Consider the following 257844-nt stretch of genomic DNA (forward strand, 5'->3'; position numbering starts at 1 on the left):
CTTTCAGGTCTGACTGTTGTGAGGGTCCCTTTGTGCTTGAAACAATGACTCCCCTTCATCTCCAGAGCAAAGTGCTCATGGGAAGAGTGAGAGTGTCTTGATTTGAAGACACCTTAAAAGCAAGGTCATTTCCAGACACTTGAATCTGAAATGCCTCAGGTGCCTTTAGATGGAAAACTCACCCCTTTATATGCTAATTATGCTGTTCAAAGAGTCACTGGGCTGTTTAAACGGGAAGAATATTTTAGAAGATTAGTATGCAGAAACTTCATGGCTTGAAACAAGCAAGAACCCGCTGTAAACTCAGAATCATGGGTCTCAAGACTACCCTGGTCCTGCTAGTGAGAAGAGCAGTCAGTAGGAGGCAAAGATTTCTCCCATCCCTTCCATTGCTCATATTCTGCAGATTGACATGTGAGAGTCAATAACCAACATCTACAATGGAGACAGGCCTGAAACAACCACTTTTGGAATCGCTCTTTGCCTGGGTTTCTTTTCTTGATGTGATGAAATACTCTAGTGCAAGTTAGGGGAGGAAAGGTTTATTTTGGCTGACAGTCCATCAAGGTAGGGAAGTCACAATGGTGGGAGCTTCAGTAGCTGGTCATATTACATCCACAGTCAAGAAGCAGTGAGCTATGAATGAATACATGTTTCTCATTTCTGTTTCTCATTTTATTTAGTTTAGGATTCCAAGCCCAGGAAATGGTCCCACCCACAATTAAGATGGATCTTCCCAAATCAATTAATGTAATCAAGGTAACCCCCCACAGATGTGTGTAGAGGGCTGCCTTCTTAATAATTCTATCTTGTGCCCAATAGGATCTAAAATATTTCATAAGTAGGCTAATTTAATTCCTGGTGTCAACTCTATGAGGTAGACACTATCCTCATCATTTTATCACCAAAGTGTTTGATGAGAAAACAAACATAGCCCCAAGTAAATTTGGGGCTACAGGTCATATGATGGTGACATTGAGTCATGGGGCAAACGTGGTCTCCTTGTGACTGGTAAAAGACAGAGAGAAAGAGGGGGAGTTTTATGATTCTTCTGGAGAACACACTCCCAATGACTTAATGGCTCCCATTAGGCCCCACCTCTTAAAGGCTCCCCTGTCTTCCTGGAACCTTGCTGGGGACCAAATTTCAGGTCATGTGTCAGTCTGGAACAAACTAAACTAAAGGACAGAAAAATCATGAGTGGAAATAGAGGTTGGGAGACTTCTTCCCACAGAGAGGCACTTGGAGAGACTGGGAGTGAGTTGGATCCTTCTGAACCTTGACTGGTGGGTCAAGCTTGATGTATCATCAGCCTTTAGAATTAAACCACAGTAATGAATTTGGCTGCATGTAAACAGTTTTAAAGAGGATAGATACCATTGGGTGTGGCTGCCATAAGATAAAGAAAAGCAAGGAGGCATCAGGTACCAACAGGAAGGAGAGTCGCCAGCATCTACCCCGTCAGGACATGTTGGAAAAGGGACATCCTTCCTGTGGTACTCCTAGAATATAAACTGTGGTTTCAGCCCACTTTGAGTAAATGTCAGGAAAGGACAAGCAAGTCAGCAAAGCCACAACAAAACAGCTTTTCCTACAGTATCAAAGCTATAAAAGATAAGAATAGACAAAGATTTACAACTCAGAGGGAATGTAGATGACAAATGCAAGATGAGGCCTTGGAGCAATACAATGTGAAGAGACATGGAAACCCATAGCAGTTGGCTCCTGGTTAGCATAGCTGTTCCAATCTGGGTGTCCGTGATCATATATGAAGCTAATATGATGGAGAAGGAGGGTGAAAGTCATAATGGCAGTTCTGAGGCAGTGTCACAGCTTTTCTGTGCTATTTGTATTTCAAAACAAAAGGTTAAAAGCAAAATAATATTAGGCATTTAAGCTCTGTGGTATAACTGTTTTAAACACATCAGTAAAAATAAAAGCATGAAAACATAATTTATTTCCAGTTAAAGGTCCAGTCAGAGGTTATAAAAAGATCAATAAAGTGGAAAAAAAAAAGGAACAGAATAAATATATGTTTTGATGATTAACTGGAAAAAAAAAAACAGTATATGCCATGTACAAGCTAAATCTTGATCCTTTGAAATAGACAAAGGAGAAGTGAAACTAGCCAAGAAAAACAAGGACTATTACAGGATGCAAAATCACTCCTTTCTTACATGTGACTCATTTTTTAAATGATGAAGACATAAATGTTTCTGTGAGAAAGGAGAGAGGGATTGGAGGTGTGGTTCTTAAGTAGGAAGCTTAGTTCTGAAAGTGGAATGAAGCTGGTGATGTACTATACAGTCAGGACAAATGTCACCATACTGGACTGAACTCAGGACACTTCCAAGAAAGAAGATTACAGCTCCTACCTCAAAGAAAAAGGGACCTTAACTATGTAGGAGGATGTGGGACTTGAGCAATCAATGCACTGTGAATAAATTTTATTTGTTTACCTTATAGGGTGACAAAATGCCTGATACAAACAACTTAAAAGGGGAGAGGGTTATTTTAATTCAAGACTCAACATTTCATGGAGAAGAAGGCAAATGGAATTTCTCTCTCTCTGGTGGTAGGAGCCTGTTGTAGCTACTTACATTGTAGTTTATCAAGACATAGAGAGACAGTAAGAGAAACAGTAACCAGAGACCAGTACAACCCTCCAAATCCAGCCTCCAGTGACCTTCCTCTGCCAGCCATGCCCAGGGCCTTAAAGATAGCACAACTCACAGAGAAAGCCACCATCTAGGGACCATATTTCCAAACACAAGAGTCCCTGCAGGACACTTCAGCCACAAAAGATAGCACACACATGTATTAAAATATGCTGTACATGTTAAACACATATAGAAATTAAAAGAGGGTGAATTAATTCATAAAGATTTTAAAGCCATATGATGCTATGGTTTATCATAACAAATATATTTGAAATCTGTATGAAAAGGAGAACATACAGTTTATTCAAAGTAAACTCCCAATTTAACAGAAAATGCAAACTGACCAGAAAAGAGATAAATGACTAATTCACCAAAAATATAATTTCTCAGAAGAGTTCATAGAAGGCATTCATAATGTTTCTTATATTATAGGAATTATTTAAAGTCAGATGAAAGAAACCCTCTAAATTATTGTAATTAAACAAGCAGGTATTTGTATTTAAATATGTATATTGTACAAAAAAGGCACAACCCTTTGTCAACTGTAGATATTGTGGAGATGTTAATACTTGAAGAGATCAACCTCATGTTATAGAGTCATGTCCCTTAGCCAGGGGGGATCCCTTCCGCTGAATTGGGGTCACATCAGCATGGAGGGATACAGTAATATGCCACAGAGTATTACACGACCTGAGAGCAATAAGATAAAGGCACATAAACTCAGGCAGTTTATTGGGACAGGTTAGTTTACAACCTGGAAATAGAAAGCATATCGTCTGAAAAGATACAGTGCTACTTGTACTTAGCTAAAGGTCAAACAGTATGATGCACTCCATGACCAATGTGATGGCAAAATTCAGCAGCAGTTCTGTGCAAAACAGCCTAATGGACAGCAATGTACTTGTGATCCACGTGGGAAAAGAATATGAACAAGCACTGAGCCTGTGAGCCCAGAGACAACTGAGTGTATACATATTCTGTGAAGTATAAATGCAACTGCTCATTGCATTGCTATTTGTAACAGATAAATAGTAGAATCTCCGCAAATACCAACAGTAGAAGAAAAGGTGAACAAATCTTACAGAGCCATTTGCCAGGCACGTGTTCTACTGTCCTCTGATGTTCTGTCTGGGTACAGCAGCCAATAAAAAACAACTCACTCTAACCTTCCAGTGGAGATAATGATTCAGAAGGTAAATACATTGTTCCTTCTGGTTGCTGGGGAGAGAAGATTAGCCTTGTCATGCTCAGCAGAGTGGAGGTCAGCCACCAAGCTCAATAGCTACACATTTCTCACATTCTACTTTGCACTGCATTGAGTTCTTTGACATAGAGCAGTATATTAATCAGTCTAGGGGTAGCCAAGAGATGGTTCCTAGGACTGGAGCCATGCCAGCTACTCCTGGTGTTCTAAGTGCTGACTAGAGTGAAGGAAGAAAAGAATTGCACACTGTCAGCACCAGAGCAGCAAGCAAAGTCTGTTTCTTAATGCAGATGATCTGGTGGTAGAGCACTATAAAAAAGCAGTGGCAATAACTTCAGTGCTAAAAAGGGATCATTCAAAAGATTCTGAGGGTTTTAAAATAAAATTTCTAGTGAGTCCAAAAGCACACTTTAAATTCTGTGATACAATAAAATGTTTTTGAAAGGCATTTAAATTAACATAATAGCTATAATTGTTTTCCTATTAATTTTTAATTTGTACTGTGTACATTTGTCTAAAATACATTTCTGTGAAAGTTGTCACTATTGGCATCTTCAGACAAAAATTTAAAAGAATCACAATGAATGTTTCATATTCAGATCTCAAGTGAAAATTTATGTCTGTGATATTGTCATATTGCTTTCCCAAAGAACCTATATTTAGAGACATATCTATCATTTACAATGCAATAATTGCTTATTTGGTTCAAAGTGAAAATTCTTTTGCAATTCATAATTTTTGAGAAATATGGACATCTAAATGGAAGAATATATATCTTTGTAAAGTATTCTTACATATAATGAAGGCACTTTATTTAGAATCTAAAATATGTATTATATGATGATCAATAGCCATGATGTTATTGCTTCTTGTTATTTAAGTATGCATTCTAATAATCCAGTATATGAAGTTCTGGTGAAATGGCATGAGACACACAATGAGCAGTTCAAAACCCTACTTGACTTGTGATGTTATGCTGAGTCTTGATGACAATCCTGCAAAAGAACTTGAAGGATCCATACATCCCTTGTTACTCTGTTCCCTATATATCTCAGTTAGTCTGACTTCCTGTAGAAGACACTTGCATCTCAGTAACCCATCAGACTCCATTCGTTAACTTACACATCCTTAATGCTCTTTCAATGACTCTACTTAACTTTCTGGTTGCAGGAAATTTTATAGACTTCATAGAACTTACTGTTTGAGGAGGATAAAGAAAATTACAGAAGCCAATTTTGGAGTTCCTACCCTGTGCTGAATTCTAAACGATTGTCTTAGTTGGGGTTCTATGCTGTGAAGAGACATCATGACCAAAGGCAGCTCTTATAAAGAAAAACATTTCATTGAGGCTGGCTTACCAATGCAGAGGTTTAGTCCATTATTATCATGTCAAGAAGCTGAGAGTTCTACATTTTAATCTTCAGGCAGCAGAAGCAAAGGCCCCATGCTGAGCATAGCTTGAGCATATAAAACCACAAAGCCTGCCCCCTAGTGGCACACTTCCTCCAACAAGGGCCACACCAACTCCAACAAGGCATGTCTCCTAATAGTATCTATCACTCTCTATGGCCCAAGCACTCAAACACACGAATCTATGGAGGCCTATACCTACTCATATCACCAGAGCTGTCCTGGTTTGCTTGTCATTTAGGTGATAAAACACTGACCAAAAATAACTTTGTGAAGGTAAGTGTTTATTTGGCTTATACATTACAATTCATCATGAAGGAAAATCCAGGTAGGAGCCCAAGGCAGGAGCCAGGTGGCCAAAAGAAAGGGGCATGGAATAAATAATGCTGCTTACTGCTTTCTCCCCACTTTTGCTCAGTTTGCTGCCATATTCAATCCAGGACTGCTTGTCTAGGCTTGCCACCAGAGCACTAGGCCCTCCTTCATCAATTAGCAACAATTAGCAATAAAATGACTGGTAGGCATTCCCATAAGCCAATCTGATGGAGGCAATTCCTCATTAAGGTTCCCTCTTCCCAGGCATGTCAAGTTGACAACCAAGAATACTTATTACACAAGCCATTTTAAGAAATATTATTTCTATTTAGATGCCTAAATAAAAATGTAAAGCTAGAATCAAGTAACATCTTTCAGGGATATTTGTTAACAATGTAGTGAGGAAAAGGGCAAAATTAACTGTAGAAAAACAATAGAATTGCATGTACATGTAGATGGAAAGAGGATGCCTTATTAGTTTGCTTGAAATTTAGTAAAGAATTACATGGACCATCCCTCTAATATCAAAGAAGTAAAATCTACTAGCTTTAATTCCCAAAGAATGTGCAGCATCAACTCCAGGCCTTGTGTGGGCTTCATTTCTAAGCATTCATATATGTAAAGAAACAAATGTCACAAGTGATTTTAAAATCTACAAGAAGAAATCAAAATTTATTTTTTTCTAATTTAGCAAAATAATAAATGTTGACTTGTTTTACCAGCTGTGAGGTAATCTGACAATCGTAAACTTCTGAGGGAGGTTAGAGTCCCTGGTGGCTAGGTACCCTCTGTCTTTTGCACAGCTGCTCCAATGAGTTCAGGCTCTGGAGATGCTCATAGAATAATGGGGTTAGCTTCCTTCTCTAATTAGGTAAGGATTGTGACATGTCTCCTCTGGTCCTTAGGTTTAAATTTCTCTTTTCTAAATTCTATATTGTTTTGGGCTGTGTTTTAATGATAAACATTTCAGTCCAATTTCCACAGGATGAAGTAGGCCCTACTAATATATAGCTCCAATTTATCTTTGCTAGTGGAAAAGATTTAATTATAGCTTCGTTAGACCTTGCCTCTGTTTTTTTCCCTTGAAGTTCTTGTAATGTATATAGCAGTACTTTACAATTTCACTGATTTTCATTTTTCTTTTACTCATTTGATGGTTAATTTCACTTAGCTACAGAGTACCCAGATTTTTGGTCAGACGTTTTATTTATTAACATTTGTATTGTTAGGTTTAGGGTTTAGTGGGTTGCTCTCAGCTGAAGGCCTGGATGCAGTAGAGACTGGTCTGAGAGAAAGGATTCAAAGGTGGATGAGAAACTTTGGGAATCTCAGTGCCAACTGGTGTTTCATTCCTTGTTCCACTCTCAGCCACCTGCAGGCCTGAGACTTTCCAAGAGATGAGGTGACATCCATGACCCAGAAGACCCCTTACTACACTATCATTAACTTTAATTTTGGGGAGTTGTCTTATCTTTTGTCAATAGCTACTGTTTTATTTAATTTGGTCATTCTCCCTCTTGACTGCCTTTCTAGTTTTTATTGAAGTTAATTTTTTCTATAATGCATTCCCTGATCTTATGGGGTACTCAGCCATTGGCTCCTACTCACTGGTAGTAGAACTTCCTTGGATGAGATGTTTTGATGCTAACTTGCTTTTGTATTTTTATAACCTTAAGATGCTTGGTGTACTTGTGTCTTCCATGCAGATGGCAGCTCATGGTACTGGACCAAGATCACTGGACCAAGCTTTCTCCTGTCTGCAAAAAATACCATTTCACCATTTCCCACTATTCTTTGGAACATGTGGGTCTTCTTCTTCTTTTTTTTTTTTTCTGCCTCTTATGACCAATATTTTCTGCCTTCAGTTTCATCATTATTTTACCTACCAACAAAGTGCATCTCACCTCTGGAACACATCTTCTCCCCTAGGAATACAGTATGTGGAGGTTGCAGCATATGATGGGTGGGACATGTTGTGAAGAGGAAGAATGTCAGGGACTTACAGGCTGGGACCTGCAATGTTGTGCCTCATGCAGTACTCCACTTCTGGACAGAAGAGCAGAGCTGGCTCTCACCATTGTCAGCTGAGGAGTCCCAGAACTGCCTTTCAAGATGCATCCTTATGCCCATGGCCTGGTTACCCATGAGTAACAAATAGCCATGAAGCATAGCTAACAGGGGAGAGCAAACTATTTAGTTGGTCACAAAGGCAGCATTTTTTCTAGGCAGGAGATGCCTGCTGACCACCAGGAGTTCATGATTGATTTCTTTCCAGAGGTTCTTGTAGACACTAGTACAGATTCAGGCAAGGAAACATAGGTCTCATAGGCCCAAAGTATGGTCACAGCTCACCAGCTGCTGCCCAATAAATCTTGAATGTCTTTTCAACTTCCACTCCTATGTTGTTTTTGCAAGTGTTTGGCCAATAGACTCTATCCTATGCCACTTACCTGTGTGATGAGAACCATACTCCATGACTGTTGAAGCTTGTGTCTTCCTCTCATACATATTCCCCTGTCTATCATCCAGTGCAGGGTTATGTCTGTAGGGAGTTGATCACATAAAAGCAATTGATGTGTGAAATGAACAAGAAGGAAAGGAAAAGAAAGCCAATGGGGCACAGTTTCTAAGCCCATCTGCACCTAGAACAGACCACTGACTTCCTGTCATGCCCAGCCTACCTTGCTCTTGACATGACCCCTGTAGTATCCCCACACAAAGACACACCAGGTATTCCCACTTGCAGAAGCTTATCCTGTTTCTACCTTGCAGGTGAAGTCACAGACTCTTCCTGTGATTTTTACCTGGGTCACATCCAGTTTTCTCCCCAAAACATTTTTTCCCATTGTGCTAAAACCCTGTGATAATTTTGTGTACACTCACATAAACTTCTCAAGGGTTTTTTTTTTTTTTGAGGTAAATGCCTTCAGAACAATGCCTGGACCATGTCAGTGCCATATGTTCTCTGGGACCTTAGATGAAAGAACCACCTGTAGTTGGTACAAAGTAAATATTTACCTATTTTAACTGGTTATCCATCCGTCAGCAAACTTCAATCAAATAGATTTAGACTTACTTATTTTTTTTTAATCTTTGTAACATAAGTTTACAAAGTGACAAATATTTTAATATTTAATGGCTTTTCTTCCATAAGCATGTTACCCACAAGGATAAACACACTGTTTTGTTTTGTTTTTTTTTACAATTTCATTTGCATAATAGATTTAGTGGCTAATAAATAAATGGAACTGTGAACAAACATTTCTTCCCTTTAGGGACAGAATTATGTGATTCTATTCTGGCAGTAATTCACCTGATTTTTAAGTCAGGTTGGCAGTGATTCAGAGCCCTTATCAACATGCAGTAGACCTGAGAGTGAAGAAAGGGCGTCTCCTTCAGCTGTGTCCTCATTTGTCACTGGTGCTGAACTGGTGGGAATTCACTGACCCAGACCCACTTGCTTTTCATCACTCAAGCAAGTGAACCAATCAGCATACATCTTGTGGATTTGGAAAACTCAAGGAGCCCCTGTGTGGAGTCTGTCATCACAAAACAAACAAACAAAACAAACCAAAACCAACCAACCAAACAAACAAACAAACAAAAAAAAAAAACCACAAAAAGCAAAAACAAAGCTCTCACTTCAAAAGCTAAATAAGAGATAGTTTACTCTTGAGACAGTTTGAGTGACTGTGGTCTAGGAATACAGTTTTAGGTTACTCAGGTTCCATGCTGTAATGTGGAAGCAGTTTCATAGTTTTACAGAATGAAAAAAACCCATAAATCAAGGCAAGTTTAAAATACATTGTTGAGTACATAACTGTGAAATGAAGATTTTTTTTTTAATAGGACATTCTTAGCTTTTGGGTTGGTGGAAGTTAGCAATTTTATCTATTAGTGACAGGATAGTAGTTTCAACACAGAGGTAGACAAGGAATGGATATCCAAGGGGCTAAAGCTGACTCCTGATTGGTAACATCCCAACTCTCTATATTGCTGCACTTCTAATCAATCACTTTGCAGAAACAACTTCTTTCCAGGAATTCTTGTTCATATGCCTTGTATTCTAATCCAGGATGGTTGGTTAGGCTTTTAACCTTACTATGCCTTATGAGCAATGGAATCTGTGTCTTCTGGATCTATCACTTGATATACCAGCCATCCCTGAACAGATGCATACATCCACAAAGAGAAATGAACCTCTATAATTCCACCCTTCCTCCAGAATTCACGAACTGTTCATCACATAACTGATCACCCAGCTACTCATTTGTTTGCAATAACTACACAGTTAACTTTAAGCCTTTTAGCTGTTCATTTTCATTTCCTTCTCTCTTACAATAAGTACAAGCTAACAGTGCCAGGAAGGACTGGTAATAAGGTAATGGACATTGGTGATACATGAACATTGTCTCACATAGAGCAAACTCACAAAATGTCATAGTTTTAGACTTTTTCTATGAATCCTTTCACACTTTATCCATGCTGTATCTGAAATGCCAGGTAATCTTAACAGGGGGGTTGTATGCATTTCTAAGGAATTATTTGATTAACATTGCTCTGCTTTCAAGAAAATCTCTAAATAGTCTCTTATCTTAGGACATTAGTCATGATATCCCAGAACAGTCTCCAGTAGATTTACGCAAGGAAAAATGGTCAAGGGTCCCAGATCATTTAGGGGCATGGCTAAGTGGCTTTATCTCCACAACCAACTTGTAATGAGATTAATGTTGGAAGAAATATGATTTAGTACAAATCTCTTTTGCCATTTGATAATGGAATTGTAAGTGACTATTTTTAATGGCTTTTCTATTAGTGTCTTCACAAAAGGTTATATAATTTTGAATGATAACTGATTGAAATGTGAGCAGAATTCTAGGAGTTTAGGGCTGAATTTCTTAGTCTTATGCTGCTCCAGCTCAAAGTTTGTGTTACATTATTTTAAACAACACTCGTGCAGTGCTAAAACAAGCAGATTTTGACCTGGAATTTTCTAAAAAGATTACTTTATTCTATCAATTAGTCATTAAAAATATGATTAACTTGGTATAATCTGACTATAGAAAATGTGTGTTTATAAACAGGCCCTTGGACTTGTGTCATATGAAGCCCACAGTAGTTCATGAAAGATAGCCAAGGCAATCATTTGATTGTCTATTTTTGGTCATGAGTATACCCTCAGTAAAATATTGTCAGTTCAGTGTAGTTCTTGAAAGATGTTTAAAGGTTCTTCCTCTCTGGAAAGAAATTCATAAATATGAATGATCCCCTCCATTAGCGAAGCATGACATTTATCTTTATATATTAAGAAAGTGAATCAGCTGGCAACAGATCCCTCAGGAAGGATTGCAGCCACATCCTGGGAAAATGTCATTAGCCAGGACTTCAGCAATAGTAACTGAATCAGCACAGTCAATAAGAGGAGACTGAACTTCATTCTTTTCCCAGGGCAAAGCACTAGAAAGAAATACAGGCAACTAAGGAATGCTGAGAGCAGGAGAAATCATCTTCCTTAGGGAGGGGCACACTAACTGGTTGTCCAATACCAAATGCTCATCCCTGAAAATATACATAAAGGTAACATTATACAGACGGAGCAGGTTTTATTTAGGATTATATGTGTATATGCATATATACATAGAATAACAATACTATATATCTGTGTATGTATTAAACAGACCTAATACAATCAATGAGATTGAAACTGCTATTAAATGCCTCCACAAAAGGAAAAGCCCAGTACCAAATGAATCCACAGCCAAATTTTAACAAACTTTCAAGGAATACCTCATATAAGTTCTTAATTTGTTCCACAAAATAGAACATTATGGAATGCTAATAAATTCATTTTATGAATCTAGTGTTATCCTGATACCAAAACCAAGTAAATACACTGCAAAACATTTTTTAAAAGATAAGGATGCTACAGATTAATTTCTTTGGTTAACATGGATACAAAAACGTGTCCACAAAATAAATGCAAGGATGCTGAATTCAGAAATACCTTATGATAATACATTATGACCACATAAATAAACTTAAGGAAAGAAACCATATATTCATTTCAGTTGATGCTGAAAGATATTTGAAAACATCCAACATGCTCTCAAAATGAAAGTTCTGGAGGTTTTAGTCATATATGGAATGTGTCTCAAAATAATAAAGATCATACACAATAAACCTATTGCCAACATTTCATTAAATGGAGAGAAACTGAGAGCATTTTATCTAAAGTCAGGAATGAGATGAAGATGCCCACTCTGTATCTTATTTGATGCAATATTTGAAATCTTAGTTACAATAATTAGACAAAAGAAAGACATAAAAGGGATAAAAACAGGAAAGTAAGAAGTCAATTATTCCTATTTGCAGATGACATGATTCATTATTTAAAAGACCCATTGACACTACTAGAAAACTCATGAACCCAACATAGTTAAGTTGCAAGATAAAAAAAAAAAAAAAAAAAAAAAAAAAAAAAAAAGAGTAGCCTTAATTTATCCCAACAGTGTACTCTTAGAGAAAGAAATTAGGAAAAATATTCCAATCAAATAACTCAGGGTTATATATCTAAGTAAAGATGTAGAAAAACCTCTACAATGAAAGTTTCAACAAAGAAAAAGGAAGTCACAGAAGATACTAGACAATGGAGAGACATCCCACTCTCCTGGGCTGGCAAAAATTAATATTGTGAAAATGATCATACTATCAAAATTCTGATATCATATTTTACAGGTTTAGAAAAAATAATACATGAATTCATATGAAAACACAAAAGAACACAAACAGCCAACACAATCCTAAGGAGTAAGAAAACAGCTAGAGGTGTTTCAATACCCAACGAAATTATACTATAGAACTGTAGCAATAAAGAGAGCCTGGTACTTATATAAAATAGACAGGAAGACCAATGGAATGGGAAAGAGGACCCTGAAATAAAACGACAAAACTATGGGCTCTTAAAGACAGAAGAGGAAACAACAAAAACTTGGAAAAAAGCATATTCTACAATGATCCTGACAAAACTTTCTCCCTGCAGAAGAATGAAATTAGATTGCTATCTTTCACCTTATAGAACAATCTATTAAAACTGGGTCAGAGACCTGAATTTAAAAATGGAAATATTGTAATTTCTAGGAGACTAATACCAGAGACCCTAATCCCAAGTATAAACAGATGAGTTTACATGAAAGGAAACAATCAGCAGAGCCAACAGATACTTTACCAGATATGCTTCAGACAATGGGCTAATACCTAGAGTTGTCAAAAAAAATAATAAAACTGCCAATAAAAATATTAAACAAAGTCACAGAATCTCAGAAAAAAATAAAAACAAAATTTCTCTCTTATAAAGTGAATCTAATAAGTAATATATGTATATATTTAATTAATGTACATGTGTTTACAGCATAATATATAGAAAAAGGATAAGAAAAGCTAAGTATTAGAGGAAGGACTAAATGCAAGCAATGAGTATGAGTTACAAATGATATAATTGTTGTTCTAGTTCTAACTGTTGTCATTTTTTGATAGGATCAAGTGAATAAAAATATATTCAATAGTGAAAATATAAAATTCAGTGAAGTTCCATAGGTTTTTTTCTGAATTATTACTATAATTGTACATAATTTATTGAGCTGCATAGTCTGTGGGTCTGGTTAACTTTGGTGTATGATTTTCTTTTTGCTTGCTATTTTTTATAGCTAAGTTTTTTTTTAAAATAATAGTCTTTGTAGGGATGCAATGTTTACAGACAACTTTGTGATTGCATGGATACTTTTCCTGCAAATGAGTGTTTTGGTACGTTTTAAATGACTCTAACTCTAAAATCTGTTATGAGTGTAGGATCAGAGCTCACCCAGGCTCTGAAAACCCACAGTCCTTCTAAGAGAACAAAGAGTATACAATCACTGCAGGGTACAGGGAGTTATTCCTGTTCATCTCCATATCTGTATACTAGAAGAGTTTTAAAATCAGTCCTCATATCTCTTAATGACTGATCAGAACATAAAAGTCACATTGCACTTTCAGATAGATAGATGATAGTTAGGAAGATGATAGGTAGATACAGATAGATGATATGCAGATGCTAGATTGCTAGATGATAGATAGATGACAAGTAAATAATAAGTTCTCTAGAAAAACCAAACCAATAGGATGAATATATACTATGAAAATAAATCTATTAGAAAAAAGGGACCTCATGTTTACTCCAACAATGGTCCTCAGCTCCAGAGAGAACAAGAACCTGGGAGCTGCTCAGTCTTTGAAGCTAGATATCTCAGTAATCTCAATCTAGTCATGAAGGCCTGGTGAGTTTCTAGAGAGCTGTTGGGTATTAGTTCATGCTAAGAGAAGTTTGGTTCCAATTTCAGTGAACACAGAAGTGTTAGCAATAGAAGAATAGATGTGCTTATCAGAAAGAAGTAAACATAGGCAGGCATATACAGCAGCATTGTTTTTCCCTTGGACCTTAAAAGTTTTTGTTACTGCTAGAAGGTATTTCCTACTAGGGATGAAGGTCTTCTCCATTAGTTGATATTTCCTGTAAATTTCCCCATATGCTTTCCAAAAGGCACATGTCTTACTTTGATTCCATATCCAATTGACAGTATAGAATAACCATGATAGATGACAGACAGACAGACAGACAGACAGACAGATGGGCAGGCAGGCAGGCAGACGATTGATAGGCAGATAGACAGATCCTCACTGGCTCTTCCTGGGCATTCCAGTTTGGCTCTAAATTAGCTTTGTAAGATTCATCTTTGCACCAAAGCTTGAATAAGAGCTCTTATCCTAAGGTCAACTCCCAAGGATCAAATAATCAGAACAGATCAAATGCTAAGATTTGAGAAAAGATAGCTTGCATAAAGAGCACTGACCCACATCATAAAGTGCAGTAGCCAAGGAATTTCAAACAATGGAATGTTTAAGTTTGAAGTCAAGGGGTCAACAGGGCTAGGACCCTTTGAGTCCAAGAGGAAAACATTTACTTCAGGCCAGGTTGGTGGATGCTGCCCTCCTGTACCTCTTCTGTCAGCTTGTCAGCTGCTCCAACCCTTTGGATGCAGACAGAATTTGCCTTGGAATAGAGACCAACCTCTTATCAACATTGGTATTCTGTAGAGAGCCTGTTTACAGTCTAATTACATTCTGAGGTACTATATCAAAGATACCAGCAAAATACCAGGTGGCGCTTTGACTCGTAATGGGCATGAGTTGAGAGAAAAATCTTGGAGGGGTTTGAGGTAGGGAATACATGAGTCAGTCATGTAGAATAGCTCCGAGACTGTATGGAAAGTGTGGTATGTGGAACTATGAAGCTGCCTGGATCCTAGCTAGATTCTAAGAGTTACCAAAAGGACCAAAAGGGAGTGAAGACCCACTGGTAAAGACAAAATATGCTAAATATACAATATATACTGAATGACTCTGCTATTGTGAGTCACAACAGTCTTTAAAAAGCCACTGCACACCTTGAGGCTGTGCTGAGACCCTGAACAGAACTTTTGGTTTATGTTGGATCTTTTTAAAAGATGGACACCCCCCACCCCATGCACACACACACTCCAGTGTATATCTAGGCTGAAAAGCCTAGGTTGTTAACCTAGGAAATTTAGAAAATTAATATATTTTTCCTTTGAACAGAAGAGCCTTAGTGACCTTTCACAGAGGACAGGTGACAGATGTTATCATTTACTCTCAAAAGTTGTAAAATAATGTAGGTCAGAGCACAGAGTACCTACTGGTCTTTAAAATCTTCAAGGTTGAATGATGGTCAAAGCTAAGTGTCCTTGATATGGGCTTATTGCCCAGGTTTTGGGCATTATGATGCCTGTCAGCAGTCAAAGGAAGGAAGCTGAGGTTTTTTACTTTGTGCTCTGTCACAGGAGAGGCTATGTTCTGGGAGCTTGGCAGTGGTCCCCTCCTCTTGGCAATGCTTTTCTCACTTTCCACATGCAGCCCACACTGTCCCTAGCTCCACGCCTGGATCAAATAGTCTTCTTTGTATTTTAGTGATTTTCTTTCTCTTGACTCACTTTATATGTTATATATGCCATATTCTGAGATGGTCAATGTCATGTTTGTGAATGATTGTCTCGATTCGGTTAATGGAAGTAGAAAGATCCACCCCAAACTGTGGGTGGCACTACTCCATGGTTTGGCCAAACTGAATAAAAAAAGAGAGAGAGAGAACTGAACACCAACATTTATCTCTTTCTGATTCCTCACTGCAGGTACAACATGACCATGGAGCTCCTTCCACATGCCTTGCCACCATGATGGGATGTATTTACTTGAGCTGTAAGCCAAAAATAAACCCTGTCTTCCTCAAGTTGCTTTGTGTGGAGGTTTTGGTTACAATATGAAACCCTGGAACCAGGGAGCACACCTCCATAATACGAAGTATCATGGCAGCATTAACTACTGCTTCCATACCATGCCTTTACAGCAGCAACACCTCCAGGTGTGATGTGGAACTCTTTTACAGTGGTCCATTCTTCTACACTCAGGAGGTTTTGCAAGAGTAAAGAGACATATGACCCTAGATTCAGCTTCATTTGTGAAATGGCATGAATTCTGAGACTAGAATCTGCCTGTATGGAAGGGTCATTGTCTCAACATCTATTAGTAGCATGTCTTTGCTCACCTTGGATACATTTCCTCAGTTGGAAGTCCCAGTGAGAATACTTGGCTGGTAGCCAGTCTCCTCCTATCATATCTCCATAACCATGAGTGACCTTAATGCTGCCCTTCTGTGAGGCACTGCAGTGGTGCTGGAGACGGTTTTAGGATGGGACACTGAAGGTCAGTGCCCGACACATGCCACTCCAGGGTAGAGTCTCTGCCTACCTGTGTTGTGTCCGCTTCCTATTTTACTTATCTCAGACTGTGTCATTTCCAGGTGTTACATGTTGACAAACTCTAAGAATTGGTTAATTTTTTGATGTATCTCCCAACTGTCAAAACCTGAATTTTCTTTTCCATTTGAGATCGTGATGAAGCAATTTGGTCAATTTATGTATTATGACAAGGTACCTAAGGATGTAACTGAACTAAGATACCTTCTGGAATTCTACAGAGATTATCAAGAATTCTTTTTGGCTTCTGCAATGGTCTTACTTACAACACAGTGCCACCTTTTTAAGTATCCAAAAGACAACAGGCAAAAAGCTTGGTTAATACAGTGTCAGCCTTGTGGAATATAAGAGAGCCCCACTGCAGTACCTGGGAGACATAGAAAGGCTTAGGTGGGGTGAGTGGGTGAGTATAGTGATATATTATTTGTGATTTATTAAAGCTTGGTGAGGATTCAGAAAAACAAAGTCAGTCAGCCTCAAGCAATAGAGACCGGGCAGTGGTGATACACACCTTTAGTCCAAACAGACAGAAGCTAAGAGGTGGGGGGTACATACCCTTAATCCTAGGACTCAGGATAAAGCTGAATCTCTCTGAGTTCACAAGAGTGAGTCAGTCTAAAAGAGAATTATAGTGCACACCTTTAATCCCAGGATTCATGAGAGGTATATAAATCAGTATCAGGACAGTATGGGGCATTTGTTCTCCAGCCACACAGAAGAGAGGCAGCAGTTTGAGACTTGGTGAAAAGCTCATTTGTGGGTCAGCCATTTCAGCCTGAGCTAGAGGTGAGAGCTAGTGGCCAGTTGCTTTGCTTCTCTGGTCTTTAGCTTGAACCCCAATATTTGTTTCTGGGTCTTTTATTAATTTGTGTTACAGGTAAGCACTTAGGTAATCATTCCTGTGGTGTTGATTTGACACTGCCAAACTGCTGACATCTCTTTCAGTCTGAAAATCCTCTTCTGCTCCCATCATCAATGCCTCCCAAGAAGCCCAATAATGCTGTTTCCACAAGAAAACAAGCACAAATCTATTTATCTTTCATCCTTGCTCTTCCAAACATTGCCACAGAGTTGTTTTATGGTAGCTCTACTACCAACAAGTAGAATTATTTATCATTCTAAAGTTTGAATCACAAAATTTTTTTTTGGCTCATGGGGTTTATCTACTTGGCATGTTTGTATTAAACATGTTGGCATTGTCTTCTAGTCCACTGAGTTAAGCCATATCTCCAAAATCCCCAGAGTTCACGGAATCTTTCAGTTTTATATAAATATTCATCATGCATGTTTACATGTACACATATGTAAACACATAGGCTAAGGGTAGGGTTGAAAGACCCGTAGAGGGCTTGGACCCTCACGCCCCGACTCAGGAAAGGCGCCCCCCCAAATCACTCACGAAAAGTGGTCTTGATGCAAAAGCATGAGGTCTTTTATATTCCAGTGCACTGGGGTCCACAACCATACTCCACGCGGGGTAAAGGACTGGGAACCCTGAGTACAGGGTTTAGACAGCTTTTATAGGGTTACAACAAAGCCCGCGCATTACAAACCAATCATCTCATAGCATCCAGTGTGGACCAATCAATTTGAACTGTCCAAGCCTGCGCTTTGCCCAGGAAGTCTGCTTTCACTAGGGCTCCTGGGTAGTGTGACAAGCCCATGCTTAGCCCAGGAAGTCTGCTTTCTCTAAGGCTTCTGGGTAGTGTGGCAAGGCTCATTTCCTGTTCTCATTCACTCACAGGTGCTGTCGGTAAACCCACCCTGTCGTACATAGTCAAGAATGACCTTTTGCCTATTCACTGCTAGGGGGCAGAGTCTAGGGAAAATTAGGCTAAATTTTTCCATCCTTACAGGGTATGACTCTGGTAACTTTTCCAGGTTGTGCCTTTGGCCCTAAGGCTACTGGAAATAGGCTATGATTATGCCCTCTGGGGTTAGCTGCTTATAACAATGTATTAGAGTCTTATAGAAAGACAGCAGAGCTAACTCTTAATGAACATTGTTATCAGAACTATCTCTGCCCTGGCCTCTGGTGGAGCTCATGATAGCACTAACACAGTCAAGGCTCCATGGTCTCATCCCTCAGTCTTCATATAGAACTATAAATGATCAGTGATGCAAAGTATGCCCACCAGTGCTCTGGAGACATTACATTTGTTTTCCTGTGCCTGCTCTGTCTGGTCTCAGCAGCATAGCAGGCAAAGAGCTTGCCAAAGAGACTCAGCACATGCCAACATCAAAACCCAAGGTCATTTAAAGATAAATGCATCATCCTAGAGATGGCCAGTCCAGAAGAGTAAGAAGCCTGAAAAAGCTCCCTGTCAGTCTGACAAAAACTGGTCCTTCTAGAGAAACAGGTGAGACTGGATGTGGGAGGAACCAGATAAGGCATGCACTTCTTTACCATTGACTCTGAGAGCCTCTGATACATGTGTTTAGGCCATTCTATGCCTGCTTTGTTCAATATGGAAATTAATTTTGTACTGTCTATCTGAACTAGATAGACCATCATTCTATAAGAGGCATGACTAAATGACAGCTGATTTCACTAATGATTTACTTGTTGTCCAACAAAAACAAGAAGGACTGAAACTATTTAAAACTATTTAAAAGTCTGGAAAGGGGTTCAAACATAGGAACTATTGTGGGATAAGGTTCATCAGTATTGTGTGGAGAAGTTTTGCTGACCCAGGAACTCAGAGAACAACCACAGGTACCCTATCACTCTTGGGCATATAGAACAGATGTTACAGAATCCAACTGCTCTTATCTACTGATTTTCCACCTTCCATACCTCCAAAATAAAATCCTTGTAGTTAAGACAAGAGACCTGAGAAAAAGAAGATGTCAGGTGACCCTAACATGTTCCTAAGTCTGAATTTTACTGTGTTAGAGAAGATTCACAAGAATCCATTAGGAAACAAATTTCTGGAATCAATTAGGAAGCATATCCCTGGAATCCATTAGAAAGAGGATTGCTAGACATAACTATAACAAGAAAGAAAATGGAAGAAGTTACATGAACAGAGAAAATAACACAAAGCTCTAGCATTGGAAGGACAAAACAGTCCTAAACCCTGAATACAAGTTCTACTCATGAGAGGCAAGTGTTGCTACTACAACCAATGGCCTGAGAGGAAAATTTCCACACTGTGATGTAGTTCAAATTCCGCCAGGCTTGGAAAACCAAATGCCTCTAGAAACTGAGTGAAAGCTATAACCCACACAAGAGTACAAACTTGTTATAGCAGCCTCTTGAGACACTAGCAAGAGATTGTATCTTAGGAAATTACACATCACATGAGTTCCTGTTGTGTTTCTTGCTTAAAATAAAAAAGTACAGCAAACTTCCTCTTATCAGAAGCAAGTATAGACAGCCCCCGACAAGCTAGACTGGAGCTACCTCCCAGCTAAATGGATGTAAGGTGAGATATCACAGAACTGGTTGAACACTGGTTCCCCCTTATGTAGCAAAGCCAGCTTGCAACATTGTGGAAGGCACCCTGTGTGATACCTCTGACTTTGACACCAAGAACAATCTATTCATTCTGAATGTCTTTCCTAACTTCACTGGAAGCCTGGCACTGCAGTTGACATCTCACTTGTGAGCTTAAATTGGAGCAGAAGGAATTCTGAGCTCCTGAGAAAGATTAGCTGCCTATTAGGAGAGCCAAATCTTATATTTTCTCTTTTCTCCATCCATTTGATCTATCAACGTTTTGGGCAGATGATTGATGAAGACAAAGTTGTCTCTAGTGAAGTGGAGGCCCTCAGAGAGCAGGGAGCTGGAACTTGATTGAAGAGCTACAGGACAGTGGGGGAATTCCTCGCCTGGTCTATGGGTTGAAGCCCAGTGCTGCCAAGTCCTCTTCCGTCCTTACCTCTGTACAAACAGGTCCTGGTAATACTTGCAAACCTTTGTATAGTTATTGCTATATTTGTATATGAATCATAGATTCTGTTTCCAGGGGCACTGGGATCTTCTATGTAAGCGCTTCTGTTCAGATGAAGCAAAAGCTAGTGCTATTGGTCTTACTTGTGTGCCTCTGTGCAGATAAGCACAGGTTGAATTTTAAAGTTCTTAGTTCAAATCTGCTTCTCTCCACTTTGGGGTTGTTCATGAATATCAAGAAATAAGAAAGTACAACATGAAAATTGAATGTTGCCAGGGCCTCAAGCACTGTACATGGGGGTCTCCCAGTAGGTCTTGTACCCCTAAGCTGGCACAGATACCCCATTTTGCAGTTCTCTACCACCCTGCTGCTCCAACACCAAGGCATAGTTATTGACTTGCAGCTGCATAAAAATGGCCTACTCAAACTATGCTGGATTCATGGCTATTGGACATTTTGGAAAATACTAAAAGAATAAGACAATGGCGTTTGTTATACACATTTTGACTATCACCCATGAAGATTTTGCTCAAAACTCTTAGGTATTTATTTTTTTTCTTTAAAGATGTAAATTATAAAATAATTTCAAAGGGTAATGTGTGTTAGTTAAGTTACTACTATAAACAAGGATCTGAAGGATTCGATGTACTTTCTCAGCAGAGCAAAGTCATGCTCAACTGAGACTAATGTAAGCTCCTCCTGAGTCTGGTTATGGCACTGCTTCCACACGCTCTGGAATCAGGGGAGAGCTGAGAATGCCCAGCACCCATATTTTCACTTAGTGTATCTCTGTATCTTAGACATTGGCATCTCTTGGAGTTCTAGTTGTTTATGACCTGGTGTTTGCACCCTCTCATGGTGCCCTGCTAATTAAGACATATATTCTTAGGCTCGGAGCCAAAGCACAGTAGCAGAGCATTTGCCTCACTTCTGAAGGAAAAAAAACAGTTTCTTTTTTCCTTTCTCCAGGTTCCAATAACTAAACTTTTATTAACACATCACTATTTCATGGCTTTTATTTATTTATTTATTGATTGATTGCAACAAAATTCAAATGTACTTATCAACAGCATAAACAAAACAAAGGAGAGTAGCTTTGTAACTTTTTTCCCCCCCCCCCCCCCCCCCCCCTCTCCCCCCCCCCCCCCCCCTCTCTCTTCTCTCTCTCTCTCTCTCTGTCTCTCTCTCTCTCTCTGAGAAAGGCTAGGCTGGGGTAGAAATACTCAAAGTCAGAATTAGAGACAATTCAGGAAAAATAAAATATGAAGACAAATAAAGAAGAGGAAAAAAATTTACCAATTAAGGAAATCTTCTCTGAGACTTGGTGCCTAGGGAAACTTGCTATAGAGCCTGTGGAGTCGCATGGAAAAAATAATTTTCATAAATTTCTCATGAAGTAAACCTAGATGCTGGATTTCCCATGAGTCTTTATACCAGACTAGTTATTCTGACAATTTATCTGGCCATATGACAGTTGGAGATCTCAGGGTAGAAGAGTCATAACTGAGGTACTAATGGGTCACAGTGGCGCAGAGACTGCATAGCTGGCCAGAAGATGTTCATGCATCCTTACCACTGATTTCTATGAGAGAAAAACATAGCAAGAAACAAATATAAACAAAATATTTCTATATAACCAGGACTTGTCTAGTTTAGCTGTCACCAGCAGTGTAAAATCACACCAGAAAATACGTTGAAATTTACCCTGAGTCTGCCTTTGATATTTTTCAGACAAACCTCCTGGGAGCTGTATTCTTGGACACATTACTTAAAATGTGGTAACAAATAAGATGCTGTTCTGTCAAGGATAAATTTATTCAAAGTGAAATAACAACTCCATTTTAAAGTAGTCCTATTTCTTCAAAAATAAGTATCTTTTTTATTTACCGTTCTATATGTCTCCTTCTTGCATTTAGAGGAGGGTTTGTTCATCCATTCAACAAGTGTGTCTGAGCCCTTACTGTACAGATCACTTTGTTTAACATGACGGATAATAAAAATACAAGGTTCTTCTTTCTGGATTTATAAAGTAGAGATTCATGTTTATAAATAATTATTAAAATAGACATAAAGGGATAAGGAGAGATCAGAAGTTCCATCTGAAAGATGACAGAACAGATATGCCTTTCTTGGTTAAGTGTTCTAAGAGGGAGTATAGGCAGAGTTTGCAAGATGCCACTATAAGGGAGTCCACTGGGAGCTTTTTGTGACATGCAGTGGGATTGTGGAAGAATGTTCCCACTGGAACACATGAACTAAGGATCACATGAGTAGTGTACACACAGAGAATTCATGATGTACAGGGGATATGACCCAACATAGATAGAAATGATGATCAATCAATGAATGAGAGCAATTTCATCTTCAATTTCAGGTTGAAATTAAGGTTAACAAATAAATTAAAGTGAAAATAAAACCCAGTGTTTCCCTAGCTGTTTGAGACACTCCAGAGACTCAGAGGCAACACAAGGAGCAGATATCTAGAGTACAGGAGAAGTGGATGTCATCTCAGAATATGACCTCTTGTCTTCAACCTCCAAACATATTCAACATGGATTAGCAATCTCACTGCTAGGAATCCCACCGAAGCCAATAGAGATTCCCTCTGTTGTACATTTTACATTTCAAAATGACTGAAAATGTTTTAATATTTTAGTCAAAGAGCAGAAACAAAGGGGTGATGAATATCTATACCTATCTATATATATAGAGAAAGTAGTATCTGTGTATATATTTAGAAAGAAATTATATAAGTATTATAAATATGTAAATATAATTACATAAATATGTGTGTGTGTTTGTGGAAATTTACTCTAAGATATTGGTCCCTATCACTAAGACAACTTGACAAATCCCGAAACTTTCTGGGTAAGACAGCTTGAGGGATGGGAGGTAGATGCTACAGCTTGTCTGAGGCAACAGAATGCCTTACTACATAGGAAGGGCCAGTTCTTTCTGTAAAGGCCTTGAATAGAATTGGGGGGCAGTAATAGTGGGGTGACAGATTCTAGGTTGATGTCACTCATAGCCAGCCTCTCAGAACCCCTAGTATAGCTGTTTGAATGACACACTCTCCACTGCCATAGGCTCATGCATTTGGAAGTTTGGTCCCCAGTTGTAGCCACTATTTGGAAGGCTTAGGAGGTGTGGCTTTTTGAGAAGCATATCACTAGGGGTAGGCTTTGAGAGCTTAAAGACTCTTACCATTCCCAATGGGATTTCTTTGTTTCAGCTTGCAGTTTGAGATATGAACCCTCAGCTGTTCATGCCAACATGCCTGCTGCCTTCTACCTGCTGCCTGCTACGTGCTACTACAATTCCCTGTCATGGTGGACTCTTACCCTATTGAACCATAAGCCAAAGTAAGCTCTTCCTTCCATAAGTAGCCTTAGTCATGGTGTTTTATCATAGAAATAGAAAAGTAATGAATGCATCTGGGATAATAATTGACCAAATATCTTAGCAACTAAAGGCTCAGCCAGGTTGATAACAACTATGGTACTAAAGATATAAAGAAATTTAAATATCTCATGCTACACTCCAAAGAGATTGCTATAGAATAATTAAAATGATGCAGCATAAAATTATATAGATAAATGTTTAATATGATTAAATTACATTGCATTTTGCCACTGCTGTTATGTATGTGTTATGCCTATGCCAGTAGGAAAGTAAGAGATCACTTTTTAATACAAATAGGTTACCTACGCAATGAAACCTTGTGAAACACTTCTCTAGTTTTTATTTTATTTTTTAAATGATTTATTTTTTATTTTATGTTTATTGGTATTTGTCTGCATGTATGTCTGTGTGAGGGTATCAGATCTTGGAGTTACAGACAGCTGTGAACTACCATGTGAGTGCTAGAAGTTGAACCCAAGTCCTCTGGAAGAACAGCCAGTCCTCTTAACTGCTGAGCCATCTCTCCAGCCCCTTTCTCTAGTTATTATGAAAGTGTTTGTGCATATATATATATATACATATATATATATATATATATATGTGTGTGTGTGTGTGTGTGTGTGTGTGTGTGTGTGTGTGTGTGTTTCTTTGTGCAGATGAACATGTGTGTGCAGGTATACATGCTTGTGTAAGTATGGAGATATCCTCAGGAATACTGTCCATCTCTTTTGAGATAGGGCTTTGATGGGAGATGTCATTCTGTAAATATGTTTCTCATATTGGTTAATGAATAAAGTCCTGTTGGCCAATAGGAAAGCAAGATAGGCAGGACTAGGAGACAAGGAGAATTTGGTGAGAGGTAGGAGGGGATTCAAGAGGTAGGAATTTGAGAAGAAAATCTTAGACCCTCTCTCCAGTAAGATAAGACCGTATTGACACTTAGATTGATAAACTGGGTTAATATTTAACACAGAGCTAGCCAGTAAGAAATGCTAGTAACAGGTCAACAGCTTTATATCTAATACAGAGTTTCTGTGTGTTATTTGGGGCTGATGTGGCTCTGAGACTACGCTGGCAGGAAAACTACTCTTAACAAAATGGTGCTCAATGAAAAACTGCTCGTAACAGGGCTTCTTGTTGGCCTAGATCTCACTAGTTAGGCTAGACTGGTTGGCCAGCAAGGCCCAAGGGATCCCCTTCAGGAATGGGATTACAAGTATACACCATCATACTTAGGATTTTTGTGTGGTTCTGAGGTTCAAACTCAGGTCCTCACATAGCAAGCACTTTACCAACTAAAGGATCTCCCCAGCCCTTCTCTAGACTTTTCAAAATCTGTATTTCCAATATCTTTAATTGTCTAAAGGGAAAAATAGAGAATATATTTATTATCATCAATAATAGCAATGTTTGTATAAAGACAAATGAGTTATAAAGAATTTATATATACCCCTGGAATATTAAGTAAAACAAATTAAAGTGTTACCCCAAAATAACTAGCTTTATCAGTAACCCAGGCTGTGCTTCAGATCAAATTACCGTAGACTGACAGTCTAACAGCAAAGTTTATCCTTTCTCTGGTCTACAATCTAGGAGCTTGCGACAAGGTAAGATCTGATAGCAGGCTCTCTTCCTGGGATATAGGTGGCTGCTTGCCTATTCTGTCCTTGGATGGTAGAGAGAACAGGCTCTCTGGTCTCCTTCATTTTCTCAGGTCATCGTCGTCAGGTCTTCAGACTCACAGTCTCATTTAACCTGATTCCTTCCCAAAAGCCCCTGTGCACTGAACTCTGAGCTTTGTATACTGGAGACCTACTCCATGCCACAGCAGTGTGATCAGGTAAGTTTAGCCAGCACATTCCATGATGCTGAAATGGAACAGGTAGAAAAATCACCTCGTGGTGAAGGTGCACAGAACCACTGGTGACACTAGCAACTTGTAAGGGGAGCTGAAGGGGATATAGAGGACACTGCAGGTTTCATCCAGATGAGAAAGATGAACAGTGTCTTGGGGAGTCTTTACCAGTCTTCCTCACAAAGGAGATAAAACTCCAGCTTATTTTTCAGGTTGTTTTTATGGAAGAAGCGTGAGTGTTCAAATGCCTTGCTTGGGAGGGTAATCCAGGCAAGTTCTGAAGGGCCCATCTCCACCACCCCCAACGCTCTGCTGGTCCTCCCTCTGGTAAGGTCAATTTACCCCATAAAGGACATTGTATCTGGTCTCACAGTTCTCAGACATGATAGACACTTCAAAAATATGTGATAAAATAATGCACCATTTAAGTTCTAGATTTTTTTTAAACATTTGAATATACTCACTTCCCTTAGTTTAACAGAATTTAAGAAACAGTCAGCAAAATATGGAAGAAAGAAAGTCTATCTGTTGATATTTAACACATACTCACTGGGAATTTCTTCATGTGCCCATAGTATTCAAGTTAATGTAGCTAAGAAGGTGTATGCAAGGTTTGAAGGCCTTATAGAAAGAAGAAATCAGCACATAAGAAATATCCACAGTACAAACAAGACTTGTGACTCAGTCCTCAGGAAACTGTGAGCACACTGAGCAAAAATTGTTTCATGACCCATGGGACCTGGAAGAAAAGGTGTGTGGGATCCCGTTGGTAGTTTGTCTGACAACCTGGTCCTTCCAATCTTGAATGCAAGACTATGTGAAGGTCACACCCCACTGCCCAGGGTAAGACTAGTTCTCTCAATTGTCACTTCCAGGATGGCCATGTCCTCAACACAGGTCCAGCTACTGGCTTCCAGGAATCCCATAGAAGAATGAAGCTGATGGTTTTAGAGGGAATTTTAAATGACAAGGCATGCTAATACTAGCAAATAAGGAACCCTCATCCTTTTATCCTGAGGCGTATGTTCTTAAGATTGTGTGGGTTAGTGTTTGTCAACATGACACAAATTAGTGTTACCTGGGAGTGGCAATGTCCACTCAGGAGTGACCTGTGTCATACTGATCTATGAGCATGTCTGTGGGGATGTTTTCTTTATTAATGACGGATGTTGGAGGGCTCAGCCCACTGTGTACAGTACCACTCCTGAGTGGGTGATACTGGATTATATAAGAAAGCAGGTTGAACAAGCCAGCCAGAAGCATTCCTTCATGGTCTCTGCTTCAGCTCCTGCCTCTGAATTCCTGACTTGATCTCCTTCCTTGACCTCCCTTGGTGTTGGAGTGTGATGTCAGTGATCTCTAGGTTCATTGAGAGATCCTATCTCAAAAGGTAAGATGAAGAGGGAGATACTCAATGTTGATCTCTGACTTACACACACATACTGAATTAGTTCTAGGTGATGAAAGGAGCATCAACTGTACTCCAGCAAGCAATGACAACAAAAGCCTGTTTCATCTGAATGCCATTCTTTAAAATGATAGTTAGATAAACATAGGATTTGAACTCTATCAGTTGATTAAATAAGAGAAACTAAATCATCACTTAATAATACCTTCAAAATAAAATACATTCTCAAACTAGGAATCAGCAGTTATCAAGAGGCCTTAAGATTGTCAGTTCTGAGTAAATTCAGCCATTTGGAAAATTGTAACCACTGAAATGGAAAATCCATCCCAGTGATTTGGAAAATTGGAGCTATTGTCGTTCTGATCGATAAAGCTGTTCCCAGTTCCAGTAAGTTCTAGTGCCCACTCTTCCATCTCAGACTGTCAGAGACTGTCTCCTTCCTCTGGTGACAAAAGAAAACCATGCTTACAATGAAACCACTAAGCAATGCATAATTTTGTATTAGACACTGTTCTATTGCTGTGAAGAGACACCATGACCAAGGCAAATCTTATAAAAGAAAGCATCTATTTGGAGTGGTTCCTTAACAGTTTCAGAAGCTTAGCTCATGACCATCATGGAGAGAACATGGTGTCACTCATGGTGCTGGAGCAGTAGCAGAGAGTTGGAAACCTCTAAGCCCACACTCAGTGACACACTCAGTCTTCAACAAGGCCACACCTCCTAGTCCTCCTCAAATAGTGCCATTCCCTGATTACTAGGAATTCAAATATATGAACCCATAATAGGGACATCATTGCTCTTGTTGATATGCCCTAATGCCAAGGAGAATTGTCTGGATCACATACAAGAACAATTCATTAAGACGAGGCCATCCTAGTGTCTTTATGTGAAGACAGCCCTGTGAGAACACAAAAGAGTGTTATGTAACCATGAAGGTGGAACTTGGGGCCATGCACCTACAATCCTAGAAGGTACCTGAGACAGTAGGCATGTCTAGGAGTTCAGGGTATCCAGCTTCAGAGGGAGAACTTTGTAGACACCCAGTTCTGATTCCAGCCACCCAGAACTGTGAGAAAACACATTTCTGTCTCTGATACAGCAGCCTCAGCAGATGGTTCCAAATACAACCACTAAAGTTCAGATAAACTTTGCTAGATGTTGTGACACACACCAGGAATCTCAACACAGGAGTCTGAGGCAGGAGGGTTGTAAGGAATTCAAACCCAAACAATGCTAAAGAATGAAATGCTGTTTCAAAAAATAAAGCATAAAAATAAAATAAAATAAAATAAAGACATCAGGTGACTTTTAACCAAGACTCAGAGCACAGGTATGGGGGCTTTTTGCTTTCCTTAAAAGATAGCTTGTGGGGCTAGAGAGATGACCCAGTTAGTAAATTCCTGTTATGAAAGATGAAGACCCTAGTTTAGATGCCCAGCACTCACATAAAAAGGCCAAGTGTGGCAGAACACGCCTGAAATACCAGCACCAGAGAGTCAGAGACTGGTTGATCTCCAGGGCTCACAGGGTAGCCAGCCTACAGGAACTGGTAGGTCCCCAGGTTATTTTCTCAAAAAAAAAAAAAAGATTATGTGGGGGAATGATTGGGAAAGATGCCTGGTGTTGACCTCTGACCTCTACACACACATGCACTTGCAACTGCATGTACACAAACACAAATACATATCTGCACAAACACTTTTGCATATATATATGTATATATATATCACACAAATAAAATTTAAAAATAAATAAAATTAACAAGTAACTTGCAAAATCTGTAGAAGAGATTATGAGGGGGTTTAGTTTCAAAGAAATGCCCAGTAACTAATGTCCCTTAGCTAGTTTACTGTCTGCTACCTCTGGAAGGGGAGAGAGAGCCCTCTGCTCGTCTCACATTCTCTATGCCTGCTCCACAGGGTGTGCCCTATCCCTTTGATCCACTTACTATGTTTGATTTGCTATTTAACTAATTTATGTTCTCTTCTTTGTTCCATCCTTTCATCTACTTAGTGGCTTAATTTATTCTTCCTTTTCTAACTGCCAGAGACAGATGTTTCCTTCATGAATTTTTTAACCCCCCCCTTTTTTTTTTTGGTAATTAGGACTTGAAGACTGTAAATTTTCTTCAAGGCATGATTTAATGGTAGCTGGTGAATTTTGATATGAAGGCTATAATGTTAATATCGAGTTCAAATCATCTACTAATTGGTGCTATAGTTGTCCATGGGTTATTTAGAGATTGATCTTTAATATCTAAATACATAAAGTTCAATAGTCAATATTCAGAACTATATTTTGAACTTAGTTCCTTTTGTAGTCATAGAACACATGCATATTAGTCATTTGAAAAACAGTTTTAGTCTTTCATGCATAGCATACTGTGTGTATTTAAATGTTCAATGTTCACAAGGATAAAAGTGCCACTCCAGGTTGTGCGTACAAAGTAGTAAATGGGTTGGTTTTAAGACGTGATTCAAGCCTGGGGTCCCCTTCATTTTTTAAGGGGTGATATATTAAGAAGAGATTAGACTTTTTCATATTGAAAGTGTTTATATTGAAAGGCTATGTAGCTAAGCCTTTGAATGCTGTTTCGAGGTGTTGATTATCACAAACTACAGTTTGTGATAAAGCACTGCTGTCGTTATGAAGCAGCCCTTTGATGCTGTCTCCTCTGAAAGTCTACTTTGCCTAATACTGACATAGATAGATAAGGATTCTCTCAGGTGATCTTAAAACTCCAACCTTGCTAACCTCCATTTCAACCTTGGCCTTGAGGCCTGCGTGTTTCTATGATTCTACCCACCCTCAAAGACTGGTTGTTATTGTTTTTATCAAATCCATTTTAATAAAATAACTGATAGACTGTACTTAAATCAGCAATGTTAGTGCATATTTTCTATTTCCCCACGTCTAACTTTCTATCCTGTTTCTTGGCTTATTTAATATTATGATTATATTTCACTGTTATTTTTTTCTTCACTACTTTTTCTTTCTATGGTCTTTATTTCTTCTCCTACTGATGTTCATATTTAGCTAAATATTTTTGTACCTCTGAATATGCTGGAGATATTGGACAAAACAGCATTTCCCTCTGTTGGTTCTGGACAGGTGAGTACTATTGGGCATGAGTGAGTGGAAGAGCAGGATGCATGGAGCATAGATGTCAGAGGCCACTGTTCTACTTCATGGGGTCAAAGACCTTGGGGAGCTGAAATGTGTTTCTTCAGGAGTAAGAGCTTGAGAAGTGCCGTGCCTGCCACATGGTGCAATTTCAACATGTTACTGAGTAAATAAGAAGTAAACAAGACAAGCGAGTGCCCCCTGATTAAACAGTAATAACAAAAGAACCCAAATTTCCTTGGCTGTGTCTCAGTATTCTGTGAAAGCCCTTCATTCCAACCATAGTCTCTGAATTAAATGTTCCTATTAGAAAAAATAAATCAGAATCTCAGCCTGCTCATAATCTACTTACTTTATATATTTCTGACTCAACTTGTGAGAACAAGAGAGCATCAGATCAGAGAGAAACTTTGTAATTACTTCTATCACAGCACAAATTAGGAAGAATTGCATGACATTGTTCAAATATTTCTACTGATTCAATTTTCCCATAAAAATCTATATGTTTTGTTGTAACATGAGAGCCTCTGTGAATGTCTGAGAGCAGATCTGAGGTTCTGGAGATTAGTGAGTTATTGGAACTAATTCCTGGGGCAAATAGAATTCTATTTACAAAGTCCTTCCCTGTCACTATATTTTGAAGGATATCCTCTATCTTTTCTTTTAGTAGTTTCATAGTTTATGTTTCACACTGAGGCCTTTAATCCATTTAGAACTGACTTTTGTGCAAGGTAATAAATAGGGGTCTAATTTCTTTCTTTTACATACAGACAGCCAGTTTTCTCAGCGTCATTTGTTAAAAGTTCTGTCTTTCTTCCCATGTGTGTTTTGGTGTTCCTTACAGTTCTAATTTGGGGGAATATTCTGAGAAGTATTGGTTGTAGTTCTTTAAATGTCTTATAGAATTTGGCTGTGAATCCATCTGTATCTAGGCTTTTTTTTTAGTTAGGAGAATTCTCTTATTTGTTATGAGTCTATTGAAGTCACTGACCTCTTGGTTTTATTATGGTGGTTTGGTTGTTTCTAGAAATTAGTTTATTTCTTTTAGATTTTTCAGGTTTAATTGGGTGTAGATTTTTTAAAAAAATATTCCTTTTTTATGAATTTCTTTGGGTGTTTTGTTATGTTAACCTATTCATATCTATTTTTTTCATTTGGTTAATCCAATTAAGGGTCTGTAAATCTCTCTGTTGTTATTTTGTTGTTTTAAAAAGCAGCTCTTAGATTCATTGATTCTCTGTATTGTTTTATAGCTATTATCTATATTTCATTAATTTCCCATCTACTGAATTTGGGCTTGATTTGTTCTTCTTTTTCCCTAGTGACCAACATCAACCCCAAATAAATGCAAATAACAGATCAGGAACTGGACTCAGGAGAATAAATTATATATGTATGGAAGAAGTGGTCATGAAGCATGAAGTCAAGAATTGGAGGAGGAAGGAGATGGAAATAATGTAAATGTATGTGTACTGATGTATGAAATGTCCAAATTAGAAACAAGTCTTTTAGTAGTCTTAAAGTCCAGCTGAGCACTTAGAGAATTTAGACTTATGGAAAAAACAGGAAGAGCCACCTTTATGCTGCTGTTGTTGTTAATCCCTAACTAAAACCCTGCACTTCCTTTTATTACAAGCAGGAGCTGCAAACCACAGTGATCCAAACATTTCCATAACACCGTCATCAGGAGGTTTCAAGAAAATCACATACTGGTAATAAATTACAGTTTGAAGTTGTTTGTCCTGTTTTCTTGTGATTGCTTTGTTTTTAATCCTGTGCACTTAAGTATTATTCTTCTGGTCTACCTTCACTGGTCTTCCCAAGAATTCCAACTTCATAGTAAAGTAACACATGGGCAATGAACAGTGAAGTTCATGGAAGCAAGAGAAGGAATGAGGCTAGGAGACAGAGGGAGAAAGACAAAGATACTGGAAGAAAGAAAGAGAGAGGAAGGAGGGAGCAAACACCACTGTGTGGATGCAACAAATTTTGTAAGAGATGCACATTGTTGCTTTGTCCCTACTGAAGTTAAAATGTAAGTCAACAGAAGCCTAGGTATGCAGAAGAATGATTTTGTTTGAAGTCCCAAAGGAGCTCACAGCATCTGGGTTGTGAAAAAGTAAGAAGATAAAACTATTTTATAAAGATGAGCTTTAGGGACAACACTTGAAAAGACCAGCAAGAAGCTTTGAATAAATAACACAACTAAAAATTATGTAAATATGATTGGCTCAAAGGAAGACAAGATTCAAGAGAAAAATTATATAGCTATAAAAGATGTAGTGAAGTGGAAGATATAAATCTACATATGTAGCAATATATGAAACATATAAAAGACTCTAGTTAGATTCAAGGAATGTTGGACAGGCTGAGAGTAAGTGCATATCAACATATGGCTAAAGGAGACTGTTGTGGACACCAAGCCTGTAACATTGAGGAGGAAGCATCCTCCATCTGCTTAACAGAATAAGCTATGGGTGAGCCCCATCCCTCAAGTCATCCACACCACTGACTTGAACAGTGTGTGTGCTACATGGACTTAAGTTGGTGTCTTTTTAAGTGTTCTTTCTTTCTTCTCTCCCTCTTTTTTCCTTCCTTCCTTTCTCTCTCCCTCCTTTCCTCTCTTTTTTTCTCTCTCCTTCCCTCCCTCCCTTCCTCTCCCCTCTCTCTTTCTCTTTCTTCATTCTTTGTTTCCTTCTTTCTTTCTTATTAACATTTTTGGGTGGGGGGAGTTGGTGTTTCAAGTTAGGTTTTCTCTGTGTAGCTGTTCTGAAACTAGCTCTTCCAGACCAGGCTGGTCGAACTCACAGAGATCCACCATGCTCCTGCCTCCTGAGTGCTGGGATTAAAGGTGTGTGCCATCACCACTTGGCTTTGTTAACTTTTGAAATTATAATGAGACTGTTTGCATGGGGAAAACCATTTTCCCACTCTCATCTTTTTCCAATTACCTGTAGCTTTTTGCCAATGGTTGAGGCCTCTTGAGCTTTTCCCCCTTTTGTGTCAGCATGCCCATGGTTTTAGGTCTTGTTTATGCAGCCATGCTTATGAGACTTCATGGGTAAGGTTTCTCTGACATTCCTAGGAGACACAATCCCACAGCAAACTTCCTGTCCCTCTGCTACATACAGTCTTTGCCCACCCTTTCTTTTGCAATGATCCCTGAACCTTAGGTGCAAAATTTGTGTTACAGATTGATCAATTGGAATTGGGAACCACAGTATTTCTCCTCCTCTGCATGCTGATCAGTTGTGGTTTTCTGTAATGGATTCCATCTGTTCCAAAGGGAATTTTCTTTGATGAGGGATGGTAGCTTCACTTATTTGTGGGTATAAGAATAAATATTTAAAATGCAGTTAAGAATTATACTGACTTATTAAAGTAGTGGTTGTAGGTTTTCCTTCAAGATCCATGACTTCACTAGCCCTGGGTAATTAGCTAAATTTCCAGTACCAGCAATAGTTTTCCCTCTTCTTGAATAGACCTTAAGACTAATTTGAGAGTTGTTGGTGACCACAAAGAAATACATGATAATATTGTACCCTTAGGGTTATCATGCCACACTGATTCTTTTTGTGGTCCATGAGTATCAAAGATGCTTCCCTCTCTTGAAAGTTTGCATGGAGCCTTCTGGTACCATGAAAGCTAGTTAGTCCTCAGGGAGGAGGCTTTCATGTCAGTTTCAGCAGTGATTCTCAGGGTCCTGCATCTAAAATGCATGGTGGCTCTAGTAATAAGGACCTCTCAGAAGCAACCAAGGGCAATAGTAATAATCTATAATTTCAAGCTAATGTTACTCCAAAATCACAGAGCCAAAACTGGATTCAAAACCTTATTATAACTCTTGATTAGATAGAAAGTAATCAGATTAAAAATGACTAGAGACAGAAAAACTGACAGCTGACAAGTATGACTGAGTTTTGACTTGTTAAAAAGAAAACCATAAAACCTGTTTAGTTGAAAATAATTAAATATAAACATGGTAAATAGAAGTTTTGTCAGCTTAAATTTGACACTAAAACTGTAATTATTAATTAAAATAGTCATAGGCATAATTTAATGAAGCTATAAAAACATCAAAACTAAGCTTGAAAGAAGCTATAGCATGAATGGACAGTTATGAAAATAGGAAGAATAAAATTAATGTGCTGAATATCCTTCCCAATAAATATAATGAATTCAAGAAATTAAGCCTGTAAAAAGTGGAAGAAAATAATAAAATTGATGAGCAAAAAGCCAAAGAACTTTTCAAGGGGTCAATATAACTCCCATGCACAGACCTCTACACACACACACACACACACACACACACACACACACACACACACACACTGAAACTGTCACAGCAATGATAGAAACAGTCAAGGATCACCACCTATCTGACATGTGTTACATCATAGCCCCTGTTATGAAATTCATTCCTGCTGGTACTCATGTTCCTGTGTCTTCTCACAGGGTCAGACATGTACTACTTAGTATTTATAATATGTATTACTTAATTTTATAGTGGATAAATCTGGAGTCACTAACTTAACCAAGTGTTTTTATTAACATGATGAGACTTAGGGCAGATGTAGAATCTTGCCTTCTAGTCTGATATATTATGATATTCCTAAAAATATATTCAAGGAAGAGAGTTGAAACAAACTAAAAATATCAAGACTAAAGCAATCCTTAGCATAATAATACATGACCCTGAGCTGGACCTAAAGACAAAGAAAGAAAAATAAAATGGACATTATTAGGAAAATCTGTATGTTTTTATTTAATCTTTGCTATATTAGCAAAAAATAATGATTTTGAGGCATAAGCTCCATACACAGAGATGGGTGTTGAATATTTCCCCAGGCCTTTGTGTCCAAGAAGCATTTTGAATATTCCCCGAGGCCTATGTCCCTGCACCACCCAAAGCACTTTTAGACTTTAATTGGTAGGCCTAATGGTTCATCTTTCAGACATTGGTTGTTTCCCTCTGATGTAGACATTAGGACCTCCCCCTCCCTTCTGCTTCCTAGCAATGGGGTGATCATATCTTATAGTTAGTACTGAGGGGTGTAGAACCACCCAAAAGACAAAACTTTGGGTGTCTCTGCTCTAGAGGCAGTAGGGCCTGAGGGAATAAAGCCAATAAATGAGGTGGACTAGTCTCAAGTAATAGCCAACTTTATTCAGAGCCCCAGACAATGTATACTCTGAGGGATAAGAAAGGTCACGTGAGTAAAGTTCTCAAAAGTTCAAACTGTATGTAATCACAGGGACAAACTACCCATGGCAAAACAATATTTTTTTTTCCATAGAGGCATAATTGAATTAAATAACAGCAGCAACTAATAATGAGTAACCTGAAGTAAACTCACTTCTACCCTCTACAGCTTGGAGGAGCACAAAAACACGTTCCAAAAACAGATTCTTTTTTGAAGAAACCAAGGTCAGAAGATGCTTGCCATGTTTGTTTGTTTGTTTGTTATTATGTTTTGTTTGTTTGGTTTTGTTTTGGAGTTGTTTCACAAGCCCTCACAATTCTCCTCACAAAATCCCACTGCTGGGCTGTGTTCCGACATCTTGGCGTGTGAGTGAAGGAGTTTTTAGGTTAGTGAGGTGGGAAGACATACCTTGCATGTGGGTGTCACCAATGCATGTCCTGGGGAAATTGAGTTAAAACAACAGTATTCACCCATGTCTGTTTCCTGACTGTAGGTGCAAAATGTACCACCTACACCTCTCACTGTCATGACTTCCTTACATGGCTGTGTGCTGCATTTATGTTTCTGTTAATTTGAGATTAAGTAAATAGTTAAGGAGACACTACATGTACCATGGAATCTTCCAAGTCCGACTATAGGAAATTCACATCACATAGCCCCTCTCAGGATTTTTGGGTCGTCGGTGTTTGTCTGTTACTTTTATTAATTGGAGCCATACTGTTTAGGATATGAAGTAACACAACTCTTATGAGCAGCCCTAGAACTGAATGAACAAAATGTGAGCTACTACAGTTAAAACCTGAACTGTGTGGCTTCTGGAGGCAGCCTAGTGCATATTGACTCTACTGGATCAAGAATCACGGAAGGGGCACCTAAAGGGCTTCAGTGAGCACCAAGAAAGACAAAGTATTTACCAAACTAATAATCAGCTTAGATTCATCAAAAGATGCCCATGTTTGTTAATTGCAATAGTTGAACTAATATCCAGTCTACCAACTCTAACATGATGAATAACCAATTGCTTGTGCCTCCTTCAGACCATGAGATGAATCTTCCCTTTCTAATTCAGGTAAAAGTCTCTTTAGACCTCTGATTTCTCAGAGATTGAACTCATATGCTTTTCAAGATACAACTTCAAATGAATTACATGATCTCTACATGCTAGGATCTTCTACAAAAAATTGCTTAATATTCATTATCCAGTCATCTACGGTATGCATTTTGTACTGGACAAGGATAAAGGTATGTGCATGAACCAAAGCTGTAGGATTGTAGGCTGAGGACAAATAAGACTGGGAAGTCTGGACCACTTGTTTCTGTGCTTTTGGTCACAAACCCAGGGTTATTTAGTGGTCATTTGTAAATGGTTTATTTCACATTCGCTTGTCCATCATGAGCCATCAGATAACCACACATTAGACTTCTCAGTTTCTCTAATAGTGCAACAGTATAGCCAACATGAGTAACCCAGGATGCCAGCCTGTGAGTCTTAGGGCTGGAGCATATGAGCTGAAAAAAGAGGAAAATACAGATTTGCTCTTTACTCAGGTGTTGACAGGCCCTTGGTGAGGGTGCAGGCAGGCACAAACCTGATGAAATACGAGAAACTTTTAACTGAGACTGGGGACTAAGCTGGAGCTCTTTTGGAAAGTATAGGAGGCAAGATGGAATGAGGGCCCCAACCTTGAGCATCAGAAGGAGCCCTCACAGTGATTGGGGACTGAAGCCTAATTAGATGCCAAGAGAGGGACACAAGGAATGGAGTCCACTGTGTTGGGAAGACTTGGTATTTCAGCATGCTTTTTCTCCAGAAAGTTGGTCTTGGAGGTTGCTGGGCTGGGTTATGGTGTGGAGATCTGCAAAGACCAGATGTTGTCGGGTCAAAGCGTTGCCACACTCGGAGTCTGAGAAGCTTTGCCAGTGGAAGTGGCCACAAAGCATCTGTAAGTGCCAGTGACCTTATCACCAGAATCCACTGGGAACAGCGCCCTAGTCCCCAATGGCCCAGGTGAACTCTTATCCTTCCAGCCCTAAGGGAAACATGTTTCTGACCCTGCCTCAGCTCTGCACTTTGCTGGCCCAGTTGGGAAAGTGATGGTCCCTTCAAGGAGGTGAGAACCCTTCTTGCAGCTCTCATAATCCAGTCCATCTAGCACTGACTGGAGGTGGAAGGGCAAAGCTGATGGGTCGGGTTACCGGGCATAAGGCGGGGTTTGATGGTAATGGGCGGAGCTTTGTGGGCGGTAAGCAGGGTAGTAGGGGCCGGGCTGCTGGAAGGTGGGCGGGGTTCTGTGCCTGCCCAGCTCGCTAGCTAGCGCAGTGTGGCTGCTGGCTCTGTCCGCCCCAGCCCATCCAGAGAGGGGCGCGGGCGCTTTGCAGGCGCTGGACTGGGGAGCTCCGGAGCCCGAAGCGCGCGCCTAGCCGCGTGGGCGGCGATGAGCGCCGAGGGATCGCAGTCCCTAGCCGCCCCCCGCGGGCGTCCTAGTCACCTACTGGTGCCCGCGCGGGTGAGTGGGGTCCCCTGAAGGCCTCTTCTGCTACCCCTTAGTCCCTTCGGTCGGTCCCCTGCTTCCCCTTCTCTTCCAGCGCCCCCTCCTTTCTTCGCGTCCTTGTGTCCCCCTATCCGGGTGGCTGTTGTGGGCGGGGGTTGGCCCTGGGCCCTGGGCACAGTGGACACCACTAGCCCCTGGGCACCGCAACCTCGTCTTTCTTACATCACAGCTACCAGCACGCAGGGTTTGATTTTTATCTTGAACATCTGGGTCATGGGGCACAGGTGCTTTTCCTTTACTGCGTGGTAACTACGGTCTTCCAGAACGTGAGGTTTGGGTTTTGCCCAGCATTTCTTCAAGGAATAGTCCCTCTGGCTCCAGGCAGTGGCTCTTGCAGCAACTCGGGCACTATGCAGGGGTTCTTGCTGTCCCCCATTGGGGTGTGGTGCCAACTGCCTCTGCCTATCTCTTGAACCACCAGCTCAGGACCTCCAGAAACCAAGGGAACCCTAAAGGGCCAACTTTGCAACATTTTTAGAGTCTATTCTAGTTCCTACCCAACCCCCCCTTCTTATTTTTAAATAAACTATTGATGGACAAAACCCAGAATTGTTGGCTTAAACAAAAACGGAAAGTTCTTGGAAACCTTCAAGTTGCCACCCACACAGCACAACCCAGTGTTCTGGAAAGGGTGCAAGACAGCAACTGTTTATCATGGCCTTAGGAAGCTGTGCTCGTGTGTCCTGGGATGCAGTCACACCTCCTCTTTAACTTTGCTCAGGAACCCAAACTGTCAACATTAAAGGAGATGAAGGTCCTTTTAGGGTAACAAAGGTTTCTGAGACTGCAGGCTGGAGTGGCTGCAAGCTGTCCAGTCTTCTGAAATCGGTAGTGCACAGTGGTATGTTTAATGTGTTGAGAACAATGTGTCTGCTTTGCAGGTTGTACCATTCTAGCTAATTCCCTCGATGTCTTCAACGTTTTTGGAGGAATGTTGTGGGATTTTGCTGTTGTTGTTGTTGCTTAATACTTTGTCCTGTGAACAGTTACCCAACTATAACTGATGGGACTAAAACCTTAGAAAATATACTTGGGTTACCTTGAAATAGTAGAAAGCAAGTGCAGAAGCTCAGGGATCGCTGGCTTTCTTTTTGTCATATTATTCTCTATTCTCAGGACATTAATAGGATATCCTCCCACGGTGCGTTTTGGGAAGTATTCTTGCAACAAGTCTTGTTAGTAACTCTTATAATTAGAAGAAAAACTGAAGCAGTGTATTCTACTTTGAACCTTCCCATGAATTTTGGCAGACTTCAGTTTTAAGTGCACGCATTACCTGGAAGCCTTCAAATAGGCTCATTGAACTCCATGTCAGCCACAAAGTTGCTAAACAGTGCAAGACCTGCTCTGTGCCTTACCGGGTAACAGCAGCCTTGATGATATGAAAGGGCCCAACTGAACTGTACTTGAAGGAAACTTTTGCCAACACTGAGGCCACCACTTCAGTATCATGCAGAGTATGCAGGAGATTTGCTGGGATGTAGTGCTAAAACCCAGAGAGAGAGGCTTGAGCTCTTATTCAAAGTAAATCTGCCAAGTTTGACATTTACACATTCCCAGCATCCCAACATTGTGCAGCACTTGAACCTTTGATGGGTAGTGTTTCCTTGTTAATAACTGGAGCACAGACATTTTCTAAAAATTACTCAGTTTCTTAGCAATTCCTATGCATAACATTAGCCAGCTTATAATACCTAGCTATGCAATCATTTCAGTTAACAGAACTTAGTGCATCTACTTAGAAAAAAACAATTAAAAAACAAAGATGGTACTGAATCTATTGTATTCCTACTTTCGATTTTTTTTTTCTGAAGTCAAAAGTTTAACCTAGTCTTTATAATGGCTGCTTGTTTGAATCATGGCAATTGGGTTGGATTTGGTGTCTCATGCACTTTTCTAAGTTAGGTCAGTTTATGAAGTTGTGTTCTGAGGATCAACTGTCTCATAGCTTGAGAGTCTGCAATTCTAAGCAGGACTTGAATTTACTGAATATTGTCTGTTTTTAAGTGGCCATTCTTCAATCTACAATAGTGTGAGCTGGCAAACTGCAGTTTCATACGATGACGTACCCTGCCCTTGGGAAGGTGCACTCAAGAATGGTATCACTTAGCTGTTTTTCCAGAGCTGCCATTGCTGCAGAGAAGTTAGGCAGGCACTGTGAGACCCTGACAGTACCTGTTGTTTCCTGCTGTTGTTATGTGTCCTGCCTTCTTTCAGACACTTTTGATTTCACCTATGGAATTTCTTTTGGTGCCTGTGACATCATAAGCCAAATCCAGATATTTTAAAACAGGCAGTTACTTGGTCTTACCAGGAGACATGTCTCATGGTGAACAATTGAACAAGACCTAATAATTTAGAAAGCTGTGCTTACTGGTCAAAAAAATATCAGAAATTAAATTTTATCTTTTTTTCTGAAATCTATGTGACAACCTCTTATGTCTATATAGTTTTCAATTTTAATACAGATATATTTTCCAGGGCAACTCACAAAACATACTTTAGAGTGTCTGAAGGAGGTAGCATTGAAGCATCAGCTATGAGGGAAGTTGTTGCACTCAGATTCTCTGTTACTAAATGGTTACATTCTCTGGAGACTGGTTTTGTGCTCTGCTGTGAGCACATGTAATTAATTACATCAGGTAGGGTGAGTTACATTGAAGAAAGCACTCCTCTTCCTTCCTACTCCCTTGTGCCATGCTATGCTGGGGTGCACTGTACTTACAGTGTGAAGATAGACTCACTGATTAGCATTGGAGGAAACAAGCAACCCCAGCCTGGGAAGCCCATGTACCCCCGTCTCACCTATAAACTCCAGAACACTTGCATTCTAACACCAAGCACCCTTAATAATTAACTGTAGTTCAAAAATTATAATGTTCATATAATCAGTATAGTACACTGTGATGTTGTGATATAGGCATACATTGTGCATACATTTAGATAGTGTAGATCTTGGAAACTGGCTATTTAGACTGAGAATTCTTGTTGCACAAAACAAAGAAGGTTTCAAAAGGCCTTCTAGGGAAAAGCATTAATAATTTCATGGAAAAGGCACTTGGGTTTTATACTGGTGAGTTCTTTCCCCTGTGGTCCAGTAAGCTTATGACCAGGACTGGAAAACTTGCATTGTTTTCTGCCAACAGGAGGTGGTGCTGTCACCTAGGCCTCCTGGAGGCCCTGGAAGCCGGCTTATCCCTTCTATTTCTGCACTAAGCTCCCCTTGCTGAATTGATCCCCACTCACGGACATTCCTGGCTTCCTCTGGGAGCATCTGCTGTTGTTCTCTGCCCCCAAGGACACACAGGGCATCTTTACTGTCCTATCCTGCCGGTGACAATGACTTCCTAACACTACCATCCGGCACGCTTCAACACATGCTATTAAAAAGTGCTTCAAGGATTATGTGATTCTTTTTCAGTTTGAATTTCCTTGTTAAATATTTCTTTTCGTATCTGGTATTATTATTCATCCGTTACATTTTTATTAGGCAAATAACTAAGATTTAAGGAAAACGACTATGCCTTTTTAGCTTATTTGAGGCTGTAGTTGCAAAGTTATAAAAATGTCAGGTTATATTTTTAACACATAAGGTAGTCTAATTTCAGAGACTACTTACTCCAAAACTGCTGAATTTTCATTCTGTTTAACCTGTTTTATCTCCATTATCTTTACTTGCCTAGCATATTATCTGTCTTATTATTTACAGTAATGTATTGTATTGTAGAAGAACAATGCTGATTTTAAGCTGTCAGCATTGTGACTTAGCCAGCTGGGACAGGCACCAAAACCCATTTGACATTTGGATAGATCCCACTTGATTACAGCACTGACTTGTACTAAGATAAATACAATCACACATGATATTAAAATCACTGTGCTCATTGGCTTCCATTTTGTGGGTTTATTTCTCTCATCACTGTTCCTGGACCCCAGCTCTAGGAACAAATGGGCACTTCACTCCAGACAGCAGTAAAGTCATATCGGCACTGACCAATGAAGACTTAATGTATCTGCTTTTATTTTAATTGAATAAGTGGATGGTAAGTCACATGGCCACAGTTGAATCCCGTTCCTAGAACTGGTTCTAGCAGGCAGAGATTTAAACAGTAGTGCTTCGTTGTAGGTAAAATATAACCATAGGTTTATACCTAACTCCATAATAAAACTTTGATTCTTATTATTGAAATACGTAGGAAAAACAGTCTATATTTGTGAATTGTGGTATAATTGCCAGTAATTATAATAAAGTTTATGTTATTTTCCATGGGGAACAAATATTTTTTCATCTAGGACAATTTCCACACTATTGGCTGATTCAGTTTTTAGAAGTTGAGCAAAAAATTCCTCCTCCTCATGCCCTTTCCAAGATGAAGTAAAAGAGAAGGAGTGGCCACCTCCAACTTGGGTCCCCGATAGTATGATTCTTTCTGCAATGGCAAGAGTGTTGTGCTGTGTTCTACTTGCTGAGCCCATCGTCTGCTCCACTGAGGACACGGTTGACCCCATCACTCCAGTCCCCTCTGAGCCTTTGTCTGCAGGCAGCTTCACAGCTTTGGGGTATATTATGGACTGCCCCTCGTCTCTTTCTCTCCTTCTAATACTGTGGCTTATCCAATTGTGTTCTCACACTGGGATATATGGGATAGCACTGGAAACAATCCCATATATTGTGCATAACTTCTTGCCTTTACTGGTCTGGTCCTGGCCCTCCCCGAATTATGCCACGATTATGCATTCTGTGGACCTCAAAGCTATCTACAGCCTGTTTGATGAGTCCAGCTTTGCTTGAGGGTTCATAGAACATATCTTTAAGACTTAACCTTCTACTATAACCCTGAACTGGGTTTCCTCCCTGATGATCACATGTCTGAGCATCACAGAGTCAACCACATGCCTGTGTTGACTATCTAGACTGGGCACACTGAACTTCTAGCCTCTTTGTTATCAAATTTTTGTTGAGTAATTTAATTTTGTGAACAGTCATGCTAGCCTGCCCTTCCTCTAGTGTCCCTATCATTGGCTCATTATAGTTGCTGTCTCAGTCTATCCCTCCCACCAGCATCCACTGCTGTCTATATGCTCTGCCCAAGTGGCTGCCCTGTGTTATCCATAAGAGCAGCGTGCCTGTGCCTGGCCTTTAGGAAGGGACAGTCTCAGCTCTGTTAGCAATATTGTCTCTAATCTATTCTTTTCTTAGGAAGAGGCAAGACTCGGGTATCACTTATACTTGAAGGTACCAGAGTCAGTTAATTCTATTGTGTTTATTCATAGCAGTCACTGCTATGAATGAGAGGATAAAGCTCCATTTCTGATTCTTTTTAATTGTATTTACTTTTATTTTTTCTCTTTTTAAAATTTAAATTAGAAACAATCTTGTTTTACATATCAATCCCAGTTCCCTATCCCTCCCATCTTCCCATGCCCCCCACTGATGCCTCATCCCATCCCCTTTCTGCTCCCCAGGGAGGGTGAGGCAGGATCATCAAAGTCTGTCATATCATTTGGAGCAGGGCCTAGGCCCTTCCCCATGTGTCTAGGCTGGGAGTATCCCTCTATGTGGAATGGGCTCCCAAAGTCCATTCATACATTAGGGATAAATACTGATCTACTACCAGAGGCCCCATAGACTGCCCAGGCCTCCTAACTGATACCTACATTCAGGGGGCCTGGGTCAGTCATTTGTTGGTTTCCAAGCTTTCGGTCTGGGGTCCATGAGTTTCCCCCTTGTTCAAGTTAACTGTTTCTGTGGGTTTCCTCACCCTGGTCTTTATCCCTTTGCTCATCACTCCTCCCTTTCTGCAACTCCGATTCCAGAAGTTCAGCTCAGTATTTAGCTGTGGAAGTCTCCTTCTGCTTCTATCAGCTACTAGATGAAGGCTCTAGGATGGCATAAATGGTAGTCAGCAATCATATTATTGGGGAAGGGCATTTAAGATAGCCTCTCCATTATTGTTTAGATTCTTCGTTGGGGTCATCCTTGTAGATCTCTGGACATTTCCCTGGTGCCAGATTTCTCTTAATGCCTATAATGGCTCCCTCTATTATGGTCTCTCATTTCTTTCTCTCCTCTATTCTTTCACTGACTCAATCTTCCTGCTTCTTCATGCCCACCTCTCCCCTCCTCTTCCTTCTAAATCCCTCTTCCTTTCCCCAATGCTCCCAGATTGCTTGGGAGATCTTGTCCGCTTCCTATTATCCATGTATGTCTCTGTTAGGGTCTTTCTTGTTTCCTCGCTTTTCTGGGCAGTGTGGATTGTAGGCTGGTTATCCTTTGCTCTATGTCTAAAATCCATATATGAGTGAGTACATATCGTGTTTGTCTTTTTGTGACTGGGTTTCTTCTCACTCAGGATGGTTTTTTCTAGTTCCATTCATTTGCCTGTGAATTTAAAGATTCCATTGTTTGTTTGTTTTTCTGCTGAGTAGTACTCCATTGTGTAAATGTACCACATTTTCTCCATCCATTCTTCAGTTGAGGGGCACCTAGATTGCTTCCAGATTCTGGCTATTACAAATAATGCTGCTATGAATGTAGTTGAACAGATATCCTTCTTGTATGAACGTGCATCTTTTGGGTGTATGCCTAAGAGTGGAATTACTGGATCCTGAGGTAGACTGATTCCCATTTTCCTGAGAAACTGACATAGTGATATCCAAAGTGGCTGTATGAGTTTGCACTCCCACCAGCTATGCACAAAACTTAAGTCCAAATGGATCAAAGACATCAGCATAAGTCCAGCCACACTGAATCTCTTAGAAGAGAAAGTGGGAGGTGCCCTTGAATGAAATGGTACAGAAGACTGCTTATTGAACATAACACCAGTAGCACAGGCACAGAGATGGACAATTAATAAATGGGATCTCCTGAAACTGAGATGCTTCTGTAAGGCAAAAGACACAGTCAACAAGACAAATTGGCAGCCCACGGGATGGGAAAAGACATTTCTGATTCTTGATCATTTATTTTAACTTATTATTAGCTTATTTATGTTTCAATATAATTATGCCATTTTATTTTTTATAGTATCTAAATTTTAATTTTACACGTTAGTATAACCATTAATAGTTAAATGTAATTTATTCTGTTCCCAATGCTGAAGATTGTCTTAATGATTTCTTCAGGTAATTATGCTTTTCCAAATGGCTCTATCAGTTTGACTTTTTGCACTGTAATTACCTGGAGTGTTCATTATGTCCCTAGTGATGTGAAATTACTTCTCTTATCATCTTATACCTGGGGTGTTCAGACTTCATAGAGGCTGGAAACAGCCTGTTTGGAAGCACATGCTGGTGTTGACATTGTCGGCATGGGTTATATTCTTTTATTTATTTCTAATTATTGGGAGAAATGCCATCTTATTAATAGTTAAAAATATGCACTGTTTTTAGTACCACTGTCTCCATTTCCATCAAACATTGTTGTTTGGCTGGCACTGGAGATTTCAGAAGGCCATGCTACCTTCTTGTAGTTTTACTTGTTTCACAGTAAGACTTCAATTCTAGCTTTTTTAAAGTTTTTTTTTTCTTGCAACAAGGTGCAACAAGATGCTATATTTTCCTGGTGTCAGAAACACTGGCCATAGTACTTCTGTGAGGTGATGGAGAGTGTGCACTTTGAGCAGCACCTACACAGTCTGGAGAATGAGATCTTATGATGCTGAAGAGAATCTCAGCATCTCACTTAGAAAATGCTTGTGTGATCAATTGTGAATGTGACCATATGCACATGTGTATAACTTACATGACAATTGGGCTACTAATGATCCATTCACTGCATTGGGATAGAGATACCATTGCCATGAATGAGAAACAGACACAGATCTGTCTGGGGACCCTGTCTGACTCCAAGGATTCATTTGTCTTTGTTGTTTTAGGACACTGGCTTTGCCATGTAGCCCAGGATGACAGTGTTAGGGTTACAAGTGTATGCCATTGTGTTCGGCTTCCTGTCAGACTGAAGATCTGTCTGTGCTTGTCTGTGCTTGTGACCAATATAATCAGGGGTACATGCAGAGGTCATTGCAAGAGGTCTGCATTTGAAGAATGGAAACACAGAAACTGTGCACATTTTATGACTATTGAGGGGGAAGGTTTTATGACACAGGAGCATACCCTTTACCTAGGTTGCTGATTATACTGATCAAGGAAACATAGAGGGAGATCTCGGCCTCTTTGGTAATTTCATTTGTTTGGGTGGAGGATTCTATGAGCCAGTCAGTAACTTGAGAATCAGAGGGGAAGGAACAGAAGGAAAGGCTGATGTGGGGGTGAGGAGGGAGAGGAGACAGTGCTGTAGAGGATGCAGAGACTTGCCTGCTCAGCCTCAGGGGCAAGGATAGAGTTGTGTTAATTGTGTTCCACACAGGTACACATACATCACACATTCTAGTCACACATGTACGCTATACCTGCATATTCCATAATGCATACTTCAAATAATTGTACATGCCCCAAATGTGTGTAAATGCACATGTTATAGACATGGACACAACATGTACACTTGTGTACACATATGTATATAACAGATCCATTCCTTTGTATATGTACATAGCACATAGACCTGTGCATCTGCATAAGTGCAAATACTATAAACAGCATATTTATCAATATTCATACAAGTGATATACATTCACAGCACACAGAGCACTCATGTACACTGCATACATACTTGCAAGTCAGCACACACATGTAGGTAACACAAACATGGGTGAACTATATGCACTGGGCAGAGTACACATGTATACACAACATACCTGTCTTTGGAGTTGAGGCTACTAGAACTAATGTTTCTATTTCCCTTGCACATCCATAGTGAAAGAAATTCTGGGTCATAGTGCCTGCTCAGAAAGACAGAGGACTCACAGAAGGTGGCACAGGTACATTTTAGGGAGCTTACTAACCTGCTTTCAAGGCATATCATTACTAGCCTGCCCTAATGCTTCCACAGCTTTGTTTCTCACTTTCTTGGCAAGTTCTTAAGAGCATGTCTTATGTAGTTTGGTAGGTTTTTTTCCTCATTGGATCATTTCATAAGGGTTGCCATTGTCACTCCTGTGGAATTGTGTGTAAGGCCATTGCCACTAGTGTGCTCCTTTGTCAGAAACAATCCCGTGTCTGGTGACTCCATGCAAGTTATGCACCACTGCTCCTGATGGAGCCAGGTGGTTCTGAGAAACTGAGGTAGGTTTTTCCATTGAGGGTTTCTTTAGCAAAATATGTAATGTGTCTGGGAAGCTTTCAGCTCTGTCTTTCCATATGTCTTCCATAGGGAGTAGAAGTATAGTATCCTAAGCTTACAGCCACATCTGAATTTGTACAATCACAGAATTGTGCATAGTTAATATTGCCTTATTCAGAGGATGTGATTGAGATATGATTTCCTTATAACTTTGAAGTGTTTAATTGACAAAATGTGTATATTTTCAGAGTATACAATGTGGTCTTAGTTATATGAATACCATGTGTACTAACAACAAAGCCAAATTATTTAACACACACCACCTAGCATTTTTACTATTTATGTATGTGAGCATGTGTTTGTGTGTCCAGGGCACTTAAGATATGTATGTGTCCTCTCAGCAAATCTCAAGTGGCATAAAGCCTGTCTTCTCCAGCCTGTGTCTCCCCAGCTCTTTGCTCCAATTGTTGATATCCACCATTACTCCCTCTGCTTCTGTAAGTGCAGCTACACAGACTCCACAGGCAAATGAGTCCACAGGATTTCCTCTAAGCTAAGGATTCTGAGAGGATCCACTCAGGAATCATCTGAATGGTGTTTAAATGGTGGATGTGTACTCTGGCGCTAGGAAGAGGGAAGCCTGAGGACTTAGGAGGCCACATTGAGGCAGAGAAGAAGATGAGAATGGAACTATAAGTCTTGGAGTGCCTGGAACATTCCAGAGCTGAATAAGGGAGGCAGGATCCTCTATAGGACAGCTAAGTTGTTTGATCTTGAACTTGTAAATACAAAACTATGAAGAAAAGAAAAAGTTTTGGTGGTTGTTGGAAATATTGTCACAGTAACCCTACCTATACAAATCATCTTTGGTAAGGAATACTCTCCACCACCACCACCCCCACACACACAATGAACACTTTTAAAGTATAAACATGCCTGTCCTAGCTGGTTTTGTGTGTCAGCTTGGCATAAGCTAGAATCATCAGAAGAAGGAGCCTCATCTGAGTAAATGCCTCCTTGAGATTCAGCTGTAAGACATTTACTCAATTAGTCATCAATGGGGAACAGTTTAGCCCATGATTGCTGGTGTCATCCCTGGGCTGCTGGTCCTGGGTTCTATAAAAAAATCAGACTGAACAAGCCATGAGGAGCAAGCCAGTAAGCAACTCCCCTCCATGGTGTCTGCATCAGCTCCTGCCTCCAGATTCCAGCCCTGCTTGCTTTCCCATTCTGACTTACTCCAGTGATGAACTATGTATGATCTGGAAGTATAAACCAAATAAACTGTTACCTCCCCAGCTTCCTTTTTGGTCATGTTTCATTACAGCAATAGAAACTTAAACTAAGACAATGTATTTGAACAGTAGACACCTCTCCTGAAAGCCATTAGAAATACTTACTTAGTTGACAATATGTACCTAGTGCTAAGCTCTTGGGACTTTTTGGAGGGCTTCATGACTTTAGTTAGCATCAGACCCTCAGGTGGTCATAGTTGAGGTTGCCATTTGCAGATAAAATAAGGACAAAATGTACTTGACTGTCCAGCCAGCAACTGCATCAGCAGAAGGTTCCTCTGCATCCTATGTATACATGAGAGAAATACTAAATATGCATGTTAGGAGGTCACTTCCTATTATCCAGGATCAATAAAATAAGGACAGAAACCAGCAGGCAGGGAGGGGCCCCTTTGTTTGCCTTTGGGTCCTCACAGTCTCATGCCTGAATGCTTGTTTCCAGTGACTGATATTTGGGGAGGCTGGAAAACCCATAGGAAATGGACTCCAGATGGAGGAGTGGGTGTTTGAAGGTGACAGTCACTTGGGGAAAAAACAAAAACTCCTGGATCCAATTTTGTTCTGTCTATCTGCTTCCTAGTTCATTCTGCTATTAATAGTAACTGCCTCATACTTCCACTGTTAAGACTAGAGCAGTCATTGCCCACTGTGCATTCACGGACATGATGAATGGAGTCCTCTGAAACTGTGAGCCAGAACAAAGATCCCCCACCCTAGATTGTTTCTGACAAGTATGCTGTTACAGTGACACAAAAGTAATGTATCTACATTTGAAATCAGTCATCTGTTTTCGTTCTGGCTCACTATTATAACCTGGAGACAGCTGGTACATCAGGGAAGGTGGTAGCCATTGGTGCATAGAACACACTGTGTGAGACTTTTGGGGGGATGTAAGAAAAGCTGTGTGCCAAATTTTCTGAGTTTTGTGTTATTAGAATTTTATGAAAAAGCAACCACATGTAAGAAGTATGAATGAGACTTCTAGCTCTAGAATTGAAGTTGTCAATTTTGAGAGAGAAGATTTTCCCTCCTGAGTTTCTTTACTCAAAAATTTGTTTCTCATATCTTTTACAATATGGAAAAGTGAAACTGATAAAAAATTTTATAATTCAGTTTATAGTAACAAAATACTTGGTTTAATACATGTGTAAAATATAACATCATCTTGGAGAGTTTTATATTCTATATTGAGCTGCTGTTTATAAAGTATATTTTGCTGCTTACTTTATTTATTTGAGTTTTGTTGAGGTGGGGTCTCAAGTCTCGCTATGTGGCCCAGGCTGGCCTTGAACTTTGGCTCTCCCTGCCTCAGACTCCCCAAAGCCAGGCTTGCCAGGACAGTAGTGCCTGGCCTGCATCTTCATGAAGGTTCTCTTTGTATTTTTTGGTAGTTATAACCACAGAGAGCAGTATTTTCATGTGAAAATGGCATCTTAAAAGTTTTATAAAGATGTGACATTTCTTTGAAGCTGAATTGGCTTAGCTTTTATAAATTTCCTGTAATTGCTTTAGAGGAAAAAAATCTAAAGTCAACACTGTCTAAATTGGTGTTTAGGATTTGAAATGCAGTAGAAACTGATTTATAACTCAAAAAAATATTATAATGTAAAAAATGGTATTTTAAAAGTAAATTTGTTCATTTAAAACCCAGAGAGATATGAAAATGTACTAGTACTGTGAACTCCCAAAATTGGTTTTATTTGAACTCTCATAAAGCTAGAAAAAAATACATTTTCTTAAGTCTTAAAAATATTTTGCTATTAATATAGTTGTGATAACAAATGTGCATAATTGACATTTTAGGGTTTAAAGATAACAAAATACTTTAAGATTGGAGAAATTATATTCTCATTCACAAACTGCTAATAACCAACGAAAATGAAATAATTACTTATACACACATAGGCTGGCCCCAGCTTCTGTTTATAAAATGGATTGTTCTTTCCAGCAAAGGAAATAGGGAGAGAACATCTAATACTAATCATTACTCAGATTTAATGATAAAAATTAAATTCTAAGGCTGGCCTCGTGGAAGTGGCCCATAAGCCCAGCAACGTAGGGGCCTAGGAAAGAGGGTTGCAAAGTTCAAGGGCAGCCTGGAGAAGATAATAAAATCCCATCTCCAAGTGAAAGGTGCAAAGAAGGCTAAGGATAACAGGTGAGCAATAGGCCACTTTGCCTGGCTGGGGGAAGCCCCTCAGCACTGTCCCCAGTCTGCAAGTAAATAAATAAAAATAAATCATTTTTAGTTTGTGCAATGTTACAATTCAGAAACGTTCTTTGGTATGAAGATATACCATGCAACGTGTTAAAAATAGTCACAGTGGTGGATGTGGAGCTGGTAGTTACAAATGATCTGTGTGTTTAGGGGGAATGTGATGGCAAAGTTATGTGATTATGGTGAAATACAGATCTTCCTAAAGTGGCCACCTCTGAGTAAGGGTATTTCTCCATGCTCTATGTAATTATTCTCACATAGGAGAGGCCAGACCTAGCTCAGGTCTCTGAAAATTCTAAATGCCTCGGGTATTTCAGTTAAACCTTTCCAGAACTTCTAGTCTTAGAGAATCTTGCTTTCTTATTAAGGTAGGAACAAATATTCTAGATTGCCAATTTGTTTTTCAGAAAAGATAGGACATTGGGAAGTTTACTCAGAGGCTCCTGTGTAGGTACCCTAGGACTAATTGTGAACTGTTGAGAAAGAATAAGATGGCAGGTAGGGGTTCTGTGCAGAAGCAATGTGAAGATGGCTGGCCAGCTGACCCAGGATGGAGGCTGCTCTATAAACTGCTATTCTGGATGGAGTCCAGGACACCAGCCAGTGCTGCAAGCTGTGTTTTCTTGCCACCTTCTGTGGTCTGACTACTTTCAAGCTTATGAGGTCTGTGTGGGTAGTATATAACAGTACCTCAATATAGAATGTACATGAAATGTAGAAGTCTTGGGAAGAAAGAGTTCCTAGGCTCCTTTTACTTAGTTTGGCTGGGACACAAAGTAGCTCCTAAAATATATAATGTTCATCTGTTTGTAAATTGGGATCATTTCATTAAAGGGTATCAGCTGTTTCCTGTTTAGATTGTTTTGGTTTATTTCTCCCAAATACTTACAATTTATGGATTAGTAGTTAGCTATTTTCTGTACTGCACATGGGATAACTAAACCCTCTTTGATAAACTTACCTCCTTATGGGTTAATTGACCTATGCTATGTTAACTGATCTGTTACAGGGTTAAGTGACCTGATTTACAATTAACTGAGACACTCCAGGCTTACTTGTCCCATTTGAGAGTTAATTTTCAGAGTGGGGTTTGGAGGGGATATTCAGAAAAGCCTGCGTTCTGTATTGACACAGAACATCCTGATGCTTCCCTTACTGAGTAATGAAGACCCAGGTTTGTCTAAAAATAACATTCAGAAAATAGCCTTTCTAATCCCTGTAACATTTTTATCACACATTGGGGAATTTTGAGAACACATGGGAAGTGGTTTTTTGGAGGTATCTACTCTGTGCCTTTGACTATGGATTTTACACTACTTATCCTCACTACAACCCATATTTTGCTTTTTTTTTCCTGGCTTTTGTGTGTGTGACTTTGACCTGAACAGGTTAGGCCAGATAGTACTGACCTGAGGATATGTACTCAGACTGACCTTGGCTTATTTCTCACCCATAAATTTAATGCCCATGAGCTTATGAATCTACAATTGGATGACAGGTAGAAACTCACCATGACCTAGGGATTCCTGTGTTTGTTCTCTAGTAATGTCAAGTAACTCCTGACTATTTACAATCCCTAGTGTGAATCCGGTTACATATGCCTGCTGCCGCCTGTTTTCATTTTGGAGGTTTCTCAAGATGGCAACATGTAGCATAAGAGACAGACAATGGAGTCAAGCTTCAAGCTGAAGATCAGAGAAGCAAACCAGTTGGACACTAACTTTTACTTCTACCTCAGGCTGAATGTTGTCCTGTTCTCAGCATGGCTGGAGAATAAATCTCCCATGAGACCCTTTGGTTCTTCCTTTTATACCTCCTTAGTGCTAGGATTAAATGCATTTGATCCCAAGGGCTGAGATCACCTTTGTGTGAGCTATTTCTCTTTAGGACTGGATCAATTTCTCTTTAGGACTGGATCAATTTCATGAAGCTCAGTGTGGCCTTGAACTAACAGAGAACCATCTGCCTGTCTAGCTGAGTCCTGGATTAAAGGTATGGGCCACCACTGCTTAGCTCTATAGGTAGCTATTATGCATGCTTGGATTAAAGGTGTGTATCACCATTGCCTGACCTCTATGAATTTTGGCTAGCTTTGCTTTCTGAACCCCCAGGCAAGCTTTAATAAATCATAAATAACATATCACCACAGCAGCATCAGCTTCAGGGTGCCCCTCAGTTGTACTCAGACGTAGAATGGTGCATGTGTGGCAGCAGAAAACAGTGGCCATCTTCAAGAATCCATTGCCCTTGCTGAGAAGGATCTCTGCCAGGTTTCAGTGTCCCTCAAAATCCCCGGATTCAGCAATGCCCACTGTTATACCCTACCCACTCTACTCAGCTCTGGTAGAGGCTGTAGTAATTTTAAATAGAGTTGATCATGGTAACCTACAGCAGTTTTTAGTGCTCCACTTTCTGTTGGTGTACTGCTGTTGCTGGAATTTCTGGAGTGGTAAGTAATTGTGGCATGCAAAATGGAAATTCTCATTTTGCTAGCACTCTTTAATGATCTAGAATGGAGTTTTATGTTCTTAACTACTTCAGATATCTGTGTTTTGTTTTATTATTTTCCCAGTCTCACTCCTTTATCTCATGATTCTGGCTTCAGTGGCTGTCCCTCACCTCTTAATCAGGCTTACTGGTTACAGCCTGCCCAAGATCTGGCTTAAGGCATCTGCTTTCTCACTTCTTGTAAGATAGAAGCATCAGTTTCCTGCTCCCATTGTCACACCTATGAGCCACTTTCCCCAGCATCGCCTTTGGCATGATGGACTGAACTAACTCAAATCTAGAGCTCAACTGAATCCATCCTTCCTTATGTTGTGTCTCTCACAGGGGCATGCAAAGTAACTAGTTAAACTACTGGAATTTGTTTTGTCACCATGGCTCTGGCTGATGATCCGTTTCCTTAGCCAAGGGAGGATGAGCAAATAGAATTCTGAGTTACAACTTACTGAAGATCCTCCAACTAGCACTTCTTTTCCTTGTCCCCACGTTTTAGGTGTAGTCACTTTGTTTTGTAGGAGTTGTATCATTTTGAGTTCAGTTTGTCTTGATCTGTATGCCAGCACATTGCCAGGGAAGCATTGAAAATCAGTAGTGGTTGTTTCACAGTGGAGCTGCCATCAAATGTTGGCCTTAGCAGAGGGGGAGCTTGGCCAGCTAAGTGTGGCAGAGGATGTGGTTTCCTCACCCCAGAGAAACCCTGATTTATGAGGGGCAGTTGGGGCACACTGCTGCCTTGTAGCTTTGACTTGTTCAAGGTCCACTTAATTAAGATCTATTTAACCACCTCACCCTGAATTGTAAAACAGTGTGGTTTGGGTGCTGGTCTCTGGAAACAGAATCAGCTTCTGCAACAGAAATAATCAGTTGAGATTAGTGTCTTACCTGTGGCACAAAGCAGAGGCTATGCATCTCTGAGGATGGAAAGATTATGTTTTTTCAATTACTTACAATGCTAAATAATGAAGCCAAGTAAGGAAAATAAGATAAGTATATAAAAGATGAGCTTTATCCTAACCTCTGATCTAATGGGGGAGAGGTACATAAGTTAGAAAACTAAATTTTTACAACAACAACAACAACAAAAATGAGAAATGATAATGTTGAATCCAAGTCTTGTTCTGACCTGGGCATTGGCCTGACTCCTTCAGGAGCTGGAGATTTGAAGAAAGAGGGATTAATGTTGATGATTTTGGCTTTGAACATGACTCCTATTCTCTTGTTATTATAAAACTAAGTTGAGTGCCTGGTTCGTGTCACTGGTTTTTGAGCTCAGAGATTTAGAAGTTGCAACTTTTACCTTATGTGTTTTGAGATTTTAAAAACAGCCACAGACAGACCTCATTATTTGAGAGGCATTCAGCATTAACGTGAAGTTAAACCTCCTTTTCCTTATAAAGTAAGCACTATTGAAAATGAAAAATTGCTACATATAAATTGAAATAGAATGATATAAGAAATTCTAAATTGCATGGAAATAGAAATAAATATGTATCTTAAAGTAGATAAGAAAGGCAACATGCTCAAAAGAGGCATTTAAAAAATTACATGATATATGATTTTCTAAAATTTGAACATATTAAAAAACATTTGGTCAGAGTACCAAGAAGGTTATCAGGTGGCTATCACATTGCCTAAATTGTATGGGGACTTGTGTGGAAGTCATCTGACCCTGGATATGCCTCACTCTGATATTTTGCAACTGAATTAATAAAATTAATTATTAATAATGAATGCATCTGGATTGACTTCTGATAGGTGTGCATTTGAAAACAAAAATATATTTGACTTAATGTATTTGGAATTACAGATTCATTTTACTAAGTTGAGCCTTGGTGTCTCTTTCCACAGTATTTTTTTACTGCCTGCAACAGTGGGTGGTTCCACAGATGCCAGGAAAGTATGTGTGGAAACAGTAAATGCTAAACTAAATTATCTTCACTTGAAAGAAACTGACTTCAGAATTTTTAAAATTGTAGTGTTGACTCTACTGGATACCATAAGTCAGCTGGAAAGGGTTTTGTGAAAAGGATAACCAGAAAAATGTTCTACATGTTCTTAGAAATCTCACTTCATTACCTTTGTTTTATTGTAAAAATGAGTCTTCTTTTAACTAGGGAAGTGTCAGTTTCCTTGAATTTTGGGGTATTACACTCTGTCTCTGAGGCCTTACTCTCTTCCTTACAGTGTGGAGAGAGTATTGTCCCTGCCCCCAGACATTATTTGTGTGCCATCATCTCTTCATGAAGCTCTGAGTAGTTGAATAACTGCATTCATTGTGCCTGTGACTTTTGATAAATAACTTGCTCATACCTATAAAAGAACTCCTTATTGAGACAAACCTTGTTGTAATTAATTGCACACAAAGCTAATAAAGGTGCTTTCTGTTACATTTTCAAGTGTTGTGTGCGATAGGAATAATTTGGGTGCTGTCAGAAACATATCAGTGTGGGCTGTTGCAAGACCTTATAGCACTACTTTATCCAGGGGATCTGATGTTGGCTTCCAGCTTTTTGTAGTCTGACTGCCTTGGTGACTTTTCTTCTTATTGTGACAAAATACCTGACTGATATAGTTTTACTCTTGATTGGGGGAGGGGGAGTGAATAGTTCATTGCAGTAGGAGCATGAGATAATTAATGACATTATAGCTACATTCTGGAAGTAGGGGTAGGTGGTAGTCAACTAACTGGCTTTTCTTTGTTATCCATTTTTATTTTTTGCTGGACTCCAGCCCATTGGATTGGTAATCAGCTAGCTGGCCTTATTCATTGCTCCCCTTTATTTAATACTGGACCCAGCCCATTGGATTGATAGTCAGCTAGCTGGCCCTATTCATTGTCCATTTTTATTTTGTGCAGGATCCATTGGATAGTGCTACTCACATTCAGGGTGGGTCTTCCTTCCTCAACTAAATCTCTCTGTAAATACCTTCACAGATTCCCCTCAGAAATCTCCTAGGTCATTATAATCCCATCAAATTGACAATGAAAAATGTCATAGGACTCATAGACTGCCTCAGGAAAGTTTAAACCAGAAAGTGAGTGAGAGGTTCAGGATTGTCCACTCTGCTGGTCTGGTTGAACCTCAGGACCTCAGGTCTCCCTCCTGCTCTGCTAGCTGCTCTGCTGTTTAGGTCACTAGTGGATTCCTACCTGTGTCTTTGATCCCTGGGACCCCATGACTTTTCCACAGAGTATGCTATGAGCAGACTTCCTAGGGAGGGCCTGCCTTCATGTGTGTTTTAGACTCCAGGTATAATTCTTATGGCTACACTGTGAAGCCTATGACTTCCTTCCTTCTAATGACTCAGCTGGCCAGCTCTGTTGTGGATCTGCTTTTTACAGCTAGTCCCTGACACAGGAGTATGAGCACAAAATTCTGCAGTGCAGAGAGAGGGTCAAGGGAACATTCCTATGGCTCTTTCCCCTAAGCATCCTGATCTGCAGTGCTGTGGAACTGTGGGTATGTTCCTGAAAGGTCACAGGCTTCTGTTGTCCAGGTTCCTTCATGTCCTAGAGACTGCTGTTCAGGTGCCATTTGGCAGTTTTGGTGATAGACTCTTTCCTGTGGAAGGCCAACTCTTCTTGTCCCAGGCAATCTTTCTAGATGGGAACATGTCTGTACCTTCAGGCCTTAGCTGCTGTACCCTCAAGATGATTCAGGTGTCCCAGGTTGGATGGCCTGGGGCTGGGACACAGATTCTCATTTCTGTCACTACTTCTCTGAAGTATGTATAAGTTTCTGTCAGTGTATGTGTGTTCTGGTACCCTATAGAGATGAATCAGACAATAACTCTGTCATGACAGTGGCATTATTCTTATTATTTGGACTCTTAGGAAGGCTGTTAATTCATTGGATGTTGAGCAAGATCCTCATACATGAGAGGCAACCATTGTACAACTGAAATACTATATCCCCATCCCTCCTTTTCCTTTTATTTTGAGATAGAGTTGCACTAATATTCTCAAGCTGATCTTGAATGCATTGTGAAATCCAGGTGTTTTGGTGACTAGCTTCTTGAGTTGTTTGTATATTTTGGAGATCAGCCCCTCTGTCAGGTGTGGGTTTGGTGAATATCTTTTCCCATTGTGTGGGCTGCCATTTTGTCTTGTTGACTGTGTTTCTTGCCTTCAAGAAGTATCTCAGTTTGAGGAGGTCCCCTTTATTAATTGTCGATCTCAGTGTCTGTGCTACTGGTGTTAGGTTCAGGAAGCAGTCTCCTTTACCAATTCGTTCAAGGGTACCTCCCACTTTCTCTTCTAAGAGGGTCAGTGTGGCTAGATTTATGTTGAGGCCCTTGATCCATTTGGACTTAAATTTTGTGCATGGGGATAGAGATGGGTCTGTCTGCTGTCTTCAATACACCATCATCCAGTTATGCCAGCACCATTTGTTGAAGATGCTTTCTTTTTCCCATTGTATAAATTTAGCATTTTGTCAAAAATCAGTTGTTCGTAGGTGTATGGGTTAATATCAGGGTTTTCAATTATATTTCATTTGGTCTACATGTCTATTTTTGTGCCAATCAGTACAGTAGAGCTTGAAGTCAGGGATGGTTTTGCCTCTACGTTCCTTTATTGTACAGGGTTGTTTTGGCTACCCTGTGTCTTTTGCTTTTCTGTATCAAGTTGAGTATTGTACTCTCAAGGTCTGTGAAGAATTGTGCTGGAATTTTGATGGGGATTGCATTGAATCTGTAAATTGCTTTTGGCAAGATTGCCATTTTTACTATGTTGATTCTACCTATCCAAGAGCATGAGAGATCTTTCCATTTTCTGGTATCTTCCTTAATTTCTTTCTTTAAAGATGCAAAGTTCTTGCTAGATAGGTCTTTCATTTGTTTGGTTAGGATTACCCCAAGATATTTTATGTTGTTTGTGGCTATAGTAAAGAGTGATGTTTCTCTGATTTCTTTCTCAGTCCCTTTATCATCTGTATATATTAGGGCTACTGATTTTTTTTTAAGTAAATCTTGTATCCTGCCACTTTGTTGAAGGTGTTTATCAGCTGTAGGTGTTCCTTGGAAAAGTTTTTCAGGTCACTTACATAAACTATTATATCACCTGCAATTAGTGAAAGTTTGACTTCTTCCTTTCCAATTTGTATCCACTTTATCTCCTTTTGTTGTCTTATTGCTCTAGCTAGAACTACAAATACCATATTGAATAGATATGGAGACAGTGGTCAGCCTTGTCTTGTTCCTGATGTTAGAGACATCACATTGAGTTTCTCTCCATTTAGTTTGATGTTGGCTTTGTCTTGCTGTATATTGCCTTTATGATGTTTAGGTATTTTCCTGTTATCCCTGATTTCTCCAAGACCTTTATTGTGAAGGGGTGTTGGATTTTGTCAAAGGATTTTAGCATCTAGTGAGATGATCATATGGTTTTTTTCTTTCAGTTTGTTTATGTGGTAGTTTACGTTGATAGATTTTCATATGGTGAACCATCCCTGCATCCATGTGTTGAAGCATACTTGTTCATGGTGGATGATTTCTTTGTGATGAAGCTTACTTGGTCATGGTGGATGATTTCTCTGATGTGTTCTTGGATTCAATTTTCCAGTATTTTATTGAGTATATTTGCATCAATGTTTATGAGGGATATTGGTCTGCAGTTCTCTTTCTTTGGGTCTTTGTGTGGCTTGTATACCAAGGTAATTATAGCCTCATAAAAAGCATTTGGCAATGAACATTCTGCTTCTATTGTGTGGAACAAATTGAGGAGTATTGGTATTATCTCTTCTTTGAATTTCTGGTAGAATTCTGCACTGAAGCCATCTAGCCCTGGGATTTTTTTGTTTGAGAGATTATTTTGATGACTGCTTCTATTTCATTGGGGATTATAGGCCTATTAAGTTGTTTATATGTTCTTGATTTAATTTTTGGTAAGTTATGTCTATTCAGAAATTTGTTCATTTCTTTGAATTTTTGAATTTTGTGGAGTGCAGGTTTTCAAAGTATGGCCTGAAGAGTCTCTGAATTTCCTCAGTGTCCATTGTTATATTCTTCTTTTCATTTCTGAGTTTGCTAATTTTGCATGTTCTCTCTCTGCTTTTTGTTTAGTTTGGATAAAGGTTTGTCTATCTTGATGATTCTAGAAGAACAAACTCTGTTACATTGATTCTTTTGTACTGTTTTCTTTGTTTCTACTTTATTGATTTTGACCCTCAATTTGATTATCCCAGAATCTACTCCTCCAGGGTGAGTTTGCTTCTTTTTGTTCTAGAGCTTTGAGTTTTGCTATTAAGTCTCTAATGTGACTATTCTCCAGTTTCTTCATGTGGACTTTCCTCTTAGTACTGCTTTCAAAGTGTCCCATAAGTTTGGGTATGTTGTGTCTTCATTCTCACTGAATTCTAGGAAGTCTTTAATTCTTTCTTATCTCTTCCTTGACCCAGGAATGGTGTGATTGCACATTGTTCAGTTTCCATGAGTTTGTAGGGTTTCTGCAATTTGTATTGTTGTTGAATTCTAACATTAAAGAATGGTGGTCTGATAAGATAAAGGGGGATATTCCAATTTTTTGTATCTGTTGAGGTTTGCTATGTTGCCTAGTATGTCATCAATTTTAGAGAAGGTTCCATGTGGAGCTGAGAAGAAGGTATATTCTTTTGTGTTTGGATGGAATGTTCTATAGATGACTGTTAAACCCAATTGGGTCATAACTTCTGTTAGTTCCTTTGTTTAGTTTCTTCTGACTGGTGGTACTGTGTAGTGGTGAGAGTGGGGTGTTGAAGTCTCCCACTATAAGTGTGTGAGGTTTTATATGAGATTTGAATTTTAGTAATGTTTCTTTTACAAATGTGGGTGCCTTTGTATTTGGGGCATAGATGTTTAGAATTGAGACTTCATCCTGATTGATTTTTCCTGTGATAAATATGAGTTGATCTTCTTTATCTCTTTTGATTAGTTTTAGTTTGATATCTAATTTGTTAAATATTAGAGTAGCTACACCTGCTTATTTCTTTGGTCCATTTGATTGGAAAGATCTTTTCCCAACCCTTTACTCTAAGGTAGTTTCTGTTTTTGAAGTTGAGGTGTGTTTCTGGTATGCAGCAGAAGGATAGGTTCTGTTAACCTGTATTTTTTTAGGCAAGTTAAGACCATTAATATTGAGGGAAATTAAGGACCTTTTATTGTTAATTCTTGTTTGTTTTTGGATTTGTTGTTGTTGTTGGTATTGTGGGTAGATTTACCCTGCTTTTTCTTTTGGCGTCTGGTAAAGTGGGATTATCTATTGCCTATGTTTTTGTGAGTGTAGTTAACTCCATTGCATTGGCATTTTCCTTCCAGAATTTTCTGTAAGGCTGGATTTGTGGATATGTATTGTGTTAATTTGGTTTTGTCATGGAATATCTTGTTTTCTCCATCTATAGTAATTAAGAGTTTTGCTGAGTATAGTAGTCTGGGCTGGCATCCAAGGTCTCCTAGTGTTTGTAGAACATCTATATAAGACCTTCTGGCTTTCAGAGTTGCCATAGTAAAGTCAGGTGTAACTCTGATAGGTATGCTTTATATGTTACCTGGCCTTTCTCCTTCACTGCTCTTATATTCTTTCTTTATTCTGTATGTTTGGTGTTTTGATTATTATGTGGTGAGGAGACTTTTTTGTGTGGTTTAGTCTATTTGGTATTCAGTAGGCTTTTTCTACTTTCAAAGTCATGTCCTTCTTCAGGTTGGGAAAGCTTTCTTCTATGATTTTGTTGAATATGTTTTCTGCACCTTTGAGCTGGGCTTCTTCGCCTTCTTCTATACCCATTATTCTCAGGTTTGGTCTTTTCATGGTGTCCTAGGTATTTTGTGTTAAGGATTTGTTGGATTTCAGTTTTTCTTTGGTTGATGAATCTGTTTCTTCTAGTTTACCTTCAGTGCCTGAGATTCTATCTTCCCCCTCTTACATTCTGTTTGTTATGCTTGCATATGTAGTTTCTGATCGTTTACCCAGGTTTTCTATTTCTAGCATTCCTTCAGTTTGTGTTTTCTTTATTGTGTCTGTTTCTGTTTCCAGGTCTTGAACTGTTTGAATTGTTTCTTTCATCTGTTTGAATGTTTTTTTTTCTTGGCTTTCCTTGCTTTCTTTATGAGATTTGTTGATTTCTTGTATTTTTTTGGTTCATCTTTTCCTCTATTTCTTCCAATTTTTGTTTGTTTTTTCTTCCGTTTCTTTAAGGGATCTTCTCATATCCTTTTTGAGGGTCTCTATCATTTACATGAAGGTGTTTTTAAGATCAATCTCTTCTGCTTCATTTGCTTTGGTATGTTCAGGTCTTGTTGTTGTAGAGTCCCTAGATTCTGGTGGTGTCATATTGGTCTTTCTATTGTTGAATGTGTTCTTGTATTGCCATCTTCCCATCCCTTCTTCCAGTGGGTGCATGTGTGGTCCTTTTCTGTACTCTCCTTTCCCAGTGGGTGTAGGTGGGTCATGACTTCAATGTCATTTACTCTGAATGGTCCAAGTTCTCTTGGAGGTCTCAAGTTGAGGGCATAGGGGGTCCAAGATTCAGGGGAGGTCAGGCTCTGAATGGTCCCCAGTTCTAGGGTGGGACCCCTCAAGCAAAGAGTGTAGGGGTATTAAGATGCAGAGCTGACTCAAGAAGTTCCAAGGAGAGGATGGGGGGGGCATTGGACGTGATCTGGCCAATCACTCACCTTAAGGAGGGGGTGTAGCAGGCCAAGAAATCAGTATGTCTTAACTCATAGCATTATATGCACACTATTGAGTAAGGGGCATTCCTATTACAGACCATGGAGAACTGGAAAGAAGAACTATTCATGGATTCATCATGGATTCTAATCTGAGTGTTTTCAGATTAGTCATTGTAAAGAAACTGAGAAGGAGGGGGACAGGGACAGGAACAGAGAGAGGAGGAGAAGAGAGGAGAAAGAAAGAAAGAAAGAAGCATATCCCTGGATTGACAGATAGTACCCTGCCTCTGTGGTTGGGGCTCCAAAGAAAAGAATCTGAAAGCCTTTCAATTTCTCTAAAGAAGATGGTGTCTGCCAATATGTTGTCAGAAAGCCCTTAAATAAAGAAGGTGAAAAGCCCAGGGCCAAAGCACTCAAGATTCAGCCTCTTATTATTTTATGTGTCCTATAACACAAACATTGACACATTGTTCTGAAGAAACAACTCACTAAGAAAAACACAGAAGAAGCTTCAGATTGTGAGTTCTGGAGTGAAAGATAACCTGATTTTTGGGAGTCAGGCTATACCTGGATCTACAATAGGACAGCTCTGGAGGGGAAGGTATTCTGACTTGTCAGAGAGTCAGCTATACCTGAAGCTGGGGTGCGGTGGGGGATGGTCTCCCTGAAAGATGTAGCAATTCTTCTCATTTCCTAGAGAGAGACATTACAGCTGAGGTTTGCTTGGTTCCACTAAGAGAATGTTCTAGCAGAACTATAGTTTCTTCTGCACTGCTCAGCTCTGGCCCAAGATGTTACTTCTGCTTCACTCTGCTTAAGGGGAATCCCCTGAAGAAATGTGACAACATCCTCTCCCTCCAGCAAAAAGTTACTTTTCCTGTTCCGCCCCTAAGGAAGTTTCCCCAGCAGTTTCTTCTGGTTTTTCTGCTCAGCTCTCCTAAGGAACTATTTCAGAAAAGATTCTTCATTCCACACTGGTGAAAGAAGATCTTTGCCCAAAACTCTTTTGAGAAAGAAATTTATTTGGGAAGGAGATGTTAAGGAGAGTGACTTCTTCTGCCAGGGTGGTGAAGGACAGCCTGGAACTGGGCAGAGGGGCTTATATAGAGCTTTTTAGGGATGGAGTTTTCCCAGGGAGAAGATTTTCTGCTCAAGGATTAGTTGGTTTAGTTGCTCAGGGGCAGAGTTGGCTCTGGTTTCAGGTCCCATTTTTTGGCTCTAGTTTTGAGGACAGAATGTATTTCTTTCACTGGTTCTAGGGCCAAAGTATATTTCTATGGCTCTGTTTTCAGAGTCATGTGTGTTTCTTTGGTTTTGGGGTCCCAGGGTAAATGTTTCATTCACTGGCTCAGGTTTCAGATCCAGGGTGTGTTTCTTTCACTGGCTCTGTGTTCAGGGTCAGGGTGCTAGATTTTGTGTGCAGGGATTGGTTGGATTTCCTGCTCGGAGACTGGTTGGTCTAGTTGGTCAGGGGCAGAGTTGACTCTGGTTTCAGGGCCAACCTGTGTTTCTTTCACTGGCTCTTTTTAGTTTTGGGGCTCTAGTTTTGGGACCAGGATATATTTCTTTCACTGGTTCTGGTTGTAGGGTTGTATTATTTCTTTGGCTCTGGTTTCAGAGTCAGGGTATATGTCTTAGGTTCTAGGTTCAGGGATAAAGTATTTCTTTCACTTGCTTGGGTTTCAGAGCCAGGGTGTGTTTCTTTCACTGACTAGGATTTCAGAGCCAGGGTTTATTTCTTTTACTGGCTTTGTTTTAGGGCCAGAATGGGTTTCTTTCACTGTTAAGCTATGCTAAACCTTTGGTCAAGAGAATGAAGGATGCCAAAGAAAAACACCAGAGACAGATTTCAAGGGACGAGCCTGTCCTCACTGAGAGCTGCTTCTCGGTCTCTGAGTGCTGTCAAAAAGAAGTCTTCCAACAATAACCTTGGAAACCTTGTGAGCTGAGACTAGTGGTCTCAAGCCTCCCTTTTTCTTTTCCCTTTTAAAAACACTTCACAATTGTCAGCAGGCACCTTACTCTTCCGATAGAGTGAGGTCCCAGCAGGTTTGGTTCTTAGCAATAAAAAAACCTTTATTCCTTGGAGGTTGAGAGGATTCCTGGTAGACACAACAATTAGCCCCTGAGAAAAATACAGAAATTTAGTATATTCTGTCATCCAGAATTTCTAATGGAAGAATTCTCTTAGATGTTAGATGATTTCATATAAGACTACCAGGTCTCCGTGGCACTTCTGAGACTTCCATATGCTTTGTTCTACAGTGGTTTCTTAGTCTCACACCCCTTAACTATTGACATGCCATCTTATTGAAGGACTTCTCCTTGTAGGTGGACAGGTCAGAAAAGATGGTTTCTAGTGAGTAGTGGGAGGGAGGTGGCCCACTTCCAGCACATCTTGGGCATATGAGATGAATAATTCATGGGCTCCATTCCACTTCCTACTATCTGGTATCAGCACAGGAAATGCTGTGTTTCCAAGTCACAAAGACTGCTGGAAGCACATAGATGATAAAATTTTAGATTAGAACACCCACATTTCTATCCCATTTTATATTTAAATTGAAGAGAAGGAGAGGTTTAGTTTATCACTTGTTTTGCTGAGAACACAATGGTTCCTACAAAGCTCACTATTTGCCACTGATGTTTATCTGCAATTTTAAATCCATGGGCTATCTAGCATGCATAATAAATATGTGGGTGTGGCATTAAAATATGTGCTTCAGAAAATGGAGAGATGTTTTGGTGAATAGAATACTTGCCCTCCAAGCACAAGTACCTGAATTGTTCAATCCCCTAAACCCACATAAATAAGTCAAGTGTGGTAGTGTGGGAAGGCAAACACAGGTGGGTTCCTGAGGCATGCTGGCCAGAAAGCCTAGCCTACTTGCAAGTTTCAGGCCGGTGAGAGGCCCTGTCTGAAAAAGAAGATGCAGAAGGAAGAGACCAGAAAAGCATCTGTGGCATGACTCCTGAATTTATCTCTGGCTCTCCATGTGCTCATATACGAATACAAATAGACATGATCCTACAGAAGCCCCAACATGCATAAATACACACAAAGAACATGCACACAGGGAAAACATTTAAAATCTGCCATCTCACACACAAAAGAGAAAATACCTTGTTATCCTTGAGACTCATTAAGGGAATGCTAGGTATAGTAATTTTCTAAGCTGAGGGTCTGTGCACTCCATTACATATATTAAGGGCCAGGGTTAGCTTTATAGATGCTATAAATCTATAACTTTATAGATGCTAAGTAAATAATCTTCATGACATCTCTGTCTAGGGACTGGATTGCGTATGAGAAATTGAGGCCAAAATAAGTTAACCCAAGGTTAGAAAGTAGCGTTGGTTGAAATTTGAGTCTCAGCAGGCCCCCTTGCAAATCTGTAATATTAAATACTCTTCTCAAATGCCCAGTTTACTGCTTCTTGTCTAATCCCTTGTGTTGGGAGAAAGAGGAAAATGTATCATTCCCTACCAACTGTATCCAACCATAGAGCAAATCAAGCTTTATTTTATTAAAATCATTCCCTCCCACAGTGAATGAAATCAAAGCAAAAGGCAAACCTTTAACTGGGTTTAGAATGGTGAATGTGTGGTCTTGGTCCTGAGGAATGGATTTTGTGGTATCTTAGCTAAGACAAGACCCCTCTGCTTAGTTAATGTCGCCACAGTCAGACAAGAATCCTGTTGTACACTAGAGGAACAGTTCATACTCCCTTCCTCAAATGGATGTCACCAACCTGTTCCATTTCTCCTCTTCCCCTCTGCTGGAAACTGGGGATCAACTTGTCCTGTTCTTTTGTCCATGAGGTTTCCTACCTCTTCTGAGCACTATACTGACTTGTCCTGAATCCTTGTCTGTGACATCTGCTATGTCCCACCATGATTTGTCCTGTGTCTTCATCTATGAAAATTCTGCTCTCTGCTAAATCATGTGTTGATGACCTCTGTGCTGTGCTGACTTGTCCTGAATCAGCCTTTGTGAGACTTCTGCTCTCTGTGAGTTCAGTGCTGTACTATCTAGACTCCTCTGTGAGGTCCCATGAGGAGCTCTGTGCTAACTTGTCTTGCATCCTGGCCTGAATGACTTATATTCTCCAATGAACCCTAAACCTCCATTGCATAGGCACTGATCACAGAAGAACTGAACACTTCTTGTATAGAGAACAGCATTAAGGACTCATACCAGGCCTCCAAACCCAGGACAGTACTGACTAAACAAGTTCTGAGCAAGGGGCTATAGAGGGTGAAGAACCCAGCATCACATTTGCTATAAGATAGGAAACACCCATAGCCACCACTTTGATTAGCAGGAAACAAAACATCCGCTTCACAGTTCCTGCACAGAAAATGCAGATGCAGGAAGAAATTTTATTCTGTATTTTATCAATGGTTTGTTTTAATGTCAACTTGCTACAAATTAAAATTTCTTGCATAAGCAGCTTCAACTGAAGAACTGTCCTGATTGCCTTAATTGATGCAGGAAGATCCTCCCCGATGTGGGTGGCACCTTCTGGTAGCAATGCAGAAAGAAAAGGGTGTGGCAGAGGAAGATTATTTGCCCCTACCTTGCTTAGCCTTCCCTCTTGACTCTGGCTTGATTTGTTGTTATTGCTGCTGATGATTTCTAGCTAATTCCTGAACCCACATTCTCAGGCTTCCATGTTGTAGTAAGAACCTGCAGCTTTCCAGGAACCTTCCCAGTTTTCAGTGCCAGATTGGAACTCCTAAACACTGAAGCTAGTGGACTGAGAGACTACAAAGTTGTTGATCTCCCAGGTGAGATAGCCATTGTGGGACTGCTCCAATTGGTATAATACCCAGTCTCAAGGACTAAGCAACCAATGGGTGCTCAGCCTCTTAGCTGTGACACAGCTACTGTTGATATTTTAATTTAAGATGACAATATATTCACATATGTATATACACACACATATATATATAGTATATATGCATATATATATATGTATACATATACATACATTCATACATATGGTTACAGACTACATAATTTGCTTGGAAAGATTTTCTTTGCAGAAGTATGCTTTATGTAAGTTTTATTCCCAAGAACTATGTTTTTTCATTTCTTTTTTTTTTTCAAAAGCAAGTAACTGGATTTTGTTCAGATCAAACTCTAGGTACCAAGTGATTCCAGAAAATCATATATATAATCACTTTTGTTCTTAGACCCAAGCTGGTTTTTAATGCAAAAGGCAGCAAAGAAAACACCACACCAACTCCCTGGAGTCTGCACCATCACCAATGAGTTTCCGTCAGATGTGCTGAAGAACATGCCTCACGTGTGCTTGTGTTCATTAAATACAAAAACAAACTCACCTTTGAGTTCTCAAATGTAGAAACATTCAAGAAGACATGTCACATTGAGCAACTCCTGTAATTAGATTCCTTCTTCCTTTGAGTCTTTCTTTCTGTTTAGTAGCCTCTTCTTTGTAGGAAATCAGAAAAGCAGCTCTGAATGTGGACTTGAGGCATGCTGCTCTGTGCATGGCAGCTCTGAGCCTCCATCTCTGCTCTGAGCCTGTTTCACAAGCCTTTATGACCACTATGCCCATTAGGACTGATGTCCTTACCCTAAAGCCATTATGCTCTCACTTTGGAGGATCTGAGTGCACTGATTTGAAGAGAGAAAAAAAAGTTCTCATAAACAGCAGCTCCCAGAACTGGGGAGATGGAGACAGATGGATCTCTGGGGCTCTCTGGCCACCCTAGCCAAGCTAGTAAGCTCCAGATTTGGCTAGAGACACTGTCTCAAAACCTAAGATGAACAATTATTAAGGAAGACATCCTACACTGACCTAAATGCCCACACATATACACGTACAGTATACATAAAAACAAAGAGGAGGGAAAGGGAATATACTTTATTCTATTAATTTGCTTTTACAAGGGAAGTGCACATTTTTCTTCTTGCAAATTATATGTCTTCATACAAGGGGAGGAGGACGAATGTATTTCATATTTGCTAAGTGCCCTTTTCCTTACCAAAGACGGGTTGAGATTGTTTCAAGGTATTGTTTAGCCACCTAATCCCTCACAGGGCCTGAGCACAGCCACATCTCTCTCCTAAGACGGGGCCACTCCTCTATGGTGCTCACTGGGCTGCTGGGATAGGATTATCCAAGTAAATTTATCATTTGAAAAAGAGAAACTCAGATGGCTGCATATCAGCAGATGATGGAGCCATTCTCCATCCACAGGGACATCTAGGTGACAGAAGCAGGGTTGCTGCCCCAGAGACATACACATCCCAGTCCTACATGAAAGGTAGCTGATGTTTACTCTTGTTTGGGGTGGGATATTTTCCAGTATACAATTGTATTTCTCCTTTTTTCAGTTTTCCAGTCTCAGTCTCAGTGGAAAAATGCCTCTTGTAGGACACACATTTTGAAATTTTGTAGCAATGAAGGTTTGTCTTTTTTTTCTCCTCTCTCCCCCTTTTATCCCCCCCTTCATTTCCCTTCCCTATTTCCTCCTAAACTGCCATTAACTTTTTTAAAACATGCTTCTCCAAGTGTGTAAGCAACATTATTTAAAATACCCTCTCTCCAGTGAATTTCTTTGGTACTCTTATTAAAAATCTCATTGATGTTTTCTGCCATCAGCCCTGGGTTCCAGGCTCCTAGACAGGTGACTAATCATCTCACCTGCCACTCAACACTGAGTTTCTATTGACCTTTGAGAGATAGTTTTTCTGCTTAATATGCTTTTATTGATGCCACCTTTTTTCTGGTGTTCTTTGTAAATACAAAAGCTCATAGTTCTGCCTACTTTCAGGGAGGCTGGTCATCTTCAGCAGATGTTGAAGGTCAGTTTGGTGGTGCCATGGCCCTTAGCTTCTAAGGGCTTCTAAAACGGAGAAGTTCATACTTGGTGATTTCTGGGGACAAGAAGATCAAGGCCCAGGAGCTGGCAGGTGCTTTCTAGGCCTCAGGGTCCCTGTCGTTGTCTATTCCTGAAGCAAAAGTAGAAAAGTATCCTACAGAGGCACTAACCTTAATCCTGTCTTTCAGACACAATCCTCAAGGCCTCCCAAAGATTCTGGCCTTAACCACAACCACATTGCAGTTAGACATGAGCCCTGGAGTACACGATCTTTGCCTGTAACAGTACTTCACTATAAATGGTAGACATCTTTCCACTCTTGTTTCTCTGAATCATCAAGCTTGATGTGGATATTTTTATCAAAATTGAAGATAAAGTACATAAGAAAGCTCTAATAAATCAGTCTTGTAACTGGAATAGAGAGTGCCTGCTCATGCCAGCAAGTAGAGACAGGAGCTGAATCTATAAGGTGCACTTTGTTTAGACAGCCTGCTGGTAATCTAGGAAGACAGGATTAACACCCCAAAATTTGCCTTCCTTCTCATCTCCAGTAGCATACTTGAGAGGATGGGAACAAACAGTAATTTATTATTCCAAAATTTAGTCTTGCCCTTCTGATCAGGTGGTCAGCCTTGTCTCTGAGACTTGTGGTATGAACCTGCTGAACTATTTATAACATGTGCCTCCAGATTTCTTTACACAATATGAAGTGAAAATTGCCTCTATAATGCACAGTACAAAATTGCCTCTCCTGTCTCCAATCAGTATTTCTTTTATATAATACCTTACTTTGAAACTAAAGGGAAAGAATTTGTGCCCCTCTTCTAAAATGTCAAGGAAGGTCTAGGAAGCTGGCTCAGTGGTTAAGAACACTTGTTACTCTTGCAGAGGACACAGGTTCAATTCCCAACACCTACATGGTGGCTCACAGCCTCTACTCACAGGGAACCTGGTGCCCTCTTCCAACCTTGTCAGGCACTGGGCACTCCACACTCACCTGGTGCACATACTTTTACAAAGACTAAATATTCAAATACATACAAAATTAAAATAACAAATTAAAACTATCATCAAGGAAATTTTTGTTTAGAAGCCATTGAATTTTTTCCCCAGTGGAGAGGAGCATTTCAGAAGGAAGCACAGTGGTTTTCTCTCCTGCTGTAATTTACTGTCCTTCTTGTCTGCCCCCCATCTACTCAATAGACACCATCCTTAGGCCAATGTGTGTGTATCCTGTGCACTGATGGTGTCTGTGCACATCACCAAAGGGAGAGCTCGTGGCTGGCAGTTTGCATCCATCTACTCCAGTGCAGATGAGCAGTTTCATTTTTTCTGTAGCTGAAAGGACTTTAGCTGGTTCTTCCTGAAGCTCCAACTCAGATGTTCATTTCTAATGAGCTTCCAGGGTGAACCAAACTCCTAAGTCATGCATGTCTTAAAAATAGTATGCTAATTGAAGCTGTGGGGGAAGTGGAGGAGGCAGAGGGCATATAACAAGTCCTGCAATGTTGAAAGAAAACCCTAAGACTGACTTGAATCCTACAATGACAAGGCGCAGAGACAGCAATGCATGGGCTTTCAGAACACATGTGGCCTAATGCTATGGTCCCATTTGAAACTTAAAAGTATATAACAAATCTCAGGAAGAGTAGCTGCTATCAGGTGGTAATTGTGAAGTGTTTCACTCATTAAAATGCACACAGAGGAAGACAGACTAGAAACTTCCATAACATACCTCTTGATTTATAGAAATGTGTAGCTCACAGGTGTGTATTAATGGCAAATGGCAGGGCCATAATTCTGGTGCCCTGTTGGCTCAGTGTCTGTGTGCAGCTGGCTGCTTTGGAAGGGTTTCTGTTAATCTTGTTTTTGTACAACAAGAAGACAGGTTTCCAAAAGGATGAGGTTTTTACAGAGAGGAAACTTGGCAAACAGGCATGGCTAATGCTCCTGGTTTAGGATCTCCTTTCCACTCCCGTCCTACTTGAGGAAGAGTGATGTATTTCTCACATCCCTGTCCCCAGCAGCAAACAGCAGTGACTATGCCTGTGACTGCCAGGATGCTTCGAATGGTGGGGGGGGGGCACAGAATCGCTTGCTTTGAAAGCTTGCCAGCTCACATGATCTCTTGGACTGTGCCCAAACTTGGATGCCCATCTGGGGGGTACAACATTGTTTTCAGTGTTTCAGAGACAACTCAGGGACCTCTTAACACAGGAATATTGACCCAGGTATAGTGGCACAAGGCTATAATCCAAGCACTCAGAGACATCAAGACTGATGCAAGTTCAACATCTGCCTGAAGTACATTGTGAATTCCATGCCCGCCAGTACATGGTGAGGACTTGTCTCAGGAAATATACAAAGACAAACAAAACAAATCATAAATGACTATGGTTATATCTCAGTGGCAAAGCACTAGTTTCCATTCCTAGAACCACCAAAAATAAAAATTTATAAGTTTTTGTTAAATTGAGTTTGAATTTTAGAGCCAGTGCTGGGTTATTGTGACTAATTCTGTAGCTGATAAGTAGCATCTCTGAGTAAACATGTTTATGAATTTGTGGGTGAACTGTTTATGTGGCCTCTGTGAACCTCAGATGTTAGGCCGCTTCGATTTTGGCTCATAATTATCACCTCACTCTGTAGCTTGAGGTGGGTAATTGGAATAGCAACACTCATTCAGATATGGAATTTATATATAGCTTAAGCATATGACTACTGCTAGAGTTATATTCTACACTTTAAGTAGTAGGAGGGGAAGCCTGAAAGAAAACAGGTTTTATGATGTTGAATGGTTTGCTTATTTGGAGCTAAGTTTTCCAAACAGTTAGTGCTATAATGCAAGACATGTATTCCCTGCCTTGAAGTGTATGAATGCAAACCCATTTAAAGGATCAGAACACCTTGCTGACAGAGATACCTGGGAAGTTGTTTCCTTAGGATATGATTTACTAGGCTCAACCACCCAGGAACTCAAAAGCTGCAGCCATAGTTCAAATACCCACCTACTTATTGAGCTGGCAGATTCCTGTCCACATAATGCTAGTTCTGCAAGCATGCAGAATGCAAAAGGCCCAAGTTCATGAATGCATCCACCCAGATTTCTAAGAAAGGCCTGGCAGGAGGACAAACAATATGTAATGAGGTTGGAGTCCCTGAAGGCATCCCCTCAAGAAGTTGAAGATGGGCATGGACTGGATGACTAGGAAAACCTCCGACAAGAAGCAGAGCTACAGAATTTATTATGTTCTCATGTGGGTTTTAGTCTACTTTAGTTTAATCCCCATTGTCTGCCCTCGTTTCTTATATTTCAAATAGAGATGTTGTTTCCATCATATGCTAGAAGTATCTATCTTACTGTTTGGGTTTAACAAGGACTCAAAGCTGAGAGTTTCACTCTTAGATGATATTTAATTTTAGACTTATAGACAGTATCAGAACTGTTAAAATTATTAACTCTTATCAACAGACTGTGCACATTTTGCATTGTATGATATATACATGTCTTTCAAGGCCAAGATAAGAATGTTGTGTTAAGTAGACAAGCCTCTTGATAATTAATCTTGATTCTCATTTTAATGGGATTGTGAAGTGTCCAGGTGATTAGTGAACTATACCTGTGGGTCTGTCTGAGAGAGTTTCTGGAGAGGGTTATCTGGCAGGAGAGGGCTATCCAGTAGGAGAGGGCTATCCAGAATGTGAGCAGCACCATCTCATAGGCTGAGACCTTATATGAAATACAACATTTTGAAAAGGAGAAAGCATGGAACACCAGCATTCTCTCTATGCTTCCTGGCTTCTGTGCTATGAACTGTCCTTGACAAATGCAAGTCATCACACATATTTGTGCATCAGACACAGAGATCACATCCACCTTCAAATTCAGGCTAAAAAGTTGATATTTTGTGAATGGAAGATTGCGATCATGTGACAGTCTGTGTCTTGTTTTGTGGAGTTTGTGCTTCCAAATGCTCACTTAGGCCTAAGCTCCTGAAGACAACCACCCTCACTGCCTTTAGCTATGTCCTGGCTTCTTTACAAGGTCCTTTGATGTTTTCCATCTTTTTGGTGTCTGGCACCATAGATGAATGAATGTTTGTTAGTGAGTTCTTCATCAAACTATACATTTCAATAAAGAGCATCTATTGATTTCCACTTGTGATGAGTAGGTGTATAATAATTCAAAATGATTAATTCACAATGATTTTAAAGCTCCCATTAAAGATGACTGGTTTCTGAAGTATCTTAATAGCTAGTAAGTACTGCTTAATGCACCAAGGAAATGGGCAGGCTTGCCAAAAGAGGCAAGGAGACCCTTGGAGGCTGGTAATTCTTAGTTCCATCAGTTGACACTGGATGCTATCATATACCACATTAAGAGAAAACCTGGGAACCCAGGAGGAACAGAGATAAGAGCTATGAACACCCTATATGTTAGAGTGAGCTCCATGAGTGCAGAAAGATGCTCACAGCTTGTTTGCTGCAGAGAGCTGGGACGGTGCGGGTCATAAAGCAGGTACATGGGGACAGAGAGAATACTGTAAAGCAGTTGGCAAAGGCCCAAGTGCAGTGCACTTTTACATTCCATTTGACTTTCATTCAGCAGGTTTTTTTTTTTTTTTTTTTTTTTTTTTTTTTAATGATGGGCTTAGGATGCAGGAATTGTAGCTAAGACTATAGAGAAATACACACCACTATCTCTGACTGTTTCTTGGCCTAGAAAATATAATTTAAACTGTGTGGGATTTACAGGGCCAATCAGCACTTCAGGAAGCCAGCCTCTGAGAAGGACTTTGCAAGATGACAATGGGCAAGGCATTTGTGGGGGCTTCAGAAACTATTGGACACGTGCCAACTTAGTGAGGTCTCAGTTTGTCTCAGTGGTCGGAGAGGAGGCTAAAAATGAAATGGCTATATCTCTAGTTTTGGAAGCCCTTGAAGAAAGTAGGACATAGTTTGATTTCTTTTATTATGCAGTGAGTATGTTCAGAGCAGGGTCTAAGGTGAATACTAACTGGTCAATGTTTGCATGAAAGAATGGACATCAGTGGAACTATGTAGAAAATTAGTTCACCTGTGAAATGAGAAGTAAGAAGAGATTAGCTGAAAAAAGCCATGAATATGTTACTAAATGTGGAAGTAGGGTGGGATGTGTGGTGTAAATGGGGGGTAGAGCCATCTGAACTGCAGTCTGTGGAGTTGATCTGGGGAGGGATAGAAGTAGACACATTTAGAATCTGATTTTAGTCCACAGCCTATTGGCTATATAGACTTCACAATTAACAATACTTCTGGGTAACACCACAGAAGATCTAGGAAGGCTCAGAAGAGTGTTTAAGGGGCCTCTGGAGGGTGGCAGCAATATCCATACTGTCCAGGGGCTATGTCTTTTCTCCACATCCTCCCATTTAGTGAACCACCTAGCTGAATAGAGGGATCACTTGCAGTAGAGCCTCACAGTGAAATGCCTGGGATTCCAAAGTTCTAAGAAAGACTTGGCATGAAAGCTCTATTCCAAATTTGGTCGTCATCCTTAGTCACATAGCTCATGTGGAGATGATGGTGTTCTCTCCATACACTGGCTCTCACTATTATTCTTTCAGTAAATGTTTTCTAAAACACAGAAAGTGAAAAGTATAGGCCAATAAACACTCGTATAACCATCATTTGTGTTCTAAAATTAAGCTTTTATTGTATTTTCTTTATGTTCTTTGTTTCTACTGAAAGAGTGAAACTCCATTTGCAAATGTTATGAATTTGATCTGCATCTTTCTCAGGCTGTTCCAGTTTTTATGAGCTGAGTGTCTGGTTTGATTGGGAGTCACTCAAAGATTTCCCACATTCAACCAGCTCTCCTCTGTCACCTTCTCTGTCCTACCTCTCCATGGCTTTTCCATGCCTCTGTCTCCATGTCTCTATCATGTATCTATAATCTATTATCAGTCTGTTATTTTCTAACTATCTATCATCTATCACCTGGATAAAGTAGTTCTTGTGGCCAGCATAAATAGTGTTTATAATATTCTTTTCTCCTAAAGGCTTTATTTTTTTATAACTCCTTCTGAATTGGTTATTTCACAGAAACTGGCAGAAACACAATTTTCTATTATGTTTCAATGGCCTTCCTTCCATAATACCTAGATTAATAGAAATGGGTTAATATTTAAGACAGAGGTAGCCAATAAGTAATGCTAGTTACAGGCCAACAGCTTTATATAAAAAAAATAGTGATCCTTCATCAGCTTTGGATAACTGTAGTTTCTCTTAAATATTAAAGCTTGGTGCTTACTTCTATCCTTTGTATGTGCCTGAATATTGCTGTGAATGGAACCAGGTCTCATCCAGGCTGCTGGAATGTTCCATACTGAGCTTCACTCAGACCCAATTTTGAGCCTTCATAGTAGAAAGTGGTGCTGGGACATTTACTGCCATGGCAACCCTAAAGTTTCTCTTGCTTGCTCTTTAGTTTTGGAGTATCAGTATGTGTAGACATTTGTGACTTTAATAAACATGTTACAATTATGGCCACTGTTGTCTTTATGATTAAACTGTCAAGGCATGATTGGTAGGGGGTTCTGCAAGCTGGCCTCTGCATCTTGCTGACCAGCCCTATGAATGATGGTCCTGACAGAAAGAGATAACTTATTCTGGTCCTTAGGACAGAATCTAGAAATAGTATGTCCTACCTTTTATGGAGATAGGACACTTATAAAATCTACTGTTTATTTGTACATTTAGAAAGTAAAAGCTAGTAAGGCCATTTCCTGAGCAGAACAAAAACAAGCATTTAAAAAACCACTTTAAATCAATGGTACTTCCTAAAATTTTCCATTATAGTTTTTTTCTATTTATGATTATTTTTGAGTGATTCTTTTCTTCAATGAATGAATATCTTGACCTCAATAACAGCATCAACTCACCCTCTGTGTGCTTTCAGGATTTTTGAGATTGCAATGAAAAACAGTATCAGCAGTAAAACTGCTAACTAAATATTGGTGTATTATTAACCCTGGTCTGTAGGATATAATCTCTAATATTGGCTTATTGTTAATCCTTGTCTGTAGTAAAGAATATAAAATCAATACCATATGAAAAGTTTTTCAAAATACTAATTTTTCTTCTGTAGTTGTTATTGATTTGGTACAACATTGGCTTAATTTTAATTTCTAATTAAAATGTTTTAAGGATTGTTTTTGGATTGGACCTCAGTTTTGAATATGATCATTTCTGGTGATTGCTGTCAATTATTCCATAGGCATAGTATATGTGGTATATATTCATGGAAGAAATGTAGTATTCTTCTTATTATTTCATAATACAAATAACACTAGAGTTACTATCTTTGGAAACTTGGTATTTTTTCGGAGCAAACATGTGTCCTGAGCCTGAACTCTACGAAACATATTATTACAGGTAAGGTAGCAAATGCGGTGATCTTTGAGACACAATTTCTGCCCCTACCCCCACCCCCAGGGAGTGTCTCACTACATGTCATAAGACTCATTCTCCTTTACAGGCTTTCCCCTACTTCCTTCTTGACCTTTAAAACAATTAACAACCTCAGGCCAGGGCCCCATGGGACTGTAATCTGGTTGTAGAGATTAAAATGCTACATTGTTTTTTCACATGTAGATGAATGTGTCCTATGATCTTCCTCCCTGGTATGCCCTAGACTTGGGCTGAGGGTAATGCCATTTATTCCCCTGTTGTCCTTTTAGACTTGAAAGATATGTTGAAAACATTTTTACTTGTGGGATTCCAGAGAATTCCCTTCTACTTGGTGAGAACTTTAGTGGCTGCTTCTCTATGAGAAATAAATGGGCACAAAGTCAGTAGATGGCAAGTCATCTTGGTTTCCAAGATTGGCAGAAGGCTCCCCATAGATATATTTCTCTGTCAGCATGTGTAGTTACCCATGTATCCCCACATACAGAAGTCAACTGTGAATCACCAAATTAACAAATAAACTTCGGAATAGGTTTAATACTGTGTGCTACAATATAAAGTCATCCCCTTGCATATAATTAACCGAATAACCGTGTGAGCAATATATGAACATAATTTATAGTCACTAATGATATTGAGGTACAGTGAAGCAATTATAGAAATCTTCATTAAAATATTAATTTGTACTAGTAATAATTTGTCTACATTAAGAAATGACAGGAAATTGGTATAGTTCTTATGATTTCTACTCACTCCTTCATTGTCTTATATACCAAATGACAGCAGTAGGGAAAGATAATTTTCATAATTGAAAATTATGTCCAATACTGCATATTGAACATAGATAAATTCCATTGACTTTTGGCTGAATTGCTTTTTGTTTTTTTGTTTTTTGTTGCATAAGATAATCATTAATATTACATAAAACTGGGGCTTGGTTAGAAAACCACACTGGAATACTAGGTGTTTGGGAAGATCTAGGCCCCTTGTTCTGACTAAGTAGAGGATGATCTTAGCACGGAAATCTGTTTCCTAATTACATAATTTGGACTTTGATTCTACATCTGCCCTTTGTGAGCGAGTAGACATCTGTTCTGTTAACAAAAGCTACACTCATTTCATGTTCAGTTTAGTCTGTCTGTAATCTCCACCAAGGAACGCCACTGACAAGAAGCAACATGGAGTGAAGGAAGTCCCATCACCATCTATGAGCCACAGATGATAATCAGAGGTGCTGGTTTTCAATGTCAATCTTGAAGTGATGTGGGTAGCACCTTGGTAGGTGTACAAGCTATTGGACAGTTCAGTGAAATGTCAAGTGGTTGAGCTGCATTTCTCAAAATAAATGCTGAAAGAGGCTGGATAAAATTAGGCTTGAAAAGCAAATGTATTTTGACATGCATATTTTCATTAAAATGAAAGGAAATGTATAGAAACTCAGTAGGTTGTAGTTGCTTCTAAATATGGGGAAAGATCCCTGTGTGTAACCCCCCCCAAAAGCCAGATTTTCATGATATTTTATTGTTACTTTATGAGTTCTATTCTGTCATGATGATGGTTGTAATTAAAAAAAAGTGATATTGAATTCTTGAAGGACAGACACCACATACACATATTTTATGTTTCTTCCTTGGCTCTGATTTTACAAATGGACTAACTGAAGTTTTGTTGGCAGTGTGCTTCAGATACCTATTTGTGACAAAATTGTCAGGGAAGTGACAGAATCTGCTGGTCAGTGTCTGAAGATGCAACTCAGGTTTCTTTGGGACCTAGAAAAAGCACAAATATGTGTCTCACAACCTCAGATGGGGAGAATATTAGTCATATAGTTTAATCAGATGGCTGATTTTTCTAGACTGCCAATCAGATCTGGCTATTTGTCATTGCATGATGGACACCTAAGATTGGAGACGCTCACTCTTTGTTTCCTTGGTAGCCAGGTGCCTAGTGCATGTTAATACTCAACACATCTTAAACTCATACAGATTTGAGTGTAAGTGTGATGGCTGATGCTCCAGATGGGCGAAAGATTCTCAGAACTCTACCCCACAACCTTGGCAAGGAGATAGTCTTTGACTCATTTTTCCTCACTCTTTGCTAGGAAAGCTGCCTTCCAGCTAGTGCCCGAGCTTTAGGGTGGTGGTAGGGTGGTGGTAGAGTTTTTAGACCTTGAAACACAAAAGCTGGAGAATGAGCGATTAATATGCACTCTGGAAGAGAAGAAACAAGATAAAAGGAGGAAGCCAAAGGTAAGAAGATACCAAGTTAGAACAGAAACACAGCAGCCACTGACAGACACAAGCCACTGAGCTGGGACCACTGCAATGCAGTGACGTCTCCTGTTTTATATTGCAGTTGTGTTGAAATGAATCATTTTTCACTTTATGTTTAAACGGTGGCCAGACAATTTAAAAGTTTGTTATTATTATTAGAGTCAGGGCCACAGTTCAGAGCTACAGTGCTTGCCTGGCATATGCATTGTGCTAGGGGCCACCCCCTGCAAACAAATCAAACAAAACTGAAGAGTTTTGCTTCTTTTGCTCCTGGACTGTGTCAGCAGATGCAATCTGTCGGTATTACTTCCCTGGATAGAGTTGTTAATACCTGGCAGGGTGGTGGCTTCCCCTAGATGTTCTCTTCTCCTAGTGATGAGGAGGGAACTTGTTATTGCTCCAATGTTGCTCTACTCCAGTAGAAAAACAGGTGGAACTGTTGTAGATGGAATCGGTGTGTAGACAGGTGTTATAGTCTTCTTGAGACTGTTTCACCTCCCAAGGGAACAAACACAGTGTTAAAGGCAGCATTTTATAAAACTACAAGAACACAATTTATATAAAATGGGTAATGGGTCATTCTTAGAAGGGCATCTGTGTTCTCCTACTCTGAGCATCTTTGTGTCCTTTTTCCCCTTTGTCTTGTCCACCAGAACTCCTGTAGCCTACACAGGAACAAGCACTGACCAGAAGAAGTTTATCCCCAGTCTCTGAACATTTTTTTTTTGCATTGACATGACCTAAACCTAGACAGTCAGCAGCCTTTAGTCAGACACAGTAACTGCTGATGAACTTAGCAGGTTTCCTCTTTCCCAGGGGAGCAGTTTGCTTCTCTCAGGAACAATGATCATGAGACCAGGTGCAGCTCTGTTCCTTGTTAGATTATCAGCACAGGTGAAAATGCCTTCTGGTTTTCTAAGTGTGAGCACAGTTACATAGAACAGCTGCAGGTGAGAGACAGCTGCAGGTTCTATACTGGTCACTACTTAGAATAGGGAATTCCTTGGTCTGGAAGGGTGGAACTGTGAATAGTGGTCTCTATGGAAACGAGAGAGAGGGTGAGTGAGGGAAAGAGTGACAGAGAGAGAGATAGAGGCAGACAAAGAGAGAGAGAATGAATACTGCATGCCACAAATCTCTCCTTATACCATATCTATCAGTAGCCTGACCCATGGCCACACATGGCAGAACCTCAGTTTAGAAAATAAACAGAAGAAGTTACATTTCTGAAGGATTGTAATAATAAATATGAGAAGAATAGAAGTATTTTAATAGATAATAATACTAGATTATTATCTGTTTTCTCCATGAAAGTGTAGTCTAAACAGATTTCTAATAAAAACACAAAGAATATTTAAACTGAAAAATTAACTATGAGGTTTATTTATAAGAAAAAAAAGAATGTACAGCCAAAGCATTTTGGACAATGAAATAACATGAGATGCTTCACTTACACTAGCTAATGGTGACATTCATCAAACACGCGTTGTCAGGGACTAGGCAGCACAAAACAATGTCAGGTGATCTGGGAAAAGCAACAGAGGCTAATCTTTTATGGAGTAGATATTTTGTTTTGCTTCAAGCTTAGAGAATTTTAAATGTGTCTTTTAAATCCATTCCAAAAGAAACACATCAATTTAATATGACTCTGTCTGGAGAAGCAAACAGCTCACAATTATCATTGGGCCAATCTTTCTAAAATTGTGTTCATTGTTGGAGACAGGTACACACATGCAACTTTACCTGGAAGCTATGGCAGTCAGAATGGGTCTTTGTAAAATAACACGAGCCTTTGCAGTAGATCCCACCTTTGCAGTGTGGGTTGAGCACCCACCCTGCTCAGCCCCTGCCAGTTTCACTTTCTGGGTAGGACTCATCCTTCTTTCCATGTGTGGCCCAGCATCACTAAAGGAGCTGAACCACCTCTGTTTTTTCCCCTCATGTAGGGCATCTAGAGCCAGGTCCATGGTTTCCCCTTGTCTAACAATTTCAGACACATCATGTTCTCCTCTGCATTTGTTTATATCTGCATCTGGTTTTCTCAACAAATAGTTTTGGATTTTTTAGGTTTTTTTTTTTTTTTTTCTTTTCTAGGCAGGGTTTCTCTGTGGAGCCCTGGCTGTTCTGGAACTATCTCTATAGACCAGGCTGGCCTCAAACTCACAAAGATCCTCCTGCCTCTGCCTTCTGAGTGCTGGGATTAAAGGCGTGTTCTACCACTGCCCAGATACTTCTAACGTTTAATAACTGTTTGGGACATTTCAAAACAAACAAATCCCTAATTTTATTCCCTCCAGGTCTCTTTTTAAAAATTTACCATGGGCTCTATTCCTGAACTTTAAGTAGGAGTCTCACTCCAGTGTATACTGGCCTGTGGCTTTTGGGGTGCATCTGTGCCCACTTCTCATCAGAGCCATAGCTTCTATATCTTGATGTCCTAACAGTGTGGTGTTCAAGGTACACTGTCCCTGGGACATAGCTGCTCTTGGATGAGAGCAGTGTCAACAATGCTGTCACAACCAAGTTTTATTTAATATTGAGTGTGGTAGGGTACCCATGCCAAATGGCTCATCCTTTTAAAATTCAGATTTCTATTGCATTCACAGTTGTACAACCATCACTAGATTAAAACATTTTCATCATCCTAGGGAGAAACCTCTTGCCAGTTAGAAATCAACCATTCTAATCCTGTAACATGTTTATGTGCTTATAGATGACTTACCACAGGGTATGGGATCATACTCTCTGGATTCTTTCTTTTAGAATAATTTTAGTTCTATCTTTAACTTAATATACATGAATATTTCATTATTTTTATGGCCAAAGAGTATTTGATTATATCAGTTCACCACATTTTGTTTACCAAGTATCAGAGTTTATTTACTTACCCATTACTTGATGGACATTTGGGTTGTCTCCACTTGAGGGCTAATTTAATGGATACAAAATGGAATTACACTGTAGTTTAAATTTTTGTGTACCCATTGACATTGTTGAGCATCTTCTTAGGGTTTTGTTTTCTGTTCAAGAGCCTTTTCCAATTTAAAAAAAAATGTTGAATTATGAGTTGTAGTACATCTTTATTATATATTTGTAATTTGTTAGTCTTATTTTGTGGGTTATCTGTTAACATTATTGATGTGGGGTTTTTGTAGCACATAGGTCCTAATTTGCTTTGTTTATATTTGGTATCTGCACTTTGTCAGTTCTAAGAAACCAATATCAGATCTTTGTTCCCAAATAGTCTTGTAAAAACTTTATATATCTACCTGTAGTAGCTAATCTTGGTTGTCTACTATATCTGGAATCATCTAGAACCTAAACAGTTGGGCATTTTCATGATTGGATCATTTGAAGTGGGAAGACCCATGCTAAATCTGAACCACACAATTTGGTGACAGCCTAAATAAAAGGACATGGAAGACAGAAAGATTTTGATTTTTACCAGTTTCCTCTCACTCTTGCTGACAAGTTTATCTACTCTGCTGCTGGAGCATTTCTTAACTGCTACTAATGCCTACTTCTTTAATATTCTAATAAAGATTGAGGGCTAGATGAGAAACAGCCCCATAAACTGAATAATTACTGGATTCTTGACCTTACCATTGGGAGACAGCCATTGTTAGAATAGTGGGACCATAGCCTATAAGCCATTCTAATAGATACATATACTTATTCATTCTACTCCTATAGAAGACCCTGACTAAAAACGCTGCCTTACCCTTAGTCTTCAAATTTTCTTTAACTAATCTCAGTATAAGATGTGATCTAGGACTTAAGTGCATTTTTTGCATGTGTGTCCATTTATCCTGGTATCTTTTCTTTTCTGCCTGATTTTTCATTTCTTCTTTATTATATTTTTACTCAGTGACTTATTGTGTAGCCTGGGTTGCCATCATCTTCCTGCCTCAGTCTCCTGAGAACTGGAATTATAATAGTCATTCACCACCATATCTTGTACCTCTGCACCATTTCTTGAGAACAGGGTCAAGCCTTATATCTGGGTTCTCTATTCTAGTCATGCCATCTAGTTACTAGTGCTTATGCCTAAACCACGATGCATTGAAGGGCTATGCCATTCACCATTGCAGTGTTTTGAAATCAAGGACTGTGATTTCCTATTTTTGCCAAAATCTTTTTCTCTCTTTCTTTTTTATTGGTTTTTCGAGGCAGGGTTTCCCTATGTAGCTTTGGAGCCTATCCTGGAACTAGCTCTTGTAGACCAGCCTGGTCTCAAACTCACAGAGATCCTCCTGCCTATGCCTCCCAAGTGCTGGTATTAAAGGTGTGCACCACCACCATCTGGTTCTTTTTGCCGAAATCTTTTTAAATATTGTAGAATTATTGATTTCCCAAATAGAACTGAGAATTGATTTGACAATTTCTGCCAAAAGATGCAGCTGATGTTGTTTTAAAGTTAAGATCAAATCTGTACACAAGTTTTGGAGCTTGCTGCCATGTTACCAATCTTACTGATCCATGAACTTGGAATGGCTAGTGTGGAAAAAAATTGCAGTTGGGTAATGGCTGAATCTGCATGTGAAGCAAAGCTGTTGTGATTTTAAGATGGGATAAGGCACTGAATGTATGACATTATGGCATGGACTGGGGACATGCTGTGCATAGGAGTACTGCGAGGACAAGGGGGAATCCCATGGATTCATTGTGTGTGGGGGGGGGCTGGAGGATGTGGTATGGAATAGACAGTGCATGAACTCAGAAGAATGGCAAGTATATTGAGGAAATCTGTGTCTATTGAAGAGCACTGGTAGATTGAGGAACCCCTTCTTGAAGCAAAGTTCTATTCATACTTCTAACTGGTTCTATTAAGCACTGTATAAAAGAACAGTTTTTGTTACTGTTCTTTATAATACTGTAATCCAACATTCTAAATTAACTCACTATATATGTGAAGGATCTTAACAATTAGCCAAGAAGAGTAATCCTCCAAAGAACTCAGCCATAAGGTATTATTAATTTCACCATTGTTTTGACACATGGCAGTTCAAGTTCAAGCTTGTTACAGGTTTGCAGGATGTTCAGATGGATGCTGATGAGCCTGTTAAATACAGTAACTGAAGCTATTATTTTTTTAAAGCATTAGGAGCTTATGCCTAATTTAATTTTACAGTCAAATGTGACATCTGTGACACACATGCATTTGGGAAATGTTGGTGTCTTACATTTATTTCTCACCTTGTTTTTACCTGGAGTTTATTCTTCCCAAATGAGCCACATTTTATGTTTTTAGCTCATCTGAAGAGGGACATCTTAAATATATATATCCTGACAGCCTGCTCCTCTTTGTGAATCTCTAAGTCTCTGTGGAGTATGTAATTTCACACAACCTCACATCTAAAACAATGCATCACATATAGCATAATGGTAAGGAGTTCTTTAGTTGTGCATTTTATAGTCAGTAGCAATGTTTTAGTCAAAATATGCATTTTTATGAGTAGTAATTCTCAAAAGAATTGGCAGTTGGATCCTAGTGGTAATCCATTTATTTTATTTTGATTAGTTAGTTGCCTTTATAACCCTTGAATATATGTACAATCTATATTTTTTCCTAAACACCTTTCTCACAATTAGATTGCATTTTAAAAACTAGTTTAGTCTGATAGATGCATATTTTAAATAATACTGAAATGTGATGTCCGGTTACTCAGTTGCTGTAATGGATGTTGGAGGAGCCACTGATCTGTGTCTTACTTTAGTTTTTGTTTTGGTAGAAGTAGAAATCATTCGATAACTCTATGTCCTACCCGTTTTAATTGAAAAACACCCCTTTAGTCCAGTTACTGACAGATTGCTGATTTTCGTTAATGCCATACACTACAACAGAGATCTTGGTATCATCCATAGGGCATTGTTTGGACAGGGTATTCACAAAGAGAACATGATGGGTCACGGTGATCCGACTTATCTTTCACTCCTCTGGAACCTATCACTGGCCTGTTTGTTTCTGGCCATATATCCCTCAGCTTCTCACTTCTGCATTATTGTCTTGGCTATAACTGTTCTCAGTTTCCCCCAACAGAATCTGGACATAGCTGTATAATCCATAAATTTGACTTTCACCAGGTAACTAAGCCCCAACAGCAGGTGATTATTGTGGGCATCCCAGTTTGAGGACACCATCTGTGCCTCCAACTCTGCTCAGCCCCACAGTCCTGATGCTTGGTTCCTTCTATTCTGCCTTCACTGTCTCTCCCCCTATATCCTTCTTCTCTAGCTTTGCACTCCCCAGCTTCTTTCTCCCAGCCCTTTGCCCTTTCCCTAGGACTACTTGATCTACATTTCTCAATCTCTTCAAGTTAGAGATAATCTCAATCTTCCCCTTAAGGTATGGTTCCTGAGTGCCACCCCCAAAACCACATGAACCTGTGCATAAAACACATTAGTCTACCAATGAACAGGAAACAGTGTCTCCTTGAATACAAATTTCTTGATTTCATCTGCCAAACAAAAACGAATTTATGTATTTTTCTTTGAGTTCACATTAAGTATGATGGTGTATAACACTTTAAAATGAGGTGGAAATATCATTTTTGAAGAGGTTGAGCGACAGTGGTAGTGTAGGCAGTGAAGTTCTCTTCTGCCCACCACCCTTGACATTAGATGCAAATTATGCTTCAAAAATATACTTGTGTGACAGAGCCTGGGTGTGTGTCAAATGAGGGGTTTGATTTCTGAGTTTGCTTCTCATCTGTGTTGCTTGTTCTGTCAAATCTTGATCAAATGACAAGGTAGAATTTTAGGAAAAGTCATAGTGACTTAGGTCCAGTGGCGTGTGCATGAAGCAGTATTTCTTCTCTATCAAAAAAAAAATCAGGGAGGAGCATCCTATCACTCACTCAGGGAGGAGTGAAAGCCTGTGTGCAGTTAGCATGTGAACTACATAGTCTGTCTTCTACATGTAACAGGCTGCATGGAGCTGCTCCATGTATGAGAATAATTATCTGAAGGTGTATGTGTTCTTTGCCCTAATGGTTTTTGTCTTTTGAAGCAGCAAGGAATTCTTTTCTAAGTCATAGCAGTCAGAAAAACACTTAAAAATTTTTATTGCCAGAATTTATATTTGTGATATACACATATAATTCCAGCACTTGGCCAGCTTGGACCCATCTAAAAACAGGAGGAGGCTTTCAACTTAAGTTCTTTAATATGTGCAGCATGCCATGAGAAGCTGATTTGTTTGTTTTTAACATTGTTGTTGAATTGTCCTCCCCCTTGTGTAAGTAATCAGTAGGCCCAGAATCAAGTTTCTGCTCCTGGTGACTGCAAGGTCTATGAGGAACATGTTTCTGGGCACCAGTGAAGCACTCCAAGATCCTACTGCAGGTCTTTGCTTTTTTTCCTCACCTTTGCAACATTTGATCTCAGGGTTCTAATGATTACAATTCCATGACACATTTCTCAATTCTAAGAATCCATTGATAGTAGCACTCAGTTATCTTGTGTGACACTCAAAGAAGAAAGGAGGCTGCCTATGATCCATAGGAAAACATCTATTGCAAGAGCATTTCCACTTTGTGATAATGCACTATGAAAAAAATCTGTGTAAAAGAACTATAAGCAAATTTCATAGAAGGAAGAATCAAGAGGCTGCATGTCTCCCCGAGGCAGTTGGCCCTTACTAGGGGAGTAAGACATTTTCTTCAGTGGTGTAGCCGCTAGTAAGATGCCCTCAGTCTTGTAAGTAATCCCTTAACCAGGATCCTATAAGTGAACCTAATAAAGCTCATTGGATCTCTCTCTCTCTCTCTCTCTCTCTCTCTCTCTCTCTCTCTCTCTCTCTCACACACACACACACACACTCTCTCTCTCTCTTCTCATAGCAGTAGCTTTAACTGAATAACATTTTTAATTGCAATGTACAGTAATTTATTAATTTCTAAGTTAAAATTTAGAACATATTTTGTGATGCTTAAAGAGTCTTTATCCATTCCACATTAATAAAGTTTTTTTTTATATATAGTTTGTTGACCAACTTACCCTTCATAGTTGGCCATGTAGTTAGGCTACCCTTGATTTTAGACACCATGCTTCATTTTCCCATCAATTGCAAATGCTTTAAATATTTTTCTTCCCATTCTTCACTGCAAAGACTATCTTATCACAGCAAGGTGGACACACATATGTCCATCCTTTCTGGGTTCTGTATTATCTCTGTCCATTCTGGCTTTGTCCTTTCAAAAGATTCTTCCTTTTATAAAATATCCTAGGTTTACAATAGTTCTTGATACCTGTTCACATAATTCTTAAGCTTTTGTTTTTTTTTCTTCAGCATTTCCTTGACTATAGTTGCTCTTTTCCATTTCCATTTAAAATTTGTAGTCACTTCATTGATTTTAAAAAATAAATTCTGAGATTGTGTTTTCTATTGTTTTGAGAGTATCGTTTAATTTGTAAAGAGCTGAAAACTTGGATATATTTAATACTGTTGCACATTTTGTTACTTAATATTGAAAAACACTTTAAATATTGGCACCACATAGAATTGATAACTTAATTCTAATGATAAATTGCTATTTTGTCTTTATTCTGTAAAGAGATACTTACAGTCTGTTTTGCTTAATAATTATGTGTGAAACATGTCAGCTTTATTTCTCATTTGTAAAGTTTGTGCATATGCCTTTTGTGTATGTGTATTTTGTTGTGTGGCACGAGAAATCATTATGAAACTTCACAGAAGTCCCATGCTCCTGTTGTACCTGAAAGGCCATGGGAGTGCCTTCTAATTAAGTTTTACTATGGATGAATGATGAATGTCTATCAAGTTTTTTTTTTCAGGTAAAGAACCTTGTAAATTCACTGAGTGTTTTCATGGACTGTCCATGGACACTCATGCCTCTGTGTGACAGGCTGGTCTCTAACCATTCCATGAGGCACATGTAATATGTCACTATCCTCAGCTTCTACCCATGATTAAGATCTTTCCTGCCACAATATTGTTTCTGGAGCTGTCACATTGTAAATGAAGCCTACCCAACAGCCAAAGAGGGACCTACAGGGTCCTGCATAGAAGCTGCTCCAGAACCTGTACCATGGGAATCTACCACTATGGTTGGTTCCCAGCATGGGTATTCTATTATCTTGGCTAGGAACTGTTACATGTCATAGGTTGCACTAAATTTTAAAACTGAATTATGCTTTGCTTCCATTTTTCTGAAAATATTATGCCTTTGGAGTAGAAGTGGGGATTTTTTTCCTTGGAATTAGACATCTCTGATTCTAAGAGTGTTTGATAAATGATACACTGTTAAAACACCAGCTGAGGTTGATGGAGGTTTATGGTATTTCTTTTCCTCCTATCCTCTGGAAGATCTTGTATCATGTTCATCTTTCTAGAAATGTTTGGAGGAATTTGCTAATAATGATATAGGGCCTTGGATTTTACTATGTGAAAGGGTTATATTAATGGCCTAAACCCTTTAAACACATGTAGGAACAGATGTATTTCCATTTTAGGCTTCAGAAGACTTTTGGATGTAGGGGGCTATTGCCCTGTGAATGCACTTAGCAGCTATCATAGTTTTTGAAGCAGCTTGCTTTCAAATCTAGACAGAATGACCAGTGTTTTTGCACCAATTGAGACAACATGCATGAAAATGGGGCTATGTATCCACTAATCATAGACCTTCTGCTGGACCGCCAGGGGAAGTGATTCCCCATCTGGCTTGGGTGAAAAAACATGGCTACAGGCTCTTCTAGAGTCCACCTAGGCTTGTATTGGCAAAATGTCAAGCAAGACCCTGTTTTCAATCAGTCATGGTTGGTGTGCCTTCTGGAGCCAGACTTCGGCTTCAGTAGCAGGCTTCCTTGAGGTATTCAAGAGTGTCTGAAGCAGATACTGCTTGTGTGAGAGCTTTTAAGCTGGCTGCTTGGCTGACAGACCTCCACTAGGGCAGCCAGGTACCAGGGGAGGGTCTAACAGCTGTAAATTAGGGAGGGAACTCACTCTGGCCTGCAACATTTTACCTTATTAAAAGGAAGACTTGACTATAAAAGGGTGTTTTTATCTGGAGTGACTATATGTAACAGAGCTCTAAACATGTTTAACTCCTGCCCAGTGTCTCAGGGAGCAATGGGTCCCTCTGACCTGGCTCTCAAGTATTTTGAAAACGTTTGTAATCATTACAATATTCTACACATGTCAGTGTATTTAAACCTGAAAAATATCAGGAGTATCAAATTTATTACTTATTGAATATGAAAAAGTCCTATCATTTTATTGTTCCTTTACTCTTATAAGGATGTTACTCCAGCAAGATGTCCAGCCTCCACTCTCTTGGTTATGACTTTGATTTTCTTATGGACACATCTATGATTTTATGAAGATATTTTCCTCGTATATCCATGGACATCACTGTTCCTTTACTTGGGAAATATCAGTTACAAGATGGTTCATCCTTACCTGGCTTTTTATTTCTGCCATCTTCTTTGAATTTTCATATTTATTTCAATTGCATTATGAACTTAAACTAACTCAGCATGGCCAAGCTTCTGATTGTGTTGTGATTTGGCTCAGTAATATTTCACTGTGGCTTTTATCCAAGTTATTTCTACATGTTTTTTGTCTTCCTTAAACTCCCCCTGTTTCATTTCTGAGTTGTCAATTCACCTTTTAGGCTTTCTGTTTTCATAATATCTTATCTCCCCTCCCAAGGAATAGGTACATGTGATTTTTCTGGTGATCTTTGGGGCTATCCTCCTGCTGCCAAGGATGTGTTTGATTCTTTCAGGGTCCAGCATTTTCATTGCCTAGCTCTAGCACAGCTGGAACTTTGAGTGTGTGTATAATTTTGACCAAGTCTTAAGGATTTGAGAAAGAAATTATCTGCTGCTGACTGTGTCCCTCTTTATGGAATGACATAGATACAACCCTAGAGGTATTGTGGTGCTGATAAGTGTTAGCTACAGAGCCAGGCTAAGCACTGATGTGTCAGGTGGCACTTCTGTGAACATCTGGAGGCAGACATTGCTGCAAGTCATAGTGCATAAGGAGAATTAACTGACCCTGGAGTAGTGAATACATTACCTGCTTTTCCAAGACAAGTAGGTAATAGTGTCTCAGGTTCTCTGGGGTTACACAGACATTTCTATTCATTGTTCTGAGAGGTATGTTTTCAGGTGAAGAGGCTAAATTAGGAAAGCAAAGAAGATAAAAAGTGAATCATGTGATTGTGATCATACAAAAGACCATGGACTTGGTTCCAGATCAGAGTGTTTGCTCTTTCCTCTTGTTCCAGTCTTCCTTTGAGGGGAAGCATTGCTTATTTTATGGTCACTTTTAAATATGTTCTTTAGTTAAGTTTGCTGTTTGTTCACACATACCCATTCTTTACTCATCTGTCTCCTAGTTGAACACAGTATGGTTGTTCATGACTTGTGAGCTGGATCATCTCATTCTAGAAAATGTATAGGAACATACAACAAGTCAAGTATGCTTGTCTGGGTTTGCAATAACAGTAATGGAGGCTCTGTCCATGAAAAGAGTCCAGACTTGGGCAGATTCTTCTTTTTTCCCCCTAGTGTCTCTGGCTTTATTTGTATTTCTTCAGAAGACAGTGAGGTTTTTTGTTTTGTTTTTTTTTAATCACTTATTATTTAAGATTATAAGTACTCCCCCCTTTCCTTTGTTTTCCTCCCTCCAAACCCTCCCATGCCTTTTTTTTTTTTTTTTTTTTTTTTTTTTGCTTTGTTTTTATTGGTGGTGATGATGGTGGAGTGGGCATGCGTGTGTGTGTGTGTGTGTGTGTGTGTGTGTGTGTGTGTGTGGTCTTAAGGATAACCTTGTGATTTTGAATAACCAATTGGTATGCTCTTCCCTAGAAAAGACTTGTTTAACTTGCTTTCAGTTTTTGTTGGTTACTTGTAGTTTTTTGTCTAGGGTTGTCTGCATTAGCTTGTCTATTAATGCAATCCTTATTTGGCTCATGTTTAGACAGTCATGTTATTTAGATTTATAGGTATATATTTTTGAAATTCTCAGGAGACACAATCTCACACCAAATTTATAGTCCACTGACTCTTAAAATCTATCTACCCACTTTTCTGCAATGATCCCTGAGTCTTAGGTGTAGGAATTGTGTTTGTAGATCAGTTTACTTGATGAGAGGTGTCTTACAGTTTTTATTGCTGTGAAGAGACACCATGACCATGGCAACTCATATAAGGAAAACATTTAATTGGGGTGGCTCACTTATTTCAGAGACTGAGTCCATTATCATCATGATGGGGAGCATGGGGGGGATGAAGGCAGATATGGTGCTGGAATACCTGAGAATCTTGTATCTTATGGGCAATGGGAAGTTGACTGTTACACTTGGCAGTATCATGACCATAGAAAAACTTCAAAGCCTGTCCCCACAGTGACACACTTCCTTCACCAAGACCACACCCATGCCAACAAAAAACTACACCTCCTAATAATAGTGCCACTCCCTATGGTTGCCAATTGCATTCAAACTACCACACGGAGTGAGGATTACACTTATCTGTAGGAATAAGAACAAATACTTAGAATATAGTTAGAGTTTGTGTTGACTTAGTAAAGTGGTAGTTGTAGGTTTCCCTCTAATATCTGTAACTATAATGAGTATTTGGCTAGGTTTCCACTACCATGTATGATTTCCTTCTTCTTGAGCACATCTTAGGTCCAATTAGAAACTAGATAGTTAATAATATTATTACTTATCCTTTTTCAGGCATCTTTATTATTTGTGTTTCTAACATCAAACCTCACAGTGGCACCACTATATTGTTCACAGAACTGTTATGTTTTTTAAACCTTGGAAAAGAGATGCTATTTTCTTGCCTTGCAGTTACTTTGTACACTGTTTATTGTGAACAGAGCATGAATAAAGGCCCACCATGTGTGCAGTATAAGGCTTTACCATCTATCCTGGGCCTGGGATAGGCTGATGAGTATTGCTACTGGAGCAACAGAAGGCAGAGAGATGATACTAAAGTATTTTAGTCTCTAGAGTCTTAAAAGTACAACAATAATGTATAGCTGAAAATAGTAAGTATGATGAACTTGAATCAGACATACTTGACTCATTTCCAAGAAGGAAGGAAAGAAGGTCAGAGTGATTAAGCCTTTCTCAGCCCACATGTGATTATTTGATTCAAAAACTCAGGTTCTAAACAACCAATGACCATCCCAAATCAACCAGAGACACTGGCTTTTGAGTTCATTGTCTCACATTGATAATAATTAAAAATAGGGACACACACACAGCAGCAAAGTGAGATCAAACTTTATCAAGTATATTCAAGAGAAAGTGAGAGAAAACTCCCAAGAGTGGGAGGGCCCAGGAGAGGGATAATCCATTGAACTGCTTGTTTGGGAGCCAAGATAATGCCTATTGATATTTCTTAATTCTCTGGGGATATTGAGTTTGAGTAAATTGTGTATGTGCTCATACCCTATGCCTGTCTCCCAAGAGGTGGTCATAAGCTGTTTGTGTGCTGGTCACCCAAACTGCTGAGTAGTCACAAGTTAACTACTCATTTTCCCACTTTTGATTTGTTTGTTGGCTGCTGATGCTGAATCATTTTGCTGATTCTTGTCAACCCCATTGGCCTTTCCTGGCACCAACCTTGTGAGTGTGCTGTGTCTATAAGCTGGGGAGAGTCTTTCTGGCTATTGGTTAACATATGGTGTTTGTATTCTAACATTTGCATACCAATTTAGCTTTATCTTTTAGCTTACTGCCTATAGAAAGCTAATTCCTATCAAGAGGAAGGAAAAAAGAAAATGCCAACAAGGGCCAACCATGATATGTTTAAACTAAACAATGCTTGGTATTGCCCTAAAGACCTTGAAAATAATGGCTCCAATTAAAATTTGGGTAAATGATGAATCTTAACTCTATGGTGTTTATAAGAAACATGCTTCACAAAAAGACAAAACAAAAAGACATTCCAGGTCAAAACCAAACATGAGAGCCATTTCTGGGATTTCATATAGATGAAGCAGATAGGAGGGGGTGGGTCACTAAGGGAAACCTACAAACAAAAGCTATCTCTCCAGGAGTTTAATACAAAGATCCAGGTTACCTTAGTAACGTGAGAAAACCCTTCTTTCCTGAACTTGAGAACAGTACAGTCTCACAGAAGGGTTGCTATGTACCTTCACCACCTGTTGACTGGGAAGTGGGAACTAGACCACCACCTTCACAGCCCCTTACACAGCCCCTCTCCTGTCTGGGTCACTGAGAAAGTGATTGAGCAAACACCCAAAGGGGAGGCCATTCATATGGCTCCATGCACATTGAGGTGTAGTGTCCCCAGAGGTGTGACAATACAACCTATGAATCCACTTCAGGTGATAGTGCACAGGGATCTAGTTTTCTCCTGTCAGGCAGGGAGTAGTGTTGGCTTAATTGTTACCTTCCATGACATGTGTCTTTTTACACAGTGATATTTGCTTGCTACGGATTTGTGCAGTTTAAAAATTCAAATTAATTAGCAAAGAGAGTATTTCACCTCTAAATTTAGCAATCTTTTCCAAATCATGAACCTTATAATATACTTCATCTTATTCTCAGATGTGTGTCTTTGAATATATCTAAACAAATCTTGTTCTGTTTATTGAAGGAATTTCACATGAGCTGGTAAGCTACAGCTAGTGGGATGTTACTACAGTGAAGCAAGCTGGCATACCCACTGTCTTGTAGAGTAACCCATATGTTTTGTAGGAGCAGCTGGAATTTACTCGTTTACCAGAAATCTCAAAACCATGCTGTTGTAAACTTGGTCTCCATGCTGTCCTTTATCTGTACAGTGGTGCATGTCTTCTGAACTATGTGGCCACATTTCCTCCATCCCATTCCTGATAAATTCTAATTTTCTCTATGTGTTTAATGTTTAATAAAACTATGCCACTTTGCATTTCTTCATGTGCTTAATAAAATATATCACAATGAGGTTTATTATTAATTATAAATGCTCGACCAATAGTTCAGGCTTATTACTAACTACCTCTTACATTTTAAGTTGGCCCATATTCTTTATTTATGCTCTGCCATGTGGCAGTACTTTTACTAACATGGCTGGTGACTCCTCTCACTCTGCCTTCCTTCCCCTGAGTGTCCTCTGTGTCTGGCTGTCCTATTTTTCTTCCTGCCTGGCTACCGGCCTGCAAGCCTTTTATTAACCAATGAGAATAATAGATATTCACAACATGTATTGAAGCAAATGATAGGACTCCTTCCATTATTAAATTTCAATAATTTTCAGGTATGTATGCATATAACCCTAATATTTTATTAATTCATCCATTGACAGGTAGTTTTCCCATTTTGAGACAGATGCTTCCATGAGCATGTGGGTGTAGCTGTCACTGTGATGTACACAGGTGGTTTTGTAACATAGCATATATGTTTTTAATTTTCTGAGACACTCACACTCTTTTCCATAACGGTAACACCAACTACATTCTCACACTCTTGACTTTTTTCCCACTAGTATTGGGGATTTAACCTAGCTAGAGCTTTAAGCATGCTAGGCAAATAAATGTTCTACCACTGAAATACATCCCCTCCTCTCTCTTGACTTTGATAACAGCTGTCCTGCTGAATGATGGTTTTAACTTGCATTTATAATGTTGTACATCTTTCTGTATACTTCTTGGACACCCTGCATCCTCTTCATAGGCAGCATCTACTTGGGACTTTTATGTGGTATTTTGTCAGTTTATTTGTTTTGAGGCTATTGAATTGTATGACCTGTTTGTGAATTTCAAGTTAACCCCTTATTAATTATATGCCGTTCATTGTTTCTCAGTCTGTGTATTCTATTTTCATTTTACTCATTGTTTCCTTTTGGGTATGAGATTATTTTAGTTCACTATAATCCCATTTATCATGATCTTATTATCATCATTTATTATCATTACTATTGTTTTTATTATTTTGATTAAATATCTTGATGCCTTTTGTGATACTCCTTCCAAAAAATCATTACCAGGCCAATATCAAGGACCTCTTGCCATTTTTTTTCCAGAAGGTTTCTGGTTCATGGCTTTTGCCTGGATTTTACAAGTATTTTGGGTTTTTATATATGATGAAATATACAAGTTCAGTTTCTCTCTTTTGCACATTGAAATCCCATTTTACCAGCACCAATTATTACAGAAAGTGTTATATTCACACTATAAACTCTGATGCATGAAACATTTAGTTTCCCCATGGTTGATGATGTTAGTGGAAGGCTTTTATAATGTTCCTATTGTTGAGAAAATGTCCTTCTGTATCCAAACTAATGTTTTTTTTTAATCACATAAGGATGTTGAATTAGCAAATACCTTCTCTATATTGACTGAGATGGTCATATGGCTTTTAATTTTTATGCTAGTATGATGCATTGCAATAATTTATATCTGTTAAACCATCCTTGTATGCCAGGATGAATCCTACGTGGCCATAACATGTACTATTTTGATGTATTACTGAGTTTAGTTTGCTGATATTTTGTGGAAGACATGTATCAATGTTGAGAAAATGTGTAATTTTCTTGTGGTGTCTTTGTCAGTCATCATTGTGAGGTGAGACTAACATCATAAAGTACATTTAGAAGTATTCCCTTCAGTCCTTTATTTTGAGAGTTTGGGAAAGCTGAAATTAATTCATCTTTGAAAGTTTGATAGAACTTATCTGAGAAGCCATCTATTCCTGGACTTTGTTGGGAGCTTTTGATTAGCGTGTCAGCATTCTGCTTATATTGTTTTGTTTGGGGGTTCCCATTTACTTATTCCAAGTTAAATCAAGATAAGATAAGTTAGTATAGAAATGTGTTCACTTCCTTTAGGATCCCAGCTTGTTGGTATGATTGTTCTTAGCTCCTGCTTGTGTTTTTATTTTCGTGGCATCTGCTGAAATGTCTCCACTTCCATTCATCATCAACTTATCACTATTTGTACTTTTCACTCAATATTTGAATAGCCCTCCTTTTCTCCTCAGTCTAGATGAGGCTCATTTACTTTCAAAAGGAACTAAAAATTGATTCTTAGATTTATTGATTTTTTTTCCTGATGAACTTTATAATTTGTTCTGTTCTTCATTCTTTATATAAGCTTTGAGTTTAGTTTGTTCTTGTTGATATCCTTGAAACATAATTTATATTGTCCTTTTCTTTTTAGTATAGGGACTTATTGCTATAAAAATACCTCTTATAATTGTTTTGGGTGGACCAGTGAAGTGACACAATGGGTAAAAATCACTTAACATACCACCTTGCTGACCTGAATTTGGTCCTTGGAAAACCCAAGTAAATGCAGAAGGAACGAACTCACTCAACAAACTTGTCCTCTGATTTCCACACATGTACCAATGCATGTAGGTGAGTATACACATGCACACTGATGATGATATGATGTGATGTGATATGATGATATGCCAATCTTAGACTATACCCTGGAGTTTTCCATTATAACACTAAATAGAAACAACTTCATTTGATGACCAGCTAATCACTATGTCAGTGCTAACACTGTACACACATTGTTCATTAAAATACATTTTATTTTTTACTCATTATTTGAATATTCCTTCTGTTTACTATTTACATGTGTTAAATTGTGCAGGGTGTGTGTGTGTGTGTGTGTGTGTGTGTGTGTGAATCTCTGATGTCATTCCTCAAATAATGTCCTCCACATTTTTTTAGGGGGGGGTTGCTTTTTTTTTTTAGACAGGAACTTGCAGCTCTCCAAGTAGTTTAGTCTGGCTGTCCAATAAGCTCTAGCAAGCCACCTATCTCTCCCTCCTATATGCTGGGATTACAAGTACATGCCACTATGCCCAACTTTTTACTTGAGTGATAGAGGATCATAGTTCATTCTCCCCTAATTGGTAAGTGCCAAGCCAATGAGTGATGCTGTCTCAAAAAGACAAACAACTGGGACAAAACAACTGAGGAACAGCAACCAAAGCTGTCCTCTCTACCCACACTCACACATATGTGTGCCTACACACATGCTAATATGCACACATACATGTATACCACACACATAAAGTAGAAAAAACCATTTATCCTGTCAAACGCTTAGTAGTGTGATCAGAGCTGTTATGTCCTCATAGTAAGGAATGTGCTATGAAGTGAGGCAGAGAGATGTTTATGCATCTCACAATCAGCATGTCTACATTTGAACTTGATTCAGTGTTCATAAATGACTGCATGCCTTAACCCTGAAATAATGACATGCAGATTTATCTCTGCAACAAAACTGTCACTTTATTGTAAGCTGAATGTTATGTTGATACAAAACATAGCTCTCACCTCAGGGGGAATGAGAGATTGTTTATTTTAGAGCCAGATATGAGTGATGATGGCCCAGGAACACGTATTCTGCTTGCCACAAATACCATGTCTCAATGTGGTAACAGCTTGCTAATGTTTTTTTATGGTAACAGAACAAAAGAACATTATAAATCAAGGCAGTTTTCAAACACACTGGGGGAACCATCCAGCAGGTTAAGCAAAGCAGAGAACTCTCTGTGAGTTTCAGATGCTATCTGATGACATCCTTAGCTTTGAGATTGTGAACATTACTCTGTCCTAGACAATACTGACTGGCTGCAAGAAACTGAGCCCAGCCTTGAACAAAGTAATGTGATCCTCCTAGAGCGTGGAATTCACCTGCTGCAGATCTCAAGAGGAAGCAGAGGAGAGAAGGGAACCAGGAACTGGGGGCATGAGATGGGGTCAGGGCTTTATACCTTAGTGGTGACCTTTCAGGCAGTGAAGGAGGAGCTGTATGGGACTACAGAGCAGGTGGGCACAGGACTGCAGTGTTGGTTGCCTCCAGGGTAACAGAGTGGCTGAGATGAGAGCAAAGAGGTACCAGAGCTCAAAGCAGTGCAGAATGCAGCTTTACTTGTGAAGTGGCAACTCCTGCGTCATGTTTTTCCAGAAGAATGAGGCCATGTGGACCAACTTTTAGCAGGCTTCCCTGGTCGTGATGATAAAGAGTATGGGTGGGGGCATGGGTGGCACCAGGAAGGCTCGAGACGATACTGGGTCCTAAGGCTACAGAGTTAGGTGTATTCCCACATAGGGCATGCTTCAAGGGGATTGTGGGGGATTCAGACATGGCAGTCAGAGGGCCACATAAACCCTGGGCAATGATACCGCCCACCCCAGAGATTGGAAAGCTACAGAAGAGATAGGGGTTTGTTTTTATTAGGTTTTTATTTTTATTTTCTCTATGAATGAGAAAACCTAAGCTTACTTTAAAGAAGCAGATTAAGATAACTTAATTTGGAGTACTGTACGAAGGACAAGGTCCCTGGTTATCCAGTTAAAGGACATTGGTTGCTGGGGCCGTGGTACAGAGGTGAGAGAGAGAACTGTGTTGGAGTTAGTAGGAAGGAGGCTGGTCCCTTCTCCACTCTGCCTGGATTTGGTGCCACCTGTATTCTCCTCACCACCTTGTATCTGCAACACACTGATGAGTTTTCTGAGAATAGTGGCCAGTGTCTACAGAGGTGCAATAAGGGTCACACAACACACCCTCTGGGTGTTGCATCATATTCATGTCAAAACACACAATTATGTCTCGCAAGCTAATTATAGTTGGGTGTCAGTGAATGTTTTCATAGGAGGAAGTGATTAGAATAAAATTATAGTTTTGACTTAGAAAGCTTAATTACCTCCAAATTGGTTTTGTTCCTGACTTTTTCTTTTTTAAACATTTTGAGGAGCTGAATTTGATGGTGTCACCTGGTTCAGATGGCAGAGGGAGGCAGAAGATGGCCCATGCCAGGTCTTTATTGAGTCCCGTTTGTTTGATATCCTTGGTGAACTCCTAAATAGATGACATTAAATATTAAAATGTGTGCTCTTCAGCCCCAGTAGCTGTAAGAATGTTCATGCAAACACTGCTCAGCAGGAGGATTACATCGACTCACAATTACAGAGGTCTCCATGGCAGTGCTGTTGCTTCAGGCCAGGGTGAGTTAGTATCTTGGAGGCTGCAGCTTGTGGGTGACCTACTGGTATCAGAAATCAGAGAAGAAAAGTAAGCGGACAGGGCAAGAAGCTCCTTTAAATGGCATTCCTTCAGGGAGCCACTTCCCCCAATGAGGGCCTGCCTTCCACAGTCCCATCACCTCCCAGTAGTCTGACTTCTGGGTCCATCAGTGGGTAAACCACTGATCATCTCAGAAATCGTCTGGTCTAGTCCTTTCTAGAGATACCCTCAGGAAAACTCCACTTAGTGGTCTCCTAGGCACTTCTCCATCCAGCCAAGCTAGCCACAGAGATTCACCATCACAAAATGTGTAATTAGAATATCATAGTCACTCGCTAACTGGCCAGAATCCTCTCCTTGGCCTTCATCCTACACAATTGTTCTCTCCTCTGAATGAATGCCAGTTGTTTCCATTCTTGGAGTCTATGGATACAGGGATTTTCCTCACTGCCACAAGCTACTTGGCTCAATGAATTCGTTGTAAATTAATATCACATGTGACTGTGCTTATCATATTGACATTACATGATTTGGTTCCTCACCTTTCCATGTCAACTGAGTGCCCTGCTTGTCCTCCACATCATGATCCCTTTCCTCAGGCAGTTTCCTGATGTGACTCTCCTTGGTGACAGTCCCTGTGCCATGGACTGCAGCTGCTAGACAGGTTCTTTTGTTCTGGGTGTCGACCTCAAGGGACTCTCAGTCTCCTGCAGTTTCCATCTAGAGCTGGTGAGGTAGCCCTGCTACCCTGAATGTCTGCTGCAAATGGAGACAAGGATTACACAGCATCTGGTATGAAGATGTGGAAGCATGTCTCAGGAAGTCTGGAAAAATCCCCAGCAGCATGTAGGGTACAAGAAAAGTCCAGATTTCCAGAGACATATATCCAAGATATATCTGTCAGTCAATCAATTTCTACCATGAATGAAGAGAAATATGTATATTCAGGTTAGAAGGTGGTAGGAAAGGAAGCACCTATCATCTCTCATTGCTGAGGGCTGGACTCACTTGTTCCTGTCACCACTTTGTATCCTCAGACCAAAACTGCTCTGGCCTTGTTGTATGATGAAGGGTTGGAAAATGCCTATGACGTCCGGCTGAAGCTGACAAAAGAGGCACTGACTATTCAAAAGCAAGATGTCGTCTGCATCGGGGGAGCCCCTCCTGGTGCTAATGTAAGTGCTCTTGCTTCCTGGTATGGCTCAAACCATCCCAGTCCAGGAGCTTCAGAAAAGACTTTGAAAAATCACTGCTCAGGAAGGTTCTGTGAGAAATTGGCATGTTGTGATTCATTTGTCCCCAAGTATGGGCTGGTCACATCACAAAATTAAATACTTGTTTTGTAGTTCTATCTCATACCTTCTCCAAGTTTGTTTTTTAACCACTTGGTATGTGGGAGTGGGAGACATATGGTGTGTGTGTGTGTGTGTGTGTGTGTGTGTGTGTGTGTACGTGCATGCATGCACGCACAGCATGTGAGGAAGAAGGGGATAGAAGAGGTGTGGCATATGTATGTATGTGTAATGTATGTGGTATAGACATTTGTATGAATGAGTGGAGGCCAGAGGTTGACATCTGGTCCTATTCTATTTCTTTCCTTATTTCACAAAACAGGATTGCTTACTGGGCCCAGAGCTCCTCAATTTGGCATGGCTGGCAGCCCAGTATTTCCACCTATCTTTGTATACTTCTTAGCATGGACACCTCTGACTAGGAACTGAATAACTGAATACAAAAAGTGATATCACATATCTTTAATCCCAGCACTTGGGAGGCAGAGGCAGTCATATATCTCTGTGAGTTTGAGGCCAGCCTGGGCAGCATACCAAGTTCAAAGCTTGTCAGGGGCACATAGTAAGAGTCTTATCTAAAAAGCCAGAACAACAACAACAACAACAACAACAAGGCATTGACTTTGATTTAAGCAGTGTATGGTTTGGAGTGAAGTGTCCTTCACATAGCTCATGCATCAAAGTCTGGTGGATCTAGTCATTTATAGAATATAGTATTAAGAGAGCTCTTGTTGCACAGATCAAGCCACTGGCTAATTCATCATTGAGGTCAAGAGAAATAACAAGACAGAATCTGTTGTGTGTCAAGAACCACCCATCAGAGTCAAAGCCTTAGCATTGAGAGCTGGATAAGAAGTTGGATGTGAGGGAGGGCCTAGGCCCTGCCCCAAATGGTATGACAGACTTTGAAGGCTCCACATGGAGGGCCTCACCCTCCCTGGGGAGCAGAAAGGTTATGGGCTAGGGTTTGGTGGGGGCGATAGGGGAGGATGGGAGGGTGAGGGAACTGGAATTGATATGTGAAACAACTTTGTTTCAAATCTTAAAAAGGAAAATAAAAGAGAAGAAGTTAGATGGGTAATGTGATCAAACCCTGGAAATGTGTAGTGTGCACATTCCCATACAAATGAACATCTCCCATTTCCAAACACAGGCCCTCACTCACTAATCAGAGAAACAGATTCAAAACTAGTGATGAAATGCTATAAAACTTTCCTTCTGGGAAGTGAATGTGTTCCGTAGGGTAATTCATTGAATTCTCAAAGTTTGTTTCATGTCCTTCCCACAATGTGTTATAAAAATGACTTTTAGGAGAGATTGCATCTAGGATTCAGCCCTAAGGATCAGCTGGTACTCACACCTTGGCAGTAGCCTCACTTCAACTGTACTTGGCTCTCTCCACACTTCCTTCTGACTATAAATACGTAAAGACAGCTGTCTCCTTTGACAGTTAATTCTTACCCTTTATGTATCTTTTTCATTCAGCACAAAAGTGGCTTTGAAGTGCTAGAGGCAGCTTTCCTGTAGTATTATTCTTCAAGTTCCTGTGGAATTTTTTACCCATTATAACCCTCACTCTTAACTTCCAGACTAAAGTTTGTTACAGCTTCAGACTTATGTTTAGATCTGTGCCTCTAGGTTCCTGCCTTCAGTCCCTCCGCAGGCTTCCCTGGATGATGAACTGTGATATTGGAACTTCAAGCCAATGTTTTATTATAACACAAACCCTAACTAAGGCTCCTTTCCCAGTAGTGGATGCTGTGTTCCTAAAGCAGATTTAATTTTATCAAACTTATTAAGACATAAGTAACAATTAAAATCATATATATTTAGCTATACAGTGTCACTACTTGACTTACATATATAATTATTTTACTTACATATAGAAATTATTGCTGTAATTAAGCTAATTCATTTATGTACATATACATTATCTTGCACATTTACACTGTGTGCATGTGTGTGAAGGTCTCAGTGGTACTGTTAAACTTCAAGTATACAGTACAATATTGAGAACTGTCATCTTCATCATGTAGTTAGAGTTCCAGAACTTAACCCTTTTATTTGTATTTCATTGAGACAGCTCCCTGTGTCCTAGGCTGGCTTCAAACTTCCCCATGGTAACCAATAGATGAACTCCTGATGCTCCTGTTTATATCTTCTAGGTACTAGAATTTCAGACATGTGCTACCACACCAAGATATAAATTACCCATCATATATCTCACACCACCTCTGCCCAATGTTGCTACATCTGCAACTTGTAATCCTGGCACCTACTACGTACATGGGATCACATCCATTTTTTCTTCTGCCCAAATTGTTTTAACATGTTAATAATCCTCTGCAGTTCATGTATATTGTTGCAGATGAGTAACTTCCCCCGTTTAAGGATGATTGGTATTCCACTGTAGAAACTCAATCTGTTCATCCTTAGATACTTAGCTTGCATTGAGATCTTGGATTATTTAATCAATGCTAAGATGAATGTGGTTTAAACTGTGTGCTGCTGCTCTCTCTTGCACACTATGGGCCCCTCAGATAAGTCCTGACAGCGTGTCTGTCATGGGAAACAGGTGCACTTGAATGTGGCCTAGATGAGGAAAATGAAAATGAGTGTTCTTATACAAAAGTCTCTAAATTGCAGCCTTTTCCTTGTGTGTGCTCTTATAAAGGGTTCATTACTTAGACCTATGATGTATGCACAAAATATAATGTTTCCAGTTACAATACTATGTGAGCAATTCACTCATGGATTCTGAAAAAATGTGTTTATTTGCTCTTTTTGTTTGTTTGTTTGTTTCTTATTTTGAGTGTATGATGTATTTAAGGCAACTTTGTTGGTGAGTGATGGATTCATACCTCTGTGTCCTGCTGTTCTGGGAAGCTCTCTTAGAAGCAGAGACAGGTGCCACCACATCAAGTTAGAACTTAGACATCTTATAACCAGCACACTCCTTCCCAGGAGTATATTTACAGGTTGATATGGCAGTCTGTGGAAGACATCACACATGTCAAGGGCCACAGCAGCTTTTCCTACCAGCCTGCTTTTTTTCTCTGTACTATTTTGGTACCCAATCCCCAAGATGAAGCAGGGGTTCCAGGAGTCCTGTCATACTTCTTGGCCTCTGCTTTTCCATTTTGATGTTTTGGAGCCTTTCAGTCTGAATGTTATTACTTTTCAGTTAAAGTATGATGTTTATGGTTCCTATCGTATTTTTGAAGGAAAAGAAATGCTTCCTCTATTTATTAGTGTATACCAGCCATCTCCCCTGTCCTTTCCAGCATGGTTCCTGCAAGATTTGTCCCATGCCTACATGTAGCTGTGTAAAATTTTTCAGTCAGTTTAGACCTAAGCAAAATGAAAGGCCATGATTTCATATGTAAGAGACAAGATTTTAAGTATTGCCAATTGATAGGTGTATTGTATGTTTAGCTTTTATCACCATGTTGATTTAAATGTTACTAGCCATAGGTGTTCAGAGGTATGAGAAGTCTGGTTCTTCTGGAATGTATACTGGGACCCACAGTTGGACTAAACACAGGAAACTGCACTGGTGTGTGCTGAGAATTTTTCTTCTGGGGGCTGGCAGGAGGAGGACACGTTTAAAAGGAGGCAACTTCTCCACCTGGATCATGGACATGGGCATTGTCCAAATGGGGCTCTGTTGTTAGAACAATATGAGGGTGAGGCAACAAGCTAACAAGCTCTGTAGCAATTGGTGTAGATTTCTAATGATTCCTTCAACAGGACCTTATTTTACCAGCAATCTTCCTTGTTTACCTGTAAGCAGACCACTGGATGAGGGCTGGCTATGGTACAGCTACTGTAGAGGTTGGAGAGTGCCAAATTGGAAGTTTTTATTTTAAAAATTGCTCAAGTTTTGATTAAGAAGTTATATGTGCATTCTCTTGTTCATTCTCTGATAATGCATTGTAACCTAAACTTATTTTTTCCCTAACATTTTTTAAAGCACAGAACTGTTACACTTCGCAGACAACCTGTGGGTGGCCTGGGCCTGAGTATCAAGGTATGAGCTTGTTTTCTTGCCACCCTGCCCTTCAGGCCCCAAAGCTTTCAGTGTCAGTCCTGATATCTGTTTCCTTCTCATGTCTCTGCCTTCTAGGGAGGAGCAGAGCATGGTGTCCCTGTCGTCATATCCAAAATATTCAAAGACCAAGCAGGTAAGCCTGGTTCCAGTGACAGGCACAACACTGACTACCATAAGAAAATGGCTTTTTTAAGTGCTAGAAATTAGCACACCCTCATTTTGGCTGCATTCTTTAAGTTGTACTTCACTGCTGTAGCTGTGTGTTGCCTGGTCCCCTGATTCAAGCTGGCTTCCCTTTTCATTTCCCCTGATCTTGTCAACCCATGAAAGACTGTTTCTTGTGTGACGTGTCCTGTTACCACAAAGAGCACTTACTACTGCAAGAGTGAGCAATGGATTTTTTCCAGTTGGTTTAAACCTGGGGAGACTAAACTGTAGGGTGAGGCCCTGCTGTGTCCACTGGCATCTGGAAAGAGTCTGTGGGCATGAAAGTAAGATACCCATTGTAGAACTCCAAACATGCTCAAGAGTGACCCAGAAGGGAAGTGAAAATGTTCTGCTTGGAACCATGGTCCTTGAACATCATGACATTAAGTGTCACGTCAGGCTACGATAGGAGCACCAGCTATGGTTAGTAGTGGCAGAACTAAGGGTTTCTGAGAGGACACGTATACACAGGAGAAGGTGAGGGTGGGACTTCATATGGGGCAGGCAAGTCTCAGTAAAACAGGGTGTTTCCTGATGTCCCAAAATGACTATGTTACTGACACACTGCTGTCAGCTTCTCAGCCTCCTGTGCCTTCTTCCATCTCTGCCATCCCAGCCCTAGTCCTCTGCCTGGGAAGCTCAGTCTAAACAGGCTGGTGTGCTAGGGTTGATAAGGGCAGTCCCCCGCAGTCAGGTGTCCCGGGGGGGGGGGTAGTTCACATGTACCCTTGGGCCTCACCTTTAAAAGGAGGTAAGTTAGGACCTGGAGGTGGGGTCAGTCGAACTGAGACCAAAGCGAGGGGTGGCCAGCCACCATGAACTCCTGTGGTCGGTCCTGCCTCTGTTCTTGTTGGAAACAAAGGTCACAGTGTATGGAGAGGAAAATAAGCTTGGACTGTCTCTCAAAACTTTCTTATTCACCTAGTGATTGCACTAGACAATGAACCCAACTTGATTTGCTATAATTAGCCTAGGTCTGCTGCACTGATACTGTAGGGGGGAGTGCCTTAATGGCAGGAGATATCTGGAAATCTGTGTTGTAGACTCATCTAGGCCACTGACAGAGGCCACAGAAATTGCATTGCAGAGATATTTCAAATAAGAGGTGAAATTTCAGAGAGATTGTGGACCCCCATGATAGCTTTGAATATATTTTTGAAGAGAAAAGTGTCCACATGGTTCATTCTGAAACTGGAATCTACATGACAATTTGCCTTCACCTAGGACATTTAGGAGTCAATGCAGGGAGACACTTTCCTCCTTTCTGAGCAAGGTGGAAAACCCTTCTTGCAGCAGGCAGGATATCTAATTAGGATTGAAATCCAGTAAGCCTAGGAATGTAGCTTTTCTGTGGCCTCTGCCCAGAGGCAGGAAGACACTACTTATAGGTGAGGATAGAAAATATGGAAGCACATATCTTACTATACAGTACACACACACACACACACACACACACACACACACACACACACACACACCTGCTTGGTGGCACCAATGACTTCATTTGATCAGAAATTATGAGCTTAGCTCCAACCTTGGCAAGCAGGAAATTGAAAGAGCTATATAGTTCTCGGAATCAAATGATCATTCTTTTTGAGACTTTTAAAGCATTTAGAAACAAACCTTGTGGTTAAATTGGACTGCAGGATCCGTGTTGTTTATCAGATGTAATTGTGGCGCTGACATGTTTCACAGAAGTGTACACTCTGGTGCATTGAGAGTGAAATTCTATAAGCAAGGAATAAATCAATCCTCTCACGTGTTAGCTGTGTTTAATTACTTCTGTGCCCCTGTCAACCATCTGTGAGGCTGATTAATAATTGAAGGAAGACTGCTCATGTACATTTCTGTCTCTATAGGTAATCTTTGTAAACATTATCGGTTCTTTTTCACTGGTGCATTTTTTTTTAACTTGTGTATATGAAATGCCTCAAAAAGGAATGAGGGGAACCAACAGATAAGTCAATAGAAAACTGCATGCTCAATTGAGAAAGAAAATCTTGGTGCAGGAGACTTTCCAAGAGAAAAGTAGAAGTGAGGCTGTGGTTTTGAGAAGAGAACCCTGTGTAAGCTTGGTGAAATCTCCTATACCTTGTTACCATAATCAGATGTATGTGGTAAGAGGGCATAGGGTTTAGAAAACTTTTTGCAAATGGCGCTGTCTGGAGTGGGGACATGTTGGCACAGTGCTCTTAGTGAGTGGACTCTTTTCTTCAGCTCCTTGGAAGCCTCTCATGTAACTCCTTTCCAGCCAGGCTCAACGTGAAGGTGGTGTCATATCACAATCACCTTTCTTTCTGACATCCACCACTGACATTCAAACCAGAGAATCTATTGCCTGTGTTATCCTGCCCCAGTCTCTTTCCTACAGGGCCCTCTCAATACTTGACAGAGTGCCTCAAAAACACCTGTTCATGTCTCCATTGTGTTCATCTTCTATGTCAGATAGCCTGGAGTATCTTGCATAAAATGTTTAAAGTAAATATAAGCATTGCAGTTACCCTTAGGATTAGGACTTGTTCTCACTTATTCAGGCCTTAATATATGATATAGGCTCAGAGTCATAGGTAAAGGGGGGCTGGCTCATCCTGAGTCTCTATGTGAGGCTGACAGAGGGCTATGCCCTTCACATGAGTAATATGGTGGTGTAGTATGATACTCAATGCCCAAGGTTGCAGGAGCCCTGGAGGATGGACCTCATAACAGTAGGCACACATATCACTAATACATAGATGCATCAAACATTTAGCTATTCCCAGACTTGGAGTCAGAACCGGTATTTCTCACCCAGATGAGGACATACAGAGCACACACAGTCACCCAATTAAGTATGGGAGCTTCAGACAGCCTAGGAATTGGGCAATAAGGTCAGGAACAAGAATAGGACAGAGAAATTGGGAATGCCTGCTTGTTCCAAGAGAAACTTCCAGGATGCTCCATGGTGTTCATTATGACTTGGATAGGTATTGCAGCATCCCCAGGAAGAAGGCCTGTACAAGCAGGGCATTCTCCAGCTCTCACTCTCTGACCACAGCTGCCCCTTAGGCTGTTTCTTCTCTCTTGCTCTTAGGAACAAGGCAGATGTAGCCTGTTGGATCAAAGAAGACAAATCAGGAATTCTCTTATGTGTGTAAGAATTTGTCCAATGTTGTGCAACAAATAGCTCTCTGGGACATTCAGTAAGGAGACTGAAATTGGCTGCTGCATGGCAGGCTGACAGTGAACACTCCTGCCATGCACACTCAGAGAACGGGAACCATGTGCCATATATAAAATGTTAAGGATTGTTGAGTGAGAAACCATGGATGCTTTTTAAAACTATGTTGCTGTATGGGTGATGACTTTGTTTTATGATTAAGAGGTATCACACCAAATCTTTGGAAAGGCAAAGTGGTGAGGTTTGTTTTGCAGTTTAAAAACATGCAGTCACTATAAGGAGAGGACACCCCGGAAGTGCAGGTGCAGCAGTGCAGAGCATCATGCAGGATAAAGAGCCCTAGATGAACTCTGCAAAAGTGCTCTGCTGAGCTTGAGAACACGTGGACAGAGTTCAGATACCCTTTTTGATAGTGTCAGGCTGCTGACAGTGAGCCGTGGTAGAAAAGGACAGAGAGAGAGTGCTGTCTACTGGTTCAGCCCCTTAGAAAATGGGTGAGTAGTGATGACTTTGATACAGCGACCTGCAAGTCCTGCGGAGTTAGGTGAAAGCAGGGGCAGAAAAACAATATTCCATGCCAATTGCGTGATCTGTGCATGGGTTCAGAGGACACAGCGGGATTGAGGAATCGGGAAAAAAAAAGAGTTTAACTTGAGTTGATGGAAAGGGGAATGTCTCAAGGACACAAGTGAATAGAGGTGATGCTGAGGATAGGGCTAAAAGGAACACACGAGTTGAGAGGGAAATGGTGTTGTCTCAGCTCTGGCTCTCCTGTCCTTTTGGAAGTGATCCTTCTCATCTCCTTAGCTCTGGAGCATGAAACCTTGAGGCAAGTTAGTGTGACAAGAGTGCAGATCCTGATGGCACCATACGGGAATGTCATAATGTCATAGAATTTAGACCATACACTCTGAACCCACCCCAGGGTTCAGGTGAGGACAACTCTGCCATCCCGCCCTGTCTCCTCTGTGGTCTCAGAGTCTTACAGGTCTGTCCCTTCTGTGACTAGGGAGCCAGATGATCCAGAGACTGTCTGCAAACCAGATGCTAATCTGAGCATCTTGGTCCCAGCTCCTTTTTAATATATGGTGTGATTTTTGACATCATGACGGGGAAATTTGTCATCACATATTTTATTAAAGAAATGTTGAAAATAATTTAAGAGCATTAAAACTTCATCACAAATTTCAGTTCCTTTGATTCCTCACCTACTTCAAATCAACTTTATACATGTCTGCAACTGATTCATTTGGTAATTGCAAAACTCCATCAAACAGGCAAAACATCAATGACTACTGTAATTACAGTCCTCCCTCCTTCATTCATTCCATTTTTTTCTCCTTCTTTCTCCCTCCCCTCCCTTCATTTTCACTATGATAAGCACTGGCTTTGGTGATGACAGTGGTGGAGAAAAGCTAGTTTGTTTTCATAGGCTACATTACAAAGGGAGAGAGAAAACGCAATAGCCAGGTATAGCTCTTGTTTAAGGTGGAGCTGGAACTTTCATGTTCCATACATCCTTGTGTGGCCTCTAAGCATCCCGTGAGTTGTTGATGGGATCATCCCCATATTTCAGATAAAGACACTGAGATGTAGACATCTAGGAGGATTTTCCTAATGGTAGACAGCAGCAACAGGAACATGGCAATTTCAGGCCCTTGCCTCCGTGCCCATTCCTGGTTTCTGGCTTCACTGCTCTGTGCAGCTCCTCACAGCACTGTGAGGTTGGTACCGCAGAGTCAGGATGTCCCTGCTATTCTTTACTCACTCCTGAGTATCCATTGTGTTGCTCCTATCCTAGGCGACTGTTTTGTAAGGTTGGGTGATACTCAGCTTATAGTAACAATGGGAAAGATGCTCTAGACATTTCAGATGAACTTTGTTAATAAGGCCAGAATTATCCTTGCAGAGATTATTCTCATCGTTGGTTATTTAACTGAATACAGGATTTTATTGACTGTCTCCAATCATTTTGTAACTAGATCACTGTGATAGTTTGAAATATAATACTCTAGCAGGCTCATATATTTGAATGTTTAATCCATAGTTAACAGAACTGTTTAGGAAGGATTCAGAAGTGTGGCCTTGTTGGAGGAGGCATGTTACTAGGGACAGACTTTGAAGTTTCAAAAGCCCATGACATTCCCAGTCAGCTCCCTTTCAGACTTGTGCTTGTGGATTGGATATAAGCTCTTGGCTACTGCTCCAATGCCTGCCCGCTGCTGGCTTGATTCCTGCTGTCTTCTTTCTGTTTCCATGCTGCCCACCATGATGAGCATGAACTCTAAAACTCTGGAACTGTGACCCTCAAAATGAGCATTGCCTTGGTCATGGTGTCTTATTACTGCACTAAAAAAGTAACTCAATCACTTATCTTAAACACTTTTATATTTAAACTCCCTTCATTAAGAAGTCAGAAGACTTTGAATGTTCACACATTACCGTCATGCTTGAGTTTTTCCCACCATGAACATGTGGGAAAAGAGAAATGGTGAAGAGCCTTGTTAGTGCACCTTGAGCCCAAACCCTTGGCTGCACCCTCTGTGTCTGTGGCTCTGGATGTATGCTTTGTAAAAGCATGTAGTTTCTTCAGTAGGGAAGTGCTTGATGGTAAAATATGCTCAGTCTTCGGGGTCTCAAAGGAAAAGGGTTTGCTTTTTCAACTAAGGAAGACATGGGCTGAATGCAATGGTGCTGACATGTATCTGTTTGCCCTTAGCTTGTGGGTTTTGGTTTTGTCTCATGCATGTAGTAGGGCAAATCTATTGAAATACGGTAAATCTTCACTCCAGGTTTAAGAGGGGAAATATGAGTAATCACCAAGCCACTCCATTTCCATCTTTTGGGAGGAAAACCTACTATGTTCTTTCCTTTAAGCCTCTATGATTAGAGCTGGATCCCAAATTCACTCTCTAGAAGTTGAGGCAACTCACTTGCCATGAGTTCTTGTGAGAGATCTATTTTCCTTTCAGGAATACTCTACCTCATAGTATACAGAATATGGTAGCTTGTGTATGAGTACACAGGGGCTTGCCTGACTTGCATCAATCCTCTCTAGTTCTAGCATCCAAAGTCTCCCTTCCTGGAGACAGGACCTGCTCTGTCCATTCAACTAGGCTTTCCAGGATACCTGAACCCCTGTATACTACACTGTCACATACATCGCTGAGTCCTCTTCTTCCTGTTTGTATTCATAGGTAGTTCATTCCCAATCTTTCAAGCTATCCTACTCTCTAATCTTTTTTTTTTTTTTTTTTTTGTCCTTTTGTTGATATTGGACTTAGGAGAGTCACAACATGGTTTGGTTCTTTTTATGACATGCACAGGTTAGCAGAAAAGTTGGGATCAGGTTCCAAAGCTTACCTCTTCAGAATATGGCTCAGTACTAGACAAGCAGTCTTTGTCTTTGAGTGAAGACTATGGGGATCTATGGAGGGGGGCTATGGAGAGAGGGGAGAGAGGAGAGAAGAGAGAAGAGAGAAGAGAGAGAGATCTGGGAGTTGGGGTGCACAATTAAATAGGAAACAAGCAAAAAAAAAAAAAGCCTCTGACAAGCTGAGATAAGCAAGGATCTTTAGTTCAAGTTACTGCACTGCATCATAGCTAATTTTAATTTTTAAGAAAACATGTAGTGGTAAATAAGGATGTGTCAGCACTCTATTTGTTAATCATAGTTATAAGTTGTTACTAACTAGGGTGAAAACATTAGAAATAGCATTGTAAAATTGTCCTTGCTCAGATTGTAAGACTACAGTATCTTCTGTGGGATAAGCCTCTGGAAATACAGGTCCTCAGGAGCTTCCATGCCTGTCATGAGTCTACTCTCTTCCATATAGGAAGTAAGATAGCACTTACCCCAAATAGCGGTGGTCGTGACCGCTTTGGAGGATCAAATGACCCTTTCACAGGGGTTGCCTAAGACCATATACTTACATTATGATTTGTAACAGTAGCAAAATTACAGTTATGAACTAGTAACGAAAATAATTTTATGGTTGGGGTCACCACAACATGAGGAATTGTATTAAAACTCATAGCATTAAGAAGGTTGAGAACAAATGACATATAAGAATGTCTATCCTGACATAGGGGTCTGCTAGGTTTTTGATGACACAAAGAAAGCCCACAGAAACAGCAAAGGTCCCATGGGCCAGAGCAGCCTGCAATAATCTCATGTGTTCTCCTCTGCTCTCCTGAATATAGGCATCAAAGTGAGGAAGAATGGAGCATTTTCAATAATTTAATAAACTTTAATGATGGTATCTCTGATATTGCAAAATTTTAGAATCTAGGGCAAACTACACACAGATCATGAAGAATGAGTGGTAGGAATATGCAAAGTAGAAAAGTTTTTAGTGAGAAATTGTGACAATAACTGCAATGTATGCAAAGAACTTCCTACAAACCTGTGCAATGCCATATAGGCTTCTCATTTTATAAGTCAAGGAAAAAGTAGAAATAATCACTTACCCAGTCCCTCACCACAAGTACAGAGAAGTTTACTGAACTTAAAATTTTGTTTAGAGATATAGTTCTTTGTGTCACAGCAAGTCATCTCATTATATACTAACAAACATGCAGTCACAGCTTTAAACTAATTAATTAAATAAATTCCCCCACAACTCTCACCTGGCATCCCCACCCTGCCATACACCTCCATGACTTATTCTTCTCATTAGTTGCTTTTCCTATTTGATTATTTTCATCTGTATTGCTGAATTTAATATTGAGCATTTCCCCTTAGCATTTGTACTTCTCTTGATTCCCACACTTCCATTTAAATATTATTAAATTAAGTAACTATAATCTTTATTTTCATAAATGTGTCCATAATTCCACAATTCACTTGCCCTGGAACATCCACCATGGTTTCCACCTACAGCTGGGTTGGAGGTTGTTCTCTCTGTCTCTTTGCTTCACAAATGACAGGCTTTTCCTTTGCCCCATATTACTCTGCCTTCATTTTGATGCTATAAGGGAATTGCTCTTGAAGTTTAAAATGTGAACACTCAGGGCCACTGGTAAAGACAGTTAAAGACAGTTGCTATCTTTTCTCTGGATGTTTGGAGCCCTGTGACACTGTCTTGTCTCAGTGTCTGGATGAACTCATTTGAAGTGGATTACAAGGAACCTTTTTGCCTGGCAAGGTGGATGTGGAGTCAGATTTGGGGTTTTTACATTACGTGGTTTTTTCTTTCTTGGTTTACTGTGCTAAATAAGTTTTGTTCTGGTCTCAGGTTAGCCTGCCCTGAGACCTAAATAAAGAATGCTCCGGTTTCACCCTGAATTGGGTCACAAATCAAAGGGAGAATATGTCAACTTTCCTTCATTGTTAAGGCATCAATGAAGATATGCTTTAAAAGCTATCAGAGTAAATAGAACTTGACAAGGATAATCAAATTTACTGCATAGCTGAATGAGAAATGTGAAAAATCCCCCAAAGAATTTTGAGATATTTCAAGAGCTCTGAAGCACATGTTATCTATTGCAGATTTAATTTAAATTCTGTGTAGAAATTTCCATCTCCAGTGGCTGAGTTAAGACAGAATGAAAAAAGGTAAACAGAAAAACTATCAGCTGTTCCTAATTAATGTCAGAACCAGACAGTAGACTTGCAATATGAAGCTAGTGGTTAAGGATACTCCTATGCTTAGACAGGACCCTCACAGATCCCCAGACCAGTGTCCTGGAGCCTTCTCAAGCCTAGCAAGGTCCCACACAGATTTCCTAAAAAACATAACATTTGATCCTTTTAGTGCTTATCCAGGACCTGCCCAGATCTCAAGGCATGGGGTTTAGGGTAATCTGTTTCTGCTCTTGAAGTCACCCAATGTCATTGGAACCTTGGCTTATGATTCTGGGAGCCTCCTGGGGAGACAAAAAGCACCATTTAAGTTAAGGTTGCATCTTACTAAAAGGTCTAGCCTTTAAACTACAGTAAAAGTGTAGATGGCCTTGTTTTTCGTAAATTACACCTTTCTAGAAAAGCCTAAAATTTTAACAAAGACAGTATTTGGGAAATGAACTGAGTTTGGTTATTGAGCCCCTGTGGTGAGTTCCCCAAAGTGGGTAGTAGTGAGCCATTTTCCCAACATGAGGCCATCTTGTCCTCCTTATCCCTGTCTCTAATGGAAATGACATCATTTTCCATCATATATATATATATATATATATATATATATAGAGAGAGAGAGAGAGAGAGAGAGAGAGAGCCAGGCTTATTGAATCATGGCTAAATGGAAAATAGCCATTGTGGCTGACTGCTTACCCGTACAATGTGACTAGACAAGATACCCTGGGAGTTCAGGGCTGTAGGGAATCAACTGGGGTGGGTGATGATAGGGTTAACTGGTTTCTGTTTATGAGGCAGAGCTAGTGAAATTCACACCATGGGAAAGGTTATATAAGCAGGTGAACTGCTTTCCCTGATTCACCAGAACAATGAACATGCATGAACATTTTATCACCATGGCAGCACTGGCTCCGAGAATGAAAACCACAGAGGTACAAGGTAGGAACAGCAGATGTGAGATAAGTCAAGTCATGCTGGACTCACACATGTTCATGTGTGCTCACATGTGCTCACATGCAGTCACTCTCATTTGTATTGCACTGTCAGGAGCTGGGGGCGGGGGGGGGGGGCAGCTCAAGGCTAGACCTTGGGATGAGTGTGCATTCGGCCCAACACTCCAAGGAGGCAGGGGAAGATAAAATAGAGGTTGTTTTATATAGGCTTATTCTGAGAAAATTATGTTTTAAAATCAACAAAAATAATTGAATGTTCAGCAATTATAGAGCTGCTTTGCTGTTTCAAAGCCTGGATTATCTCAGGGATGGTACTCTAGCATTAATTCTAGAAACACAAAAGGTTTAAAGAGAACTGATTATTTTAGCAAATCCACAGTGCTAATATATTGTTTGTTATTTATTTTTAACAGAATCAAATTTTAATATTACCCTGCTTTTTATTTTTCATAGAAAATTTACATTTAAGAAAAAAAAATTGGTCATACTCCTATTTGGGCCCAGGTTGCTCTGCTATTGTCTATTGCCCTCTGTAAGGGATAAATGATTGCCACTCTCATGCAAAATGCGGTAGTGAACACAGTCCATTTCTAATGGAGGAGCCTTAGAGAACAGACCCCCAGCACTATGGGAAATTGCACCTACCTGTGCCTGATTTGTGAAGCCAAGGATTCAGGGTCTCAGGTAGCTCAGGCTAACCTTGAACTTTCTATTTAGCTGAGAAGGACGTTGAGCTATTGTTTCTCCTTCTAACTCTCAAATTCTGGAATTGTAGGCATATGACACCATGCCTGTGTCAAAGTTCTTAAAATTGAACCTGAATAAGTAAAAACCTGACTGATAAAAGCATACACAATACCCAGCAATGTTGTCCTTCAGAAATTAGTGAGAAATAAAGAGTCTGAAAGCTGAAGTGTTCTTCACCCCCAGACCTACATACAAGAGGCCTCTATGAATTACAATACATCATGCTTCTTTTGTTGCATGATGGCTTTATTCCATAGAGATGAGCTAGACCCACTTTTTAGATAAAATTCACAAATGTAGTCTAATATGACCAAATAAATTATTTAGGAGCATTAAAATTAAAATGAAACCCCAACTCTCCCGTTTGTCTTTCATCACAGACCATGTCACTTTCAACTTGCTTTGGATTTTTGATTCCAGAAGCCAAACACAGATTTTAAATCTCAAAAGTTACCTGGAATCGGAGAATGGGGAAAAGAAGGAAGGAAAAAAAGCCACGTTGAGTTAAAATGATGTGGAAGTCAGCCATATGGTAAAAAGGAAACTTAGGAGAAAGGGTAGGGAAGCCTCGGGTACCAGAAAAAGTATGTGTAGGTTTTGGCCAGCATCTGAATAAAGAGAGAGAAGAAAAATGAAAAGTTGTGCTCTTTCTGAATTAGAATTCAGAAAGATGAGCATACCCAGCAGAACCTAGTGGCGGCTTGTAGAGACTGGATTCTGCAAAGTATTTTATTTGTTCAGCTAAAGACTGGCTCATTTTCTGCTTCCCTGTGGTTCCCCTAGCCAAATCCCTAACATTGACTTTAACCCAGAGCCAAGCAGGGCCCTCAGTTGTTGTTTATTTTTTTAACTACCTTTCTGCTGAGCTGTTATTAATGGTGCTGGCTACATGTACCTACAAGGCAGACAGCAATTCTATAGTCGTCTTATTTCCTAAGCTAGAATTAAATTTGTACCAAGAATCATTTGAAGTTCAGTGAAACTGTGGATAACACTTCAGCTAAATTGCCTTGTGACTATTTTTATATCGGCATATATAAGAGCCATGATCATCCTAGAAAAAAAAAAAAACTTACGGTTTGCTGTGAATTCAAGTAGTGGTAGTTCTAGTAAAGCTAGTTATTGCCACAAATAGAACAAAATAACAAACAACAAAGAAACTGTGTGGGAAGGAAGGAAAACTGCCTGCACCTTAGTTTCCTTCCTGGAGGATAGAGCAAGCAACAAAGACACATTGTGGGAAGGAAGACTAGCTGTGCCTTCATTTCCTCCCTGAAGGGTAGGCAGGCATAGTCCACTTCCCTCTGTTCCTCAAACATCTCCCTCCACTGCCTCTTCTCCTTAGAAGGGAGAACTGCCTTCTAAGGCAAGGAGAAGCCTTGGAGACATGGGTCAGTCAGCAGGCATGTGCCACTGACTTCTACTTAAAGAGGATTTGCCCGTTTTCTTTGAGTGTGTTAATTTGTTCTCAGAAACTTTTGAAATTTTATACAAGTGCTTTGCTATTTACCTAGGTAGCTGCTGACATTTAATTTCATTACTTGGGAATTTATAACATGATAGCTGTGTGTAATCAAAATTGTGCAGTAATTCCTTAGGGCTGATGTTCTTGTTGCCCAGCTCGCATGGAGCATCTGGACCCAGCACAGCCTGCAGAATACACCACCATCCACTCCAGAGAATATAGGAAGTGGCTGCTTCTCCCAGATGGAAGTTCTAGTGACTTGCAAGCTGATTTAGAACAGGAAATGCATTGAATCAGGCATGCAAAAGTTCATAGCTTTGAGCTAGTTGTAATAAAGCAGACTCATTTCCAATCCAACATTATTCCGTGAAACATACATTAAGAGAAATTGTTTGGTGCATAGTCAGCCCTACCTAGTATTCTTTGTCATCTAATGAATTTCCCGTCCTGGGAAGAATACACTGCATCCAGAAAAGGCAGCAAAAGGCATAAGTACAGGGCATGACATAGCAGGAGAAAACATTTGGAGTTTAATTTAGTATGGGAACACAGGTAACTGACATGTCGTGGCAGGAAGTAGGCATTACTCAGGTAAAGGAATGACATAGATTCAGGTTGCAGGCGTGGGCACAGTGTAGCATGGGTGCAGGTGTGGCAAGGCAGGAGGGAACAGATGTAAGCATGGCGCAGTACAGAATAAAATGGATAGCATATATGGAGATGCTGGTGCAATCATGGCCCAGCACAGGAATGTAGATGGGCATGGCTGAGCATCATTTCCTTCCCCCTCTACTCCCCCAGGAAATCTCTTGGTATCATCTGTGGCTTTTGGCCATCCCGGGTAACACAACAGACCTTCTCACTATATTTCTGAAAGAAGACATAGACTCTCTACCCTGAAAACTTATACACACCCTGCAAATACTTTTACCATTATGTGTGTAGTATCTTTTGATGGACTTTGATTCCCTGAAAATGTGGGGATTTAATGCTCTCATATACCAGATTTCTTAGATCTCCCCTGTGCCAGAGGATCAATGGTTTTCATTGAGCCTCATTCCACTGTGGTGCAGCTGAAGATGAATGCTATGCAAAGACATAAGAAAGAACCAGAAATGGGGAGGTTGAGGATGATGAGGGCTGGAGATGGTGACAGAGGCAGTAAGGATAGGAGGAAAGGGAATTTGAGCATTTGGAGTGAATCAACGGGAGACATAGTTGCAAAAGCGATGCTCTGTGGCATCTTGTCTGTTGTAAGCCTCTGTGGGATGAGAACCCCATATGGATTACTTAACATCCTTGTCTTACGATGCAGACATATGGAGGATATATTTCATTTTCAATATGATTTGATGTTGTTGATGAATAAAAATAGCATTGACAGTTGTTGTTATCTCTACATATGATGTGTTTTTGTTTGGTTTTTTATTTGAGTGGTTGTTTGGTGTTTTGGAGACAGGGTCTCATGTTATAGCTCTTTCTATCCTGCAACTCACTGTTTAAACCAGGCTGATCTGATAAGAGATCTGCCTGCTTCTGTATCATGGGTGCTGGAATTAAAAGTATGAGCCACCACATCCAGCTGTACATATGGTTAAAAGAGCATTCCAGGATTTTAGAAAGTTATTCTTTTCCAGTATTTAATGAAAGCCCTTTAAGAATTCAAACCAACTCATAAACAGACTTTCCTCTGATCATGTATGAAGGAAAACTGCTTCCCATAGTGCAGATTTTCAGTCATGTTGAATTATCTCTTCAATGACAGGGGAGATGTTGAGTGGAAATGTGTGTGAGATTTCATTCAGCTTTGTAATGCAGTTCTTCCCTCTTTAATGACAGCAGTCTATGCACATTCATGTGGAAGACAGGGAGATGCTGAATGGCTTCTGAAATCTCTCATTTATTGTCTGTGTTGAATTAATGAAAAGTGTGAACCAAACTTTCCACATACTTCAATCAAATCCATCATCAGACTGAATGGTGTTTGTGTTTCATATCACAAGTCTCTCAAGGTGTTAAAATCGGTCATCCATTTAGCTCACTGGCATCTTAACATTTTCCCACATCCACATGCACTCGTGCCTACATACATAGATACACACAAACCCTTGCACTTACAACATACACATAGCACAGACAGACACATAGGCATGCACATACATGTTGTGCACATGAATACACATCCCACACACTACCTACAAACATTCACACACACTTTCATTACTGTTCTCTCCGATCACACTAGCACTGATATGCACACATACCAGAGCGCACATATTTGGGCACATGTGCACAAGCATGCAGACACTAAAGCACATGGGTGTCAGCTCATACAAATACAATGTTTATTAAAGACTGCTATGAAGAAAGGTTGCTAAGATCTCCTTAATGATGTTGCTACTTTTGCAACCCTGCAGCTGACCAGACAGAGATGTTGTTCATAGGAGATGCTGTGCTGCAGGTCAGTGCCTTAAACTTTATTGCATCTTTAACTCTATTGAATCTTTACATTTTAAACTTATTCCAGTCAATAATTATCCTCAAAATTCTTCATTTGTCATTGTTCAGGTGAATGGCATTAATGTAGAAAACGCAACCCATGAAGAAGTGGTAAGTCTTACATTGTGCTTCTTTCTTCTAAAAGTTTGTTTCTATTAGCCTAAATTTACCTGAATGTGTTCATAGACACAATCTTAGAATTGAAAAGCAGTGCTTGAGTTAGCTAATTGCAGCATACCAGGGGCCTACAGGTCTTCATCAACACTGAAGAAAACACATCAGATTTTTCCCACTTTAAATTCAAGGGCACAGGAATTCAGGAAACATTCAACTCACTACATTGCCTAGAGGGTCACCTCAGAACAAAAATCAGAATCTTTCAGGCTTCCCTCGAGATCTTTCTAATGCCACATAGACCCTCACTGTACAGTCATCTTCACACTAGCATCTAAGTGTATAAAATGTATGGTGTGGAGGGGTCAGCTGACAGGCATATTTGGTATTTGCTTAAGATGATGTGGGTCAACAGTATTTATAAGCAATTCACTCCCAAGAAAATAAACTCAGGTCATGTTGGGGTAAAAGGGTAAATGCAAGAGCTACCTCATCTTGAAGCAGAGAGAGAGCCCCACAGTACAGCCACTCAGAGAACCTGCTGCCATGAGACCTGTGTAATAAGGGAACTAGCTGCCTGTGAGAGAGGGAGCAAATATGGAGATGGCACATTTGAGAGGAGGGGGGTGAGTTATTGGCAGAGCAGGCTACATGCCCAGGGGCTGAGCAGAAAGGAGGTGTGAAAACAGAGCAAGGAGGAGAAGCAGAATTACTGATATAAGAAGCAGGCATGAGATTAGAGGACACACCTATGGGTTCCTCTTGGGTCTCTTTCTGTGTTGCAGTAAAACTTAAATAGGCTCTCAATTGGTTAGTATTACCTAATGGTCCTTCTTTGATTCACTGCTGCTTTTTTGTAAGTCAGTTCTATTCTGAAATAAGGCAAAGTCCCCTCTCTGCCCAGAGCTGAATTTACATGAAATCAAATGAGCGTTTGGAGTGATTTGTGCCCAAAATGAATACCTGCTCAGCACAAGCAACTCATTTATTAATTTCCTCACTCAGGCCATATTTATTGCTGTTTCCTGTGTGCCAGGCAAGAGGGAGATTCACAAAGGGGCAGACATGTTTCTTGGCCTCTAGAGATGTTGAGAGTTATGATCAGCTACGGGAAGCATACTCATTACTGGCTTTCCAGATTTAGTCATTAATATTGCTGTTTGTCTTTTGCAAAGTACATTTTTAATGGTAAGAAAACATATTGTAATAGAAAGAAAGGCCATGCACTTTTTAACACTAGTAGTATTGTAAATAAAATTAAAAGCATTTATCTAAGAAATAATTTCTTGAGTAAATGGCATGTAGAGTTTAAAAATGTTGTTATACCCAAAAAGTACTTGACATGAATATACTTTTATCAAATTTTATGACATCATTATTTTGTGATACAAAGTAAATTACAGGAGCAGTATTAATTAATATGTAATCTTAATTTGTCAGAATCATAAATTTTATAGAGATATTCCATTGGTAAAAGACCTCATACATTGCAATTTTGTTCCCTCAATCTTACAATAAATTCTGGGTTTAGTTCATAAAGAAAAGTTATCAGTTATACCCAGAGTAAAAAAAAATCTCTAACATAAATCTCTCTGCAAGGTGACATATCTGCAGCTGATTTGAAGAGAAAAATCTATGAATTGAGGTTGATAAAGGTTTAAAACATATAAATATATGATTTGATAGATAAGTTCTCTTTTTAGCACAACTGTGCTTCTCTCACAGTGCTGTATGGATTATAGTAGCTGTGGGAGACAGCAAGCTGTCCATACTCTCACTGTGCACATTCTGAGATGTGTGGCCACTCAGAGAAAGAAACCTGATGCTTGTTCTCATGCAAGCTTGAGTCCACTTTAAAGCATTGTGATACATATGTTTCAGAGATTTTTGTTTATCAACTAAAAAAAATTAATTTGAAGAATTATAAAATGAGCTACCGTTTTCCTGAAGAATATGAAATAAGTAATAAAAAGTAAACCAGAAGTTATTGAAATGGAACACAGGAAATAATGAGAAAGTTAAGAAGAATGCTTGTGCACAGGAGCTGGCAATCATGTAGCCATGTTTTTCACCATTCCTCCAGCTGTAATCAAGATAACTGGCTGCTTTAAATATCTTATAACTGCTCAGAGACTTGGATCTAGACATGGATGCTTGGGAGCAGCTACTATCACTTGAGACTTCATTCCAGTCGCAGCTGTTATGGCTACCACACCATTAACAGCTTTGCTTCAGGAGACTCTGCTTAAGTCATGGCTACTATAGATACCCTGCCACAGCTAACTTGATTTAGCCATAACAGTTTCAGAAGACCCTGAGACAGCCCAGCCACTTACACACTGCTCCATTGACTGCCCTGTAGCTGCTCCTTGTATAGAGTGGGGGAATGGCTCCACAACTCATGACTGCTAATGGGCATGCACGATTGGGTATGTAAACAGTTATCTGCTTACATTTTGTGGTAGCAGTCCAAGAGACTGTACACTGCCCCTGCCCCACTACTATACCCTAGCCCCACTGGAGTCTTTATGATGGGTAAGGCTAAGCTGAGCTGATAACATGAAGAACAGACAGTGCTTAAGCTTCCAGCCTAGACATTCCAATAGCCCCTAGAGGGGGGATGAAGAGTTCTGAGTAACTTAGAAACAGAGATTCCAGAGAACTGAGATTTAAGCTTTGGAGTGCTGAGGCTATACACACTACAGATGTGTTAATAAAATAAGAGATGGGAGGGAGAGGGAACTGGGATCGACATGTATAAATAAATAGATAGATAGATAAATAAATAAATAAATAAATAAATAAATAAATAAATAAATGAGATGGTGGAAAGCTGACCCTGCAGAAGGCTAGCCCCTATACAAAGCCAAGACCACGAAGAGCTACAGGACCAAACAGTAGAGAGCACTGGAACTCTCTTTGTCTGGCTGCCAAGGATTTGTAACCCTGGGTGTGGGAGACCCTGAAGCCCTGAGCTCACACTGGGTTGAGCTTTTCATTGTGAATCTGTGATTTCAATCTGAAAAAAAAAAGTGAAGTAATTCCCAGTAATTCCCAGTAATTCACACTTCCCCATCGCGCCAAGCATTATGCTGTTATTCAGTGATACATTTGATTTTACCAGAGACATTAGGAGAAGAGAAGACATGTATATGCATATTTACCTCTGTGCAAGCATATGATATATGTGCAACTGTGTATCTGTGTATAAATATGTAAAATATGTACTAGATGACCTGTTTTTGAAAATCCTAGGAGAAGCCAAGCCTCCAGCCATAGGTAAAACTTTGCCCTCAGATAAACATTTTAAAAATCTTGAAAGTCAACAGATTATATGCAATCTATTCTCATTATATAGGCAACTGTCACTTAAGAGTCTGCTGAGGGTGGTTGCTAACCATATCTTCAGAACCTGTCCTAGTGACACCAAGATTAATATTTAATTAGATAACTGGGTGTTTCCCAGTAAGATTGACTCACAAAATCTACTATTTTATCCAGTTATTAATTGCCATATTATGTGATGGTTGTACTGAAATATGCAAAGGAAAATATTCCCACTTGAAAATTGTCTTAGCTTTGTTCAATTGGCACAGAAAAAGGAGCTGCTACCTTGAGTTGTAAGGAAAATATGAAATTCTTAAAAATATAAATCCAAATATGAAAAATGAACAAATGGAGCTTTTACATTACTTGATAATGATGAATACTCCAAAGATTGTCTTCTTCCAATTAAAATCCAATTGCCTAGGTGCATGAAATTGGGTGATACAAAGAAAATGAGAAGGTGGAAACTGCTTCAAAGTGTATAATTATTCATGGAAGTAAGACATTTGATTTTCCTGAGGCTAGAACTTGCCATGGCTTACTTATAATCTATTTAAGCACAGATACCAAATCAAGCAGTAAAATGGACCTGATTCAAAACAAAAAACTCTGGTGGAAGCTAAAATTGTGTCTAGTTCCCAACAGAGTAAAGCATGTTGGGCCCAGTGCCTACAGAAGCTAACATGAAGTGCATAGCTACTAAAACAAGGACTTATCTATAGCATGTGTGTGGCTTCTAAGTAGATGCCTCTGTTTAAAATAAGCCAGGGGGAAAAAAAGAAAAAAAAAAAAAAAAAAGGCTAAGTGAATGTTAGAAGCTAGTTATGAAACGGTATAATCTTGGTTCTGATATGAAATCACTTGGGGTAACTTCTTTTTAAATACACTTTACTTATTTAAACAAAACCAAGAAACATTCACAGTTGCAGAGGATCTTAGAAAACGAAGTTTCTTGGACCAGTGGGAAGAATCCACAGGAAACCCAAATGAAAACACAGGGAAGGCTGATGTATGACTGACTTTTGCCTTTTGCTTGTTTTGTTAAGGAGGATACAAACAGAAATCTATTCACCTCAACCATGTACCAAAGATATTTTCCACCTCTCTGGTTGGGGAGCTGATGAGCTTGTTGGGGCTACATAGAAGAACAAGGGTGGATGAAGGGAAGCCGCACCTTCATCATGTAAGGCCCACAGCAGCATGGGCAATAACGCAGAAAGCAGATATGCCCAACCTGCACGCAGCTCCTCCAGAGAGTTTCTTCCCCCATTGCTACTTTCAAAGCCTTAGAGAGAAAACTTGTCAGTCTTGTCCATTTCTGAACTTGCTTGGCCTTGTAAGTTTCCTTTGTTTGCTGAGTTCTAGAGCTTACTTCTTCATCCAGGAGAGAACATTTTCCCTGAAAGAAATAGTTACAAAACAGTTGGAAGTGTGAAACTATACCTGAAAGTTAGGAAGCATCAGCCAGTCCAGGAGCAGCAAATGCAAACCACATAGCACAGAGTAGGCAGTAGGATGTCCCTATCTTCGCAGGATTTCTTTTTTTTTTTTTTTTTTTAATTTTTTCTTATTTTACATATCGATCCTAGTTCCCTTTCCCTCATTCCCTTACTCCCTCCCATGCCGCCTCCCACCACCCTCCCATCCCACCGCCCCCCCCCCACTTCACAGGGAGGGTGATGCCTTCTAGGAGGCGGTCAAAAAAATCTGTCAAGTCATTTGGAGTAGGGACTAGGCCTTCCCTCCTGCCTCTAGGTTATGGGAGTATCCCTCCATGGGGAATGTGCTCCCAAAGTCCTTTCGTGCGCTAGGGATACATCCTAGTTCCACTGTCTGAGGTCCCTTATAACCGAGGCCTGAGTCTGTCCAATGATGGTTTCCCAGCTATCAGTCTGGGGGCCCATTAGCTCCTCCTTGTTCAGGTCAGCTGTCTCTGTGGGTTTCTGTAGCCTGGTCTTGTCCTCCCTCTCTGCATCTGGATTCCAGTTTAGCTTAGTGTTTAGCTAAGGGTATCTGCTTCTGTTTTTATCAGCTACTAGATGAGGGATCTATGATGATGGATAACTCTTATTGGTGGGGAGGAAAACAAATGTTTCTCTAGGTAGATAAGAGTAGTGCATAGATGGATAGATGGATGGATGTTAAATAAGATTGATTATATATAGCTGAGTATGACAGTGTATGCCTTTAGTTGAATTTTTGAGTTCCATGACATCCTGGTCTACAGAATAATTTTCAGGACAGCCAGGACTACACAAATGCCTCAAAAAAAATCAATCAATCAATAAATCAAACACCAATCATTATAATGATCATATAGAATTAAATTAGAAGATTAAATTATGAAACATTAACTTTTACAGATGCATTGAAAACTATTGTTGAGAATTTAAAGATAAGGGAGTCAGTAAAACAAACAGATCATACAAAATAAACAGAAATTTCTGGCCCTCTGGCCAATCTAACACCTCATCAAAATTAAAATACTGAAGCATTAAATGAAAATTAGATTACTTTTTCCTGTATAAAAAAAATGGGTTTTCCCATTTTCTTAGAGGTCAGTGCTGCCTCTTTCCTCCCTGCCAACACACTGTAGTAACACCACAATCACATTTGTACACATGCTGGCACATAGACACGCACGCGCACACACACACACACACACACACACACACACACACACACACACACACTGCTCCGGTACACTCCCATGATCACATCAAACTCCTAATATGGTTGTTCCAAAATGTGAATGATTTAAGTACAGGGTGAGTTTTAGGGTAATAGACTCTTGGCTGAGAGCACTGGGTTCCAGTGTTTATGTCATTCAACTTCCACGGTTTGTGTTCTTTGGTACAGATGGAGGGTGTGTCAGCCATTGTCACTTTTAACTTGCTGCTGGGCTAGGCTGCAGGGAGATATCCACTTGACTACATGTTTGTGTTTGAAGAAAGGGCTTTGCAAGGGAATATTGCTTTGAGATGGGAAGTGGAGACATTAAGTATATGTCTGGTTTTGAAAGCCAGACCTTAGCAGTGAGTGTTTGGAAAGTCTATTAGGGTGAGGTACTCTAGGACTTCTCCTTCAGGATGCAAGCATTCAGAAATCAGAATTGACTGCAGGGGTAGCCAGGCAGACAGATGGGAAGGCAGGTAGTGGAATAAGAAAAAACAGATGGGGCAGGATCAGGGATTGGCCAAGTTGGAGGTATCTGGGGAGGTCAACTTACATGAGCTGAGGGTTAGGAATCCTACTTGCTAGACTGGTTATAGTGAGGATATCTGAGTAAGGAAGACATGGGGAGGAATTACAGGGCAAGCCAAATTTTAACAGCATTTTGCTGTGGACAGAGAAGTAGAAATGCCACAGGTGTACACAGAACATGCCTGGGAGACTGTGTCTCTGCCTCAAGATATTTAGACAGTGCTGTTCCAAGGGGAGGAGCTTAGCATAAAATGAATGTGTTGAACAATGGAGTAAATGTAGTATAGCTCTCAGAAGGCTGATGATTGACTCAGTCTGAGATGAAGCAGAAGCAGATCCTCCTCTGAGAGGATGGGCAGACGCAGAGTGAAGCCTGCCTCTAAGGTGGCAAGTCTGGTGGTGAGAACACAGCACACCTTTCACCTAAGCATGGAATGAAGATCTTAATTTCTCCAGATGAGTGAAAAGGAGGGGTGTAGTATTGGAGATGCTGGGAGAGAAGAGGGAGAGGAAAGAGGGAGAACTAGATTTTAATACATCTGTATTCCCAAAAGCCTAGACTCTCACAGAGACTACCTCTGACCACCATGAATCTCAAGCATTTTCTCTGGCTGATTACATAGCCTGAGTCTCTTTAATGCCCCTTTTGGGGGTAGGGAGCAAAGATTGAGTTTAAATCATTTAAATCAATTCATTGGCATGAGTCAGCTTGGAAGGTGAGATCCAGTTTACAATGAGCATGCCATTCACATACTCAGATCTGCAGGCTGAAGATGAGGTGATGCTCCAAGCACATGGCTTTACGTTCAGCTGAAGTCCAAGCTGGCATGCTGCTCCCAAGTCTAGAAGGTTCTAACTCTTGTTTTCTGTGCTCAAAGAACACTGGAAACTGTAAAGGGGAAATGCTCAAATTAAGTTCAACTCACTGGGCTCTACCATCAAGAATTTGATGTGTTTTACAAGGAAGTGAGCTAGGGAAACTCCATGTAGCTTTTTCTCTTTGGGTGATAGAATCTTCCAGACCTTGTAGCAATCTGGTCCTGTACTTGGAATAAAGAGAACAGTATTATGGATGCTCCCTTTGCCTCTTCTACAGATGGTATGAGCTCTTTACAATGTTAGGAATAAGAAATGGAAGAGACTAAAAGCTTAGTTCTTTTAGTTAGTCAGAATGTGAGTTTTACACTTACATATACATATTTCCAGATTCATGCTTATGCACTTAGAGCCTTACATATACACTTACACTAACACACACTAATACACACATATACACATTTGCATATAGCTATTTTATTTTTAAAATTAATTTATGTTTCCCATATATTTTTTTTCAATTGCTTTGTTCATACAAATGTAACTAGGAATACATGGAATATTTGATGTAGTTTAAGCCACAAAAGGAATCCTAGCACAGATTTTTTCAGGTCAACAAAATGATTCTTCTTTGAAAGGTTTTCACATTTCTATAATATAAACAAACACATACCAAATATTTTTTTTAATCATAAAAGATAGCATGAACACTATTGAAACATTTCTTATGTCAGAGTTACGAGACACAGTTAAGTGCTACCTCTGGGTAGTTGGCAGCTTTTAAACTTGCAAGAAAGTTTTTAAAAATCTGTTTTTTCTCATCAGAGATTTAAAGCAGGATTAACGTAGGAATTTAAACAAAGAGGTGTCAAGGATGGAGGAGCAAGTTTATAAAAGAAAAAACACGAGACAGCGGGGGAAACACAGTGAATACCAGCAGTAGTTCCTGCTTTGAAGACCAGGCAAAGCCTATGAATCAAGGATCAGTGAGAAGACCCTAGTGATAGACGCACTCTGCAAACCTAAATCAGGAACATTCCTGAGTCACACATGACTAAGGAAAACCAGGAAATCATAAGCATGTGATGTCTGTTGTAGGCAGAGTTCAGGGTACGTATCCATTGATGTAAAAATTGAGACGTTATCATGAATAATCTCATGGTGTGTCACTCTTACATGCCACAGTACTGAGGATCCACTCATGTTGGTCACTAGGCAAATGGAGACCAATGATTTTTTTTACAGATAAGGTCAACTCTCCCTTGAGATCAGAGACAGGACTTTACTATGACTGTTTTTGTAAAGATACTAACAACTTTACATTGGCCTGGAAGTTTGAGATGGGAATGGTGGCAAAAGTATGCATTCTTTCATGGCGTTTTTAAATACTTTTGTATCCAAAATTGTGCAGTCTACCCATACGAAACACCCACTCATGTCCCTAGTAATCTGGGGAACTCTAAAGATCTGAGGTCCCAGTGCCCTTACTTTGGGTTGCCATCAGTTCTTTCTTATAGACAGAGTTCTTGGAGGTGGGGCCCTTGGAAGATGACATATGAGTGTTTCTTTCCATGGGTGAACACAGTTCTCCTGCTGCAGGACAGTGAATATGTCATGGGAATCAACTCTGCTAACATGCTGAGCTCAGACTTGTCAACTCCAGGACCCACACCCTGAGAAGGAAATTTCTGCTGTTTATTTACTGTGGGTCTGGATAATCTGAAGAGTCAGCTTTAGGTAATCCCATGTGGAGACTGTCCCAGATGGTACAGAAGTATAGAAAAAAATTAAGGTGTGGGATCCTTTTTAAGAAGGCTTACCTATGAGGACATGGCCAAAAATCAGATGAGAACAGCAGTCTGTACCAACGGGCCCAGAGAGATATGTACTACAATCAGGGATGTGGCTCAAAGCAACTGTCTCCAGGGAACGGCAGCAATTACAAAAGGCAACTGTGGTTGCTGCTAGCAGAAAGAGCTGCTGCTTCCCACTCCTGTCAGTGCAAGGCAGTGATCTGCTGAGGGAATAAGTGCTGTAGGTCATTGAGAACATGGTAACATCTGAGGCCAATGCCATTTTTTTCTTGCTCCACACACAGGCTTTGACCTTGAAGAAAAGGATTGCTAGTGAGTCACGACCTATGTCTCAACCATATATTATCCTGAAAGATCAGAGAAATGTGAGCATTCTGAGATTTAAAAAATAACCAAATGTGTCTAACCTTTAATTAAAAGAAAGTTCTTGAGTGTTTGGGGCTACATTCTTCCTGATGGCCCTTTTACACTCAGACAAAATTATCTATCAAGTTATCTATAAATACATGATCATATAAATATGTGATCACATATTACAATGCTTCACTTGCTCTGCTGAAGGGCTGTGGAATTCATTAAAGAGATGTAATTTTTATTTTATTTAATTCAACTGTGAATGCATACATACATACACATGCACACACACTCACATGCATGCACACTCACCTGCAGATCTACAGGACAATTGTAACCTGGCTGTGCTGTGGGGGTGGGGCATTATGACAACCTAGGTTTCACACATCTCAATCATATCTGTCTCTGTTCTTTGCAATTGATCTGCACTGGCATCTCAGGATGCAGGGTATTGCAGGTAACTCTTCACTCATGAGCCTTTGCAGACATCCCCTGCCCACTGTTAAGCATCTGATGTCCAGAGATAAAGAATCCTCGAGTGAGATTTACAAGATACTTTTCTGAAGACAGAAGATGCAGCTTTTCTCACATACTTATGCATTTTGCTTGCCAAGGAAATGCAGTCACACTTCCTTGGGCTGGCCGAGGAATAAGTGCCAATGGGTCACCTCCTGAGATATGTTCCAAGCAAGGAGAAGCCCTCTCCCTGCTCAGTACACTTCTTCTGGTCTGTTTATACTAACAGAATTGTGAAGATATAGGCTGCACATTTGGGGGATGACAGCTGTCTGGTGAGGGGGAATGACAAGTGGTATGTCGTTCCCTTGGCTCAGTTTGTGTGCCCTTATAGGAGCAGCAGGTGAAGGTGAGTGCTGTGGGGAGATGGTATCAACTTGGCTCTGCCTCACCTTTGGGTTGAACCCTGAAAGCTATGAAGCAAGTTAATACTCTATACCACATGGGTACAGGGAGTATGACATGTCTGCAACATGGGTACTGTAAACTCCTGGTCACTAGTGACAACAATAAGGGGAGGGACATCCAAAATGCATAATGAGAGTAGGCGGGGGTAGGGGTGGGGCTTCAGCAATTCCAGTGGAAAGAAAGTCTGTGAGAGAGACCATGGTCCAGTAGATATAGCATGGATAAATAAGAATCTGGGAGAACGATAGGCTGATTGATGTTTATTCGGGGAGAAATCACTTATACCAGAAACAGATGACCGCCAGCAGGTTCCCATCCCAAGGATGCCTTGGGATGATTTCTGTCTCTGATTAGAAAGTAAGACAGAGAGAGCTGGAGTCTAGCACCCCAGACCTAGTTCCCCCAGGTCACACCTGTGCCTGTCCCCTCACCCCAATGGGCATGGTCAGTGCAACAGGTGTGGGCAGGGTGGATATCTCACTATAAGTAGAAGCCTAAGGACTTGGAAGAACAGTCATGTCATGGAGGTGGCCTAGAGCAGGCTCTATTCAGCACAGATAAACTGGTGGGCACAGAATGTCTGGTCTGTTTAAAAGGTCTGGCCAACTCAAGAGCTGTTCATGTTGGAGGGTGTGATCAGATGGAGCTGAACAGGTAGTTCTGACCATGGAAGACATAGAAGAATGTTGATGCTAGAGGCCAGAGAACCTTCAACTGTGTCTCTTCACTCTTCAGTTTATTCCCCTGCTCCAGCAAAAGTTTAACCCAATATTCTATACTGAGCTGCTCAAGTAAGAATTGCTGAGGGTGCTACATGAAGAAATTGGAGAGCAGAAAGAATGTGGGAGTTTTGTCAGGAATATGCAGTGGTAAAGGTTCAAGGAGACAGTTGATGAGCCTTGGATGGTAAAACTTTGTGATTGCCCCAGTTGGTCTTAATAAATAGCATGTAGACTGATAGTGTTTTAATAAAATCCACTAAACAACAATTACAGTATTACTGAAAGCTAACTTTATGTTCCCTAAGTAATGGACATGAGATGTGTGACTAAAACTAAACCTACATGAATTTTCCTGAGTTAAAGTGATATTTGACCTTTGAAATTATGTGGTATGTCACAGTCATTCATCTGGTATGTCTTTCGCCAGTTTCTGACATTCAGCTTTTTGTACTAGCAAATTGAGTTCTTGTGTATAGAATCTTACTTTCTGGTAGGTTAAACCATTGGTCATGCAGGCAGCCTTGCCTTTTGAATAAACATGGATGCTTCAATATCCACACATTCATAGACAAAGCACAAGTGCTGTGCACTCTTAAATATACATAGCCAATCGTCTTTACCTCATTTTAGTCCTACAGAGTGTCAGTGTCTTAGAAGTAACTCTGAAATGAGTTCTTGGAGAGCAGGAAAGATCATCAAAGACTTGGTTTTGCACTATGTCTGGTTCTGTGATGGTGAAGTACTATTCTCACCTTCTGAACAGGTGCATCTTTTGAGAACTGCTGGAGATGACGTTACCATCACTGTTGAGTATCTCAGAGAAGCGCCCTCATTTCTGAAGCTCCCATTAGGTAAGTGGGAAGGGGAGAGATTTTAGGTTGTTGTGGAATTTTCTTCCTTCCCACATTATTTATCCATATATCTTGGCACAGTGGGTATCAATTATTTCCCAAGCACATGCTCAGGGAGAAAACTGATTTATAGAGACAGAGGTGCATACCAGGATCATAAGGTCCTTCAGGCATCATAATCAGAAGCAACTCTGTGTGTTTCTTCACATTCACACAACACACACACATACAATCACATACTAACATACTAACATTCATATATGCATACACTCATACATGCACTAACATGCATACATGCACACACACAGTTACTTACACATATATTCATGTGCATATATGTAGTTTGTATCCATAATATCTAGGTTGATCTCATATTAAGTCACAGTCCAGTCATGCTAATGTACCTACCATGACCAGGCAGAGGATGTGATACTCTGCTGTACGTGGCCCAGCCAGAGTGTCAAGCCTAGAAAAGCACTTCCATTATTCTCCATAGCTGTCACAATTAACAGAAGGTCCTGCTCTTTGTTTGGATATGTGTGGGCCCTCTCCCTAGATGCTGCCTTCTACTTCTAGGAAAGGTCTGAAAGGCAAGGCTCAGCCTCCATAGAGCTAACTTTCTGCCGCTGCAAGTACAGGGGCAGCTGACAGCAGCAGGAACCTGCTTGGCCTGTGCTAGCTTTCCTTTAATGTCCTGACTGATTCTTCTCTCCATCCTCTTCTTGCAAGAAAACATGGCTCCTTCTCCCTGGTCCCTCCTGCATGCTTACCTTCCATATCTTCCATTTTTGTAACCCTGTTGTTAGCATCTCCCTATTTACTGTGTAAATGGCCTGGGGGCTGCTCCTAAGGCCTGTCAGCTGTGGATGCTGGCCATGCACTCATTTCATGCTCTGTCCTAAGAGCCATTAGAGTTAGACCTTTCTTCTAGCATCTTCTCTCTGGGACCCTTGAACATGTCATCTCCAAGAGACCTCAGGGAATGATCATGATATTGACTATAAGAGAAATTGGTATCTTGTGTGCAGACTCATGGATAAAAGTAGCTACCTGCCCTGTGTTCCTAGGGATCACATCTTTGTGAAATGGAGGAAGAGCAGTAGATGACAAGCACTCTTCTACAAGTCATTTAAATAATGTGGGAAGGACATGAGGGAGTGATGCAAGACTCAGTATTCTATCACTGCTACCAGGGAGAGTTGAAATGGAAGAAATAAAGGTGTTAAATGAGGGGAGGAGCCCTAGACAGACACAGAAAGAGAACAAGAACAGTAGTGTGATAAAAGAAGACAAATATAAAAAATAAGGAGAGAATTGTAAATAGTACTTTTCAGTATTTCCTCTTCTTGACCAACTCTACAAACTCAGACAGTGAAGTCAGGAGCAGGTCTTGGTAGTTGGAAAGCTAAGCCAGGAAATAGGTCTTGTTGAATGTAGACAGAAGTTCTGTAACAGTGAGACGTGAAAGTGTGACTAGCAGAGTGGACCTCTGTAATGGCCAGTCCCACTGCTATGTATGTGGTGACACATGGATCTCCAAGGATAGAAAATGTCAAGAGGCATGTATTTTTCAATGCTCCATGGCTAGAACAAAACACTGGGGAGAATAACTTACGGAGGACTTCTGGTTTGTCTGCTCGCAGTTGAAGACATTTCAGTTCTTTATCATTTGACCCTGTTGCTTTAGGCATTTAGGAGCTACACTAGGGATGTTTGGAGGAAGCAACTGCTTACATTAGTGGTCAGGAAGCAAAGACAGAGACAGAAGAAGGCGACAAGGGCACATCACCTAACTTCTTCCCACTAAGTACCACTTCTCTTTCTCTCTCTCTTTTTTTTTTTTTCTTGTTTTGACTAAGATTGTATTGTGGAAAAATAAAATATAATACAATAAATAAAAAAAGACCTATCATATTGAAGTTGGACATGGCAACCCATTGAGGAAAAGAGTCCCAAGAGCAGGCACTAAAGTCAGAGGTTCACTCATTCACACACCCAGGAGTCCCATAAAAAATACTAAGCTAAAATCTAATATATATATATATATATATATGAATGACCTGGTTACAGACTCATGTAGGCCCCATGCTGCTGGTCCAGTTTCTGGGAGCTCATATACACCTTACTTAGTTGATTTAGAGGGCCTTGTTCTCCTGGTGTCCTCAATCCCTCTGACTCTTAACTCTTCCCGCCTGCTCTTCCATGGAGTTCCCTAAGCTTTGAGGAGAGGTATGTAATGGATACCTCCCATTTAGACATTGTCTGTGTGAGTGCCACTTCCTATCAGAGCCTCTGCATACCAGTAGTGCTGCAGGCTGAGACTAAGCCTTTTAGTACATGGCCTTTGAAGCACACATATCCAAACTACATAAGGATGGTGGAAATTTCCTAATTGTAAGTAATGGGGGTTTTTAATACTCAACCCCCAGCACTTCTGTTCTCCAGAATATAGGATATTGGCGAAAGTGTTAAACAAATGTTTTTCATCTTATTCTTGCACAAGTAGAGCCTTGTGTATAGCATCCTACCTCCAAGTGATTTTCTTTCACCTTGTGCATGGGCATAACTGTGTGTTCTGAGTGTGCCTTTGTACTGAGATTGAAAGTCAGGGTTAGTTATAGCCTGGCCCAAAAGACAGCAGGAACCACATAGACAAGAGAACACTTGCATAGCTTTCCCTACCTTCCATCAGAGGTCAGTAACATGACTTGATAAAGAAGAGATAGTGTTTGGTGTCTGCTAACACTTGTATAATAGGAGCAGTAGAACTGACAGCCATGAAGATTTCAATATCTGTTTATTGAAAAGGGAAGTTCACCATGGCTCTGAAGCTCCCTCCAAGGTCTTGGAAACCAAGAAACCTTACAGTAACTTTTATTCGCAGGTTTTACTGGAATCTGAGTGTTTGGCCCAAACTTTCAGTTATCTGGGAACTCCTGTGAGCCCTTTTGCTGAAAGTCTGTGCAGAGACTAACCATTGTAGCTAGATCCACCTTGAACTCCTGTGAACCCCAGTGCTCAGGGGTAATGCAGAACTCCAGAGGTAGATGATAAGTACTCCATTAATTCTATAGATGTCTACTCTCCTTTTATTTGGTTCTTTACAACCTAAAATAGTTCAATCCTGGTATCTATAAAATTTTAAACACAAGGGCCATAATCATTCCATAAATCCATGCAAAATGGCCTTTGGTGAATACATATCACTGAGGTAAAATTGCTTCTGACTGAGTAGATTCTGTTGGGTTGCTTGTTTGTCTGAAGCAACATCTGTCCCACAGAGGTGATTGCTGATATAGAAAAACATAACAACAGTAAAGAAAAATGTCCATTTCAGCATTCTTAAATTGATATTAATGGGAAAATAAATACAGAGTGAGACTGAGTGAACAGATCTGTGTATTTTTTTTTCAGAATCTCAGACACTTGGCATCTTTATATAGATAGACTTTGCACATTGTTGTAGTAGTTCACTGTGTTATACACCATCACCACTGATTAAATTTCTTGACATTCTACTACTCAGAGGAGGTTCCCCCACAAGCCATCAGTCCACTCCTATTCTGCTCCCCCCAGCCTCTGAAAGTCACTGCTTTCTGCCTCTGTGGATTTGCCTTTTCTGGAAATGTGTATCAGTGTATTCATACAATGTGTGACCTTGGCTTGCTGTTCCTTCCACATACCATGACACTTTCAAAGTTCACTGCTACCACTGCATAACTCTGCTTTATATGGTTGTAGGACCTTGCTCCATCACCCTTTAGCTAATGAACACTTGCTTCTATTTCTGGGCTGTTATGAATATGCTGCTGCGAACATTCATCAACAGGCTTTGTTTGGACAGCTTTGTTACGTCTCTACCTAGAGAAGGGGGTTTGGGATCATATGATAATGCCATGTTTAGCTTAGAGCATCTTCCATAATGCTTCCCTCTGTGGCTCTGCTGCGTGGAGTCTGGCTGTTGATGTTTATAGATTGTAGTTCAGTCCTTGAAGGAAAGAGTTTTATAACTATTGGTTGTGTGTATTTTCCTTTGTTCTTTTAACAACTTTTTACATGATTAATTATTGCTAATACTAGGCTGGGGTGATAGCTTAGGCAGTAAAGTGCTTGTCTTGAAAATATCCTTCAGGACCTACATTAAAAACAGCCAGGCATTGAGAGATCCAGTTATGATCCCAGTTCAGGAGAAGCAGAGGAGTGGGGCTTCCTGGGTCTCCCTAGCCTACTTCAGGGCTTCAAGCCAGGGAGAGGACTCAATTCAAAATACAAGGTGGAGGATGCCCGAAGAAGGGCAGATGAAGTTGTCCTCTGACCTCAATTCCTACATGCATGCATGTGCATGTACCTCTCCACACACATGCAACTGTTAACAAATGAACATGTTCTCCCTACACCACACACACACACACACACACACACACACACACACATCACAATTACTAACACTTACCAGCCTTAAAAATGGATGATCTTGTGGTAAACAAAACAGTGGTAGAACTATTCAAATTTTTCTTTGGGGATACAGAAGAAAAGCTGACAGTTTACTGAAAAACTGATGAATAGGAATCCAATGTCTATAAGAGATTATCAATTTTAAATTTCTTCACTTACTACCCATTGCTTCTTCAGACATGTGTTTATGGTGGCATTTGTCAGTGTCACCTAGAACAACAGCATTACCTTGTTGAATTTAGGGGTATATAGGCAGTTCAAAATGTTTTCATCTTCCTTTCAAATAATGACAACTTGATTCTGTATATAAATGAAAGACTTTGGAAAGCATTGCATGGACTGTCCTAAAGTATACGTGGAAATACTAAAGCAACAAAAACAGTCTCTATGTTACTGCAAAAACAGCACTCTGTGATGTAAAATAGCAAAAGCCTGGGCTGGTATAGATTCCACTGGGCAACAACTATATGTACCTAGGGATACTAAACAAGCAGAGAATGCTCACTTGTCAATATGGTTCGTTCAAATAAAGTCAAAGAGTTCTTGTGTCTCCCAGACCATATAAGAATATGGTGAAGTGCTTTATAGTACTCGTCCTAACAGATATGATGTAGATGGGAAAGGGGCCCTAACTTGCTGGGCTACGCATGTTGGGAGGTGCACAAGTAGACTGGAGATGAGCAGTCAGCCCCTGAGCCTTTTTTTCACTAGGCACCCCGTGTCCATGTGCACTGAGGAGGGCTGACAGTTTACTATAGTCCCAGGGATGAGCTGACATGGTCAAGAACTGACATGTAGGACATGCAGGACGGTGTCCACCCCGTTCTTGGTTCCCTTCTGCCGCCTTTTCCTGCAGGTGGCTGGTGGGGGAGAGGACTTGCCTTCCTGTTTCCTTTTCTTGATAGCATTACAGTGATTTGCAGCTAGTCCGTGATAAGCCTGCCACTGCTGTCCTAGGAACTTCTGCTTGTTTTCCAAGGGCTCAGAAGTCCTAATCTCAGGGCTGTCTCTCTGCTCTTGGATTCTAGACGGTTTCTTATGGTGCTACCAGATGCTCAATCTCTCTGGGAGTCTGGTCATCAGGCAATAGTGTTCACCATCTGCCTTTATGAGACAGTAACTCAAAAAAAAAAAAAAAAAAGAAACAACTGACACACAGGATCTGCCCACACTTATTGTCTGCAGGAAAAAATGGGGCTGGATGTAGTCACAGAATATAGTCTTTTTCTTAGAGTTGCCCTTAGGACATTGAGTGAATGGCCTGAAGCCTTAGGAATGGCCTCAAGCTTCCCTTCACAATTCTCAATGAAACTACTAGTTTAACTTGATTGTTACATGTGTTTGAAAGCTGGTTGCAGGATTGATTTTAAAAGGGAGTTATCTCCCTTGTTGTCTCTGGACTGGGTCAAATGTGCTAAGGGTTAGCTTTTACATGTTAGCCCCGAGAAAATCTTTTTGAGTCAGATCATCTCCCATAAGAGTGGGACACTTAGCTGCCAAAATACACACGAGAAAATATATCAGTCACCCACCCAATCTGGGAAACAGTGATGGTTACTAATGATACACATGCCATATTTACTTTTTTCTTTTTATATGAGCAAATTCACTGCATTTGTAAATAATACACAAATGAATTTTATCTCACTTCTTAGATGATTGTGATAGTGGGGGTGTAACTGAGGCAAGGTTACCCCATCTTTGCCTGCATTGTCTATATTTTCATGCTACCTGTCTGTAGCAATGAGAGACCCAAATGTCATCCACCAATCAGCAACTCTGAGAGGATATGCCGTAATAACGGAGATAAGAGACTGCAATGACACATGGTCCTATTCTTTTCTGCATCCTGATAGCGCATTATGACATGACAGGCAAGTGATAGCACTAGGGTCACTGATGGGGCCACCAGGTTCTAGGATAGGAGGGGAAGCCTCTGGCTAATAAAGTAGAACAAAGAGTTACCCCCAATGTCAGTTCCAATCCCTGAGAGGGTCCTAACAATGGACTGCTGGTTCTAATAGTGTGATTAGCTACCTTGCAGTCATATAGTCACACACAATGTAGCTGACAACTACATCTGGAATGAATGCCTCTCATTTTGTTTCAGGGTCCCCAGGGCCATCAAGTGACCACAGCAGCAGGGCCTCATCGCCTCTCTTTGACAGTGGCCTGCACCTGAATGGACACTGCAGCCACACAGTAAGCGCGTGCAATCCCCTGACCTCATAACCTGGGAACCTCAATCCCCAGGGCCCTGGGTTGAGAGGAAAACTGTCCACGATCCAGCAGAGGCACATTGCAGTTGTTCTGGAAGAAACAATGAAAATGGAAATTAGTCAGTTCCATTGAAATTTATTCCCATGTAGTGTGTTTGTCCTTATACCCACCAAGACACTTTAAACCAGTGGTTCAAAATCACGTGGAAAGCAATCACTATTTTCCATTTTGAGGAGGAATTCAAAGTAGCCTCTAGGTTTCAGGCAACATTACCAATAGGGTCTCAAGTTGTTTTTAGGATATTTCCAGAAGACTCACATGAAAGGAGATCACTGAGAACTTATTCCCAAATTCATAGAAAGCATCAAGAAAGCATGAGCTCTGTATATTTGCCATGAGGCTTAATCCTGTGCCTCACCTCCCCTTATCCTAAGACCCCAGAACTGATCATAACCACCCTAGTGCCTGCTACCTTGGGTCTGCCTCCTAATGAAGGAGCCAGGCTTGCTCTGGGTAAGTGGGTTTATTTATCCACATTGACTTTGGTGGAGAAATAGAGTGCTAGCATCCCACAATTGGTTTTAAAGTGTATTTATAATAGATCCTTTCCCGCCTTCACATTCAGGTAGAACACAAGGGAAAAGATTCATGCTTGTTCATATAGTGACACCACACCATATTGCTTTAACAGTTTAACTGGCTTTTAGTAATTTAAAATTTGGCTTATGTAACTAACAAAGAATAAGCAACATATTCATAAGTCACATCTCCCAGTCTTGGGCCCATAGACAAGCAGCATCCTAATTTTCATAGCCATCACTTGAGTTTAAAAAAATTAGTTTTGAGCCAGGCACAGCGGCACAGCTATCATCTCACCTACTCAGGAAGCAGAGACAGAATATCAATTGAGCTTGGGAGTTTGTAAAAGCCAGTCTGAGTAACGTATTGATAGTCAGTTAAGACAAGTCAGCAGAGAAAAGCAAATGGTTCGAGTGGCTATTGTCCTGTGTTACCCTAGATACAGGAGTCACTGATGAACTGATGACACGGGGTCAATTCTGTATTTCCTTCATCAATGAAGAGCCATTTGTCTGCTCTCACAGAAGAAAGTCCATTACTGTCCACGGAGTACTTGCACTATGAACTACACTTTGTTGCTTTTAAACTTAGCTCTGTGACAAAGGTCCCAAGATAGACATCTTAGTCCTGCTTCCCTCAAACAAGATGCAGCTAAAGGTAGAAAAGATGCCCAGCTAAGAACATTCTCTCTCTATGGGAAGACATGGTTGATGCCCATTTGGGGACATTGGATCACAAAAGAAGGGAAGAAGTGAGCTATGGCTGACAGCGGCATGATTATAACATGTAACAAGACAATAAAACCAGAAGGCATATAATTACTGTTGTAAAAATTTACCATAACATAGTCACTAAAGCTGAGAGAAAAATGACAAGATTGATGGAGTGATGGCATGCCTCTTCCCTGAAATGAAGCAGGGAATCTCTGTTTTCAAAATAAGAAATATGTAAGATCTTCTATGAATAGTTCTTTTAAAGGGGGCTGCAGTGCTTCAGTCAAAATAACCCATCATCTTTGACATCAAATAGTTACCTTAAATTACATACTGACAGCAATCTTCATTACCTGGTTATTAAAAAGTGCTTCCTTAAATTTTTTTCCTCCTGAACTGGGGAAATTGGTGCAAATTTACATGTCTAACTGCTTGCTACTTATCTCTCATCTGATGCCTCTGTATCTGAAAACTATTTATAAGTCTCTTTTTGAAGAGATCCATATTTTATTTGGGCTAAGATCCAACCTGAAATGTGATTATACTTTATCTATATTTACATCTTGATGGAAAAAAATACTTTCCTCATACTACATTGGAATCTGGACTTGCTTTTTTGTAAACAAATACAGATGATGTATATCTTTTCCCCCCATAAAATGAGACTTATTTATAAAAGTCAGATAGACAGTTATATTCTAAGAAGTTTTATTAATTGCTTTTCTCTGCACTGTGGCAAAATACATCAGAGAAGTATCTCCAAGGAGAGAGGATTTATTTGGCTTGCAGTTTCAGAGGAATTTCAGCCCCTTGTGATGGGAAGGCATGGAGGAGTTTATGGTAGCCAATCACATGGTAGAGGCTGCTTACACCATAATAAAGCAAGAGGCAGAGACTGCAGGCCAGAGCCTGGAATGCAACCTTCAAAGACCTCCTCCTAGCTGGCCCTCTTACCCAGTAAGACCCTATCTCCTAAAGATTCCACATCCTTCATAATAGTCCACAGGCTAGGGACTCAGCATTTAAAGAAGAACCCTAAAGGAGACATTCCTCACTTAACCTACAGCATCAATTCACTTTTAAAATCATTGTAATTTTTATTTAAGACCCATTTTTTAATAAGTTAAGGACATTTACCAAAATCTGTGTGGTTTGGAGAAGTAAAGTCCAGATGTCCAATCTACTGAGCAGAAGGTACATCCTGACTGTCCTTTCATAGCCATGTTCTTCATTTAGAGTATCCTCTAGGCATCAAGGTGGGGGCAGCTCACAGCAACTCCCAGAGCTTCCTGTTTTCTCATCTCTGTTGTGAATACATGGGTGCAATTATGTTTGAATAGATTTCAGCTCCTCCAGCTGTTTAAACTGTCTTGGATGGCTTTCTCAAGATAATAATGTATACTGGGATGGGTGTGTGTGTGTGTGGGTGGGTGTGTGTGTGTGTGTGTGTGTGTGTGTGTGTGTGTGTGTGTGTGTGTGTGTTGAGGTTGGGCAGTTAACCTAAGGTGGTGGTGATTCAGAATGAAATTGTATTTCTTGATTTAGAATATCCTGGCCTAGCTGTTCTTTGTCCAGTTGTGCCTCCCCAGAAGGGAAAACTCACAAAGTCACTGAACTCAGGAATGCAGGGAGGAACTATCAGACTTCCCTCCTCCTGCATCCTCACTCCCACACAGAAAGAGAGGAGGAGGATGCAGCGGATTCCTGTCCTGAATCAGAGGTTTGTCTTGCAGCATAGGTGCCCTAAAGTACTGTTTGCTAACCCAGCAGGCTGCTGTTGTCCAGGACAGCTTAGGTTAGGGTCTGCACACTGTTCTTTGGCAGAGCTGCCATGGCGTGAGTAGACAGCTTTTGTGCCAAGCAGTTTTCTGTGCTGGCCCATCCAAAGCAACCCTCCATGGAGGCTGGGGACAGTGCCCATCTGGCAGAGGCCTGTACTATGAGGATGCTGCTCAGGGTTAATGTCTAGGAACAGAAGCCCAAGCAGTAAAGAACTAGGGCTCATCATATGAGGACCCCCGCAGAGAAGGGAGGGTGGATATTTTTTCTTACATGAGCACAGTGTACTTTCAATGTTGGTTCTCTGTCGGGAAATGTGGAATGTGGCAAGCTCTCTGTGCTAGCTGCCACTGGAGAACTGCTGTGGAGTTGCCTTGGGTTTATAGAAGTTCCTGCCCAAAATAAAAAGCAAGGAATTAAGCTTATTTTGTTCACTGCATTTAGAAGTGGGCTTCAGTTATGTTTTACAGTTTAGATATGAAGGATTCCTCAAAACAGTCCTATGTTAAAGGAGGGTCCTCAGATGCTGGATCCAGTCAGTCAAAGGTGGTTTATTTGATCATCACCTGATAAATGGATTAGTCTGCTGATGGAGTCATAATATGATGATATTATTGGAAAGTGGTGAATGCCATGAAGTGAAGCCTGGTTGAAAGTGGTCGCCATGATTTTGAAGGGTATGTCTTGTCCTGGCACCTTCCTGTTGCACACTCAGCTTCCAGGATGCCCTGAGATCAGCAGTTTCTCTCACGGTCTGCTTGGAATGTGAAATAACTCTGACACATTCAGTGTTTAAATACTTTGTACTTTGGGGCAGTTGGGGAACCTTTTTTTTTTTTTTTTTTCTTTTTTTTTTTTTACATAGCAGGCAGGCACAGGTCTGCAGTTCTAGCCAGGTAACTGCTGGGGGCAAAGGGCCTGCTGCTCCAGTGGCAAGCTGTGACTGCCACCATGCTTTCTCCAGCATCATGGACTGTATACTCTCAAGCTGTGAACCAGAATGAATCTGCCTTCCTTTAAGCTGTCAGGAATTATTCACAGTTACAAGGGGAATAACTGGTATACAATACCACAGTCTTCCACTGTCGCCTCTCAGCCCTCTGTCAGGCCCACAGCGTGGAGCCAACCGTGAACCATAAGCCCTGAAACAACTGAAATAAATTACTCCCTCTTTTTCCTGGGTGTTTTATCCTAGCAACAGCGACACACCTCTCAGCTGTGGGGAAGAAACCTGAGCATTTTTTGTGCCTCCTTAGTCGTCTTCTGCAGTACAGCATAGTAAGAATTTACTGAGGCAGGTGGGGATGGCAGCAAACCCACCGTTCACGGCATGCTTCCACTTCAAAGTGGTTAGCAGTTTAAACGCCTCTAAATACCTCTGAGGACATGAGAGCACAACTCTGGGCCTTTATCAAGAGCTTGACTTCTCAGTCACTCGATATTTTGTTTTTCTGCACCCTTGACTGCAAACTGCAGGTGTGGGGACTCTGGATACCTTTGGGTCCTGAAACCCCTCCTTCCAGGCTGTCCTCCCACCAGAGTCAGGGGGTGGGCAGAGCCAGGTATCCAAGGAGTCAGGCATGAGGAAGGCCAGAGGTGCTAAGGGCCAGTGTTGCTGGAGTAGGGTTTAACAGGCCAGGTGTGCACCAAGAATGGTGTCCACAGGTTAAAGTATGTACAGAGCTACGGCTGACGGGAAAGGAATTCTAACAGCTGTCTGTCTCTTCTACGTCTGTAAATGGTTTTGAAGATTTTTCAGATCTAGTCGCACAAGATTGTCCACTCTCTTCAATTTTTTGTATCACCTATTATTCTCTTTTTGTCAGATGCTATAGCCCCCCCCAAAAAAAAATTAGAAGTGGGTACAGCTAGAGTGGGCTGTGCATAGGTGAAGCACGGGAAGGGCACATAGCTGCTGACAAAGCAGTGGGCATCTGTCTCCTCTATTGCTTGCTGTGGGTTTCCCAGCCAAACCTCAGACACTGTCATCTGTAAGCTTTCACAGATTTAACAGATAGCAGCACTTGTGACTTCTCATAGGAATCTTTTAAAAATAGTTTTCAGGTACTTATAAATGACAGTTCCCTCTAAGGAGAGAGTCAACCAAGCCCCTTTGGGAACAGCACTAACCATGAGCGCCTGGATAGTGTCTTGCAGCTTTCACTTTCAATCAGGGCTTTCCTGGGGTCATCAGTTTTCCCTCCTCTGGTCAAATATTGCTCTTTTTATTATGCTTGTGCAGTTTTGTTCTCTAAAATCATGTTACCAAGGGCTCACAGCCCCAGCAGGATTTGAGAAGATGGAAATTGCAAGCTGAGACCCACAGGCAGGTTTTATCTGCTGAGCAGCCATTATTATTTTAAATTGAACATGAAGTGTCCACACAGCTAGAGACAGACTCTTGTCCTAGGTTTAGTGATTATTTGTTGATCAAAGTGTTTTTTTCTAAAGCCGAAATCATTCTAGGGTTACCTACAAACAATATCGAGATATAGCAGCCCTCTATGATGAGTTTCACGCAAGAAATACATACACCACACCAAAAGCTATGTTGGAACATTTTGTTTGTGTTCAAACTGACACTTTGCATGGTCTCTTCTTGCTAATCTCTTCTGAGTAATGAATGTTATTGCATAGTATATCAGAGTATCCATGATCCATGGCTTTAACAAGTCCTCAGGCACTTTGCTGGTGCTTTTTAAAATTGGTCACGGAAATAAACATTATACAAATAAACATTATACCTATGAGTGCTGAGTGTTTGGGGATTTTTTGTTTGTTTGTTTTGTTTTTTAACAAACATCTGAGTAGAGCAGGAAGTCACAAACTGTGCTCAGGTAAAGTAGGGGCGGGATGAATATGTGTTAACTGACAAGGTACTAGATGTCACCTCACTCTACCCGCTTGTTGTGGCTTTACAAGCCAGACCTCAGGAATAATACCTATCTCCAAGGTGAAATCTTTTTAAACATTGTTAAGCATTGCATTTCATTCTGCTGAATGGATAATTGAGTTAAAATTTCTTTACAAAATTATGTCAATGCTCTGCTAAAGTACATTTATGTAGCTCACAAACATGGGAAGTTGGAGGCAAACAGATCAAGGTATAAGAGCAGTAGAGGATCCCAACTAGAGTGACAACTGCATCAAGGCAGCATTCCATGGTGCTGGGCTAAACTGAAGTGTCAAGGTAACCTGGATACTGAAAGAGTCCAGGGTCACATTTAATATCAATAAACTGAATTTCACTGAAACTGAACTGGAAATTTGTCTTTGAGAAATTGTCTGTGCCATTTATATGTTCAGTGAGGTTTTTTTTTTAAGCTGATAGGCTACATGTTGTCAGACATAGACATGAAGACCTAAATGGTCAACCTCGATTTCCTCTGTAACACAATTCTCACACAAGAAAATTTCCAATGACAGGAGGCAGCAGTTAAAAACAAAATTTAAGCTGGATAAAGCAAGGCCTTTGCTTTCAAGCAACAAGAACCTGGTGATTGAGGCTGCCAGCTCCCACAGCAAGGCAGGTTACAGGAAAGCACCCCTCTAGGGTTCTGTGTTAGGATAATGGAAAAGAAACAATGTGCTATTCTTTTGACTTCAAAGGCAAGGGGACAGGTTCAGAGTTTGACTTAGCTGGACTCTGTGACAGAGCAGAAATAACCTACCAGGCTACAAGAGAAACCTGGGAGAAACAGGATCTCCATATCTAGCAGAATCCCCAGACAAATGCACAGGGAAAAGGCTGCTTAGGGCAAATGTCCAGAAGGGATCCAAGGGGTTGGAGTCAAGCACAGGTGCTAGCTGTCAAGCTGGAATTTGAGATTCCCCTGTGCTTGGATTGGAGGTGCAGTTGACTCTCTGAATATCCAGATGAGTATCCAGAGAGGTGACACCTTAGACACTTGTATGTTACCTTTCTCACAGCTGCAGAATGCCCCAGGAGGCCTCATGTTGTCACATCTTCTGATGTGATGTTTTGATGTCAGCATTTCTCTCCCTGGTAGATAAATATCTCCCAGCTGCTTATAGAAGCCACTGTCTCAGGATGAAGGATGCACCTTTGCCAACAAGGAGGCATTCAAGGAACTATTTCATCTAATACTCAGTGGCTGGCTCAGCCTGATGAAGTTGGACATGAGACTTGTAGGAATTGAGCCTAAAGAATCATAACTATCAACATAGTTTTCAGTACGCCAGATTGTTGGGATGAGAAGAAAGTTTAAAATATTTTAGTTAATCCATATGTGCTATAAAGAAAAGCACATTTTGAACAGTTACTATTCTTGTTAGCACGTTCTTATTTTCACCAACAGAACCTGTTTCCTATTTTCTGAATAATTACCGAGCATAGTAGCTGACTGAGAGTGTGGAGCAGGAAACCTGGCTGGGCCCCACTGTTGTGTGACCCTTTTGGATACAATGCAAGGAGGCAAATCCAATTGTTCCTTCATAACTATTGTCTCACAGCTGCTGCCTCTGGTATTTGTGAACTAGTACCTCATTCTTGTCATTGTTTTTTTTTTTTTTTTTAAATAAAGTGTTTTATGTCCTTAGTAATCTGCAAGTTAGGAAGGGCTGCTTAGTGTAGCTGACCTCAGAGGTCATTCAGACTCTGGTCTTCTGGAGGGTGCCCACTCGGCTCATATCTCTCCTTACCAGGTCCCCCAGATTTTGGGAGATTTCTTGTGGCCTATTAGCGGTGCCCAAGGGTGGGCTTCCAAAAAAGTTAGTATCTATATTAGCCAATGAGACCCCCATGCCCAAGTCCTATGCTACATGGGAGAACACAACCATGTGTACATAGCTCAGGGCAATTAGACTTTTTCTACAAGCTCACAGTCTTTCTTCCTGTTGGCAGAGTGTTTGTCTATTCTCTACATCCCCAAGGATATATTTCTTCAGCCTCAGGTCCAGGCAACTGGACCATGTCACCTCACCAAAACCAGACCTGTATGGTGAGGCTCCTGGTTCCAGTGTGAGCCTAAAGTAAGATCTTCATATGAACACATGAGACCAATGGAGAAGCCATATTCCCCCTTACTTGACACAGGCCATGGGTCAGGTTGATCACAATAAACACACTCTATAGAAGGAAGTTGAGGAAGTTCATTAGAGGTTTTGTCACAGTTCCCTTCAAAGGTACCTGATGTCTGAGGTTAATCTTTAGGATTTATGTGACCTTTGGGATCTCCAAAGCCTGAAAATTAAGAGCTATAGTCATCCCCTTAGGGACTCTGTCCCTCACAGGTCAAGAAGAGGTATGACTTCCCCATATTTCTGAATATCTAACAAAGAAACTCAAGACTCACCATGCCTGACCTAGAAATATACCTCATAACTTGGATTCATTTGCCATTGGTAGAAGCAATTCCATTTTGCCCATATTAATTGGTCTCTGGCTTTCATCAGCTCAGCTGGTTTTGAACTATTTTCTCCTAAGGTTCCACATTTTTAAGTTCTGTCACAACTGTAAGGCTCTCCTCCAAATGCAGTTCTCTCTGCCCTCTCCTTTCGCAAAAACATTTTTTAAAACTTATTTTAAGGGCTTTTATTTTCAAATATGGGAACTGCATTCTGTCTGGATCTCTGAGAAGTGATCTTGTATGTTCTCATCAGTTGAAGTGTGCTAATCTGCATTTTGTGGGATGGGTGCCTCAGCTGGAAGCCTCACCAGAGAACAGTGCTCTGACTGGTCCTGCATTAACTGCCTCTTGCTTATTTTTCACAGGCTCCATCATCACCTTCCTCACCCATAGCTAATGAACCAAAGTATGAGAAGCGTTGGCTAGACACCTTGTCAGTCCCTTTGTCCATGGCGCGGATCTCCAGGTACAAAGCTGGAACTGAAAAACTCAGGTATGTGACCAGTGTTGGGAGTGGGAAAAACTGGTGAACCTGGCACTGGAGGGAAAGGCAGTGAACTCAGCTCTGTGGCAATGTCTGGCAAACCCCTTATTCTGCCAGTTTCATGGATTCAGTGTCTGACGGCAGAGTTGGCAAGCACAGGCATTGTCTCTGCAGAGTAGCATTTGAGGAAGTATTGGAGACCACAAGGAAAGAGATACAGAAGCAGTTGTAGTGGCTGATCTTTATTTTAAGTAGGAACTGTTCTCCATTCTAGCAAGAGCAATTGTCATTGCTTAGGAAATAGTCCAAGAAGAGGAAACACTGTCTTTGGCTTTAAGTATGAACAGAATAGGTTCAATTATAAAAGATTAGATACTTTTCTAAATTGTAAACAGACACTGAAAAGCCATTTAAACTTGGTGATCTTCATTTTCTTCATTAATAAAGTAAGAGGGCTAGGCCAGCTCCCATGTTCAATAAATGCTATTTGTTTGGAAGCCCTGTTAACAATGTCGTTTCAAGGTGTATCTTTGAAAGCTCATGTACCAGTCTGGGTAGGCTGCAAAGGCAGGACTCCTTGTTTGAATTTGACAAAAGCCAGATACATGGAACAGTGATATGCTTACTAACTTCAATTAGCAAAGTAATAGTATAAACATCTTGCTGTAAACTGAACCTTGTATATCACAAAATATGTGTGTATGGTTGCACTGTTGGATATGTGGTATGAGTATAGTTTGTATATGAAGTTGCACTGTGCAATGAGTGGTGTGAGCATGTATGTGTTCTCAGGCTTCTTTTTTTTATAGCTACATCATGATCTATGTATTTATGGGGTACAGTGTATTTCACACACAGCATGTGAAGACAGAATCAAAGTAATTATCTCAAGATTTATTAATGCTTCTGCTGCTGTTGTTGTTAGGCATGAAGAGATGGCTTAGTGGTTAAGAAACCAACTACTAATCCAGAGGTCACATAGTATTTTATAACCACCTGTCACTCCAGCTCCATGGAATCTACCACCATCTTCTGGTTTCCACAGGCAGCTGCACTCACATGCACATGCCCCCAGTCTCCACATACATATGCTCTTTTAAAATAAAAATAAATCTTTTCTTTATTTGGGAGGTATGGAAGCAAACGGGTAGAGGTATCAGCAGAGGCCAGAAGACAGTGCCAGAGCTTCTGGAATAGGCATTACAGCTGGTCGTTAGCATCTAATGTAGCTATATTAATATTCCTAATCCATGAAAACTCAATGTAATGACATCTATTTTTCCTTCTTTAATTTCCTTCACTGCTATTTTATAGGTTTCAGTGATAGATGCTGAACTTCCTTAAATTTACTCCTATTTTACTATTTTGCAAAGGGGATGTTTCTTTAATTCATTTTTGTATAGTTTCCAGTGTTCAGAAACAGTTCTGATTTATGTATGCTGATTTTGTATCTTCTAGCTGTAGTGAGCTCATATGTCAGTTTGAATGGTGTGTGTGTGTGTGTATTGTTTATGCATGTGTGACCTCTTTGTGGCATTTTCTGTATATAAGATCAAGTCATCAGTAGACACGATTCCATTTCTTCCTTTCCTATATGTATGTGTAGGTTTCCCTTTTTCTTGCCTACTTGCTGTTTAGTATTTCCAGTACTATGCCAAATAGAAGCAGTGAGAATAGATATCCTTCTCTTATTCCCAATACAGAGAAAGTATTCATCATCTTATTTTATCACTGAGTATGATGTGTATTATGTGTGTTTTGTTTTGTTTTTACACTCGTTGGTGTTGTTGGAATATATATATATATATATATATATATATATATGTATGTATTATATATATAATATTTTTGAGAATTTATTTTTAATTATGAGATAGTGTTGTATTTTCTCAAATGTTCCTTCTGTATCCATTGAAATTGAAATGGTCATGCAATTTTTACCCTATATTCTCTTGGCATGGTATGTCGTGTTATTGTGTGTGCTTAATAATACTTTCATCTCATCCGGGCGTTGGTGATGCACACCTTTAATCCTAGCACTCAGGAGGCAGAGACAGGTAGATCTTTGTGAGTTTAAGGCCAGCCTGGTCTACAGAGCTAGTTCCAGGACAGATTCCAAAGCAATATAGAGAAACCCTGACGCTTAAATAATAATAATAATAATAATACTTCCATTTCAAGGACAATTCCAGTTGGTCACATACATGATCATTTAATTATCCTATTGAATGTGTGCGTTAATGTGCATATGTTTTCCATACTAGCATTTGCTTGCAGTGTCTTTGACTGGCTTTGGGGTCAGACAGAGGGTAATGATCGTCTGTTGAAATTAGCTTAGACGTGTTCTGTCTTCTTTGATTCTTTGGAAGAGTTTGTGAAGCATTGGTGTTATTTCTTCTTGAGTATTTTATAGGACTCAGTAATGCCACCAGGTGCTCACATTTTTTTTCTTTGATGAAAATCAAAACTCTTGACCCAGCCTTCTTAATGGCTCACTAAGATATTCTGCCTCCCTGAATTAGTCTTAGTCTTTTGTGTGCTTCATGGAACTTATCTTCTATGTTGTCTTAATATTCTGGATTATCCAAATAATTGCTATAAATTGTTCCCAGTTGTCACATATGATCCTTTCTATTTCTATAAATAATTTCCAATATCTTCTTATTCATTTCTGATTTGAGATTTTCTTTCTTAATCTTTCTGAATTTTTATCAATTTTATTGTTTCAAAGAATCAACTTCTAGTTTTATCATACTTCAGTTGCCTTTATTTATTTGTCTATTTTTATTGTTCTTCTTTGTTTGGGGGAGATAATATGCACACAAATACACATATGTGCACATACACATGTGTACACACATATACCCACAAACATTAGTTTCAGTTCTTCTATGTGAATCGAGACAAGTGTGTCTGTAAACAGAACTGTAATGGAGGTAGGGGAGCGGGAGATCCACAATGCCCCTACAGGCTCACATGTTGACAATGTTACTGCTATAGATCCTAAAGTACATTGAGTATTTGTGTGTGTGTGTGTGTGTGTGTGTGTGTGTGTGTGTGTGTGTGTGTATGTGTTACAAAGGAAATCACACAGTGGGGACAGGGCAGTCCAGTGCCTGCCTGAACACTAGAGAGACATAGGACCTGGTAGCTGTTCAGTCTATGATGCTAGAGGCCTCAGAAGTGCCACCCAGCCTCAAAAGCCTAGGAGTCCCCAGAAGAATTACTGGTGTTTAGTTTACCTGGCTAGAATGAAGAAACTGGAGTTTGGAGTCAGCAGGGGATGGCAGCAGGAGTGATAAGCACACCCATACATGAGGAAGTGAAGGCAGGCATTCCTGCTTTTCTCTCAGACCTCTTCTTTTATCAGAGCCACATGCTGGTAAGTGCCATCAACTCTGGGACAAAGCTGATAAGCTTTCATGTTCATAAAATTTTGTGTGTTATTTAGTGTTTTGTTCATAACAGATTGATGACTCCTTTTTTAGCACTACTGTCTTCATGTTGATAGACTCCTTTAGCCTTTAGTCTAGAGGACAACGTTGCCAAATACTGTTTTCCTGGTTGGGAGGTTTTTTTTTGTTTTGTTTTTTTGTTTGTTTGTTTGCTTGCTTGCTTCTAATACTGTAAATGCAGTATTCTAACTCTCTCCTGAGGTTTGTGGTTTCTCCTGAGATTTTGACAAAAAATCTGAAGGCTGTTCCCTTATATATGATACCTTTGTTCTCTTTTGCTGCTTCAGAGTTCTCTCTTTTGAGAATTTGATTAATATGGCTGGCTGTGCTGGTTTGCTTTGATTACTCTAGGGGTATCTCAAGCTTTTTGGAAATGGACTTCTCTATATCTCCCAAGATTCAAGTATTTCCAGACACTGCTTTCTCCTCTCCATCTGGAACTCACATATATATATATATCTGAAAGTATCCCTTCAGTCCACCATGATTTATTTACTCCTTCCTTTTTTCTTTGTTTCTTGCTTTTTCCCCACTGACTGTCTTATTAAAATAACCTGCATTTGACTTCACTTATTTTGTCTTTTGTATGATTAAGTCATCTGTTTGGACTGCATCTGCTATGGAGGCCACAGTTGATGGACATCAGTGTTCCAAGGAGTATGCATCCTATTTTATCCTGAATAGGGGATGGACTGCCCCAGAAGTGAGTTCTTTGGGGCTGGTGATAGGGGTTTTATACAGCAAAACTTGTGCTGGATTCATAGAATGGAATCTCTTCCTCTGGGCTTCTAGATGACACTGACAAAATCCTAGAAAATGGGCCATACTGTTCTGATCTGTGGCTGAAAGGAACTTAAGCCCAGGTATAAGGCCATCCCAAGAACCTGCAAAGGCATTGTGGGAGATGTTTCCTTCTAGTCTTATGCAAACAAGCCTTTCTCGATGCATAGCCACAAAAAATTAGGACTAAGATCCAAGTCTTTGAATCACAGAGGAGTCACTTTAGAACATTAGCAGACAGGCCTACTGTAAGAAGTATGGTTTTTCTGCCCGCCGACGCCCGGTCTTGTCCTGCCGCTGCGCCAGCCCCAAATAACACACAGAGACTCTGTATTTGATACAATACTGTTGGCCCTGTTACTTGTTTCTTATCTGCTAGCTCTGCCTTAATTATTAACCCATTTCTGCTGATCTATGTATTTCTCTTACCGGGAGCCGGCGGCATACTGTTTTCTCCAGACTCTCCATCTTGACTCCTCCCTCCTACTTCCTATTTCCTCCTTGTCTCCTAGTCCCTCCTATCTTCCTTTCCTATTGGCCAACAGTGCTTTATTATTAACCAGTATGAGAAACATATACATAATGGCATCTCCCATCATCTCCTCTTTTCTGTTTAAATAAAAAGGGTTTTAACCTTAACATAGCAAAATATATAACACAACAGTTATCAAATAAGAATCACAGTTAACAATATTTAGTCCATTAACATTTATCAAGATTAAAAGAAACTATTCTATCATCTATCCTATATTTGTGAGTCCAAAGTCCTATTTGTAACTTATCTGTAAACCTAACTAAGGAAAACTATAACCATAACTATCTGACTTCAACTCCTTTAAAGACCACAGAAGGATAGTATATAAACTCTAGAAATGACAGAGACAACTCACTGCCTGGTCACCCGAAGTTCTTTTGTAATCTTCCATCTTTAGCCCATAGGCCATAGTGTGTCTAGCTGACTCTTCAGCAATGTAGGAAACTTTAAACTGTCTTTTTGTATTGGCAGTTTGACAGTCACTTTTCTCTGTGTCCTGTATACTGTCTCGCAGACTCTTCCATGAAGCAGGAACTCTGTAGCAGCAGCATCTTGAATCAGCAGTCACTTTTCTGTGAGTCCTGCATGTCCAGTTTATACAGCACAAAGTCAAACATTCCAGACAAGAGCAGTATCTTGTCCAAATGGCTAGTCTTGCCGTATTGGAATTAAACTCCATAATGAGTTTCTTAAATGTCCATCTTTCTTTTTGACGCAGGTGGAGTTACCAGGAGCATTTATGTCTCATTGTCAAGTAAAACCCTAAATCATTTTAAATGCCATATTCTGTAGGTCTTTGAAAGGTTTGAAGAATGCCTATTCATCTCAAATACATCTCTGTATATCTAGAAAACTTAACTAACTTAACTATAATATCTGACTATCATAGGTACTTATCTATAATCTGTACTACATTATACATTACATTTCTAAATAAGCTATACAAACAAGAGGAGAAATATACATATGACAAAATTGACCTTAAATTGTATCAATAAATGAAAATCCATTCCAAAACAAACTATGCATATCTATATCATAATTCCCTTTTTACCTTAAAAAGAACTAGCTGTGATCATTAACCATTTATACCCAAGTCCATTTAAATGAAAACAAACATTTATAAATATTTGGGAATTTGGGCGTTGTTCTTTTCAAACTACTTCCTGCTGACAGGGGGCGCTGTCATGGGGGATCCTGAGAAGATGGCAGTAGTCTGCATGGCTGCCTTGTTCAAGCTGTTTTGAATGTTGCATCATCAGGAACTCTGTTTCAGGGGGTCTGGCTTGCTCAAACCACATTAGTCTGGAAGGAATCCATAGCTTTTCATTTTCTGTGGAAACAAAAATAGAAATCCTTTTCCCCAGTAACTTGTCCTTGAACTTAAATGTTGGAGTCAAAGCATTTTTAAAATATATAAATTGAATTAATCCATCCGGAGTGCTGGGATTAAAGGTGTGTGCCATCACACCCAGTTACTCTTTGTCTCTTAAAAACCATTTTATTTTTTTTTTTTCCAAGCCTACATATATTTAAAAACCTTTAGAGGTTTTTTTTAATATGACTCTGTCTTTATTGTAAATCTTTATCTTTTTCTGGCCATGAGTCTTTATCTGTTAAACAACAACATTGTTAAAATGAAAGTCATAGCTGTGTCAGCCGCGGTTTACCAAAGATGGTGGCGGGTATTTTACCGCCAGCACGGAAAGCTGTGCTTACTGCCTTGGTCTGCGCTGTCACCCAGAAAGCATGCTGCCGGCTTGGAGATGTGGTCACTGTCATTGCCATCTCTCATACACACCAATAAACTGTTAGCAGAGTTATTTAAAAGCTGTGCGGTTTTTTGGCGCTCAAGCTGAGTCAGGAATCTTACCTTAAAGGAGCCGCGCGAATATCTGATTGTCTCTAGCAAAGCAGAGTTCAACTGAGAAAAATGCTGCTACCAAGAAACCTTGTTTGTCTCTGTTGTTTTGTTTCTAAAACCTTTTTTGAACCTTTTGTTAAATTTTAAGTGGAAGTTCTTATTAGCCACGTGGGCGCCATTTGTAACGTGTATGGTTTTTCTGCCCGCCGACGCCCGGTCTTGTCCTGCCGCTGCGCCAGCCCCAAATAACACACAGAGACTCTGTATTTGATACAATACTGTTGGCCCTGTTACTTGTTTCTTATCTGCTAGCTCTGCCTTAATTATTAACCCATTTCTGCTGATCTATGTATTTCTCTTACCGGGGAGCCGGCGGCATACTGCTTTCTCCAGACTCTCCATCTTGACTCCTCCCTCCTACTTCCTATTTCCTCCTTGTCTCCTAGTCCCTCCTATCTTCCTTTCCTATTGGCCAACAGTGCTTTATTATTAACCAGTATGAGAAACATATACATAATGGCATCTCCCATCAGCCTACCCTAGAGACTTCAGAAGTATCTCCCTATAGAACTTTGGCTGGACATAGCTGCTCCAAGACTGTAGTTAGGAGGTGCTTACCTGAGCTCTGAACATGTCAAGATCTACTAAAAGCTGTTGATTTAACAGGTCTGATCCAGTGTCAGAAGTATGTGTGTCTCCCATGTGGGTTGCTTTTTTCCTGGACCATAGCCCAGAGGGCTTCATGAAAACCCAAGAACCATTCAGCATCAGCTATGAGAAGTGCCTGGTACAGTTAGCCATGTCTCCCCCTAGGTCCATCTATTTGTAGGACAGAGCTGGACCCACTACTAAGGGACTGCACTGAGTTACTTGGAAACTCTGAGATGATCAGTCCTTCTTCTGTGGCCCAGGTATAAAACTCCTCCCTTGCTGGATTGTTTTGGTTTTTCCTCCCACTGCTTGTCTGGTCCTGCCACCATGCCTGCCCCAATTAACACACTGAGACTCTGTATTTGATATAATACTATTGGCCAGGTATTAGTTTCTTATCGGCTAGCTCTGTCTTAAGTATTAATCCATTTCTATGTATTTCCACGTGGTCTTACCAGGGAGAGGCGGCTGGCAGTTCTGCTTTCTCCAGACTCTCCATCTTGACTTCTCCTTCCTACTTCCTCTTTCCTCCTTGTCTCCTAGTCCCTCCTATCTTCCTTTCTTTTTGGCCAACAGTGCTTTATTCATTAACCAGTATGAGAAACATATATACATAATGACATCTCCCATCATCTCCTCTTTTCTGTCTAAATAAAAGGGTTTTAACCTTAACATAGCAAAATATATCACACAACAGTTATCAAATAAGAATCACAGTTAACAATATTTAGTCCATTAACACTTAGCAAGATTTAAGAAAAATATCCCATCATCTATTCTATCTTTGTGAGTCTAAATACCTATATGTAACTTATCTTTAAGCTTAACTAAGGAAAACTATAACTATCTGTCTTCAACTCCTTTAAAGACCACAGAAGGATAGTATATAAACTCTAGAAATGACAGAGACATCTTGCCTTGTCAGCCACCTGAAGTTCTTCTGTAATCTTCCATCTTCAGCCCATAGGCCTTAGTGTGTCTAGCAGACTCTTCAGCAAAGTAGGAAACCCTAAACTGTCTTCTTGTATTGGCAGTTTTCAGTCACTTTTCTCTGTGTCCTGCAAAGAGTCTGTCAGACTCTTCCATGAAGCAGGAACCCTGTTGCAATGTCCATCTTGAATTAGCAGTCACTTTTCTGTGGGTCCTGCATGTCCAGTTTATACAGCATAAAATCAAATAGTCCAGACATGAGCAGTATCTCGTCCAAATGGCTAGTCTTGCCATATTGAAAGCAAACTTCATAACTCATTTCCTCAATGTCCATCTTCCTTTCTGACGCAGGTGGTGTTGCCAGGAGCAGTTATGTCTCACTGTCAAGAAAAACCCTAAACCATTTTAAATGCCATATTCTGTAGGTCTTTGAAAGCTTTGAAGAATGTCTATTTATCTCAAATGTATCTCTGTATATCTAGAAATCTTAACTACCCTAACTATAAGATCTGAATATCATAGGTACTATCTATAATCTGTATTGAATTATATATTACATTTCTAAATTAGCTATATTAACACAATACCTAAACAAGAGGAGAAATATACATATCACAAAATTGACCTTAAATTGTATCAATAAATGAAAATCCATTCCAAAATAAAGTATTCATATCTATATCAAAGTATGGCTATGACCAAGCCCTTTGGGGTAAGACTGTTTTAAAATTTTCCACACAAAAAAGAAATTAGTTGTTCACTGAGAATTTGAGGGCAGAATATGTTGATATGAAATAGTCAGCATGTTCTCTGAGGGTCGCAGCAGAAGGCAAAGTAGTCTATAAATGTAGGAAGATGCCTGTAACACTATAGCAACATTGCCTTGCAGATGGCTCAACCCCATGCTGCAACTTTTGAATCCTGGGTCAGCTACCAAGATGCCTCTCTCACAAGCATAGCTTGACAGTTGATCATGTCTATAAAGAAAGCAAGCTATTCATGGAGGCAAGCTAACATTTCACTTAGGTCTATAACACTGATTTCCCACTGTGGGACAAATCAGTAAAGCATAGCAGCTGACACATGACAGTCACTGCCTCTTAAAGCCCCTCAGTTAGGAGCCAGCCTGGCTTAGATGGTCACTGTCTGGGTTCATGCTAAGCAAAGATCAAAACATTGGTGTAGCTGGTCCATCATCAAGGCTGAAAACCAAGAATAATATGTATACCAACCAACAATTTTCTGATAGTAAAGAATATGTAGAATTGAGGGGTTGTAAAGCCCAGAGGCCGATGCTGTAAGACAAGTCAAGGTGTCAAAGGGGCATGCAGGACTGGAACCTGGGTTTGCCCCAGCTGCCCTCTGGGGACTGTGATGGGGCTGCTTGCAGGTGTTCCCACCTATGTGTTGTTCTTGCTGAACAAAGGAATGAGAGGCAAAATAAACATTTCACTGCTTCCTGAGGTGGTTCTGTGGAAGCAACATAAAGACTAACTGTGGGTGCAGAGGAGCTGTGTGATGACTTGTGCAGATGAAAGTGACTTGCTGACAATTGTTAAGCTGACTGGATCTATAATCTATATGTCTATAAAGAGACATGCCTCTGAAGAGGTCTGTAATGGTATTATAGAAGGATTAATCAAGAAAGGAAGTCACCTCAGAATGGGTGGGACCTTCCAGTGGCAACCCAGAAACAAAGTCCAAGAGGAAAGCTGCTACTCTGCTAGTGAGTATATCTATTCTGTCCTGTCACTGCCATCCTTCACTGACATTGGAACCCATTTTCAGCCTTCCACTGTGGCTCTCTAGAATCCTCTGGACTACATCAATAACTAAGACATACATATTTATGTACCTAGGCTTTCCAGGGTGCAGCTATTGTTGGGCTACCCAGCCCAAACTTTGTAACCTAATTTAATAAATCCCCATGAATAGATATCTATCGATTCCCTATAGATAGATAGATAGATAGATAGATAGATAGATAGATAGATAGATAGATACCCTTTATTGGTTCTGTTACTCTCGAGAATCTCAATACATGAAACTAAACAGTGCAGGAACTTCCCAAGAGACATATCCCTATTCTCCCAAAGAGAAGACCCATTTCCACACCTCTTGTTTTATACTGGCCTTGAAAAGGATAAGGAGTCATTGACCTTGTTCTTTCTGCACATCAGGAAAGGGAGGTGGGAAGGAAAGGAGGAAAGAGAATGGGAGGAAGTGAAGACCACAAGTTTGGGTCCTATTGTCCCCATCTGTCCAGGTTCTGAAAATAACAATGAAGATTTGTTTCTGTAATTGAGGGAAAATCCCATTTGTTTTTAAGTGCTCCCTTTACAGAAGAACCAGTGAGAACCAGATGGGCTTTGTGGAGTCAAAAACAGAATGCTTAGGCATGTTGCAGATAAGCACATTTTGCAAAGTGATAGATAGTATAAGTCACAATTTCCCTGATAAATGCTTTAGTTACAAAAGCATTTCAAAAATAGAAAAGTTTCTCTATAGAGTGTGTCAGGCAGTCAAGGTTTCCCACAGCATAGTGTTCTCAATGCCTATGAGCCTCGGGTACCAGCTTCACACAGTATGCAGGAAAGAGTCCTGAACACACATCTCAGTAGGAAGAGAGGCTTGCTGTGATATTAAAGATTGTCGTGGGTGACAGAGGTCAAATCTGCATGGGGCCCTGTGGTCATCATCTGTTGGTACCAGGTAGCTGTGTCGGATGCCTTGGCAGTGGGACAGCTGCCTTATTCTTCTGCTCTCTCATACCTTGTTCCAGACTGTCCAGGAAGGGCCCCTCTCTGCATGGGAAACCCACAGCCCTGCCAGCAGCAAGCAGGAGATAGGACTGCTGTTGTTTTCTCAGTACACTGTCTTTAAATACACGTTTTATAGACAGAAGACTGACAGAAAGAGATAATGTGTTGCTGAATGGGTTCCTGACACCTGCTGTGGTACAAGCTACTCAGTGTGCACTTAAATGAACCAGTGTTCTGTGGAAGTCACAGAGACCTCTGATAGACTCAGGTCACTACTGCCTTGGCTAGTGACTACTTGCACATAATTGCCCTGATCTGAGTCTATGCAGGTCCAGAAGCAAAATACTGCTGCAACTGTTCCCTCGCCATCCCCACACTCATCTCTCCTGCTGCCACAACCAGCCGTCTTTCTTCCAGATTGATTCACACATAACCTTTCCACTTACTCCCTCTGTGTCTGACTCCTTCAAACACTCTTGTCTGTTTCTCCCCCCTGCATCAAATGTCAGTTTCTCCATGTAGAATCTTTCATTTCTATCTCTGAGGATTATTCATCTTGACTGTGAGGGATTAGTACCCTGTGTGCTGATGGATCCTGAAGCCTCCACTTTCAGACACGGAGATCGCTTCTTAGCCGAGCAAGATAAACTCTTCACAAGTCCTCCCATTTAAACACTAAGTTGATTCTCCTCTCCTTTGTGTGTAGAGATTTAATAGGCTCTCAAGATCTGAAATGAAAATAAATAGGAAGAGGTTTTAAAGATGGAAGAATTGAATCATAATAGATGAAAGAGGCATAACAATGTGCATGCCTTTCTCCCTAGAGCTTGCTCCAGGCTGCCCGCTGTGCTCACAAATCTTTCATCTCCATCAGTGACAGAGGCATCTGACTTGGCTGCTACTGACTCATTGCTATAGGCAAAGTCATTTTATCTTGATTGTCTGTCCTCAGTTTACCAGAATCCTCATTGTTACAATAAAATTAAGGAACCACAGAGACAAGGATTTTCACAGTAGTAAAGTAAGGGATACAGTCACTGGCCCTTACCCAGGAAAATTAATACCAGGTCCAGAGAGACCTGGTTGGGAAAGAGGATGGGGAGTAACTGATTCTCCCAGGTTATGAAGTGACCTTGGGGCTTAATCTGGCTCATTAAATATAGTTGGAACCCAAAGCTACACAAGCCAGGCACCTGCCAGCATCAGCAATCTGCCTTTTACCATGGAGTGTAGAGTCCCAGATCAGGTATGTCACTTCTCACCTTGATCTTACACTTAACGAAATAGTAATGGGACTCCTAGTGGAATCTTTAAAAGGACAGTGATGTTGATCGACCCTTGGCCTGTCACCCATGAAGACCAAGTCTCTCCCAAGGATACTCCTCTGCCCAGATTCCTTCTCTAGAATGAATTATCTTCCATGTGTGGAGCTGAGAGGAGACTCCTCAAGCTGTAGTTTGCAAATGCATTGTGCTGCTTGCTCAGCTAGATGTGATCCTAAGAAGGTAAAGAGTTCTTCCAGCCGAGCAGTTTTATGATATAGAGTTGCTTTTGTTTTGTTTTGTTTTGTTTTTTTTTTTTGTGTGTATGTGTATTGCGGTAAATAAGGGTCAGGATAAATAAATAGGCCGAATAGATGTTTATTCAGGGAGAAATAACTTACAACCTAGACAGATGAACACCAGGAAATTCAACCCGATCCTCTCCTGTCCGAGTCACGCCAGAAAGAGAGCGCCTTCCTGGCCCCCTCCGACCCTCCTTCCTCAGGTCACCTCCGCCCATCGCTCCACCCCCCCAATGGGCGTGGTCAGTGCTACAGAAGGACTACCTCACTACAATTCCCCTTTTAGTCTAAAGAAAAGATTTAGGCTTAATACAAAACTATATACAAAACAGTGAATAACAAGTGTGCTCTAAGAAAAGGAAAATCGAGAACAAAATGACCTACATATCTAGTCCTAGGGTGAGGGCATAATGGAGTTTTACAATAGAGTTGTCCTAAGCTGGAAAACGTAAGTCTAGTACCTAATATATCTAACTAGGAAGAGAGAATAATAGTTGTGATAGTTTAATCTTCAACCTCATCAAGACCTGAGAAGGAAAATAACAATACTAGAGTAGACAGGAAATGCGGATGGACAACTTCCAAAACGGTGCAGCAAGGACAGAAACAGCAAGCCACCTGAACAGTCACCCTAGGTCTCACAGCGACGTTGGTACACCCAGATTTGGCTAATGCCAAGAGAACTTGACAGACCACAACAACAGCAGGGAAATAGAATGGCTGTCTTACCCTGACTTGGCAAGGTCAAGCAGTCTTCTATATTTGTCTCCTGCAAGCACATAGGACTGCATGTCCAAATCAGTGGTCAAGGTGGGGGCAATTCTATGCCCAACAGGCCATTAGCTGAGGCGAGATTGAACTCCAGCAGGAGCAACAACAGTGTCCAACATATTTTCGGGAAAATGCACGGTGCTGTCAGGAGCAACAGTGTCTCATGTCAATGGAGTACTAATATTAAAACATTTAAATGCCATGTTCTGCATGTCTATGAAGGATTGAAGATTAAGCATCTATATCTGACTAATCTCATAGGTACAGGAAATGTGAGTAAAGATAATCTATAATGCTCGGGAACTTAGCTAAAAGACTGATTAAAACTTTCCTGAGTAAAGCAGGAACAAATACTTAAACAATATAACTATTTACATATACCTACATGTAAATCCCTAAAATAGAGGTAGAGTATAAGTGTCAAGACAAGAGGTAGAACTATAAAGGGCAGCAAGATAAATATCCCAAATTGTATCAATATACAAAATGTCTTGAACACAAGAAAAGTATACATACATAGAATATGGTAAAAAATAATGTGCATAAATATTATAAGTGGAAACATTTAACACAATATAACAAAATATAAACTTAATTTTACATAGCTTACCACATAGGAATGCATAACAATGTAAGCTGTAAAATACTATCTCATTCAAACTCAAATTCTCAAGGAAACAGGCTAATCTACTTATATCCCCTCTAAACCATACCTTTACCCACCATTCCCCTATTCCTGTCTAAAAGATAAACCCGAGTGTAAGCATCACCCAATCCCAAATAACTAAAACCAACCCAAAGACGATGACTATTATCCCAAAATTCCAAGGGTAGGGAAAGGGGCGTAGTCATATTAAGATTACTTCCTGCTGAAATGGGACGATGATTGCTCCAATGGATCCTGTAGGAAGAAAATTTTTAGCAACCAAATTTCTCAACAGAACTGGCTGTGACATATGTAGTTAGTCACTGTGTGGCAGAAAATTCTTGACTGTAGTTCTATTTGAAACTGGCCAGGGTGTAATAAAAAGGTGCACCATTACAGCTAGCTAGTCATGAGTTGTCTCGAGCAAAACAGTCTCAAACCGGTTTTAGGGTGATGTTTGTAGTTCCGATGCATCAGGTTGAGTCAAGTGGAAATGATGATGTGGGGCCCCATCTTCTTTCCGGAAAGTTCAAAGACTGCTGTTAGGAATCGTTATTATTCCTTGTGGAAAAGTTACACATCAATATTAAAGTAAAATTTTCAAGTTTTAAGGTATGCATTAGGGAAAGACAACAATAAGCATTAAAAGTATGTGAGAAAATTAGGATTTCAGAGAGAAAATTGCATAAGATATGAGTCCCCAGATTTTGTTTCTTCTGCCTTACACCAATTGGCTTCTTGATATAAGGCAGAAACCATGAATTTAATCTTAACAACATGCTTGAATTTAGAGAAGGAAAGCCAAATCCAACTCCAAAGCCAGCATTGGTTTACAAAATTTGGGACTTCAGGAATACTAGATAATAGAGAGAAATAGATTTCTATATAGAAATAGTTTACTACAATTAATTTTTTTTTTTTTTTTTTTTTTTTTTTTTTTTTACCATATATCAGATTCTGCTTCCTTAAGTGATTGTTTCTGAAAAGCTGTCTTCTCTTCTGTAGGCACCTACATGTTCAGTGTCTTTTGGCTGTTTGATGATAGGTTTTCTCTGTTTTCCTGTAAAAACAAGAACAGAACACTTCCCCTACCTTTGAGAGGCCTCCGCACACCTCATAGGACCTAGTTTGTTGGATGACTTGTCATTTCTCTTCATTAAGATGCTTCTCTTGTTCAACTCGGATCTTGATTAACTTAGATGGTATCCATAGTTTTTCTTCTCCTGTAGATACAAATGCAAAACCCCTACCCCAACGTAACACATATCCTGCTTTCCATTCTGAGGTCAGTACATCCTTGAAATACACTGGCTGATTTAGTTCAGAAGTTTTTTCTATTGTCCAGTGTCTTTCTGCAGCTGTTTTTCCTTTTTCATCAGCATTAAGAAAGTTTAATGTTAATAAAGCATTATGTAATCTGTGTTTGGGTGTTTTGGTTCCTCCTGCCTGTTTATGGAGCATTTCTTTTAAAGTACGATTGGATCTCTCAACCACTGCTTGTCCTGTAGGATTGTGTGGTATACCAGTTATGTGCTTTATCTTGTAATACTCAAAAAACTGTTTCAATTTGCTGGAGACATATGCTGGAGCATTGTCAGTTTTTATTTGTGCAGGTATGCCCATAATGGCCATTACCTCTAAAAGGTGCGTTATAACAGAATCAGCCTTTTCAGAGCTCAGAGCAGTAGCCCACTGAAACCCTGAAAATGTATCTATAGTGTGATGTACATATTTTAATTTTCCAAATTCTGCAAAATGAAACACATCCATTTGCCATATTTCATTCCTATTTATACCTTTAGGGTTACTGCCTGGTGGTAAAGGAGTTTGGTTATAGAATGAGCAAGTAGGACATTTCCTTACTATTTCCTTGGCTTGTTCCCAAGTGATAGAAAAATCCTTTTTTAAACCTTTGCTGTTCACGTGGTGTTTCTTATGAAACTCTGAGGCTTCTAGCACACTTCCTATCAATAAACGATCAATTTCATCATTGCCTTGTGCTAGAGGACCTGGCAGACCCGTATGGGATCTGATGTGTGTTATATATATAGGATGAGTCCTCTTTCTGATAGTATCTTGTAACTGTATAAACAATGAAGTTAATTCTGTATTGTCAGGAATAAATTCTGCAGTCTCAATGTGTAAAACGACTCTCTCTGCGTATTGAGAGTCAGTAACTATATTGAGGGGTTCTTTAAAATCCATAAGTACCATGAGAATGGCATACAATTCTGCCTTTTGTACAGAATTGTAAGGGCTTTGAACCACTTTACTAATATTTCCTGATTTATATCCTGCCTTACCTGATTTATTTGCATCAGTGTAGAATGTATGAACTCCAGAAATAGGTGTTTTTCTTACAATGCGTGGAAGAATCCAAATCGTTTTCTTTATGAATTTGATTCTCTCAGTTTTGGGATAGTTGTTGCTAATTGTTCCCAAAAAGTTACTGCAAGCTCTCTGCCAATATTCGTTATCTTTCCATAAGGAAGAAATTTCCTCATTAGTTAAAGGTACTATAATTTCTGCTGGGTCCCTTCCTATTAGCTGACGAAGTCTTAATTTACCTTTTATAATCAAGTCAGAGATCTTTTCTATATATGTTTTCAGTTTTTTATTCTGTTTATGTGGTAGGAATATCCATTCTAATATGATATCTTCTCTCTGCATCAAAATCCCTGAAGGATATTCTCTAGATGGTAATATAACCAGAATACAGTCTAGGTTTGGATCCACACGGTCCACATGTGCTTCTAGTATCCTCTTTTCTACCCATTCTAATTCCTTCTCAGCTTCAGCTGATAGTATTCGTGGACTATTCAAGTCCTTATCTCCTTTTAGGGCCATTTTCAAGTTTTTCAAATCATGCCCTTCTACTCCAATTATGGTTTGCAGTTGAGAAATCTCTCCTAGTAATTTTTGAAGATCATTAAGAGTCTGGTAGCGATCTCTTCTGATCTGTACTTTTTGTGGTCTAATTTTCTGTAGACCTATTTTATATCCTAAGTAGTTGATAGACTCTCCTTTTTGTATTTTTTCAGGTGCAATTTGTAATCCCCATCGAGGTAAAACTTCCTTTACTTTCTCAAACATTTTTTCTAATATTTCTCCTTTAGAGTCAGCTAACAATATATCATCCATGTAATGATAGATTATGGATTGTGGAAACTGTTTACGAATTATTTCTAACGGCTTTTGTACGAAATATTGGCACAGGGTGGGGCTATTTAGCATTCCCTGTGGCAAAACCTTCCATTGATATCTCTTCACCGGTTGAGAATTGTTATAATTAGGTACCGTGAAGGCAAATTTCTCTTTGTCTTGTTCTTGTAAAGGTATAGTGAAGAAGCAATCCTTTAAATCAATAACTATAAGGAGGTCGGAGGGGGGGGCGGCTTCTGCCGCCTGGGGGCAAAACCCAGGTAAATCCCACTTCTGACACCAGATATTGCGGTAAATAAGGGTCAGGATAAATAAATAGGCCGAATAGATGTTTATTCAGGGAGAAATAACTTACAACCTAGACAGATGAACACCAGGAAATTCAACCCGATCCTCTCCTGTCCGAGTCACGCCAGAAAGAGAGCGCCTTCCTGGCCCCCTCCGACCTCCTTCCTCAGGTCACCTCCGCCCATCGCTCCACCCCCCAATGGGCGTGGTCAGTGCTACAGAAGGACTACCTCACTACATGTGTGTTTGTTTTTTCCTTTTCTTTACGTAGATAAGGTCCTATTCAAAGCTCTTGCCAGTTTTCCTAGGAAGCAGTGTGACTCCCTTGCATCTACCACCTGCAGCTGTGGTCTTGCCCCATAAGGAAAGAGTAAAATGACAGCCACTGGCAGTCATAGCCAATGTAGTTATTACTGAACCAAAAGCAGAAAACAGGTTCAAATGAATTGTGAGCTTGGGGAATAATGAACCATGTGCTCCTGGAAACAGCAGTTGCCATGGTTTCAGTGCACAGGGATCTTACAGTTTCTCCAGATCAAACATCTTCACTATCAGGAGCTAAGAAGAAGGCTGGGGTCAGAAGTCCCTTCTTTCTTCTAATGGTGACATCATTCCCTGCCTTTGCCAGCCTGGCCTTATAAGTAAATGTAGGTAAGTAGTTGACATGTATACACTCAGTTTCTAGATCTCAATAGCAGAACCTTCTTCAGAGGGTGAAGGTAGCACCATTGCAATGTTTGAAAGCTGATGCACTGTGTTTATTACAGTGGAAGGGTAGCTGCCAGCTGGCTCTCTTTATTGTTTATTTTCAATGCCATTGTTTATAAGATGTGTAAGTATCTTCAGTTTTTCCTTCCATGTTACTAAATCTCTTCAAAGACTTAAAGAGAAATGCAAGGAGAATTAATGTATCCTTAGAAAAAGCATAAAGATTCTTTGTACATTGTTGACTTGTTTGAAAACACACATCACCCATGTAATTTCAGCTACAGGTGATCCAGAGGCCCCTTCTAGCCCTCAAGGGTACCCACCCACACATGTACATGAACACATGTACACAAAATAAAATAATTTTTAAATCTTTTTTAAAGATAGAAATAAAATTGTATATTCTTTCCTTTTCAACTATCTAATGATTCTCTCCAGCCCTTCCCCACTCCTCTTCCCTTCCTTCCTCCTTCTCCCTCTCTTCTCTCTTTTTTGAGACAGGGTCTTATATATCTATAGCTGAGACTGGCCTTGAACTGATTCCTCAGCCTTTGCCCACTGCACCCAGTGAAAATATTTACTCATTTTCTCACTTCTACAAAAAATAAGTGGAATATTAGCCAGAAAACATTGCCTGAGCCTCCCTGGTACAGAATTTAAACACCACATGGCTAAGAACGTGCTTTCAATTTCCCGCCAGTATCCTCATGAAACGGAAAGACACAGTGACCAGAGAGTTTGTTTCTATGTTGAGCAATGTGCACGGTGTGGATGAATCATAGCTTGTCCCAGCTCCATGAGCATCTGGATGGTGCAGTTCCCTGGTACACAAGAGCCTTTAATAAGCCAATATGTTTGTTGAAGACATTTTCTCAGAAAACACTTGGGACATCATTTAGCATTTATTCTTGCAATCAAAAGGAGATTTCTAGTGGAACAAGTTATAAAATAACAAGTTTAGAAATTATGATGCAAATGAGAATGAAGTGAACTCTGTTGTAGGGTTAATACATTGTATGCAACTGGCTTTGGTATTTTCTAACAGGTGTTCATTTGAGAAAGGCATAAGCTTTTAAAAAAAATTTTTATGTGGTCACTAACACAGATATGCATGTTGCAGTGAGATTGGATGGTCAGCACCCAGAGAATGCAACAGGCTCCCTAACAGGAGCCTTCAGAAAGGAATTGCTGCTTCAAATTCAACTGTTCTTTCAGCCTTATGTGGGCTCTGCATGGCTTAGTGAGAGTGAATGGCAATTAGCTTTACATGAGGCCTGATGATCATACAGATGGGTGTGGTAACTCCTTTGGAAACAGCCCTATCCTTGAAGAGGGACAGCTTAGGGATCTAAAGCTTTGCTGGAGTAAGCACAAGGCTTTGGGTCTCAGGATACCTAGATGCAGAAGGGGTTCTGTATGAAGGCAGAAACAGGCAGGGGTCTCTATCTCAGTTAAGAGCTCAATTATAATATAACAGATTTCTATTCATCTTCCATACCTTTAGTCAGGAGTTTTCCTCTGAAGTATAAATATATTTTAGGTAGTACTTTCATAAAATATTATCAAATCCTGTCTAAGTACTATTTGTTCCACTACCACTGTTTGCTGAGATTTCACTCAGATCTGGACAGGGGACTAGACATTACTCCATCCTCTAGGTCTTCTACCATCACCCTTGGTGGATGGTACCCTCTCCCCACTGACAAATGAGGACTAGAGCCCTGGAGTCTGCTTACTTTCCTATTTATCTGAAGGATGAATAGAGGTAGCACCCAGGTCCATTTCCTTCTGATGCCTGCTTTATGTTCTAGATTGAATTTATCACAGTCTCTGTATCTACTTTCAGGCTGTCAATCACTTTTACAAAAAAGCTTTATAATATTGGTCTGACATTTTGCTTACTTTAGTATCTATGTGTTTAGTAGTTGTGTCTTTTGGAAGAGCCTGGATGCCTTGCTTCTTCATGTTTCTTGTGTTCTTGTGTTGTGATTTACACATCTGTCGGTTTGCACTACTTGTCTATATCTGGGGGCCGTGGGAGTGTTGGAGTCCTCACATCTGGTGTACAGAGAATGTCAGTATAGCAACACTTATTTCTGTTGCAGAAACTTTTCTTTGGGTGCTGGCTTTCAGGGACACATGCCAGGTTAGCATCTCCCACTTTGCCAGTCAGTCTTGTTGTTCTCTCTGCTAGTTGTTCCTCTCTCCAGCTGCTTCACTGTCCAAGTTGCTCCTTGGTGAGCTCTTCCTTCTCACAATCTGACCCTGCATGGTGGACAGCTCACATTTTCTATTTCTAGACATGTCCCTAGTGCCCACACTTGACTGTTCCACCACCCACTCCAAGCTCTACTTGGGAAGCATGACAAGCAAACAGATGGCCCAAGCTGTGTCTCTGTTCTGGCCTTCCTCACATGCTGAGTCCAGTTACTCCAGCACAGCTGCTGAACATTTCAGCTATACTTCTGTGCATTCAGCCAAACCTTGCATTTACTGTTGATTCCTCCTTGTCCCATGATGTAGACAGAGTTTCTGTCCCACAGCCGTTTAGCCCCAAATAAACACTCAGGAGCTTATTTGAATTATAAACTGTTTGGCCAAAGGTTTAGGTTTCTTACTGGCAAGCCCTCTCTTACTTATCAGCCCATAACTACTAATCTATATATTTCTACATGGCCTTATCTTACTGGAGAATGCCTGACATCCTATCTTCCCGAAGCTACATGGCGTCTCCCTGACTGTTCCTCTCTGCCTTTCTCCCTTAGAATTTTCCTCATCTAGTAACCCCACCTATATTTCCCACCTGACTACTAGCCAATCAGTGTTTTCCTCATCAACCAATAAGAGAAACCTATATAGAAGGACATCCCTCATCACCATGATCTGAGTCCAATCTCTTGACTAATTTCCCCTCTTCAGCTACCTCCACAGGCTGGCTTCCCTGAGCACCCTCCTTGCCCGCTTACTCCAACAATTACCAATCTTCTCTCATATTTTTCCACTGTCCCTTTGGACTCTTTCCAATACAAGTTTTGTTTTGAGGGTTTTTTTGTTTTGTTTGTTTGTTTGTTTTTTGAAAATTTATCATCCATTTCCGACCATGCTATTTCTTTACTCAAAGCCTCCTGTCGACTTCCTCTTGCAGTTAGAATAAAGTCCATGTCCTTGCAATGTCCAAAATAAACACGAGGATATATATTTAATGCTATTCAGTGCCACACAGAAAAAGCAATAATTTGTCATAGAACATGCAGGTGTAAGGCAGCTGCACAGGGAACAAGGAACCTTGAAATGAAGGAGTTAGAGACAAATGCCTCTACCAAGAAGACACAGTGGAAAGACACAGCATTTTGAAGGCAGTGGTGAAAATGCTGGTCCATTCCTAAGCCATCCTGCTGCTGCCTGCGCCTTTACTCTAAACTCACCTTCCCTTAGGGTCATCCCCTGCAGAAGCTTTCAGAAGTACTCTCATTGTCCTTCATGTTCCACCAGGCTGAAAAATCTGCTGGAAATAATTAAATGCTTCATTCTTGTTCCAGAAGTGCTAATTAAGGTGGGGACAGTTGGGAGATTATCTTTTTCTTTTTAAAGATTACTCATTCATGGGAAGCTCTTTTGAGAGCTGCTCATACCCAGGAAAGTCTCAGTAGCCCTTCTCCCCTAAGTTCTCAACCTGCGTAGCAGAACTCATAGCTGAGAGGTTGTTACAACACGGTTTAGAGTAGACTGAAGATAGATATATGTGCAGTGTGGGTTTTAAAGGACTTCCCAGCAAGGAGAGTTACTGGGGTTGAGTCAGCCTTATGTCAGTCATTCCCCCTGTTTACACCAAAGCAAGGACATGGGGCTTCTCCCGAGCTCTGCTGTCCATCCTAAAGTGCACACATTTGGAAGTTCCAGCCCCCCATCAGCACTGAGTGTGTTGTTTGTTGTCATGTTGGGTTCTATGAGACAAATGGGCTTCAAAATAATTACAGCTAAGATGTCAACTCTGAGATTGCAACCATAGCAAAGTCCCCTCCCCCTCATCTGCCTCACTTTCCTTGGTCTATTGAGTTAGAAATGGTTCCTAATGAGGGAATTCCGTTTGGATTTTCATTTTGGTAAAGCTAACATATTATGGCTGTTGACTAGATTAAGACTGACTACTCTTTCTTAGGTGTGTCACAGCTGAGCATGGAGCAGCAGGGGCTAGAAGCACCTGTCCCATGCTGAATGGAACAGAGCAGTGTCATTCTCTCCCAGCTGACAGCCTCCCTGGTATCTTCTCTTCTACTGTAGGTCCAGTGCATTTGAAGTGCTGGCCCTGGATGGAACCAGCACAGGAGTCCTTCAGTTCTCCACTGCCCAGGACTGTGCTGACTGGTTGCGTGCAATCTCAGCCAACATCGGTGACCTGACGCTTCAACATGTGAGCATATGGCAAAGGACTTACTCCCACTTATGTTTGCCTTAGCAGCAGTGATGAGAAATTTCCAAGTATAATTAATGCACTGAAAGGTTGGGTCAACAGATCAGATACCTAACTCAAATAAATAAAACTAAAATTATTAAATGTCTAGATATGGACACTTGGAAACTTTCAGGTTAGTTCCTTCCCTGTCTGTGTCTCTATCCCTCCTATTCTCTGTCTTGCCATACACATAAACAGGAGAGAGAGAGAAAGAGAGAAAGAGTCAAACTGTGTTAAAAAAAAAACAATGTGGGCATTTTTATTTGTATAAACTACTAACTGGTATAAATGCATACACCCTGGACAGCCTAGTTTTTCTATGGGCTCCCCAAATATATACACACATAGACATGAGCACAAACTCTCTGCCCTCTCTCTCTTTCTCTCCTCCCCTCTCTCTCTTTTTGCCCCCCCACACCCCAATCATGATCATTTATTTTTTCCAGAGAATGTCATCATTCTAGTGAACATTTGTTTTTTAAAACTGTAAAAGGACATACCTAACCAAAAACACTGAAGGTGTCTGGGTCAGAAAAAAAAGTATTCTATACCCTTGGGTGATACGTTTAATGTTCAAAGTCAGTAAGATTTGTAAAATAAATAAATAAATAGAAGTTGTTAGGGAAAGGAGAGCATCAACTCCTTGTTAAGTCTCTCATGAAGTACAACAAGCTATAGCTATGCAGCCCATAACCAAAGGCTTGGCCCAGCTCCCATCTTCATTCCTGTTGTGGAGGTTCTTTCCTACAAGCCCGCCATCCTTGAGCCCCAAATAAACACATAGTGATGCTATATTAATTATTAAGCTGTTGGTCGGTGGCTAGGACTTCTTATTGGCTGGCTCTGTCTTAATTATTAACCCATAACTACTAATCTAATATTTCCTTATCTTATTTTACTGGAGAAGGGTCCGGACCTGTTACTCCTTTGGCAGCCTCCATGGTGACTCCATCTGCCTATGTTTCCCAGAATTCTCCTCATCTCCTAGCCCTTCTTATACTTCCTGCCTGGCCAGTCAGCCAATCAGTGTTTTATTCATCAACCAATAAGAGAAACATATATACAGAAGGATATTCCCCATCACACTCCCTCCCAATCCCCATGCTGTGTGTTTGCACTCCATTCCTCAGCCTGGTGCAACATGTGATACCCTGTACCTCACAGTCTAGTGCCTGTTGCTAGTGCCTGCTCTCCTCTCATTCCTCATCCCCTGTGTTGTCCTGCCCATTGCTAGACAGAAGTTGGCTGGATAATCTGAGATGTTTAGGGATGCAGTGATATATGAGATTTCTACTCTGAAGACATGAGGAGCCATCTCTCTGCTATTGTATAAAGAAGCACTTTCCTACATTCTTGGTTTTAATGTTCCATGCTTTGAATCCCCGGGGTCTAGATGGATAGATTTTTTTAATTAATTAACTAAATAGATAAGTAAGCAAAGAAAACCACAAAGCAAAGAGGCAGGTGGGGCTGGATTGGCACCTGAAAAAACAGGAGTGAATACAGGGTTCTCCTGACTGGGTGACTATTGCAGGTGAATCCTGGGAACACGGCAGGGCAGACATGTGGGCTCACAGTCTTGGACTTCCATTTCTTCACTGTTGAAATCATTGAAAGTGACATCTACAGGGTTTGGGGAAATAAGTAAAGAATCGACTATCCACTGTGGCCACTGGTCACTGTGGTTAGATAATGTGATACAGTGGTAGAGGCCATCTCCCTTATTTTCTTTCTACATGTTTAAGCATCTGTCACCCCACAGCTGCCCTCACTTCGATGGCTGGTATTTAGGAACAATGACATTAGTGTGCCTGTGTACTTTATTTTGTTTCATTGTTTTCCTGCTTTGAGAATTATTGTGATTAGTGTGTGTTTGCTATGGTTGCAAGATACAGCATAAAGACAAAATAAAAATAATAATAATAAAAATCTTCCAAGGAAGTTTCCTGGGCTGCTTAATTTCAGCTGCCATTTAGAGAGGCTGAAAAATGAAGGCATTAATGTGTGTAGCACACTGACCCCTCTCCATCTTCCCTCTACAGATGAAAATGGCAAATAAATGCTGCTCTCCCTGTGACCAGGTAGGTATATGCCTTCAGCTCAATAGGATAACAACCCCACACCCAGTGCATGCTTCCCAGTGAAATTTAGATAAGGAAATGCTAGTGAGAATCACACGGAATTTGGTATACCCTGCCCTAAATGTGAACTTTATATTCTTTATTCAAGGGGACTGTTCTGACTGCCCATGTTTAATGAGATAACTGTTGTCTGTGGGTTGCATCTGGTAGAAAATATTATCTGAGCAACATTTAGAGAGATCTGTGTGAACCCAGAGGGGATTTAGGATAGAGAAAGGCCTGTGTGACTTGGGATCATTTTGTGATATGATGTTGTTGACTCAATAGCATAGTTCTCATCTCAAAGGGAGTATGAGAGTTTGTTCTGGAATCAAATTTCAGCAATTGTAGGCAGAAACAAACATGGAGGTTCCCCCACCACCACCAAATACTGTCTTCCAGTATGGTAACACTTTCTTCAATTTTGTATGGCAACAGAACAAGGCCATTCATAGATAAAGGCAGTTTTCAAATACAGTGATATGAACATTGTGGATGTTGTTTGTAGCAAAGTGGAGAAATCTCTAGAATAGGTTTCACAGGTTCTCTGGTAGTATTCTCAGCTTTGGAGCTCAAGGCAGCAAGGAGTCTGTTAATTCTGAAAGGCTCTACCTGACGTCACAAGGATGGTAGGTCATACATGGAGGGAGCCATGAATAACTGTTAAGGGAGGTAAAGATAGATTAGGATGATTTGGCTGTGGATCTGACCACAACAAAACCATTCTTATACAGTCCTCAGCACAGGTGGAATTCAACTTATGAGATCCTTACCAGTAAGCTGCTGTGGTTCTCAGAAGGTGCTGACCCGACAGGTGTTAATGTCAATGGATGGGATTCTGTCACTCCACTCTGGGCAGTGTTTGTACATCATGTAGTACCTAGGGCAAGGCTCCCCTCGGAAGGCAGGCCTCTCTTTGGCATCAGCACTCCATCAGCTCTTAGTGAGTACTCTTGTCTCTCCCTTTTGTAGAATACTTCTTAGTCACATATGAGACTGAGTATGTGAGGGGAAACTTATTTATAGTTCATTGGTTTTGAACTACATCTTTTATAGGTTTTCAGAAGCAAATGTTATAGCTTAAAATTAAGAAAACTGATACTATAATAGATTCCTCTTGTTTAAATTGGTGAATATGAATGCCCTTTAACAGTGGTTAGCATTGGAATGCACATTCACTGGCCATCCTATAATCAGATTCATGACAACCCTAATTGTCATCATAGAGCCTTCATCCAGTAACCAATATAAACAAATACAGAGATCATATACAAACACAGCCAATCACTGGGCTGAGAGAGGAGGGAAGGATTATATGAGGCAGGGGGGGGTTAAGGTCATGACAAGAGAACCCACAGACTGGGCTCACAGGAGCTTACAGACTCTGGACCAACAGCTACAGAGCCTGCATAGAACCAACCTAGACTCTCCTCATCTGTGTGACAGTTTTATAGCTTGGTCTGTTTGTGAGACTTCTAGCAGTAGGATCAGGGCCTGTCCCTGATGCTTGAGCTGGCTTTTGGGAACCTATTCCTCATACTGGGCTGCCTCACCCAGGCTTAATTCAAGGGAGGAGCTCAGTCCTTCCTCAACTTGATGTGCCATGCTTTTTTGACACACATGGGAGGCCTGGCCCTTTTTGAACAGAAATGGAGGAGTGGAGTCAGGGGAGGTAGAGAGGAGACAGGGGGAGGAGAGGAGGGAGGATAAACTTTAGTCAGGATGTAAATTCAGTGGAAAAAATAATAATAAAAAGTAATCCAAATTCAAAACAATGATACCCAGGAGAACATTTCTCTGTCAATTAAATGTTGACTGAGAAGAGAAGAAAATCTGTCTGTTCTTCAATTGGACCTGTTAGTCTGATTTTTATACTGGAAAAGAAACAACTTCTAAATATAATTCTCCTAAATATGAGTTATTTCTTTCAATATTTTATAAATAAGTATCAGCTATCTGTGTTTTACATGGCTTAATGAGTGGTTAGCCATTTTATGAGTAATATGTCTATAAACTAGAATAGCATACATTTTCTCATATTAAAATATTATATTCCCACTAAACTTCACAGTTTGAGAAGAAATTTCTCACTAATTTTTCCACTAGGACACTTCCACTTGATTCACACATAAACATTTTCTCACTTTGTTTGTTGCTGGTGGGATGTCCAACTGAATTTGTATTGTTTATTTCCATGAATGATTTACTCTTTTTGAAATTAAATTATATTAGCTGCTCAGAACACTGAAGCGTCTCTGTGCTTGGAGAGTCAGATCCTTTGGCTGATCTGGTGGGGGGGGGGAGAGGTCACAGGGCTCTGCTACCTGCTGATGTCTCTGTGACCACAGGAGAGATCATTCATGATAAGAAGGTGAAAATATCAAGTCTTCTGGAAGGGGAAAGGCTAGTGGGTTCCAGCATCACTGGCAAGCGATGCCTCCAGGTCATGAATCTGGCCTACTTCAGAGAATGGTGGCCTTGCAAGTGGATACTAACAACTGGCCTACATGGGAAAACCATGGGTCTGTGACCAGTGCATGTCTTCTTTACTGTGGAATTCATATCTTACTGTCACTGGATATCAAGGGGCTACATTGAAATAACTCTGGGCATTGCAGACACGTTGAGGAGCCCACAGGAACTACATGAATCATGTCAGAGACACCAGCTTCACTTGGTGAATAGTACCACACATCACACTTTGCTCACGTGACATAGAACTTGCTGGCCCTCAGTTCTAAGGCCAGCTATGTCCTTTTCTGGCAGAAATAGCAAACAAACTGGCAGCCTCAGTTTCTTCATCTGAACAGCAAAACAAAGCCATGTCAGGCAATCTAAATCTAAAGTTTTATTCTGGGATTTTATTTATTCATTTACTTATTTCTGAACTTAAAATTTCCTTTGTACTTGCCCAGAGGTGTTCTTACATTGGATATTGATGGTGCACCATGCTATGTGGAGGCTTTCAAACTATCCCTGCCATCCTGGTGCCTGTGTGTATTTGCCTATAGAGGGCAGAACACATTTGCTTCAAACCTTGTGCACTCTATCATGTGTCTTAGGAGTTGGCATTGAGCCCTTCAAGAATGAAAAGCATTTCTTTCCTCCACTTTAAACAGTTAATCATTGGTTGTTGGTATATAACAAATAATACTTGAATAAATACTTGAAGAAACAGAGGCATCTGTCTTAGTTAGGATTGTCATTGCTGTGATGAAACAAGAAGACCAGAAGCAACTTGGAGAGGGGAAATTATTTGTATTATACCTCCATATCACTTTTTATTATCAAAGGAAGTCAGAACAAATGCTCAAATGGGATAAAAACTCAAACAAGGCAGGAATTAATGCAAAGGCCAAGGAGGGGTGCTGCTTACTGTCTTTCTCCTTATGGCTTGTTCAGTCTGTTTTGTTGTAGAACCCAGGACCACCAGCCTAGGAGTGGTACCACCCATAGTGTGTTAAGCCCACCCTGTCAATCACTAATTAAGAAAATGGCCTACAAGCTTGTCTACAGACCAATCTTATAGAGGCATTTTTAAAATTAATGTTCCCTCCTCTCAGATAACTTTCATTTATGTCAAGTTGACACAAAACTATCCATTATGACATCTGACAACTAGTAAAATTGAGATAAAAAGAACAGAGAATCTAGAGGCTAGTACAAAAGTCACAGGGCATAGAGTCATATGCCCAGCTTTTAACCCTATAAATTGGTGCTCAAACTAGAGCAACTCTGATCTAAAACAAAGACCGAGCTGGCCTGGAGAAGATGGCTGATTGTAAAGTGCTTGCCTTGAAAGCATAAAGATCTGAGTTTGGTCCCCAAACCCACATTTTGTCAAAAAGCCAAGTGTGCTAGTGTGTGTTTATAATCCCAGCAGTAAGGGGGGCAGAGAAAGAAAGCCTCCTATGGCTCACTGGCCAGCCAGTGGAGTCTTCTTGGTGAATTTTGGGCCAATGAGAAACCCTTTTTCAAAACAAAACAAAAATCAGCACCTGAGGAATGACAACCATTGTTGACCTCTGACCAGCACTCACATGCACACACACATTGCCAACCTAAACCTAATGACATTAAGCACAAACTGAGAACTCTTTTAGGGAAATCAAAGGGTGTTCACCAAGTAAACTACAAACAGCTTTATTTATTTCCAAAATAAATGTCTTCTGAATTTCTAACTTGGATTTTAATTTAGGGGATGATGATGCCTTGGTTAATACTCCAAGGATAAATATAAGTAGCATAGGAAATTGTTTTTTTGTGCAGAAGAAAAAAAATGTATAATGACTATCTGGTGTAGGCTTAACCAAATATCTACACTGACCCAATAGAAAACAGACCCAGAACTGAGAGATGAAAATGTACTCTTCTGTGGAGATAGTGAAACCCTGTGTCCCCAGTTAATTGTGTCACATAATACCATCAGGGCAACATTCATGGAAGTGTGATATACACTTCTTACAACATGCAGCAAGTCATTACAAAATTCATAATGTGAAAGATAAGATTGGCTTCCTGTAGATTATTTATGAACTAGCTACATATACATTAAGGCACCCAGTCCGAATAACAGCAAAGCTATAACTTACTTCTGTGCTAAATAATGTAGGCAGAATTAAATTATGCACAGTATTTAATTAAGTTTACATCCAACTAATTGGTGATTCAGATGCTTACTGACCTAAGCTGTCACAGTGGCTAAAGCAGAAGTTTCTCGGCCACTCCTCAGTATGGAGTTCTTGGTAATATGTGCCAGGCATGGCATTGACCAAGTGAGGAGAAACCAACATCACCAAGACACTGATGAGGTGAAGGGCGTAGCAGACAAGGAGAGCCAAATTCTCCTGGCATCACTTTCAGAGGTAGCACTAGGTTCCTACCTTATACCTGTGGCTCTGACAACCCATGGTGGCCTTCAAATGAACTAGAATCCAAGGGTAGTTTGTCCTTGCTGAATTCTGCTTCTGTGGGGAGGAAAAGGTTGAAACTTCTCCATTTCAGCCAGGAATCCAGAACTGGCCCTTCAGCTTTGACATTCATTTCCTGTTTACTCATGCTTATCCACACTCATTTAGGTACCTGTGAGCCTGACCATCCTCTCTTCTGTGTGGGCATGTCACAGTCCTCCTTGGAGCTCATTGTATATGGTCATATGAAAAGGAGGAAAACAGAAAACCTGGCTGTTGTCATATTTTCAATCTGGAAGACTGCTAAATCCAGACTATATTCAAGGAGGACTTAGATTTCAGAAGTTTTCTCACAGTACAAATGCCATCTTGCTTCTGTCTGAAGACTCTGTGCTCTGGGCTTTTCTAAGACACAGTGTTGAATACTCGTATTTTCCTATGATATTATGGATTCTAGTCCCATTTATAATAAAAGCCCAACTATGTTAAAGCCATCCCAAGCCACATATGAAATTTTCAAAATAATATTATTGTCACTTTATTATATCATATTGATATAACTCACCTTCTTGGGGCACATGTAAGACAAAGTTAAGGCTGGTGACATAGCTGTTGGTAAAGTATTTTGCCTCATATGCATTAGAACTAGAATTTTATCCAAGTAGCTTGTAAGAAATAAACTTGATATGGTGACACATACTTGTACCCTACTGTGGAGCAGAGACAGGTAGAACCCTAGGACTTGCAGATCGGTCAGCCTAACAGACATGACAAGTTCTAAGTCAGTGAGACCCTGTGTCTCAAAAAACCAAGTAAGACAGTGCCTGAGAAATGATAGCCATGACTGTCTTCTCTGTTTTGCATGCATGCATGTGTACACATATTAAGTACACCTGTATGAACACATACACTATACATATTTGAATATCCATATACACTGCTTATAATATACATGCAAAATCTAGTAAATGACCAAAGTTACAGATTTGTATAGCAGTTGTTTGTATTTAATACATATCATATGGTGATTATCTTCAGCCATGGCTGCTACTTTCCACAGAACAATATCCCCTAGCAACAGAAACCATATCTGCCTTTCTTGTTTGTATTTTGGCTGTCAGATGATATCTCAAGGGCAGGTCTATCATGTGTGAGAGTGAATACTGCCAGGAGTTATCGGGCAAAAGCTGATACAGGGCTACTCCATCCCAGGCCATGGGGATTACTGATGACCTTTCTGCTCCTATCCAAACCCTGAACACAAGATCATCACTCCCAAGGGACCCTGGGTAATGTTCATTAAAATAGTGAATAAGGTATATCATTTAAAGTGCTGAGAAGCCATGTTACAAGCAGTTTTTCCCGCCAGCCTGGTCCCACAGCCGTGTTAGCCCCAAATAACACACAGAGACACTGTATTAGATATAAAGCTGTTGGCCTATTACTAAAGTTTCTTGTTGGCTAGCTCTGTCTTAAATATTAACGCATTTTTATCAATTTATATATTTCCACATGGTCTTATCATACCAGAAAGAGGGTCTGGAATTCTCTCTCGGTCCTACATTTTGAATCGCTTCCCTACTACTTCCCGCATCCTCCTTGTCTCCTAGTCCCGCCTATCTTGCTTTCCTATTGGCTAACAGTGCTTTATTAATTAACCAATAAGATAAATATATTTACAGAATGACATCTCCCATCAAAGCCACAACTTTACATCTCTATTGAGGTTAAGGTCAACATGGTCTACATAGCAAGTACCAGGACAGCGAGGACTACATAAGACCCTTCCTAAAAATTAGAGAAAGGGGGAAGAGGGTGGGGTTAGTTAAGAACTCTGTCTTAATCTAGGATTTGTTATTTTTTAGTAAGTTTTTTTTTTTAAAGGTAATTGGTTTTTCTTGAAATGGCAAAATGGGGAGATGGGAAAGTTAAACTGATGTTACTCAGACCGTTACTACAAAGTATGTGTCATATATAAATTTAGGTAAGATGGGGGTTGTCTTTTAATATGGTTGAAGTCATTCACTGAATTCTCAAATTACATCAGTATTTCCATTATACACCTGAACCACTTTGTGATTTTATAGTTTACATTTTGTAGAATGAGCTTGAAATTATTTGAGTTGTAAAAATTATGCATTTTAGATTATTTTCATTGCTAGGGAGTTAAACTGTGAAGAAAGCCTTAATAGTTTTTTCACATTGTATGATGCTACACGGTTACTGTAAACACTGAAAATATAATTAGTTATTTTTTACATTTGCATAGCCTCTAGTAGAGTGTGACTTAACATTGCATTTTTGTTCTTTGGGTTGTGATCCTTTGCCTTTAACAACTTAACCACCACTCCAGACTGATAACATCATATTTTAAAGGCATACTAGGAACCCACAACTCAGCCACCATATAGGACCATACTCCACAAGGGCCTGGGTATTCACCACAAACTGTCTTAAACTTCTATCCTGTCTACTTAAGTTGGAACTTGTAGATTGACCCAGACTTCTTTGATTTTCCTTCTTCTCTGGGCATACTGGGTTGAAGTTACGGAGCATAGCATGTTGAGTGTTGTTCGTATTCTGCTCTTAGAACACTCTCATTAAGGCTTGGCTTTTAATTTTCCAAGGTTTCCCTCTGCAGGTGGTGCACATGGGCTGGGTAAATGAGAGGCTCCAGAGAGCTGATGACACCTCTCAGACCTTCAGATCCAAGTTCCTGGCCCTGAAAGGCTCATCAGTCTACATTTTCAGCACCCCTCCGGTAAGGATGCCTTTGCAGCTGATGAGGCGGGGTGATTGGGTCCTGGAAGGAGACAGAGACAGGAGGTTTGTTCATGACCTTCTCCAGACCTCAGTGGTTGGAATGGGTCCTGCTTACAGATTAACCACCAATGACTTACTTTGACCTCATAAAGGAATTCATTTCTGACTTTCAGTTCAGACAGCCAGTGAGATATGGTTATAGCATTTCTTTGCTTCAAATATCAGCTGGTGTGGAGGTGGGGTGCAGACAGCTCTTTGGTTGAGTTATACGGTTGAAGGATCCAAAATACAGTCAAAGCAAAACACAGCCCCCCCCCACTTCAGATATTTCTAACTAAATGTCTAAATAATGAAATTTCCAAAGTTATTCTTTCCCACACAATTTCTAGATTTGATTAAAGCGAACAGCCTGCTCTAGTGGGACTCACCACAAAACTGTGAGGATGGATGCTGTTTTCCATACTTCTATTTTCCAAACCCCACCTACCCACACTGTTCTCAGATTGATCAAATGGGTTATAAGAGCTCTGCCTAAAAGCTCATCATTTGAAAATTTTTATTTTAACTTTCAGGATGCTGACCACTAGAACTAACAAGTAATGAAACTTCTTTTAAAGTCCCTGAGAAATCGGGATCCACAAAAATAGCGAGATAAATTTCTACCATTAAAATGAGATAAAGTAACACAAATGTTTGGAATCATTTTATATTTTCAGAAGTACCCTTCACTCGGCTCCCCTCAGGGTATGCATCCTGCATAAAATGTAAAGCTAAGTGTGGGGAAATGTACCCTCTAAGGAGTACTGCTGCTTTCCCTGACTTTCCCCACTAATGTGCTTTATGTTCCCCAGGATAGGATTGGGACAACCATGTGTCTCTCTAGTTACAAATTCTTTCTTTAATTAAAAAGATCTTACATTGTAAATTTACTTACATTACAATCACCATCATATTTGCATAAGCATGGATTAAATTCTCCTGAAAGTAAACTAATTAGTGCTCCTTAAAGTTGCTAAATTAATTTATGTGGTTTTATCTAAGAGAGTAAGTGGATATTTTTGAGTAGTGTTAGAGTCTTCCCTCATATTCAGGTATGAATATGTCAGTAGCATGCAGGTAATGTGAACAATGGGGACAGCATGAGTGTGGTGTTTGTCTGGCTGGATCCTTGGTTATGATGGGTGATAGTGCCACATCCTTTCCATTTTTTCTGTAGTAATTATGAAAGAAACCAAATGGTGAAAGGCAGCATGATATGTGAATGAATATTCAGCCCAAAGTCAAACTGAAGTAGAAAGTTTCATTTTTACAGATCCTATGTCTTCATATAATTTTCAATTGTCTGGTGACATAGCTGTCATTGCTATCCCTATAAAATGATAATAGAGTAGATGCTGGTTAGGAGGTTAAGTGACTTACATAGACACTCTCTGATGGCTGAATAGTCACTGGCTGGGTAATCCCTCCTGTCGGAAGATAGTGAAACCCTACAGCTGTGCTCAGTGAATTGGAAATGTCAGAAAACTCTCTAAATGGGTTATAATGGGGAAAAAAATCATTGGATATTTTTAGGTGCAGGGAGCTAGCAAATCTCAAAAACATTTTGTATTTTAAGCCCTCAGATTAACATGAAGCAGTCCTTAGAGGGCAACAAAAGTTGTTTTATTCTACAAAAGAATTGTAGAGGGTAGGTGAAGGAAGCCCATCCAAGCACTTGGCCAAGTCAGCTATCCACATAGGCCTGTGCTCCACATAGCAGGGACATCCAGGACAAGGGGTGTCACAGTGTGGAGCAGTGTGATGGCAACCACAATGACCAGCCACACCATTAAAAGTAGACATGACAGCTATTTCCATTTACAATTAAAGGCAACAAAAGAAAGAGGTTGTAATTAGTTTCTGAGAAATTTGAGAGCCTTGATTACCTATTGTACAGCATCAGCAAGAAGGAGTGAAGACGAAAGTACAAAACAAAACAGCTTAGAAGCCAGACCATGAAATCAGGGTCTTCATATTTGTTTGTTTTTATACCATTGACATAGTTCAAGACCTATCCCTTTCTAAAGACAAACACGTGAGGTTCACTTGCTTGCTGTATGCTCAAAATGACCAGCCCTTTATTAAATAAAAATGTAAGAAACTGCAAGCAGCCTAGACAACATGCTAAATAGGAAGATAAAAATTTACCTTACATAATACAGTGGTGTTGGACAAAATTAAATGTTTTAGACAATTCATTTTTTATCTATAATAACCAAAGCATATTTTAAAGCAAGATAGGAAAGATTGTATGGAACAATGAAGAATTATTTCTCATCTCGGTGGAATAGGCTGCAGGTTAATAACTTGAAGCTACAAGTTCTCAGCATAATTGTCCTGCTTCTCAGCCAGGGACATGAGACAACTTATTTACATTCCTTATCCAACAGTTTCCCCAGTTACATGTCAGAGATAATAAATCTTGACTGGAATATCCCACCAGGCCATAGTGAACACAGGATGGCTTACTTGCATAAGTAAGTTGAAGCCTCTGAAGCATATAAAATTTAAAAGATAAAAGCCATCCACTATTAGACAGCTTTTTTGTTGTCATAGCAATGCACACAATATGGTAAGTGAATTTATACCTAAATATTTGTATGTGTTTCCTAGGCCTAGGATTTATATCTTCACATTACTAGAAATATCCAATACCAATTTTTACAATGCCTAAATCTAAAACATTGTTTTAATTAATGTTATTATTTATGTAACCTTGAATGAAGCTTAATGTCCTTGGATCAGGAACAGGTAGTTAATGACTTGCAGAGCATCTGGTGTCAGGTTCTCAGGGTGTGGGCCCAGCAGTGTCTGTGACCCCATCATATGCAGAGGCCTGAGCTTCAGATGGGACCTCTCAAGGTACTGCTCTCTATGTAGATCTTTTGCAGCAAGTAAAACACCCATCCACCTCTCCATAGGACAGACTTCTTCTCAGTAAAGTCACCGTGTCCTCTCTAGAGGACAGAGGTGGAGTCTCCTGTTCCAGGAATCTAAAGCTACACAAGTAACTTCTGGGGAGAAGAAACTCTGCAAATGTTCCTGAATGATTGTCATTACCTTCTCTGAAGTGCTTACAGGGCAACCAGCCTTCATCCCAAGGGCCAAGTGTAGGCATTTATAAAAGCTTGACAATGAAGAAAAGTCAAAATGTTCACAGGCTATAGTTCTCAACATGTCTTGTCAGAATTTTGAAACAGAATCTAGAAGGACCTAAAGATTCTTACTATGGGAAATTTAGAAAGAGCTAAAATAATAATAACCTTCAATCAAGGACAGTTTGTTTCTGAGTTCCTTCAGGGATTGGGGGAAGAGGGGCAGGAAGATACAGGGTCAGCATCTTTTGAACTGAGGTGTCCTGCTGAAGAAGAAGCAGACTCTGGTATGAAAGGAACCTTACCACCATCTATTCCCCACCCTGTAGCTCCAAAGCCCTCAGAGATCCTGAAAGGATAGAGATGGAAGGTTGAGACTCTCAGCCCCTCTTTTCACTCTGCCTGCCTTCATTGATAGAATATTTATTTCTAACTTGCAAATGAGAATCCAAATGGTGATGCTTCAGCTACTCATGTTTTCAAACACCATTAAAATGTGTTAAAAAAGTAAGGTTGTGAAATCATTTTAACAGCATCATGTAGCATTAGTGTAAACATTATGTAACAAAGGCCCTTGTACCCACAAGAAATATTAGCAGTAAATTTAAGAATGTCAATTAGGCAGATATATCCTATCATCTGTAAAAGTTCATCCAGAAGGAACTGAATTAAGTAAAGTTTGCAAAGGGCAGGCAAGAATGTGTACAATGTAGAATTGCCACATCATCCTGATATAACGTGTATCCCATGGTAACCTTAAGAGATACCAACATAGTATTATCTTACAGCCAAAGATACTGCTTTACCAAAAGCTGCATAAGGCCAGACAGGTCAGAAAGCCATCAAGTGCCTTTGTTTGGAGGAGCAAAGACATTTGATTTAAAATTGTTGGCCTCTTCTCACGTGAATGCCTTGCTATTGTGCTCTTTGGAATGCACCTTGAGGAGGTCTGGAATCAGTTGGTCTAGTCTCAGCCTGTGTTGATTCTACAACACCCAGTGGAGTTACTATCAGGGCCAGTGATTGACACGAGAAGCTACTTTCTGGAGAAGCTAGCTAGATGATAGCTCAGAGTGCTGTGTTGAGTGCCCCTTCTCTCTCTCTTTGAGGTCTTAACCCTTACCTGAGAGGAGCATCATGAAAATATAATAGAGACGGACCCTTTCACTTGAGCAAATGATATCACAGAAAACCTGGTTTACAAAATCAGGAACTCGTTTTTTTTTTTTTTTTTTTTTTTTTTAAGGGTAGCAATAATTAAATGCATGCCTGTAGTGTTATCTGTCTTGCACAAGTAAAGCCTGGCTGGGAGTCAGAGAATGGAGCTTGCCATTAGCTAACCATAGAGGTCTGGAGGTCTGTACAGCTAGACAGGAAGTGATGTAGCTGGGCAGAAACAGGATATAAGCAGGGAAAAACAGGAAATCACTCTTTTTTCTGCTGAGACAAGTAAGAGGTAAGATGTGCTGTGCTTGCTCCTTCTCTCTGATCTCTCAGCATTTCCCTTCATAGCTGACTCCAGCTTTTTATTACCTAGACCAATTAAGAACTCCTCTTACACATGCCTGTGGTGTAAATGCAGTGTTTTCTATCCAAGATCCCCCAGTCTTTCTCTCTTTCCATCTCAAAAGCTTGCCACCAGACAGGGAGAACAGTGTAGCCTTGCAGCTTCTCACAAGTGTGGGTGGATACTCAAGCCTGGGGTCACCTGAGACCCAATTGTTCACAAGTGTCAGCAGAAGCTGAAGTGGCCACCTCATTTGCCCTACTGGAGAGTCCTTTCTGATACACCACTGTCACTCAGAAATTAAAACCGAGGTCACTGAGCTGCATCTGAAACACAGTGGGGCCAAGGACCTCTGTGTTGGAGAGCTTGGTAGGTGAAGTACCCTTACCCAGGTTTCAACCCTGAGTGCTAAGGCAGGGATTTGTAGATCTCAGTAGAACTTCACTCTAGTCAACATATTATTGACCAGGTGGACCTGAGATTCTGAACTTTGCATCTGTTTAGAATATGTGAATATATGTCAAATGGCTGTTCATGTCAACTGTTTCCTACTCAAGCAATGTGGATATCAGGATAACCACTTGAAAGGTTGTTATATTCAGATTCAGAATCCACAGCCAGGTTTAAGAGCTATAACTAATAGAAAGTAAAAAGAGCTGCCCAGAATGTGACAAATAATTTGCTGGTAATTTTCTGCAAGGAGAAATTCAGACTCCTCCAGTTTGCCTTTCTACTGGATTACAGGTGTCTACCCCACAATCACATGGGGAGGGGCTGCTGTGCAGGCTAGAACCAGGCTGGCCACAGCCTATCAAGTCTGAATACTAGCTCTGTCTCACGTTGGGACTTTGCTGAGCACACATGCTCCTCTCTGAGGATGTTGCCTGTGCCCTGTCTCCCAGGGCCTGCTGGGTTGCAGACCAGGGTGAACTGGGTGTTGCAGAAGCCTACAGGGATGCAGTATATGGCAGGCTCATGTGCCTGGCTACTGTGTCTTTTCTCTGGATATGAAGAAAAACTTCTGGCCTTGGTCTCAGCTAAGCCTGTAAGAAGAGAGAGCAGGAATCCTGGGGAAAAGGAATGAAGAGAGAGACCTGGGTGTTTTTGTTTTTGTTTGTTTAGTCTTTTGAAAAGAGCTCCATTTTAGTATGGAACAGTACAAAATGAAACAAACCAGGCAATTGAAAAAAGAGCAGTAGGGGAGAGGTGAGGCACCTCCTTTAGTCTCCCAACACTGCAATTCAATTCAATGTGAACCACGTGGAGGAACAAAATTAAATAATGAGAGACCTGTTTTTTAAACAGTCTGATTTTAGAGAGTTTTTGGTTAACAGAAAAAGCAGACAATAGAAGGGAGCCACACCCCCTCCTGACCCTCCCTGCTCCAACCCATTCAGGCCACTTTGCCTCTGTATGACATATTGCTACAGCAGAGACATTATCAGTAACCAAAGACTTTGAGGCCTATTGTGACTTCCAGCAATGCATTTGCCCTAAGTCCAATGATAAAATGTCTCTTCCCAGAAATCTCAGCCCTTCTACCTCATCTCTATCTCTGTGGAGTTCTCTTCCCTGAATCTATCACAATGTTTGAGGTGATAAAGAGCAGGACATGATTTATGCACAACACAAGCTGAGAGCCTCAGTCCATTTCAGCAACTCAGGGTCTAGAGTGGAGATGGGGTTATCCTCATGGGATAGCCATAACCTGCTGGTAGGAAGACTAAGAAGGAGATTAGGCACCCAGAAAATACCCTGAATAGAGCAGAGTAGGGCCTGGAGTTTGCAAATAATAGGAGGCACCACCTCCTCCCACCCTTACCTTAGAACACAGCTCAGAAAGCAGGCTACTCTGACATATACTGATAACAAGTTAATAAGGAAGATGCATTTGATACAGCAGGATTTCAAAACATAATATCCTGAGTATGATAATCAGGGCACTGTTAGAATGATTAAAATATATAACCAGAATCTAACATGTTCACCATAAAAGTTCAGGCTTACAAAATGATGAATCTACACACTGAAATTTTAAGCTACCATTTAAATTTTATTTCTGAAAAAATAATAATGACATGGGAAATACTTAATTTCACAAACTATGTTTTGAAAAGGAAAAATTAAGAATATAGAATATTCTTATAATGCATATTTAAACATCACATCAGCTATTAAGGGAACATGTCTCCAAATAACGTGTTTAGTCGTGTGTGTGTGTGTGTGTTTTAATTTTCTCAAAATAATCAGCACTTTTCTAATGGGAAAGCTGAGCATGGTGCCTGCCCATGTATGATTTATTTTTGTCTAGTAATATCAACAAAACAAGGCCTCCGGGACTGTACCCCAAGAGGCATCTGCATCTCCCTTACCCTGGTGAGTGGTACTACATATAGGTCAGGAGGACCAGAGCAGCTCCCGTTTTGGTGTGCATTGTCTTTGAGTTAGGATGATGCAGTCTTGGGAGATTTTGAGCACTTTGGCCTGTGGGCGGTGGGGGGCTACAATGATACAGCAAAGACCAACCACCTCTTCTGGTCCCAGAAGCCATGCCTGGCCTGAGTGTTGACCCAAAACCAAGCTTCATGTTAGCAGCACGTTTATCCTACTTGCTTTCTATTAGGGTGTACATTTCCAGTGATTAACACTGTTGTTGTTCAGTTTCAGTAGCAGCTGGCTCTGGAGCAATGACAGGTTAAATGGTAGCACATCAATGTTGTTTGAGTGTCAAATTCACTGTTGGCTAGTGCTCTGGCTTCAGTGGCTTTGTATCTGAGTACCTTGGCAGCATTTTGTGTGGGGGAATAATTGCCAAGAAGCCACCAGCTGATTAAATACATGTGGATTCAGTGCTTCAAACACATCACAGGAAACCACTGTTTAGGTTTTATTGGCTGTAAGGCTAAGTGCATGGCCAGCAGAAGAAACCCAAATCTCTCACACTGCTGAGAATTATATACTTTTTGCCAGAAACATTTTAACTCTGAGATCATATATGTGAATGTAAATTATAAATCACAACACATCACTCAAAAATGAATAGTTATGAGCTATGATGTGTCCAACCATCAAAAAACATATTCAAGTAAATTGATTAGGTATTTTTCTACTTATTTCTGAAGCAGAAATGTCTAGAGAATTTAGTTCTGAATAATAGACAGCTGGTCAACAGTATGTCTGCTTGATTGCCACACTATCTCACGTGCATACTCTTCTTACATTTTCTACATTTAAACTAAAATTTAATTGACAGGTAATACAAAAATAGATCCCTAAAATTATCCCCAGGAGTATAAAGTTCTCATATTACCAGTGTATGTCTCAATAAAGTATCCTTTGTATCCCCGTTGCACACTAGGGAAGGATACAACATCAGAATCCAAACCAGACTATAAAGTTCATTGTCACCCAGAGCAAGGGAAATGTAGCACTATGTTGAGACATGCATAATCACTCCATGATGTAAGTGCTGCAACTCTAATCTGAAAGGCTTCCTCTTCCTACACAAATGTGTCTTTCTGTCTCCCACAGGTAAGCACACTGGATTGGGGACGAGCAGAACGTGCCTATAACCTCTGTGAGGTGCTGTTTAAAGTTCACAAGGTGGGTATCCTTGCCATTCGGATGCTTCATAGAGAGAAGATGCCCCTCAGATGACAGAGTGGGAAGAGTAATATTCTCATTGAGGGACACAGGATTTCACTGAGATTCAGGGTCTCAGTTTCAGAGGAAATTCTCTTGTTGGAAGTTTTGTTTTATCTTTTGTTTTATTAATCTTTTGTTTTTTTAAACCAGAGTCTTATGCAGCACAGACTTGTCTCAAATTCAGTCTAGATTAACCCTCCTGATTCTGTCAACCAAGAGCTGCCATGATGGTGGCAGGCCCCTAAGACGCTTGCTAGGTATGCCGACACCATATCCTTCAGGTCTCCTGTGACATGAACTATAATTTCCAGCTCTTTAAGGCCAGGGCAGTGCACTGGAGGGATTCACAACCGTCTCTGTGTTGTGGTCATCTGGAGGGAGCTTCACCCAAGGCAACGGATCTAATTTTACATGCTGTGAGATGTGACTCACACATCTGTGCTCTCTTTACATAAAGGTCCCTGGGAATGTTGCTATGTGCCTAGATCTGAGAATTACTGCTCAGTGTTTCATAGTCTGTTCTGAAATAAGTCTTTTAAATAAGCTACATTTTATTATACCAATTATGTAGAGTTATTAGATACCAAGCTAGATATATCTCGGTGATCAGAGTTTCCTTTCATCTTAGCACTGTTAGCAAGACCGTTTAAATACATAGTTGCTGTGATGAATCTATTGATGAGAATGATAGTGGTCTTCATTTATACTACTGTTGTCTTTCCCTTGCCCTGCTCCAGTTAAAGTTTATTCATTCAGTTATGAACTCCTTCACCACAATTTATGGTTGAAAAAAGAGAAAAAACAGGAGCACACTTTGTCCCTGAGCTAGAAACCCATCATTGGATAACAATTCACCTCCAAACTCAGGAGTTACAACAGCAGCCGCCATCTTGTAGCCCTGGGCCTGAACTCCTCTTAGAAATACTGAACCCAGGCCCTCTGGGGAATCAATGTATACCAAAAAGCCTCAGTGGGCTTTTCTCAGTTTGTTGGGTTGAGTCTCAAAGTTATTAACTTTAAAAGTAAAATATAAAATATAGTAGTTGTCAGTCTCTTAGGAGGAAAGGCTAGTTTCCTATAATCAGAGTCTGGGCATAGCTTATGTACAATGTCTTTGTGGGTTATTTCTATAGTGTGTAAGAGCAGGAGCCCATTATAGAAGTTTTCTCTCAGTGTTGCCTGTTGCCTGCTTCTATACCCTTCATCTGGATGTGGTAGCAACTGGTGGCATCCAGGTCCCTGTAGCTAACCTTGATGGGAGGAAATCACCAGAGGGTGTTGCTGCTCCTAGACAAATGCATCAGGAAGGCATATGGAAGATATGGCTGCCAGTTGTCTGGTGAGTCTGGTGGATTACCAGGCTATATATATTGCATTCCTTCTTTTTGTTTGCTTCAGCTGTTGTTCTGAAAATGTTGCTAAAGCACTCATCCCATTTGGTGGTTGTGAGGAAGTGATGACCTCCATCATACCAGGCAAATACAACCCTCTTCCCAAATGGTGAGCTGGGTTCTGTAGTCTGGGTTCAACCTTCCAATCCTGACCCATCTCCAATCCATACTATTTTTCAGTTCTGGCTTTCAGACAACTACTGGCTGCAGGCAAACTTTTATCTGGGTCTCCAAGATTTTGACTGTGAAGATCCCAGGCCATACTGCTTTAGTGTCCTGGCCAGCCACGGGAAGAGCCACAACTTCAGCGTGGAGCTGGGTAGTGAGTTGGCCGTGTGGGAGAAGTCATTCCAAAGAGCAACTTTCCTGGAAGTTCAGAGAACTGGGGTGAGTATGTTATGGGGTTCATACTTTTCTCACAATCAGATTTTAGACAATATTTGATGCCTAGGGGGATGGAGTATAAATGAAGGTTTATTTCAGGAATGTGAATCGTGAGAGGTGAGCATTTTTTCATCCAAGTCACCATGTCAAAGCAGGCTTCCATGATGAGCAGGGCTTTCATTAATAAGCTGGGCTGTCTGTCATAGGGTCTTGCCTCTAGTTCATGTGTGCATTCATATTTATTGTGAGGAGAGAGCCAAATCTCCTTCTACTGTGGGACTATCCTGCCGCAGTAGGAGGAGTTTGCAAGCTACCAAGAAGCTCACAGATGGCTCTGAATCACTTGGGTGCCCAATATTTTAAGACACTTAATGGCCTTTCCTCTCAGACTTAAAAGTCCAAGGGAGAATATGATACAGTGATGCATCTGAATTGCTTCTCTGTTCTCAAAGACAGGGAAATAAATCATCCGCAAATTCAAATGTGTATCCACTGAGCGGATAAGGAAGGATGTATTGTAGTTTCTGTTATCGTAAACGTGGGCCTCTTTGCAGGACATGTCCTGCTGGAGAGAAGAATGACAGAAAATAAATGAAGCAATGCATCAGAAAAGGTCTGTCTCCTTGCCAAGAGTCTGGGCTCATGACCAGCCTGGTGATGATAACTCTAAGAGTGTGCACATAGAAACTGAAGACAGTTGCTTCATTTCCAGTATAGAAAGATTCTGTCGCTTGGCTGCCAACATATGCATGGGCTTTGTGATGGGCTGAGCAGTCACTGGGACCTGATCACCCCTGAGGATTCACATGCAGTCTGTAAGAACACTAAATGCCCAAACACCCAGATGTCCACAGAAAATGAATGTTGGCTCCACCCAGCCCCTGAGATCTTCCCCTGAGCTAGCCACTATGCATGATACGGTGTATCATGCTCTTTGATCCTCATTAGGATCTTGGAGCTGAGACACCAGGTCACTTTTTGCAGGATATGACCTTGAAAGGAAACCCCACAACATTGGCTCCCCTCACTCAAGCACTTACTGGATGTGATAACTTGTAGCCACCTAGAAATCTGCTACACAGGTAGTCCATACCACCAGAAGTCAACTTTGTGATGCCTCTTATAGGGAGGGGACTTTGGCACTATTTTTGCTGTGAGGACTGCAGCATACGTTCTGTTTCTAACATGAGAGCCGGAGACACAGGATAGTACCCATCTGTTTAACATGGCTACTGTTCTACAGAGCTTGGGTCAGGAACCTGAGACAACCTAGTCAGGTAAATACAGTCTCCCTGAAAGACAAGTGACAGACAACCAGGAGTTGTCTTGAGAGAAAGAGGAAGCTCAGTGTTAGACTGAAGCTGGTAGCCAGTCTTCCCAAGGTGGGCACAGTGATTCAGTCAGATAAGAGTGTCTGCAGTGCTGATAGAAAGGAGGACATCTTCCCACAAAGGTCAGTAAGTCCTTCTTTATGTTTAGAACTGTCATTTTCTAAAAGAGAGTAGAGGCCTCCAAGGAACTGGAGCCGTAATAGTCACAACATCTATTCTCCACAAGATGACAGTGTTCAGACAAGAGAGAGAGAGCAGAACAGTCCTTCCTTATAGGACAGGTCAGAGAATCAAGGTGTGAGCTGGTGAACCTGGGGGAACAGAGGGAGGAGGGAGACAGAGGGGGAGGAATAGAGAGAGAATGGGAAGGAGATAGAAAGAGTGGAGAAAGGGGGAAGGAAGAGGGGGGAAGGGATGGCAAGAGGGGGACAGAGAACGAGAAAGAGGAGAGAGGAAAAGACAGGGAGGGAGAGGGAGAAGGGAAAGATAGGAGAGAGAAAGAAACAGGGAGGGGGAGGGAGGGAGAGAGGGAGAAGGATGGAGGAGGGAATGAGTGGGGAGGAGAGAAAGAGACAGGGAGGGAGGGAGAGTATTGAAAGTAAGGGAGGAAGAGAGGAGGCAGATTCTGAAGAAAATACTACCAGCATCCAGTACTGATCTTGTATAGGTCTTTCATGATTGATAGGGGAGGAGTAAGTGTGTCCTAGAAACTCTGAAGAGTCTGAAGGCTCCATTCTTATTTGATACTTCCTTCTAGAGACTAGAAATGTCCCTGCAGCCATTTCCAAGGCTCTACCCAGGAAGTGACTCACAGTCCATGCATTTCTGTGGTCCCCATGGAGAAACAGGTAGACAGGAGAGAGAATGCCTTTCTGATTTTCAGACAAGATCAGTCCTGGACTTCCACTTCCTCCTTCTGTGACTTGTTCAAAGTAGTTCTCCACACTGCAACCTGATTCCTAAAGATGGAGGATTTTAACATAGACACATTGAAGAGCTGTCCTAGAAGTTACGCTGCTGTCCATGCATACTTTCCTACACACCACAGACTTTTAAATGTGTGAGTGGGCAACTGTTGATTTATTTTCTGTTTCTTCTCATGAGCACATAAGAACTCTATGGCTTTTCCAAGACCACCTATAAATTACATTATAGTTGCTACATGTCCTGTTCTAATATGACGTGTAACCTCCCAGGAGACAGAATGAAACCATAGGAAAGCACCTCATGACTAGCATATTCCAGGTACAATAAATAGCAACCTTCTTCATTGGTTAGCAATGCCATATTTGTTTCATCCATCTCCTATTTCAACTTTGTCTTGTTTTACTGGTTTTGTGTTTACTGACTTATTGGATCTTGCTCCAATTCCAGGTTCAGACATCATTCAGGTTCAGGCAGCATTCAGACATCTTTAGTTAATCCATTAGCTAAAACATGCAGGAAGATAAGGCTAACAGCTGCCCCTGGGAAGAAGAACCAATGTTATTAAAACTACAGCCACTTACTTCACCCAGATTTAAAACTCTGAACCTTTTGTGCCTCATGGACTCTACCTCAAACTCAGGATGCATTTACTGCCCATGTGGCCAAAGCATTGTGCAGAAAAACCCTAAGATGTCAGAACAAAGTTAGTGCTTCTCACTGAAAATTCTCTTCAACCTGCATTGTTCTATGCCATAATGTTTTAAATAATATCTACATCACACATATCCAAAATTATTAAAGTCTCAGTGTCAGTCAAAAATATCTAACTTTTTCCATGGGTCTATTTGATCCATCACTGCCTCCCAAATTCACATGCAGATGCCAAGATTATAGTAGATTAGATAGCTTTTCAAACTGCTTTGACATATATACAAAATATTTTATTAAAATATATGTCCATTGCTTTGTGCATATTATTCTGAAGTATGAATTATTTTTGTGTTTTCCACATCATTTCCTTTAAAGTTTTGTTTATACCATCAGTATTGGGTTAGCAATTAAAAAGGAAATAAAATATCTTTTTCATAATAACACAGAGCAAGTGTAAAATGTCTGCCTAATAGGCTTCAATTGGTTGCAAGTAACAGAACTTATATTGCTGTCAACAGTGAGAAGAAAAGTTGGCCTCGGTAACTCCACCTGCTAAGCTTCAGACTTGGATGTATTTGTTGAGTAATTACCTTCCTGGTTACAGACCACCTCTCAGAAGCAAAGTGTTTCCTTATGCATGTTTTGTGAACAAGGAAACATAGCTGATGATTAAATTAAGAATTGTCTTCAGACTGATTCTGATATCTTGGAACAGGAGCTAGTCAGACCACATGGCTATATAGGGAACACAGTCTGCTATAGGATCTCAGCCTGTAGCCTCCACTCTGCGGACTAGGATGACATCAGCTCCTCTGAAGCATAGTGGGAGAGGGCTGGAGCACCTCAGTTATGAGAGCCCTATGAGCAGAGAGGACTTGGGCATTGATGTCAGACAACCAGACTACTGCAGACTTTCCGAAGGAAAAGGGGATCAGAGTACAAGAGGACCCTGTTCTCAGGGATTTTTAAAGCACTGCCATCTCAGATCCAGTGGGAAAACAGTACTGTCTTTATTTCTATGTCTCCTGAATGTTCAAGCTCTGTGGATATGTTCCAAGCCCCCCCCCCAGTGGATACCAAAAACCTTGGATGCATTGATCCTGCATATGATGTTTACTTGTGCATGTGCAATCACATGAATAGGCACAAAAACATGTACCAATGACAATGTAGTAGGTTGTGTGATAGTAGGTTGTGTGAAGGAGACCCATTTCTCCTACAATATCTTCCTGTGCTGTCTTCATCTTTCTGCTAGTGATGATGTAAGACGATGCGATGCCTACCTGATGAAAGGAAAGAAGGTACCAACATAGCCATTGTAATATGTGGTGCATTGCTGGGCTTCTGTAAAAGGACTGTACAAACAAGAAATATGTACTTTGACAGTGACTTGAGAATCATGGTGACTTTTAAGTAACTAATGGGAGGGTAGTACGTGCAGTACAGACATGCTAGAAAAGGAGAGAATTCATATCCTGTGTTGAACTGAGGGAGATGACACAGGGATTCACTATACCACTCAGAACAGTACATTTAAACTCATGAACATTTTCAGGTATTTTTCAATTTAGTATTTTCCAACCACAGTGAGTACAGGTAACTAAGGCTATGGAAAAGAAAAGTGAAGAGAAAGAGAGAAATATTTTTAAATTGTGTGTGAGCAATTTAAGAAGCAGGTATGAACTAGATAAGTGCAAAGTGAATAGACAGCAAGGACACCATTTCATTGAGTGACCAATGTCTATAGGCCAGAAGCATGGTGTGGAGGGAGACTCAGTCCCAAGAGGCTTTTCTGAACAGTGCTGCTTGCACCTAGTTGCAAGCCTTCATTCACGGTTTTGGAGATGCCTGGGCACACAGCCTCTCTCAGCATCAGAGCCCTCGTGATGGAATTTATTTCCTGCACTACCACCACCATCCTCCTACAGCAGATAAAACAGGCTGATCTCCAGATCTCCATGCTAGAGACTGCCTCTCTCACCTTTGAATGAACAGAGGGTAGCTGAATCCTCTGTGATGCCTATGCTGGACAGTAAGCAGCAAGGCTCATAGTACTGGAAGATCAAAACCTTGGTTTTGACATTTGATGCTCTAATGTCATTGTCCTTGTGCTTCACATCAATGAACCTCTGCTGCCCATAGGAACTGACTGCATGATGTCTCTAGGATAGGATTGAAAGATGATTTTATGGAAGAGGGCATTGTATTTATACCATATCTTTAGTGCTTTGCAAGTTATTTGTGTGTATCAATCTTGGTTTTCAAAGTACATTCACCAGGGGTGATGTGATCGATGAGGGTTATTTATTTTACATGGACTTGGACATTCTCAGTGGTCCCATATAAAACAGGAAGAAAATAGCCAGCCACATATGAAAGAAGAATAGCCTTTGTGATTATCATAAGACAAGGTCATGTATTTCCCAGAGTTGCTCAGATTCCTCTGAGAAGGCATCTGACTCCAGCTGTGTTGATGAATGACTCTTCCCAGGGTGCCTGCAGATAGGGAATTGGGGGTGACATGGAGACCAGTTAGCCCCTTTGTATACAGGAGTTGCTTCCAGGCGTTTCCTTTATAAAACCTGGCCCTGCGTAGCCAGGGTGGCATGCAAGGTGGCAAGCCTAGAGATAAATGAGATACTCATTCTAGTCCATTATTCTACAAGTACATGGGAAAGGACCAAGCCATTGTGAAGGTGACAAGATATGTTTTCTAACTCTTTAGCTATTTGAAAGCAGGGCAGGCTGTTTTGGGGACAGTAGTCATCAATTCACCTGTCAGTAGTTCTCCGAGGAGAGTGGCAAATGGTTGACTCAAGAAGAAGCAGATGAGTTGATAACTTCTATCTATAAGATTGAAGAAGCTAGAATCTCTACTCATTAGCAAAATGGAAAATGCCACAGCCTTGTCAGGGTCTTCAATGTGGACTAGTACCTACCATAGGTCAGTGGTGCCTTGCTCACCTAGATGTGTGTGGAAATGCTCAAAATCAACTGTATTTATAACAACTGAAATCAGCAATATCTCCAAAGCCATGTGAGTCAATTAAAATCTGTATTCTGGGATTGAAGAGGATTTATCTGTTAGATGACATGTGACTACAAAGACAACAGCTACTCCCTTATTGTGGGCATTGCCTTCAAGAAAGAAGATGGTGGTGCTTTCCATGTTGGATGCCATCTCATGCATTTTACAGGGAAGATGGCTATAGCTACACAGTGGAGTCCTGGAGGAGAGTCCCCCTCTGAAGACATGTAGCAGGAGTTCACATCAAGGCATGCACCAAGAGGTCTGCTAAGGACATGTGACTGGCCCATTTTAAGACTTCTGATTGGAATGGCACATAGATAATGATGGTAATGCATCAAACCAACTGGATATCATTCAACCATTGCCATGATTTCACTTGTCAAATGTCATCAGTTGACTACCAAAGCTTTCTAAAAACTGAAGGACACTAATCTCAGTGCTAAACAAACCCAGAACTACATTTTTATAGGTACATTTCCAAATGTCTTATGTTCTCTACCCCTTTACAACACTCCAAGTAAATCTCAGTTAGGGGAAGTCCACAAAATAACCAGAGTATCAAGTGGCAGGGATGCACACTTGTTATACCAGTAAAAGATGCTCTTACCTAACACAGAATGCCTTACCTGTTCCATCCCTTCATTTCTTGGATTTCCTTGGTACTCATTTGTTATTCAAGTATTCATTCCTTTTTTTCTTGCTTACACCCTCTTCTTCCTAATTAGATGGCCATGTCTTCTGTCACCAGAGTCACACTCATCAGTGTTCTTCAGAAATGAGCAAATAAACCCAAGTGAAGGTCTGAGTGTGGGTGATGTACAGAAGTTAGAGTTTAATGTGTGAGCTTTTTTTGCTAGCTCTGGAGTCTTAGCTTGTCTAAATTCTGGATCTGGTTTGCATTGTCTTAGGTACTGTGGTAAATCTTTAATTCTCTCTGTGCAATGAGCGACCTACTGTTGAGGATACCAGTGATCTGTAGCTGACAGGAACCATCTCTTCCAGAAGGCATTCCTAACTTGTAGGCAAAAGATGCTGACAAGAGAGAGCTGGTTCTGACCACAGATAATATGAGGTTACAAAGAAAATGCTATTTTCATATGTGAGGATATGCTGTGGAGGTTTTGGGGGGGAAGAGGACCCTTGATGACCTTACTTTGTGCATTTGAGTTTGTCAGAGAATGGAAAAGGAACCTCAGTCTTCCTTTTGCATGTTGTTTTTAAAGAGTTTACTATTTTATCCCTTGAGTGAAAACAGTAATTTAGCTAATTAATGTTTAAAATACACTTCACATTAAAATATGCAAAACAATTCCCTAAGTGCTTCAATTAATTTTCCAGATAATTTTTAGAGAAATCTCAATCTTGGAGTTACTTCAAAAACCATTGTTAATAAGAGATTTTCTAATACCTTGTGACTATTACAAATGTTTTATTATTTCTTCTGAAAGAAAAAGGAGCCTATGAGACATTGAATGAAACATTAAATAGTTTGAGTTAGATTAATGGATGTTTAAAAAATCATCACTCCTTTGCTACCAAAAGAATTGAGTTTTAGCTTATTTTAATTTTGTACACAAAACAGCATACCACAGTGCTGGTGTGCTGAGCTGTTTGCAGAAGTAGCTTACTAGTTAGGTTTATGTTAATTTAAAACTATCAATGTGGTGCCCATTGCTCTTGAAATGGGAACCCTGTTCCTCTCTAGTGTCTTCCTGTTGCTTCTCAGAGGACAGGACAGACATTTGGGTTGCCTCCTTCTTGAAGTACCATATAAATCCATGCTGAAATGAAATTTCTGTTATCCACTTACTTGAACGTTCTCTCTGAGATGTTCTTAGCCACTAAGGAAAGACTGACTTCCAAAAACTTCACAAGTATCTTCACATGGATGTTATTCAATAATTCAGTTAAATTTTTCTTTAAAATCTGTGTTGGCTATGTGGCTCAGGGAGAAAACACCTTGCCACACAAGCCTGAGGTCCTGAGTTCAATATCCAAATACCACCTAAAGGTGAAAGGATAGAACTAAGTACATAACATTGTCCTCTGGTCTCAACACACACACACACACACACACGGGGAAAAAACCCAATTTTTAACTTTAAAGAATCCAACTGAATTTTATAGTTCAATTAGTATTTTGTTTCTGTTAAGCATATTTCAGTATCATATAACAGGTTAAACTCAGATATTCACTATTCACAGCTATCTAGCAAACTCCTGTAGAGACATAGACTCTAAACATGGTAGAGGTATGTGATCCCTCATATTGAATGTACCTTTAGCACTACCAACTCATTCTCTGGGCAGTCTCTATATTCAGCAGGGTTAACTTATAGGCTCGTGTCATGTCATCAGATACAGCTAATTCTAATGATTCCTGAAAGGAGAACACAGGGGAAATGAATCCAGCACCAGCTCTTCCTGTCAGGGCAGTGAGATATGTAGGAGTACATATCTATGAAAACATTTAGAAGTGGCTGTCCCACCTAATGTTTGCACAAACGAGTTAGACTTGAATTGTGTTTATGTTTGTCCAACACAAATACCTCCTAGGAAGCTATTAGGAAAAGGTAAATATGGAATGTAAAGCCTGGAAAATGGTGTCTTTTCAGCTAACCACAAGAGTGAAATAAGATAATGGATTTGCTAACAATCACAGAAAAATGGTATTATCAAGACAGGCTGGGCATGGGAGCTTTGGTATTATTGACACGAGGATTACCATTTGTTTTGCAGCTTACCTAGAACTGGGGTGTTCTTTCCCATAGCTCTGTAGCTTGGAAGTCTGGGGGGGGGGAATCATGGAGTCCCCTTTATCTATAAATCCAAGGATAGTTCTGTTTGGAAAAAAAGGTTTTCCATCGTTAAGATTCATGAGGTTTGACTAAGAACACAGATAATTTTCCTGATCTGAAGGTCTTTCAATTATCATGCCTGAGAACCTTTTCAGTTTACCAGGAGTGAACAGCCTAAAGTCCTAGGTATTAATAGATGGATGTTGAGAGGCAGTTATGCTGCTGACTATGACCATGGCTGAAGCACCTTCACAGGCTAAGCTATCACTGTATGTATAGTTTCAAGCTTGACTAAAGCCAGCCAGTGTTGAGATAGATGATAGATAGATAGATAGATAGATAGATATAGAGATAAATGATAGTTAAAGATATGTCTACATATATATATACATATGTACATATGTATATATATATGTATATATACATATGTATATATACATCCGTGTGTGTGTGTGTGTGTGTGTGTGTGTGTGTGTGTGTGTGTGTGTGTGTGTGTCTGGTATACACAGCTCCAACCAGGTGTATATAGTGATCAAATTTGACTCTTGTTCCCAGAAAGCAACTGTTTGCAACATGTTTTATTTTTTTTCTCATGATTTTGTGGAGGAGCAAGATCAATCATTTCAAGAAGACCTTGGTTCTTGAACAAAGTTATTTTGTTAAAATATTGATTGATATTGCTGTTGTATTCCCATGGGAATGTAAATCTGATTAGCAGAAGGAGATACAAAACAGTTTTAACTATTCTAAAACTATTCATTTATGTGCTGATTTGTTAAGTTTTTTGTTTGTTTCTTTGTTTTGTTTTCAGATGTGAGTTTGCAATGCAGACTGAAGCTTAGCTGCCCCTTCCATCCTCTGTCCTCTCTCATGTGTGCTTGCACAGCATGTAGAGCAAAGGATGGCAGAGACTCTAATGAACTAGCTGCTGAGCTTACTGCATGCAATTCTTCTTTGGGTTTCCTAGCCTCCTCTTAGGCAGCAGAGGCTCAGGAAACTCTGAGGCCTGCCTCATGACTGGCCACAGCCAGAAAATGCTCAAACTCCTCATGCTCCAGCAAGAGTCTGAATACACCCTGTACACTGTGGTGAGATCACAGTCCAGTTAAATGTCCTGCAGCCTCTTGTCTCAGGTCTGTGATCCCTTATACCTCATCACCTCTACTCATCTGCTGCCTCACCCTTCCCTCTCCCTCCCCTGCTTGAATCCCCTCCTCTCAGTATGTCTCCAAACTTTATACACTTGAAGCTCATGCCCCTTCCTCCAGATGTAGGAATGTGTAGTGTCTGGACAGAGACCTGCTGAACCTCTTTGTCTTCTCCTAGACCACTAATCCCCCACCTCTCCCTGGATGCCTGCCCAGTACTGTCTGCCCCTCTGGCTTCTGTCTGTCCAGTCTCTGATCTGAGTAAAATGTGGGTCTCCTTTGCCTAGCACTTGATGACTTGATTCAATTCTTGACTCCTTTGTCCCACTTCCCCATGCATCACAATTGTGTGATCACATTAGATATCATCTCACTGCCATAGGTCACAGCCCAGAGTACTCATAAAATGAATTAGCATGTTTAAAGAGAGTGAGAGGAATATCTGGGGAGGAAAGCATGTGAACCGCTTCCTGTCTGACCTCCTTCCTGCAAACCTTCTCTGTGAGCACCATTAGCAGTACTCAGAATTTCTTGAAACTGAGCTTGGTTACCCTTCAAGGACAGATTACAGGAGGATGTCATTGTCATTTATATGAGAGGTTAAAGCCTGATGGCAGGAATCCCTCAGAGACACTTCATCTAGAGAAGGGAAATCTGGTAATTTAAGAGTTGCTTTCAGTTGCCCGGGATAGACAAAGGTCATTAGATCATGTAGCCTAACATAGCAGTTGGATGAAAACACATGACAGGAATCAGACTGTGAGAAGACAGGATAACTCTTCACCAGCAGCCTTGAGGAAATAGGGGATTGCATCTTCCTTTTACACTAACATGTGAGACTCACAAGTTTCCAAGGTTGGCAGGATTCTATTGACTATGTGGTAGGAAATAACCTAAAAGGGCAATGACATCTATACTAACTCAAATACTTCTTCAGGCTCTAACCCAACCCTTGGCACATATCAGTCAGGAAACGCACACTGAGCTGCCCTCATCCTCAAATATCTCATTATGGCCCCCCTGCAGTTGGAGGCCCCTGGGAGATAATTCAGACAAGGGGTATGAGCAGATTCCTTGCTGGGAACAGAGAAGTGAGTGACCAGTGACCTCTGTAGCCTGACAGAGGGTGGTGTGCCTGCTTCATCTTTGCTGCATTTGAAAATAATCTGATTTTCCTTTCAGTGTCTTATCTATTCTCTGGTTGCACAAGACTCACCTCCTTCTAAGAGGTAACAAGATGTTGGTGGGGGTGGGGGTGGAGGTGTGGGGAGGTGGGCATGCTTTCCTTACAGCAGACACTTACTGAATTGTCAACTTGTGCTGTGGGGTCTGCATTTCTCGGGGGGTGGCGTTACATTTCAGGTTGAAGTCAAACAGCACAATAAGGTCCTAAGGTATCACCTGAGCTGGGAAATTAGTCTATGACCCTTGAACTTTACTTTTTATTAAATTCAAACATACACTCATTCTTGAGGTGCCTAAATGTGCTCATCTGAGTGGTATCACATGGAGTCAAATCATAGAAACTCAGTGTGTTAGGGATTCTGCATCCATGAGGGCATGGGGTGACAACTGTGTGCATAGTAGCTTTTTGAGGGCACCAGAAGGTGCTGGAAGAACTACAGAAGACACAGCCCTCAAAGTGTGATGACTGCTGTGAAATCTAACATCTAATATCAGTCTGCATTTACAAAGGAGCAGATTGCACTTTAGGGAAGAGTGGCCTTTGTAAGTGGAGATTTATCTAGTTCTCTGGTCCAAGCCCTGGCCACACCAGGGTCTTTGCTTATCCAACAGTTTTCACCTTCATGATCAAATGTGTAGACAAAATGAAGGCAGATGTGTAGCACTTCGTTTCTCATGTAGCCTTGATGTTCCAGCACAGCATGACTCAGCCTTGTAATTTGGCTGTCATTTCTAATGTTATTTCTCTAGGGGAAAGATTTCCAACAACTGAAGATCTGGCTAGCATGCACATTTCACATCCTATAGCCTTCCTGGAACTTTCTGTTTCTGGATTGTAGTGCAGTCAAAAATTTGTCTTGGATATAGTTCCCATTGGCAGGTATTAAGAAGACAGACTAAGAAGAACACTTAAAAGGTAGTTGAGTCATAAGCCCTCTGTCCTACTTTGTTGATCATTTCATGGATTGATAAATTGCTATGTTAGCAGGTTTACACATTATATGAGGTTGGGCCTATTGAGAAAAGCAGTTAGACTATCTCAGTGTCTTGTATGCTGTTATGGGAGTCTGTGGCATACACATCATTGAAATAAACCTCACCCCTGAACCAGCAATTCTCTAAAACCATGAGTTTAATAGGCCTTTCTGGTATGAGGAGATGTCTCTGTCTGGAAAGAGCTTCCATTGCAAGCATAAAGACCTGAGTTAGATACATAGAACTCACATTAAATCAAAACTGAGTATAGTGGCATTTACTTATAATCCCAGCCCTGGGGAGACAGAGACAAGGAGATCCTTAGGACTCCCTAACATCAAGCCTAAACTACTGGGTAAGTTCCAGGGCAGTGAGACCCTATCTACAAAGAAGGCAGATAGAACATGAGGAATGGCAGCTGAAGATGTCCTCTGGCCTCCAACATACATGCACATCCATGCAAACGTATATACAAAAGAAAAAATAAAAATACATAAACTTTTCATTGTCAGTTAGCAGTCTGTAGCACTTAGTTAAGACAATGGAAATGCACTACAGCAATAACCTAAATGTAATGGATATGATTATAACAGGTGCATGAATCAGAGTCACATGCACCCAACTTACTCATTGGACTTGATATGCCCTCAGTAACTTTCCTCCAAAACCCATTCTAGTCACTATAAAGGAGCCTACGATCCTCTTTTACAAAGATATACATGTGGATCTAATTTTAAAAAGTAGTTTCATTGTATCTGAATTACGTTCAAATATAAAAATTTCATTTTTCACTTGAAACTACTATAGCACTATATGCTTGTACATGTGTCTTCTCTTATACTCCTTTTGGATGATGGTAGCATCTCCAATATATTCTTCATTCATCATCCTTGAGCTTGCTTAAACTCTTCCTGTTAGAAATGGTGTTTATCTGAGAGTATTGAATGCTTTGAAATCAGAACTTTATCTGTGTTCTGAGAATGCTGAGTTTCAAGATGGCTCAGTGCCTCAGAGTTGGGTTAATTTGAATTGCATCCTCTCAGCCATAATCAGTGTGGTGATTTGAATGAGAATGTCCTCCATGGGCTTAGGTGGTTAAATGCCTGGACCCCAGTTGGTAGTTCTGCTTGTGTAGGTTCAGGAGGTGTGGCCATGCTGGTAAATATGTGCTGGGAGCAATTTGAGGTTTCAAAACCACCCACCATTTCCAGTTCCCTTTCTCAACCTCCTGCTAGAAGTTCAAGGGGTGAGTTCATAACTCTTTTCCAACCACCATGCTTGCCACCTATGAGCTGCTATCATGGACTCTAACTCTATGGAACCATAAGCCCAAATAAACTCTTTTTCTATAAGCTGTCTTGATCATTGTACTTTATCACAGCAATAGCCAACAAATACGCCCAGCAAGAGGATCCATCTATTCGAGTCTTATGGTCCTTTCTCTTCATGGCATATGTGCCCAGAAACATATCTTATCCTTCACATCAGGTCAACACATTCTGCTTTGCACTATTCTTCAGTACTTGCTTTAAGAGTACCATTCTCTTTATTTTTAATGCCACTGACAGAGTCAGAATGAGGTCCTGCATTTTCTATGACCACAATGTTTGTCTGTGTTGAAGCCAGTTAGTTGCTCTTGTACATTATGGCATCCTGTGATAACAGACCCATACATATACTGTCTGTGCTGAATTCAAAGAAACATCAAGAGGTATAGAGCACAGCCATGAATACAGGAGCAGGTATATGGGTCAGCTTCTAAGCCAATAAGCAACATCAATTTTGAAGCCCACATTCTCGGGAAGAAGGCAGGATAGTTTCTGGGTGTCTTGCTGGGGTCCTGTTTTGCCAAAGAGGGACATGTTTGAGTCTATGTCCCCTTTGCCACTGGTTGGCCCTGAAGTTCTTCAGCAACTACCCTAGATCTGGCTATGTCTGGTGTGATTTGTCTGTGTCAATCAGCATTGATGAGAAATATCTAGGAACCATTTTTCTCTGCTGTATATATCTCTTGTCCTCTCCACACTGAGTTTCAGTAGTCCATGCCACATCCAAAATCCAGTTCCTGAAGAGCAGACAATCATCCTTACATGAGGCTCCCTTCCAAGATCAAAGCCTGGCCTGCAGAGTATGTTCTGATAGACCTCTCTGCTATGATGCCACTAGGTAGCCGGTTCTGTCCTGTGCTCCAGCAGGCTAGACTCACCACACTTTGTGTACATCAATCTTCTTTGTTTGTCCGGGCCCCTGTTAGGTTTCCTGACAACTTCCAATGTTTGGGGATATTATTACTGCTTCCCTACTCCAGGTTAGCGGCTGCCATGTGACTCTTCAGTAGGTTGAGGTCAATCTAGGTTAATGTCATTGTATGGGGGCTCAGTGGTTAAATCAAAAATATATTGTGATGTGAGGTGATTTTGAAGATTCTTTCTTAGTATTCTTGGTACAATTAGCCCCTCTGAATATTATCTGAAAAGCTGTGGGAGCATAGATTGGTTTAGAGCTGGCAAGGCAGTTCTCTAAAACCTATCATAGCTTAATTTAATTAGATTACTAGTGGTACTGTTTTTATTTCTGTAACTTAATTTATTTCAGGGTTTAATCCAACCCTTCAATTAACATCCCCATCTCCAGAAGCACTTGTCAAATTAGCTTTTATTAATTGCTCTCATCTTGAAGCTTCTGCCCTCCATGATTAGCATTCCCATTCTGGTGGATGGTGTGGCAAGGGATGACCATTGACCTGGTAATGAGTTTAACAGTCAAGTCCAGATGGCTTTCCAGAACACAATCTCAGGGTAACCAGCATCCCATTTTCTTAGTCACTATAATCCCAACTTTTCAAGGGACTCTCTCACAGATCAGGTACCCCCAAAACTTACATAGCAACTGAGGAAAAGGGTTGCATTTTCTTTTATAATAAATTCCAAACTATTATATTTTGCAGTTTGTACATGGATCACTTTTAAAAATGTGCCATATATTCTCTGAATAAATCGAAAGAAAATGTGGTTTACTTTTAACTTGTTACTTACAATATTTTTTTTTTTACAAAACAAGTAGAATATTATCTCTGATAACTCTAGCTTGTGTTGGCAAAACAAAACAAAACAAAAAACCAACTAAGACAACTAACTTCAAAGAAAATTTGTCAACAAATGACCTTTATTATTGCTGTTGTTCTTCTTTATTCCCTCCTTCCTGAATCTGTTTGTTCACCAGGCTTCTCTTCTTTCTCAGAGTCGGGGGCTTCAGATTTAGATGGGCTTGGGGAAACTACAGAAGTCATGCTTTTCATTGGATGCCCTCACTTCCCCACACCCAAATTATTGGGATCCACAGACACAGGTCATATAAATAATATAGGAAGCCACAGTTGGGATGAGAGAACATTGACTCTACCACAAGCCTTTCAAGCTGAGGATACCTGGGAGAGCCCACAGCCTCTGAGTTCTGATTCTTCATCTACAAACACACCTCTGTTCTCCACATTTGCAGGACATTGAGAAGATTTTAAATTCTAGCTTTTCGTTTGTTAAGACTATTGGTTAGAATGAATAGCATACTTCCAGGAAGTGAAGGTCTCTGCTGGAACAGGATGTACTCACTGAGTCAGCATCATGAGGAGTTGGAGATCAGCAATGTGCCTTGTCCCCTGGTCTCCTCTTGGGACATACTGCTTATGAAATGTTCATATCAATGGCTACGGACAGACCAGTGCTGGAGAACTCAACTTCAGCTAAGAGGTTCAGGCAGCAGTATCCACAATCCAGTGGTCTCAGGCAGTGGAATAGAGGCAAGCAGCTCTGGGCTTGAAGCAATAAAATACTCTTGATTTGGAAGCCAAATGAGAACACTATTAAGCACCATCCTTGTAGACATTACTTAGACTACACAATAGAAGGCCCAAGGTCACAGTGAGCAAGACCAAACATGCACTTATATTACCAACCTATTGTTCTGAGCCTCAGATGCCAGGCTGAAATATCCATGAGGTGAAGAAAAGGCCCTGTGACATTTCCACTGGGGGAAGAAAGGCAGCAGGTATTGTCTTCTTTGCTGAAATTTTATAGCAGTTAACTCCATGGGGAGAAAAAAGATGGTCTTAGCAGAAGTTTCCCTTCAGTGGCCCTGAATTACTCACTCCATCATCAGACACCACCATCAGCTGTAGAGCCTTGCAGAAGGACACCAGGCCTGGGACCTGGCTTCACTGCCCACCAGCTAGAAAACTTTGGCCAAGTTTTTAATATCTTTGCTTTGTTTTCCTTGTCTATAAAAAAGGAGCCAAGAGAATTAATCCCTGAATGTTGTTTCACTGTTGATAAAAATGATTGGTAGTTAGAACATTTAAAACAATTCCTAGAGTGTGTAGATGGGGTGGTATTTAAATTCATAGCAAGGTGCAGAGTCATCCTGCCTTTGTGTTCCCACTGAAGTTGGAGTGAAATGCTACCTTTAAAATGGAGTGTCTAAAACAAGGCACAGCTCCCCCACCCCTACCACCCACAACTAAGGTGGACAACAAAAACACTGGTTTACACAATTGGAATAACTTAAAGCAGACCTTAGCCTAATTGTAACAGTTTTTCTAATCTCAGGAAAATGTCTTTGGAGTTTTTTATGGGGTTTGCATTGAGTTCATTAGTAACTTGGAGTGGTAGTAACACCTCAGTGTTAAATCTCCTGATGTAGGAGCATAAGATCACTTTTCAAGTTTTAAGTTTATGGTTCTTATAATTATAATTCCTTAATTAAATATTTTAAATGCTTTATTCATTGGTTAGTATTTTGTTACTGAGCTGACTATTCTACTCCTATGTCTTTCAGTCTTTGTGATGTAATTGTTTGTTTGTTTGTTTTATTGTCTCCCTACCAACATTCCTGCTCTGTGATTTGTGATGCAATTGTAAATGAGATTATATCCTTAACACCCTTTTTAAGCTGTTCATGACTGGCATGTAGAAACATAATTGGCTTCCCATGCTCATTTTCAGTGCTCAACTGCTGTTCAATTTTGCTAAAATTTTAAGACTTTCTCCATATAAGCTCATGTCATTTGTGAGCAAAGATCATTTTACATTTTCTTCTATTTCCAGTTTGATGCCTTTTGTTTCTTTAGAGACAAAACCTTCAGTCTTTCTCCATTGACATTAGCTGCAGAATTCCACATGCATGTGGTTGTTTCGTAGTTTCTATCAGTGGTTTCTTTGCTTTAATCATGGAATGGTGTTGGATTTTGCCAATGCCTTTCTTACATCAGTTGAAATGATGAAGTTTCCTTCCTCCCTTTTAAATACAGTGCAGGGAACTGATTGACTTTTCTGGTGTCAAGCCACCTTTCCTTTACAGAGATAATTACCACTTTGTCACGCTATATAGTGGCCTTAACACATTGATGAATTCCAGTTGTTTTTGTTGTGTTTTGTGGTAAACTTGGTCGGTGTCCATTAGAAACACTGGTCTTTACTTTTCTTCTCCTGGAGAGTCTCTTTGGCTTTGGCACTAAGAGATACAGATCTGAGAGGACACATTTGGAAACACCAAATTTTAAGATTTTAAGAGACCTTCATTTTTCTTTAAATATTTGGTAGCGTTTACCAGTGAAACTGTGTGGTCTTCTGTTTTCCTTTAGATTTGGGATATTGGCTATAGCCCAGCATCTTTACTTGTAGTAATATCCACCACTATACCTGAATCACTAACCACATCCTTCTGGGCATGGTCACAAGTGTACATGTGACCAGGGATACGGATTAGATTTTGGGGCCCGGAGCTCTCTCTTGCTGCCTGCTCGGGTTGTGGATAGCATCCGGGTGGGAGGTTCAGCATCATTTGAGTGGGAACCCTGTACTGAGTCTAGTGAACCTTGGTTCCCATGCAATATTTACTAGTTAAATAAATGTCCCCACTTTCTACATCATAATGATTCAGTCTCAGAAGATTGTGTGTCTCATAGGAACATATCCATTTCATATAATTTATCTAATTTATTTGTGCAAAATTTGTTTAAAGCTTTCTTCCAGTATTTTTTATTCCTGTAAAATCAGAACTATGTGCCCCTGTTTGATTTCTGACTCAAGCTATTTGACTCTTTTTTTTTTTTTTTTTCATTAATAAAGCTAAAATTTTGGGTTTTTTTTTTTTAAAGTCTGTTTTTTTTAAGGTCACATTTTGAGTCCACAAATGTTCTAGGTTGTTTTTCTATTTCCTCCTTCGTTTATTTTTCTTGTTTAATATTGATTGCCTTCTTCCTTCTTCTAGAACTTGATTCCATGTTTTTCTTCTTTATTTCATCAACGCATAATATTGGGTTGCTGTCTGTATTCTTTATTTGTCTCTGTAAACCTCCCACTTAGCACTATGTTCACCTGGTTTAGGAAAATGGCATACTTTCCAATGGGGCACATTGCAACCTAGAAGGGCAAGTGTGAACACTTGAGGCTGCAACTCTGATCTGTTGTGCAGGAAGCAGCATAGCTAGGAGCTGGCCTCAGGACAAGGAGAGTGAGCCTCTCCTTTAACTTTGACAAGCTGTGCACCTTAAAATGTGATTCAGGTACCTACCTCCTGTGCTGCTGAGAGATGTGTTGTGCAGAGCTTGGCATAGTCTACCATTATAGCAGGAAGGTGGATAGAGTGAGCCCAGGCTTGGAGGCTGGCCTCTCTCTGCTCTGCCCAGAGAAGTGCTTCTGCTGCAGCTGCTTTTCAAGCTGTCCCCTGCCCTTGTGTCTCCAAACAGCCCCAGGCTTCCTGCTCTTCTCAATGAAAAGAATTGCTTTCTCAGCTCCTTTGTTATTTATCGGCCTCCGTTTAAACATTCCGCCATGTTCCCTATGATATTTCAAAGGCTAATATTCATGCCTTTGTTTATTTAATGGTGCCAGAGTGTGAATATTTTTTAATATGTGAAAATGAACCCAAATGTGCTATTTAAAACTACATTTTAGCACAGCCTGATTTAGTTCACAACCCACCAATCGTACAAAGAGCTATTTTAATCTTAATTATCTTGATTTTCCTGCTACTACCACATATGTAATTTTCTGGAGTGGCATTTGAAGATGAAAGCAAAGGTAGGTATTCAAAGCCTTTCTGATTGTGCCTTCCCAGGGCCTGTAAGTCTTGATTAGCAACAGGCGCACTGTGCCAAAAGAAGCTAGCAGATGAAGCCTACAGCCCTACACAGCGGGCATTGCAAGATCTGTACTTCTCCTAGTGTTCAGCTTAAGCCTGGGTTTCTCTATGCTGTGCTTTCTGTGGAAAACACCCATACACTGTGTCCCCTACAGCCTGTGGAGTGATCCATCCACACTTACTAAGGTGCCTGTGGACATGGGCCAGCTCCAAATCCAATTTCTTGTGTTTTCTTATGAGGACAGTGTCTGTTCTGTCACACTGAGGGTGACAGGAGCGCTATAAATCCTTCACTATAGCTGACAAGTGAGGCATATGCTGGAGAAATGGAAGGGGGCAAAGGACTTGCACACTTCTCAGGGACAGGTGGAAGAGCCGGGATTGTCCCTGAATAGAGCTCAGATGGAAAAGCATGCAGAGTGTATTGGCTCTGGAGCCCACCATCCACCCAGCTGCAGTGCTCTTCAATGCTCCTGTGTAGACTTGCAGTAGACAGAACCATTGTGGCCAGTGGGAAATGAGGAAAGCCCAGCCTTGCGATTTCTCTCTGTTCTAGACAAGACTGCATGTAGTACTGAGAAACCTGAGGATTGCCACAGAAAACCTCTACTGGAATTTCAATAGGCATAAATATATTTTTAAATGTTTTTATTAAACATTTACATTATGTTGTGACCAAAACCTAAAAACAAATTTTTTGGAAATGCTAGTATGAAGCTACTACTTCTAAAAAGTAGTGCCAGGCCTCTTCCTGGTTCCATTGAGTGGAATAAAACCCTAGACAGGACACATAATATACAGAGTAGCTCTGAGAGGAAAAAAACAGGAAACTGTTGATAATTTCTTTGTAACTACCAAAGAACACCTGGCAGAGCCGCAGAAGGGAAATGTCCTTTAGCTCTTGGTTTCTGGGGGTTCAGTCCATAATCGCTTGTTTGGGGGCCCATGGTGAGGCAGAGCTTCATTGGGGATCTGCAGGCAAGGCTGCTTGGCTCACCACAACCCCAGAGCAGAGAAAGAGATAAACCAGGGACCAAATATTCCCCAAAGAGTCACCTCTAGTTACCAGCTTCCTGTAGCTAGGTCCTAACTCCTAAAGTGTCCGCACCATCTTAAAATAGTGCCACCAGCTAGGGAACAACTTCTCAGTGTATCCGTCTTTCCCAGGGTCAGTGACATACAAACCATAACAAAAACTGACTAAACAGAGACCTTGGAACAGAGAGGAACAAGTATGCAATTGCTAGGGTTCCTTCTGCCTCACTTGCCCAGACTTGGAGCAGAAGAAGCCATGTCCAGGAAACCCCAGAACTGTCAACAGGAAGACTCAGAAGAGTCCTGTGCAAAAAAAGTGTACCCTAGTAAACCAAAAATTATCTATATAATGACTATTCAACTCAAAACAGAGCAATCTTATTGATCTAGGAGATTGGAGACAAACCTGCAGCTCAGTCTCTGAGGGTGCAGGGGAATATGCTATACAGGATCTGAGGATCAGTTTTTGTGTAGAGGGGAGGAGCCAGCTTTGTCAGTCCCAAAAAATTTGGCTGCTTTTATTGTTATTAGTATTATTTTATATGAACTGCAAGGTGAGAGATAAGCCAGGTTATTTTGCAACCCCTGGCTCCAGTGGGTATTGCCGGCTTACCAGAATTCCTTGGGTCACAGGTTTCTTGAAGTGTTAGACCTGTTTTATGGTTATGGTTTCAAGATAGAGAATTCTCTTGAGCCAGGATTTCTGCCTTTGTTAGTCATGGGAAAGCTCAAACATTCCTCCCAGGTTGGTTCACAGCAGACAAGTACATGGCTAGGATTTTTACCTTAGTCCAGGGGGAGCAAGGCAAGCCAAGAGGGAATTAGATGTCTAGGACACTTGGCACCCCCTTCCCTGCTGAAACAATGTCAAGAAAATCATTTAAAACAGAATTTTTGCCTAAGACCAGAAGTCTCATAATACAAAACTTCCAAGATTGCAAAAGAGAACCACCTGTCATGCCAAGAACCAGGGATATCTCAGAGACTGCCAGACAGTCCTCAGGTGCCAACATTGAAATTCAGAAATGTTAAACTTATTTGGAAAAGATTTGAGGGCAGCTGTGGTTTTAAAATATATGCTATAAAAATCAAGTATGAATATATTCTAACAAATGGAAATATCGCAAGCACAGACAAAGAATTCTAAACCAATAGAGGATAGAAATAAAGAAAACAAAAAAAAAAAAAGATGTAGATGTATAAACAATTACTGCTGAATTAAAAGCTTCACCAAGGAGGTATAAATGAGAGCAGAGGGAGGGGCTGTGGCCAAATCTGTGCCATCAAAAAAATTGTCTCTATGAGTAACAGAGAGAACACAGGTTGGAGGAACAGTAGACTCAAGACACAAATTGAAGTGTAGTGCCCATGACCAGAGATCTGAAGGAGAAAGGATGAAAGAAAAAAGGAGAAAGCATGAAGAAATTATGGCTCAAACTTTAAAACTACAAGATTGTGCATCTGAGAAGTGAGTAGAGTCTGAGCAGAAACACCCTAGAAAGCCCATACCAAGACTTGCCATGATTAAAGTTCAGAAGTTCAAATAAAAATAAAAATATCTTGAAATCAGTCATAAAGGGGTAATAAGAGATTACAGAGCAAGATCATCCAGATTTCTTGAAATTTCTCATGAATGTGTTGGCAGAAGGAAAGAAAGATGGCATTACCTTACAGAATCCTGGAGCCATTGAAAATACCTTTCAAGAATGAAAAATGTCTTTTAAGCTCTTTGTTAATTATGGGGAATTAAGATAAATGGTCATTGGCAGGCATACCTGAAAGGAATAGATGGAGAATCTCTCTAAACAAAAAGTAAATGATAAAAGCAGGAACCTAGAAGTGTCTGGAAAGGGGGTAGGGAGATAGAGATTGTCAAATATCATGGTTGAAGCAAACACCATACCACTATGCTGTATGAGTCTTGATGTCCAGAGAGAAAATGTTAAGCCAAATGAAAAGCAATGGGGAGGAGAAGCCATGTGGAAGCAGATGAGGATTCCATGAGTCTCTGGAGTGAGCACAGTCACAGCAAAACTCAAAACCCTTCAGACAAATAAAGCAAAATGCTAATACCCCTCCCCCTCACCAAGCAACATTAATCAGAAAGGAAGCAGATAGAAAGAAGATAATGACATCACACATCCCATCAATTGGAAACTGTGTGAGTATATCACTCGAAAATGATTTACATAGACACAGATACCACCCAACCATGTGATGTCTACAGAAAGACTACCCCAATTATCACCTCACAGTTGGGAGTGAAAAGACAGAAGAATATACACCATGTGGCTCAGGTCAAAGGAAAGCAATGGTGGCTGCTATCAAATCAAGTAGACTTCAGAGCAGAGAATGCTACAGCAGGAGGGATTGTGGGAGAATGAGCAACCAACCCCCTGACCAAGGAGACTTGGTCAACACAAACATATTCACCAGATACAGAAATACAAAACATATGAGATTAAAAGCTGATGGAGCTGACAGAAACAATCCAACAGCAACACACCAGAAGCATTTCTGGAGCTCTCCACTGAGCAGTAGTTTATAGAAGATTATCTTGAAGGAATGTGGGGAATATGACAAAATAAACCATACCAAGACTATGAAACAACCACAGCAAACTGATAAGAACTGAAGTAGTTTAAAGCATGCTCTCCAACCAAATTGGAAATAGTAATCAGTAACCAAAAGATAATTTCAAGCCAATTTCTAAATCATTGATGTGTCAGAGACATATTAAGGCAAATCACAAAGCTGGCTCTCTGTAAATACCATTAACTTTGACAAGCCTGAAAACAGACTCACAAGAAAGAAAGGACATAAATTGCCAGAACCAGGAAAGAAAAAGACCCTGATGGAGCTCAGCATATGTAGAGTAGATGACAAAAAACAAGGGGAACTCCATCAAGGTGAAGCATTGTCTTCCCCAAGAAAGACTGTTTGGGCTAGATGCCACCACTGAAGATTTCTACCAAATACTTAGAAAGATTGAAAACATCCCTCCAAAATCAAGGGAAAAAGGAAAGAAGGAGAGAAAGGGAGACAGCCAGGCAAACAGACAGAAAGATGATTTTTGTTTCCACACCTAAATTCCCAAATATTATTTATAAATGTTTGTTTTCATTTAAATGGGGTTGGTTATAAATGGTTAATGACAACAACCAGTCTCTTTTTTAAGGTAAAAAGGGGATTATGGTATAGATATGAATACTTTGTTTTGGAATGGATTTTCATTTATTGATACAATTTAAGGTCAATTTTGTGATATGTATATTTCTCCTCTTATTTAGGTATTGTGTTTATATAGCTCATTTAAAAAATGTATAATGTAGTACAGCTTATAGATAATTACCTAGAATAGTCAAAACTTAGAGTTAAGATAGTTAGGTTTTTGAGATGTATTTGAGATAAATAGGCATTCTTCAAACCTTTCAAAGACCTACAGAATATGGCATTTAAAATGGTTTGGGGTTTTTCTTGATAGTGAGACATAAATGCTCCTGGCAACACCACCTGCACCAAAAAGGAAGAAGGAAGATGGACATCGAAGAAACGCGTTATGAAGTTACTTCCAATATGGCAAGACTAGCCATTTGAACATGATACTGCTCTTGTCTGGACTGTTTGACTTTGTGCTTTATAAAAATGGACATGCAGGACCCACAGAATAGTGACTGCTGATTCAAGATGGACATTGCAAGATGGACAAGCAAGAGTTCCTGCTTCATGGAAGAGTCTACCAGACATTCTGCAGGACACAGAGAAAAGTGACTGACAAACTGCCAATACAGAAGACAGTTTAAAGTTTCCTGCTTTGCTGAAGAGTCTGCCAGACACACTATGGCCTATGGGCTGAAAATGGAACATTACAGAAGACCTTCGGGTGATTGACCAGGCAGTGGGTTGTCTCTGTCATTTCTAGAGTTTATATACTATCTTTCTATGGACTTTGAAAGAGTTGAAGACAGATAGTTATGGTTATAGTTTTCCTTAGTTAGGATTAAAGATAAGTTACATAGACTTTAGACACACAAAGATAGGATAGATGATGGAATATTTTCTTAAAATCTTGCTAAATCTTAATGGACTAAATATTGTTAACTGTGATTCTTAATAAATGTTGTGTTATATATTTTGCTATGTTAAGCTTAAAACCCTTCCTTTTATTTAGACAGAAAAGAGGAGATGATGGGAGATGTCATTCTGTATATGTTTCTCATACTGGTTAATAAATAAAGCACTGTTGGCCAATAGGAAAGCAAGATAGGCAGGACTAGGAGACGAGGAGAGAGGAAGTAGTAAGGAGGAGTCAGCATGGGGAGACTGGAGAGAGCAGAACACCAGCCCGCTCTCCGCTAAGATGAGACCACGTGGAAATACTTAGATTAATAGAAATGGGTTAATACTTAAGACAGAGCTAGCCGATAAAAAACAAGTAACTGGCCAATTATATCAAATACAGAGTCTCCATGTGTTATTTGGGGCTGGTGCGGCTGTGGGACTGGTGGTGGGGAAAAACTATTCGCAACATAGAGACAGAGAGAGAGAGAGACAGACAGACACATACACACACACATATACACACACACATACACACACACACACAAACACACACACACAAAAACACACACACACAAGAGAGAGTGGGAGGCACAAACATCGCACCAGCAAGGGCACATTCCCTAGGAATACATGAATACAAACAAATTCTGCAAGGTGGATATGATCAGACCAGTTCCTTACTTTTCTGTGTTGGAGTCCATGACCTTTTCAAGTTGCTTATATTGATGTCTTTATCATCATCATCATCATCATCCATATCATCATCATCCATATCATATCATCATCATTTTTATTGTTATCACAAGTTCTAACTGTGTAGTTCAGGCTAGCCCATACTACCAGTCTTTCTGCTTGAGCATCCTGAAAGCTGGTGTTACAAGCAAACACACTAAACCCAACCAACCATTCATTCTTTTAACATAATTTCCTCCTTGAACATAAGCAGTTGCTCTGGGGTTGATTCTACACCATCTCTAGGCAACAAGGCTCTTTATGCAGAACAAAGTTGAGAAAGTGTTTTATGATCACTAGTATTCTCATTTGGTTCTGTCTTGGGTTTTTTTTTAACTCCCCTAGTGATTCTGTGCTGAAGGTTTTGATATTTTTCTTAAACATTGGTTGCTCTCTTTTTTGCTGCCTTCGCTTTTGTTCTGTAGCTGACCCTCACAGCCATTTATTTTGAGCTATTATTAAGGCCTCTCTGACATTTTCATATAATATGTTCTAACGTGCTCTGGAAACTTGTTGTGGGAGGCAATTAGTACTCTCCCCAACTACAGTACAACATTCACAAAGCCTTGTTGGGTGTCTGATGCCATGGTCAACCACTAAGCATTGTTTTGTGTGTCACTGTATGACATGCTTTAGATAGAGTCCTTCAAGAAAAGACACATCATACTCTTTTGCCCAGCAGTTGGTGTTCTATGTGTAACTTTTATCCATGCTTTTACCCATAGATCTAAAGTTATGAAGTCATCCTTATAGCCTCTGTATCTTGAGCTATTGCAAATATGTGTCATGAAAATTCACCCCATCAGTAAACTTGCTGATTTTGTTTTCAAATGTAAGCAGTCTACAAGGCTGCCTTTAAAGCGGTCATGTTTTTGACCACTCCTCTGGCACCCTTGTCTGACTAAATGGACCGTGAGGCAAACTCTTCTCAGAGAACTGGGAAGCAGGTGTCAACTTGAGGGTTTTTTCCCAACATACTGAGGAGGAGAAGTACAGAGTAAACATACAACACAATGGGGTATACTGATATTACCACACACACACACACACACACACACACACACACACCATAACAGATTCTCAAGATTTGAATGGGAAGAGGCTATGTGTTTGGCAGCCACTGGCTGACTGTTGTGATTTCTGCATAGCTGAGCATCTGCACAAACTTCCCACTTCTTTTCTCTGTCTTACCTGAGCCTCTGAGAGGCTAACTAAGCACACAAGTGTATAACATTCTGCAACAATGTGCTCCTGCCCTCCAAGGACCAGACCACTATCCTTTGGGTTCACAGTTCTATTCCTTTCATGATGTCAGAGACTTAGGCTACAAGAATATAATGATCTCTTAGAAATTTTTTTCTCATAGTTTATAATTACTACATTTAAATTCTAGAAATTTAGCAAGTTCAAAACATGAGAACATAAATTGTGATGGACTTGTTAAAAGGAATGTCAGCACTTCTTATGGTCTGGGTCAAGTTAGAAAAGATGAGCTAGAGAAACTGCTGGGGACATGGCTGGAACTTCCAATTCCCACCAGCATCAAAACACTAGTTGTTTTACACCTGCTTTGTGCATGATTTTGGTGAGCAGCTATGGACACCTAACAAAGTTAGGAGGCTGATAAAAAGGAGGGGTTGTCAAGTCATGTTGAATGGGCTCCTCACTTCATGGGCCTGCTCTCTGTCTGCCTGTGAGAGGTACAGGAGAGAATGGAGCCAAGATGTGGTGACAATCTCAGCAGGGATCTTTGACATATGTCAGTGATATTTGGGGCATTTGTCTAGTTCCTAGGAAAAGAATATAGTATAACAAAAGATAAATGACAGGACCAGTGCAGAGAATGTCCAGGACACCCTGTGTATAGTGATAAGAATCAATGGAAATGTGAGATGAGCTGCTCCTGACCTCCCTTTGTTGGATGTGTGAGTGTATGTGTCAGAGAGCCAGAAAATCTAGTCTGCCCCCATCATCATCATCCTTAAGCAAGACATTCATCCCTATATCATTACAATGATGGCTTCAGATCTTCTGTTGGCTGGGGTAACTGTACCTGAAAACTGATTACTGAAGTTGACAAAAATAACTTTTCCAATTTTATAACTGTTTCTTTGAATATGGTCTTTCTATGCCCTAGACTACTGTGAAATATTTAAAGCACATATATACTCCAGTGAGTGAAGAACAGATTATCTGTTGAACTGTTTTATTATTTGGTTTTCTTTACTTGCTGCCTTTAAAAACATCTCTGTCTGTTTAAAGACAAAAAGCAAGAGAGATCTACCTGCTGTAGGTGTCCCTGCAGTTCCCTAAAAACCCCAATCCTTCTAATTTATTCTATATAATTTGTGTGTTCAGACTTAAAACCGCGTACTTTGCCTAAAATAGCTAATGTGCCAACTACTTACCTATAGTTAACCAGAAGTATTATAGAGCACTTATTCAAAATGAATAATATTTTTTTTCTAGTCAAAAACATATCTGTGCAGCTGGCAAGGAGAAATGCTGTGCTTCACTGTGGATTTTGCTCTGGGATTCACCTGCTTTGACGGTAAAACAAAGGTAAGATATAGGGAGCCCCTGTAGACCCTATACATGTTACATTGTACTTAGAGAAGTGTGAGAGTAGATAGCTCCCATCAGCTGTGTACTGTGCCAAAGGTCTGCCTCTACAACCTGTCTTCCTTCTCCATAGTTTCGGGGTCCCTGGGTGTTCACAATCCCTAGAGCCCACACAGAAAAACTCCAAACTCCAGCAAAATGGTGTTTGGAAGCTATGATTCACTGGGGGTCGGGGGAGCACAGGATGGGTTTTCTTGATTTCTCTGAAGGAAAAAAAATCCCACAACACTAAAATATAGTGAATAGAATCCCAACCATTGCTTAAAACCAGAGTACTTTTGGAGAGAGTAAGCTCCATGAGTTGGTAGAATGTACCCATGAATGGAAAGTTGCCCTCGATTCCAGCCTCATTGATTAAAGCCACTTGTCTGAGCAGTGGGAATCACTGAATCATTTCCATCTGAGGGCTCTACTGATAAGAAAATGTTTGCCAAAGGGAAGAGCCCATGTTTTATCAAATAATATTTATAAAAATCTGCTTTGCTAATTAAGAATGAGTGCAGATTGAGAAAGTATGCTGATGATGAATGCTTCAGTGAACAGAGGATGCCAATAGATTTTATTGAGATCTCACTGGCTTTCATTAGCAAGGGCAAAGCATGGCAACACACAGCAGACTCACAGGCAGAAGACTGGTTTCTGATGTGGGGAGAGCTTGGGCAAGATCAAGGGTCCACACACAATGGATCCCATGGCTCATAGGGAGCTACTTCCTGTGGCTTCCTTTGCAGAAAAGCAGAAAAGGATGTCTTTATTGTCCTCTTAGGCTAGCTGAGTCCCTTCTGATTGAATGCTGCCAATCTGTTCTTAGGAAAATCTGGACTGTTGGGGTTTTTTCCTGTTGCATGAAGGTTCAGTTTGATGTTGTGCCACTTGACATAAGTGATGCTATTCTGGTCTGGTCTGGTCTTGTCTGGTCTTTGGATCTTCATGCCTAAGCTTATCCATACACATGAATTCATTAACCATAAAATGGTTACTGTCCCTAACCAAAATAGGAGTTCCAGAAACCTGATTTCCACATATATTTTCCTGGTTCAGCTTCTACCTTTCACTGTTCCCAGAGCCCACAATGAGGAAGTGAACCCTCATGGAAGGCTCCTAATAGCCAGCAATCATTTTCTCATAGTTATTTCCAATCTGCTGTATCTAAGCCTCTAGGGCCACTCTCTTCTGTGGCCCAGTCTCTGCAACCGGTTGGTAAGTACTTATAGACAGTGACTTTGTCTAGGAGTCTTCCCCTTGCTGCTCCTTCCGCCAAAACAAAGATTTCTGCCAGGACAAGTCTGCCCTCTAGGGGACACATGGAGGTGTCTGAAGAAGGCTTTTCATTTCCAGGGCTCTTCTGTCCCATCTGGAATGTCCATGATGGAGGCCTTAAGGGCTGCTCAGAACCTGCCATGAGCAGGAGAGAGCACCATATAGAATTATCATATCCAAGTACTCTGTGTGCAGAGGTAGAGAAATCCTGAGACAAAGATAGAGGCTGCTTTTGTTACACAATCTTGCCTCCTGAAAACTCACTAAAAATGTTGTCCCTTCACTTCCTCCCAGGGAGATAGATTATTATGATGTTCCCCAGTATGGACTCACACAGTGATTGTAGCAATAACAAAATGCAGTTGCATAAAATTTTAATATCAATAATGTATTTTAATTCTGCATCCAACATCAAAGGCCATCTAGAGTTAGTGAGTAAATGACTCCGATTCCTGTCAAAGGTTCTTCAAATTGTTCCACTTTGTTGACCATGGCATAGGACCTGTACTTGGAACTAAAATGCTCAAGAAGTCAGAGCTAAATACTCTTGCTACATGTTTCCTTTTGGAATGAGTGTGATGTCAGAGCATCTACCCTGAAGGAAGGAGAACACTCTGTGTAGTCTCTGCTGCTTCCTCTGCGATGCACACAATCTTGCACTTCAGGACACCACATTTGAGACATTCTGGATTATTCTACCCTCAGGGCAGGGTTGATCTACCTCCACAGAATCTGTGTATCTTCCCTGTCATTTGGCAATGTCCTGGAATTGATCTTGGCCAAGGCCCGTACCAAGGAAGAGCAAAACAGCACACAGTCCTGCTGCCTGCTGGAGATCCCACTGGTGTTCCTTTGAGCTCTTTCTTGATAGTCTTTCTGTCAGTGCCAGAATTAGCACAATTCACACAAGAGTCTGCAGAAGGCCTTTTGTGACTCTACACGAGTATATTACCATGTCTACCTACTCTCCAATGTGCAGCCTGGACAGGGCAACGCTGCCAGGGAAGGTCTTGATGTAAACTCCGGTTCCTGGTAACCTGGAAGGAAGGGTCTAGTATTCTTTAGCTCCTTTTCTGTTTCTGTGAGGATCTATGGGAAGTTCTGAGCTGGTCCCTTGCCCTTGTATGAGGGCTGAGCACATGGTGGACAAACTTTCCCTCTAGTGTGGGGGCTGGCTTATCTGGGATGTTGAGTACTTGTGCAACTATAATTGATGGTGTTACATTACCAACTAAGTCATTCACCAGCTGTCATCTTTCAATTTTGAATCTCTGCCTGTTTCCTGCCCTCCTTTTCCCCAGGCAATGTCTCTGGTTTCCAAGGCAGGCCTAAAATGGGGCTCTGAGGATACTTCTTGCCATTAAATCTAGCATCTTTTCCATAAAATTAACCTAACAGTTGGTAAATGGTATTATTTGTTTCTTAGTGCTTTACATGACTGTTGTGAGCCCTTGAGAACTGGACTCCCTGGTGACTGTGTACTTGTGCATGTGTGGGCCAGAGGGTTCCTGAGGTTGACTTTGACTAGATTAGGCTATCTAATCAATCTGAACTTTGAATATAAGCATTTATGTCAGTCCTTTAATGCCTCCTTGGGCTAGACAAAATGGCCTGCCTCTTACCCAGAATGCACTGTCAATGATGAAAGCAAAGTGGAAGGCCTTATGTTTAATATGTGTGTGCCATATAACTGGAAACCTGTGTTTTAGATGCTTAAACCACATGAAGATGCCTTCCATCTCCATGATTGAGAGCTGAGTGTTGAGATGCCATTCAGCCTTTATTACTCCAGTGGGAAACCCAATGCCCTTTGAAATTCATCTCCTATGTTTTAACTAAAGTGAGCACTGTTATTGTCATGCTCTCCAAGCAGCCAAGCTAGGTCCTAACTTCCCAGCTTGCATACCCAGACCTGTGTACAGAGGCTCAATCATGTATTAAGAAAGGCTCAGTGTTTGGAAATTAAATATCTTACTTAGACTACAGGAAGAAATAACATTCACAATTTTCTGAAATAGTTTTCTTTAAAAAAATAGAATTACATTTAGAGTTCATGACAGAAATCATAAGAAATTTGAAATAAATGTCTCTTAGTCATTCAAGACTATATAAGTGTCAATCATCCAGAGGTGCTTATGGAATCCCATGCTTAGAACATGAGGCTCAAAAAAAGAAAAAAAGGGGGGGGGGGGATTGGCCTGATCACCATGTGGGTCTAGATTTTTTGTAATGCATCCCAGACCAGAAGAGGCAGAAGAATGTTTCCTTGCATCACCCACAAACAAGGGTTGCATAATAAATAAAGCTGGGGTGAGGTTTCTCAAGTTCTCAATCTGAACAGACACTGGTAACTCCTGCTCTGAAAACACCCTGGTACCTGTATCTACCAGAACAGGCAGAGGCTCAGCCTCAGTACCATGGAAATGCAAGGATGGAGTAGGTGGTCCTCAGGATATTGTGGATTCCAACTGTTTTGAAATATAGATGGAACATGAACTTCAAGACTTTTCCATTGGTTCAGGTCCTCAATTCAATACGCAAAATACCACAAGGAATCTTGAGGCCAGCGTGGACAGTGTGGCACACAGCTTGCCATCTGAAATGAAAAAAGCATTTTGAGACTTTCCATTCCCTTCCTTCTTGTCTGGTTGACATTGAATGCTTTGTGCATCATTTAGAAATTGGTACTTTTTATTCGTTACTTAGAAATCAGTGTTTGCAGTTAAAAACAAACAAACAAACAAACAAACTTGACCTTCAGGATTCTTCCCATTGGTATTTTCCTAGGAAAATAAGGATCGTGTTGTCTTGTTTTGTGAGGTGGGTTCTCCCTGTGTAACCCTTGCTGGTTTGGAGCTCACTGTGTGAACCAGACTAGCCTCAAACTTGAGTTTATCCTCCTGTCTCAGCCTTCTGAGGGCTGAGATGACATTTTTGCCTCTGAAGCATGTTAGCAAGTGCTAAGCAAACTTGAAGCAGTAGTATAAGGTAGTGCTGCCCCGGTTGTCCTGTTGGTTCTCGGGGTCCTGAGGCTGAATGGTAGCATGTAGCCATGGTGGGATAATACAGCCAGGATCCAAGCAATGTTAACTACACTGTGGCAGGATCCTACTGGGTAAGAGACATGCCTTCAGTGGACTTTATAGTTCGGCAAGCAAAGAAGGAAGCAATGGTCTTAGAAAATTTCCAGGGTAGGTACAGGAAGCCCAGGAGGATGAAAGCAGAGTGAAGACTAGAGAGGCTTCATGTGTGACCCTGAGCTCTCTGGGCATGGGGTCAGCCTCTACACACAGGAAGTGGGTATGTCATAACAAATGGCATTTACCCAGATAGGTGCTTTATGTTATTAGATATTAATTACATGAAAATACTTGTGCTACTGAATCACTCATTTGTTTATTTTCTCTGCAGAACGTGCTCTGGAGATTCAAGTTCTCGCAGCTTAAGGGATCTTCAGATGATGGTAAAACTCGAGTAAAGCTGCTGTTTCAGAATCTGGACACCAAACAGATCGAAACAAAGGTAAAGTTTGCACATGTGGCACCCAAAGAGGGAGAGGGATCAGCTGGTAAAAAGATATGAGAAGGAAACAAATTCATCCCACAGTTGGACGTCAGCTTAACAAACCCAGGGCTGATATTTTTTCACTGAGAGTTTATGTCCTGAAACTGTGACAGATGAAACAAATTATTCAATTCTATCAGAATCCAAAAGTTGCTTAGTAAATAGCAGCAGGAAGTCAGTACTTTAAAATGCTCTAGAAGCCAAAATCTAATAGAAGAGTTTTGCAAACTGTATTATCTGACAGTATGTCTATAGTAGGGAATATAAGAAAAAGTCCCCTATCCCTTTCAAAAGCACCACACTAAGGTATTTTGTTGTTAATAGGTAGACTATTTTTTACATAAATATATCACCAACAAACTAGTTTTATTAAAACTAAAGTCAAATGAACGTATAAATTTAGCACATTGAAAGACTTTTTGTGTGGAATGCATACACATTGTTTAGAATAGCACCTCCTCCCTTATATTTCTTTCTTATGAAATTAACCTGAGCAACACAACACACCTGAAATTGTTATATGTGAAGGCTTAGGGTTTATTTTTATCCTTTCCTTGTCTCCAAAAAAAGAATGTTTCACAGCTGCTTTCTAAGTAGAAGAGAAATTGTGCAGAATTGCTTGGTTCTTCTGTGTGGAGAACTGGTCAAGGCCAGAGGGATATGTACGCTCTGGGCAGGCTGTGGAAACTTCAAGGTTTATAGCCCTGAAGGGAAGTAGGACGATGTGCATTCCTGAGATGGGACATTCAGGCTCTGGGTTCCTGAGTGTGAGCAGCTGAGCTGTGGAGCCCTGAAATGAGAGCCAACTATGAAGGTTTGAGGTGGTAAGCTGTGGGGGAACCATGCTGTGGAACCTTGTGTTTGTGGGAAGGAGGGCTGTGGAGCCTTGGGCTGGAGGAAGGGTGGGAAGCTCACCTATGTTGGCATGGGCTGTGGGCTCCTGTGGTGCCATTAAAATGGGGAGATGAGACATGAGACTCTTAGCACACTGGGCTGGCTGGAGAGGTTGCATCCTGTCACTCCACTATGAGCTAAGTTCTGTGATCTGAGTCGGGAGAGTCAGGCAGACAGTGACTTGTAACCCATTAATGTCAAGAATTCTTCTTCCTCCTGGTCTGTTCATTGATGGGGCACCCATGGCATGGAGGGACCTGTCACCTTTTCCAGCACTGGTCCTGTCACTATCACTTCAGCCTGGGAACCACAGGGCCCTGGGGATTTGGGCTCACAGTATGTTGTTCCTCTGGAGCACAAGCTGTAGGAGCAGCTCGTGCTTGCCTGGTATCTGAGATGCCCCTTAAGAGGTGGTACTGTGTGATTTAATGGTATAATTTCCTATTTTTCACAGTTATTTAGTCCATTGTAAGTTACCTGTGTTGATAAAGGGGTACATATGTCAGTATAACACAAATATAAATTGGTGTGTAGTGATTTGAAATTAATGTTACCTTCTCTGTGGCCCTTAGCTTGGGTTATGTGGGTTTACATCCTAGTTGATAGAAAAGAAAAAGATCTAAAATTTACAAAGGCCATAGAGATGAGTATTGGTTAAATAATGCTAAAATTTTAAACAATATTTGATGATCTTTTTAAGAAAAAAATGAGAAATGAGTTAGAAATATTTAGGAGGTATGTGGTTATATCGCAACAAACTCAAATGCACAAACATGCAGCCCAACCTTGATACTTCATCAATTCCAGATTACCAGAGCTTCTCTTGGGACACAAGGAGGGAATGGGCAGAAACTGGCTGAGGTTCTAACAGAAATGAAGCAAGAACCAGGAGCACCTCCTGGGCTTTGGAGGTTTCTGCAGGTACAGACCAGGGCTCACTATTATAAGGGAAAGAAACAGGGACAGTGCCTCGCATAACCCTGCTCGTCTCAGAAATAATGTCCCCAGCTGCAGCTGCTGTAGCTTATAAAACAAGGGGAAATTAGACCTCTAGGTATTCTTGGAGTTAGCACACAGCCTCAATCTCTCTCTCTCTGTCTCTCTCTCTGTCTCTCTGTCTCTCTCTCTCTCCTTCTCCCTCTCCTTCCCCCTCCCTTCCTCCCTCCCTCCTTCCCTCCCTTTCTCTCCCCTCCCCCTGTCCCTCTCTCTTTTTTCTCATGTGTGTGGTTCACATATGTATGTGTTCATATACGTGTGTGCATATGTACATGTGTTTGTGTACTGTTTCACAGAGGTCAGAGGCTGATGCATGATGCCTTTGTCAGTTTCTCTCTACCTAATTTTTTGAGACAAGGATTTTCTCTGGACCTGAATTCACTAATCCTCCTAGGCTGACAGCCAGTGAGCTCTGAGAATCCACCCTCTCTGCCTGCTCAGTGCTAGGTAGCTTATGCTGACTCTGTGCAGTTGCTGAATATCTTAATTCAGGTCTTCATGCTTGGTGTGACAAATACTTTACCAACTGAGCCATCTCCCCTACTTCTAAAACCTTCATAAGTAAAAGATTTACTTGTCTGGAGTTCTATTAAGCTGACTAATTATGTGACTTACAGTGAGTGAGACTATGAGAAGACACAGTATGGGATAGTGATGGAAAAACAGTCCCCACCCTCACAGCTAGCTCCTGCTGTGAGGTGACACCCCACCCCCTCACACCCAAGCCTTGTTTCTGCATGTATTGGGCTTATTTAAATGTCCTATGGTTTCCTCTGTGTCTGAGGCCGAGGTTCTCAAGGCTGGTTTAGATAGGTTATTTCTGTAGCATGAGGTCTATGGTACATATGTTTAATAAAGGGGTTTTAAATTAATATGTCAACACTGGAAAGAAAGAGAAACTAACTACAGAAAGTACTGTCAAATGCTGGGACCTGTGACTCATGCCTTTCATCCCAGCAACTGGGAGGTAGAGATATCAGGATCATGAGTTGAAAAATCATCCTTGGCTATGTAGCAATTTCAAGGCCACCCTGAGAGAGAATGGGGGAGGAAAAGAGAGGAGGAGGAAAAGGGAAAGGGAGGTATTACCAAATATACTCACTTTTACAAGTTTCTGGGGAAAATACTTCCCATGATTGAAATGAAATACTTTCAGCACCGCAGGCCAATCTACTCATCTTACTCCTGGTATTCCCATCTGCATCCCTGTAACAAAGCACAGTCCAATGAAGAATACTTTTTGTCTTTGGGAGAAACAATAGTGCATAATTTTCACCCTCAAAGAGCAACCCCTGTATCATCAGGAAGTCATTGAAACCTATCAGATGCAGAGAGAAGGACTGGGTGTAGGCAACTGAGTTAAGAACAGCAGGCAGCAAACAGAACTCTGCTGTTGAGGTCTCCCCGCAGAGCCCAATGCATGCATTACTGATGCTGCTGAAAAACTATTTCAGGAAGCCAGGGGAAAAAAGAGGAATGGACGACCCAACCCAACCATCACACAGATTGTAACATTGTTCATGAGCAGGAATCTGGGGGACATGAATGCCATCTTCAGCAGAAAGAGTAGAGATCTCTGTAGAGGTCTCATGGTGTAGACACTCTGAGATTCAGTGCCTCTCAGGTATAGTGCCCAGTACCAAATGTTCCTTACAGTCATTTGAGACTCTGCTCCCACATAAACCTTCTCACACAACTTAGCTTTAGCATGTGACTTCATTTAGCTTTGTTTTTTTTTTTTTTTTTTTTTGAGAGTGTCCTGTCTGTCCACGGAATTAGAATTACCTTATTAACAAAACACATAGTTAAATGTTACTCTAAGCAAGTGTGCAACTCTTCTTCCATCAGGGAAACACTGGAAGTGGTGACTTGATGATGTTTGCCCCATCTAGGATGTTGCTGGGCAGGGGTTTCTGAGGCACTCTGGCAGCTCAGATCCTAAGCTAACTGAGCAAGCCGCCCCTGCAGTCAGGCAAGCAGTTGTGAGCTATTCTCTAAAACAATCTTGAGTCTTTTGCCCATAGGCTAAAGGAAGGAAGAAAAGGAGCTCAAGGCAGGAAAGCATCAGCATAATTAGACACTGGGTAGAGGGTCCTGAGATGCTCTTCTAGAGTAAGGCACCAGAGGACCAAGCATGGAGCTGGGGTTTGAAGAGAGGTTGGTTCACAGTCCTTCTCTGTGTCCTCTCTTAGTGGAATGAGCTTTTAAACAAGAACAACAATCCCATGGTGTGGGCCCCATTCATGTGAGTCCACCATCTCCAAAATGAGGGGACTAGGTTGTGACATGAACTGAGGGTGAGCACAGAATCTCTGCTGATAGCACTATGCTTTCTTCTGCCTGTCTTCCATACTCAGCAAGGCATGTCCAAGTGGCATTCATGTCACCATGCCTCATGGGTAAGCATTGCTGAGAAACAAACTGACTGATGGCCCACTAGAGACTATAAGGCCTCTTTGGTTCTGGAGATGTAGGGAGCATGCCACTCAGAACTAGTTGACTGACATCCTGTTGAAAATCAGGCCTGGAGCCAAGGGCCAGTGTGCATGAAAACACACACATGCCCAGTCCTGAATATGGACATCATTTTCCATGGCAGAAGCCTAAGCCTGTGGACAAGTATGGAATGTGCTCTTAGCCATCACTATCAGATAAACTCAGTATGACACATGTACAGTGTGCTTCAAGGCCAGCTCACCCCAATCTTTGGAAATAATTCTTTTAAAAAAATGAGATATGAGTTTTTTGGAAGTAATAATAAATCATAGAGTCTGTTTAAAGTTTAATTTTAATCAAAATTCAAAGATTTTTATTAGTGACAAGGAAAAGCTACCTAGTTAAATGATCAGAAAGCCCTGAGAAATCCCCTAATCAAATCTTATGTTCAGGGACCCTTCTACAGTACCGATACTACTCTCTGGGAAAGGCAGAGAATCCCCACCCCTGCAGTGAGTGTAGGCTGAAACATCACAGAAATGATGAGGCTCTACCTGGAATTAGACACTATCTAGAAAGTTAATTAAGTTTCTGAGAACTTTATCATAGGGTTTGTCTCCACATATGAAGAGCATGTGTCTTCACAGCCAAGCCACAGATGCTTGTTGGACACCCTGAAGCATGCTTAGCCTAGCTGTACTCGCAATCATGAGCTGTATACTCACTTTCTCTGTATCCAAGGAAACTGCCTAGATTATACCTTCTACTCCCCATCCATTTTATTAACCACTTTGCTTCTAATTATAGTTTATTAAATAACAGATTCTACCAACAGAGACAGCTGGACCCAATTTCCATCTATGTTTTGGAATGCCAGTGTGCTCTCATTATTCACTGGCCCTGGGGATGAGGGAAGGCTGAAGATGTGGGTTCAAAGAAACATCATTCATGTTAATGATAGAATGAAAAGTCAATCTGAGCACTGTGTCTTTAAAAAGGGAAACAGAAGCATACATGCTGGTATGCTCCCTAAAGAGGGAGATGGAGATTATTCTCCTACTATCCTCACTAGGACTGGAAGGAAAGAGGGAAGGCTATACTGGGCAGCCTTACAGAGGCTAATATGCCAAGTGGCACAGGACATCCTGGCATGAGTCAGTGCTGGTTTCTTGCATTTGTAAATTATTTGTACACCAGAATAGCCTGCATGTATCTTTCCAGTGCATCACTATCAATATTTTACCCTTCAACATTAAATTAAAAATGAGAGAAAGTCTATACTGTCCTTTAAGATATTGACCTTGGTGGAATAAAATGTACAAGAGTTATTTATCTTTGTCAGAACTTGGAACTTTCCAAATAAAATATTTACTAGCACAGAAGAAAAAAAAAGTAAAACCATGGGTACTCTTCATCCCTAGCTTTCTCGTTCTCAGTGTGTGTCTGAGTTACTCGGGAACCACTGCAAATTGCAAAAGCTGAATTGGTTAAAACAGCTTTGCCAAAAGTTGTTCATCTTAAAATATGCAGAAGCAAGAGAAGTGACAGAGTCAGGGTCATTTGTAGAAGTCATTTGTTTGTTTGTTTTTAACATCCTGTCAAGGTCAATAACATGCATTAATTTGTAATTCTGCTATTTACTGAAGGAGAACAATTAAGAATGTAAAGCAGAGGTGCTGGTCAGATGGCTTGGTGGTTAAAGACACATACTGCTCTTGTAGAAGACCCAAGTTCTATTTACAGGACCCATGCCCTGCAGCTTGCGATGACTATAACTCAACTCTAGGGATCTAATGCCCCGATTGGGCCTCCATGGGCACCTGTAGTCACATGTATGTACCCCAGCATAAACATACAACTATACAAATAATTAAAAACAAAAATAAATCCTTATTTTAGAACCAGAGAAAGTCTAGAAGATTTCACCACCAAACACAGACCACAGCCTGGAGAGATTACAGAGCCAGCTTTGAAGGTGATAGCAGACATTTTAAAACAGTGTGTACACCTTCAAATCCTGACAAATGAACACTGTTGTAGATTGAATAAAAATGACACCTAAACGCTTGTATCTGAGCACTCAGTCACCAAGAATTGAACTATTTGAAAGGACTAGAAGGGTAAAATTGTGTGATATTGTTGGAGTACGTATGGCCTTGTTGGAGGAAGTGTGTCACTGGGGTTGAGCTTTGAGGATTCAAAAGCCCATGCCAGTCCCAGTCTCTTTCTGCCTGTGGACCGGGATGCAAAGCTCTCAGCTACTTCTCCAGCACCATGCCTGCTGCCATGTGCCATGCCCCTGCCATGATCATAATGAACTAAGCAAGCCTTTGAAACTGTATGGAAAGCCTCTAATTAAATACCGTATTTTATAAGATTCCCCACGGCCATGATGTCCCTTCACAGCAATAGAACAGTAACTAGGACAAACACGAGCTTGGCAGAAGAGATGACAGGGTCTCCATTTCCAGGGGTCATGATCTGAAACATCCCCTGCTCAGTAGCTACCAGAAGTTACAAATAGTCCCTGTTTTGAGTTAAGTCTGAAATGCCCCCACATGTGTTTGAACTCTTGGTCCCCAACTGATAGTGTTGATTTTAGAGATTGTGGAAACTTAGTACTGAATCCATCTAGCAGACCTGAAATGTCTGGGGTAGGATTTGAAGGTTATTTATTTACTTCTGTTTCTGGCTGAGATCTCTGTTACCTGATAATTCAAGATGTGAGGAGGTACCACAGCTCAACACACTCCCACCATGCCATCGTGAGCAGTTCTTCTGGTGCCTACCATGATGAACTACAATCTCCTGAAATCTTGAATCAAAGTAAAATCCCCGCTCCTTGCATTCCTTCTGTCAGATACCTTGTCACAATGATAAAAACTAAAACTGAAATCTGTGCATCTGTGTTTTCTCTGGTGTATGCCATACAAGTATTCCTATACGTGTTTATGATAAACTTACTTTTTAAGAGAAGCCCTTTATGGCTTCTTATTGTCATATCTGAATTGCCAGTATCACTACTCTTCTACTTTGGAGTCGTCATTAAGTAAAATAAGGGTCAGTGTTGGTGCTAAGAGAGTTGATCTGATAACAGATGGCTCCTAAATGACTAAGCAGTATGTAGACACTGGATAGAGGGGATGTCTTACATCCTGGGTAGGACAGAGGAGAAAGTGTCCTACCTACACATGTCCTAAGCTACACAGATTAGTGGGCAACTTAAAACTTATAAATTGTTAACTTCTGGAAACTTGAGGTATTTGTATATTGCAATGAACCGCATGTAACTAAGACTCAGAAAAGGAAACCACAGACAAATAGTCTACCCCAGCTAATGAGAAAAGTAAATTCCAAACAAAATGAGTAAAGGACCCTTCTTTGAAGAAAGTAGTTTTTCTTACATCATTCTCCACTAGTTCCCCCAGCTCCAGACTGCACCTTGAATAATGATCTCCTCTTCTTTTCCTGTTCTCTCTCTCTCTCTCTCTCTCTCTCTCTCTCTCTCTCTCTCTCTCTCTCTCTCTCTCTCTCTCTCTCTGACTGTCTTTGTCCTGGGCATACCCTGAGGACTGGATCATGCTGTTGAAGGGACACTCAGATAAGCCAGATGCCATCATTTGGGAAGAAGAGGGAACAGGGCCAGTAACCCCACAGTAAAGATGCCAAGGAATGGAGGAGGTGATTTTAATGATACCTTCCCAATATGTATCTCTCTCTCTTTCTCTCTTCCTCCCTCCCTCTCTCCCTCTCTATGTCTCTGTCTCTTTTTGTATATATGTGTCTGTCTCTCTGTGTGTCTCTGTCTCTCTCCTCTCTCTTTCTTCTACTGGTTGCTTTACCATTCCTGGAGAGCACACCCCTCTTATATGCAATCCTGGTGCTTTTGGGGGTCTCTTACCTGATTTGTGCCAAAAAAAAAACACCAATCATAGCCCTGTGTGTATCTGTGTCCTCTCTCAAAGCAGACATTGCCTTCTTTTCTAGTCTAACTCACACCCTGATCTTTTCTCATGGACTCTTGTCTTTTCCTGAAGGGAATTCATATCCCTAGATATTCCCTTCTGTTTCATACTGGACAGGTGCCCTTGCCCAACAGACATAATTCTCTCTCTCTTATACATCCCCCAATCCAGCTCCCCATACTTACTGGATGATTGCCCTTATAGTGGTGTTTGTGTTTTTGTGCTATGATGGTATCCATACACAGACCCACAGCTACCACACCTGTTTTTTTGCTTTTGGTTCTTGGTTCCTGCCCTTTTCTAAAATTCCTCCACCCCTACCCCTGCCCAAATACAAAATTGTTTGTTCAAGGATTGATACACATTGGGAAGGTATCATTAAAATCACCTCCTCCATTCCTTGGCATCTTTACTGTGGGGTTACTGGCCCTGTTCCCTCTTCTTCCCAAATGATGGCATCTGGCTTATCTGAGTGTCCCTTCAACAACATGACCCAGTCCTCAGGGTATGCCCAGGACAAAGACAGTCAGAGAGTACATAACCTCTGGGTAAAGCTGAAATTCTTCACTTGAGAGAATCTCAGAAATCCTGGTGATGCAGGATTGCTCTGAGTAACTCGTCAGACAGCTGGCAACAGGGTAACACTATAGTACCAAGCAGGGGGAATATGGAAGCCCTGTGGGGCTCCTTGAACCCCTGACTTTAAGTGACATTTCTGTAACTAATTGGCCTTGTCACTTTGGAAGATTGCTTTGAAACTCCATTTCCTCCTTTAAAAACTGTAAATGGCAGCCTCTGACGTTTATCTTACTTTATATTGTAATTTTGAGGCTGAAGAAATGTTATTAATTTGACAAAGCTACATTGATTAAGAAATAATATCCATCTCACACTGATGTTGCTCCAGTGACTGTCCCTTGTTCTCAGCCACTATAGTTAATAATACAGGCTGCTAAGGATGGTGTGGGGTCACAGTTTCACTGACAGGGGGAATTGCCTCCAAAATCACAGAGTCTCCTGGCTGCCCAGCTCAGCCATGCACTATATTTGATCAGAATCACACCAGATTCGCTGAGTAAATTTTCAGAAAATTTACCAGCCATGTGGTAAGCCACCCATAATTTAAACACCATCATGGTAGGACTATTGACACCAGAGCAAGCAACAAATGTCTGAAACATGGGGGGGACAATTGACAATGTCCCACTGTGTGACTGCACAGCCAGTAAATAGAGGAACCACAGTCGGAATTTCACAGTGATATCTCTAAGTCAGAGACATTAACCATCAACCCAGCTCCAACCTGGGCAGGCACAGGTCAGCAAAGCACAGGTCATTGGTCAGGGTGTCTTTCCAAATTTGCTTCTTCACCTCAGATACTGAACAATACTGAAGAGTCAGCTCCACTGACAAGAAGCTATGATTGTACGGAGAAGTACCCTTCTTTTTTTTTTTTTTTTTTTTTTTTTAACACGTCATACCCCATCAAGAGTCAGGAGGGTTCACATGGCTCCATTTCACTGATCATCTGGAGATCCCAGTTCTTAAAATGTCAAATATGTTGGAAAGTAGGGAGGGGACAGCAACAGTCCACAGGTCACAGATACTATGTGGTACTTCCTATTTCTCTCCAAACCTGTTTTTAAAAAGAATTATATTCATCAAATATGCCTCAAGCCTGCCAGACAAATTTGGAGGAGGTTGCTATGTGCCAGCTGTATGACTTCCCACCTAAGTGCACAGATTCTTTTTCTCTGCAGGTAGATGGTGGCAGCCCACCATCACCTGTGACATGTTTGAGGGGCCGGCAGAGAATGGCAGTGTCAGATAGTACTGCAATCACTGTGAGTGTCCAGAGGCCAGACATGGCTTTGGCTAACAACACTTGCAAAGGTACAATTCAGGATGGCCATGCTGGTAGCATCTACTTAGGATCTAAGTGGAGCAGCAGGTATTATGGCTTGGCCCTTGGCTGAACCAAGAATGCTGTGTGACACATTTAGATTCTGTATCTGAATCAAGACTGACTTCTGCTCCAGAGACTTACACTTGATTCCTGGCTAGGAACACTCTTGGCTGAGATTTTGCATGGAGAATGACTCTCTTGTGATAGTCTTTTCAAAATTTTTTGATGTGGCTTCAATTTACCATGCCAGGAAATACCAAGTCTGTTTTGGGATCTGTGCCTCAATGCCAGTGGCCATCTGGCTTCTTCTTCCAGTGTGTCATGCTGTTATTGAGTAAATTGTAGGAATTTGTAAAGCAATTTTCAGCTCCCTTACATAAAGCGCAGCTGCTGAAGCGTGTGTGATGTGGGCTTCGTGGCTTTGTTCTTCTACTTGTCCCCATGAGAAGGTGTTTACTCCCAGTAGAATGCACAGCTTGGAGTAGAGTTTTGTTACGCTTGCAAGAATCTTGTGTTTGTTTTTACAGTATTGCTTGGTCCTTCTCTCTTCTGGAGAAAAATCATATCTAATAAAAAAAATTGAGCACCATCTCATGGTGTGCAGAAAACAAGTGAATCCTGCATAGGTTGACATCAGGCAAAGGAGCTAAGTAACTCATGGATCCTACAAACAACCAGGATGCAATCACCTGTGAAGCAAGTACAGGGCCTCACTAAGAAAACCCTTTGGCGATATGAAGAGAACCCTAAACATCTAGAATGTCTTATTATTCAGACAAAAGAGAATTCAAAGTAACACATTCTTTCATGCAGGTAAAATCAAGGTTAAACTTCACCTGCATGCAAAGGAGGATCTTACATTGGCAGAAAGAAAAGAGAACCCTTTGGTCACAGGCACAAAGAGGTGGAGGACAGCTTCCAAGTACAAGGGACCCCATCCCCAAGTCTTTTCTATCTCTGGCCAGGTATGACTCCAAGGGATTCATGTTCCAGCTGCACTCTCTCCATGTACCAGAAGCGCAACTTCTTGGTTATTTCAAAGTGAAATCTCCTGTCCCCTTTCCCGAGTCACCCTCCTGTGGTACTCTGGTTGACTCAAGGTCCTTAGCCCCAGTACAAGAGCAGTTTCTGAAAGGAATGAACAAGATAAAAAGGGAGGCATTTGGGTAGAGTCTTCTGTAAAGTAAGGTGACAGCTGGTTTTGCAATATGGAGTCCTTGGCTTAGGAAGAGACATGCCTTAGTAAAAGCAATAGAGGTTCAGGGGGCCTTCAGCACCTGTGGAGAACTGCTATCCCTCCTTTAGGGAAGGGGCTGACTTCCCATCCCAGAAGTTCTGCCTGCTCAGGCTTCCAGGAGAACAACTGGGAGACTGACAAGCCTGAGTGGGATGTTCCTCAAAATTAAGAAACTTTATGTGTGGTATTGATTGCCTCAGCAGTTAAGGATATGATAGAATTTTACTTAAACTGAATAAACAGGGTGTCAATGAATGAAGTCACCTTAAAGGAATTGTGCTATTCTTCACCATATTGGAACAATATAGAAGAGGGGGAAAGAAATATCAATGATGCACTCAGATATCTCTTCTGCCTGTTGGATGGGTATCAGGTTGGGGGTAGATTTGTATCCCAAGACACTAAGATTGATTTCCCAATAACAGCATGACATTTGAAGACTTCAACTTACATTTAGCCTTGAGAGCTCATTGCCAACTTCGCTGGTTTGGGCTGGGGTCTTCGAGTGGGAAGTATGTAAGGAAAGGAACGACACCAGAGACTAGTAGGATGGCTCAGAGGCTGGAGACTTGCATGTGATCCTAGAAATGGTGGTAGAAGAAGAGAATCGGCTCCACAAAGTTGTCCTCTGATCTCCACAAGTTTGTTGTGGCATATGTGTGTCTGCATTCACAAGATCAAATAATAATAATAATAAATGTTACTTTAAAGAGAATTACTATAGCTTGTATAGATTTTAGTCTTAAATATTAGTGTTTTAAATTGGAGAAGTAAGGACCCAGTAATTTAATGTATTTTTCATGTGCTCTGTGGTGGTGAAGCCCACAACCTCCTGAAGATTCCTGTTCTTGAGTATCATTTTTTTTTCTTTTGTTGATATAACAACTGGATGAAGAGGAACCTAGGTCTCTCCCTTATGTGTGTTGCTCACACAGCAGGGCTCTGGTTGTCCTTCCAAAAATGCTCATTAGAAACCACACATGAAAGAGTACACACGTGCAACCAGGTTAAGCAAACAGCCAGCTCTGCTGCCATGAGACCCTCTTCCTAATGTCACTGTCAGCCCTCCTGGCATTTCCAGCTTGTGAAGACATAAATCATAACCCTGGTCTTCAAGTCTACCTAAGACCTAACCCAAACTAAGGAAGGATGATGACAAATAACAGGATTGCGTGTTGCCCTGTGTGGAGATCAAGGAAACACAGCCTGCATTGTCAGAGTATCATTATAAATGACAATGTATCCATCTTTGTAAATCTATGTTGACCATGCCATGCTGCCTTTATTTTAACATCAGCTGTTCCAGTGTACATTTGTATTTAACGTGGAGAAAATGTCTTGGAGAACACAGAGAGCTGAGCTTCTTAAAAGTTACCACAATACATCTTCCCAGTGACCACAGTCCTGTTTCATTTCCTCTCAGGAGTTGGAGTTCCAGGACTTGACAGCTGTCCTCCACTGCATCCACTCCTTCATTGCTGCCAAGGTGGCCTCATTGGACCCCGTGTTCATGGACAGCCAGAGTATGGCAAGAAGATACATGTGCAGCAGCTAAAGCCAGTTTGGAGAGTGCTACAAGCAGTAAATTATTTTTCTTAAGAAACAAATCTTTCCTGCACAATGTTACAATTTTGTGTGGTTTTATAATGAGCCTATAGTTGTGATACCAATAAAGACATCACTAGTTTCACAGATGGGTCAGACTGCTGAATATGACAGTGGGTTACAGATCTGACAGTGGTGGTGGGAACTCAGGGTTCTCTGAAGCCATCCCATCCCAGCCTGTCTCACACAGACAGTGATGCAACACCACAGTCTACAACTGGCATTCGTGAAATCAGAATATTACTTTTACAAAGAACCTGGTAGGAGAGGGAGAAGCCACCGTTTACTTTCTTAGAACGAATGAATGGGCTTCCCACAGGCCAGTTGGTAACACTCCCTTTTTCACAGATGGGATAGGCATTTGGCTTGAGAAATGAATAGGGGGATGAGGGAATTTTAGTTATTTAGTTTTATATTAAATGCTTACATGTTTATTATGTAACTGAATTATATGTCATTTAAATGTGGATTCTATTTTTTCCTAATTGATCAAATACAGCACATGCTTTGGTTTCCTTGTCTTTCATATTGTTTATAACTTCTAATCTGGGACTTTTCTATTTTCTTATTAAAAGCCATTTAATGGAATTCTTGAGTTTCCTTTCAGAAATTTAGGCTGTAGTTAGGAAAATGTGTGATCGTGCTCCCATTTCTCAGAGCCTCTAGAAAGGGGTGAAGATAAACCTAAGGAAATATGGGGACCCCGTGAGAAGCATAATGAACACCGCTGGGGTCTAGCTGTTCTTCAGACCTTGAAGCGAGGAAGGTTTGGGCAATCACCACAGCTCCCTAACTGCCATCCACCCATGTTTATCTGATATCTAGGAGGAAGGAAATGGTTTTAACATATCAACTACAGTATATGCTTCTGTTGTTGAAATTACAGCCTCCTTATCCAATATATATCCACCATGTGTATAGAACATGTGTTATACATGACTCCCCTATGAGCACATAAGGTTCCTCTCACTCCAGCCAAAGTGGAATGGTCCTCCCATTCTACCCTACAAATGGTATCCTTGGAGGACCAGACAGAATTGCCTCTGTGGAGGCTGGTTCTCGTGTTTCTACTCAAACTTCTGTTAGTATGAGTGTCTGCAGCAACAAGAGTTAAGAGTTCTCTGAACATTCACTCAGGGAAAATCATGATAAATTCCCTCTCTCCAAATCCTCTTTTAGGACATAATCTCCAAGTTGAACAGATTTTTTTCTTTATAAAAAAAAAAACCAAAAAACAAACAAAGTCAAACCCACTCAAAATTGGAAAGTGTTCTGGACTAGAGTTGAGGAAATGAGGAAAATTTCCATTTTGTTTTTATGGAAAAAAATCTCAATATCAAAAAAAATTGACTTTATTGGATAATTGAGAAGGTCACACAGCATTTTCCCAAAAGATTAAACCCTAGAGTGTATTTTCACATTTGAGTAAATGCACAGCTCTTTCTGAAGATGCACATTTAAAAAACAACCAGATGCTCGCTGCCTTCTGCCCACTATACAGGTGCCAAGTATTGCACCCTGAAATGGCCCCAGTCACATTTTAAGCCTAGGCTCCTTCAGGTGCCAAACCTTTCACCATTCTCAGAACATGACACCTCCAAGATCTTAACATCTGCTCCTGCTCATCCCTTCACAATGGGGAATGACTCAGGGATTGTTTTGTTTTTTATTTAGGATATATAGTTAAGATTGTCTCAGTTCTGCATTTCTATTAGACAATGACAAAAATCAGCCGTGATCTCTGCAGAGACCATTTGTGATCTCCCACAGGGTCCTTGCTGCTCACTTAGGTGAAGGTAAAATTAGTCTTGGCCTCTTGCTGTCAGGATGAAGACATTGAGACTTCTGAAGCTCTTCATGAGACTGGCAATGGGCCAAACCAAGAATTTCCCAGGCCCCATAAGATCCCACTTGGTATTTATAGTTTTACCAAATAACCTGTATACTCTGAAATAGTCACGTCGATTATCTTATATCTTATAAACATGATAATTTATGTATATTGTGTCTCATTTGAATAGTAAGAACAGAAAGCTTTCTATTAATGAAATGTGAGTAACGGTGAAGAATCTCATTTTGAAAATTATTTTAATCCAAGTTATCAACCCTCATTTAATTTAAAATTTAAATGTGGGCAGAAGATTATTCCAAGTAGATAATTCCCATTAGTGGCATTTCTTATTAGTTGTTGATCTTGATATTTTATTGACAGCCTTTATGAGGAAGACTAGGAATGCCAATGATCGTAAAAGGCAAACAAGTGAGGTTACAAGTATTTCATTGTCTGTGTCATGGCGGGTGGCACCCAACCCATTTGTGTGTTTGCCCTCAGGGTAGGCTTATGTAACTCATGCACAGCACCTGGGATTTTATCAAAGTGAAGCTAGGGGATGTGATTGAACTCTGTCAAAGAACAAAAAGAATAAGAACCCCATCTCTTTTAGAAAAAAGACCAGTTGAGACAATTTCAGCTTAACACTATGGTCTCGAGACAGGAGGTAAACATAGGTTTTAATAAGCTTTAAATACATTTGAAAATAATGAAATATATTAATTTCATAGTAGGTTCTGATAGCTGACACTTGGAACATCAGAGTTAAATTTTAGTAAGAATGAGATGCATAGCAAATAATTTTGAACACTAAGAATTTTTCAGGGAAATGGGGGATACTCAGGGTAGAACTCAGGACCTTGTTCATTCTAGGAAAGCACTCTACAATGGAACATGTCTTCAGCTGTCTTTTTTTTGCATCTTATTTTGAGGTAGGCCACACTAAATTTTCCAGGCTAGCCTTGAACTCATTCAGTAGTCTTGGGGGCCTATATTTGTCCTGCTCAACCTCTCTAATAGCTGATATTATAGGCCTGCACTGTCAGACTTAGAGATAGATTTTAAAGATACATATGAGTTTACTCTCTTCTTGTGTTCTGCATTTTGGTGACCACTAAGTACATTTTGGTATCTTCACAGAATTTGATTACAGGGGGAAAGAAAGATAAGGAAAATCGTCTTGAGAATATTAGCAAGTCACTCAGAATCTCCTTCAGTGTGGCTCTGAACTTCCTTATGAAAATGTGACCCAATCTAATGCCTTTTAATAAGCCTTGAGTTCTGGTGTTTACCTTGGCATACTGTTTCAGTAATTAGGTTTCACTTGTTTCTTTCTAGGTGTCTTGGCTCTGAGTATTCCTCTCTTCAGTCCAGTCTTCTCCATGGGGTGTTGTAGTGAGGTAGTCCTTCTATAGCACTGACCACGCCCATTGGGGGGTGGAGCGATGGGCGGAGGTGACCTGAGGAAGGAGGTCGCTCACATTTCCTGTACCTATGAGATTAGTCAGATATAGATGCTTAATCTTCAATCACTTCATAGACATGCAGAACATGGCATTTAAATGTTTTAATATTAGTACTCCATTGACATGAGACACTGTTGCTCCTGACAGCACCGGCACTTCCGAAAATATGTTGGACACTGTGTTGCTCCTGCTGGAGTCAATCTCACCCAGCTAATGGCCTGTTGGGCATAGAATTGCCCCCACCTTGACCACTGATTTGGACATGCAGTCCATGTGCTTGCAGGAGACAAATATAGAAGACTGCTTGACCTTGCCAAGTCAGGGTAAGACAGCCATCATTTCCCTGCTGTTGGGGCCGCAGTCCTTGGCCAGCCAAACTGGGGACCAACGCGCGGACCTAGGGTGACTGTCAGGTGGCTGCTGTTCTGTCCTTGCTGCACCTTTGGAAGTTGTCCATCCGCATTCCTGTCTACTCTAGTATTGTTATTTCCCCAGGTCGATGAGGTTGAAGATTAAACATCACAACATTATTCTCTCCCTAGTTAGATATATTAGGTACTAGACACGTCCAGCAGGACAACCGAATCCATATGCCCCACCCTAGGACTGAGAAGTAGGTCATGTCTCGATTCCTCTTAGAGCACACGTATTCACTGTTTTGTATATAGTGATTAAGCCTAAATCTTCAGACAAAAGGGGAAGTAGTGAGGAGCCCGAGCACTGACCACGCCCATGGGGGGGGGCGATGGGCGGAGGGACCGGGGGGGCGGAGGGGGCCAGGAAGGCGTCCTGGCGGGACCGGACAGGAGAGGATGGGTGAATTCCTGGTGTCATCTGCTAGGTTGTAAGTTATTCTCCTGAATAACACTATCAGCCATTTGTTTATCCTATCCTTATCGAATGGGTGGTTTTGATGTACATGAATTATTTCAGCCTACTATTTTTTTTTCTTTCTCCCTCAACTATGGCAAATAGTTTTTGTTTTAATAGTAGCCTAAGTTTGCAGGCATGGTCCCTTTGGACTTGGAGTGCATTGCTATAAGCTCTTCTGGCTTGCAGAGTTTCTAAAAGAAATCAGCTATACTGATGTGTTTTTTCTTTATATGTGGCTTGCTGGTTTGTTTGTTTTTCCTTCCAGGTTTCAATATACATTTTTGTTCTTATTTTCTTCTGTACTTAGTATTTTAACTATGATAAGTCTTGGGAACTTTCTTTTATGGTCTTGTCTATTGGATGCTTTGTGTGTTTCTTGTATCTGTGTGGGTGTGTCTTTCCTAAATTTGGGTAAGATCTGGTCTAAGCCATTGTCCTTGGATTCTTCTCACTTATCTATGCCTATAATTCAAAAATTGTTTGTTTGTTTGTTTGTTTGTTTTTCTTTCATGGTGTCTCACAGTTCCTGAATGTTTCTTTCTATATTTCTTTTTCATACTTTTGGCTTGTGTGGTCTAATTCCTCTACTTTACCTTTGAGACCTGGATATTCTGTCTTCTATTTGATCCACTCTCCTATCTGGGTTGTTGAATTTTTCAGTTCTATCTTCATTTCAGTGTGAGTTCTCTTCAACAATTCTACCCCTTTGTTGAATTCAGTTTTCTACTCCTGAACTGCCTTTATCATTATCATTTCATTCAGCCTTATTGTATTTTCTTGGGCATCACTCAGGCATTCTGTGAATGCATTATCTGTAAGTTCATTGAGTTGTTTGCGTTTTCTTTAAATTCAAAGTCTTTGATGAAGTATATGATTCTTCCTTTAATACTTGTGTCCTTTGATTCATCTAGATAATTTTAATTGAAGGACATTTTTATAGCAATGATAGTTTGGGAGGTCATATTGTTTTGACCTTTCATAACTGCTACACTTTTGAAACAAGACCTGGCCATGTGGACTTTTTGTTTGGACTTAGTTGTATTGTTATGAACACAGCTGACTGGATTGTCATACAGCATGTGTTTTCTGGCCCAAACCGGAAGCTTTTGGAGGTACAGTTTCTCAGAGTGGACAAAATCATTATGTGTGGGACCTAGCTCCACCTGAGGATTGGGGTTTGTACATGAGCCTTAGGGTTAGGATGATGAGCTCACCAGGCTTGAGCTAGGCTGGCCTGGAAGATGAATATGACAAAGGACTTATAAGTGCAAAGTCTAGATGACAGTATGTAGGTTAGATGCAGGATGTCTATCCTGGCCCAGGCCTGACAATTGGGAAGGCACAAGCACAGGCAGAGCTTCTTAGACTGGATTGGAGCACTGGGTATAGGACTAGGGCTCCATCCTATCACACTGGCTTTTTAATTATGATTGATAAAGAGTGCACACACCTATTGTAGAAGCCTTTTTCTCTCCTCAAAAAGGAAAATTGTGCTTGTAAACTCTTAAATAGGGACTGGAGAAGTGGATAGTGGTTAAGAACATACGTTACTTTTCCAGAGGATGAGAAGTCAGTTCCCAGGACCCAACTGCCTGTAAGTGCAATTCTAGAGATCCAACACCCTCTTCTGGCAGCCTCCTGCACATATGTATGTGTAGTTACACAGGCATATAGACACAGATGCACACACACACACACACACACACACACACACACACACATCAAAATAATTCTTTAAAAAAAAAAACAGAATTCTTCAATAAGCCTGATTTTATGGAAGCTTGGTGTGTCCATCTGTCACACCTTCCCCTTCCTATTGTCCCTGTACTTTCTATTACATCTGCCACTACTTATGTCCAGGACTCAAGGTCAGGATAACCTTGAAGAGGGACAACAGGCCCCATTTCCTAGAACACTCCCAATCTGTCTGCAGCTAAGTCCAGGTATTCTATCTGGATCATGAAGAAACATTTGTCCCCAGTCAACAAAGAGTGGAAACACAGAGAAGAACAAAACAAATGAGGCTTTTGGGATGCATAATCCTGACAGGAAGCATCTCTGCACTGTTGCTGTCAACCTTTGCTGACATCAAAACCCACCTTCAGCATCCTAACAGGGACTCAAGATCAGTGTCTCTCTAGAATCTCAGTCCTTTGGGACCAGATTGATGGTGGTTGAGGCACCAGACTTGTGCACTAAGCAGCTAAGGGGTTATCAGCCATTCCAGCGTGCAGACTGTCATCGTTGACCTACCCAGCCCTTGTATAAAACAAACTAATAAATCCCCTCTGTAGTATGTACTCCGCCTACCACTTACATCCCCCTAGAGAACTCTTGACTAATCCAGCAGTGAAGACATCTAACAGAAAAACTGCATCTCTTGACAGAACAGTATCAGCATCGTTCTAAAAGCTGAAGAAACTTAAATGGTGCTGGGAGTGAGTGGAAAGCCAAATTCATATCTCTGAATATAAAAATAAATCTCCCAACAGCTTTGGCAGTATGACAGAAATATTATAAGAACAGTGCATGGGGAGGCAGTGGAGACAGCTTTAGTGAACACTTGACTTTTAAAAGAACTATTTTATATTTGGAAGAGGCAAAATAGATTCCACAGGATTTGGCTGGGTGAAGGATAGATACTTTACTGGTCCCTAACTCTTACATTTCCACCAGAGTAGCAGCTAGGAAATTTAAACAACATATATTTACCACCATGAAAAAATGTTTCTCTTGTGATAAACTGTTCATTTAAAACTGAGATTCAGAGAAAATGCCAGGCTTGGCAGACACAGCAGAGAGGGAAGATTTTAGGTAGATTGTTCTTCAGATCCAGCCAGGGAAGAGAGTGCACACACCAGCAGGCTTTCTTTGCAGGTTGTTTTGGGGAAGAGCAGAATCCTGGGTCAGAAGGAGAAGGGTAGGTGACTTTTGTATAGCCATGACCAAAATACTTAATGTAACTGTCACAGAAGCAGGTCATTACTTTGGCTCACAGTTTCAAAGGGTTTTAGTCTGGGATAGCAGAGGAGTTCTCCACCTCATAGTAGCTAGCAAGCTGCATCAAGCTCCTGTTGCTTTGCCTTCCCCTCCACGATGAGGTATGAACAGTGACCTAAAATAGACCCTTTCTCCCATACATAAAATGTTGTTGTCAGGGTATTTTATCACAACAGTGGAAAAAGAAACTAAGAGCCACCAGAGGTTTCACTTCCTCCAGATCAGTGTCTGGAAGGCAGTGCGGGTGTGGAACTAAAGATGTGGGAGTGATGCCCTTGTGTAAGCACAGTCACTAAGAAAACAATGAATTCCTCTGCACCCTTCCCCATTGACTTTAAACTTAGGACTCACAGAACTTGTGTGGCTGTCTCTACTATTTTAACTGGTCGGTGTTTTTAGTGTGAAGGGGCTAGCAAGCACTGGTAAAGTGCAGCCCTGGGCCAGATCTGCTTCTATTGTCTATTTCTGAGAATCCCTTCCCTAGAGTCCCAGCTGCATTCCTTCGTCCCCAAATGTCCCAGATGCCTCTACTCTATAGTGGGACCAGGCAAATTTAACAAACACTGTGTCTCGAAACCTATCAGCATGTGTACTATCCATTGATTTTCAAGTGTAGGCTTCATCTTCCATTTACAAAATGTTTCTGGGGCAGCTAGAAATGAGACCATTGATGAGGAACCAGAGATAATGACATCTGACCCCGCCCATGGTACACAGTACACTCAGGTTTGCAGAATGGATAGGTATTTGGCCAAAAGAAGATGATGCCAGAGTGCAGGATACCTCAGAGAACAGTATCAAACTCTACACAGAGGGTGTACCCAGCCAAGTGGGAGAGGGCAGACAAGAGCAAAGATCTGGAGAGGGAGATAATATACACAGGACTACAATGGCTGCTGCCTCTTGCTGGGATCCCAAAGCCAAGATATTAATGGAAGTCATAGGGGTTAGCAGGAGATGGGGAGCAAGGGCCTTATGTGTCCTGCATCTGTGTGCCTTCTCATCACTTGTCCTCCTCCTGTGGCTGCCCGTCCTTTCCACACGTGTCCTCTTTCCAGTCCAAGAATCCCAAGTTACAGAAAGCTCTTTTACTGGATCTTTGCCCTTGCTGCTGAGTTCTGCCACTACTGTGTGATGCCTCCTCTGATATCTCCATTAAAATGTCCGTCTGCTGAGGACTGACTGTTCCTATTGATACGTTTATCACTCTGCTAATATTGTGCTGCCTGAAATATTGAACCTTGAAAATAATTTATTTACATTAAGTAGGTTATGACGTTGTCCATAAGAAGACTTTGACCTCGTTAGATAGTCATTGTTTTATTAAACTTGGAGAAATATTTTCTCCTGGCTCCTTAAAAAATTTAATTTTGAAACCAGGCATGGTATTGCCTGGTAATTTCAGCACTTAGGATGCAGAAGCAGAGGGATCACAAATTTGAAGCCAGCCTTTGCCATTTAGTAAGATCCTGTCTTAAGAAATGGAAAAGGCTTCTACCTCAATTGTTTGTGGATTTCATAGACATGGTGCTAACACAATAGACGTTGATTTCTTTTGGGGAACATGTGTCATCTGTCTTCTTATTTCATTCTGCTTTGACAAGTACACTACTCAGAAAAAAAAAAGAATCCAAATTAAAAAAAGAGAGGGAATATGTTCCTTGTGTTATCTAATAACATAAAAAGTAGTTTTCTCAGTGAAAATCCTGTTTATCTCATTATCTTTAGGGTAGCTGCATAACGGGCCATAGGATGCATTATCAGGTTGTCGTCACATGACACAGTGTTGTATCATCATCATCATGATGGTTTGAAACATCGAGTCTCTTGAAAGAACAAATGAAAACCAGTGATCAGTGTTGGACTGAATATTTCCAGTTCTTAATGTCTAGTTCCAAGAATTAAAAAGTGCACCCAAATAGCAAAGTCATAGATTTTATTTAAAGGCAAACTGAAAGTAGAGGAGACATACTGCAATAGGGCTACAGGTCTTAAGTGAGACTTGCTCAAGAGCTCTGCATTACTTCCTAGGACATCTTTCCATAGGACCTGGAGGAACTGGTCACTAGAAGCAGGAGCGTGGATATTTTCTGTTTTGATTGACAGGTTACATAAGACTTTCTTCTCTGCTCATAGTCTTTCCCAAGATGCAGCTGATTTTAATAATGCCAATCATGCATAGGCATGCATAGGCATAAGATGGTAAATACAGGACTTTCCTTTCCCCTAAAAGTTCATTTTAGGACACAGTTTGCATTCCTGTGCATATACCACCAACCAGTCTAGGCTGGTGTTAGCTCCAGGATGAAGTCCAGCATATATGTTTGGCAAATAAATAAATAAATAAATAAATAAATAAATAAATAAATAAATAAATGGGGGTGGTCTGTTTGCATGCTAGGAAGGTACTAAGAAGTAGTAACCAGTTGTTTTGTTTATTATTATAAATTTCTTGAACATGTTTTGGCCTTAATCCGTAAAGAGATTCCTACCAGGACCATCCACAGAATTCAAGCCTTCTAGACTTCCTGAGTCTTGGAAATGTTGATTTTGCAGAATAACTTGGACAAATGCCCCCAAATGGAAAAGATGCATAGATGTTCTTAGTTGGTCCTCTCTTCCTGACCTATGAATGCAGTTTCCCTTGTCTAGGATGTCAGCAGCTTCCATGTAGGTCGCTATGGAGTCAGAGAAATGGTATGTATCCATATTCCACTGGCAAATGGGCTCACTTCCATCTAAACCTAAGTCCAGAAACAGCACATTCTGCCCACAAAGCACCATCCTTGTGACAGGTATGGAAATTGTTGAAATTGACTGGCCTAAGAGTTTTAGGCATAAAGACTGCCTTGTTGCTTTTAAAGATCATTTGTTACTTAATGGGGTATAAGGAACAATTCTGGGAAAATCTGAAACACAGATTCACAGGATAGAGAGGCTTTCTGCCTGAGCATCACTCAGAAAACCAACAACTGGGGTTAGTGAGATGGCTCAGCAGCTGGAGTGTGTACTTCTCTTCCAGAGGACTCACGTTCAGTCTCCAGAACCCACAGCTATTGGTTCAGAACCACCTGTAACCACCTTCAGGAGATGTGATACCCTCTTCTTGTCTCCCCAGGTACCTTTACTCATGCGCACATATCCACACACAGACATACATACACGTAAGCACTTTAAAAAGTAAAATAAATCTTTAAGATTTATATTTATTTATTTTATGGGCACAAGTGTTTTGACTGCATGTATGTCAGGGCACCACAAGCAGACCTGATGCCCAGGAAGGGCAGGAGAGGAATCAAATCCCCTGGAACTGGAGTGGTGGTAAGGTTATGAGCCTGGGAAGTGAACCCAGGTTCTCTTCAGGAGTAACAGATGCTCTTAACTGGGGAACCATCTCTCCACACAGAGGAAAAAGGGAAAAGAGGGAGGGAGAGAGGGAAGGAGGGAGAGAAGAAGGGAAGGAGGAAGGAAGGAAGGAGTAACATGCCTTCAACCAGGTGCCAGGGAAATGTGAATTACTTCCGAGAAGTTTTTGTAGAAGGAACAGAATGTGCTGAATGTAGTCCTGGCACAAACATAAATAAATTCTGTGTCTTGGGCCACTTTCGAGTAGGTGCAGTACAACCCTGGCCTGGGCTCATGGCTCAGTGTGCATGTGAGTGGCTCTCAAGCTGGATACTCCTAGTTCTTGTAGTTTTACAGAGAGGTACTGGCTGCCAGGGGGAGGGAGAACCTCCCACTGTGTTTACTCAGTCACAGCTCCAGAGGTGTGCTCAGTCACAGGGCTGACCTCATCCTAAAGACACTTCTGTGCCTGCTGTCCTAGAGTTTCTATTGTTGTGATAACATGATCAAAGGCAACTTGGGAAGGGGAGAAGTATTTCATCTTATATTTCCAGAAAACAGTCCATCACTGAGATGAGTGTCAGGGCAGGGGCCTGGAGGCAGGAACTGAAGCAGAGACATGGAGGAGTGACTTGTTCATCATGTCTTCCCCAGCCTGCTTCTTCATGGTTCCCAGGAACACCAGCCTATGACACCACACAGTGGTCTGGGGCCTCCCACATAAAACCATCAAGAAAATGCTCCCCCAGGCTTGCCTACAAGTCAGTTGATGGGCTATTTTCCCAGTTTAGGTCCCTCTTCCAAAATGGATCCTATGATCCCTTATTTGATATTCTAGAAAGACAAACTTTAACCCAGAGTATGGCAAGTGATATTTTGAAAAGTTTTAGTTTTAAATTTGGAGTAAGAAACCCACTGACAGAAAAGAGGGCACCTTTATGTTCTATCCAAGAAAATCAAATCACGTGTGACACAGAGCAGAAGAAGTCCCACTAAAGAAGAGTGTGTGCTCATCTAACTCCACTCAAATTTCCACCAGCACAAATCATACACACACACACACACACACACACACACACATACATATATATATACACATATATATATATATATATATATATATATATATATATATCAACCTCTGCCTGCTGTGTCATTTCACAGGGACACCCAGAAAGGAGGGAAAGGAGGGTCTGATCCATCTACTGCAGCAGAGTTTGTGTCCTTCATCTACTGAAAGTTGAAGATTTCTCTTACACTCGCAGTAAATGCTCATGCGCATGTTGAGTCAACTTAGTGCTGTCGCATAAAACCTGCTCATTCTAACAGACTATGCAGCAAGGAGTAAGGTAATATTGAACTTTCCCCCTTTCTTTGATTAAGGAAACTTCAAAGAGTTTGTGATTTTTAATCAGGACAAGAGGTGATCAGAAAGGAATGAAAGAAACGCTTGACACAGTATTTGCTGAAAACTGCTGTGGAGAAAGCCCTGGAAGCCTGATGAGGCTGGCTGCTTCTTCATGATACCAGGTAAAGTGGAAGCATTTTCAGGTTCAACCTGGACATCGATCCTGAAAGGGGAAAGGTCACTGCCGAGATCTAAGATCCAGGCACCAGAGATAGAGAGCAGCAAGTGTTTTGTGAACCACAGCCAGGATGATTGATATCACAGGAAAAATGGAGGCCACGGACAGGTCTGACCCTGGGGATGAGAACACTTATCCAGGCTGCTACAGTGAAAGGAGATGTCAAGAAGAAAAGATGACACAGGCCTCTCAGGAGGCATTGTGGAGACACAGATGAAAGAAGCTGTTTCTTGGGCTACAGCCATGGAGCAGATGGTGGGAAAGGGGATTTGATGTGGGGAGAGGGTGTGGCCTGATATTCTGGGGTGGTGGAAGCAGCTGTTAGAGAGCCAGAGAAACAGGCTTGGGAAATGACTCGGAATTTACTTTTGAAACTGATGTAGGATTGGTGACAAAAGCAAATCTACTAGTGAACAATCCTGAAAGCCAAGGACAAAGTGCAACGGGAGCCCAGAACATAGAGCATCAACAGCAGGTGGCATTTAGCGTCCCAAAATTGGATCCCACTGCAGACCTAGTAGCACCGGGAACTGGCATGGTATGGCAGCCATGCCAGGGGCTGCCTCAACAGTTAAGAGTTTAGAGACCAGCTAGGGGCTCTTTTAAAAAAGCAGGAAGGCTGGGGGGTTGATGACAGGACCATTGTGTAGCTTAGGAGCTTGGACATGGTTGACTGTAAGCTTGACCATGAGCCACATGACCTTGGCTGTAGAATGTCACACTGGATGGTAGGAAAGAAACCCTGGAGCAGAATGACTGAGAATGGGAAGGTTTGCATTAACTGGTAATATATATCTCATATGTGTGTGTGTGTGTGTGTGTGTGTGTGTGTGTGTGTGTGTGTGTGTGTGTGTGTGTATCATATGTGTGTATATATCATGTATGTATATATAGCAGTTTTCAGTACAGCAGCATTAGAAACAGCAACACTACTCTACATCCATCATCTACTCAAAGCCAGAATGCTCTTTATCGGAAACCAGCTCTGTCCTGTTACAGATAACTCCCCTTTCCTCCATTCTCACAGTCCTCCAAAGCCACAGTTCACTTCCTGTGTCTGTGAAGTCCATCGTCCTAGGGATATCTTATAAGTAGGATTGTTCAATGTCCATCCTTTCTTAACTGGCTTGTTTCACTTTGCACAATATCATCGTTTACCCATTCTGTAGCTTGTGTCTGAATTGTCTTCCTAAGCCAAATATGTTTTATATGTGTCTGTATATACTGTTATATGTACTTATGAGTACTTGTGTGCATATGCATGTGTGTGCTGAATATGTGGGCTGCTTTCTCCTTTGAGCTATCATAAGCAATACTCCTCTGATCCTGGATGTACAAACATTTATTTTACAAATGCCTGGATCCTTTTGTTTAATTCTTTTGAATTAAAAAAACAAAAGTGAGTTTCTGGGTCTCATAGCAATTCTATTTTTAGTTTTTGAGTGCCTACCATACTGTTTTCCATTAACAGTCCCATCAGTGACTCACAAAGGTGCTAGCAGCTCCACAATAACTTCTGATTGTTTTTAAAACAGTTTAATTGCATAGCAGATCAGAGAAAGATGTAGATCCTTAGGGAATGTTAAAAACAAAATGTGTTTAAATAATTAAATATGGAATAAAATGCTGACACAAAGTAGAGAAACAGGTGCTTGGTGGCATTGACCTGAGCAGAGGGGATGTCACTGATGACCCAGGTCAGGACTTAGATTTTTATGCAGACAACACTTTAGGGGAGATATAATCTGCAGATCAGTAATAGAGGAGACAAGCTCAGAGAAGAGTCTTTTAATCCATCCTCTAGCTAACATAAACAAGTTTCATCTTTGGACTTAGGTCCACCAAGGCAATGTTGAGATAAATTAGTCACAGAAGAATATGGACTTTTATAAAATTTACCAAGGAGCCATTTATACTTAGTTATCATGAGCCAAACAAGGATGTGTAATTGGGCAAGACTCAAGCAACCTGGGTACACATTTCACCCAACTACAGACAGATACAGAGCACCTCCAGGGAATATTGGGACTGTAAGGGACCCATCAAAGTGACTTGTCAATTCATTCTTGACATTTCAACATCAAGGCCCTGCTGCAGGTTCAGGCAATGCATGAACGTAAGCAGCAAGTCTCTATCCTCACCTGGAATCTAACACACTAACCATCCCATGGAGTTTCCATAGGATCCAGAGCCCCAAACACAGTGCAGAACAGGAAGAGGAGACGTGAACAATGGTCCCTACCATCAGTAGCTTCTTCCTAGGGCCGAGGGAATGGAACCTAGCTATGAGGGAAGTGGAGGGATGAGGGTTAACAGTATGGAAAGTGAAGGATTAGGAGACAATAGTCCAGAGAAGGGAGAGTCATCCCACAAGGAAAATTGAGAGTTGTTAGGTGGTGGCATGGCCTTTTAAATGGTCGTGCACTTGTGGGATCCAGCAGTGTGGTGTGTATAACAAGCTAGATGTAATGATAGTGGGCATGCTTCTCCATAAGTGCAGGACTAAATGTGAGGGAACTGAGCTACCAAGGGAGATGTAGACACTAAAAAGGAGGTGAACTGTCTTGAAGTCCATAAATTACAGCTTTATCTGGATTACACACAGTCCCCAGTTCCATGGTGCAAAAGTGATGTGCATCCAATTTAAGCCATACTTCAAAGGTTACATTTGACCTTTCCCAAGGCCAGTGGTGCACAATGGGACACTTTCTCATGATTCGGGGTATTGTCAGTTCCAGGCTGCCTCTGGGTCACAAAGGAAGCCACAGATGCTGCAGTATACTGTGCAGCTGGGCCACAGTGTTTGGTAGCTCAAGTGCATTTTATGTCGTTTGGATCCCACCGTGGGTTTCCCACCCCACATGAAAACTATCAGAGCGGAGGGGCATCTATACAAATAGTATAAATCTGAATGCTTCTTGACATTTGAAACTAGATACATCTTTGTGTCCAAGATCCTTCTTTTGCAAATAGAATCACTAGTATACAGTCCCCAAGCTGAGATGGTAAGGGCATTGGGTATCTTTGGTAATTCCTTCACTTCTCACCCCTGGAGCAAGTCATTGATGAAAACACAAATAACTGTCCCATGTCCTGGTTACGAGTGGTCTTTTGTTTTTATTTATATAGCCACATTTCCATACTATTGTATTTTTCTCATAGGCTAGCTAATGGCATTGAGTAATACAAGTAAACATATTAGCGTATTGCCATGAAAATGTATTTACACATGTTAGAATTTATTACTATAATCTGTATTAATTACTCTTTGTCTCAGTCATTATCATCCCTTCCCTAGGCCATCTCAAAACTGTACCCAACATTCCTCCCAAGCTTCCACACAAAGACTAAGAATGTCATCAGATGGCATGTGAAACAGATAGCAGGGATCGCTCTACTTTTTTTTTTTTTTTTTTTTTTTTTTTTTTTTTTTTTTTTTTTGGCAAAGTTTTTGCCTGATGTTTCATACAATGTTTTTAAAAGGAGTCTTTATTTATGACTTTCTTGTTCCGTGACTATAAAACTTCATGAAATTTCCTACTCAGGAACAAGGTATTTGAAGTAACATGAATCTATTCCCAGGCCATGATCACTCAAATCTGACTTAAGAACAAACTCTCTTGTTCTCTTTCAAGTAAGAATTGTGCTTTGGTGTTGACAGCCACACCCTTTGGGACACAGTCCTCCAAAACCATACAAGCAGAACAATGAGAGTCTCCACTGAGAGGGACCTACAGAAGCCTAAGTACACAGCTGCCATGTGGAATGCGCCAGCACTGTTGTACTTCTCGCTCAGCCACAAGCTAGCCATTCTGAGAATATCCATTGGCTTTGTCAGGTAATAATCATGAAGGGAATTGTGGTGTCCGTTACCTTAGAAACAGACCCACCTGTCCAGGTAAGTACTAGGGAAGATACAATGTTACCAGCCATTCCACCAGCAGTGTAGAGGGATGGTTATCCTCTAAGCAGTGAAACACTGCTTCAGCCTGAATGCCTTACTGACAGGAGTTTGAGCTCTGCATTTGAAGGTGGTGACAGACCTGGGCCTATGAACACAGAACAGGAGCAAAGCTCTGCAAAATGACTATGAACAAACAGATCCAATGTACCTGCATTTCATCAGCCAACATTGTGTAATTTAAAAATAATTAAGGCCATGTGTTTAGCAGGTTAGTTAAATAGTTAAAATGCTACTTAGCAATAAGTCACAGAATATGAACGGAGCATTCTTATACTCCCTAAAACAACATCACATTTGTTCAGGAATTGTTCCATTGGATGTATTTTCTAAGTCAGACTTAATCTGTTCGAGACCCAAAGCTGAACACCACTGATCCTGTTTCCTCATCTAAAAAAGAGAAATAATGGTAGATATGATCAGAATTTAACCCATATGTAGTTTAATGTGTTTCTACTATCAATTGATAATTTCAGCTACCATCCTGTGGTTGATGTTACAATGTTTGCCTGTAAATTGTCTGCATTTGGGAAATAGTCTTCCCCAAATCCAGTTACCCATGTGTATTGCAGATAAACACGAGAAAACAAGCCTGATGTGCAACCCACACCATGGACTATTTTAGAGCCTGGATATGTGCAAACATTCTACTCAGGTAGTCACTGATGAAAATACATATCACTATCCTATGTCCTTCTGTTGACATTACCCAAAATGAGGATAGCACATTTCTTCCCCAGTCTCCCAAGGTCCCCCAAGAACACTGGCACAGCTTTGCTTAAATCTCAGCATATTCCTGTGTTTCTTCTAGTCTCTCCAAGGTTTGTGGTTCAGATGGCAAGAACAGCCCCACTGTACTGCAATTCTGCAGCTAAAAGCACAAGGGGTCTCTCCCAGTCCATGCAGGAGGCTGGGCTGCTGAGTCTTCCCCAGAAGATAGCCACTGACTTCTAGTTCCATCTGGTCACAATCACCTCTCTCTCCCTATAGCACTCCTCTAAACGGCAGTGTCTGTTGCCTTGTAAACATGTACCTGCCCTGACCTCTTGCCTCCTCTTAGGATCTGCCTGGATAGCCACTAAGGCTGTTTCCTCACCCTTTTGGGTGTAACTTCCATTGCTCTTTCTTCCCAGTATGGCTGAGCATAGAATTTTTAGGCCCTTCCTCACATTTCAGAAAGTCGTCTTCCAATTCCCACTGGACCTGTCTCTAGGAATCCAAATAAGCAGCCAAGAAAAAAAAAGTCCCATTCTATAATTCTATAGAAGTTGGTAGAAAGTAGAAAATGTTGTTTGGATATTTTTAGGCATCTAACTTTATCCATATTCTAGGTTCTGGTTACATGCACTGACAGAAAATAAACCTGGTCACTCCAAAGAAATCCTAGCACCAGCTAGAAAGCACCTCTCCATGGTGACCATACTACTGGTCAGGACTATTAGAGAGAGAGGATTCTGTCCACTCCATATTCTCTGCTTGTAGGTATATACCTGATGAATCCAGTGATATGGGACAGTATAGATGTGTCCTGAAGTCATAAGGCCCAAGCATGGCCTCTGTGGCCCCATGTCCTAACAGCTCAAGTCAACATACCCAAAGCTTTTTACAGGCCATTTTCATGTTGGGCTCTGGATCTACTAGAAACTTCTAGATTTAACTTAGACTCTGTCCCCAGAAAACCCCATGCCAATTCCAGGCTGGAAAAGACACTGTAGAGGTACAAAGCAGCTCCCATTCAAATGGCTTCTCTAAGCTTCTTCTCTGAAGCAATGGCTTGCACATATGTGCTCATGTCCAGGCCCATGTGAGGTCTTGGCATGCATCTCAGAGACACAGTGAGCTATTTAGACATAAAGAATCTCCTCATACTATGATAGTATGCTTAATATCTACATAGTAACCAGGAAGAGGTGTGTTCTCTCATCCACTTTACCAGGGTTCCTTAAAAGATACTTTCCAGGACTTCTGTCAAGGTATATTTGAAAGATATAGACCATACCCTCTGTCTGTTAATCTGTCATCCAGCCAGTCTACAAGATGTTTGGTATACTCATAGGGAACCCTCCATAGGCCATTGTTCTCCCTAAGCCCTTGTACATGTCATTACCAGGTTGCATTGTAAGCATGGCTATCATGACCACTAAACAGGTTTCAAATTCTTCTTGCAGATGTGAAATCTTCCAAGGTCCCGTCTGGCTTTGGCGGGTTCTCCACATGGCTTTACACCTCTTATGTTCTAACACCCTATAGAGGCCTCCATCCCACCACACTGTGATTTAGCTGATTTCTAGTGATGATTTAATAAGAACACCACCATTTAATATGAACATTTACATCTATTTTACCTGAAAAAGCCAAGTACTACAAACACAGCTATAGCACACTACAGAGGCCACCTGTCAATTGAGTGGCAATGGTCACTGCTATGTGAACTCCACTACAATCAAGTTTTCTACAGTCATGGGCAGCCTTCGATGCCTGGGCTTCCCAGGAAGACCCCAGCATTCCTCAGCTTGAATTTTACCCCTTTTCCTCTTAAGACATCATCAACCTTCCTTTCCTTTCTTCTTATGGCACTGTGGTGAGCACACCATGACAAAAACATGAACAAGATACTTGTGTGTCTTTCCATAATGTAACAAATTATTTAGTAAGAATAGATCAGTGTAGGTTTTGAAGAATAGTCCTGGAGTAGAACAAATGCAGGTTCTTTCCTTCTAAACTTTATTATATTAAGTTGCAAATCACACACAACACAACACACAATAACTCTTTGTGTGTGAGAGAGAGACAAAGACAGAAACAGAGAAGCAGAGAGAGAGAGAGAGAGAGAGAGAGAGAGAGAGAGAGAGAGAGAGAGAGAGAGAGAACTAGGGCTATTACACAGAGAAACCAGAGAGAGAGAGAATATGGCTGAAAGGGGGCAAAAATGAATGCAACAACAGGGTTTAAGGAGTCCAAAGAGAGATCTTACTAGAGAGTTGCAGGTGATAAGGAGCTTAACTGCAAGACTGACTGCAGGCCTCAGACTTAACAGGATTTGCAACTGAGTTGAGCTACAAGTGTGAGGTGTGGGATTATGGAGGCCTATGAGGCAGGTATAGCACTATAGAACTTTAGAGAAAAGGTCCACAGTCAGGCCAGAAGGACAAAAAGAAGGATGTGTTGTTTGAGTAGACTGTGTCAACTGAAGGGACTAAATTGAGCTTTGTCCCAAGGGAGAGACAGGAGTTATGTGCCAGTTGGCTCCTTGGTACATATACTGGATGGTTCAATGACAGTTCTGTGTATGCTAGCCCCATTCCAATTTTCTAACACCTATGTCCTCTTCTTTATGAGGGCCCCAGATGACTTCCTCCCTTCTTGGTCTGGTGTATTTGATAATCCTCAAGTCTTGTTTCGGATAGAGTTTTGGTATGCCCGAGGGCTCATGTCATGCCAGTTGACTCTGGCAAATTTATAGAGTGGTAGTTTTTAATTATTAGGAGGATGTTATTTACCACTCAGTGCCTAGTGAGTGATGCTGGTTCCGTAGTGGTGCTGACACAGACAAGTAGGAATATAGCCATCCTGCTGTCTACATTTGTACTCAGAATTAAATGAAACTCTGTGAGCAAAATCACTCAGAGCAACACATACCCTGAAAGCCACTGTTTCACACAATAGGGAACCACTTTGAACAGGGTACAGCCTGATCTGGACAGGCACTTTCCCCATCTTCTCTCTGTAGTACCTTCTTACCTCTAGAAAACTTATTTTCAAATGCTGTTATGGAAGATCGGGGAGAGTCACAGGAAATTGCAAGCAGCCATTACTTTATAAACAAAGTATATGGGGATGGCTCCACATTTACCTGAGAACAAAATCCTTGGTGACTCCATGATAGATGAAAATGCCCAGGCAGAGAAAGTAGATGTGTGGATTTCCACTATGTTTCCATGAACTCTGTGCCTGCTTTTAGACTAGAAGTGAGTAGTAGATTGAGGAGAGGGCAGAGTACTCACTGACTTCACTCCCAGGCTTCCTCCTGTCCTGGCAAATCAGTCACTGATCCATGAGCCTAAAGGTCTTTTTAAAAATTCCTTTTACCTTTTACAAACACACACGCCCACACACACACACACACACACACACACACACACACACACAGGTGGGGGGAGACACAGAGAGAGAGAGAGAGAGAGATTCCTTTCCAACCATGTGTCCTTAGTACCAAAATTTCAAACAATCAAAGTAAAGAAAATCTTCTCTAAAATATCTTCTTTCTAATCTTTTGTAAATATATTATTAAAAATTAAGCTGGTTTCAGCTTAGAAGATTGATTTTATACCATATACCTCTTACTCATTCATTATAATGCATTCTTTTTTTTGAGATGTAAGCTATAACTTTAATATAAACATCATAGTTTAGTATATACTACAAAACAAAGAAATTCTTAATGTATAATAAACTGAATACTATATATCAAATATTGTATTTTGTGATTAATGTTAAAGCTTCCAAAATATTAGCTGAAGAATTTTTTAATTTCAAAATGACACATAATGAACAAAATAGATCTGTACTATAATATGACTTTTAGAATTAAGTCACCTCAGGGTAAAGGGTTGGGAAAAGATTTTCCAATCAAATGGAACCAAAAAGCAAGCAAGCGTGGCTATCCTAATATCTAACAAGTTAGACTTCAAACCAAAATTAATCAAAAGAGATGAAGACGGTCATTTTGTATTCATCACAGGAGAAATATATCCACACAAAGTCTCAGTTCTGAACATCTATGCCCCTAATACAAAGCACCCACTTTCGTAAAAGAAACACTACTAAAACTCAAAGCTCATATAAAAACCTCACACACTTATAGTGGGAGACTTCAATACACCACTCTCAACACTAGACAGGACCACAAATCAGAAACTCAACAAAGAAACAAAAAAACTAACAGAAGTTATGTCTCAACTGGGGTTAACAGACATCTATAGAACATTCAATGGTCCTATTACCTGAGGGACAGAAGCAAATTCACTTTCCTACCTATGAATGTTATAAGGCATAGGCTGAGGTAGAGGGCAGGGGGCACATATTGAAGTGAGAGAGGAGAGCAGTACCAGAGTTAGTGAGGGGAAGACAAGCTCATGGGTAGCCTTCAGAAACATGATGAATGGCTCTATGCATGTTCTCCAGGGCTTTAATTCAGTCTTTGTTAGTGTTGACAAGCCACATGAGCACCATTCACTCCCCTTGCACTTAGAAAGGTTGCAGTAGCAGCAAAGCAGTTTCTCATCCATGGTGATCCCCAGCTGCAGCACAAGACAGCCTTATGTGTAGGCCTGGGGCACTGGTAAGTATTTGATCTGGACATCAAGAAGTGCTGGGCTTGGGCTCCCAAGACAGAAAATTAGTTGAATCATGTGTGAAAATTCAGGTCCATTTGTTTTTGCAACCAACCAGGCAAGTCCTTGACATTATTTGTCACTGTAAGAAAAGCTACAGTGTCTTATTTTCCTTCTTTATAAGATTGGCACATTTATTTTTTACAAATCTCCTGAAGCACTCTAATTCCCAGGTTGTCTTTAGACCAATAAATGAATTCTACATTCTAGAACATTCCTGCAGTTTTTTTCCTTAACTCACCAAGTATCAGTGTCTTAATGCCCAATACAAAATTGAATTAAAACCAGGCAAAGAGAGGAGGTATGATGTCTGTAATCCCCAAATCCAAGAGGCTCTCAAAATGTAAGGATTGCCAATTCAAGGCCAGTCTGGGCTACCTAGCGAAAACTTGTCTTTTATAACTGGGCTGAGTTTATCAGAAACATTAGCAAATCAGACAAGTACATGTCATCTTAAGTTCATTGCCTTGCTAGTCCTCCTCCTTTCCCTTGCAGCAACCTCAGTTGGCTAAAGTAAAAACAGTGATTCAACCTTCTCCATCTCCTAGGTCAAGGATATGATAATCATGTTTGGAATCTCTTGTTCAGGGTTACTCTGTAAGCAGGTGAATTGTATGAGAACTTCAAATAACAAGAGTAAAGAGTTCAGACTATGTTCATTTATCATAATGGCTGCTGAGCCTGATGACTCTCTGGATTCATCTATGGGGGCAAATATGGTGTAACACATGATTTAGAACTACTTAAAAACTCCTGAGAGAAACAAAGGACCCTTCAACATTCCCACTACACACACACACACAGAAAGAGAGAGAGAGAGTACTTGAGTGTCTGACGTCAAAGCAGTGCAGTCAGGTAAGGACTGTGATTAGCTTTACCTCTCCAGAAACAGCAATTCACTGCTTGTCCTTAATTGAGCAGTCAGTGCCAGCTGGCTTCCAGTGTTTCAGCTGTGGGGAGGAGGGAGGGGTGTCTCCAAACTGATTCTGGAAGAGCTGCACAAAGTCCCTGGCAAGGGAGTATCTGGTTTCCTGGCTTAGCATTTGGTGTATATAGCAAGAAGTGGGGGCATACTAGGTATTTCATAAAGATACTAACACCCACACTAGAGTGTAGCTGAAGTCACATATTCCTAAAAATGTACATGGCGAAATTTTGTAACCCTCCCTCTGCTCGCTCTACCAGTTAAGGAGCATCACAACCAACCCCTTCTCAACCCTTGTGCTCAGGGAAAGTTCCCGCTGTCCATGAAATCAGAGCTTCTCAGAGGTATGGTGGTCCAAAGCAAATCATGACCTTAATACTATAAGGACTCATATTTCCAATCATATCCATTCAGGCTCTATATTAGGAGACAACCAAGGAAATGAGAACCTACAAAATGACCTCTACATTGACACATGAATTTGACATTAATTTCCTTCTTTGGTCTAATTTGTCTCTGTGAATGAAGACTTGGTGTCCTCTAGAGCAACCATTCTCATCCTGTGGGTAATGACCCTTTCCTCCCCAAGGTGCTTTTGGTAATGGTTTTTCGTCATAGCAGTGTTAGCCTTAACTAGAATGAAGCTGGCACTAGGATAGTGGGGTACTGTTATGAAAGACCTGACCATGTTTTGAGGCAAGGTTGTAGAAGGACTTTGGAACTTTGGGATAGAAGAGCCACTGAGTCCTGAGGGCTCAGTGGATTGTTTTGTTGGAACTTTGAAGATAAAAATGTTGCAAGCAGAGAACATGATAGAGACCTGGCTTGTGAAGTTTCAGAGGGAAGCAAAGACTCCACTGAGCCACTTATGTGAGGAATCTGTGGTTTCTGGTCAGCTATAGCTGAAGAATCATCTGTGATTAACAACAAGAGACCAGAACCACTAAAGTAAAACTTTTGCTTTGCTGGGACAATTGATGCTGGTCAGTTAGAACTTAGAAATTAGCAATGATTAAGAAGAGTTAAGAAGAGTCCATCTTTGAGCCAAAATCTTTGGGGGTGTATTATTTCCTGAGAACACAGAGAAGCTGTGTCCCAGAGGCAGCCAAAGTTGTGCCTTGAGCTGGAAGCTGAACTTGGTAGTGTAAGAGTCACCCAGGTGGTACGTGCTTTGAAGGTATGAAGGGGTCAGGGAGAGCAGCTGAGGCCTGCCACTGTGAGGCATCATTGGTGAAAGCACAGCCTCAGTGGCAGTTGAAGACCCAGGACTGAAGGGATCAGGTAAAAATGTTGAGGGTTGGTACCATAAAGAGAGCCCATAAGAAGCTATGGGCAGCCCGGTTGCAGCAAAAGACAGAAGCCTTTTGAAGATGCCAGTACCATGGGCTGACTCCCAAGAACAGCAGTAGCAGAGGAGTGGAGCCATCCTGAGCTTAGAAGACAGCTGTGTGTGCTGCAGAGGGCAGAGCCGGCTGGAGAAGTGACCTTTGAAGGAGCCATACAATTGTGAGTCAATCCCACATATTGGATATTTTGTTATTCATGCTGTGGGAGTTTGGTTTTTCTCCAATCTGAT

The 257844-nt window shown here is 40.6% G+C and overlaps 1 protein-coding gene across 1 annotated transcript; it reads left to right on the plus strand.

Annotated features, from left to right (window-relative positions):
• Positions 1–37672: 37672 nt before the first annotated feature.
• Sntg2 (syntrophin gamma 2) lies at positions 37673–233973 on the plus strand. Its single transcript, XM_051201296.1, has 17 exons — positions 37673–37852; positions 99338–99475; positions 103566–103622; positions 103719–103776; positions 118162–118205; positions 118313–118354; positions 130282–130369; positions 136935–137026; positions 145850–145977; positions 168366–168495; positions 170580–170618; positions 178209–178328; positions 186503–186574; positions 188188–188394; positions 215873–215965; positions 220697–220807; positions 233707–233973. Exons 1-17 carry the CDS (start codon positions 37781–37783, stop codon positions 233836–233838), a joined length of 1623 nt encoding a protein of 540 aa, XP_051057253.1. The 5' UTR covers positions 37673–37780; the 3' UTR covers positions 233839–233973.
• Positions 233974–257844: the final 23871 nt, after the last annotated feature.

This window comes from Phodopus roborovskii, unplaced genomic scaffold, assembly GCF_943737965.1.
Source record: "Phodopus roborovskii unplaced genomic scaffold, PHOROB, whole genome shotgun sequence".
NCBI lineage: Eukaryota > Metazoa > Chordata > Mammalia > Rodentia > Cricetidae > Phodopus > Phodopus roborovskii.

Bases quoted from the DNA above. Each gene is read 5' to 3' on its own strand.
- Sntg2 (XM_051201296.1), top strand. From the start codon at position 37,781: ATGAGCGCCGAGGGATCGCAGTCCCTAGCCGCCCCCCGCGGGCGTCCT. The intron at 118,206-118,312 runs GTCAGTGCCTTA...GTCATTGTTCAG, and splicing joins TAGGAGATGCTGTGCTGCAG to GTGAATGGCATTAATGTAGA. The intron at 168,496-170,579 runs GTGAGCATATGG...TTCCCTCTACAG, and splicing joins GTGACCTGACGCTTCAACAT to ATGAAAATGGCAAATAAATG.